General features: G+C 42.1%; 2 protein-coding genes across 2 annotated transcripts; one reads left to right on the forward strand and one right to left on the reverse strand.

Moving 5' to 3' along the window:
* The first annotated feature begins 21,825 nt into the window (after positions 1-21,825).
* Positions 21,826-172,850, forward strand: Tnks (tankyrase). Its single transcript, XM_038326814.2, has 27 exons — positions 21,826-22,470; positions 43,125-43,349; positions 72,888-72,983; positions 108,817-108,853; positions 109,585-109,660; positions 121,770-121,864; positions 123,493-123,559; positions 123,846-124,032; positions 127,780-127,901; positions 129,333-129,424; positions 129,769-129,847; positions 135,589-135,760; positions 139,010-139,089; positions 140,494-140,639; positions 143,151-143,316; positions 144,630-144,849; positions 145,244-145,353; positions 147,656-147,844; positions 148,250-148,487; positions 149,695-149,777; positions 155,429-155,549; positions 156,931-157,028; positions 158,455-158,529; positions 159,812-159,917; positions 160,179-160,365; positions 165,094-165,250; positions 167,692-172,850. The coding sequence occupies exons 1-27, from the start codon at positions 21,828-21,830 to the stop codon at positions 167,776-167,778; spliced, it is 3,954 nt and encodes a 1,317-aa protein (XP_038182742.1). The 5' UTR covers positions 21,826-21,827; the 3' UTR covers positions 167,779-172,850.
* Positions 172,851-181,320: 8,470 nt separating this feature from the next.
* Dusp4 (dual specificity phosphatase 4) lies at positions 181,321-193,446 on the reverse strand. Its single transcript, XM_038327335.1, has 4 exons — positions 192,571-193,446; positions 184,733-184,878; positions 183,617-183,836; positions 181,321-182,822 (listed from the first exon to the last, which is right to left on the reverse strand). Exons 1-4 carry the CDS (start codon positions 193,001-193,003, stop codon positions 182,437-182,439), a joined length of 1,185 nt encoding a protein of 394 aa, XP_038183263.1. The 5' UTR covers positions 193,004-193,446; the 3' UTR covers positions 181,321-182,436.
* Between the last annotated feature and the right edge of the window lie 94,912 nt (positions 193,447-288,358).

Consider the following 288,358-nt stretch of genomic DNA (forward strand, 5'->3'; position numbering starts at 1 on the left):
CCACGTCAGTTAAATGATTTCCTTTCTAAGAGTTGCTGTGGTCGGGCTGTCTCTTCACAGCTATAGAAACCATAACTAAGACTTACCTACCATCAGTTTTCTTCATCTGTTCTTGTCCTGGTACCACACTGTTTTCATTATCGTCTTGGTATTTGGTAGTGTTGGTTGGCCAGCAATTTCTTCAAGATTGTCTTGACAGACATTTTTGCATTTTCACATAACTGTCTGTTAGTACCCACGAAGATAAACAGACTTGGATTTCAATAGATCCCATTTAATCTATAAGTCTATTAGTGGAATTAATTACATTTTTTATAAAGACAAATACTTCCTCTTTATCCTAGATCTATTGAAAGAGAAGCTGGATATGACCCCCTACACACTGAGAATTAAAAAGGTAATTCAGATTAATTCTAAAAACCCATGGATGACTTCAAAGGGATAGAAAGGTAGTGTCGGACAGAAAAACTGAGGCAGAGATGACATATCCAAAAAAGAAATATAGGTTGGCTTTATGCCCTTAATGATAACTGCTTATTGTGTTTAAGAATACAGTACTGCTGCCAACATGTGAGGAGACAGAGATATGAGGTTTAGTTTTGTTTTGGAAAATTACAAATATTAAAGAGCATCAATGTGGCAAATGACTTTTTTGAAACAGTTTCTCTAAAGTCAACAACCAAAGTACGCACCCATTACACGTTTGACAAATTCCCTCCAGTGACCACGTCTCCCGCCCCCAAGTATTAATCCCTCTTTGAGCAGTTTTGTTGCTGTTTTATTCTTAAGAGGCTCAATTTAGCTCATATCTTTTATCAGTTTGCCTCCATTCAGGAGAAAGAAAAGCCACTCTAAACCTTTCAGCTAATGCAGGGAATTGTGCACAGGATTATAGAACGGCAGAGAAAACAAGCAAGGAATAATGAGGCACCCCAGAGACTGGGAAATCAGGCAGCCATTGACCTCCCCTAAGGCAGAAGTCATAATGCCAAAGCCCCAAATCCTTACCATGTCAGGGACACAGGGGTCTTTATCAGCCTGGCAGAAATGAGAGCCACAGAGGTCACTGACAGTGATGCCAGAAGTTGTTGAGAGAGGTGGGGAGTTATCCTTACCCCTCTTCCTTCCTGCCCCAAAGTCATTCTTGTTTCTTGTTCATTGGAGATAAGCAGAAAAAAAAAAATTAACTGTCCCATGTGGTGTGATATTGGCAAAGGAAGAGTGGGGATGGATATGAGCTGTTATCTGAGATCAAAATGGCATTTCACGGACACATGGCTCAAAAAAGGAAGACACCCGTGTTTCTGTTGGACAGAGTACCACCTTTGGAACTAGAGCATTTGGTTATGATCTACAGCAGCTTGAATAAGTCAGATGTCCTTCCTCAGACTGACCTTTTCATGCAGACTGAGGATAGCTCTTAGGTGAAGCTCTCAGGTGTAACTATCAAGTGCGAAAAGGCACTATCGGCTGTAAACTGCCAGATTTACATATGGTGTGTGTAAATATGGTGCCCTCATTATGACAATAAGGGCCAAAGATAGTTGAAAGAAATTTCGCCTTGTTCTGAGAAAGAGAAATTAAGACACCAGTAACATTTTCCCAAAGAAGAGCTAGAACACTTCTTTTCCATCCCCTTGTCTCCTCTCCTCTTCTTTCTTCCATCCTCCCCTTCTCTTGCTTCCCTTCCTCTCTTTTCTCCTTTTTGTTATGTTAAAATGCTGCAGGTCCTGAGTAGTGGCAGTGGGCAGCAGGCCACAAGATATCACAGAGGGCCATGAAGACAGCTGATTAAAGGCAGGGATCTGCACAGCAGGTGAGAGACAGAGACCTAATAGGCATGCCGTGCAGAGTGAGGTTGAATATTTATTTAGTGTGTTATAGAAGGGAAGGGAAAAGAGGGAAGGAGAGGAGAAGGGAGAGGACCAGAGAGAGGCAGGAAGAGAGAGAGAGAGAGAGAGAGAGAGAGAGAGAGAGAGAGAGAGAGAGAGAGAGAGAGAGAGAGGAGGGGAAGGGGAGAAGTGGGGAGAAGGGAGAGAGGCAGAAGCTGCCTCTTCAGGAGAGAGATGGAAAAGAAGGAGCTCAGGATGGAAGCAGAAGCAGAAGGAAGATCTGCTTGTCTCAGCGGAGGGAAGGGCTTGTCTCTTAAAGGGACAGGACAGACCATTACACTTTTCTCTTCTTTCCTCCCCTCCTCCATCATCCTGAGCTGGCTAGTTTTTTGTTTGTTTTGTCAACTTGATGTAAAGTAGAGTTGTCTTGGAAGAGGAGCCTCAACTTAGAAAATGTTTCCAATTGCCTGTAGGCAAATGTATAATGCATTTTCTTGATTTATGATTAATGTGGGAGGGCCTATCCCAAGAGAAGCAGGGGATCTTGAATTGTATATGAAAGTTGGCTGAGCAAGCCATGAGAGGCAAGCCAGTAAGCAGAGTTCCCCTGTGGGCTTTGCATCAGTTCCTAGAGGAGTCCAGTCTTGAGTTCTATCCTGACTTCCCTCAGCAATGGAGTGTGACCTGCGAGTTGTGAGCCAGAAGAAACTCTTTCCTCCACAGGTGTCTTTTTGGTGTCTGTCACAGCAACAGAGGACCTCACTAAGATACCTCCCTTTCTCGTTCTTCTTTCCATCTAATGTCACTCCATCCAAATTCAAGACCTTAATTTTTTTAAGTCATTCTGGTTTAATAATAAGATAACTCCGTACAAAGCCCCCTTGTACTACATATTTGTAAAAAAAAAAAATTGGCTAGACAAAAAGAGTGGAAGCTTTGGTGATAGGAGGGAAATAAGCAAATACAAGGAAGCTATAATCCAGAAAACAGTGGAGGAAGTAGGGGCTGTGGTGGGAAGAGCATGGATTTTACTATACATACATAACAGTGGCCTTGTTATGACAATAAAGGCCAAAAACAGTTGAAAGAAATTCTCTGTTGTTCAGAGATGACAAAATAGCTTTAGGGCATGAAAAATGGCAATTCTTAGAAAACCCTTGCTGCAGTCGCACATAAATATGCAGTTGATACCAGGGAAATCAGAGTCTCCTCTTGGGGATCTTAGTCTCATTAATAAAAGAATTTAGGAATTGATTCAAACAGAGGCTCAAGGACAATTTTTATCAGAGTTTAAATGAAAACCCCCCAGGGCAGGCAAGCTGTAAATCTCAGCAATTGCTTGAAGAGAATAGAGGAAAGAAGGGAAAAAGCTGTGCCATTTAAGCAGGCATGGAAACCAGATGGATGTACAAACGGCCACAGGGCTAGGAGCTGAACTTTAGAGAGAAGGCCAACGTGTCAAAAAATATACTTGGGTTCTAGTTAGCATCTAAAAGAAGAAAAGGAAGAAAAGAAATGCCGTGCCTTTGTGGTTCAGACCTCAGAAAGGTGGGTAACCCCAGCTGAACCTCATGGAGCCTTAAGGAAACTGCACTGGGGGCAGGAATTTGGGGAGAAATGATGTAGGATGCCCTTCTGTATATATGTTGCTTTTATTGGTTGCTGAATAAACCTATTTCAGCCAATGGCTTAGCAGAGTAAAGCCAGGCAGGAGATCTGAACAGAGATATATAGAGAGTAGGTGGAGTCAGAGAGATGCCATTATAGCTGCTGAAGGAGATAGACGCCTGCCAGAACCTTACCTTACTGGTAGGCCAAAACCTCATGGTGATACAGATTAACAGAAATGGGTTAATTTAAGATATAAGATATAAGATATACCAGCCTGCAGACCCATAGTATCAGCAGACTTTTCCATGAAGCAGGAAATTTGAAGATTTATTCTTCCTTGTAATGGAAAAGTTTATCAGTTGCTTTCTTCTGTGTCCTGCAGAATGTCTGGCAGACTCTTTCATCAAGCAGGAACTCTGAAGGACTGTCTCGTCTTCTTTAGGCAAGCTAGAAATATACTTTAGCCATTGACCAGTGTTGTAATTAATATAGTTTCTATGTGATTGTTTGGGTCTGAACAACTAGGAAACAGAAGAGCAGTCCCTGCTTACAGAGAAAAGGTGCAGTTTTTCTTTAAAGAAAAAAAAACAATTATTCCATCTATCTTTTTAGCATGGTTCAAGGTGAACCCACCTTCCTGAGGGTGTTACCTTGTCCAGGTGATTTGGCCTGGCCCAACTGGAATGTTAAATAACTGTCTATCCAAGTCAGATCTCTCCTTTAAAAATATTTATTTATTATTTACTTATTTATTTTATGTGCATTGGTGTTTTGCCATGGGTGTCAGATCGCTTGGAACTAGAAATACAGACAGTTGTGAAGTGCTATGTGGGTGCTAGGAATTGAACCCAGGGTCCTCTGGAAGAGCAGTCAGGGCTCTTAACCTCTGAGCCATCTCTGCAATCCCCAGGCCAGATCTCTTGATCAGAAGTTTTTTGTGTTTTCAAAACAGAGGTTCTCTCTGCAGACCAGGTTGGCCGCAGACTCACAGAAATCCACCTGCCTCTGCCTCCTGAGTACAAGGCATGTGCCATCTCCAAAGGAGTTTTCTTAAAGGGTCTATACTATGACTCTAACATGGTGGGATGGTCAATAACACCAGATGTAGAAAGCCATTTATAAGATTATTTTGTCCTATTACTTTATTGTGAAAAAATCTTTAAAAATGCCTTTGAGGCAGTTTCTCAATTTTTAAAATATTTTTCCAGCAGTCTTCAGGAGACAGTAGAAGAGTTGTTTGTTTTATGTTAAATTTGTTCAAGCGGCATGTGAAAAGTTTTTAAAGATTTTTCTCTCAAAGTTCTGAAAAACTTTGAGTCAAGATACTGGTACAGTAATATCTAACATTTTTCCTTCAAAAAACTTAAGAGCACGTACAGTGTTAAGATGTTGGTTAAGGGCAGCCTGGTCTACGAAGAGAGATCCAGGATAGTTAGGGCTGTTACACAGCGAAACCATGTCTTGAATTCCCCTACACACAAAAATGTTGATTATTTATGACTTAAAATAAAGCAGGAAAGTTGACTCGGTGGTTTAGAACATTTGTTGTTCTTGCAAAGGACCCAGGTTTGATTCCCAGCACCCACATGGGGTCTCACCATATCCTCAGGCACCAGGCATGAATCTGATACACAGACATATAAGCAGGCAAACCATTCATATGAAAAAACCATTTAAAAAATAATTCTAAAGGATAAAATAATTGGCTAGAGATGTTTGGTTATTTCTGTACTGAGGTTCTAATAACATGGATCATTACTAAAGGATAGAATGGTTACCTCTATTTTGTTGACTATAAAATAATTTGGACAACACAGTTTCCAAAATCACTTGTAATTTTCATTTGATTTAGAAATGCTCTACCACAAGTGGAACAAAAGCACCACTTTGAGAAATAAATACACCTACAGCATCTGTCCCTTTAAATATCCTAACAGCTACTTTGAAGAATGTTAAGTACAGGAACACATCAAGAAGAGGGATGGCTGACATAGCTTCTCTAACTATCTTTATATATGCTTCCATTTTACTATCCAAATTAGATAATTACACTAAAGTGGACCCATCAGCCAATAGTGATTCCCAGACAGAAACCACGAGCAATGCCACACGACGAGAGGGATCCAAAACAGACAGACAGGGCCTTCCTAACATCAAAGAGCAGTGGAATCCCACCCTTCATATTTGCTGGCAGGCAGCAGCTGTGAAGAAAGATGAATTCCTTGACAGGCGGGAGGAGCCCCAGGAGTCCTGGAGCAGATATGGAAAGGAGAAACCTGGAAAAATCTGCTTCTTAAGTACTTCGCAACTGGGAGAAATGAGTCACAACTTGGGCATAAACAAATGGCCATATCTCCTTGTCACAGGTCAGCGCCTCTGGGCTCCTAAGGGAAATGATAGTGCGTTGCCAACAACACTCCAAGTACTTTCTTGTACACAGACTTGTTTCCTGTGACACCAGCTCATCGAAGGAAAGGTACCTCTGTAGATGACTCAGAGACACAGAGGACCACTGACAATCTAGAAGCCACCCATCCGGAGAAGGAAAATAAGACACAGACTTCCAAGTCGTAAAAACAAGGGGCAAACCATGTAATATGGACTCAGCCAATGGATGCTCCCAGTATCATTATTATTGTTGCAATATGCCCTTAGAAGAAGTTCTTTAGAAAACTCTTATTTGGGGTTGCTTTACATCTGCTTTTTATTCATTTGATCAACACGTGACTGAGTGCACTCGACAGCTAGAGCCATTGGGCTCCCTATCTTTGCTCACGTAGCTGTCACTATAGTGCTCCCCATCCTTAGGTTGTGCTCTTTTTCTGAACTCCTCTACCCCTCCAAGCCTGAATGATGATGATTATAAGTTCTCCAATGTTAATTGAGGATTAAGATATTAAGCCAGTCAAATCAATAAAAGCTTGGTATAATTAAAGTTAAACACCTCTTTTTGTGCTTCAGAAAAGCCATAATGATTCTCTTGCTCTTTAGGAAGGGTTGGCTGAAGTCTATAGATTTTCAATAAGTTAAAATTTCCCGAGGGTTTTGTTTCTCAGAGGGCCAAAAAGAAAAAGAATAAAAAGAACTTTGAGAGCACTGTACTTGGCGGGGATTGTAAAGATAATTACCCACATTAGTCACTTTTTATCCATTTTCTTTGCTTTTTTCCTGAATAACTGGAAAAGGAATCCAATATAACAGATCCCTTCATAAAGTGTGAGTACACTTGAGGTATAAATTCAATCGATACTGCAGTAACGACTTGGTAGATGTTCAAATGTGCCAAGCAAGCTAAGGAATGAGATGGTGCCTTATGAAGATAATACTTACTGGTACTCATAAACTTAGGTTTGGGTGCTCTTGAGTTGACATGGAGCTCTCTCAAGGGCTTGGTGGTAGGATTCTGGGCACGCTGCCTATATAGAACATCCAACCCATGGGGATTGTCTGCTCTCAGAAGCAATCAGAAAGCAACTCCTCCAATGCCTAGAACGTCATTAGCTCCCCGTGTAGAAAGAGTTGGGGAGTATCAATGATGATACTTTATGACATATCTACCTGGTTCATATTTGTGGTCTGCCTCCGATGTTTTTAGTGTTAGGCAAAATAGAAGTTTTTTTTGTTTGTTTTTTCGAGACAGGTTTTCCCTGTAGTTTCTAGAGCCTGTCCTGGATCTAGCTCTTGTAGACCAGGTTGGCCTCAAACTCAGAGATCCGCCTGCCTCTGCCTCCCGAGTGCTGGGATTAAAGGCGTGCGCCACCACCGCCCCGCACAAAATAGAAGTATTATGATGGCTAGATATTTGGCTTCATGAAGCCTTAAAGAAGCAGAGTTGTACATATTTAAGCCCTCTTGCTACTCTTTTTCAACGTGCCTAGAGACCTCAAAAGTTAATTTTATGTGTCCCCATGACTTAGCTAAGCGATACTAAAATAGCTCATGAGACATTATTTCCAGGTATGTCTATGAGGCTGTTTTTGTCATCCCATCTGTTGAACAGAACACAAGGAGAGACCTACTCTTTCTGCTTCAGCAGGGGCATCCATGTTTCCTGCCCATCAACATCAGAGACCCCTAGTCTCAGACTCTTGGACTCGCACCAGGAATTTCACCATCAGCCCCACCTATATGGTCTCAACTTGGCCTGAACCACACCACCAATTTTGTTTGTTCTCCAGTTTTGTAGATGGTAGATTGAGGAGCTTCACTGTCTCTTCATGTCATATATGTGTGCATATGCACATATGTATTGACACACACATCCATACATGGATATGGATATATGTTCTGTTCTTCTGAGGGAGTCTGACATGGTAGCCTTAGATTCTGATGTCTCCAAAATCAATGCAGAAGGGAGGAGATGTAAGGGATGAAAAGTATTCTCTTTGGCTTTCTGTGAGCATAGCAGATGTTTGAAACATTTCCCCTGTGGGTAAAATAAATGATTGGACATTTTTCTGAAGTGCATTGTGGGCTCTTCAGGGGCCCTGCTGAGATTATTGAGTGATTGTCCTCTGTCTGGCTATTCCTGTTTTCTCCAATCTCTAATAATCTGTGGCTCTACCCTTGAAGCAGTGCTACTGAATAAATGCAAAATACCAAAACAGTCCAAATTCAAAAAGAGGACTTTCCCACAGCAAGCTTGATGCTCCTTGCTGTCACTTTCTAAATTCTGTCCCCCTTCTACTGCCAAGGTTGGTTCAGGCTGTTAGACAAAGGATGAGGTAATAGACACATTTATTTTCTCATAGTTCTAGAGTCTGGGGAGGGTCTGAGATCAAGATCTTAGTCTGTTTTCAAGCTTGTAGACAGGCCAACATCTTATTATATACTCTCGTGGTGGAAAAGGGGGTAGAAACAGGAGAAGAGATGGGGAATGAATGGGAACATCCTTTTTAAAAAATAAAATATTTTTTTTTAAAAAAAATAAGAATGCTAATCTCATGTGAAGAACATCTTTGATCTAACTGTATCTCAAAGGCCTTATCCTGCAGAATTTCAGTACCCGGACTTGAAGACTCAGTCCATATTACTACCTTCTTCCTTACATTAAATGTTAGAAAAAGAAAGAAGATTAAGCTTAGCTTTTTGTTTGTTTTGCTTTGTTTATTTGTTTTCAAAACAGGGTCTCGCTATGTAGCTCTTGCTGTCCTGGAACTCACTAGGTAGACCAAGTTGGCTGGGAATTCACAGAGATCCATCTGCCTCTGCCTCCCAAGTGCTGGGATTAAAGACATGTGCCACACCGAGGATATAATCTTCATATAAAATATAGTGTAATGGTTTTCCCAGGGGAAGAAGTGACTGAAGAGGGCATCCTGGGATCCTGGTAATGTTTACTTCTTGACTTGGGTGACACTTTAATGTTTACTTATTAATTCTTTAAAGCATTCACTTATGTTTTATAAAATTTTGTGTAAGTGTCATAATTAAAGGCATTTAAAAATTTAAATGAGTATCAAAAGGTAATGGACTTGGCTGGAGACAGAAGTAACAAAGTAGAAAAAAACAGATGAAGTTGAAGACGTTGCTTTAATCCTCACCAAGTGGCATTGGTGACTTGCTGGTTAATTTACAGTCTATTTGCAGGATTGAGTTCTTAGGGTGGTTTAGCCATAGGTGGATTTGGACAGAAACTAGTAGTGCATAACATAGGCAAATTCAAAATGATTCTTAGGCTTCCAAGCTGAACAAATGAGTTAGAGAATGACAGCAGTTGATAAGACAGAGACATGACTCATGGTGATACTCCTGTACCTCCAGCACTGGAGAGGCTGAGGCAGGAGGACTGTGAATTCTATGTTAGCCATAGATGCATACTAGTGAGATCATGTAAAAAAAATTTAAAACTTGGAGTTGGAGAGACAGACAGCTCAGTGGTTAAAGAGTGCTTGCTGTCCTTCCAGAGGACCCGAGTTCGGTTCCTAACACTCTTATGCCAGGTGGTTCACATCTGCCTGTAACTCCAGCTCCAGGGGGGCTGACTCTCTCTTCTGGCCTACACACGCACGCGCGCGCGCACGTACACACACACACACACACACACACACACACACACACGCACACACACACGCACGCGCGCACACACACACACACACACAGCTATTTAAAAGTTTCTCAAAAGTTACAAACTAATAATTAAGATGAACGAGACTAGGATAAAAGTGGATCTGAGGAGGAAGAAAATGTCAGCCGTACATTTAATAAATCTGCACTGCCTACAGACAGCACAGGGGGAGGTGTCGCTGAGGCCACTGGATACAAAGTTCAGAGAGTAAAGAGATCAATCAAGCCTGAAATAATTTTTTGCAGCATAGACATTTATTAGATTATAAAGGCAATATTATTGAAACCATACTGATCCTGCAATAATGGATTTCTTATTAGGTCTTAGGATGTCAGTTTCTCATCTCATTTTTTCTCATTTCCATGGAGAATGGAAACATAACTGGGAACCTGTGCTTTTTTTTTTTTTTAACCTGTAGTCCTGCTTGTGTGACTGGAGGACACGCCACTGACTGCGGGTTTATACCACATATTTCTCATTGCTCTAAAAGCCTAAAATCAAGTTTTCGTTTTCATTTTTAGGTTCTTAGTGTTGTGTTGGCTTTAGACAAGATCTACTGTAATCCCAAATTACAATTGTCCTGCCTCAGCTTTCTAGTATTGAAATTATAGCCGTCTAGGGTCAGTGTGACAGCATAGTCAGATTCTGGTGAGGACCTTGGTCCTGGCTTACAGAAGATCATCTTCTCCTGTGTGTGTTCACAAGATATGGCAAGAGGGCGGGCAGGGGAGGCAGACAGGAGGACGCCTTCTCATGAGTCTTCCCCTCAGGGTACTAGTCTCATGCTGAAGGCCCCGCCCTCATGACCTCATCTCTTTCATGTGAGCTCACAAACAGTAGGACTCCAGACGCGGTGTTCACAAGGCTCCAGTCAAGCCAAGGGAGCAATGGAAGAAGGCTATGCAGGCCCAGACTGAGCGTCCTGATACGTACTATCTAATGCCTTTGGGACCTACAACTGTGACTACCTGCTAAGAGAACCTCCTCCTCATGGGCTGTGTCAGCTGCTCCGTGAAATGCTGGACTCACAAGGAAGAAGAGTCAGTTGGGATGTCAGCGTTTACACCGCCTAGCCAATGAGACCTCCCTCCCTGTATGCAGTATGTCAAAGGAGCATGTGGATAACACAAGCGCTCTTGGTCCAGCTCGCTGCTCTGAATCTCCTGGTGGGCACCAAGGCCAAGCTAGTGAGCGTCTGAGGTGTCACATGTCCAGGCTGTCATCACTAAATCTCAGGTGAGTTTCCTGTTCAGCAAATCACCTAGATAGGAATCCTCATGCCAATCATGATGCTGGGCTCCAGCAGAATGATAGAAAGGATTATCTGGAAAGAGCAAATGCAACTAGTACGGCCAGGGCCACAGACCTTGACCATTGTGGACTCCCCCAACACCCCATCAGTAAGCTTATGTGGACTCCCCCAACACCCCATCAGTAAGCTTATTTCCTCTCTTATCACCTCTGCCAGTAAGTGTGTCTGCCATTAGTCCCTTGTTAGCCTCCCTCCCCTGTTGCCTATTTTATATTTGACCAACAGCTGCCAGTGGATATGGTCTTTATGAGCTGCCCCAACAACACACCACACTGTCCTATAGTAGGTGGGCTACAAATGCTTCTTGCAAAGACCTTATCTATAAACAAGGCGAGGGTTCCACATATGAATTTTAGGGTGCACAATGCATTTAGTCTTACAGGTCATCGTATGCTCTGATGCTTGATCTTGACTTTTTCAAATCAACTAAGTTTAGGTTAGGTTTAATTCAATGTTATGCATTGTTGAATTTCTTTTTCACAACTATTGATTCTTCCTTTTGTTCTTTTAAATATGAACAAAGGGCATGAATTGTATACTCAGAAAGATTAACAATCAATTACAAAAGTTTACATAGTTATAATACTGTATGCATTATTTTATTCTCTATTTTTTTTATTAATGGGGCACAGAAAAGAGAAGTATAATCTGTAAGCTCTGCCTTTTGCTCTGTTAACTCACAAGTCTTCAGAGCTCAGCAATTAGTAGATATATTGGTAGAGGGGAGACGTGAGTCTCAGCTAATCTGCCAAAGCCACAAGACAGGCAAGAGAATTAACCAGAACTCAGGCAAAGATGAGATGCCAGAGCCTGCTCTTCCCCTTATCCTTCAGTGCTTCAAGATGAACAACATATCTTCCATTTGGAATTCTTTTGTAAATGCTTGACCACGTCTTTACATACTCTCTAATTTGTTATCTGAAAGGACTTTATGACTTCTAACACAAGGAATGTCTTAAATTACATAATGTGTGTCTGATTATTTCTTATACTGCTTCTAAATAAACTTTTGGGGTTTGGATTTTTTTCCCCTCAGAGTTACTTCTTTAGAAAAAGTTTTCAGGTTTCCTAATAGAGATGGCTGCAAGTTCATACTCTTCCTTGTGAGAGCACGTGCCTTGAATAAAGGAAATAACTTTGGTCTCTCAAGGGTGTCTATTTAGTTTTCTCCTCTCTTCTTTTGTCAAGTATTCAAAGGGAAGAATTAGTTGTCCAACTGTTACCTTGATTCATTATATGCACTACTTGCTTACAAGGCTGTCAGATGTTCTTCTAATAACATGGATGCAAATGAACTTAACACTTCACAAGAAATTCAATGGGCATTTTAGCGTGTCTTTTTTTTTTTTTTTTTTGACATCCTGTAGCTTCAATACTATTGGACTAAGGTACCCATTACTAATGCATGCTTCCTAGAGGGCACAGTGATAAGAGAAAAAAAAAACAAAAAAGAATACAAGTAAATATTCCTAACAGAAGAGGAAGAATGCAGCACTGATTCCTAATGTCTGCCTCTGGTCAAGTAGCTGTACCTGATAGGTCTAAGGACACTCAACGATTCATTTCATGTGTCCATTACCGGCATCTCAGCTACTCACACATTTTTGTTTGTGGTAGAGTTATCCAATCTTGCATTTTAGGAAGGAATAGCCATTAGTAGCACAGTGCTACCAAGGACGTACTAGCCTTATGACTTCCCCCATTACTCCTACATTATGAATTTCCTCCACATTTCTCCCCATTTCTCATTGCCACAAAGGCACATTCAGTTTTTCCCATCTTCCAAACCTCCCTAATGAATGCTCGCAATTCACGTGCATTTTCTTCTTGGTGTGCTGAAAAGGTTTTATTATTGATGGCAGCAACGGTCACACAACTCTGAATGTGCTAAACTCTTCAAAAGCATTCATTTTATTTGTATTTGTGTGTGGAGCTGTGGGGTGTGCACATGTTCATATGTGTGCAAATGGACATGTGAGAGGCCAAAGTTGACTTTGGGAGTCTTCTGCTGGTTGAGAAAGAGCCTCTCGTTTGGACCCAGAGGTACCCAAAATGGCTAGTTTAACAAACTTTCCACATTCCCCCCATCTCCACATTCCAAGCTCTGAAACATAGATGGGCCGCCACATCCACTCAGTTTTTACCTGTGTTCTGAAGATCTAAACTCCTATCCTGATGTTTGTACAGTATCTCTCCAGCCTAAAGCATATATAATTTATTTATCTTTGAGACAGGGTTTCAGTTATGTAGCTCTAGCTAGCCTGGAACTAGCCATGTTGACCAGGCTGGCTTTGAACTCACAGACATTCACCTGCCTCTGCTTCTTGACTGCTGAGTTAATGTGCCACTACCCTTGGGCTCCAAAATATGTGTACTTTATATGGATGGTTCATATTTATATGAATTCATACATCAATAAACCTTACATACAAAAAGAGGAATAGGGGAAAATATGATATCCTAAGTACATAAATTTCAATACTTCAACTGATTTAATGGGAGATATAAAAACATATTGAATATCATTCTATGCAAAATAACACAAATAGGATCTGTATGTTAATAAAAACATAAAGTATAAAACAAAATTACAAAGTAAACATATATCTATAAAAGAAAAGTCCTGTCTTGGCATCTCTCCTTTTTGTTATTATAAAACTTTCCTTCCCATTGTGCCAAAATTCATTGAAAAATTGTATCTACTATTGTATTTGATTTCTCTTGCTAGCTGATATTGCCTGTGTTTCCTCTCTAGGGCCCTCCTTATCCTTTATGTAGGTATCTGCTGTGGCAATTCTCTGAGTTGGTCTTCTCTATCCCCCACTTAGGCATATCTGGCATGGCTTTTCCACTCCCTTGTTACTCTTCTACTTAGTCAGCTATTACCATGATAAAGCTACAGAAGAAATCACCAGTCAGATGGTGGTGCACACCTTTAGTCCCAACACTCAGGAGGTGGAGGCAGTCAGATCTCTGAGTTTGAGGCCAGCCTGATCAGGAGCAAGTTTCAGGACAACCAGGGATATTCAGAGAAATCCTGTCTCAAAATACCAAAACCAAACAAACCATGTGAAGAAATCACCCTCAAACCTAATAGCATACGATGTTTATTTTCTTCATTTTTATTTGTAGGTCAGTTGGGGTGGGGTTTGATCCAGGTGGACTTTCACTGGATTATCTTGTAGTTAGCAAACTGGCTTATGTCTGCCCCACAAGTCTCTCGATTTTCTTGGGTGAACATGCTAAGTGGGGCATGTTTTCTTTATTACATGACGAAATGCCAGAGAGCAACTAGAAACACAGGATGCATTTTAGGTCCAGACTCAGAACTGTCACTGACCAGGTAAAAGCCCACCAACAGAAAATCATGTCGTTGAGCCTGAAGTCAAAGGGCTAGTGTCCATACTTATCTCTAGAGGGCAAAGTTCTGAGGTCATGGGGAAATAGCAATGATACAAAGAGTGATAAAGAACCAAGGTCAATAATTGATGCTGCCATAGTCCTTGGATCATTTTCTTCACTGGGTTTCCAGAATATCAGACTCTGCTATTTTAATCTATATTCTGCTGGCTGCTCCTTCCCAGTAGTGGACTAGAATGTCTTAAGGTCAGATTTCGGGTATCTTCTCTAGCTACATAGCTATTTATTTTGTGATCTTACCAAACTTACAGTTTAGAAGCTGTTTGCTGATGACTCTGAAGTTTAGGTCTTTACTCTGGTCTGTTTTTTTTTAATTTCCATGCCCTTATATGCAGCTGTGCTTAAGTGTCTAATGCCTATTTCAAACTTGGAAGGTTCAAACACAAATTCTTGATATCTCTCCAAAATTATTCTCTACATGAGAAAATGATAATTTTCTACCCAGTTGTTTAGGCTAACCGTTAATGTCACACTTGATTCTTCTCCTTTATATATTTTTAAAATGTGTGTGTGTGTGTGTGTGTGTGTGTGTTTAATGCGTGTGTGTGACTACCATGACACACATAAACATCAAAGGACAACTTCGTGGAGTTGGAAGAAACACTCTACAGAAAAGAGTTGGTCCTCACTTCAAACACAGACACTGGTTTCTACTCCTAACTTTTGAGTAAAGGTATTTTATTTAAATGACCTAGGATAAGGTTAAAGAACTCAGACATCAGCCATGTGGTAGTGGTGCATGCCTTTAATCCTAGCACTGGGGAGGCAGAGGCAGAGGCAGATGAATCTCTTCTAGTTTGAGGTTATCCTAGTCTGCAGAGTGAGTTCCAGGACAATCAAGGCTACATAGAGAAATCCTGTCTCAGAACTCAGACATTAGAGCCAATATACTTGGCTCAAACTGGCTAAGTTTCTAAGTCTATCAAACTGCTTACTTTCTAAGCAGTGAAACTGGAGTCTGAGGCTTGTAGCTGTTTTGTTTTGTTTTTCTCTAGAATGTGTTGTAAAGGAGTGGGCTGCTTTTCACTGCCCGGCTCCCGGATAGCTTTACCCGAAATAATTACACAGAAGCTGTATTCATTTAAACACTGCCTGGCCCATTAGCTCTAGCCTCTTACTGGCAAACTCTCACATCTTAATCAACCCATTTCTATTAATGTGTACCACCACTTGACTGTGGCTTACTGGCATGTGTCTAACCAGCGTCCATCTTGGAGAGGAGAGCCATGGTGACTGCCTGACTCTGCTTTCTTTCTCCCAGCATTCTGTTCAGTCTACTCCACCTATCTAAGCTGCTGTCCTATGAAAAGGCCAATGCAGTTTCTTTATTTGACCAGTGAAAGTAACATATAGACAGAAGGCCCTCCTACACCAAGAATGCTTGGCCCTTAAACCCTAACCCTATACTGCAGTCACATTGTAAGAATCACACTTACTTCCAGGCTGAGATGTTCTCTTTCCTTTGTAATGGATACTTGTGTAGCACAATAATAAATACTCAGAGGCAGATATTAGAGTTCAAGCTGAAGATCAGAAAAGAAAAACAGCCAAATCACTAGAGAGCTCTTACTTCTATGAAATCTTCAGACTGAAAGAGCAAGTTCCTGTCTCATCCCATCTTATATTCCTCTCTAATGTTGGGATTAAAGATGTGCACCACCACTGTCCAACCTCTATGGTTAACTAATGTGGCTGCTGGGATTAAAGGTATGTGCTACCACTGCCTGTACGGCTGACGAGTGAAGCTGTTTTGCATTCTGGTCTTCAGGCGAGCTTTATTAAAATACAAATAAAATATCACTGTTTTCCCCTTTTGTCTAAAGTAAAAAGAAGGCTATAACTAATATAAAAGAATTACATGTAATAAGTACAATAATTATATATAATATATACAGGCAATAAATACATCAACAATGTCTAGTCCATTTGCATTTGACAAATTTAAAAATATTTCTTATCTATCCTATCTTGGTGAGTCCAAAGTCTTGTACCTAATTTACTTTCTATCACAATGTGCTTTCTGTGTGAGGTAAACAAGGACAACTATAACTATCTTGTCTTCAACTCCCTCAGAGACCCAAGAAGGAAATAATATTAACGGAGTAAGCAGGAAGTGCAAGTAAGTGGCTTCCAAAAAATGTGATAAAAGACAGAAGCAGCTGGCTGCAGTCACCCAAGGTTCCTCTGTAATGCAGGGGCACCCATCTTTGGCCTATGGGCCTAGCATATCTGACAGACTTTTCTGTGAAGCAGGATATTCAGAAGGGCTGTCCCTCCTTGTCTTGACAATTTTGGCAATCACTTCCTTTTGTGTCCTGCTTGTCCAATTAGGACATCATCCTGTTAGCAGTCAAGGCAAGGGCATTTTCTTACCCCGTGTCTTACTTTTGCCACAAAGGAAGTAAACTCCATGTGGAGTTTCTTCAATGCCCATCATCTCCTCTGAAGTATGTTGGTGTTACCTGCCAGGAGTAGACATGTCTCATTGTCATAAAAAATGAACCCATGTTATTAAAACATCTTAAATGCCATATTCTGTAGATCTCTGAAGTGTTTGAAGATGACTTGTCTATCTAAAATATATCTTTGTTTGACCTTGAAAACATACCTACTGTGACTGCAAGTTCAATTATAATGCGTGATCAACTACTAACCTGCATCTCCTTGTCCTCCTAAACAGTTGGTAATAATAATTTTCAAGGACTAGAAATTTGCATTACATTGTTAAATGAATTGTATACGTACAATACCTTGAATGAGAGTAGAAATGTATATACAGTATGTCCTAACAAAACAAAATTAATAAACTAAATTTATATCAATATACAAAATATTTATACAATATGAAAAATCCAATCCAATAAAACGTTTGAAACTAGCAGTTGCTTTTTAAAAGTTGAGTCAAAAATCTACCTTTTTATCTTATCTATATCCTCCCTTTTTTCTTTTCAGAGTAGATTCAATAATCTACCCTTTTATCCTATCCTGGCCAGCTTAGTCTATTTGGCAAGTTCTACACGGTAAGATCCTGTCTCTCAATTAATGACTAGATGGATGGCACCTGGAGAATGACACTTGCAGTTATACTCTGGTCTCCACACATATGTGCACATACATGCACATGTATCCCCCCAAACTGTAGGATAGCAAATGCATTAATCCTAAATGCATCAAGTGCCCTTAATATCTAAGAAGTTATTTTATAAAGCAACTTCAAATCTGCTATGTCCGCTTTTAATTACGGTTATTTTCTTGTCTCATGAGAAATTGCTTTTGTGTTTTCGACAAACCCTCATCTGATAAATCATAATCACTTATTATGATTGCTGCCATGGTCACTGTTGTCCCCCCTTGTCATTATGATTCATATAGATTTCTGGTTGGAACTAAGAAAATGTAACACTTTTATAGAGAAATCTAGGCCAACAGCACCTTGAGCATTTCTGATGTAAGAATGACATATTTCTCTAAGATTAAGGGTGAGAAAATGACACCTGCCTTAATTAAGTTATAGTTCTGCCTTATGCTGGTGGATTTGGCAGAGAAGCATTATACAGGACACCAAAGAGTAACTGGACTTAATAGATCTGAAATACTATTAATGAACTCACATTTGGAAATGCATGAATAGAGTAAGCAAACCAAGTTGGACTGAGACTGAAACATGGAACCCATGCTAACTTATGATGGTGTAACCTTCAAAGAGAGTTCGTGGAAGTACTGTGGAGAAAACCCAAATATCATAACACATTCAAGAAACAGAGGTTTTTGTTTGTTTGTTTCCAGTTAGCAGATTTGTCCTAAAACTCTGCTTCTGTCAGCAATATGACCTAGGAGAGGGCTGTCGGCTTATATTTTTGTCAGATGGACATGATTTTTGTGTAAGCATTTTCGAAAATGGTAAGATGGTACTTCATTGTGATTCTCAGTTTTTGAAGATTGGAGGGACTTAGAAGAATCCTGAATTAATCAAATGAATAAATCACTCTTTTTAAAAGAATTCTGTTACATACTAAATGCTAGATATTTATTCCCAATTTTCATCTTCGTCATTAAAGAAGTTTGAGAGAAGAAAGTTTATAATAGTGGCTAAATGTCCTGTTAATTTTATGTGTGCTACATAAGTTAACAATTAACATTCAAGAAGTACTTATAGAGTTTTAATCCTCATGGCAAGGCTCCAGTAAAGTCAGGTTCTTTCTTATTTGTTTTTTGAGACAGGTTTTCTCTGTTTTTAACAACCACAGCTGTTTTAGAACTTGCTCTGTAGACTAGGCTGGCCTTGAACTCACAGAGATCTGCCTGCCTCTGTCTTCTGAGTGCTGGGATTAAAGGCATGTGCCACCACTACCAGGCCATAGCCAGGTTCTTAGGCTGAAATGTATCTACCAAGGCTAGCCGACTAATAATTGTTAGGGATGCAATTCTTCTGTTTATTTGACTCTAGGTTTTACTTTCTCCAGCTCAGTGTATCCCTCTGGTATCATACATCTAGTATGATGCATCTATCTCTATCCCTCATGGACCAGTGTATAACCGCAGATTAGGTAGTGATAGCTACCCTTTCAAGGCTAGAGCTCAACATTAGTCCTTCTGAGCCCATACACTTTATAAATACTTAATGTTAAGCACCTTTACTACTCCCCAGTGAGGATGAAAAGAGCAATTTCCAATTGACTGAATGCATTTTCAGAATATATTACGATCAGTTTCAGGCAATTCAGTCTTTTTATTCTATCCAGCAGAGATTTTCTTATTTATTTTGTTCTGATAAACAGACAAAATAGATGCATTTTAAAATAGTTTGACCATTACTTCTTTCTGCAATGTATGAGTAAGCGGCCATCGGGGGACAGATGAGACCGTCTTTATGCTTCCCTTTCAGAGAACACTCAAGGAGGAGAAGAAAAATAGTAGATACCTGACACATTGTGGTGATCCGCCTCCACTCCTGAATGCTAGCCTCTGCTCCACATTAAGACGACTCAAGAGAACAATGCTGACTTCACATTCTGCTCTATAGTCATCATAAGAATTTTCCAATTTTGTTGATGAAAAAGGAACTTATTCTGCTGGTGTTGGTGACCATCATAACAAATAGAGTTCCATCTTTTGCTCTGTTTCCTTTATGAGAAACCGGTGGTGACTGATTAAAATATAAACACAAAACCCTGGGTAACTGGGCCTTGATATATCTCCAGATTTTTAGTAATCAATCCATTGGATGCCTGTTGCAGACCATTTGAAGAGTGATTCAGTTACTGATTCTTGCTTCCAAATAGCACTGAAACCAGTGGACATACCTTTTTACAAGTTAGATTATGGATTTCACTGTTCAGAAGTGCTTTGGGTACAATTTTATTTATGGGGGAGGTTGACTACATTTTTTTGGCTCCTGGATAAGAAATTTAAGGCAGGGTAGTAAATAACTACATTCATAGTCAAATACATTTTCTGGGTTTATGGTAAAGTTTTGCCTGCTGACATTTTTGTTTAAGGTACCTGAATGTATTCCTTGAAATGTAGAGAGATTTATAAATTAGATTGTCATATATAATACCATTTGTGCATAGAAAAAGAGTCAAATCTAGGGGAACATACGCTGTGGCCTGATTTTAGTTTCACTGTGTTCTCTACTATAGCCTTACCCTTTGTCAAATGTCACTGTGGAAAAGGGCACACATGTGTAAGACATAAGGCTAATGTTAGACTTATAACCTATAGTCCTAGATTCAATGAAAACCAAATGCCACTCATGTTCCCGATCTTACTGTATGTAGTTGATATGCCAAAATTCACCCATTCATTAAAATGGGAATGCTAACTCCCATGCTAATTATATTTAATAATGAACCCTTGAAACAACCATTGACCTAATATTCTGCTTGATCCATCTTGTTTTTTCATTGGAAAGATTCTCCACGTGTCCACTCTGTTAGAATAAAGCTACCAGTGTGGACTCCCACAAGGCCTATTTCACTGCTGAACAATTGGTGTGAAATGGAGACGTCGCTGCAATGATCTCATTCACAGGGACGTCTCTTGATATCATGCAGCATCTATAGTTAGAGGAAAGGTAGAGAAAATGGCATGCTAATGGTGCACTCTAGACAGAAATTAAGTTTTTAATCTTCGTTTAGGAGGGGAGAGGTGGAGAGGGATGGAGGGGTAAAGAACCAAACTTAAAAAAACAAGAAAGAAAGAAAGAAAGAAAGAAAGAAAGAAAGAAAGAAAGAAAGAAAGAAGAAAGAAAGAAGAAAGAAAAAGAAACATTTTTACAAATAGTTAAAACTAAGATGGGATATAAAAGTACAAAGACAATAAGGAAAAAAATCTTAATTAAGATTTAGTCAAATTTGCTGGTCTTGCAAAAGGGAAACTGTCAGAATGTTTGGTTAAGCAGCTTGCTCAAATGTCCACAGCCAGGAAGTGGCAGAGCTTGAACTTCAGTCGCGGCTATCAGAATCACCATTTAAAACTGGGGTTCCGCAAAGTCACAGAGAGAGAAAACTTACAGGGAAACTCTTGCCAGACTATCAGTGGTTGTGCAGTCTGACGGCCACAGATGCCAACAAGCAGAGACAGGATGACTCTTTGAACTGCTTTCTCCAGAGCGCCTGTAATCTGAGAAGCCAGGATTAACATTTTAGAGGGCTGCTGTCATCTCCCAGATAGCCAAGGGAAAAAAGGATGTCAGTCATTCCAGAGTTTGCCCTTGTCTCTCTCTGGTCAGGCGGTCAGGTCAGCCTGGTCTCTGAGAGTCGTGGCTGGTACCCTTTTCACGGCTTGCGCCCGTCCCTCCTTATTCTCTGTCTAGTTAGGTCTGTTAAGTTTTCATACTCCCAAAGCCACCGAGCCTTGCCTTCCTCTCAAGACACAAATGGAGCTAGTACTGACCGTGTGTAAGTGTATGGATTTCTTTCTACAATATTAAGTACAAATGCACCCTTATAGAATATCGAAGAGTGTCCTTATCCGTCCCGCCTGTCCCGTATCAGAAAGAGACCAAAGATAACAGGGGTGTAAGGCGATCCAATGCTGCGGTTTAAAAAATTCCCAGAGTGCTATTTATAGTTATGTTCTCTTTCAGAGCCTTTTTGCATGCATTAGCTCACTTGATCCCTGCAAACAATTTTGTGAGGTGGACACTATTAGTAGTATTACTAATTGTAATAGCAGGACGAAGACATTGGATAGATGTTTGCACCAAGTTACACTTCAATAGCTGCTTCTGAAGCCGGACAGGACGGACTGACGGACACCTTGTCCTCAGGTGGGACAGCCAAGGCAAAGTGCAGAAAGTGAAGCCAAGAGGAAGTTTCTCCGACAGGCAAGTGGCTCACCACAGCATTCAAATCCGCCAAGCCAGCCCGCCAGGGCGTCACAAAAGCCCGCCTCTCCACTACAAAGCCACGCCCCCAGGCTGTCTGGTCCCTGAACTCCCAATGCTTCCCCTCATCTCTCGGACTCCACCCTCTCCGGCAATAATCATTTCCGGTATGCTGGGTTCTGATTGGTCCAAAAGCCGGAAGTGAGGGCGGGCGGTGGCGCCGTTGCCGCAGTGACAGAACGGGGGAGTGGGAAGATGGCGGCGTCGCGTCGCTCTCAGCATCATCACCACCATCATCAACAACAGCTCCAGCCCGCCCCAGGGGCTTCGGCGCCGCCACCGCCACCTCCCCCGCCGCTCAGCCCCGGCCTGGCCCCGGGACCCACCCCGGCCTCGCCCACGGCCGGCGGCCTGGCGCCCTTTGCCTCCCCGCGGCACGGCCTGGCGCTTCCAGAGGGGGATGGCAGCCGGGACCCGCCCGACAGGCCGCGATCTCCCGACCCGGTGGACGGCGCCGTCTGCTCGGTGGCAGCGACGGCCGCGGTCCCGGCAGCTTCCGCCGTCGTCGGAGTCGCTCCCAGCGCAGCTGGCGGTGGCGGTAACAACTCCGCGTCGTCCACTTCTTCCCCGACTTCTTCTTCGTCTTCCTCCCCGTCCTCCCCTGGCTCGAGTTTAGCGGAAAGCCCCGAGGCGGCCGGAGTTGGCTCCACAGCAACTTTGGGACCCGGGGCGGCGGGCATCGGCCCGGGGGTCCCAGCCGTGAGCGGGGCCCTGCGGGAGCTGCTGGAGGCCTGTCGCAATGGGGACGTGTCCCGGGTGAAGAGGTTGGTGGACGCAGCGAACGTGAATGCAAAGGACATGGCCGGCCGAAAGTCTTCTCCTCTGCACTTCGCCGCAGGTAGGAGACTTTGGAGTTGGGTTTTACGGGTTTGGGAGTGGAGGGCGGGTGATCGGACTAGGAAAAAGAGTTACAGGTTGTCGCGGGACAAGTAGGGGCTTGACTGGTGTCTCTGACGCCTCACCCTGAGACCCGAAGTTCGTGCCTGGGTCGGTGGGGGCGTGGAAGAGGGGGGAATGTGTGAATCCACTCCTTGGAGTTTGCAACCGACGTACTTCAACTTAAGCAAACTCCATGTAGTTAGTGGTGGACCCCGGATCAGGGCATACTTAGAACTTCTTCAGAGTGTATCGGAGACAAGTTAGATCGGAGGAGCGTTGTCGTTTGTCTGCTGCTAGTTTGCTTTGTTTGACACTGTTATGTCTCTGGAAGACAGTCCGAGCCGAAAGAAGTGTACGGTAACTCAACAAGTGTTTGAGACTCTATCCTATTAGTAACACAACGAAAGACGGATGGGGTTGGTGAGAGTCCACCCTTTTCTAAGAAGTTTGCAGTCTGTTGGGAAAGACTACAACCAGCCTGCCCAGGACGCTAGTGATAAGGGGTATTGTGCGCCTTATGATAAGGGAAGAAAGAGTGGCTTTCAAGTTCTGCACCCCGCTGTTGAGTGTTTGTCTTGTCTCAGCCAGCTCATTTTCTTAGAGACGGAGATGATAGTCTGCTTGAGTGAGGATTTAGTTAAGAAGTCTCTGGCCTGAAAAGTCTCCAAACAGGCACAGATGCCTAAACGCTGAGCTTTACTTTTTTGCCCCTCCCCCCTTCTGAGCAAGCAGTTGGTTTCTTTTAGAAACACATAGTAGTTTTATAAAACACAAACATGTATCACAAAAACAAAAGGGCCATAATCTCACTGACTTGATACCTCCTGCTTTTTTTATAGTTGAACGTAATTAGGTTATGCACTTTAAAACATTACATTTGAAGTATGTATTTTACATATGTTTTATAAATTCAAATAGGACAGAAGGATACAAAATTAAAAGGCACACCTTTAAAATAAAATATCAAAGACCCCGCCTTCAAATGTTTTTATTCATGAGTACCTGTGTCTGTGTGATTGTTTGCCAAGTTTGTGTGTGTGTGTGTGTGTGTGTGTGTGTGTGAGCACGTGTGGAGGTTCCAAGGAGGTAGTTCCTAGAGCTGGATTACAGGTGACTGGATCACCCAACATGGTGCTCAGTTCCTCTGGAAGAGTAAGCAGTGCTCCCCCTCCCGGGCTCCTTGTCTGTCTTCACACCATCGAACACCGGGACTGTGCTTAGCTTGGGGACAGGCTCTTCCTCCACTGGCTGCCCCTCCAGCTTTTCTTGCTGGACACTTCAGTGGGTGTGACTCCTTCAGTTTGTTCTGTAAACATAGGCTTAGGACTTTGCGTGTGTTTTCTATAGCTTGGCAGGTACTCTGTTCTCTTTGCAGCTAGAGAGTGAGGGACACATGCTTAAGCGAGCACAGGTTCACAAGCGCAGCAGTGGAAGGTGGATGTTGAGTCAGCTGTTTGATTTGGAGCTCAAGCTATAATCTGTACTTGGTTTTGTAATTGTAGTGAAGAGTTTCTAAGTTGTGCTGCTTTTGGAGGGGCGGGAGAAAGTGTAGTCTGGGGTTTGTAGAAAGGGTAGCTATTATATTTTTCAGCCCATACTTAAAAATTGACTTTGTATTGTCGAAATTTAATCAGAACTTTCAGGAATGGAAACCACACTCTCATTTATATGTGGGTTGTACTTTGGCATTTTATTTAGTCTTTCACTTACTTTTTAGCAAATTCTGTTTGTGATTCACTAATGGGTAATGACCAGTGGTATGTGTGCATTGGAAATGATCATCAGATTATTGGATCCATGCTTAATGTAATGCTATTGAGTGTGGTGAACTGGCTTGTAAGGAAACTTTAATCTGACTAAATGAAAACTCAAGATTCTTGCTTGTTTTATATGAAATAGCATTCCTTTTTGTAGTCTGGCTTTTCTTTCCTTCCTCGCTAGTTTTTTTCTCTGTCTCATGAGACAGGTCTGGCGAGCCTCAAGACTCTTCTGCCTCAGCCTGCCAAGTGCTGGCTGGAATTTCAGGCCTCTGCCACTACACTTGGATTCTTTTTCTTTAGACTAAATCAAAGGTTTAAGTCTGATTTAACAAATTGGCCGAGACTCTTTACTTTCAAGAACTTTCCCCCAAATCTGGTTAGTACATTGTCTCACAAATCTGTAACACCAACACGCTACCTATATCTATTTGCGCATCGGTTTGCTCTTTCAGAATCAATTCACACAGACAAGCGCTCCTTTCCCAGTCATGCCTTCTGTTCTCCACAAATTGCTGGGTTCTCATCTGCAAACAGTGAAACAGCCTTATATAATTATTTTGTACTTAGGAGGAACTAACCTTGATATAGCCTGCTTTTTTAACCTCATTTGTTTAGCTCATTTGTGGAAAACAGACAAAACAATAATTATTGAATTCTCCGTGGTAAAAAGCATTCTGTAGTTAGCTTACACTTTCATATTTGTTTGTATAACATTAAAGCTTCCTTACGTCTAGTCTCCCTTAGATGTAGGCTGAGTAGTTAAAAGTAGTTGTTAGTTGACTTGTACTTGGTTGTTATAGTCGTTGTATTATCCTGGAATAGTTTTTTTTTGGAATAGGCAAATGTCTTGGAAAATTTTTAAAATTATAGTTAATAATAGTTTATTATGTGTTAAATATTGGCAAAACTTTAGAGTGGCAGATAGTTCACAACTTTATTGCACTATGTAGTGAGAAAGTTTAAAGAACACAAAGTCTCACAGTGTCACCTGTAGGAGGGTATTATGCTGTCTTTTGGAGTATATAAAAGAGGCTGTTAATTCTGGGTTTGGAGCAGTTAGGAAACCTTTTTTAAAAGATGGTTTAGTTTTGTTCCTGAAATAAGGTTTTATTCTGTAATCCTGGCTGTCCAGGAGTTGGCTGTGTTGACCAGGCTGGCCTTGAACTGACAACAATCTGTCTGTCTGCCTCTGGAGTGCTTCGGTTCTAGGTGTGCACTAAGGTCACTACAGCGCTTTTAAAGCACCGCTTTAAAATGAAATTGTCTTAATTCATTTCCTAATGGTGATGGATTTGTAATAACTGATATAATTTTGATGAAATTCTTTTTACAAAAGAGTTCAGATGAGGTATTTTTTTAAAGGTTCAAATAGTTTTGAGGTCTCAGTATTTAGTATTTATTTTTTAAGCTCCATTTTTTAAAATTCATGTGTATATGTGTGTGTTTGGGGATGTGCATGTGTGGGGGTCCCCTGAGGGTGTTGGATACCCTCGAGCTGGAGTGCTATATGAAGTATGGAAACCTAACTTGGGTCCTCTGGAAAAGCAGCAGGTACTGTTAACCACTAAGTCGTCTTTCTAGGCACTCATAGTATTTACTTTTTTTTTTTTTTTTGAGACAGAGTCTCTCTACATATGTCTGACTGTCGTAGAATTTATTCACTGTGTAGATCAGCTTGGCCTTAAACTCACAGAGCCTTCACCATGCCTACCATGGTGTTTACTTTAGATTGAAGATGTTTGATGTAGCCTTCTGTACAGTTAACTAACATATTTCTTGAATTGTCCTATATGTTATAAGGCATTTTGGTATCAAAAGTAGCCAAAAGTAGAATGTATGTCAGCTTTGCTTTTTTGGATTGAATAGGACCGTCTGCAGCACACATTTAACCCCACAAGAGTTACCCAGTTTACACTAGATCCTGAATTTTCATAAAGATATCTTCCTACTTCCAGTACAGTTGTTAATTTAGCTAAATACACAGTGTCCTCTAACCTTTGGCAAATAACAATCCAAGTGCTTCAGTCCTGGAGTGGTAACTGGTGCGAACTGTGCCTTTCTGTTCTTTATTGCTGACAACATCCTAGGTTGTACCTTATTTGACTCTTAGTTTTCACAGAGTCTTACTTCTTTGGGTAGGTTGGCTTGTTGATGTTCCTGCCACTACCTCCCAAGTGCTGGGATTACAGGCATGTGCCACTAAACCCAGCTCCTCAGAATTGAAAGGTCTGACTTTGGTAGAAGAAAAGGAACTTGCTTTGCAAATTCCTTCCTAGACTTAAAACCGCAGGTTGAAAATAGGATTTTTTTTCCTTGTGTTTTCTTAAAATTGTACATGTAAATGACCTCTTCTTATACAGTTCACAAGGAGCTCTGAGTTAGGGAGATGCATGAAGTGTCTTTTTGCTTCAATGGTGTCAGTCATTGGAAGCAGATGATTTAAAGAATGAACTAGCTATTTGATGACATTACAAATACATCTCCAGTAATGAAAAGGGTAACAAACTGTTATATAAGACTGCTTATATTTCAGCCTTATGCTGTCAGCTTAGATATTCCTCAGTGTCTCAGACCCTTTAAATATGTGTCAGTGTGGGTTGCAGACAGCTGAGTAGGTGCCCCGAAGAAGCTGAGTTTTGATGCATAGAGATCCCGCACAACTCAGACCCTTATAGAAAGCCACCACAGAGTCTGGAAGTTCAGTTTTCTGGGATTACCAGTTACACTTTAAAAGTTCTTTAAAAGGAATCATATACAGTTCACACTTTTCTGTAAGTCCTGCCCCTCCCACCCCCTGTAATAGATGCATAGTTCTTCCCATGCTCGGTAGATTTCATTCTGTCAGTATACTGTCACCAAGCTTGTTTTCCTTCTGTTGATGCATTCTTAGGCTCTTTCCAGTTTTGACTATTATGAATAAAGCTGTTTTGACATATATTCTTAAAATCTTGTTTTTATGGGTATAAGGCTTTTCGTTCTTGAACAAAAATTTATTAGAATTACTGGATCTTGGGTTTGGTAAATGTGCATGTTGGAGGTTGCGGGACTGAAGTGTTCAGTTTCATAGAGCAGCTCACAACATAGCAGTGAGCTTCAGAGAAAGCCGACAAGTGAGGCAGAGGCATGGTGAGTAAAACTGAACTTAGACTCTTCAGCACTCTCGGGCGTCCTCCTCTGCTGAGTCTGATAGAGTGGGCTCAACCCATACCCAGGAGGAGGCGGTTACACAAGGTACACTTAGAGTTTCATGTTGCTTATTGATAGGGGTAACTTTGGAGTAATGCATGGCTAGGAGATTTTGTTGTGTGACCATCAGCGTGTGCTTACAGAGACCTGGAAGGCACAGCCTAATATATTCATGTATGCTCTGTGGTATTGCTTCTAGGCTGCACACTTGTCCAGTATCATGTCAGTGTCTGAATTCTGATAGTAACAGAATGATGGGCATTTGTACATAAACATAGGAAATACACAGTACAACAAAATGTGAAAAGTGAAGCATAGCATACCCTGAAAGACATGAGTGGAGTTTGCAAAATCTGGAGAGTGAATAGGAAGGCTTAGTCTATAGTCCGATAGTTTTTTATTTTGTTGTTTAGCATTGTATACTTACTGCCACCCTAATTCATACATTATTTTCCATGATGTAACAACCTTGATTCCCTTTTGTTTGTTAGAGTCAAGGTCTCTCAGTCCTCTGCTTGACTCCTCTGAGTAGTAGAATGTCTGTATTCCCATGTCCAGTCAGGACTTTTCCACTTTATAATCTTTAAAAAAATTTAAACTTTTGATTCTCTTGCAATACTTAAGACACAAAAATATTGTACACGTTGAACAAAATATTTTTGTCTTTAGTATCCTCATTCTATAACTTTTTCAATTTTTAAAAATTGTATTTTACACTCTGTACATTGTTGTTAAACATATTAATCAGTCGAGGCTGACACAGGTCAGAATCATGGTCATAGCTGTCCTCCAGGTCCTGGTCTATCCACTGGAAGCTAGGATGTCAGTGTCTTGTCCTGCTGGAATGGCCTTAGGGAAAATAACAGCACTGGACCGTCTCCTGCGGCAGCAGTGCCTTCTGCAGCTCTGTAAGGACCTGGTTAAAGCTGCTTTCCATGCCTTTTGAAGTGAATAGTGTTCTTTAAAATAGTGATGAAAGCATAATGTGGTTAATACACTAACCTAGTAACTTATTAGCATTGCCAGATCTATGTAGGATATGTAATTGTATGATGACAGCGAGAGCACAAGCACACCACAGCAGGTTTGTTTACACCAGAATCACCACAAACATAAAGTAATGCATTGTGACACACAGTGGCAGTGATAATTATTTCAGGAGGGCTTTTCAGTGCTGTTACAATCTTTTCATTGTCGTGTGACTTGGTCTTTCTTGGACCCAACACTGTTGTGCAGCTTGTGACTATATACTAAGTTACTGGCATCATCCTAGAAGCTGCCTTTCCCAGTGACTCATCCTGTGTCCTAGTATTGGAGAAAATGGTACATTCATTTTGGGGCTTGATTTTTCTAAGAAGTTGGAGTATGAATGTCTCCAACCTGTGCTTTAACTTGTGCCCCATGCTCTTACTGATGTAACAGTTGCTGAGACTGTGGTTATGATTTGCAAATACATTTCTAAGTATGTTGCTGAGATTATCTTTGTGTGGTGTGGTAGGGGTTGACTACAGTGTTCATGTGTGCTTTTCATGTACTCCACCACTTACTTATACCCCCAGCTCAACATCATGCATTTAAAAGTAAGAAGGTACCTAAACATTTATGATTGTTATCGTAAGTCAGTTTGGGCTATAATTACTCAAGTATAATAGTTGGGTGGCTTATAAAAAACAAAAATTACTCTAGTGCAGCAAGGTCTGAGGTCAGGGCCCCAGAAGTTTGCTTCTGGTAAGAGCTGTCTTCTGAGTTGCCAACTACCAGCTTTTAGTATATTCTCATGTGGTGAGCAGAGAGAGAGAGATAGAAAAGAGAACACATGTAAATGAGCACTCGTGTGTTGGCAGAGACTGCTGCCCAGACCCGAAATAATAACACAGGAACTATTAATTACAACCTATTAGCTCACACTTCTTATTGGCTAGCTCTTATTCTTAAATTAACCCATTTCTATTCATCTATGTATCACCATGTGGTTGTGGCCTACCGGTAAAGTTCCAAGTTCCAACCAGCATCTTGCATCTGTCTCCTATGGCTACTGGCTTCTCTTGACTCTGCCTACTCTCTCGCTATATCTCTTCCAGCCCGACTATATTCTGCCCTGCTATAGGCCGAAGCAGATTCTTTTATTAACCAATGGCATTCACAGCATAAAGAGGGGAATCTCACATTACTCGTGGGTTTTCTTACAAAGGCTCTAAATTTCACTTGTGTTACCTAATTAATTGCCTCCCAAAGACCTCACCTCCTAATCCTGTCACACTGGAAATTTCAGTGCATAGATTCTTTTTAAGGCGGACATAGCATGAGCAAGCATTGAGTCCACAGGTGTGTCTTCCTGAAGGTTTGACTGTGACTCTGTGTGTGTGTGTGCACGCATGTGTTCACATACAGCCCCCTTGTGCATTGCTAGGTATGGGGAAGCTGGGAAGGCCTGACAGGTGAGTGGTGTTGTCAGGAAGAGGGAGTACAGTGGCTGCTTTGGGAATGATTCCTAATAAAAGGATGGGTTGAGCCAGTAATACGGGAGCTCCTCCGCTCCTTCAGCCAATAGCCTTTAAGATACCAACCCACTTGGGTGTGGTCTCTTATACTATAAATGCAGCTGTAAAGCGTGCGCCACCACAACCGGCTTTTTTAAAAATTATAAACTGTTTGGCCTATTAGCTCAGGCTTCTTATTAACTCTTATAACTTTTATTAGCCCATAATTGTTGTCTGTGTTAGTCACATGGCTTTTGGTACCTTTTTTGGCGAGGCAGTCACATCTTGCTTCCTCTGTGTCTGGATGACAGTTGCAGACTGACCTTTCCTCTTCCCAGAAATCCCCTGTTCTCATTGTGCCACCTATACTTCCTGCTTGGCTACTGGCCAATTAGCGTTTTATTAAAAATAATACAAGTGACAGGATAAAAGACCATTGCCCCACAGCAGGCCAGTTCTTCTCTTGGACAGGGGTTCTCACCCTTCCTGATGCTTTGATTCTATTACAGTTTCTCATGGTGTACTGACTGCCAACCATAAAACTGTTTCATTGCTACTTCATCACTGTAATTTTGGTACTGTTATGAGTTACAATGTAAATATCTGATATGCAGTACATCTGATATGTGACCCAGAGGGTCGCAACCTGCAGGTTGAGAACCAGTGACCTAGGGCATCTCAAAATGGACTTTTAGTTTACTATTTAAAAAGGTATTGAGACAGGACTTCTCTGTGTAACAGCTCTGGCTGTCCTGGAACTTGCTTCATAGATAAGGCTGGCCTTGAACTCACAGAGATCTGCCTGCCTGAGATTGAGTGCAACACCACCACCAGGTCTTAAATTTTTTTTTAACTAGGGTGAGTTTCTTGGGATTTTATTAAAGCCTAACCACTTGGGATGATGGGTTTTGAGCCTAAGTTTTTGAAAATTAGTGTGATTTTGGGTAATTGAGGAATGTCTTAGATGTGTTTTGGTGCCCATACTTTAGAGGCTTCCTCAGGTTTTTGGATTGCCATTACCTGCTGGGCTGTTTTGTGAAAACTTGTTTTGCTCCTTGGCTTAGGTTCTCTCTTTATAGACTTGAAGCATCATGACCCTTACAATGTTCTTTTCCATTCTTTGTGCAATGGAAGCCCCTAGTTCAGGTCAAACAATGAGTCTTTCTTTTAAACTGTAAGAAAAGGAGAAATAAAGTATTAACGTTCTCTTTTTGGTTTTCACTAAATTGTTGGTAACTTTTTTCTTTGAGGTAATTTTCTTTATAGTCAAGTAAACATTTGATAGTTAATACCAATGATTCTGTTAGCTACAAGGTCAAACTTACTTTAAAAAAAATCTACTGATTGACTCACAATTCTTAAAAGCTAGTCTTCCTATCACCAGTTACAGTTTTAAAAATTAATGAAACTTCCCAATATGGAGCTAATTACAGTGCTTTTCAAAAGGTTGATTGTGTCGAAGTAGATCTGACAGGATTGGATGCCCTCATTCTGATGTATTTACGGGGGTCATTTTGAATGTCCCGTTCATTTATAGTGTGAGAAGGTACCGTTCTCTTTTTCTGTATGAAGGTACCGTTCTCTTTTTCTGTATGTTTACCTTCTCACACTATGGAAATTTGACTTTTTAAAAAAAGATGTCATGGAATTATAATGAATGACTGCATGTTAGCTATTTTCTAAAATGTCTGGAATAGAGATGCTAACTTGTGCTTTTGTGTAGGAAATAAATCTTGTGAAAAAATTCTTCTGAACTAATTTGTAGAGCAAGATATTAAAAATTTGGCTTACCCACTGTTTCCTACAAGGCAATACCCACAGTGTATCAACACAGTGTATAATTGTTATCCTATTGGAATTTTATGAAAACAAGGAGAACTTGGTATTCAGTTTGCATTTGAAGAGTTGGCTTTGTAGGTTAGTATTTCTAATCCCAAGTCTGATTCCTTATATCTAGAAATAATAAATTTTTTTTTGGTTTTTTTTGAGACAGGGTTTCTTTGTAGCTTTGGAGCCTGTCCTGGAACTAGCTCTTGTAGACCAGGCTGGCCTCGAACTCACAGAGATCCACCTGCCTCTGCCTCCTGAGTGCTGGGATTAAAGGCATGCGCCACCACCACCCAGCCTAGAAATAATAATTTTTAATATACTAATCTACCTTTTATGTCAAAATCAGAAGTCACATAGCTATGAAGTGTATATCTGTATATACACTGTATATCTGGCTGCCTTAAAATCATTAGGTCTGGGCTGCTCAAATGGAAACTTAATAGTAATGAGAAATAAAATTGTTTTGAGATGTCATGACTTTCTCAAATTGGTTTTCTGATAGTAAAAAAATCATCTAAAATTCAAAAGTGCAGAAAAAAATGGTCCATCATCTTACTACTCCAAGGCAAGTTATGGTGATTTGTGGATATGTCCCTTGGATCCTTTTCTCGGGCACTTAAAATAAATCTCTTCAGTAAGTAGGATATTAGAACATTTACAATTATTAGAATGTTTGTTTTTAAGATTTTTATTTTAAAAAACTTCTGTGTATGTATGTATCTGCTTAAGTTCATGTACACCATGTGCATGTTGGAACCCGTAAAGGCCAGAAGAGGGGGTAGATTCCCTGGAAATGAAGTTTGAGCTGCCCACGGTGGGTGCTGCGAACCAAACCTGAATCTTCTGCAAGAGTAGTAAGCGTCCTTAACTATTGAGTCATCTTTCAGAGCTGCCAGAATACTGGACTATCCTACCCTTTTGTTCATTTGTTTCATAAATATAAAATGTTTGATTGTAAGCAATCAGTGAAGAGCTTCATTAAATTAAAGGGAATTTTAGCAAATATTTTAAGTCTAAAGACTGTTAAGAAAATCCTGATAAACTTTGTTAAGTATTTTAGTTCATGGAAGCAGTCAAACAAAATATTTTAAATAGCAAAGCATGGGAATCACAACTCTTTGAAAGCACACGATGATACTGAAAATGGTACAGATGGGGGCTGGTGAGGGCTCAGCAGGTAAGAGTGCTCATTGTGCACTTCATGACCTGAGTTTGATACCCAGAACTGATAGTGAAAGAAAAGAAACAAATCCCAAAAGTTTCCTCTGACTTCTTCATGTGTTGTTGTGGTACATGCTTGTTTTTATTCAAACACATATGTTGACACACATACTATTACTAATAAAAAAGCTTCACATTGTAAATTTTATGAAATGTGTATTTTGCCATAATTCAAATGAAAAAACAAATAGTAAATGTTTTGGTCTTTGTTATCTTACAGAGAACGTGTGTGTGTGGCATATGTACATGCTTGTATGGGTATGCATATGTATATGCATCCATGTGTGGAGGTCAGAGTTGATGTTGGGTGGAACTCACCAGTTTGTCTAGGCTGGCTGCATCTGAGCTTTGTGAATCCTTGTGTCTCCCCAGCCTGACACTAGGGTTTCAGATATGTGCCTCTTCTACTGTTCATGGGTGCTGGAGAACCGAACTCACAGTCCTCAGTCACAGCTACTCACTGAGCCTTCTCTTCTGCCTGAGAAGAGAATTTCATATTGCCAATATGAAATATGGAAATATTGATATTCAGTAGAATGAATTTCAGCAGTTATGTTGATGATGCCCTTTTCATTTTTTCTGTCAGTTATCAATGTGTCTGAATGGCTGTGGTTCTGCGAGTGTGAGATTCACCATTAAAGAAGTGTTGTGGAAATCAAATGAGCTTATGAAACTTGCCTCATTAACAGTTACCGAGACAGTTCCACAGTGGATTCCTCTCTATTTCTGAGGGATCTAGATAGTAGGGCTCTACTAAGATTTTATGGTCCTTTGGCAGACGCTCAACAGATGGTTCTCAAATCCCCTGCAAGATGATGAGTGATCCTGTTTGTATGACCTTTTTACCCCAGGTCAGGCACCAGGGCAGACTGTAGAAACAATTCTGCCAGTTCTGGTTTGGTAAACTTGTGAGCTTGTCTTGCAAGAGCAAGTGTAACTTGGGCAACTGCTCACTGAAAAGCCCAGTGCAGCATTGGGTGACTGCTCGCAAAAACTGTATAAACAGAGTGCCCTGCACAACTTGGTGACTATGCTACCAAAGACTCTACTGTCCCCAGAACTTGTTTACTACCATAAAGTATCCTTAGGGTGGAGCATCTTCCTCTGTATGGAAAATTAGACCCGGGGGGTATCTTGTACTGATTCTTCCTGCCATCTTCCCTTTTCACCGTTTGGTTCTTCCCATGGGTTCTGAGTTTTTAGGAAGTTGCTAGGAAGGGCACACATCTAACTATCCTTTGCACCCCACAAGCTGTAAGAACAGCAGTCTAGTACCTTCATCTCACCTCCCCACCACTTTTCTGCCAAACCAGGTGCTAATGTGGAAGATGACATCCACTTATCTTTTTCTTGTTGTAACCCTCCTTTGTGCTGGCAAGTGCTTTCTGAGTAGACAGCTCAGCCTCAGTTATATGTCTTCGCACTCATAGCAGAAATCCGTACACCAGCTGCCACGGCCTGCTTACAGTCCTGTCCAGTGTGTACTGTTGTGTGGGATTGCAGTATAGCCCCTAACTCCATCAGCTGTTTGGGGACGTCCTCTTACTTAAATGGTAGGCCTCATTCATCAAGGACGCATACCACACCCCATATCACATAGAGGAAGCTACTACCCTGGGATTTTCCTAAAGACGCTCCGTGCTCTGATAATTCAGCCTCAGCTGCATGTCTTATCACCCATACTGGGGTACACAACTTTCCCTACATCAGGGCAATATACCATCCCTTACTTACCACTTGGGAGAAGTAGCCAAGTGGGTGCTCCACCTGGCTTTAAACGGATCAGCCTCAGTTGCTTATCTTAGCCTTGTTTTGGACTTTGTCTTCTTTGGGTGTTCATGCATTGTGTGACTTTTCCTGGAAATACACGGACACACAGCCCGCCTCCTCCACACCTAACTATGATGAGAATGGAAGATCAAAGGAATGATTCCATCCAAGTTTAGCTTGGAGAAAGAATGAGTTTACTAAGTTTACTGCAAGGAGCTTGAATGACTGAAGCTGTATTACCCGACAGCCACATCAGCTCCTTATAAAGACAACCCAGCTTGAGTTTGGACACAAGTCTCACAGTCATCTCTTCCTCCAGCACTTGTTTGCTCCTTATATATTGTTGGGGAGGGGCATCTTGAGTTTTGAGCAACTTTCTGTGACATGAACTTCCCCCCTTCCCTCCAGAAGGGATGTTTGATTGGAAGGAAATCTAGAGAACACTTCGAGTTTTCAAAATATTGTTTCTCAAGCGTTTGCATCTCAGAACTCTTAGGTGTAGTACTCCTCCCTAACTCTTAGGGCTATCAGATGCCTGAAACTTGATCATGCCAACTTCTGGATGTTTTCCCACACACACATACTTATTGTAAGCTTTAATTGATAAATTAGGCATAAGAGATTAGCAGCAATAACATAGAAATGTAAGAATTGGTAGTAAATTATATGAATGTAATGTTTTTGGTTTTTGAAAGAGTTTCTCTGTGTAGTAGCCTTGGCTGTCCTGGAACTCTGTAGACCAGGGTGGCCTTGGACTCAGAGATCTGCCTGCCTCTGCCTCCTGAGTGCTGGGATAAAGGGTATACACCACCACTGTCAGACACGAATGTAGTTTTGACCTTCTTTCAAGAAGTCCCTAAGGCAAGAGCTTCCATATTTTCAGGGAAACACATTTAGCTCTTTTCTGTTGTATCTGAATCATCAGCTTAATTAGGTAAACTACTAGTAAAGCCAGGAAAAGCACTGAAATACCACGAGAGCAAGATGGGGCAGTAACAATGTGTAGAAATAGATTGGATACCCTAGGCACAAAGGACATTTAACCATACTGCTACCATGAATGATGTATGATTTAAAATTTATATATTAGTTATTTCTTTCCCATATAATACTCCTAGACCGTGACTGACTGCAGGCCACTAGTGCAGAAAGCAGCACTGTGGAGAAAAGGGGTGGGGGTGGCTGTATTGATTGTGCCTTTGTTACATCTTTAGAGACTTATGGGATAAATTAAAGTGTAGAAATAAAAATACAAAAACTATTATTTGAGTGTAAATAACACTTACAGTTAGATTCTTTCCTAAGCAAAGATCAATGAGACAAAGGGATTGTTTTGTATTTGGAGTCAGTTTAATGCCTAGATTGATAGAAGACAGCCTAATTCTTGTCTTTTACCTGTCATCATTGTGTGTATTATGAAGAATGAATTCATAAAACAGATAATGGAATGCAGAAGGAAGTACTATTTTTCAAAATATAATTTGATTAATTAGTTTTTATAGAGAGAATTTTCAGCCTTATCAGTGAATTTTTCCTATTTCTGGCATGTTAAAATTCACTGACCTATTTTTACAGAATTGGATCTTATAGCTATCTAATTTAGTCTTTTGGAAAGTATTACTTCAGTATGTCATGCAAATCTTTCAAGCATTAATACCTTAATTTTATAATAAAAATAACAGGCAGCACATTTACCAGTCTTAGGAAAGTAATGGTTACTGGGAAACTGCTATGGTTATAATAGCTTTGTAATGCTATAAAGTTCAGATATTTATCTGAAAGCTTGCATTCTATCTTTGAGAGCAAATATTGTTGTTTTCATCTAAGAAGCTACCTTGTTCATCCTGGAGAAAATGTCTGACAAATGCTGAGGTTCAAGCTGTTCTTAAACAGCAGCATAGTGTTAGTCAAATCAGCTGTCACACCTTACTGTAAACTAGACTATGTGATACTTTGTCACAGTCTTATTAAATCCATGCTCTGGAGGCTGGAATTTAATCAAATGAGTAGCATTTGCATGAAATTACTGTGAAGACCTTGTGAGAATGATCGGAGTGGAGTTTGGTGTCTCCCCTTGCTAGTACACTTACTCCTTAGTTCTATAGCTGTCGTGTATTTTCTTCCTGAAGGACTTAGGAAGGTTTTGGCCCTTGAACTTGTGGTGTTGGTCTTTTCTCGCTGGCAGCCTGTGCACTCTTAGCCTGGAGATTTAGATCTTCCTTTAGCGGACGTCTGCCATCTTTGCGGTGCTTCTTTCCCACCTCCATTTCTGCTGTCTCCTTTTGAGTTCTTTCCTTCTTTTCCTGTTTCTAAGCCTTTGGAGAGCTCTTTAGGGGCTGGGGTTAGGGGTGATGGAAGGATGCTTTCTAGGTTGTAGAGAGTATTGATAGACATGCTAGGGTAGAGATCGCCCCAAGCGTGGTTTCTCTTAACTATGTTCTCAGCATTTCCCAACCTCTTGTTCCTTTCAAAGTGCTGCCACCTTCGGTGTAATTTCCTAACTGGGAGCGAGGCTTGCACTTGACTCTCGGACCTGCTTGCACTATTTTCCCTTGATTTATCCCTCTACTTTAGGATGGAGCTGGACTGGAAATCCTGTCTTCATATTTCACAGCAGTGAAGGGGACAAGGTGACACTGTTGAGTGTGGGCTTTCTTGGGGACACTGTGACAGTGTTGAGGAGTGTAGGCTTTCTCTGGTCTTGTGCCTGCCCAGGTAGGATACCAATCTCCTACTATTGAGCTGGTCACTTTTGCACTGGAATCTAATCATCTTTTTCTGTCCCAGGAAATACTTCCTACAGTTTGTTTCTAAGCTGCTGGCTTTTTGTTCCTGGAGATCCATGCACTGGGCCTAGGAAAGCACCTTTTATTTCTCTGCACTTCACTTTTAGCATACATTTCTTTTTCTACATCAGGGTCTATAAGTAGAAAACTGTTCAGGGGGATCTGCTTCTGACAAAAAAATCAACAGGGAAATATACTCCCCTTTGTGACTTTTGATTAAGTGATCAGAAGCTGATATATTTTCTAATAATTAAAAGCTAATGTAGTTAGAATCCAAATTAGGAAAGGAAACAATAATGGCTGAGTATTAAATGGAAAACGTTTATTTGTCATGGATGTATATTACAAAGTAACCAGAAATTTGTTCCTGGTGTCTGTGGCTTAGTGTTTATTAGACTAGATAACCCTTACTTGGTGCATAGAAGACTTGATGTTTTTAAAGTAAGCTGCAAATTCTTTCCCCAATTCCCAGGTTACAGATAGTCATGACAGCGTGCAGATTTCCTTCATGAAATACAGCAAACTTTAAAAAAAAATTTTTAGAGCTAGAAAGTGGATAGGGTTGGGAGCAAAGGCAGGATGGGTCTGTTGCGCCATAACCATCCTCTTAGCTGCCTTCCACACATCAGCCAAGACATACATAGACTCAGCTCTCTCTTAGCAAAGGTATAAATTCATATGTGTAATAGACCTCTGGAATTGCCCCCGAGTTGCTCACAGATGCCCAGATGCTGAGCCTCACCACAGTGTTAAATTAAGTGTTAGTTAGGGAACAGAGTGGGAATGTTGGGTAGAAAGTGTTAAATGTTTTACAGTTACCTTCTAAGGCCCCTGTGCTGGCAGTCTTTTGTCAGCTTGGCACAGATGTATTTGGGAATAGGGAATCTCAGTCGAGGAATTGTCTCCATCAGATTGGCCTGTGGGCAAGTCTGTGGATCTCGCTCTTTCTCCTTTCTTTTCCTTCCTTCCTTTGTTCCTTCGTTCCTTCCTTTCCTACCTTCCTTTTTTTTTAATTAATTGATGTGGGAGCTGACTCAGGGCAGATAGTCCTAAATTGTATAAGAAAATAAGTGAGCAAGCATTGGAAAGAGAGGATGCCAATAAGGAGAGTTCCACAGGTCTCTGTTTTGATTCTTAAGTTTCTTGCCTCCATAACCCTTCATGTTGGACTGTGTCCTAGGAAGTGTAAGCCAAATAAACCTTTTGTTCTGCAAGCTGCTTTTGGTCATGATCTTTTATCACAGCAGAGAAAACAAACTAGCCAACCTCATGGCTGGGATTATGTGAAACAATAGACCACTGCAATATTTTCCCTTCTAAGGTATCGAGCAGGTTCATCTATCACCACCTGCCTATTTGTCTTTGCCACTTATGTCAGTGTTCTTGACAGTTGCAAACGCACCTTACTGTTCCTTTGAGTATCTTTTGGGTGTTCTTGGATCTTACACTACTTAAGGAAAAAATTAAAAATAAATTGTAATATGAACTTTTATTGTGCTTCAGTGCTTGTAGCTTTTTTCAGTTAGGAGGAACATGCCTTTTTAATCTGTTGCTACTGTCATTTATTAAAAAAAAACTTTAGTTTACAAGACTCCAAACACCTTTGGTTTTTCTCTTTTGTTAATATTGTGCAGGCCACAGTTGAGGTTTAAGGTTGTTTCTTTTAGGCTTAAAATGCTAAATGTTAAGTGGAATGACTTTTTCAACCCCATTTTTGAGCTCAAACCTGGGGAATAAATACCAATGACCTTACATTTAGTATTGAAACATTTTGAATAACCTTAATTGTAATATATAAAGATCAGAGTAAGGAATATTGCTAAGTATATTCAGTTAGGCATGTGTTTTGAATTTAGATTTTCCTTACAATGCTAGTGCAATGCTTTTCTTGTGTGTATTTTCTTTGAACATGTGAAATAATGACATTATTTAACAGCAATAATGCTGAGATTTGCAAATCATCTCACTTTAGCAGTTAGCGTGGAGCAGATGTTGGATGACCTTTTGAAGCTGTTGGCTTGCTTCTTTCCCACATGGAATCTCCACAGACTGAAGTGTTCAACTAGAATTCCAGGACCCAGTCAGCCTTGCCTTCTGAGTCCACGCCAAGTTTCTATTTTTAGACTACTGCAAGAGTTTCTTCATCTCTTCTAATTTTGTTCTTGTTTTTTTAATTTAATTTTTGTTGTGGTGTGCGTGTATGCATGTATTCATGTGTGCATGTGGTGGGCAGAGGTCCATGTTGGGTGTCCTCCTCAGTCCCCCTTCATCTTACTTTTTGAGACTGAGCCTCTTGTTGAGTCTGGAGCTCTCCAGGTCTCTTGCTTAGCCAGGAGCTTCAGGGATCCTTCTGTCCATCATGCACCACAGTGCCCAGCATTTTATTTTCACATTGGTGTAGGAGATTCAAATTATATTCCTATGTTTGTTCACCGAGCACTTTATTGACTGGACATTTTCTCAGCTCCTTATTGTTGGTTGGCCGACAAACTTTAGTTTGTTCAGCCTCCACCTCCAAAATTTTGGGATTAGAGGTGTATGCTACCATATTTGTTCATCTTTATGTAGTGTATTAGAGTTCTCTGGAGGAACAAAACAGAATTATTACTACTACTACTAGAAAATCAGCCTGCACTGAAATAGCGACACCTGTCTCACCCCTGAGAAGCTGAGTACTGCTAGTTGCTGAGGTCTTGTACCTGGGTCTCCTAAGCAGTCCCAGTCTGGTGTCAGGAATCTGGTGGTTTCTGGAGACTCGGCTTCTTCTATCAGTGAAGGAATGAGCTGCAGCTGTAAGCAGAGAAGGCCACTGCAGCAGGACAGCCTGCCTGCTCCGGCCCCTTTTATCTGGGCAGAAGGCGCTGTCACATCAGGTGGGTCTTTCCACCTCAGTTAAGGTAATCTTGAGGCAATTGTCATCCCTCAGGTGACATGCTCTCCTCACGTGATTCTCATTTGTGGCAAGTTAACATTTAAACTGAACATCACATTCAGCTATCTGAAAAACCTTTTAGGACTGAAATAGCGTTGAAGTGATTTTTGTTAGGAATAATTTCTCAGGTACTTAAAAATGAAACAAATTTCTACTTATGACTTATAAAGGTATGGCAGATGCTGTTATTTGTTCTCCCTGAATTCATCTCCTAGTTCTTCACCAATAGATAGCTTGATTTTCCTGAGACACCTGTATGCTCAGCTATAAAAGACTTGTTTTTCAGCCCGTTTTTGTAGGTGGGCAGATGACACAATTTTGGCTATGGATGCATAAATGTTGTACATATCTGCAGAGGCTTACTGCTTTAATACCAAACATTCTGTGTCCAAACCTCCTCCTTCCTTTGCATTCTCTCTTGCCTGGGAGTCCTGTATCAAGCTCAGAGGTGCAGCACTCTGATGACCACAAACCCATAAGCAAGTGAACGCCAAAGCTGAAAGGCTTTTCAGGCTGTCTAATGCCATTGACAAATGGCAAATGTGAACCAAATATTTTCTTTCCTAGTTTGGTGGTATCACTTGGAGCTGCCTGTGTTTCTTCCTTATAAAAAGGCCTTTCTTGTCTTCCTGACCTCATCTTTCCATGTCTGCTGTTGATGTTAGCTAGCAGACAGATTTGGTCACTTGATATACCCTTCCTCAAGATCAAGCTCCTCACCATGGCTCAAAGAATTTGAGTGGCCTGACTTTGCTGGCCTCACCTAGCCACCATTGTCCTTTCCATCCCAATAGGAACAAAACAACCTTTGACATTCCCCACGGCTGGGAAGGACAGTGCCTGTGAAGGAATAGGGTTGTGGTGTACAGGAAGGAGGAGTGGGTGTGATAAGTAGAACCTCTAACTAGCGCTGAAACTGTTGTGCCAGGGTTAACAGCAGACTAAAAACATGGCCTGGTGAGGCAATTAGCTTGCACGCCATAGCTTTACTATTCTGATTACCATAAATTGACTTGTGCCCCCTCCCATACTTCAGCTTAACTTGAGGGATTGTCCAAGAGAAGTTTAATTCTGACTTTGTGACACCTGTCTGTGGAATCATTATTTTTATTTTGAGAGAGTTTCTTGGTACTTGATCTTCTGAAAATGAGTGAATTTCTTTAGATAGCATAAAAAACACATCCCCCCCCCTATTTTCACATGATTCTCATTTATTTAATGTATGTATAAAGTGGAGGAAGATATGACTGTTTCACTACTCTTTAGCTTTATGTAAGATTCCAGTTTCTAATTTGACCAAGTAAGTACTAGTGTGGAGGTAGTGCCATGGAGCCACAGAGTGGGCCGAGTGACTAAATGCTGTGTAGTTTCCATTGCAGTGTGGCTTGTACTTTTGTCACTGTAGTACAATTATTTTCATGTTGTGAATGGCCATTTTCCCTTTTCTCTTGGTCTCATAAATACTCCTCCTATGGGACTTTGCCTAATGCTGTGGAACAATGGTCTTTTATCCCGTCACTTGTATTATTTTTAATAAAACTTTGATTGGCCAGTAGTCAGGCAGGAAGTATAGGCAGGGTAACCAGGCAGGAAGTAGAGGCAGGGCAACAAGAATTCTAGGAAGAGGGAAGTTTCAGTCTGCATTTGTGACCCAGATGCAGAGGACGCAAGATGTGACTCCCTCTCTGAAAAAGGTACCAAGCCACATGCTAACACAGATAAGAATTATGGGCTAATATAAGTTATAAGAGTTATAAGAAGCCTGAGATACTAGGCCAATCAGTTTATAATTAATGTAGACCTCTGTGTGATTTCTTTGGGACTTGACTGCGGGAACCAGGCAGGACAGAATGGCACTCAGTTTACAGCCTAATGTTGCCATTCCTGACTTTTGTGATGGTGCCCTCGGTATCCTTTCTTGCCTGTGTGTGCAGTCTTTACACTGTTTGGGGCCTACCTGGCTCTCCTTTCCCCCTTTCTAGCTGGAAACTGTGGTACTTATTACCAGTGTGTGGTTCTATATCTTCAGATGTGTCTAGTCTCACTTTCCACCCTTTTCTCAGATTCGTAAATCAATCTCAAATGATGTCACTGAGCCACCTGTTCATGCAGTTTGGCTACAATTCCCAATAGTATTCTGACACCTTCATTAGTTCTTCCTGCTGCAGAATCCTTTAACCCATTGCGACTGTGTTTCTGTTTTTTCCTATGTTTCTGTTTTTTCCTATTATTACTCTAGTGCTAGACGTTGTGATTTGTCTTTGATTTGGTTGTTGGCAGTATTTAAGTATAAAATTTTTGTCAGTTTTATAAGTATAAGGTACGTGGAAGTTTTATATAATTAATTTGTTACGTGTTGCCAGCACTGTTGGACAGGTGTTGCCTCATTCACTTGTATTTCTGACACAGTTGCCACCCACAGCAAGTGATTAAGAAACGGTTTCTGAGTCAACCGCTCACTAACCAGGGAAGAGTTTTCTTTATTTTAGTTTTTATTCTTGAAATGGGGAGGTCCAGTTTGAACAAAGCTCATGGTTTTGCTTATTTATCTCCCCCTTTTTACTTTAGGATACAGATTCAGTACATAGGTGTGGATGTTGTTAAAGACTTGACTCAGTGTATAAAACACTTCTGCTCCTTTTCTCCAGGTTTTGGAAGGAAGGATGTTGTAGAACACTTGCTGCAGATGGGTGCTAACGTCCATGCTCGTGATGACGGGGGTCTCATCCCACTTCATAATGCCTGTTCTTTCGGCCATGCTGAGGTTGTGAGTCTGTTACTGTGCCAAGGAGCAGATCCAAATGCCAGAGATAACTGGAACTACACACCTCTGCATGAAGCTGCCATTAAAGGGAAAATCGATGTCTGTATTGGTGAGTATCACAGCTGCCATCTAAGTTTGCTGTCAAGTTTAACTTAAAGTTACTCTTGGGCTTTTCTTCTGACGTAAGTAGTGCCGCCTAGGTAAAGGTGTATTCATCAAATGGAAGTAGGGAGCTGGATCCAAAGGTGATTAAGAACAAGGTTCACATTAGATCTCTCAGTGAGGGAACTCTGTGTCAGCTGTGTAGAGGTAAATTCGGGTTAATTGTTCTTGTCACACACAGTCAACTTACATCTCTGATTAAACAGCTGCATTCAACTTTTTTCACAAAGAGCCATGAGGTATATTTGGCTACTGTAGGCTGACGCAGAGAAAATCATCAGATGCTATGATAAATGTCTTTAATTGCTAAAATTGAACACTGGTCAGTTTCTTACTCCTGACAAGCTTAAGTATGTGTTTCAAATCCATTGTACTATAGTGTGGTTTTTGGTTTGGTTCTGGTTAGCTTGACACAAGCTAGGATCGTGTAGAAAGAGGGAATCTCTGTAGAGAAATTCTTGTATCAGCCTGGTCCTATATGCGGGGCATTTTCTTGATTAACTGTGTGTGAGGGCACAGCCCACTATGGGCAATGCCATCCCTGGGCAGGAGGTCCTGGGTGGTATGAGGAAATAGGCTTAGCAAGCCAGTAAGATGCATTCCTCCGTGGTCTCCTCTTTAGTTCCTACCTTGAGTTCCTGCCCTGATTTCCCTTCATGATGGACTGGAAAATGAAATAAACCCTGTCCTCTCCAGGTTTGCTTTGATGGTTATTATAATAATAAAAAGGAAACTAGGACTGCGAGAAAACAATCACAGACAGAATTTAGCTTTCCAGTCATTTTAAGTAACTTCTAATTTATATGAATTTGTAGTCATTACTGACTTTCATTATATATTTTTTACTCTAGTTTAGATCTTGCTTTATTGCATTAACATTTTTATTTCAAAATCTAAATAAGCCTCTTAGAAACCAAGTGTTTTGCCTCCTGAAAGCATCACTGATTTCTTGATCTCTAAGATGATTGAGATGTGTTTAGCTCATGGCAGACTTGTGTTCTTTCTGGATGACAGAGTGGTGGTTCTTCTGTCTCTCTGTGGGTGTCAGCATTTTAGCCCAACGTTTTCTTTATGCTAAAGTATATAGACCATTGTTGACTTGCTCTAGTTAAATTTTCCCTAAATAGTGATTATGACTGTACCCTCTTAGCCATTTTTCTGGTCTCTAGTATATATTCAATTTTCCTGAAATTGTAATTTTTCTGTCAAGTTCTCTGCCATTATTCTTAGCGACTTTAGCATCTTTTGGCTTATTTTTTTCTTTTCTTTTTGTTTTTTGACTATCCTTTTAGTGCCTTGCCCTCTGTTACATTCAGGTGTCTCCTCCTGGGCCCTGCACTAACACAGTCAGGTCCTATCAGCTCATTTTGAACAACTGCCTTGATAAGCCTGAAAGCCTGACTTTAACACCAAACAGCTCCGATCCTAAAGCTCTGACCTGTTCTTTTGTATGTGATAACTGTTGTTGAACTGGATAATTGTTTTACCTCATGTAGACTTTCTCTATAGTACTGCCCCCCATCCGACACCTGGTATCTATCGGATTTTTCTTAGTTGCTTGTCACAAAATCTGATGCTCTTTTCAGTTCCTAAAAACATCTTTCTAGCCTCTACTGCACCGTTTTCCTGTTTGTATCTGAGTTTTTTATTTTGTCTATACATTAGTTTTTTAGGTTAATATCCTTTCTCCCTTATAATCTCTGACCACAAAGTAGATAATGAAAATGCTTTCTTTAATGTTGGTTCTGTTGAAAAAAAATCTAGATGGAGGGTTTTTAAGAATGGGTCTCTGCAGCCACCAGTCCCTGCAGTCCTCAACAGGCTTTGCACACATTTCCTGCCCTTTCTTGTGAAGTATAAAAGTTGAAAGGCAAAGGGCACCTTTGGAATTGTTATCAAGGGTAGCTACTGTTAAAGTATGTACTGTAGCTATGGGAGTCAAGATGGACTATAGCTTGCCATGGTGATGCACACCTTCAGTCCCAGCACTTGGAAGGCAGAGGCAGGTGAATCTCTGAGTTCAGAATCAGCTTGCTCTGCATAGTGAAACCTTGCCTCAAAACAAACAAACAAACAAAAGCAAAAAATGTTGTAGACCAGCCTCGACAAAAACACCTTTTACGGGTGTGGGAAATTAGAAATATAAAGAACATGAAGACACGTGATAACAATAAAAACAGAAACCGTAGAAAGTACCAGGAGGGCATTCCAGTGAATACTGAAATTGCCAGTGTTTATTTTTCCATATGCTTTTATGCCCAATTCACCAGGGTGAAGAAGGTAACAAAAGACTTCATTAACATGATACAAAGGACAACTCAGAACAGCTAATTGCTTTAACACTTTGAGGCATCAAATCATTAGCACTCTGTTGTTTAGGCAGTGAAGCTACCCTAGACCAAGTTTCCTGAAGGTGTCCATTCCCCAGGTAACCTCATATTACAAAAGAAGGAGCAGAAGTACGTTTGCATATCCTGTCAGGATGTAATGGATCTACTTGTATGAACTATCTTAATATCAAAAGAACCAAGTAATCACGTCCTGAGTTGGGGCATGCAGCTATGCTTGTCAGCCATTTTGAGCAACCTCCAAACTCTCTGACCGGCAGACAAGGTGGGAATAGGTTCACATTTTTGGGCCTCCTCAAAAAAAAAAACAAACAAAAAAAAAAAACCAAAAAAAACAAAAAAAGATTGACTGTAGACTCTTTTCTATATTTAACTCTTGGGAGCCTCTTAATTTACCCTTGAAAAGCTTCTGATAGTGTATGTTATACTTCATGAATTCAAGCATAGTTAAGAAATTGTGAAATATTCTTGTGAGGCACAGCTGGACAAAGTCATAGGAAACCTTGTCTTTTTTGTTTGAATCTGGTAGTTTTGAAGCTAGTGTATAAAGTTGACTTTAAAAATGTTCTTACCTAGTTGGTAGAATGCTACCCTGATGATTTAGAATCAGTATGTCTCTGTATTCAAATAGAATAGCAAACATTTGATAGTCATAAGGGTAGAGTACCTGGGAAAGCATCAGGGCAGATGCAAAGAACATGGGCTCTACTTTTATATCTTTGGCTCCCTAGTTTTCCACTGTAGGGCCAACGGATACTTGCTTAATGAGCGTTGTTTCATGATGTGCAGACAGGAATAGTCTACATAATTCACATTGTTCATGACCAAATTGCCAATATTACCAGTGGCACTTGAAAGGGTAGTAGGAATAGTACAATAATAATAATAATAATAATAATAATAATAATAATAATAATGCCTTTTATCAGTTACTAGATCTAAACTTTAACTTATATGTGAAGTGCTTTGGTTTCCTGTGTCCTTTAGTGATATTTAAGGAAGTCTTGTGAATGGTCTGTTTCTTTCATTGCTGTTCTTTAGCCCTCAAAAAAGAAGAAACAGATTATTTTTGTAAAATTCAATTTTGAGTGCTTATAAAATTAAATGAACTACTTAAGGTGGAGGTTATGGGATTCATTAGAATGTTTATGACCTTCTTCTACTGCATGTAACAACCCAAAGGTTCTTTAGAAACCAGCATATTTTTTCTCTTTAAAGCTTGTTTATTTCTTCCTGTCCTCAGAATATAGTCTCCAGGAAATTAAATAAATATTTATTGAGCATGTGTCATGTGAATACAGAAACTGGTAGGGTCAAATATGCTTCTTTCCGTTCCTGTCTAGAGATGACTTCTTTCAGCCAGATGCCGCATTTTGTAATGGTGGAATCCTGACCGTAGAGTTGTGAGGATATTAAAGAATTGTTTATAGCAATAGATTTTTGCTTCAGGTCTAGTAGTGGCCTGACCATGATGTGCCTACTAAAGAACAATTAATTTTCTTCTACTATGTGGAGTATTGTTTTCTGAAGTTAATCCTATACCTTCCTGTTATATCAACTTGAGGTAATGATATTTATCACCTCTTTTATGTTTTTGTATATGCCACCTAACATACTCTGAGATTGTCAAGATCCCTCTTTTTTTTTTTTTTTTTGGTTTTTTTTGGTTTTTTTCGAGACAGGGTTTCTCTGCAGCTTTAGAGCCTGTCCTGGCTCAAGATCCCTCTTTAAACACTTGAGTGATGGGGGTGGGATAGCTTGCTGGTTCCATAGCAAATGATTCATTTTTAAATCTTAATTTATTCATATGCATGTATGTGTGTGTTTCTGTGTTTCTTTGTGTGTTTATGCACACGTGTATGTACATCTTGTGTCATGGTATGTGCGAAGACCAGACAACCATTTGGTAGAGTTTCTTCTGTACGGTTGCATGTGTTCTGAGGATCAAACTCAGATCACGGGACTTACATAGCAAGTACCTTTACCTACTGAGTCATCTTGCCTTCCAGACATCAAAGAATTCTAAGGGTGTAGGGCTGCGTGGCTTCCTAATGCATGTGGGATTCTTACTGTTTGCATACTTCAGCATCTAGAGCAGAAGCTTTGTAAGCTAAATGAAAAATAACAGCCTGTCTCAATCATAGTAGATCTACAGAATAATCTATGCGTTTGTATGTGTGTCCAGGATAGCTTAAAAATACCAGATAAACACATGCATACATATACCTCTCCCTCTAGGCAAGTTAAATGTGGAAGACTTTTGGAGCCAAAGACCCTAATTTGTTCCAAAGTAAAACATTCAAGGGGCAGGAAGATGGCAGGAGGATCACAGCATGCCCACTGGTCACACAGCTGTTCAGGTTCAATGAGAGACCTTGTGCCAGAAAATAAGGCAGAGAAGCAATTGAGGAACAACATCCTGATATCAACCTCTGTCCTCCATATGTGCATGCACATATACACACAGTCTCAATAGATGAATTAAAGAGCATGCTAGTGGTCTTGATGATCTGTGAGAAATAACCCCAAATGTGGAGCAGAATGTGGACATGTTAGTTAACATGCGGAAATCCTGAAGGATAAGATATATCTAGGAAGGTCAACATTTTTTAAAACTAACATGTGATAGGAGTTCCAGAAGGAAAAGATAAAGAACTGATAAAAAAAAAAAAGTTAGTAACAAATGACAATGAGAAGATGTGTCTTAATTTTGAAAAAACTTAATAAGCCCCAGGCCAGGTTGAGACCCACTGAGGAAGATATATACATGAGTTGTCTAGAAAGGATAAGTGGCCTACGCAGAGGAAAGGATAAACAATGCTTACAGCATCAGAGCCCTGAAGACTATTGGCAGAAATGGAGTAACCTGTAAGTCTCTTTGGAAAAAGCAGTTCCTTAGTATTGGCAAGTAAGAAAGGCTAAGTAGCATATATGACAGGATGCTTGGTTTTGTTTTGTTCTGTTTTGTTTTCAATGTACTTTTGGCTGTCCTGGAACTTAAGTAAACTAGGTGTGCCTCAAACTTTAATCCCAAATACTAGGATGTTTGGAACAAAGCTCCCATTACTTGCTGGCTTTCTTTGTTCATTCAACAGTTCTTGGTTTCTTTGTTCTGTGTGCAGAGACTTCTTTCTTTAAGAGTCCCAAATTCAAGCTCTGAAAGTTAGGCTTGTTTTCCAGGCTCAATGGCATTTTGTCATAATGGTTGAAGTAAAAGAGACAAGGTCTTTTTGTGAGTTACCTGTTTCAGGATTTGAATAGGGGGTAAAAACATCATCACACAATTGTGAGGATGAAATGAAATAACACAAGTAAAGTCCTTAATATGATGTGCCTGTATTTGTAGTGTGATGTCTGAATAGGCTATCTTTCATAGTTTATAACTCCCCATATTTGAAAATTACACAGTATTATGTAACTTTTCTGTTGTATTCTATGGTTTGATTCAGATGTATTTATATTTACTCAAAATGCAAAAGGAAATAATAAGATCTGGTGATACTTTCATAATAGTCTTTTTGAGATTGGGTCTCTTTATATATTTATTCCTGGCTATCTTGAGACTCACTATATAGACCAGACTGGCCTTGAACTCTGAGAGAACCAACAGCTCCCACCTCCCAAATGCTGGGATTAAAGGTGAGCACCACTGCATACAGGCCTCATGAAAGTCCTTAAGCATGAAGTCTAGGAAGAGATTGGGCAAACTATTTAAACATAATATCACTTAATAACACAAAATTTATTTTGTTGGTTACTTAAATGAACTCATAAAAACAATTAATTGTAATTTTTATTTTTCCACACCAAACCAGTTCTTCAGTTGATTCTTTACCATGTAATAAAATTTTTTGGTGTTTTTCGCCATTAAAGCTTCAGTATTTGTTTTCTTTCTTCTTCCCTTTTGTAGACAGAAGTTTCTGTCCTGCCCAGGCCCGCAGCCATTCAGTCCCAAAGAAACACACAGAGGCTTATATTAATTATAAACTATTTGGCCTGTTAACTCAGGGTTATTGCTAACTAGCTCTTATGACTTAAATGCACCCATAATTCTTGTCTATATCTAGCCACATGCTTGTGTCTCAGTAAGGCATTCTCATCTTGCTTCGTCTGTGTTTGGGTGGTGACTGCGTCTCTGCCAATCCTCTTCCCAGAATTCTCCTACTCTGATTGCCCCTCCTATACTTCCTGCTTGGCTACTTGTCAATCAGAATTTTATTAACCAATATGAGAGACAAACTTACAGTGTACAAGAGCATTATTATTCCACAGCCTTAGAAAATAATTGACATGCCTTAATTTCACCAGCTAAACTCAGATATATTCAGCCAAATGCACTCTCAACTGCAGTAGGATCCTTTATTCACAAAAAACAGTGTTAGTTTATACTCTTGTTTATATATATTTTGTCTTTTCACATGTGCATGAAATTAGGCAGCATAAACTCAACTACTAGGCTTGTTAAATTGTCAGTTGGTAAACTATGGATTCGTCAGTAATAGCAAAGATTTCACTCATAGAGTAGTTAAGGGCTGGTGATTTGCTGAATAGGACCATTACATAGGAGTTAGTGGGCCTGGAGATTGCTCTTGCATCATCCATTAGGAAGCAGTTTTCTTTGGGATGAATTATGTCTGTGGTATAGTTGCTTTGTCAAATGAAAATAGTGAGACTGTTGTATTTCTTTTTACTTTGCTAGTGTTTTGTAGAACTAGTATAGACTGTTAGAGTGTTATATAATGCTTTATAGCTGTATTTCTAGATGTTTCTGACCATAAGAAGTGATATACTGTACACGGTAGGCTTTCTGTATATAGAGATTCCTTATTCATAGATTTATTCAACTGCAAATTGAACATTTTGGAGGCCATTTTTTCTTTTTACTGAAAATGTAGATTTTTTTATTTTGTTATTATTTCCTAAAACATAACAGTTTGCTTAGTGTTTGCATTATTTTAGGAACAAGTAATTTATAGTTGATTAAATAATATATAAAATGTGGATTTAGGTATTTGACTGGGCATTTATTAATATTTGGGAATGATGTGAGGAAAGGGTTCCAACATCATTCTTTCACATGTGGCTATTCATTTTCCCATTTATTCCCTGATCACTCCTTTGGTTTATGTAAGCATGGTAGTGAACATTTCCTGTTTCCAGTTATTTGAGTCACCTTTCTTTTTCCTGGGCACCTTTAGCTGAATGCTTATCTGCTTATAGTCTGTGTGTGAATGGTAGTTCCTTCTTACATGTAGTCCTTTGAATGGGTGTAGCAGTTGGTAGCCGCTGGATTGTTTCCCCTTTGCAGCTGTTATGTCCAGGGCTTCTGGGAACATGGCGTGTATGTCTTGGTGTGGTTATTTGGATGGATCCTTGGAGGATTACTGGCATTCTTAGACTGATTGCTGGGCAGAAGGAGTAAGTCTATGTTGGGCTGCAAAAGCTGACATTTCCCTCTGGTTGACTGTGCTTTTGTGTATTCATTGGTCATTTGGGTACATTCTTTTGTGAAGTGTCTTTCCAGATCTTTGGACTGTTTTGTTTCAATTTTTTTCTTTTAGAGGTATGAGAATTCCTGGCGCCTGTTTGCCGTGTGTATTGTGAATGCCTTCGCCCACTCTACTTTGCTATTCATTATCTTACTGGTGCCTATAGACAAGGAAAAGGGTTTTAATTTTAGTGGCGTATGTAGAGCAAATATTTTTGTTTCACTAGCATGGAATTATATGGTCATTTCTTGTTTGATAAGTTATTTGTAGATACAGGTGATTTATAATGAATTAAGATTATAGTTTTACTTGTATAGCAGAGATGCAAGCAGGTAGTGTTGGTGTGAGGGTCTCTCCATTGTAATAGCTTGTGTAGGATAGACTTTTAAAATGAGTCAGCTATTTGTATTAGAAAACTCTAATATTCTGTGACTTATTTTACAAGATTTTACAAATAGTTGGACTTCATTTAATTAAAAAACTAAAATAGGCATCATTACTTCTGAGAAGATTCTTTGTTTCTGCTATTTGGAAGTAAACTTGAGTGTTTAGGGAAATGCTGCTTTATATCAGGTTACTGAAATCTTTCCATTATCCAGGTTCATTTCTTAGTTCTTTTTTTCTTTGTGTTTTCCTTCCATAGCTCTTGTTAGTATTTGAACATTGTCTGTTGTTGTAGGATCAAGAGCCAGATGTTTTTTAAGCTATTTCTTTTGTTGCTGACTCTGGTGGAATTCTTAGTTGTCCATAGTCCCACAGTGAGAAGAGGCAGGAAATGTGTGCAGGCCTTGGCACCGTGGACTCATGTCTGTAGCCCTGGTGTGTTCTAAGCCTCCAGTTCTGCGGCGTCTCAAAACGGGGCAGCAGTCTTCCCACAGCTGCAGCACTAGGGCCTATTTGCTAATCCAGACCTGCTAAAGTTTTCATGTGAGAATGTTTGTGATGCCAGAATACCTTGTAATGTGTTGCCATGGTATCTGCTTGGACCTTATTTAGTCCTTCCTTCGGGGATTGCTAGTTTTCCATGGTAGTAGGAAGCTAACAATAATCTGCTTCACTTTCATAATTTCACTGCCCATTACTCAGTGTATTTGATCCTCTAGCCAGGAAGTACATATGAGTCGCCAACCATTTCACAAGAAGATAGCATAATCAGGTTGGTCCACCCCAACCTCCCCATCTATCTGTGTTATGGAAAAAAAACAGAGTTTTTTTTTTTTTTTTTTGATTTCTTGATGAGTTCTTATTTGACAACAAAAGAGGGCAGTCGAACCTTTTCTGTTGTTCATACCTTTTAAAATAATTTGCATTTCATTATACCCAGACATGTTTCTATTTCAAGTATAAACCCATTCTACAGCCAGCTACAACTTTTTTTTTCATTTTTCCAAATAACTATCAGGATGAGTAGTTGAGTGTATATTCTGAACATGTCCTGACTTTGTTCGAGGTTAATTTTCTATAAAGAATGGGCAGTCAGCCAAGTGTGGAGGTGCATGACTGTAAATCCAATTCTTGGGAGATGGAGACAAGATTGGAAACTCTAGGCCAGCCTTGGATACAAAATAGGTTTGAAGCCAGCCTGGGCTGTCTAACAAAACAACAAAACAAGAGAGACAACAAAAGAGGGCAGTCGAACCTTTTCTGTAGTTATTTTCTAAATAAATCCTTGAGTCGCCATCTCAGATGAGAAGTTGAGGTCCAGCATTAAAGTGGAAAGGGTCATGAGACTACCCGAGGAGTTATGGTTTCACTTGAGCATTTTCAAAATACTTGGCCAAGCAGTTTCATTACTACTTATGTCTTCTGCGTTAGACTCAAGGTTCAGATTGACTACCATTTTTTTTTCTGGAAGAAAGGAGAAAGTTGCTCTTTTGTCTGTAGAGCTGATGCAGAGTACTTATAGTTTTGGAGTTGAGTTGAAGTTCCTTTGTTCTTACGAGTAACTTATTTAAGACTGTTTTAATCACAAAAATAATTTCCTTTAAATCTTTATCTTTTCATCTTTTGGTTTAGCTGTTGAATAGTCAGCTATAATTTGTCTTCCAAATTGAAACCATCCTTTAAACAAGATTTTTATTAGTTCTTTTTAGTTAGTGTACAAAATAACGGGTTTCTCGTGGCGTTTTTGTATGTGCGCATTATTGTTCTTTACTCATATTTCCCCTGCTTACCCTCCATTGTTCTCCCTCTTCATCCTGGCCACCTTCCTCTGCTTAATAGTTCCATTTCCGCTTTCATGTCATATAGATGTGTATGGATATGTCTATCTAAATATCTATTCTGTATATGCTCTCTTTTGTGTCATCCATCCTACTTGCTTTAGACTCCTTCATCACAATGTAGACTACCTTCTCTTTCACGTTATATATGCGTGTATATATAAAATATATTTTAGCCAGGCAGTGGTGGTGCATACCTTTTATTGTAGCACTCAGAAAACAGAGGCAGGTAGATCTCTGAGTTGGGGACCAGCCTGCTCTGCAACTTGAGTTCTAGGACAGCCAAGGAGACACAGAAACCCTGTCTTTAAAAAAAAAGCCAAAATAAAATAAATTTCCTTTAGATATTTTGCATAACATGATGATAGCAAGGATGTTCCATTCATTTTCCTGCAAATGACGTAATTTTATTCTTTATGGCTGACTTAAACTCCATTGTGCATATGTGCCACAATAACTATTTGACTCTTGATTGGCCTCTAGACTGACTAGTGTTAAGCATGATGCAATAAATGTGACAAGCCGAGTTTCTATGTAACTCTTCTCTGCAGTAGTTTCTTCTCTGGGTTTCTTATAACTGTTTGCACATATGTTATCTAGAATGACACATTTGCTTTCCCTGTATAAAGGATTGCAGTATAAATTGTCTGGTGGCTTCCATTGTTACCTTTTCTTTGGCAAAGTTCATACCTTGACATGAGGATGGGAGAGAAGGTGTACTAAGTGTTGGGCTCCTTTGGGCGGTATTATCTCCCATTGTTTTAAATGTCATATTTTAAAGTCTAATAAAATTTTCTGGGGTTTATCTTTAGAAGTAGCAGATGTTTATCAAAGAAGAATTAGAAAGTTCACTGATAATTGTCACACCTCCTTTTCTGTCTGTCTAGATGGATATGTTCTTGTTACTATTCAGTTTACCAATGATAGTGGTTGTCTTTCAGGTGCATGCTGGTGGTATCTGGGTATTGGTTGCTATTTGGGCAGTGCAGGTGTAGAAATAAGGTATTGTACAAGTTCTCTCAGGCAGTGCTGTTGGACATAATTGCCATGATCATAAGCACATATATAAAATGGTTGTTCCATGTATTCTACATTTTTTATTTTCAATTTATATGTTATAAATTACTGAGAAATGGTTTAATACACTGTAACTTTAGAGCTTTCATAATTTTGTAGACAGTATTGTTTGATCAGTCATTTGTTTTAGGTCATTGTGGGCTATTTCTGGTTTGTTACTCTTTCATAACTAGTGCTCTAAAGCCCCTCTTCATAAACTGTGGGTTGCAACTCCGTGTGGGGCCAAATAACTTGAATAGGAAGGGTTGTGGAAAACTTGGCAGCGGTGAAAGTTTCTGGGGTACACAATAACCAAAATTAATTCAAAATGAAATGCATAATGAACCTAAGATGTTTCTGCCATGTTTTCCCTTGTTGCATCATGTGACTTCATTGTAATCTTAGATCTAATCACAACAGCATCCATACGTACACTGTTTTATCCCATCATGAGCACTACCTGAAACATCATGGCTCAGATTTGAGGCTGTCATGTTATGATAGTCTCCTTACTGTCCATACAAAATCTGCAAAGTTTTTTCTTCTTATAGAAACACAGTAACTTAATTACTTAAACAAAGGCCTTAATATATCCCCACTGTCGGACCTTAACACATATTAAATTAGCATGCTTGAACTATATGATGTTAGAATATTTGATTATAAAAATTTCTGTTTGAGTTGCTGACTTCATATTCAAAGAATTTTATTTCAGGATAGGACAATTTCCATCCGTTTCTGAAATGGTCCTAAACATCTGCCATTTGGTACTGCATATTTATGTGAAGCAACATTCTCAGCATTGATGATTGTAAAACCAAAATATTGATATCTCCTAAAGATGTTTTCAATGTGCTACATTGGATCAGATATCAAGTAAAGTGTTTTCTTGTGCATGCCTGTGTTTTGTTTTGTTGAGGCAGGGTCTCCAGTAGCCCAGGTTGGGTTTGAATATACTATCCTGTGGGAGATGACCTTGAGTTCCTGATTTTTTTTTTAACCTTTACCTCCCAGTATTGGGGTTACTGATGTACACCACCATGGCCACTCAGGCAAAACGTCCTTCTGCAACAGTCAAGTCATTTCCATCTCATCAGTATGCAACTTTGTTTCTTCTTTAATAAATGTAAGACTGTACATAATCATTATTTTATGGTCAATGTCTTTGTAATTGTCTGTAAGTGTTTGGCTCGTATACCTACTTTATATGTATGTGTGCCTGTGACCTCATTAAACAGTTCTCAGGTGGAATGGGGAAGCAAGCAGGACTTTGAAAGCCCTTCCTTACGAGCATCACTTTCATTAAGTGTCTGTAAACCTTAATCCACACTAGGCTAATGGCCTGGAAAGCTACAGCTTCTTAATGAGAGCCACAGCAGCTTTAGCTACTGGACTACTCCACTAGGACTGCTGGCTTAGTCTGTCACATGTCATCCATTAATGAGTTACGGAGAACATTCATTTTCTTTTACTTCCATGATCTTTGGAAAAATTATTTGAAAATTTAACAAAACTTTGAGAATTTTTTAGAATTTACTTTTTAATTATGTGTGCTCCTGTATGTGTATGTGATCTTGAGTTTAACTACCACAGAGGCCAGAAGAGAGCACTGAATTCTCTGGAGACAGTTATAGGCCATTGTAAGCTGCCATGGGTCCTGGGACCTGGACTCAGGCCGTCTGGTAGAGCACTGAGTTCACCAATGAGCCATTTCCAGCCTAGCTTTGGGAATATGATTCCATTTGTTTGATTATTCTCTATTCTTTTTTCTTTCAGAACAACTCTCATCTTAAATTTTAGCATCAATTTTCCTTATAAACAGTAAACATAGGTATCTTAAATTTTAGTGTAACATTTTTGGACAACACTTGGCAAAATTCTATATTGTATCTTGGAGACGGAAAACAGCAGTGAAGGTACCATTATTTCCTCTTGTGACGCAATGCCTCACACTCTGAGCATCTTGCCTACTGGTATTCAGATGCCTTCAAGGAGATGAGTGTGTTTTATATTGACCTGTTTAACTTTGGCACTATGTAGTAGGCCTTCTGGATACTAGTGATAATTATACCATCTCTCTCTCACACACAGAGAGACTTATATTTGCTCATTATGTATTATTAAAATTCATAGGGAAGTCCTAGTTTGAATTCTTTCTAATACTACAAGAAATATAATAAAGATGCTTAAATTAAGAGGAACAAGTAAATGAGGCCTAAAACAAAATATTTTTTAAGTGATATTGGGCTTCACCTAATATTGAAATTTATCTGCTAAAAAGATACTCTTAGAACAGGCTGGCCATAATAGTTCAAAATAGTGTGTCAGTGAGGGGTATGACTCAAGATTGGTGTTGTTTGAAATGGCATTTGAGACAAGTGGCTCATTTCATTTGCTTAGGCCCACTGCTCCATTGCTTGCTAAAATCCTACCTGATGTTCCTATACATTCCTCACTTTGTCTGGGATTTCAGAGGCAGCTCTAGTGGAGACAAGGATTTTGGTTCTTACTAAGCTAGAAAGGCAACTACAGTCTTTTTATTATAGGCTTAAAAAAACATGGGCTCTCTGTAGCATTTGGCCCATTTAAGTCTGCCAGTCTTTTTCAAGTTGGATGGCTGCTAGAACTTTGCCATTAAACAGGATCCAGACATGATAAAGTAAACCTCAGTGTGAATTGTTTAATATTTTGTTCCCAGCTATGATAGTATAAATAAGATTTTCTATAAAACATTCCCATTGTCTGTTACAATCTATATTTTGGGTCAAGACTGAAATTCTCTTAGTGTTGTTGTTGTTGTTGTTTTTAAGAATATCCATGAGTATGGAGACTGGAAACATGAGAAGGAACCATGATGTTTTTCCAGAGTTATGACTTCATGTGTTTAGTTGTTGATGTTGTTAGAAGACATTGGATGCAATAGAAACAGAAGAGATTTTTAGGACAGAGAAGAAAATGGCTTCTAGAACTCACAGAGGGGAAGAAGGGCTTGTATTATAATTCTAGGGTAATCTTAGCTTATGTTCTCACAGAATGATGGGTAGGAAAGAGATTTAGGAGTTCTGACTTCAGTATTAAATATGAAATCTACTTTATTACTTAACTCAAATTTATACAGCCTGGGACACATAATGATACCGTGTTTATCATAAAATTTCATATCAGTGTCTGCCAGTAAGCATTGAAAGAGAGGCATGTCATTCATTAAATCACAAATGGGAGAATTCTATGTAAATTTAGATGTTTTTCCCCAGGTTGAATCCATTTTTGAGCAATTGCGATACAAGGGAAATGTTACATATGGCTATTTATGTATTAAAACACAGGAAGGCGGTAATACTTCGCTAGGGTGAATAAAGTAATTTATCACATGTATGGTGGAGTTAGCAGAATCTTGAAGTTTTGATCATTTTTATAGTAAAGACTTTTAGAGGCATAACTGAAACTGTGGAATTTGCCGGTAGTTGCTTCATGACTATTTCACAATTTAAGGCTTATTTCTAGAGTTCTCAGCATTATTTATTCTGGAATCTAGTTAGACTATTTCCCATCTCCTTATTTATTTAATACCTACAATGTTAAGTTGCCTGATAGAACACTTTAGTTTTATGACTTGTAAGTTGTTGTTTTGGGCAAGTATAGTAAAGCAGCATGGATGAAGATAATTTTTGTTTGAGGAAAAATATCATGATCTCCTTATAAAAACATGTGTTTTGTAATACCCTTAATATTTGTCCATAAAAAAGAATGTGCAGCGTATATAAAGTAGAAAACGTTGGGGAATATTATTTTCAGGTGTGTGACTTTTGTTTATGTTGCATTTGTTTAACTCTGTGACACTGTGTTACTGTGCTGTCTAAAACACCTGATGGTCCTAATGAAAGATGAATGGCCAGTAGCAAGGCAGAGCAAGGATAGGCAGGGTCTGGTAGGCAGAGAGTATAAATAGAAGAAATCTGGGAGAAAAGGAGGAAAGGAGAAGAGGACAATCAAGGCCAGCCACTCAGCTATACAGCAAGTCACAAGAAAGAAGGAAAGAAAGGTATACAGAAATGAGAAAGATAAAACCCAGAAGCAAAAGGTAGTTGGGATAATATAAATTAAGAAAAGCTGGCAAGGAAACAAGCCAAGCTAAAAGCCGAGCATTCCTAAGTAATAATAAGCCTCTGTGTGATTTACTCGGGAGCTGGGTGTTTGGGTCTCCCAAAAGCCAAAGAGTAAAAAATTCACACAACATAGAAGTCTTCGTTTTGTGAACCCACCAACTTGCCATGTATGTCTTTTATGTATTTTAACATTAGTTTTTGAGCTTATGGTGTATTCTCATGCTCGCTTAGGCGTTAAGACACCAGCCTAGGTAATCTTCCTTCCAAATTCCCAATTGCCATTGTAACTTGCCTTCTGCTTTCTGGACAAACTTTAAAAAGTCTACAAACAGATACTTAGCCAAGATGAATAAAGTCTTTTTAGTGAGAATTTGGAATTAAGAGTCTGGTGATGCTAATGAACGTATTATTTGTGGGGAAACAAGGAGAAACAGCAATACGGTGCAGTTGAGGCTCTGTCCTGACTGATTTTATGCTAGAGTCATTTGTGAGAAAGGAACCCCCAGTGAGACAATACCACCTCCGTAAGATGGGCTGTAGGCAAGCCTATAGGGCATTTTATTTAGTGATTGGTGTGTGAGGGGCTTAGCCTATTGTGGGTGGGGCTACCTCTTGTCTGGTGTTTTGGTCCTATCTCTAAGAGGCAGGCAGAGTAAACCACAGGGAGCAAGCCAGTAAGTAGGATGCCTCTATGGCCTCTATGTCAGTTCTTGCCTCAAGGGTTCCTGCTTCCTTTTAGTTCCTGTCCTCTTTGAGTCCAGCCCTGACGTCTTGGAAGTGTAAGCCAGACAAGCTCTTTTCTCCCCACACTTATTTTGGTCATGGCATTTCATCACAAAAAATAGTTACCCTAACTAGGATAGGCACACTTCTGCTTTTCTTTTTGATGAGGTCTCTCTGTTCTTTAATACCTTTATTATTAAAATAACTTGTATTCCTTGTAATATAAAAAAGCTATAATAAAATTGGCACTTAAATCAAAGTGATAGACTTATAATTCACTTACTTTATTTTACTGTTTTTACTATTTACTTGTGTTTTTATGCTTTAAACCTCAGCATTTTTTTCTTTAAATGAAATATTACAGTAGCTGGGCACATAAAGCCATTTAGAGATGGGTTTCCACTTCGTATCAGTGTGTTAGAGGAGTGTGGGACCCTGAAGATGGAGATGTTTTCCAAGTCATATCTGTGTGTTAGAGGAGTGTGGGGTCCTGAAGAAACCAGAGGGCGAGAACTAGCCAGGGCTAGTTCTTCCTCTTAGCAGTGTACAGGAAACAGTTCTAGTTGTCATGGTGGGACTTGCTACCAGACCGTCATGGGCCGTAGTCAGGGTCATTGTGAACATCTTAGATGGAACAGGACAGCTCCCTACTGTTAAGTCCCTACAGACAGCCCAGATAGGATGAAGTAACAGCTGACTGCTTCAGCAAAGTTCCAGGAAGCTGAAACAGCAAAGTGAAAGATAAATCCAAGTTGTCAGCCCCTCTTTCCCCTGTCTACACACCAAAAAGCGTGACCCGATGAAGAAAAAGGGCCATGACTGCAGTATCAAGAGCCGAGGGGAGGCTGCAGAACTAGAGTGAGAGGGAAAGGCAGAGGTTCCCCATGTCTGCGAAGTGGAAAGTGCTGATAGCTTCCCATTTTCCCGTACACTCTGGCCTCAAGGGATCAGAAGACAATGGCTGACACTCAGATTAACTGCTCCCTGTATTTATCTGTGAGCCCAAGAGGATACATGCAAAGTAATGCAGCATAATGGTGCCAGTACCTTATAAGCAGAAAATATCTGCTCCAGGGTGTTTGTAGGTTCAAAGTAGAGAAACCTCTGCTCAAATATGCACTGTCCAATAGAAGTACAGTGCTTGCCACATGGAGGTAAACTTTTCCAGTAGTCACATTAAAATAGGTGATAACCAACTCACTGACTCACTGATTTTTTTTTCATTTAACACAATATCTACAAAATACTACTTCAGTATGTAATGTTTATAAAACATTGGTACTTTTTATATTTTTTCAACTAGAGTTCTGAAATAGGTTTATACTTAAGCATATCTCAGTTAAACAAAATTCTTTGAGTTTGTGTGTATGCATACCTTTAAAAAATGTTTATTATTATGTACACAGTGTTTTGCCTACATGTATTTATGCATACAGTGATTCCTGCACCAGAAGAGGGCACCATTACAGATGGTTGTGAGCCACTATGTGGTGCTGGGAATTGAACTCAGGACCCGTCTGGAAGAGCAGCCAGTGCTTTTAACCTCTGAGCCATCTCTCCAGTCCCTCCACCTTTTTTTTTTTTTTTTTTTTTTTTGGTCTAGCCTGATTATTTCTGTAGCCTAGGCTAACCTTAAACTCAATGATAATCCTCCTGCCTCTTCCTCCCAGGTACTGGGATATTGGTGTGTTCCACCCAGCTTTGTGAGTAATAATCTGTATTTGGAGTTTCATAAAATTGTTGTTTATAACATAATGTCACATGCCTAAGGTGTTACAAGAACATGAAATGCTTGCTAATGAATACCAGGGTTTTCAAATTTAAAATTGACCAAAATCAAAATGCAAGGAACAGTTGAGATTCAGTCTCCTGAGACACAATTCAGAAGCTCTGGTCATGTGTGCTAGAGGTGACCATATGGAATAACATATCTCAAGAAGATAGGGAAATTATGAGTAAGAAACCAACTAAAGAATAGCCGTTCCTTAAAATTCTTCTCTGGAAAGCAGCCTAGTTCCCTAGTCATCACATTGGAACATTCGTCCTTTTCATCTCCGCTTTGCAATAGCTTTATAAGTGGGTCACATAGGCTCTGCATCGTGCGTCCTCCAGAGGGTGTTAATTAAGATGAAGGCAGCTTACTTTACTCAGTGAATGTCGCTAATCACTTAGTGCAAAAGACACCATTGAGCATCAAGAAATGTTTATCTCATGTTCCTTCAGAGAAGCTTGCATATCAATGAACATGAGTGTGTTAAGAGAGCAGAGCCTCTCTTTTTAGGCCTCAAATTCAATGTGGTGTATCTCTGACTAAAGAGTTTAGTGAGTGGGGGTTTAGCAAATGGCTCAGTAGCTAAAGGCTGTTGCTACCAAGCCTGACAACCCAAATTTGATCTCCAGAACCCACATGGTAGAAGGAAAGAGTTGCCCTAGAATCACCCAGGTATATACCATGGCATGTACATATTCACACACACACACACACACACACACACACACCTACAGACAAGTAACTGTTAAAAAAGAAAACTAATAAAAGTGAATGGTTTATTTAGAAATTGCAATAGTGGCAAAGAAGAGTTAATCTGTATTAAGGTAGGCTGGCAAAAAATGACTTATGGGCTGTTTATACTCTATTACTTTGTCAACTTACAATGGCTTCTGGTGAGGTGCCAGCTACTTGTAGCCATTGTTCCTGAGTTTTCTGTGTGACAAATTCTGGTTTTCTACACGATTAATGAGTTTGTCATTTGGAAACTTCTTGAACCTGTTGATTGCTTTATTATTGATCAGACATTAGCTCTTAAGTATGGTCTTGTGTTTGGTTTGGTTTTACTTATCAGACAGTTGACAATATGATTCCATCCATGTCTGGTGTGCTTAATTTCTTCTTTCCCCTGTTCTGTTGGTGGAAATACCCATTGATCTATTTTTCATTTCAAAAATTTTATCATCAACTGTTTCTAATCTAGTTAAACCCTCAGAAGGTTTAGCTTATTGGATATATATATTATATAGCATATATATATATATATATATATATATATATTATATATATACAACATTCAGTTAGTACTTTACAATATTCATTTTGTTTCATTTACTTTTTTTTTTCTCATTGACAACATTTTTCCCCTTTGGAACTACCACTATGTTCATAATGAACGTTTTCACCACTCTATGAAATTTTTGATATCTTTTTTCCAGCCTGACAGTGGTAGTTTCTCTCCGCCCCCCCTCTCCTCTCCTATAAAACTTTTTAAAATGTTTATTTTATGTATATGAGACACACAATGTATACGCCTGGTGCTCATGGAGTTCAGAAGAGTGTGCCTGATACCCTGGGACGGTAGTTACTAGATGATTGTTCTGGGACTGTACCAACTGTCCTCTGCAAGAGCAACAAATGCTTAGTTCTTCTGAGCCTTCTCAAAAACACCAGTGATAGTTTGCTAATGGTCAATTGCAGTGTAAAATCGGAAGCTATATCAAGGAATTTTTTATTGTGCACCATTATGGTGTACTTTTGCAGACTATTATATCCTTTGTATTAAATAAAGTATATTTGCTATTTTTATACTATTGTCAGCAGGATAAATATGAATGTAGATGTTGACATTCAAAGAAGTAAATGTCACAAAATTCTAGGTTTTTTCTTAATGGCTTGTATTTTGTTACTAGCAATGAAATGTGTGCCTTCCTAATACACAAGTCTGAACACATAGTTTTATGTGTGTTACCCTTTTAGTGAAAATGGTGCTTTGACAAAAGTTCAGGCTTCTAGTCTCACCCTAATTGTGTTTTTTTAAACAAAAAAAAAAAAAAAACAAGCATGCTTCTTTCTTTAAAACAACCATTATGCATTGATTTGCAGAAGTACTTTATATCTACCGTTGTATTTTTTCTTCAGAAAATATTGAAAAATATGTACTTATGTGTTAGCAGAAGCCGCTTGTTCGTTCCTGGCTGCCCAGACCTGAAATAATTGCACAGAGATCTGTATTAATTTCAATACTGTTTGACCAATAGCTTAAGCGTATTTCTGGCTAGCTCTAATATATTAAATTAACCTATTTCTATTAATCTGTGCATCACTACAAGGTCGCAGCCTACTGGCAGAGTTTCAGCAGACTCCAGCAGAGGCGTCTATCTCCAGCAACAGCTACATGGCTTCTTCATTGACTCCTCCTCTACTCTCTCTATCCTCTGTCTGCTTGGAACTCCCACCATTGCCTATTCTGCTAAGCCACTGGCTGAAATAGCTTTATTCATTAACCAATAGAAGCAACACATAAACAGAAGGACTTCCCACACAATTTCCCCATTTCCTGATCAAATAAAAAGGAACATTTTAAAGTAAAATTACATATAACAAAAACAGGTGTCAAACAAGAATTACAGTTACAATATTTATATCTACTTTATCTTTTATCATAACTAAGGAAAACTATAATTATTACTATCTGTTCTTCAACTGTATCAAGACCCCAGAAGGATATAATATTACCTAAGTTAACAGGAAGTGCATTGTAAGCAACTTCCAAAACTCTTGAATTGACAGAGACATCTTGCTGCCCAAACAGCCACCCAAAGTCTTCTGTATCATTGGAGCATCCGTCTTTAGCCTACAAGCCCAAAATATACAGCAGATATTTCCATGAAGCAGGAAATTTCAAAGACAGTTCTACCTATTGGCAGCTTGACAGGTCACTGTCTTTTATGCCCTGCAGAGATCTGACAGACCCTTCATAAAGCAGGAACCCTGAAGAACTGTCTCACTTTTAGGCAAGTTCAGCAGTCATTTGTGGGTCCTGCAAGTCCAGCCAAACAGTTCAGGCAAGAGCAGTTTCTGGCCCAAATGGCTAACAAACTGAGGAGCCTCTTCAATGCCCATCATCCTCTTGAAGTAGATTGGTGCTGCCAGGAGCAGATGTGTCCTCACTGTCATGAAAAGTCCTAGGTTCTTAAAACATTTTAAATGCCATATACTGTAAGTTTTTTAAAGTGTCAAAGATTATCTAACTGAAATATATCTCTGTACATCTAGGAAACCTAACTAACATGACTACAAACTTGACTATTATAGATGACTCTCTATTAACCTATATTTATTAATTTATACATTACATTTTAAATGCACTGCATAAACTCGCTACATTAATCAAGAGCAGAAATATGCATATAACTAAATTGACCTAAAATTTGTATCAGTAGACCACAAATCTACTACCAATGCAAACTATTGATCTCTATAGCATATCCCCCTTTAAATGTAAACAAAAAAACAAACATTTAAAAACAATCTTTTAGGGAATTTTGGGTGTAGTTCTCTCCAAACTGCTTCCTGCTTTTTGTTGGGGCAAAAGTATTTTTAGGGTGTTCATGGTGACTTTTCGAGGGGGTCTTGGTCCATCAACCACATAGTATGAAGGAATCTACAGGTTATTATCTTCTGGTGAAAACAAAAGAAGAACCTCTTTCCAAAGCAATAATCCTTAGACCCAAATTTTGAAGTCAAGCTACCTTTAAAATATATATGTGGTTTAGCTAGCAGCCTGTACAATGAAATTTGTCTCTCTGTACTTAGCTCCTTCACAAACAAAAAAAATTAAAGGAAAACACAGTATATATAATCCAGACTCTCTGTGGCTTTATTTACACTATTTATTCCATTTATAACTGTACTGTTTTTCTTCTCTCCCAAGCCTGTGTATATTTATCCAACACTGTGACCCATTTAGAGGTCTTTTTCATCTGATTTTGTCCATATTGTATATCTGTAACCTTTTCTGACCAGGAACACTTCTTAAAATGCTTTAATGCTAGGAACCAAGGCTGCTTTGGCCTTTTGGCTTTGCCCAGTCCAACATAGCAGAGGTCCATTCACTGCCTCTTAGACTGCCACACTCACCACCCCTCAACTCTGATAACGTTGGCCCATGCTGCCACCAAGTAAACTTGCAGCATGCTGCCCACAAACCCCATTCAAGTGCTCAGCCTCCTGAAAGAGCCAGAGTTGTGTGCTGGCAAAAAGGACCAGGAAGCAGCTGTTTGAAACCATAAGATTTTTTTTTCTTATTCTTTTTTCTTTTCTTTTTTTGCTACTGCTGAATCGGGAAGACCTCTTAAAGGAACTGTGGCATGCGTCATCTACCAGAGCCCATCCAGAAAAAGAAATGCGGCTAAACTTTTTTGTGTATGTGTCTAGAATTCTGTAACATGAGGGCCTGCTTGTTGGGGTTTCCGTCCGTCCTGCCCAGTTCCCACAACTGGTAAATCCCAAAGAAAATCACACAGAGGTCTCCATAAGTTATAACTGATTGCTGCCCATTTAGCTTCAGGCTTATTATTAACTCTTATAACTTATATTAACCCATTATTCTTATCTATGTTAGCCACATGGCTCAGTACCTTTTTTCGGTGGGACAGGACACATCTTCCTCTCTTCGATGTCTAGACAGGACTGGCAAGAAGAAGTTCCTTCTTTCCCAGAATACTCCTGTTCTCATTGCCCCTGCCTCTACTTCCTGTCTGTTGTCCACCTGTACTCCCTGCCTCGCTGCCAATCAGCGTTTATTTAAAACATAATGACAGAATATAGAATTGCCCTGCAGCAGAATTCCTTTTCAAGCTCTCTCAGGTTTTATGTAATTTAGCCAGCACATGTTGGCATTCCAATTGTTGGCAGAAGCCCCTGTTTGTTCCTGACTGGACTGCCAGAACCAGAAAAATCATTCCCACATCACTTATGGGTGAAGATTCAACAAAATTACTAAATTTGCTTCTTTCTTCGTTAAAAACTTTGTTAAAGAATGCTTGTCCCTTTGATTCCATGAACATAGTTGAGTAGGATTCATGATCTCTGTGTACTTTGATAACTCACAGTGCAAATGTTAACACAGTGAAATAAAGTAATAACATTTTAATTAAGAAAGTAATTTTGACCTTGAAAACCCCCAACCCTGACCAGGGAAGCTCTTTACTCCGATAGCTAAGGTGGCCTAAGAAGGCCTCTCTTTTCCTAGCTGCAGCAGGTGTGTTTAGTGGTTGTCTGTATTTGTGCTCTCTGGAGGCAGGAGCATTCTTCTCAGCGTCTCTTCTCTTCTGGTATATCCTGACATGTAGCAGCTACAACGATCCTTTTAAGTTTCAGGGGTCCTCATATACATCCCCCTGTCCTCATCCAGAGATACGAGCCCCTCATAGTGTGTGGGGGAGAAGTGTTATTTATAAGTCACTAATTTGGGGTTGGTTTTGGGCTTTCCTGCTTCTGTTTTGCCCCCATGAGACATAGGGAAAGATGGTTTTTATCTGTCTGAACCAGTAACTGGCTTCAGAACAACAATACAACAATGTCTTCCATGCGTCCTCTTCTAGTCTCCCTTTTCCTCACGTTATTGCCACTAATTGGAGTTGTCTCAGTGACTGCTGGGTCACAGAAGTTGCATTTAGTTTTAGGTACATCTCTTTATTTTCATTGTTTACCACCTAAGTGAGTTGGCCGTTCCTCAGAACTGAACATGCTTACCTTTAAGTCTAATTTAAATTCAATACCAGCCACATTATTATATACATTAGCAGCAGTTATTTCATTAATATAATAGTAATAAATAATTAAATAGAATAAATATTTCTATTAGTGGGTAAATCAATTCTTGATGGTTAAAAAAACTAACATAATAGTGAGACTGCAGTCTTATTAGCTTGACTAATTTTGTGCCATAGTAAGTAATGTGTATCTTGAAGGGAAAAAATTGTTTTTATATACATTATTTTAATGGTATTAATTATATTTAGATATAATATTACACTATTACATATGTACTTCTGTTTGAAGAAACTATTATTGTAAATAAGCAAGGATGTACTATGTATTTCAGTTAAAAAAGAAAGACCACTTCATTTCTGTCCCTTATCTGTTTTATATGTGTTTTGAGACAGTATCTTATATAGCTCAGGATGACCTTGAGCTCACTCTGTAGCCAAGGATGACCTTGAACTTCTGATCTTCCTGCTTCTCCCTCCAGGGTGCTGGGATTACAGTCATGCAGTCACCATGCTTGGTTTTGTATAATGCTGGGAATCAAACCTAGGGTATGGTGCATGGTGGGTATAAACACTCCACCAAATGAGCAACGTTCTTAGCACCCTCATTGCTTAAATCCCATGTATGTTGATGAGAGTTCTAACGTTGAAGAGTATTTGTTTACATTTGGTTCTTTAGTATATACTTTGCTAAAGTATGAAAAGTTTTGTTGCTTAGAAAATCAAAACAAAGGCTGGTGAAGTGGCTCCATGGATAAAGATGCTTTGCAATATATTAAGAAAATAACTTAAAGAAATTGGTCCTTGGGGTTGGAAAGATGGCTCAGAGGACCTAGGTTCAGTAGTGTTGAAACAAGACAACATGTCTAAAGTCATGTTTTCTGAATCAATAGATTCTCCTAAATAAATAGAAACTGGGTAGGGAAATCAAATGTCTTTGTCATAGCTTGTGTGGAATGTTTTTGAGAGTTTAGTCCTGCCTGAGCTATAACCATCTATTGTGTTAGCTGCTGTTGTTTTTCTAGCCTTCCCTCTTGGAAAGGAGATGAGGTTGATGTCCATCAGTAGAAAATGTGGGAAGAGTCAAAATGTAGTGGCTTAAGGTTGGATCATATCTCAGTTGGTTAAAGATAGTATGAGTTATCAAGAACTTGTAAGGCCAAGGCAGGAGGGTCATGAGTTTGAGGCCTGGGCTTTATAGTGAGGGCATTTCTCAGTAAATAAATGAAATAAAGGAAATTATGAGTGATCACGGTACTCATTAATTTATATTCTATATTATTCATATTTTACTTTTGTGTTATGTTTGCATAAAACAAATACTCTGAGAGACTTGAGTTTGTATTGACCATACAAAATGGACCCCAATTACATTTTGTGCTAATAGTTAAATTACTTTTGATGGTTTCACACTTGGAAAGTACATTTTGAGGCATCAGATTTGACTCTTAAATACAACCTCTAAAGTACCATCTGGCATTCCTGAGAGCTGCCATTGTCCTTCACTTTTGTTTATAACATTCTTGCTGTATAGAATGTAGTCCTACACAAGTCCCTGCCAAGAGTACTGTGTAACACACCAGCATGACTTTCATAGTCGCAACCTGCCCCATTGTATTGGAAAGCACATTTCCTTTCTGCATTTCCCTTGTTGAAGGCCATTCAGGCTATGACTCGGCTGCTGTGGGAAGTGCTGCAGTGTGCACTAATGTGCAGGTGACTGTGATGTGTGGTTGATGGAATCTCTGAGGTAGGTAACCCAGTAGTGGAGTAGCTACCATTGTTACCGATAGGACTGATCTGTAGGTTTTTGGAGGAACTTGAATACTGAAAGGTCTGCGTTTTAAAATGTGCTTTAAATATTCTAAGTAGCTAATAGGTAGATGGGTACTGTCAGGCTTCAAGTTCAGCTTCTAGGCATACATTTTATCTTTCATTACCTCCTTTCATAGTGTGAAAGACAAATCTAGACCCCCTGGTCTTTTAATTGCACATCCTTTACACCTAAACTTTATGGAGTTAATTTGTGATTTATGTCTAGTAAACTTGAGATGGTTAAATATTTCTAATATGAATTTGTTAAGCAGCAGTTGATTCAAGAATTCAACTGGTCTTTCTGTTTGTAACTTGTTCTACTGAGGGATGTGCCTGTGTTTTGGGTCCAAGAAAGAGCTAAGAGGGACCACAGAATGTTTAATAAAAGCCATTCATTTCAAGCAGAACAGTTGCTACTTTTAATCCCACCTAACCCAGAATAAAACTGAGACTAAATTGCCAACTTCTCTTGCAAAATAGGAAAGTTATAATAGTTAAGATACTTACTGTGAGAAGGATTGAATATTTAGTTCCGTGTTTGGCAGGCAGCAGTCAGGCTTTCAATACTTTGCCTCTACCACTTATAAAAAACTGCTGAATCAAAGTTCCTATTATGTAATTGTCATATTCTGCTAAATAAAAAATGTCTTCACCTCCATTTAAAGCAGAATCTGGTGTTCCCAAATACAGACGTGAAAGTCAGTTTTCTGATAGCTGTTCTTTTTGTTTCTTTGGCACATAGCACTCAACAACTAAGCAGAGTATTTACCACCTTTCTTTGATTCTTGAGTCTGTTTTATGATTGAGATGCCTTAAAGACCAATTTGGAACTTTAAAAAAATTTTCTGCAAAGGCTCTTTTTTTGATTAGTCAGACTTTAGAAGAATTTACATATAGTGTGGAGGACTTACTAGAGTGGCCTTACAGACTGTGGTTCAGCTGGTCCAACAATGGCTGTCTCTCAAGAGAAAGTTCCAAGAATTGTTCAGTCCACAAGGACTGGATATCTCAACTGGTCTTCACTATAACATAATCCCAAAGAAGCAGGCTGTAATACCAGTGAAGGAATGTCTCAGCAGGAGTATATATGAACTTGCCAATGGAGATAAGGGCAAGCAGACAAAGAGTAAAAGCTTTTTCTGTGCCCTTTATGTAGACTGCTACAGAAATGTTGGCCCAGATTTAGGGTAGGTGTTCTGACCCCAGATGATCTGGTGTGCCCAATGCTTGGGTTTTAGTAGTTCCAGATGTATTCAAGTTGACCACCAATAATAACCGTCAGGGTGATGAAGTACAACAGCTTGATCTGGGTTACTATTTTATTCCTGACTCTTGAGCCAACTTAGAAGCATCTGAAAAAATGATGGTGTTTATTGCTGCGTTCAGAATTAATGATTCACAGAAGTGCCCTCCCCACCAATGACACAGGGCCCATGGTAAGAAATCATAGTGGATGCATGAAGCCTTGGGCAAGTCTGTACTTTCCATATAAACTATGTATAAGTAATTTATATTGAAGTTTAATCCATGTACACATCACAGAATTTTCAGTGGTGGACTAATAAATAAGATAGAATTATGATATTATAGTGAAAGTTGTTCTAAGTATGCTCCAGAGTTTCCTTACCAAGGTGCAACAAGCGTAACTAGCATGGATTTCTTTTCCTCCTTCCTCAACAGTCTCAGTGATAGATCTGTCCTTACCATAGATTTTTTTATTTTTTTATTTATTTTTATTGAGCTCTACATTTTTCTCTGCTCTCCTCCCTGCCTCTTCTCTCCCCTTCAATCCTCCCCCAAAGCCCCCATGCTCCCAATTTACTCAGGAGAATCTTGTCTTTTTCTACTTTCTACTTCCCATGTAGACTAGATCTATGTCAGTCTCTCTTAGTGTCCTCATTGTTTTTAAGTTCTCTGGGATTGTGATTTGTAGGTTCGGTTTTCTTTGCTTTATGTTTAAAACCACCTATGAGTGAGTACATGTGATAATTGTCTTTCTGTGTCTGGGTTACCTCACTCAAAATAATGTTTTCTAGCTCCATCCATTTTCCTGCAAAATTCAAGGTGTTATTTTTTTTTTCTGCTGTGTAGACTCCATTGTGTAAATGTATCACATTTTTCTTATCCATTCTTTGGTTGAGGGCATTTAGGTTGTTTCCAGGTTCTGGCTCTGACAAACAATGCTGCTATGAACATAGTTGAGCACATGTCCTTGTGGCACAATTGAGCATTCTTTGGATATATACCCAAAAGTGGTATTACTGAGTTCTTGAGGAAGGTGTTTCCTAGTTTTCTAAGAAATGCCACACTGACATCCAAAGGGGCTGTACCAGCTTGCACTCGCACCAGCAATGCAGAAGTGTTCCCTTTTCCCCCCACAACCTCTCCAGCATAAATTGTCATCAGTGTTTTTGATCTTGGCCATTCTTATAGGTGAAAGATGAAATCTCAGAGTTGTTTTGATTTGCATTTCTCTGATGACTAAGGACTTACCATAGATCTTAATATACATTTTTCTCTTCATTTAAGTTGAGAACTTTGTCTTCTCACTTAAAGAAAACATGTTAACCTGCCTTTGAGATCTTTGACTCACCAGCCTCATTACTGTTACCTTTGAGGCTATTACTAAGGAAAATAAGGTTCCTTGAACGTCAGCCCTGTGATGCTGTGCCAGGATGATGAGAAGTGACTTGTGAGGAGGTAGTACCTGCAATGGGATCCCTCTTGGATGGATGAAGCAGGCTACTCAGAATGGTGTGTTTTGAAACTTGCAATTACTTCTTTCTGTATGTAGTTGCCTGTTAGGAGTGTGTTTGCATAATGAGAGTACCTGTGTGTGTGGAGGCCTCAGACACTCTCCACTGTGTTTTGAGATGGTCTCTCACTAGACTGTGAGACTCACTAGACTCTTGCTAGACTGTGCCCAGTTAGTTCCAGGGATCCTTCTGTCCCCAGATTCCCAGCTCTGTGATACACATGAATGCTGCTATGCTCACCTTTTTACTTTTTACGTGGTGCTAAGTTTCAGAACTGAGCCACCGTTTCAGGCCCTAAAGATTTTATTTTATGTAAGTATTGCTTATCTGAAATGTCTGAGACCAAAGTGTTTCAGAGTTCAGATTCATCCCATCCCACCCCCCCCCCCCCCCCCCCCCCCCCTGGGACTTTGGAATATTTGCACATATAAAAAATGAGATTCATTTGTGTTTCACCTATACCGTGTATACACAACCTGGCAGTGATTTACTCTATATTTACGTGCCCGTTTATCTCGAGGTCAGATGGAATTTTCTCCTTGTGTGATAGGTATGTGCTCAGAAAGATTTACTTTCCTCGCCTCTTTGGATTTCAGGTATTTGACTAGGACGCTTTGTTTCTGTGTTTAGATATCAGGTAGGTGATACCAAGGCAGCCATCTCCAGCCTCCACTGCTCTTACTCCATTGCTCATAGCAAGTGCCATGTCCATGTTTTATTAGCGGCATTCTTTCATAAGAGCTTCTGAATCTGAAGGATTCTCTGCAGTTGGTTTTCATGAAATAGCTTTATTACAGGCATTTCAGTGATTGAATTTCTGTTTCTAAATATTTTAATGGAGGGTCATTTATAGGAGATAGTTGGATGGTTTTTTGTATGGCTGTAAGAGCTGGAGTTGCATGCATTACTGTGTCAGTTAAACTTCTGGAAGCAAGCCAGTGTGTTTATGGTGAGTTTCCTAGGAAAGCAGTGAACCACTAAAAGCCTGCACAGTATTACAACTCTTCTGAGGAGAGGAAGCATTAGGAAATTCAGCAGTGAAGCAGCAGCAACAAGCAGTCACAGTGGTAGTAAAGACAGGGCAGCTTCAGCTCGCACATCTCACAGCGAGTCAGTGAGCAAGCACACAGCTCCCAAACCGCTGCCTCGGGAGGCAGAGCGGTACTGTCCAGGGCAAGCTTCTAGTTTCATGTTTGTGATGTCAAGTCATGTGATAATACTGTACCATAAGTTGCCAACTTCGCTGTACTCTAGAGAGGATTCTTTGCTGCAGTGCTTTTCCGCTTTTTCTTTCCTTTTTCTTTTCTTGAAAGAGAAAAAATTGTGCAATGTATGTTTATGCCTACACCATGCCGAGGCGACACTTAGCAGTAAATAATCTCTGTATCCCCGAGGTAAGATACTGTTTCTGCTTTCCCTGCACAGTGCTGCTGCAGCACGGAGCTGATCCAAACATTCGGAACACTGATGGGAAATCAGCTCTGGACCTGGCAGATCCTTCAGCAAAAGCTGTCCTCACAGGTAAGAAAACAGAGCTAGCAGGCTCTTTGATTTCCTGAGATTTTTATTGCACAGAATAAAATAAAGCTAAGAAAATACTAAATGCCTCATTGACTGTCTAGCTTATTAATTGTGCTGTTGTATGTTTGTGTAGCAGTCTTACTGCTTCTAGTACTGAGAGTCACAGCATTAAATCATAACGTTCCTCATATTTTGTCAGTTTTTATGGCTTACATCACAGTTTTCCTCTACCTCCTCTTCTCGGCTGGTATTGAAGCCCTTCACTGTGGAGCAGACAAGGGCATTTGTGTTGCTGTAGAAGTAGTTTGCATCAGAAAGACAACCTGCTGCCTTCTCGTCATACTTAAGTGCTCCCTGCTCTCCTCTTAGGCAGCTGTTCACTTTTTACCACGACAGCCAAGTTTTTTGAACTGGGACCATAGACTATCTTCTTACTTCCATTAATGCAGATTTGAGCTTATTAGTATTATTAAAGCAAGTGCCGAGTACCAGCTCAGAGGTGATGTTGGGGTACAGTGCACCCCTCGTCACGGTCTGCAAGATTATGTTTACCAGGTAGATCCTGAGCTGCTGCTCTCATTGATCTTCATCCTCCGAGTGCTGCATTGGATCTATTTTTGTTTTGATTCTCAGCATTTGAACCTTGCTGCCTTTGCCCTCTTTTACTTAACTGACCTTTGTAATCTGGAGCCCCTTTGTCACTGCAGTGCTAGAAGTATTGTTTTAGGTTGTGTGGATGTAAGTGACTCTTAACTACCTTTTAATTTGCTGTGTTTGAAGAGATCTGTGGTCTTGCTTAAAGTTTAACAGTCCATGCTGTGCACTTTTAATAGAGATTGTGAGATGAACGGAAGACATGTATGTGCAGAAAGCTTTAAAAATATATGGAATTTTGCTTAATTACTCTGCATGGAAAGACAACTTCCCACTGTGGTAAAATTAGTATAATCACTGCTGAATCAGAGTAATCTGATTTTTTTCAATTAATTAAAGATTAGGTGAGTTTCTTCTCTAGGATAACATACACTAGAGGAATAAAGCTGTTTAAATCAGTGTAGACAGAGTTAAATACAAATACATGCTTTTAAATGATGGAATCGGGCCTGTCTGATTTGTCTCAGGCCTGCCCAGTTCCTGAAACCTTCAGCCTCTTATTAAAAAGCCATGCTTAATAATAGAGCATCTTTAGTGGTCTCTGATCAGAAGAGAAATACAGCTCGAAAGAGCTCCACTCAGTGTAGCTGCTACAGAATGTGACAAGTGCCGAGCAAGACTATTTGTGAGTGTCCTCCCCCTGACCTTTCCTCTTCTCCAGTTCTCTGTCTGCTGGCCGTTTGCTAGGTGCATTTGATGCACATCGCCTTAGGTCTACTTCTACTCTCTGCAAAGACAAGTTTAGGTATAAGCCCTTCACCATAAGAAGAAGCCATCTCCTATTTGCAATGCAGGTTAGAGAAGATCGTTTTTAGTGTAGAGCTTCGGCATCCTCGCTTGCAGAGACTGGAGCCCCAGAGGACAGACCAGCCCACATCTACACTGATTTGGAAGCTGTCTAGCACTGCACTTTACTTAGATGGGGAGAATCTACAGTTTTCTCAGTTACAGAAACTACTATACTATTGCCGACCACTACTGATACTGTTCACCTTTAAAGATATTTCTGAGACAACTTTTCTTTCAGCTATGGCTTAAAACTAAAAGTCTAGGACAGTAGTTTTCTTGGGTCTATTAAACTATTCTGCTTACACATTTATGCTATATAGCATACATCAAGGGAATACTCCTGAGCTGTTTCAGAATGTTTTTCTGCCAATACGGACTTGTTACTAAGGACTTCTTTCTGGTGAAATTATGATGAAAATATTATTTCCAAAGCTAAATTAAAAAGACTAAGCATTGATTTTCCAAAGGGAGCTAGGCTCAGGGCACAGCCCAGTCTTGTCTAGCACATGTAAAACCCCAGTTCAGTCCCTAACACACCTTCCCCCAGGAGGGGGCAGGACTCTTGAAGATCTCGGAGGAGCCAGACTTACTCTGAGTGAGGTCATCTTTATTCCAGATGAGTCGTACTTCATACATAACTTGAGGATGATTTTTTCCTTCTTGATTCGCTCTGGTTATTTGGGTACTGAGTATCTTCCTGTAGTCTTATTGTTTATGTTATGAGCTTAGTGCATTAACCAAACAATATGCAGGAATACCTTAAAGCAAATTAACAGAGTAAATCTCTTTATATAGAACATTAAAAAATCTGTGTTTGATTTTGTTTTATGCATAAGACTGCTGTCAAAGCAAATATATACTATCAGTATGGCAGTTGGCATCTACCATATAACTTTATTTTGGATAGTGCTATTAGGCATTTGAAAGAGATGCCTATTGGAGCGACTGTTCTACTATTGGAGGAACCACTTGAGCGGGTGGTTAGTTTTATAGAAGTCTTGAGGGTTTTGGCTTTTGTTAATTACCCGCGTTCATGGGTGATCACCTGGAGGACTTGAACCAGCATAGGTTTGTTTATTTTGTTGTTTTTTTTAGAACATGTCAAACCTTATGTAAATTTTATTGAACAAGATATTTGTGTGTTATGATTATGATTTTTAAAAGTAATGTATTTTGGACTTTTTCCTGTGTATAAAAATGTTTGGAATTACAGGAAAATAAAACACAAAAAAGAAAGATCACAATTTTTTCTTAGAGATGACATTCATGTATTTTTGTATATATCCTTTCTTCTATTAGTATACAGCAACATATGTTAGTAGTAGTAAATAAAATATGTACAATTACATGTTAGTATTTTGCCAGTGGTTAATATTTATAATATACAATATTTGATTTAGTGGCATGGATAATTTCAGGAAGTCTATAAGTAGTCTTAACATCAGCTTTTATCTGTAATTTTTCTCCATGAATATATATTATATTTGCGTGAATTCCCTCAATATTTAACATTGGATAGATTATTTTTTAGCCTTTAATTTTCTTTTCTCTTTTCTACTTTTTTTTTAAGAGAAAGTCTTAGATATCCCAGGTTGGCACTACTTGGTGTTTAGCCTTGAGTTTATTTTGTTTCGTTTGTTTTTGTTTTTGTTTGTTTTTTTTTTAAGAGAAGTCTTATATACCCCAGGTTGGCACTGAACTTGGTATTTAGCCTTGTAGTTTATTTTTGTTGGTTGGTTTGTTTTTTGAGAGGCAGCCTTTCCTCTGTAGCTTTGGAGCCTGTCCCTGGAACTCGCTTTGTAGATCAATCTGGCCTCAGACTCACAGATCCACCTGTCTCTGTCTCCCCACTTTACCCCCCCCCCCATGCTGGGATTAAAGGCATGTGCCACACCACCCAGCTTTAGTCTTGAACTACCTTCACCTGTGCCCAGGGCTTTGCGACTTATAGGAAGGCACTACTCTGTTTTTAGCTTTCATCCATCTTTGTGACTTTGAGATCATAAATTTCACCAAAATTGTGCTTCTTTACCATATTCAGGCTTAGCACATAGAAACAGGCGCTTCTGTCTTACGTGAGGGATGTGAAGGTTTGGGTATGTTACACTGGTTTAATTATAGAAATGCCTAATGTGTGTTGAAAGGAATTGTTTCTTAACAGGAATAAGGAGAATATTTGTCTCCCATGTAAAATGAAATCTCTGGGGCACAATACAAAGGATGGAGGGTATCAGTGGGACACTGAATTAGGCAGAGGTGAAACTGATTAAGATTGACAGTTTAGGGAAGGATAGATGGCCTAAGGATTGTTATCTTTGCAGGATCAATGATATGTAAAATATGGAGTGTGTAAGTTTCTTTTGTAAAGGATTGGCCTGGTTATTGGTCCTAGCAGCTTCCTAGTGGTTTTGGGAAACAAAATAGGAGAACGGTATTTTGCACAAAGGTGCCTGAAAACAAATAAACTTTGCTCATGCATGTAACCCCAGCACTTGGGAGACTGAGGCAGAAGAGCGGAGTTTGAGGTCCGTGAGCTACCAGATTCTCAGTGCTACAGAGTAAATACCCTTTCTCCAAAGCCAAAACAAACAAAACCAAAACTACAAAGAAACTAACCTGAATTCATTGTCCTTGTAAAGTTGTAAACAGGTCTGTGGTTACTGGGCAGGCCCCTAGGATGCTGAGCGCTCAACTAGGGCTCATATCTCATCTCTCAGTCGTGTGAGGACTCTGGGTGTGCCTGGCTTGCTAAATCAGCAAAATCTGTGTGGAATCTTACTCCACTGCTTTTCAGGTAAGGACTTTCATGATCTGGCCTGCTTAGCTTTGATCACTCGGTTTCACTCAAGTAAAAGTTTCTCATTCTTAACACTTTTCATTCACCCTCTTGGTAATAAAAAATACTGTGCTTGAGATGGCTGAGCCAGTTGTTTGCCACCACATATGCCTTAGGGTCCAAATCTTCATCAAGCCTTGGCCACTTCATGTGTCTCTGATCTCAGTTCTTTTTCACTAGCTGAAGTAGCTTTTTTTTTGGGGGGGGGGGGGTTCAAGACAGGGTTTCTCTGAGCTTTCAGAGCCTGTCCTGGAACTTGCTCTGCAATCAGACTGTCATCGAACTCACAGAGATCCGCCTGCCTCTGTCTCCCGAGGTGCTGGGATTAAAGGCGTGTGCCACCACTGCTTGACTTATTTTATTTTTTTTTAAAAGAAAACAAACTATCTTTCATTTTTACATAACCATCCCAGTTCTCCCTCCCTCCCCTCCTCCTCCCAATCCCTTCCACCTTCCCGTATCCACTCCTTAGAGAGGGTAAGGCACATGCTTTGGGGAAGGTCCAAGGCCCTCCCTACTGTATCTAGGCTGAGCAAGGTATCAATCCAAAGAAAATAGGTTCCTAAAAGCCAGTATAAGCAATAGGGATAAATCCTAGTGCCTAGTGGTGCCGCAATCTGCCTTAGCCATTACAAGAGAGACCTTCAGAGGGACTAGTTTGCTCCTATGCTGGTTCCTTCCCAGTCCAACTGGAGTTGGTAAGCTCCCATTAGTTCAGACAAACTGTTTCAGTGGGTGTCCTCATCATGGTCTTGACCTCATCTGCTCATATTATCACTCCTCCCTCTCTTCAACTATACTTTGGGAGCTCAGCCCAGTGCTCCTCTGCGGGTCTCTGCCTGTTTCCATTCAGTTGCTGGATGAAAGTTTCTATAGTGACATTTAAGATATTCATCAGTCTGACTACCGGACAAGGCCAGTTCGCGCATCCTCTCCTCTATGCCTAGGGTCTTAGCTGGGGTCATCTTTGTTGATTCCTGGGAATTTCTCTCAGTGTTAGGTTCCTTAGCTCGCCCCATAATGGCTTCCTCAATCAAAATATCTCTTTCCTTGCTCTCATCTCTGTCCTTTCTCCATTTCTACTTTCCTGTTCCCTCACGTTCTCCTCCCTCTCCCTTTCTTCCTCCCTTTTCCCCTTCCATCCTCCCCTTCTCCCCCACCCCCATGCTCCCAATTTTGTCAGGCAAGTCTTGTCTATTTCTCCTTCCAGGTGGATCTGTGTATGTTTTTCTTAGGGTTCACCTGTTGCCATTTACACATTGGAGTAGTATTCAGGCAGTAAAAAAAAAAAAAAAAAAAAAATGTCGTCTTGAAATTTACATGCAAATGGATGTAACTAGAAAAAACCATCTTGAGTGGGGTAACCCAGATCCAGAAAGATGAACATGATATACTCACTCATAAGTGGATATTAGCTGTAAAGCAATGGATATTGAGCCTATAGTTCATGGAGAAGTCTATTTTAAAGCATAAATCAATATCCTGTTCAGATCCTTCTTCAACATAGTCCATTACTCCTGGATAAAATCCAAATTCTTCAACTGTGTCCTGTCACGATCTTGCTTCTCTCTTGCATATTTTCGTCTTTTATTCTGATCTGCATTTTCACTACAGTTGGTTGCTTGCTGTCCCTCAGATACATGAACTCTTTTCTGAGTCTGAAGTAAGAAGCATGGCTCTAGAACTTTGTTGCTCATTGGTATCTGTTTGGATGTCTCATTATCATGTCCCCAGTTCCATTAGCTAATCATTAGCTAATCATGTTTCTTCATGGATTTGTTGAGAGCTGAAATCATGTTCCATGACCTTTATTTACTTGTTCTAATAAGATGAAAGATTGAACTCTGGACTTAAAATCTATTATTAAGTGATTAGATTAAAAATATATGTCCGTATGTCCAGGATCTGACTATTGGTAACTGAACAAACAGTAATGACAGATAAGGTAGTCATTAATCATTAATTGATATAATCTTAAACTTTTTAAAAAAATCCTTATTTTGTATGTATGCTTTGCTTGCATGCATGTCTTTGTACCACATGTGTGTTTGGTGCCTATGGAGGCCAAAGAGAAACATGGCCACCATGTTCTCTACCCTCAGCCTAAAAGCATAAAGTAAACCTGGCAAGAGCTCCGCTCATCAATAATGGTATTTGTGAAGCCCCCATAATTTGTGTGTCCTCTGAGTTAGGTGTACTTTGAGTGCAGCTGTGATTTTTGCTACTAAACTAGCAGTTCTGTGGAATTTTAGCATTAGCACTTCACCAAATTGGTATTTTAAATGTTTCTTTGAAATTTTATTATAGTAATTTTGCTTTGTGAGGGGCGTTCTGGTATTGGACACTAGAATCCAGAGCCTAATATTGCTAGGCAAGTGATTTACTATATCCCCCAGTCTCAGATTTGTTTATGTGGTATAAGTGATACTAGAATTTATTAATATTTTGCTGTTATAAGATTACTACCTAGTCTTTGAAATTTTGATATCTGATACAATTACAGATCGTTTACAAAGTAGCAAGTGGTACAGACAGAGACCACCCCTCTTTCCACCTCCCTAGTGGTCAGGCTGTGTGAAACTGCACAAGTGCACAGGTGGATACTTGATGTAGTCAGTCAGTATGTAGAACACTGCGCCAACGGACGTTCGCTGTGTCTCAGCTCCTGTGTGTGCTGCAGTCGGAGAACGGCTAGAAGGTGGAAACAGTACCAGGCATTGGCAGCACATGCCTTCTAATCTCAGCACTTGGGAGCAGAGTGCAGGTGGGATCTCTGTGAGTTCTATAAGAGCTAGTTCCAGGCTAGGCTCTAAAAACAGAGAAACCCTGCCTCACCCCCCCCCCCCCCAAAAAAAAAGCAAGATGAAAAGAAAGCATTCACTGGCTTTTTTAAAATTTTACTTTTAAGGAGATTGTGAAATATGCTTTTTAAAATCCCCCACCCCCTTTTTGTTAAATGAACCTCTAACCATTGGGCCTGGTGCTTGTTGTCTTAATTGATTAATGTAGATAGGACAGTGGGTTAGGTGTCTTTTCTTGTGGGACTCCTGGTACTTATATTTTCCAGTGAATTGCTGAATTTTATCTGAGTAAACGTTCCACATTTGTTTATATTGTGCTCGAGTGTTTTCATCTGTCTTTAGGCTGCTGGCTTTACAGAGTCAGAAATGATAGTCTCTGTTTCTTATTGCTGTCTGTATTTGTGTTTTCTTTAACTTTGTAAATTTCTTTGATATCTTTAAAGAACTACTAGTTTTAAGTGTTTTCTTGTTTTGACTGTTTTTCTTGCTTGCTTTTTATATTGAACCAGTAGGCTTTTCTTGGATGTTGGAATAAGAATGTTGAAAATTGACCAGGTGTGGCTCTCCGTTAGCATTCCTCATGTTAGAAGTTTCATCTAAACCTTCCTCTTACTGTGTGTGTCCTGTAAATGTTTGATTTTTATGTTTATTCAGTGTAACTCCGTAACCGTGGACTACTTATAATATTGTTTGGATATTAAAAACTGTTCTGTTTTCATGTTGCTTTTACAGAGTTCAGTTCTGGGAAATACTGTTTCATTTTTAATTCTTTTGGATTTTTCTTGTATTTGTTTTGTTTCTTTTGTGGTCCATAGTATGTTCTGTAGATATGATAAAACAGCATGAGGCTGATAAATGTATTCTAAATGTGTTTGTTCAATGTCCTGATTGATTTCTCTCTAGTTTAATCAATTAAAAGAATGGTAGTAAAATTTTAACTGAAGTTGTAAATGAAGTTGCAAATGAAGTTGTAAATTCGTCCCTCCTTCTAAGTTCAGTCGGTGTTTACTTCAAATGTGCCATAGCTTCGTTGTCTGGTACATGCGCATTAAGATACTGTGTTTCTTGGTGAATTGGCCCTATTTCATTATGTCAAGACCATCTCTGATCATTTTCTTCACTCTAAATTCTACTTAACTGAACTGAGTTGAGTAGGTAGATAAATATCATGCAAATATCATGTTTTTAAAGCACAACAACCTGCAATATCATATATTAAATTAATTTCTTTCACATAAAAGTAATTGTGTAGTATTTTATCATCTGTTCTGCCAATTTTTTTAATTGTTGTATTTAGATTTCCCCAAGGTCAGTGGCAGAGTTGGCTGTCTTGATAGCTTATTCCTGCTTCTCTTAATTCTTTCTTTAGAAAGACTTAGGGGTCATTTTAGCTATGGCAGTTGACATTTCCAGGCTGCAGCTCTTTAGTATCAGCGTTGGGACTGGATGGGAACTTCATGCCATGTCATCTTTATACTGAAGTCCCTAGTAGGTTGAGCTTCTGTCTACCTTTTTAAAGTTCTCTTATTTTTTGTTGATGTGTCTGATGTAAGTTTCTAGGTATGTTCAGTGATAGTTATAGGAAAAATAATATTTACTCCTTCCCTAGAGATCTAAAATAATTACTTCATTTTCAAAAACATTTATTTATTCATTTATTTATTTATTTATTTATTTATATATAGGACTAGAAGGGTGGACTTCGTGGTTAAGCCACTCTAGCTCCTGCTCTTTCAGAGGACATAGGTTCAGCTCTCTGCACCCTTTTATATTTGATAGTTCACAACCATCTGTAAATCCAGTTTCAGGGTATCTGATACCCATTTCTGGCTTTCACAAAACATACATACATATAGTCAAAACACTCACCAAACATAAATAGAAAATACTTTTGCATCTTCTTTGACATTGTCCGTATATCTACATCATTCTGATTTTCGGTGTGCAATTGACTATTCGTGTTATTTTTTAGGTAAATATTGTCTTCATTGAGAATTTTATTTCAGTCTATTACGATCATATTACCCTAACTCTTCCCCATCAATTCTCCCAGATCTATGCACCCTTACCCTTCCTATTTATCTAGATCATCTTTATTTATTTGTATGTGTGCATGCTTGTGTGAGCATATGCCATAAGCATGCCAGTTCTCAAGAAGAGGCAGGAGGAAGATGTTGGACCCCTTGAATTGGTATTACAGGCGGTTGTGAGGCACCTAGCATGGGTTCTCGTAACCAACCATAGGTTGTCTAAAAGAAAGTTAGTGTTCCTAATGGTTGAGCCATCTCTCTAGTCCCCTGAAAGTATTTTGAACCAGTCATTCTACTTGTTTACTCTTGACACTGAGTATTTAAGCTTTATGTAAACTGAATAAACAGCATGATTTTTGTGATATTCTCGATTTTCTAAATCTGTTTCCCCAATTAGAATGCAAGATGTAAGCAACTGTGAAATACAAGGAGTTAATACTGGATCATAATGAACACTGGTCAGGTAGTATAGAGAATAGGACTATTGAATGTTTTAGCTTTTGAAGTGAAATAAACGTAAATTCTGATTTTTTTTTTTTGCATGACTTATTGTGATGGAAAACAAACGTTGTCAATAGCCTAATGTTTTATCAGTTTAGCTACAGTGTTGGGGGCACAGCCACATAGTATCTTCCCTATGCTGTTCTTTGATCCATTTACTCTTTGGCTCAGCTTTCAGTTTTGGAATAGCTCAACAGCAAACATTTTCTTAATTTTGAAGAATTTTCAAAGACTTTTAAAAGTCACTGAAAATATGACATGAAGTTTTGTCATTAAACAAATTGATGTTATTGAATGGTGAAATTATAGGAAAGATCACTTAGGATTGAGGAAGCATTGTTAATTACATACGAATATAATTAAACTCTAATTAAAGTAAGTAGCTCACTGTTGGAGAGTTTGCTAGTGGAACTTTTGCAGAATACCATCTTTCCTGCTTTGCCACAGCCTTGCTGTACACAGTCCCAGCATTGCCTGTGTAGTGGTACCCAGAGGCGAGGAATCTGGAGTAGAGTATGATGTAAAAGTCTATGTTGCCCTGAAAACCAAGCCACCTTAAAGCAATCCCGACTTCTGTGTCAAATGTGTCCAGGGATAGTTGTGGTAACACCGTGTCATAACCACCTCTCAGCCTGCTCTAGGTAACAGTGAGGAGAGTGTCAGCTGCTAGTAGACGGCTGACTCATTTACACCCGGGCATGGTACTCTTAACTTATAACCCCTTCTGTTAAGAGATCTTATCATAGGTAACAGGTTTATGTCTCAAAGAGGTGGAGGTTAAATGGTTAAAGAGGCAGTAGTTGATATAAAGGAAATGTTTATGCATGCCACAGCTCATTACTCTTTCCATCACCCACTGTTCATGTATGCAATGAAATCATTTATTTATTTATTGCTGATTCTCATCCCTCCTAGTATTAGATTCTTGAGAAGTGGAATTCTCTTTGCTTGTTGTTATGATCTCAGCACTCTAAATAAATACCTGTAAAATGAATGATCGGTCAGATGAATATTTATTGATTGACTCGAACAGATTTATTCTAACAGTGTAGTAGTTTTTTATGACAAAACAAGGCAAAGACCATAAGAGTGTGAGGAGGCAGTCACATTCTGTGTGAGTCAGGAAAACAGAAAGAGACTAATTCTAATGATCACTCACTCCTCCCCTTTCTTTTATGCAGCCTGGATTTAGGTCCAGGAGGGTTCATCCCTCCCCAGTTAAATCTCTGTGAAATGCCCTCACCAACATGCCCAGAGGTGCATCTCCTAGCTAATTCCAAATCCAATCAAGTTGAGAAAATCAATTTCATAATTTAGTAAGATTTACCAGTTATGTTTTGTAGGCACAGGAACACACACATACACGGGGGGGGGGGGAGAAGAGAAAGGAGAGAGAGATGTTGTGCACCTGTCTCTGCATTTGCAGACATGTAGTATTTCATGGCTAAACACCTTAGCATATACTCTCTTCCTAAGAACAAAGATATAGCCTATATAACCCAAATGTAGTGGGAAATCAAGCATTAATACGGTATTATCTCAAGTGTAATTCAATCATCTTTCTACGTTTTATAGAAATGGTAAGGCCTATTGACCTTTTCCAGTATTACCTGGCCAACTGAATTTCTTTAAATAACTTTTGAGCTTGAACCTTTTAATAGACATTTAAAAATGGCCTATTTTTTATTTTATTTTTACCTAGTGGTTGCCTCTTTATTTTTTATTTTTTAGCAGATTTTACCATAACATTGTCTCACTCTCCTCAGTTGTTCCCTTACCCCGTTTAGCACCTACTTTCTGCTTACTGTTATCTATCTCTCTCTGTTCCTAGATTTAGTGGGATACAGGTGATAATCATAGACTATTGTGTATCACTACATCAAGTGCTTAAAAAATACATCATAAAGCTATTTAAAAGTGTATAAGGGGGCCAGATCTAGTGGCTTGCTGAAGCAGGAAAACATGTGTTCCAGGCTAGTCTGGGGTAATAGGCTGTCATAACAGGAAATGGCAGGAAAAAGGCACAGTAAGACTCCTTTTCAAAAGCATGCCAACCAGCACTCCTGAACAGACTTAATTTATTGGTGAGTCAGAGTAGATTTATAACACTTTGCTTTTGAATCATAACAAATGTGTATGAATGGGTAATCTATTGTTTGTAATTCCAAATTATTGGAATCTACCAAATGGCTAGTGATCTGTATCACATTGTCCAGTAGAGTGTTTCACATATACAAGTGATTGTTCTCTGTGAATTAACTGATGTTGTTCTCAATATACTTTTTAAGACATGAGTATGAATAGATACTATGTAACATTCTTTCTATAAGAAATAATATGCAGTAGCTAGCTTCCCTATGTCTTGGTTTTGATATCCTTTGTCATGTCCTAGCCCCGCCATGTATCAGAGTTATGGCGTGTCACTTCTGTTGTGGCTTTGACACTCTCTCTTGGTCTCTTGGATACTCTGCTGCTGTGTTGTGAGCGACTCCAGAGAAGTCCATAAGCTGGTACTGGAGCCTCTGACCACAGTCAGTAATAGATAACTGAGAACTGTCAGCACACATCCTACAAGGAGGGGGGGAGTAGATTTCCAGTCTCAGTCAGTCTTGAGGTACTACTGTAGCTCCATCCTTTAGCTTGGATGCAACCCTGTGATGCTGAGTCAGGATCCTTCAGCTATCCATTTCCAGAAACTGTATGAGCTAATGTTCTTGTAGCTACCAACCATAGAGGTGAATTATTTAGGCAGGAATAGATGTCTAGTATAGAGTGAAGCGTTTTAAAGTTCTTATTTTAAACTGTCTTTTTGTAAAATGAAACACAGAAAGAATGAACCAGAAAGCATGAAAGTTGGTTATATTCAAGAAGCTGAAGTTTCAGAAAAGAAGCCTGGGAGGGTGGGGCAAATAAAGGGGAAAATGAGAAATCTAACAAAGTAACAAATTCAGGGACATTTCCTAGAAAGTACTCTTCTTAGTGCAAGCATAACTTCAGGAAGTCTGTTATGCTTACCAAGAAAGTTAAAGTCAAGGATGGAGGTGAAATACTAGGCCCTGAATACAGACAGACAAGCCGTCTGTATTTCAAATAGTCACATTTAAGTGACATTGGAATATCATATTTGACCTTATGCCCCAGAACAAGGGGAAGAAAAGGATTTTAACTGAAGCAGATCTTTTTTTAATACTTTTAAAAATATGTGTAATATAGTAATCCTGAGACTTACATTTTTGTAGTATTGAGCAAGTATGTAAGCAAGGCGGGTGCTAGGAAGAAGGGGTGCTTGAGAGGAAGCACCGCGGAACAGTGAGGCAAAACCTCCAGGGCCTAAGTGACTACGTGCCATGCCTCCATGAGCTGCTGAAGAGACCAGAGCTCTGGGAAGTAATGGGATATAAAGGGTTCTGGACACAGGAGACTGAAACCTTCACATGAGCTGGAATAACTTGTTCTATGCCCGTGGTTTTCTGTCTTTCCCAGGGGTCTCCCGAGACTGTTGGAAAACTCAGATATTTACATTATGATTCATAACAGAAGCAAAATTACAATTATGAAGTAGCAACAAAATAATTTTGTGGTTGGGGTCACCATAACATAAGCAACTGCATTAAAGGGTCACAGCATTAGGAAGTTTGAGAACCACTGCTATAAGCAATAGGCAAGTGCTCAAAAGAAAAAAAGAGAAAGGGATGGAGAGAAGGAAGGAAAAAGAGGCATTGTAAGAACTGCAAAGTCCTTATGAAGTGTTTCTTAATGGCCAAATTTAGGACAATTTGACAATCAAAATAAATTATGATAGTGCTATACTATATAGTGAGTTGGATAAAACAGGAATAACTGAGTATATGAATGAATAAAGGGAGCTCTTTAAGATCTTAGTCTTCATTTCTGTTCATCAGTTTGGAGGGACTGTTAGAGATAGCAAATTAACCATTGCTTCAATCGCAGTAAAAACTGGTATGGACAAATGTCACGTTGGGGGGCTAAATCTTAGGGACTACATTCTATTAACATATTTGCATATTTCTGCCTATCTGCCCATAAATTAACCAGTACTTTGTTGGGTTCAAAATGAGCATCACCAATGAGAAAGTCAGATAAACCTGAGAAGACCCCGAGACAGTTCCCATGTGTTTAGGGCACGGACACTGAAGTTAAAGACAAACACATCCATGTAGAGAACATAGAAAGCTCAAGGGCAAAGCAGTACAAAATGGTGAGCCTGGCAGGTAGGAGTCTTCTCTACTGATTTCGTAAATTTTCTGTTTGAAATTATTTCCATGGAAAGCGTTTTAAGTTTTACTACAGAAAAAGAGAAAGGGGTTGCCACTGAGCTAACGAGTTTATATCGACGGTGTGTATGCTGGTTTCTCTACTTTCCACTCCAGCCCTTCTTTTTAAGTTGCTAATTAGGAGAAACTCAGCCTCCCCACACTCATTCCTATTTTCCTTCTAAACACATCATTGGTCTTTTGTATTTGTTGTCTCAAGATTAAATGTTTTTTTTCATGAATGAAGTTTAACTTCCCTTGTGTTTTAGGCCAGAACATTATGAGCACTGTCACAGTTACCCAGTTCTTTCTTGATCTTGTTTTGGAGAGGACCACTGGGCATTTATTTAATTTCTTGAAGTTGTTTGGAAGCAAATGCTGTCTGTAACCTTTTTTGTCTTATTTTTCTACAAGACCACAGTAGACTGTGTTCCCTAACTGGGTGACAGCACAGTGTAACTCCCATCTTCCTGAAGAATACCCCTCCCATAGCTGCACACTAGATACACTACTTCTCAGGAAGCTTCTTAACCAAATAGCATCTTAGCTTTGTGTGGGTATGGCTAACAATATGTGGGGCCGAGCAGTATTTTCTCAAGGGATGGATCAAGCCTACTTGGAATATCTTGATTTTATACATTTGATCATAACCCTCTCTGACAGTTTGGAATTGCTACACTTCTTAATAATTCCTCCCCCCGCCACCCATGGACATTAGATGTCATCTGAATTGACAGATTCCCCTGACAGGGAATGGGGAGCAGAACAGGGATGGTGTGCTTCAGTTCCTTTTGAGAGAAAGTAGAAATGTGTAATTATCTGAAGTGACTGGATCATTTTATATATGGAAATTTCTTTTAAAGGAAGTAGTACTTAAGAGCTTAATTGGATAGAAATCAGTCCCAGCTAAGAGAAGCTTACACAGTGGCAAGAGTGTGCGTGGAATCTGTGGGCTCTGAGGCACACCCTCCTGTCTGAGCACACCACTGTACTCGTGGAGACAAGTACTCTGTCTACCAAACCAAACCAGTTCTTAGGTTAGCTTTAGCCTTCTCCCTGAGCTTCTTTTTCTTCCTCATCTGTGAGAAAAAATTTATTGCTCTTTATAATTCTAGTTATATGTATTTGGCTTCAACATTTGGATTGGGCCCCAGGTGAATGAAAGGAATCTTTTTTCTCTATTGATGTTCAATCTTCCATAGGTTGTTTTTTCTATTATTCTACTACCCTCTATTGCACTGAGAGTGAGTGATGTATTGCTTTCTGACAGGACACAAAATGACTTGTCTTAAAGAAGTTATTAGAATGCCAGGGGCAATAACTGGCAGATGGGGGAGTCTCCGGAAAGAGAATGCCATCGTGCACTTGTTTGCAAAATTACTCTTCTTTTCATTCTCAAAAACTATTAAGGAAACAAAATAGCTTCTTGCTTATACTTTTTGCAAAAGAAAAGTGAAACATCCCAAATAGAAATATGAATGATGATGTCTAGAAGCAAAGGCCAGCTAAGAATGGGGGGGGGGGAATCCAATTAAGAGCGGAAAGCAAAATTCAGACCTCTGTAGTGTCATCATCGCAGAAGCTTGTGCTTGCTGGCTCGGGAAGCTGTATTTCCTGCACAGTGTTCTCGGTGAATCTTAGAGATGCTTAGCAACTCACAAATACTTTCACAGAGAGTTCCTGGACCACTTTCTGTTTCCTTTTAGTATTGGCGCATGGTGCCTATGTCAGTATTTGCCCTCAGGTACTGCAAGGATTTGGAGGCCAAATACTATGCTGAAATATTATATGATATAATTTGAATTAATAAGTTTTGAAACCAAACAGTCTCCTGAATGAGAAAAGGGTTATGAGTCACATCCATATATCATGCACTTTAATATGATTTTCTTCTAGGACAAATGAAATAATGTTGCTGAGTAATTAATAATTTATATGGTTTGTTTTGAAAGAAAAGAATGAAAGATTAATCTCAATCCTCTCCCACCTTTAGGTCTTTATGTAATACTTTTTAGGAAAAAGTATTAATATTAATAGATTAAACAAAAATGAAAGTAATATTTCTCCAACAAATAGCTTCAAAATTTTGAATATATTAAGAGCCTTAAAGAAAATTTAAGTATAGTAAAAGCCTTAAAGCCAGGGTGGTAGTGACCCCACACCTCTAATTCCAGCTTTCAGGAGGAGACAGAGGTAGGTGGATCTCTTTGAGTTCAAGGCCAAGCCTGGTCTACATAGTGAAACCCTGCCTCCAAAAAAACATAAAAACCAAACAAAAGCTTTAAGATTCAAAAGGATAGGATATGACCACATTATACTGGGGAAAAAAAAAAAACAGGGATATACATAATGCCTTGCAACAAAAATGGATGTGAGTACATCATTTTTTAACAAAAAGCTCAAAAGAGATAGAAATGAATATAGGAATGTTCTGAAAACTTTATTCAGAGAACAGGTGAGTGAGGGCCTCTGAAAGCTTTGTAGATGGCATGAACAATTAAACTAACACCCACTGGACATCAACAGATTTACTTCCTATGGATCAAAGAAAGTCATGCAAGATTCCTAACATCACTTCCGCCCTTGGGATGGCATTGTTCAGTGGTGTGGTGGAATTAGCAATGATTGAGAACTAACTTGGGCATAGAAATAGTGTTCTGGGCAAGCTATCATGTTAAAATTTTAAGAAATTATGTCCAACCAATTGATAGAAATAAAATTATCCCTTTGGGAATAAACTAGCATCTTTTAAATTTTTATTATGGTATGCTTTTTAAATTGATGTGGGGGTGGCTAGAGAGATGGTTCAGAGGTTAAGAGCACTGACTGCTCTTCCAGAGGTCCTGAGTTCAATTCCCAGCAGCCACATGGTGGCTCACAACCATCTGTAATGAGATCTGGTGCCTCTTCTGGCATTCAGGCATACAGTGAGACTGAACACTATATATATAATAAATAAATAAAATCTTTAAAAAAAAAAAAAGAGAGGAGTTGAAGCCCAGAGGCTGAAGATGGTCCAGTGGTTAAAAGCACATAAATTGGTGCGCGGGTGTACGTGTGTGTTGTGTGTGTTGTGTGTGTGGTGTGTGTGTGTGTGTGTGTGTGTGTGTGGTGTGTGCAAACGTGCCATAGTGCACATGTGGCTGTCAGAGGACAGCTGGCCCAATAACATCTGAAAGATGCAATGTGAGAATTTCTTGACGGAAGTAGGCTATATTTTTCTCCTTCCAGACCTAACAATTTCATGTAGCATCAGCTTCAAATCGAGGCACTTGAAAAAATATCAAATGGACGAACAAAGATTACTTAAGAACATTGCTAACTGAAAGGTGAGCAGAGTCTCTGTGTGGTTCACACACTGCAGACTTCCTCCTCCCAGCTTATCTGAGTGACAGCTGCCTTTTGTACCTGCTCAGGACTTGTCCCTGTTTTGTAATTGTAACCAATTTAGAGCAACGTCTTCTTCCTTAGACGTCTCACTCCATCCTCCAGCCTTATGCCCGAGTTCTGGGAGACCCTCTCACTCTCTACTTGGGCACCATGACCTAATTAACCCGCAGGCTAAGTTCTCCCTCACTGCAATCGTCAGCCGTGTTTATTCATCACTGATAACAGTCGCAGTGGTGTTTGGCTGGTGGGGCACTCAGAAGTATTTCTCTGAACACAAATTATTCCTTCAGCATTTAGGTGTTTGTAGAAGGAGCAGCGGGCCTCTTCCCACCACCCAGCTCCCGGATGCTGGCTAGCTTTACCCAAAATAATTACATGGAAACTGTATTCATTTAAACACTGCCTTGCCCATTAGTTTCCAGCCTCTTATTGGCTAATTCTCACATCTTGCTTTAACCCATATCTTGCAATCTGTGTGGCACCATGAGGTGGTGGCTTACCGGGAAGATTCTATCCTACGTCCATCTTGGGCCGGAGCTTCATGGTGACTGACTCATTGCCTTCTTCCCAGCATTCTGTTCTACCTACTCCACCCACCTATGTTCTGACCTATCAGACCAAGCAGTTTCTTATTAATTAACCAGTGAAAGCAACACATAGAAAGAAGACCCACCTACATCAGGTGTTGAATGTTTTTTAAATTTTGTTCGTGTGGATGGTAGATAGGTACAAAAGAACTGTTTTTCTTCAGTTCATTGTGTCAGCACTGGGATGTGAGGTATTGGGTGGTTAGTGCAGGTACAAGAATGGAAAGACCTGCTGCCTTCTAGGGTATGTTTTTCATGTACTAACAAAAGTGAGTCTGTTTTATGCATAAACCTCTTTCCTTTATACCATAGTATAATAAAAGGCATAGATTCTTAGAATTTTATTTTGCATAGAATATGAAACTACTTACCTCAACAAAAATTATTAAATATATTAAATATATTCACAACTCTAGTGCCATGGAATATTCCTAACACTGTATATGTACTTTTAAAATCTTTTTTCTGAGGATACTTTCTTTCCTTTTTTTCTGCTAATTTTTGACAAGAAGAAACACATAAATTTTATTTTGAAAATCAGTAGAAATGATTTATTACACACACAGTTACACACTCATACACTCAGTAGTAATGATTTATTATACACACTCACACAGTCACACTCATACACACATCTGGTGGTCAGTTGGTATGATTGGTCATGTGTCTTTCCTGAAGGAACTTATGGGTTACTGTAGTTACATCATCTGCCCTCAGATAGACCTGTCTCCAAAGTAATTTTCTTTAAGATGTGATAGTTTCTCAGTTCAGTCTCTGTCGTTAAAAACTATAGATTTTCACAAAGTAGAGGAAGACACTAAATGTGCCCAGGAAATAATTGGATTCTGGGTTTAAAAATTTTTACCCTTTCAAACAAATTTTTTACTTAAATCTATTAAAGTTATCAAGATGATAAAAACATTAGGCTGCCAAGAATCCCAAAATAGCCTGCTGAGATTTTATACCAATTACAAAGCTCTTAGTTAGGTAATCTTTGTCACTGTTCTTAGATAATTCTATGCAGAAGCTATTACACAAATGACTGATTCTATCAATTGACTCACATTTACTCAAATGAATGTATAGTACCTATTGCAAATGGAATGAGAGACTGTGTGAGAAACGTTTTCAATCTCTGGCGTAGCGCGTTCTTTAAAATGTATGGCTGTTTAAAATGTAAATTTATTTGAAATAGTTTCTATCTTTGTCACATTAGGTTTTATATATGCATATGTACACATATATAATTCAAATTTTGTGTCTAAATTTATTTGGGCTGGAGACAAATTCTTTGAAATGGTACAAGATGAACCAGAATATTGTCCCTTATAAATACGACTGGGCATGAACTATCTGACTGTATAATTTTTCATTGCTTAAAGAAGAAAAAACAAACTAGAAAACCCTGCATGGTATAGGTATAGGGAAGAACTTTCTGATAGGACTCAGTTGCCCAAGAATTAAGGCCAATAATTGACAATTGACAAGGGCAATTTTATGAATCTAGAACACTTCTTTACAGAATTAAAAAACAGCAGCAAAAACAAGTGGTTGAATCAAAGCCCACCAAATGGGAGTGAATCTTTGCCAGTTTTACAGTGACGGGGGCTTAATATCTGTGTTATATAAAGAATTCAAAGAGTAGAGCATCAACCAAACAACCCATAAAAAAATGGGGGCTGGGCGGTGGTGGCGCACGCCTTTAATCCCAGCACTCGGGAGGCAGAGGCAGGCGGATCTCTGTGAGTTCGAGACCAGCCTGGTCTACAAGAGCTAGTTCCAGGACAGGCTCCAAAGCCACAGAGAAACCCTGTCTCGAAAAACCAAAAAAATAAAAATTAAAAAAAAAAATGGGTTTAGGCTCTGAACAGTGAGTTTACAAAGGAAAAAGTAAAAACAGCTAAGAAGTATATCAAACGTGTTCATCATCCCATTTGCAAATGCTAGCTGTGAAACTTCATCTTTCTCTTGTCAGAATGGCAAAGATCAACAAAACAACATACAACAAAAACTGGAGAGGATATGGGGGAAAGGGACCCCACATTCACTGTGTTCACTGTGGGTATAATTGTAGACTGCTGCAGCCACTCTGGAAATCAGCACGGGTAATCCCCAAAACACAAAAATAAATCTGTATGAACCATCTTTACCACTCTTCATCATATACTACTGCACAGGCACTTGCTCAGCCATGAGCATTGCTGCTCTAATCACAGTAACTAGGAAATTGAAACAGCCTAAATGTCCACCAACTAATGAACGGATAGTGAAAATCTGGTACATATATACTCTGGGATACCCATTCAGCTGTAAAGAAAAATGAAATCATGAACTTCGCAGGTAAATGAAATTAGATGGAATTTAATTTGTAAATGAAATTAGATCGAATAAGGTAACCCAGACACAGAATACAATTCTTCCTCCAAGTCTTCAGGTATGAATATATAATCTGAAGTAACTGTAGATGTCAGGGAAGTAAAAAGGGATAATTGGAGTGTGGGGGAAGTCAGGAGCATAGAAGAGCAATTGAGACGGGACTTGTAGGATCCAAGTGTTCTGAATGGGGAAATGGGAAAAAGGGGGCCTTAATTAAGGAGTGAAGGGATATAAGTATAGAAGAAGGGTAAAAATAGCAGTAAGAATGGCTGAAAAGTCATAGGAATCACATTATTAACTATCAATCTAAAAGTACTCATGATTCATGTGAATGAAAATTTCCTCTTCTGGTTGGCAATGTTTCGCTTGCGTTGTAGACTATCTAACAAAACCCCAACACCAGGACCTCTTTTGAGTCATTTGTCAGGGTTGGAGACTCCCTAAACATTATAGGCTACTGCTGCTGCCCTTGGTTGACCCTCCTCCCCCGTTCCTGAGGCACAAGGTTAGTCCACAAGGTAAGTAATATGCTGAAGACACCATGCATATTAGACAGAGAGCCTGAGCTGGATCTAACCTGCATCTTCCTGAAGACTCTCTTTCATGGTACCAAAAGGCATCAAGCATGCTTTCTAAGAAGAAAACAACCAGTGGTCATACCCATTTATGATAACCGTGAACCACAGCAACCAACATGGTATGATAACTTTAAGGGAAAAGTAATGGCATACCTAGCTTTGTGGTAACCAACAGTCTTCTAATTTTATTTAAAACTGCCTCAATAAAAAAGGGAAATCATACCTGGTACCCGGAAACCTAGAGCTACCCAGGGCTAGTGAAGTCATGGATCTTGAAGGAAAACCTACTGCCACCATTTACTGAGCCAATATAATCCCTAGCTACATTCTAAGTATTTATCCTTATACCCACAGATAAGTGTAGAAACTTTTCTTTGCAGCAGATGGAGACTATCAGAAAGCAATCAAAATATAAAATTTAAGAGCCCAATACCATCTATAACACAAGTCTTGTTCCTAAGGCTCTTCTTGTGGACGAGGGGTAGAAAGATTATAAGAAGCAGGAAAATTGTTGTGAGAACATGTCTTTTAGAAGTGCCAGAGAAATTACACCAATGAAATCTCAACATGGTCACCCTAAGCATGACCTGAACACAGACAACACCCAACAGACATGCTGAAATAGGAGGAGGAAAGTCCAGGCTGCCTCACCCCTAGACAGAGAACTACAGACAGCTAACGAATGTTGAGAGCAGAAAAATAGTCTTCCTAACCAATTGGTTATCCAGTACAAAATGGTCAGCCCTGAGAACATACATACAAGTAACATTGTACAGATAGACTGAACATGTCATTATTATATATTTAAGAATGCATACACACACTATATATACATGTATATATATAAAACACATAGTATATATACATAACAATATTTAAAAAGAGATCCAGAGCAGGGGTACATGGGAGGTTTTGGAGGGAAGAAAGGAAAGGGGAAAATTATGTAATATGTCTCAAAAATTAGAAAATTTTGATTAAAAATATGTAAAATCTTAATATTGATTTAAAATAAATTTTAGTTTTTAAAATGTTTTTTAAATTTTAGCCCTAATTTATCATCTTTCCTGTTGATACATACAGCTATTTTATTAATTAGCAAAGTTAAATTTCATTTATTTACATGGGACATGTGTGTCTCATATACAGGTACAAATAGAGGTCAGAGGATCACTTATGGGAGTTCAGGTTGAGTAGCAAGAACCTTTACCCACTGAGCCAACTTGCTGGCCCTAATTATTTTTAGTTCTATTTAAAAGAAATTAAGCTAGGCCTAGTGATAAAGGCCTGATAACTACTTGGGAGGCAGAAGCAAGATGATGATGGCAAGTTCAGTGACATCCTGGGCCATTTAATAAGATTGTCTATAAACAGACAAAATGTGCTAAGACTCCTAGTAAAAATAATTCTTCATGGCATATAAACCTTGGTTTATATTGTAAATAAAACATTGCTGCGCTGGTCATCTTAGCACTTGGGAGGCAGAGGCAGAATTGGACCAGCCTCCTCTAGAGGCCAGCCAGAGTTATAGTGAGACCCTTTTTCAAATATTTTATATATATATAAAAGAGAGAAACAGCCACCCCGCCCCCGACTGGAGAACCAGTATAACAGCCTGACTGCGGCATATGCAAGCAGCCAGTAGCTAACTGGCAGTTAGCACACACTGGATCTACTAGACAGGAAGATGGTTTGTTGTGTTTGGGATACAGCAAGATGGCTGAAGACTTCTTTATCCCATTCAGAGTAGTAAGGGATTTGAGACTTAGGAATTTATTCTTTCTGGAATCATCTGTTATTTTCACATCGCAGTTGATCTTGTGAATAACTGAAACCATAGAAGTTATAACCACAGATAAGGGAGAGCTGATGTAATTATCTAGGCGTATGTATAGTAATAGTTCATTTATATTTTAATAAATAAAGCTTGCCTGAAGGTTAGAAAAGCAAAATAGCCAGCCATTGGCTCTTACCTCTACCTCAGGCTGAAATGGCGATCCTGCCTCCAGAAATCTCAGAATGAAACTGTCTGAGAGCTGTCTCTTCCCATCTCCCATCCTCTCTAGGGCTGGAATTGAAGGCATGCACTACTACCATCCAGTTTCTATGAAAAACTAGTGTGGGTACTGTGATAAACAATGTGTGCCACCACTGCCTGGTCTGTAAGGCTGAACAATGGGGTTGTTTTACTCTTTGATCTTCAAGCAGGCTTTATTGATTAATATACAAATGAAATAACACTACATAAGTAAATTTTGCATTTCCAAATCAATTCTGTCATTCTGGGATTTGATGCTTTGTACTAATCTTTTACTGTCAGGTGAATTGCCCCACATCTTAGTTTTCTCCAATAGTCCTAATTTTACCCACTGGAGTCCCTACAAAATGGGTAACTATGTGTGTTTTTAATGTTTACACTGTATAGCACAAAAACATGTTTTGTTCTTATGTTTTAGATATTACATATGTTCTGACTGACCAGGGTGTTTCTAATTATTACATGCATGTTGCCAATGTTTTAATCGCAATATAGTAAATTTGGAATTTTTATGAAGATATGTGTCCTATACAATATGGTCGTATGCTTTCTTTAGCTTCTAAGAATGTATAGTTTAAGGTAGATGGTTATATATGCATTTTATATCCTTTAGTGTGTGACATTAGGGAGACAATTAGAGATGAAGAAAGCAGAACATGAGTTGAATCTGGAAAACACCATTTCCTAAACTTCCAAGTGACAAGGTGATAGGTAATATGTTAGGAAATTTTAGTTAAAGAAAGGGATGCTTGTAACTCAGACCTCCAGGACACAGTTCCATCATTACATAGCTGTTCCTTGATCATACTCAATACCCTAATATAAGACAACAAATTATTTACATATAATTTGCATACCCCTTCCCCAAATGCCTTATGTCACCCAGTCTACTTACAGTGCCCCACTACAATGCATGGTTTGTAAATAGTGGTTCTGCTATAGTGTGTTAAGGACCGGCCTCAACAAAAATCACTTCTTGCCAGGGTAGAGGCATGGGAATTAAAGAAATATAAGTGAAAGATACAAAGACGCATAAAAATAATAAAACTGAAAGCATAGGACAGTCTCTCCCTCCTTCCCTTCCCCCTTCTTTCTCTCACACACACTCACACACAAATGTACCCAGTTCTTAATTGCTCTCCCCTATGACCCTCTCTTGACTGTTCCCCCACCCCCACCTGGTCTTGCTGTAAAAGAGTTGGCATCTTAGCTGAGCATGGTGACACATGTCTTCAGTTGTGAGACTGAAGCAGGAGGGTCAGAAGGTTAAGGTTGGCTTAGGCTACAAGTTGAGGCCCCATCTCAAAAAAATAATAAATGACTAAGGTAACAGCAACCAAAAACTGTAAGTGGAGTTTTTCAGGAGTATACCCCCTGGGGGAGGACAGACTGCATTGCATCAGTCAGGACAGGAGAGCAACAGGACTGGGTTAGGACAGAGAATGACTTAATCCGCAATATAGAACACAGAGCTTGTTGGGACAATCTGAGTGTAATGTAGATGCCATGCTTTTAATTCAGTGGAAAACTATTATAAGTTTGCATATATAAATTTAATTCTCCAGCATAAGTCTGGTCTGCCATTGTATGCTTTTTAAAATGACTTTCTTCATTTTAAAATTAAATTAAAGGTGCACACCTTTAATGCCAGCACGCGGGAGGCAGAGGCAGGGGGATCTCTGTGAGCTCGAGGCCAGCGTGGTCTACACAGTGAGTTTCAGTGTTTAAAATGACTTTCTTACTTTTAAAAGCTCAGGAAATGTACTTGAGAACATAACTTTTGAACTAGCTTGTGAATAAAAGTGTTAATAGCAATTAATAAACTAATTAGTTTTGTGGCGTATGTTCTATTAAAAAAACATTTTCACTTCTCTGAAAAATGCTGCCTAAATTATAACTGATTTGTTAAGTGAAGGAGGGACTTCATGTGTTATAAGATTACAATTACAAATTCACTAATAGACCATAAAGTAAATTATCCAGAAGAAAAAAATGTTGATATTTAAACTGTAATCATGCAAAATATTAAATAAGAAAAAAGTAAAGGTAGGATTTAGTTCGTTTTTTAGGTTTTTTTTTTTTTTTTTTTTTGAGATAGGATCTTCTCTTATAGTCTTGGCTGGCCCGGAAACAACAGCAGTCTACCTACCCCTGCTTCCTGTGTGTTGGGACTGAAGCCGTATGCCACCATGCCCAGCCATATTTTGTTTTGAGTAAAATGCAATAACTGAACAGAAGTTGAATGTCTTTGTGTTCAGCTAGCTTATGCTTGTAGTGGAAATACCAAGTGGGGGTTGTTGTTGAAAGTTCAAGGCTAGCATGGACTCTGTAGTAAGACCTCTCAAAAAACAAACAAAACCACAACAGAAAAAAAAACCCTCAGTCAATTAACATGAGGACTTTTATTTTAGTATAAGGATAGTAAATAGTATAGCAAATGATGATCATCTGCTTATTGAGTGTGCATGTCTTATTGGATGCCATCACTAAAGGCCCCTAGGTACAAACCTTTAGTTAGCTGTATTAGCTTTTCTTGCTGATGTGAGACCGGGCAGTTACCAGAGTCTAGGTTATTTCCAAAGAAAGGAAATGGGTGAGCTCACAGTTCTGGGGGTCCCAAAGCAGGTCACGAATCCCTGCTGCTTAGCTTTGCGTAGGCCTCAGTGACGGGAGCAGGTGAGAGCGTGATGGCAAGACAGAGAGCAGGCACCACCCCTGGTCGGGACACATGCACTCGTCTCTGCCACGGCTTCTCAACTTAGCCCCACCATCTCTCAATATTGCCATACTGGGGACCAAACTTGGAAGTGTGAACTCTGTCTGAGTAGAAAAACCTTGGCATCTTCAAAGATTATTTTGCATCTTTTGCCTGCTTTCTCAGGCAGAGCATGTCCCAGAAGAGTTTTGAGAGTAGTTCTGGAGAGGAAGAGGAGGTTTCCCACAGGGGCTAGGCTTTTACGTGTTTTACTAGTGTTCTAAAGGAAGAGGCCCACCAAGCATAACACACATGCACTTGGGAGGATCAAAAGTTCAAGATGTGTCTGGGCCACTGAGTAAGACCATCTCAAAAAAGAAAGAAATGGGCCAGTATAGTTCAGAAATACTCTTCAAGACTTAGGCTGGCTCTAGGAGTGAAGACAGACTGATGATGTCATTGCTTAGAAAGCAAGTCACTCTAAGAAAGGATTATGTTCACTTTTCTAGTGTTTAATGGCCATGCATTGTTTTCTGTGTTCTCATCCTATCATTATCAGCAGGGAGAACTTCCATTTCTTCAGTATTAAACATAGTGCTAATTCTAGGTTCATGTTTTTTTAAAGTTTGTTTCAAACCTCATACTTTAACATGTTGACTAATATGCATACTAAACTTCAGTCACATTTCATAAAGATTCATAAAGATGTATCAGGGTTGGTTGGTATATTTACATGTAATAAAAATAGCAATATTTGGCATACATTTGTGAAACTATATGTGATTTAAAGCCAGTTCTGTCTTAAAAATGAAGAATGCCTGAAATGGCAAAACATTTATCTTCCTTATGACATCATTACTGTGAATATACATGCAGCTGTCAATAGATCACCAGCTAGAATATTAGTGACCATCACATTTATGTATGGCGGGAGGGACTTACTACAGATACATGCTTCTTTCTTTCTCAAACTTTTTAAAAGCAAGTAGATTCTTACTCCTGGCAAGGTTCCATCATTGATCCTAAGGTTTGAGAGCTTTTTCTCATAGAGAAGAGAAAGTTGACCCACATCATTTTACAGTTATTTCCTTTGAAAGCTTTCACAATGTTCTCGTCATTATTTAAATCCATCCTTTTTGTTTTGCTTTACTAGTAGGGTTTATTAGTTTCTCTACTTTTGCTGTGATTACAACTTTCTGGGGACTCAACCCCCTCGAAAGTACAGTACTATAAAATGCCACCCTCCTTTCCCTGAAAGAAAGAAAGGCATGTTGTTATAGAGAAGGACCATGGGGTGTGTAAGAAAAACTGTTTTCTCATATTTTCTCATATTTTGTATCGGTTCTTTTACTTGAAAATCTTTCAAGGGGTTTAATGAGAAACAATGGACTCTCTCTGTCCTTGGCTACGCAGAACAACAACAACAGAAAAAAACTGTTGCCATGAAAGCCAAGTGTTTCAAACTTGGAATTGCTTTCTTTTCTTCACTATCTGGGGTGTTCTAAGTCAGGAAGTATTGGGTGCTTATTTGTATTATCCCTGACCCCAGAACAACCGCATAAAGTAAATTTTCTTTTTAAAAAATGAGAAAGATGAGATTTGGAGGAAGGTTAAATTACTTGGTTAAGCTCACATGGGTCGGTAATAGCATAGCCCGAATTCATTTGAAATGTTTGGCCCTAAGGTGATGGATGCTCTCTGTTAGAACTCCTCGGTGACTTCCAAGTCAGCCCAGGCCCTGTCCTGTCCTACAAGAGACATGTGGAGGATTTCATTCAGTTTTCCATGGCCATGGGCACATGCTACTCTTAGCTTATGACAAAAGTGAAAGCAGAAGCAGAATACTGGCCTGCAGTAGTGAGGGTGAAGAGGAAAGCAGTTGAAGAGAGTTGAGCAGAACACATTTTAAGTACAAATCAAAGAATCCTCATTTATCTTGATACTTGTTAAGAGAATATAGGTTTGACCTCGGAGTCTCCTGGATCCAGGGATGCAAAGTATTGCATTTAGCCTCATCATGCATTCTATTGTCATTAGGTAATGTTCAGCCATTAGTTGCCAGAATTTTCACCTTCTGTTCTACAAGGCCATATTGTTTTCTCCTATCTAGAAAGCCAAGTGTTCCCCACCCCACATTAAGTTAGGAAGTTGTGAAGAATTTACCAATTCTTGCTTGTCCAGAGCTTGAACCACTAGGATCTACACTTTTACCCATTCAAAATTAAATTCATTTGATAACACAAAGAGAAAAGTAGGTGAATTAAACATTTTGAAATAACAAAATGTATAGCATTCTAGAAGTATTTGGACAGGTGCAGATATCCCTGCTCATCATAGACACACAGCTTATGATAGTCTGTTGAAAGTTCCTAGTAACTGGCCTTGAACTACCAAGAAAAATATAGCATCATTTTTCACATAATCCCTGTTGAATGTATAAAAGTATATAATATAGTTCAAAAAGGAATTCTGTCAAGAACAGAGAACTTAAAATACTAAATTAGCAGTTACATTGAAAACTCCGCCATCTATCCTGCTATAGTCTTTAAGTGTTTCAAGAGTTAGTGTTTGTGGTACCAGATTTTTAGTAATGCCAGTGGTTAATTTTACATAAACAGGACTCATCCATTTATGAGAGAAAAGTACGTCCATCAAAGAATTAGAAATACTAAAATTCTCAGCCCTGTCTCCTAATGTCTGTATTATTTTTATGTGAGGTGTATTATATTACAATGCTCATTTGAAAAAATTTGTTTTTAAACCTGTAGGTAAAATTGATCTCTTCATATAAGAAACTGAAAGATGTGTAGTGCCTGCTATCTCAGAGCTGTGAGACTGTGCGAACACAGAGCCTTGTGACCGATAGGAACCATATTCTTATCTTTGAAAAGAAGATTGCTTCCCTGCAGTCCTTGCTCTTATCAGGGAGCTTTGCCCTTTGAATGCATCAGCCTACTAAGGCCCAGAGTTGGTGAGGTGCCTATTTGGGAATTGTCAGACCCCTGCTTGTGACAAGTTTAATCCTGAGGAATTGCAGGCCAGTATAGAAGTCCACTGTTTTTCTAGTGCTGTAGGAACTGAGTTTGACCTCGTTGAGCAATGGGGTAAACTAAAGTAGAAATGAATGTAGTCGTTGTGACTTAGGAATTGAAGACATGAAGGAGGATTAGTTAGATGACTATTGTATAAAGGTAGTGGGAGGAAAAAGTACATAAGTGTAATGACAGTGAGAACAAAAGGAATTTCAAGTAGAGAGAAGACATTAAATGCATGGCGGTAGAATTTGTAATTTGATGAGTTGGTTTAATTTCTTAGATTTTTTTTAAAAAGATGTGAATTGACCACTTCTTACAAAGTTAAATATGTTTCTAAAATGCAACCCAACAATCAGCCTTACTAGATGTTTGCCGAAGAGAAATGAAATTTTATGTCCATGCAAAATGGTTTCCATAGATGTTTATAATAGTGTCATTTATAACCGCCAAAACCTCCAACCCCGGATTTCTGTCAGCTAGAGAAAGGATAATCAAACTGAAGTATGTCTATGTAATGATATTGCTTAACAATTAAAAAAAGGAAAACCCTAATCTGTCTATAACAGGTACAGATTTCAAAAGCATTTACACTGAGTTAAAAAAAGAAAACTAGACTCAAAAGTTTGTGTTCAGCAATTCTAGTTAGATGACATTCTGGGAATTAAAAGTATAAGGACATTGGGGGACTGAGCTAGAGGTAAGGGCTTGAACATATTCAGGTCATTGGATTCAGTCTCCAACAATGGAAAAAATGGAGAAATGTCAAGTAAACAAACAGAAACATTGGGGACAGAAATTAGACCCATGGTTGCTATGAAATGAGGCTTCACAAAAGCATGAGGAATTGGGAGGGGCGGACAACAGAAGTAATCTCTGTCTTTAGTAGCACCTAAGAAAAGTTGAGTGGTTAAGGGCATTTGCTGTTCTTATAAAGGATTGGATTTAGCTTCCCAACACACACACTGGAAACTCAACTGCCTGTAACTCTAGCACCAGAAAAGTCCAACACCCACTTCTCACTTCTACCAGCACATTATTACACATGTACACACATGCATGCATGCACTAAGTAAAATTTTTAAAAAATATTTTAAAACATGAATGTATCTACATAGTGGTACATTCCTTTAATCCCAGCACTCAGGTGACAAAAGCTTGCTATGGCCTACATAGTAAGGCCCTCCTCCCTCCGAAAAAATATGAATGTAACTGGGTAAAATGTACATCACTCCATAATATTAAAAGACAGTTGTACCATTTTACAGAACATCCCCTGTAGCATTCATAGTTGTCAGTGAAATGTGCTAGTTATGTACACCCATCTCAGACTTCTAGGGAGTGTGAATTGGTAGGTCTAGAAAGGGGGCTAGGGTAGTTCATGCCTTTAATCCCAGCATCTGGGAAGCAGAGGCAGGTAGATCTCTGTGAGTTCGACTAGCCTGCTCTATAAAGGGAGTTCCAGGCCAGCCACAGTGAGCCGCTGTCCCCCAAAACAAAAGCAGCCCCCCAAAAGAAGTTCTATAGCCCCACCTGCTGGTGCACATCTGTAATCTCGTTGTTGGGAGTCAGGGTGGGAAATTATCAGCACAAGTTCAAGACCAGCCTATGTCGACATTTTGAGCCCAGGGAGGGAGGGAAAAGAAGGGAAGGAGGGAAGGAGGGAGGGAGGAAGGAAAAAATATCGATATAGCCAAAACTATTGCCAAGTGGATCAAATTTGCTATTTACTTTTCTAAACTATGTCTTTTTAAGTGCAAACATAATTATATTTTTATTTAATTACAGAGTCCCTCAGCTGCCATTGGATAGGTATTTGATGTTTTAGAAATAATGGGCAGTCTGAGCTCCCAGGTTCTATTAAGCATTATAATGTGCCCTGTTTAAAATGAGAATTTGTTCCTTCCTTTCTTGTCATCTTCTTAATGTTTCCAAGAGTTCTTTCTCTGCAGAGTGTTATAAAAGGTCATTTTCTTTTAAATTACAATGTACTTTGTAGACAGTTCACTGATTAACAGCTTCCTAGGGGAAAACATCCCTGAGTATTGGTTTCCAACTTTAAAGAATATATATCTCACAATAGCACCCCCATTTCATCAGTGTGTATTTACATCACCAATTATAATATAGTTGTCCCCTCAGATGCTTGAAGGATCGGTTCCAGCTCAGTGTTCCCCTGTATTTCATGGGGATGAAGCATTTGTTCAAAAGTCATCCTAGGGAAAGAAAAGCTTAGAGTTGACTGCAAGAATTTTAAGAGTAAGGCTAAAAGGGGGCTTCTCCGTTATCAAAGCACCCTGGAGTTGCAATACAAGTTTTCAGCTCTCATATGTGTAGTTGTCAGCACTGTTTGTGTGACAGGCACTTGCTTCCTGTGCCTGCACACTACTGAAATAACAATGGTATGACTGAGCAGCAGAAGGTTTTGGTTTTGTCCAATTTTAACTATTTTAATGTAAGTAACCATACGAGCGCATTGATTATGATATTGGTCAGCCTACCTAGATTGTATTAAGTGCAATTGATATTTAATGCTGATTGATGTTAGCTAGTGAATGTTAACTCTAGCTAGTTAATGTTCGTTAATGTTAGCTTTTAGGAGATAGTTGAAGTCCTTAAAGGATCGCCACAAGAAAAAATACTCTTCTCAGCCTCAGTTGCTCTGTTTGGAAAAATTGTGGAGTGTTTCGTTTGATTGCAACCTTAGATTTAGCTGATGGTATTGCCAACTTTGAAGCCACATCAGAGGAGGCAGGAAGATTTGATAGGATTCAAGAATAGAAACAAGGCATTAAAAACTTAAGACCTTTAAAGTTTTCCCCTTGTTGTCTCAGAAATATTCATGAAAGATTTTAGAATGAAAACAATAGGTTAATTATTGCTAAGACCCTGTTTTCTATATAGTAGAGTATCAGTCTGTTGGAAAATTGATTTGCCTGAGGATCAAGCTTTAGTGACTTGAGAGTAGATTGTTTCCTGGTCTTGTAGCTAAATTCTTTCTGCAGCCACTTAACTAGTTCTGAATCTTCAAACCAAGACATAATGAAATATATCACTTCGACTAATACTTTATTACCCAAATAGGCTGTGGGTTTGGCTCAAAGAATCGATTTCTTGTATTTGCTGGTATCTCAGTGCAAAGATTTCTTTATCAACTTACCAATTCATGGTCTTGTTCTGCACTCCCCAGGAGTATCAGAATTGTCAGCTCAGGGTGCTGCTGTGCACTAGTAACGCAAGTCCATTAACTTGGTAATGGAGACTGAAGTCTTTACAAAGCTCTTCCCTTGAGATTTCTAATAAGTTCAGGAATTAAAGCTTGCAGTGGAAATGTGAAATGCATCAATTACTTGAAGAGATGCAGAAGAATTTTCTTTGTTTCTCTTCCTGTGGCTCAGTGGTCCGTGTTTATAAACTCAATGCTTCAAAGTCATTCTGATGGGAAATTTTGGTTTATTATATTATTTAAAGTTACTAATTCTTTGGTTTGTAGAATGTTCTTACTGATTTAGTTTCTTTCCTCTAATGTAATCCTGTCTTCCAAAGCTCCCATTTGGTACTTCTGTGTCTACACATTAGCCTAGTTCCAGAACCTGGTAGACTGCTGGGTAGTAGTGGAACTAGACACTCAGTTTGACTGTTTTAGGGCCAGTTCATTAACTAAGAAAATGATGGTCACTGGGCATCGTGGTACATGCCTGTAATTCTAGCACTCAGGAGGCTGAGGCAAAGGGACTGCTTGCTCTGAGCTCAAGGCCAACCTAGGCTACACAGGCAGGGCCAGCCCTGTGTCTGGGGAAGATGACAACTTGTTAGATCTGTTCTGGGGCCTGCAGGGTAGCGTGAGCTAGCACGGGGGACTGCCCAGTTACAGTCTTTTCATTTTGTGTGTAAAGTGAGCTATCACTACTGGGCACACTCTGTGTGGTGGGAAAGCAGAGGAAAGAAGGTCAGAGTTCCTTTTCAGTTTCTTACTACTTTAAAAAAATCTGTGATTCTCCGGTCATAAACTTCCCATGTTATTCCATTTCTAACAAAACAAAATGGCTCATTTCTACAATGCATTCTGCTTTGATCCTGCTAGTTGCTGGAGGTAAAGGCCCCTCACAGCGTTGAAATTGATGTAAATCAATAATCATGACTTCCATATATTTCTTCAAAAGAAAAATTTGCATGTATACCAAGAGAAAGAGAAGTTATTTCTGACTACCTTAGAGAAATATGAAGTTTTATTTTTAACCTTCATTCTGATAACATTTATAAAACATTAATTTGTGTATCTGTGTGGGCACATACATTTTTACATGTGTCAGTAGTTGATAATGACTATTCAAACATGAAACAATTATTGTTCCTACTTGTTTTCATCCAGCTTTATTCTAATGAAAAAGTGGTATTTGAAGTTTTCTATTTTCCTCATCCAGGCTGCTCTGTCTTCATTTGCTCTCTAGCGCATTTATTGCTGCTTTTGCTGGGTGTTATTAAAGAATACAAATGCTCCACAGAGCACCATGGTCTCAGCTAAAGTGAAACAGGTCTGGTGGTTTGCCTGCTGGGAAGCAACTTGGGTTTGCTGTCAGTGTACAAAGGACTCTAATTCATTGTGCTACTTTTTCCTGCAAGGCAGGGTGTGAGAAATGACTTCGGCTGTTGACTGATTGTGGTCCTTGGGCACCAGATAGTGGATGCTGGAATGTATTGCAGAAAAGCCGATTAAAGCGCTAGGATTTAACAGGAAGAGTAGAGTCATCTGAATGCATACTTACATATTTCTTTTGAAAGTATTGCCTTACTATCCGCCTATTCAGAGAGGAATAACATTATTGCAAAAATATGCATTTTGTGACAATAGCAAGCTGTGCATGATTAGGACTTTGTGCAGGTAGAACGATTGGAACTTTGAGGAGCCTGCATCCTTTGCAGTTTTGTTACTTAGCTTTTCGGAATTATATTTCACCATGGCTTAAATTTCAGTAGTCACTTGCAGTTCACAGTGTAAATATCCACAATCTAGAATGTCTACTGTCAGCACCTAATACCTCATCCCCATATCCTGGCTGCCTTTCTTCCCAATAAAAGTTTACTAGAGTAAAGTTTGGAAATATTTTATGTGGTCATTAAACTTGAAGATACTTAAATACAATGTATTTTGCATTCTTCCTGTTAAAACATTTCTAAATCCTCTCAGCAAGTTCAAGCGTAGTCCCTCCGTGGCCCTTTGGTTTAGTCTGTCTCATTGTCCCTGATGCTCTTGGCTTGTCTAGGAAGAGCCAGCATGTCCCTTCCTCTCTCAGGCTTTCCTTCTCCCCCACAGTCATCACCTAAAAGCTGCTTGTAAAAGACCTCCTTAGCCCACAGTTAGCCTGTTAGTAATCCTATTTAAACTAGCCAATAAGCCCCTAATAGTATTTCATAGATTTACCCCACAATCTACTGCAATCATTTGCTTACCTCTCTCTCTCTCTCCCTCTCCCTCTCCCTCTCCTTCTCTCTCTCTCTCCTTTAATAGGATAATATTTCTTGAAGTCAGAGATAGCAGTGCTGCCTTTTGAATGTACAAAGGCTTCTATAGCTATATTCACTGATTTGCATTATTTAGATTGTAATTATCTAGCTTTTTTGTTTTAAATTTGACTTTGTAATATCATATTCCTAGTATGTTAAACTTCCATATTGCTAAAAAAAAATGTTTAATAAAGGGAAGTCTTTAGCTTTGAGCCTTTTTGGCCAGAAGATACAATTTTACTTTTGTGCAGTTAATTTTTAAACAGTCTGAACCACAGTTTATAAGAAATTGGAAAAAATAATTCTGTTATTCTGAAATTGTTCAATCTACCACATGGAACTACCACATAGAACTGACTTCCATTGGTATAAGATTCCCTCAATAACTTTTCTATTTGAAAACGTGGTTATAGTTTCTAGATTTTAGCCTAGTTCTAATCCAAGAGACAAGACAAAGAAAAGGCTGTATAGTATTTGTTAATAGTGGAATATAGGATTTAAACAGCTGCTGGTATTAGTATCTTTGTAGTGTTTGCTTTTAAATAACTCAGTTTTGTAGCGAAATGCAAAGAAAACATAAAGGTATGACCGCAAATAAGTATTTTAAAATAAGGTTATTGTTTTACTTTTATTTAAAGTTGTCTTTTGTTAATGTATACCTAATTTTTTTTCACAGATATGTTAAGACAATTTGTATAATTATTTCTTTAATGATATTCCCATCTGCCTTATATCTGAATCATAATCCTAGCTATTGTTATTTAATGAAAAAACAAAACACTGTGTTGTTATTATTACGTTTGCCCTTCAGTTGAGCTCACAAAAGAAACTTGTTGGATCTTGAGTACACTAAGGAATCTGCTATAAAGATTTGTAATTTCTATTTTCATTCTGATATATTTTTTAAAAGTCTATTGTGAAAAATAGAGTAAAATTACCCATGTCATAGTAATTGGTTACCTACTCATTTCCTGAGATGCCTACTTAATAAGATTTACTACTGGTAAAATTTGGTATACCAAGTATAAAGGTTAATGCAGGTTAGGTTATTGTTGCCAGTTAAAGAATGTGCTCTCTGTTTTTGTTTTGGAGCACTGCCTCCAAGAGGCTCATAACATTTGGTACGTAGTTCACGTATTTCTAGTCTACAGACCTTCCCTTTCGGGCGAAAAAGGATTCATGGTTCTGATATTTACATTTCTTTCTTTTTTCTTTTTTTTTTTCCTGCTATAAAGCGCAGTGATGGTAGTTAATTAAAAACAAAAACTAAAACTAAAAAACTTTCCATGCCATTACAAATAAAACTGACGGGTTTTTGAAGACTAGTAATTTGTACCTTTAAAGAGCCACATTATTTTGCTTTTGTCTCAGACTGTATTATGCTTTACAAGTATGCTGTGACAGCCTGAATACAAACGGTGGAGGGGGGAGGGAGGGACATTGTCTTGAGCTGGCCTGCTGCTATCAGAGGGAATGTGTTCCTAGACGCGAGATTTAGCATTCATTGGTTGTCTGAAGAAAGCTATTTCATCTGAGGATTGGACAAGAAGCTGCGTCAATTTGCTGCCCGTCTCCAAGGCACTGGTGATGCTGCCTTCACAAGCTGGCTAACGTCACGGCTCCATCACCCAGCGGGGTGTGGACTCTCTTTTTCTGTTCTTCTCTATTTAATTCTCTATTTGCTGCCTACTGCATTTCTTAATCTGTCTTCTGCCAAATGCTAACAGCATGATATTTTGCAATCATCTAGGTGAATACAAAAAAGACGAACTCCTAGAAGCTGCTAGGTAAGTGATTCCATTCATTTTAAGTGAGTATAATGCATTTAAGGGAGAAAAGGGGGAGGGCAGGTATAGGAGTGTAAAGATTTATAACCTGTTCTTGTCTTGCTTGGGTTTTAAGGGATGGTGTGAATAAGATCTACTAAGTCTTTGTGTACTTTATTACATTGTTAGTGGGCATAATGACAGAATCCTTCACTATGCTGAGTATTGTAAGGCTAATTTTATTTGGAACCTATCTTGAGGGTACTACCTGCAGACGTTTCAGAAGATATTCTCGGGGTGTTTATATGCCTATGGCTTTCTTTTGCTTTGAAGATTTTTTTTCCTGACCAAGCTTGAAGGAGAGACGTAAAGTAAATGTTAAAATCCTCAGCTATTTTGTTGGTGGTGGCAGTGGTAATGGTCATTTATGATTTAATTTATTACCTCTTTATAGAATTTGTATTTTTAAACTCTAGAGTTTTAGATTTTTGCACAATAAAGTTTGTTTGTAATTAAAATGATTCGTAGATAAATTTTTAAATATAGAAAGCTGCATTACCCAAGATACCATACCACCACATAATTAACAGGAATTATGTTAACTGAAATAAATATTGTATGGCATGCATTGTGATCCATATTTTAAAAATAAAACAAAATCCTTGTTGTTTTCCACTCTTAATGAAAGCATCCATAAATATTCATAAGAAGCCCAATGATTTTACAGAAGTTGACTTACTACCTTTTTATAGGAGTGGTAATGAAGAAAAACTAATGGCTTTACTGACGCCTCTGAATGTGAATTGCCATGCAAGTGATGGGCGAAAGGTAAGTTCTTTCAAATGCTTCCAGTAATGTCTTGCTTTACAATGAAATTTAGTTCCGAATGGCCTGTGTCTGTGTTTGTACGCACACATTTGTAAGCTGTTTCTCCTGGCTCCTTTGCACTGTGAAGTGAAATGATGCTCTCACCGGGGCTGTGAGAGGCTCCTGGAGCCACTAGCTAGGGAAGCGTGAGCTTCAGGAAGCTTTCCTCTGAACTGTCAGACACGGAAAGTTGTTTGTTACGTGAGCTGTTTGCACACAGTGCTTTCAGCAAATAAAATTCACCATATTTTCTGTGTGCCATGATGGAAATGATGTTTATCTTTGTTAGGATGCATGCATTTGTTATTTATTTGGTAGATTTGTCTGCTAGATATCAGCACTTCTTCCATTAAAGGTGAGAAACTGCTAATGATTTTTTTAGATCTCCATATCAGTTCTGCTTTTTTTTTTTTTTACAATTGTGGAATATTGTAAGAAAATAGACTAAAAGAGAAATAATCTCCATAAAGATACACTTGTCGTAGCTGTAAGGTAATGCATAAAATGCGCAGCCTCGCTCTGTTCTGCACTGATGCTGCATATAGAATGAATGTAATGTGTTTCAGACTGTGGAAATGACTGCGAAGTTTGCAGTGATTTACCTGGTAGACTGAAAGAACCCAGAACCCTCTCTACTGCACTAAGCTAGCAAACTCACTGAGTACTCTTCCTCACTCTGGGAAGGTGATTTTTAAGGGGTAACTGCTCTTTTTTTTTTTTTTTTTTTTTGGTTTTGGAGTAGGGATTTTAACCCCCTGAGTACTTTGAGCTGCATATTTTATTTGGATCATCTCAGTAGGTAGAGTTACTTCTCTTACTGTGTGAGTGGAAGCTTTCTCTTCTGTAGTAAGTGCAACTGTGGCTTCCTTGAGCTTCTTGAGATCTCCATAACCATTTTAGTACTGGTACATTGATGGGCTATCAACTATACAGCAGGAGATGAAGTAACCATCCTATCCCAGTTTCGTCCCCAGTCCCCAGCCCTTCCACTGGACAGCCCCATTTCTTCTCTACTGTGGGTATACTCTCACTTCCTTAGAACTGGAACCAGTGCTTTTTTCCAGTTCCATGGCTCTTTCTCTATTAGCCATATGGTTTGCTGTAGACTTCCTTTACGCTTATGCTTACGTGTCTGTCTCCTACTGTTCTGTGTCTTTTGTATTTTGCACAGGATCAAGCTTGGCATCTAGCAGCAGCTTTAGAGTATTAGTCTGAGTCTCTGACAAACCCTGAATGAGAAAATCGTCTCTTCCCTTGCCTTTTAGAAAATTAAATCTATAGGATGTGAGTGAGAGATTGTATTTTCTGTTAGTCTTACTTTATATTCCATTGATTTCCAGATAGTTACAACATGAGGAGGAACTATATTATTTTCATGTATAAGACATTTTTAGGAACATACCTGAGCTATCATAATTAGGATTTCTACTTAAATAATACAGTAATATTCTAAAATAATGTACATATGCTTATATATTATCAGCGTTTCTTTTTTCAATTTAAATCAGGTAACAAGAAAAATAGGTATTTATTAGGGCTTATTGCATATAACATATGTTAATATGTTATAAGGCATCATTCAAAGTTTGTCATCTGTATGCAGATCACAAATAGAATTGCATACATTAAAGTTGGTAATGTTTATGTCTAGATTTTTATGCTCATTTGTGGCATGGAGTGGTTCTTACTAACTAGCATGCACCAATTGTGTTAAGCCACAAGCGTGTTCTCTGTGCTGGTGGGGACTGGTGTCATCCTCTAGTTATGACAGTGTTGTTTGCTTTCTTGCAGTAGATATCAAGAAAACATATGAGCCAATCCAAGCTGATAAAGTACAAGTTTCTCTCTCAGATATTTGATATATTTTCTAAGACATTCTCATATGTTTACTAGAATGAGGGAACTTGGGTTTGCATTATAAAAAGATAAAGGTTCCTTTTTCTATGCGGTATGGCTTTTATATTAGAGCAGGTCATAGAACCAAATCCTGTTTGTAGAGGCTTTCCAAAAGACTGCTAATGCTGAACTGGTTTCTGTCTTGGTTTTACTACACTTTTTGGTTTTGTATGTTTTGAAGGCCCATGGAAATGTAAATTCACAAATAGTTTTAGAAAGAAATGCTCCTTAAACAGTCACTGTGGGTAGAGAATTGCTTAGAGATGTGTAGTGGGTGAGATTTAGTACTCTTAATGCTGTATGTGGGGTTGCACAGGAACGTAGTTTCCACTGTCTGGTATTTCATTGCTGTGACTTGATGCCGATCTAGCTAAGTGATGTGAGTGGTTAATATTTTGATTTCCCCCTTGTCTGTCTAGCCCCTGGAGTTGGGGAAATTGTGACACACCAGTAAGGCTCTTTCTGCTTTATCTTGTACTTTGCTTTCATTTTTACCAAAAGACAAAAACACATAAATTTAAAGTTGTACACTATGGTATATGCCTGTTTTCTCAGCAACTTGGGGAAGCTGAAGCAGGGAGATTGAAAATTAGCAAGGACAGCCTGGGCTTCATAATGAAATCCTGTCTCAAAAAATGAAGAATTTTTATAAGACAGAAAAGTAATAATAGAATAGCGAATGGGTTAGTGATTTCAAAGTGATTTTTAAAAAACTTTTATTGATTCTTTGTGCATTTCACATCATGCATTCCAATCCCACTTATCTTGTCCACCCTCTTGCAACCTCTCCCAAAACAAAATTTAAAAGAAAAATCAAACAGAACAAGAAAAAAGAATTTTGTTGTGGAAGCTATAGTGTAAGCCCATTGTCTCATCGTTATTCTAGGGTTGACCTGAAACTACAGACTAGCTTGTGACAGAGATCTGCCTGCCTCTGCCTCTCTAATGCTGGGATTGAAGTTGTGTGCCACCAAACCTCACTTCTTTTTTTTTAAGTTGAGACAAAGGGGGCTTCCTAGTCATGCTGTGTTGAGCCACCCTGTAGAGAATTTGACTGATGTTCTTGTAGTAGTAGTTTCTTGTCCACCACCAAACCACAAATACCATACAAAGACTTCTTATTAATTACGAAAGCTGCTCAGCCTTAGCTTAGGCTAGTCCTACTAGCTCCTATAACTTAAATTAGCCCATTTATACCAATCTATGGTTTATTGTGTGACTTATTACCTCATCTCTCTGTAATTACCCATGCTGCTTCCTCCACATCTGGCTGGCAACTTAGCCTTCTTCCCAGAATTCTCTCTCTGTCCAGAAGTCCTGCCTATTACCTTCTGCCTTGCTATTGGCCATTAATCTTTTTATTACACAAATCACAGCAATACATTTACACACAGTGAACAAATATCCAACATTTCCCCCTTTTTGTCTAAATAAAGGGAAAGGTTTTAACTCTAATAGTACAATTATATAAATAAGAACAATTATCTAGTAAGAATTAACATTTACAATGTTCATTCCATTTATATTTGTCAAATTTGGAAAAATTATTAACTATCTTATCTTGATGAGTCCAAAGTTTATACCTAAACCATTTTCTATGATAACTTGTATTACCATCCTAAAAATACCTTTTTAGACCTAGAAATATCTTCTTAGATAAATAACTTAAGATTTTATGTTCTCAACCTATAAACTTTACATATTTTGTAAGTTTTTTATTTATTTGGTAACAAGAAAAACTTTATAATTATCTAGTCTTCGATCCCCATCAGAGACCCGAAAAGGATAAAGTATTACCTGACTAAACAGGAAATGCAGAGCAAACAACTTCTAAAACTATTAAAATGACAAAGACAGCTGGTTGCCTGGACTGTCACCCAAGGTTCCTCTACAACATTGGGGCATCCATCTTTGGCCTACAGGCCTAGAATATCTGACAGACTTTTTTGAAGCAAAAAATTTTTGAAGGACTGTCCTACCTTGTCTTCATAAAGTTCAGCACTCGCCTTCTTTTGTGTACTGCTTATCCAGTTTGGACAGAATATTATCATAAGTCAGAGTAAGGGCAGTTTATTGCCCAGTGGCTAACTTTGCCACAATAGAAACAAACTCCATGTGCCCAGCATTCTTTTTTGAAGTAAATTGGTGCTGCCAGGAGCAGGCATGTCTTACTGTCATGAAAAGTCTTAGATTATTAAAACATCTTAAATGCTATATTCTGAGGTCTCTGTTTGAAGACTGTCTATCTAAAATATATCTGTTTGACCTTGAAAATATACAGATTGTTAAATAACTGACTACTAACCTGTATTTCTTTATTATCCTCAGTAATAAAGGACTAAACCTTTATATTACATTTTTAAATGAGCTGCATAGGTACAATACCTAAACAAAAGTAGAAACATATACAGTATAGCAAAATAACCTTAAATTTGTATCAGTATACAAAACTTTATACTAAGCTGGGCAGTGGTGGTGCACACCTTTAATCCCAGCACTCAGGAGACAGAGGTCCTAGAGCTTCCTCTGTAGACCAAGGTGGCCTTAAACTCACAGAGATCCACCTGCCTCTGGGCTCCCCCACCCCCAGGCCTGGGATTAAAGGCGTTCACTACCACTACCTGGCCAATCCACCTTTTAAAAGGATGTTTTCAATAACTAGGAAAAAATGTGTTTCTGTTCTAAGATTGGCATTGGTAGTAAGACTCAAAACTGTAACAAGTATAAACAGTTGAAATACTGAATATTGAAGTAATACTGAAAGCAGACTAATTCTAAATGTATTTTTCCTTTTGTAACTCTGACTTAATTTTTGTATTGCAACTACTAATACACTAATACTAATACACTACTCTAAAAACACCAGAGAAAATAAACTGCCTTTATGCGGGGTTTAGTCCTGCTGGCCATGGGTGATGAGAAAGCTGTAATTAAGGACAGCTGGAGGCATCTACCTTTAATGATGCTGCATTGACCATGTGAATAGGTCCCAGAATAGCACAGACATCACAACAGAAGGAACCTGAGGGTGGCAGCATATCTCCACTATCCTGGAGGTTTTTTACACCTTCACATCAACTCAAGGAAGCACCCAATTTCCTGGCATCCACTTACCATGACTTGCACTGCTGGTACAAAGGAAGTAGTCCCTCTGTGTCCTCACAGGTCACCAGTAATGACTTCCTACATGACCGGTGTAAAGGGAGTAGTCCCTCTGTGTCCTCACAGGTCACCAGTAATTGCAATTTATCTTTTCAAATCTGTCTATTGTAAATTATCTAGAGCCTTTGTCAGATTTATTTTTATTCTTACTTATATATATATGTGTACCTTTTGTGTACAGATACTTGTGGAGGCCAGAAGAGCAAATTGGATCCTCAGGAGCTGGGCTGGGGATTAATTAAATTAAAGGATATTAATTAATTGATAATTAATTAAAGGAGATTCTGGGCCACCCGACGTGCTAGGAACTGAACTAGGGTCCTGGAAGAACAACAAGCACTCTTCACTGTGCAGCCTCCCACACCCCCTGTTGCTTAAAATGTTTGATGTTTAGGTCTGAATACCTAAGATTGCAAACATTAATTACAAAGGAAATTGCCAAGGCTATGTCTCGTCAGCACCTGTCTAGCTTGTGTAACACCATGAGTTCAGTTCCTAGCACCACATGGAGAGGGGGAAAGGTTAAACCTACCCCAACATATCCACTCAAATATGAAGTAAGAGTAGAAAGGTATTTATAGGAGCTAGATAGTGTGAAGATTTTTTTCTCCTTAAAACACAAAATACCAAGGTTCAGTCAAACTAGCAAGCCTGGCTCGCCAACTGTTTCTCACTAGACCTGACGAGCTAGACCTGTGCCTTGAGAATGCTTAAGCACATCGTTTTCTTCCTCCTACACACCCTGTAAGAAGATGCTAAAAGCTTTCCATTCACATACTGGACTTCTTTGGCTGATTCTGGACTGAGGTTAAAAGGAGAAACTCAAATTGGTTGCTGGCTGAAGAATCTCCTTGGGATTACTACAACAATGATGTTGAGTTCAAATTGAATTAAGTTGGCATTTAGAGCTCTGTTGTCCCAGGGGTTCCCTACTCATTTCTTTTATCTTTATCTTTGTAATACATATAAAATACAGTTTTTATAGCTTCACTTTAAAAATACTTTTAAAATTACTTTTCTGACATTACTGGGGTTTGAATCTAGGGCCCTCTTCATACTAGGCAAGTGCTCTACCACAGAGATATAACCACAGCTCTCTTTTTATTTTGAGATGGGGGTCTAAGTTACTTAGGCTGGCCTTGAACTTGCAATCTTCCTGCCTCTTGAATAGCTGGGATTGCAGGCTTTGTACTCCAAGGACTGACTTTTAATTTAAGGTAGTTGAAATGTAGAATAGTTGTTTTATAAAGTATCTCATAAGGTCTATAACTTTGAATTCAGATATTTGTATGTTTTCCTATTGACGAGTCTGTTATTTTGGAAGAACATCCTCGTTGAGGCTATAAACTACCAGTTATTCCTCTATCTTTCTTGATGGAATCCATCTAGAATCTACAGACTCAGGTCACCCCACTTAATTTCTTCATGGAATCTGTCTAGAATTCACAGAATCTTAGGAATAGGCTTCAAGTGACAGCTGACCTAGCCACACACTTTGTAAAAAGAGTTCAGAAACTTCAAGGATACTGATTCTCATAATAGCCTCTCAGTGCAGAGCTGAAATCTTCTCAGGGAATAATGTCAACAGGTCGTGCTTGAGTGAATTTTGTTGTTTTAGTTTTTTGGTTTTTGTTTCAAGATAGTTTCTCTATATAGCCCTGGCTGGCCTGGAACTCACAGAGATCCACCCGCCTCTGCCTCCGGAGTGCTGGCATTAAAGGCATGGGCTTCCATCACCTGGCTATGACTTTTGGGTTTTTTGTTGTTGTTGTTGTTGTTGTTTTGGTTTGTTGTTGTTGTTGTCGTCGTCATTGTTGTTGTTGTTTAAGAGATCTTCCTGGCTGAAAACTTGGTTTGATTCCAGATTTAGCACCTATTGGGTATCTGAGAAGTGATACTGACCGAGAGTAGCCAGGAAGTTGTTCTGCAAGTAGTTGACACAGTTGAGGGGGCTTACTTGAAGAAAGCAAGTGCCCATCTTTCTGGGGATTCAGCAGCAATGTGGGAAGAAAGCAGAATAAAACTTGCTGTCTATGTTCATTTTCCTAACTCTTCCTGGGGTTGTACTTCTAGGCAGCTTTTATTAAGAAGCCCAACATTTCTGGGCTGCTCATTCTAATGGTATGGTCTCACTATTGGAGTATGTAGTTCTTTGTTACAGTCTGAGAATGAGTGCTGGCATGCTTAGAACCAATGAGCTCCTTGCCACAGATGCTTTCTACTCGGCCACACCAGTCTGTTTCTGAAGATCAGTCTGTGAGTCTGAGCTTTTAGTCAATGGAAAATAAGGAATACAGAATGAGAATGATGTCACCCTTCCTGGATTTGGTCTGCCTCTCTCTACTCTTACCTCCCTGTTCCCCAGCTTCTTCATCTGCTCTAAGGTGGTAATAGTAGTTTCAAACCCAGGTACTGCCGGGCGGTGGTGGCGCACGCCTTTAATCCCAGCACTCGGGAGGCAGAGGCAGGCGGATCTCTGTGAGTTCAAGACCAGCCTGGTCTACAAGAGCTAGCTCCAGGACAGGCTCTAAAGCTGCAGAGAAACCCTGTCTCGAAAAACCAAAAAAAAAAAAAAAAAAAAAAACCCAGGTACTTACTCTGTTAGCCAGTTGATACACACACACACACACACTATGTAAAAAGAGTTCAAAAACTTCAAGGATGCTGATTCTCATAATTATACTACTTAAAAGTTAGGGCTCAGAAACGAGATGCACTTATTTCTAAGGATGCATGCCCATATCGATTCTCTGACTTTTCATTTGTTTGGATTCTCATCTAAGTATCGGTGTCTCAAAGAGCTTCTTAAAGCATTCCGTCATAGCAGATTAATCATGTCTCTGTTGATAGAAATGTAATAAAGTTTTGATTATGTTTATTGTATTTACCTAGGAGTTTTGACTTAATGGCTGGTGTAGTATTGTATTTGTATCAGGGAAACACTAATCTATTTTAACCAAATAATAGGTCCAAATGAGATAGACTTTGATAAAATAGAGCAAGAATTGAAATACTTAAATATTCATTTATAGGCAGTGAGTAAATAATCATGGTACAGCTACATAATAGAAATACTGTATAGCCATTACAAAGAATAAGACAGACTTTTCTATAATAGCATTAGAAAAAAGTCAAATCGCAAAAGGCTATAATGTGGTCCTATTGGTCTGACAAAAGCAGCAACTAGACGGACTCTAGGAAGAGCAAACACACCGTTGTGGACGCAGGAAAGCTCCCAGGACCCTTGGGCAGCTGTACCTGTGACTCCCTCTGGGAAAGGGGCATGCTGGCCTGCAGAGGAGCACAAGCATGGTTTCCTCACTGCTTGCATTTTTGGAGAGATTATGTTAATCTTTACATTTAAAGCTGTTCTACCCTGGAGAGAATGATTCATATAAAGAAACTGATCATTTGAGACCAGCTAAAATTGAGAAAATACTTGATATTTTTACTTTAGAAGCCATACTTAAAGAAAGGCATGGTTTTTATAGATCAAAAAAGTTGAATTTTTAGGCTTTGTGTTTGTTTATATTTATATGCAGCTTTTCTAAGACAGTATCTAGACTCATAGATTGATAGGAAGTATGGTTGCAAAACTGATGACACACTTAGCAGTCTTGCCACTAACAGAAATATTTAGCCTTACTCTGTCCCCTGCTGGGGTACGTGTGTAGTAATAGGGGAGAGATGCTGGTTCTCTGTGAACTATGTAGTAATGGGGAGAAGAGTTCAGATGCTCATTTGAAGGAAGAAAGTGAAGTCCCAGTTTATAAGCAACATAGGTGTGACCACAAACTAGTTACTTCAGGAAGAAGACAGGCTAAAGGCATTTCCTTCAGTGGGGTACTATTTTAACAACAGCAAAATCAGGGTGTAGCACGAATTCTAATTGTTCTTAATAATAAAAACACGGGGACAGATATTAGGAGATGAAAGGTGAAATATCAGAGAAGCAGTGTGGCCACCCGGTGGAGAGTTCTTACCTCCACCAATGCTCAGACCAAAGGGGTGATCCTGTCTCTACAGATCCTCAGACTAAATGCTATCTCTTCAAAACCTCAAACTACATCTGAGCTCCTGTCTCCTCCCACCTTATATTCTTCTCTCCCCTTGTTTTGTCTAAAATAAGGATCACCCCTTCAGTCTGAGGATTCAGTAGAGGTCAAAGGTCTCTCTGGTGGCTGGCTACACTGCTTCTCTGATCTGATCTTCTCTGGTCTCTCAGCTTTCACCCCCTCATAGCTGACTCTGGGTTTTTATTATTAAGACCAATTGGAATTCGTATTTCAACAGGGTGCATAAAGACTGTTTTGGATTTGAGAAATTTACAAGACACAGTAACCAATTGTATTAACCTTGATTGTTGCAGTTTTATAGGAACATCCATAAAAGTGGAATATTGACATCAACATTGGATTATGAGATCTATTTTGTTGGGTTTGATAATAACTTGGAAGTCTGAAAGAATTTGCTTTTAGAATACTTTTGGAGGTAGGGAAGAGATGTAGTCAAGAGAGATGACAGAAGTTCATGGAACAATGTCATATTAACTAGTGACTATTAAAATATGGGAAATGAATGCATTGGTGTTTAATAATTTCTCTAAACTTGTTTTTAGTAAAGAAGAAATTTCGTATTTGTATGTTGAAAATTATGAAACTTTTAGAGAATCATTTTGTAGTTGAAACTGTAGAACAAGAATCTGGAGGAAGAACTTAAATAGCATCCTTTATTGTGAAGTATATGGAGCTAAGAGAGGCCGTGCCTGAGTCTCTGGAAGAAATAAGGCAGTAGATGACAAAATGGATAACCTTCCTTGTCTTGAACTAACTCTTTGTAGTAGTCTTCTAATGTACTAAAGTACTAGGTCTTCCCGGGAATGCACATACATGTAAGGATGCACATGTGTGTATACACGTGCACACACACACACACACACAAACACAAACAAACTCTTTCTGACTTTGTACCTCTTAACACTAAGAAATTTGACCAGTATTAAATCTGCCTGGAGTCCTGACAACAGTAAGTTTCCTGGAGCCAGGAAACATCCTGGACAGACCAAAACAAGTTGGTCACCATTGCTTGAGCTATTACAGGGGATTGATATCAGCCACACTGAATTTTCATCTTAAAGAAAATAAAAGCCCTGTATATGCATTATGAATTAGACGACTCTCTGGTGACTTACACCAGAGCTTCATAGCTATGGCTTCAGTCTTCCCTGGAAAATATATCGAATACCACACTGCCCGTGGTTAAATGTCAGGGTCATGACCATCTTAGTTTGAGTTCCTGTTGCTATAACATAGCCTGACAAATGCAACATAGGTGAGAAAGGGGTTCAGTTCATTTAGCTCACAGTTCCAGGGTACAGTCCATTGTTGTGAAGTCAGGATGGTGGGAGTTTGAAACAGCGGCTGGTCACATCTACTCCGCAGACAGAATGCATGCATGCCTGTGCTCAGCTCATTCTCCATCGCATCAGTCCAGGTGCCAGCTGATAAAAATGATGCTGTCCACTTTCAAAGCATATCATAAAATGACACCGTAACATGTGGGAGCTTTTTAAATTCAGTAACCTTAGCCCCCAGTTCTATCACCACCTTGGCTCTGCTTCCTTCTCTAATGGTTCTTTCCAAACTCGACACTGGCATTTTTTCACTATCTTCCTGAATCAAGGTACCAGTGTTATCAATTTGTAAGAACTTTTGAAATTCCTTAACTCCATTTTTTCACAGTTTATATCAGGCATCCTCTTATTTTTTTAACCTGATCAATTACAGAGCCTCCATTTATCTGAGCTATATAACTGTTTCAACCATTTGTAAACTAAGCATATTACCACTTTCAAAATATTATAATTTTACTCAAAGAATTTTTTAAAAATCTGAGAGTAGGAAGCTAATTTTTCTTACATTTTGACTGTTTACATAAACATTTAAAATAAGTGTATATATTATTTAGAAATTTGTTCATTTTTGGAAATGGGAAGTATTGAATCAACAATGAGCAAATAAAGTTGAGTAAAGAGCATTATAAAAAAGGAAAATCTTCTTTGCTCATAGTCGATTAAATTACCACCTTCTTCACAAAATTTTAAATGTCAGGTTTGCCAAATAGCAGCTTGCCAGCTTGCTGAGCAGTCTTCTGTAGTAGGGACTGTCACTGGAGGATGCCGTGTAGAGTGGGCAGCCAATGGAACAGTGGGGTTTCGCCTTACTGCTAGAAGTCATAGGGTGCGCTGTCTTTTTGGGTTCGTCTAGAGTGTCTTCAAATAGCTCTTCATGGATGCCGCTCAGTCTTTTCCATCAAAGTTTGAAAGTCAGATCTTTATGTGTCCAGTTATTGGGAATAGGACCCTTTCCTGACTTTAAATTAGCGTAACAGGAATGGTTCATGCTGGAAAGGAAGGAGGGAAGAAGCAACACAGGACTTGCAGGAGAGCTTAATTATTGAAGCCCTTGAGGCTCAGTAGGGACATGGATGAGGTTGTTATCCTATTCCATGCTGCTATAAACTGATCTGAGGGATGTTTAAAGAAAAGTGTGCTTGGTTTGTAACTCTTGTGACTGGAAGATCCAGATGGCATGTTGCCAGCGTCTGGCCAGGACCCCTTGCTTCATCATGGCAGGAATGAGTGAGTGAATGTGTGACAGAGAAGTGAAGCAGACCAGGAGGAGAGGGCAAGGTCACACGGGGAGAGGACAAGAGAGCAAGCCAAAGCAGGACTTGCTTCGCAAAAGCACCTTTTTGTGAAATCAGCCCAGTGCCTCCAGAGCCCTAACTCACTTCCTGGAGAAAAGCAGTACCCTCACTTGAAGCCCCTAGCACCTGGATACACTTACGAGTGACATGAGTTTTGATGTGGACAGACCAGAATAAAGCCATTGCAGGTAACACTGGAGACGGACTTCTCACTCTAGGAAAGGGAATTATAAACTGAGTGGGAACCAAGGCCATCTCGAAAACGAAACCTGAAGAGGTGACGAGCTCTTCTTTCTCTCTCCAGTCTACTCCTTTACACCTGGCAGCAGGCTACAACAGAGTTCGGATAGTTCAGCTGCTTCTCCAGCATGGTGCTGATGTTCACGCAAAAGACAAAGGGTAGGTGCAGCCGTTTGTTGCCGTTTAAGGATTTCATGGATGGATGATTATGCTATTTTCATCTTTTGATAATCTGAAGGTTTTAACTCATTGAGAATGTTCAGCTGGGGTGGGAAAGAGAAAGCTCAGTAGTTAGAGCACTGGCTTTGGTTTCAGAAGACTAAGTTTCACTCCTAGCACACACAGGGTTGCTCACACCTACGTCTAACTCCCATTTCACAGGATTCAGTGCCCTCTTCTGGCATCTGTGGACACCAGGTACATAAGCATACAAATACCATACACATAGAATAATAATAAATTGAAAAATAATGTTCTTCAGCTTGATCTCAGATGTTATTTTATGTATATACTATAGACTTCCCACGACCATTTGTTACACCAATTTAATTTTATTGCGATTTTATTTGAAATTATTTTTCACAATTATAGTCAGTTTTATCTCTTAAACTGCATTTCAGAATGATTTAAAAGTACTGAAAATTGTGATTATCTAGCATAGTAGCTATTAAGAGAATTTCCTCTTATTAATAAACTGTACTAATAAGTAAATTTTTTTAATCTGGTTTTTTCTTTGATCCACTTAAACTAATTCAGTCTGGATGCTCTTGATAAACATTGGTACAGGAAGTAATGTTGACTGACGTTTCTGTCCTGCCCAGTTCCCGCAGTCGTTAAGTCCCAAAGAAATCACACAGAGGTCTACATTAATTATAAACTGATTGGCCTAGTAAAGTAATGGCTAGGAAACAAAAAAGTGTCATTTTCTTATGAATTGATAAATATTGGAAGGTTACCAGTTTCCTTCTAGTTTCAAATGACCTGTGAACATTGCTTTCTGTCCTGTATGAAAAGCTAACATTTCTCATTATCTGGCCTTAAGATGCCAAGGATAATTGACTCTGCCCAGGTGAGGCAGATGATGTTAGACTTCTGTGATTGACAGCATAAAGAACAAATGCCCTAAAGAGAGACTTCTTTCATTCAGCTCACATTCATGTCAGGAAACATAGAAATGAACTCAGTACTTGAGACAGTTACAAGAAGGAGAATCCATCCATTTCAGGTCTGCCCCTTTCCATGCTGTCTTTCTCGCTTGTCAAGTTTATGCCTCCTGTGAACCGTGTGTCCTGAGAGAGTGGGGCACAAGTGCCTAGTGCCCCTGTAAACCTGGTTTCTCGTGCATATCTAAAAACAAATGGGTGTACAATAGGCAGTCATTGAGAAGCACGGCAGAAAAGGGTGGCTTCTAAACACACTCAGAAAGGGTAGTCTGATAGGGAAGCTTTAATAGTTTGAATATTTCTTATTCTGAAAAGTATCACAACAGTGGACTAAAGTAGGACTGTTAGTTCTGCCAGTAACCGTGCCTGTTACATACTGATACGTGTTTATTAGTGCCTTAGTCTTTCCTTTAATTCTTCTGATTGGGAGTTTTTATTATTTTTATAAATTGTGCATAAAGACCACAGGTAAATAATAAAGGTGTGATATAAGCTGTGCTTTGAGTTCTTTCCATAAATTCTTAAAATGCTTTTTAAAAATAGAGTTGATTAGATTTGTTTTAGCAGTTCACAATTGGATGGTTGTTTGGAATTTCATTGTTTCAATTTCCTCTTTTCGTCTAGCGGACTTGTACCTCTTCACAATGCGTGCTCGTATGGACACTATGAGGTCACAGAGCTGCTGCTGAAGGTAAGAAAAATCCAAAGTATTGAACAGAATTGGCCTACCTCTTGTTTTTGTAGGTTGTTTATACTTTGTGGATTTTTTTAAAGTATTATTCTTAGGACAATAATATAAAATATAAAAATATTTCCATTGCTTAGAAACTTTGAAAATTCAACTTAAACTTTTTTAAAAGCTGTATTTAAAACTATTACATTCCAAAAGTTATAGCTGAAATTTTCAGTGAAATACATTTTCTGAGTTTGCTTCCCTCATAGAAATGGTTACTAATGTCAGGCTTTTCCTAATTCAGCATGGAGCCTGTGTTAACGCTATGGATCTGTGGCAGTTCACTCCACTACATGAAGCTGCTTCCAAGAACCGTGTAGAAGTCTGTTCTTTGTTACTTAGCCATGGTGCAGATCCCACCTTGGTCAACTGCCATGGCAAAAGTGCTATTGATATGGCTCCAACTCCTGAGCTCCGGGAAAGACTGACTTGTAAGTGTTTGTGTCCTAAGCCTAATCTTGCTAGCCATAAGTGAGACTGTCTCAGTTCTGCTCCATTACCCAGGCTGTGTTCTAACCGATGCTTCTTACATGTGTACTAGTTTATCATATTCATTTCTAGTCATGCGCTTTGCTTCATGTATTCCACAAGAGCCTTAACACATACACGTATATTATACATACTTATATACATATGAACAACACACATACTATATATATATACTCCATACATACATGTATGCAGACATGTTCTTTTTAAGCCCAATTCTAATTAATTTGTCAAGGTTCCTGGTTTGGTTTGGTTTTGCTTTGGGTTTTGGGGGGTTGTATTTTCTGTTTGCTAACTTACTTTCTTTAGTTTATGTGATGGCTCATATTTATCCTTATGTCATCATTGTCCTTTTCTTCTGCTCTCAACCCTTTTACAAATTAGTAGTCTTATTAGACGTGTAGACAGTCTGCTTTATTAGGTTGTCTTATTCTATTGTAGACCTTAACATTTACCTAAATTTGTATAGCTTTTTACAGGGTGCAGTTTCTTAGCTGTTTGAAACCTTCTCAATAGCAGTTCTTAATAAATAAGATTCTACTGGGAATTACGTGGAGGGAAGGATTTAGGGATCTTCTCTAACTGCAGTTTGCAGTGTCGTGCTTTCTGCTTTGTAGTTGGCTTTCAAATTACAGAATTTAAAGAAAATTATCCAGGAGGCTGGAGAGATGGCTCGGTGGTTAGGAGTGCTTGCAGTGCACTCATGAGGAACTGAGTGTTGGTCCTCACGTAACAAGCCAGTCACGGTTCACATGTGCCTGTAATCCCCAGCTGTGAGGGAAAGAGACCAGACAATCTCTGGCTTGCTGACTGCCAGCCTAGGCATGGGGAGGGCCACCATGAGCTCTAGCTCTGGGTTCAGGGAAGAACCCCTTCCTCAGACATCAGGACACCTTCACCTGGCCTCCATACATACTTAGGTATACATACACCACACACACAGCCCAGAGAAGACATTATACAGGAAAAAAATTATTCTTACACCATACCATTATTATTCATTACAACCACATTATTCTGTATACTTATCCCTTTTCTTGATTTTATTTATTCTTTTTGGAAAGCCAAATAAATGAGGCAGTTTGAATTTTATTCTTGAGATATATTTAGAAAGGCAAACTTTTAGACATTTTATAAAGATGAAAATTATCAGGTTTCCATGTTTGTGTCAATAGTAGATTTAGCATCTTTTAAACTGTGTGTCTTTGATGTTCTCAAAGCAAACACCTGAACTGGGCAGGGTGGAAGGTCCAGGAGTTCAGTGTTTCCTGCTCATGCAGAGGACCCAGATTTGGTTCTCAGAACCCATGTGGGACTGTTCACAACTGTGGGGTGGCTCACAATCACTAGGACTCCAGCTCCAGGGAATCCCATACATGAACGCAGACACACATAATTAAAAATAATAAAAATAAAACTTTAAAATTAAATTCTTTTTGTTGTTTTGTGTTATTTTTTTTTTTTTCAAGACAGGGTTTCTCTGTAGCTTTGGAGCCTGTCCTGGAACTAGCTCTTGTAGACCAGGCTGGCCTCAAACTCACAGAGATCCACCTACCTCTGCCCCCCGAGTGCTGGGATTAAAGGCATGTGCCACCACTGCCTGACAAAAAAATTCTTATTTAGCCTTTTGCATTTAAATTTTTAGAAGAATTACATAGTTGGTAGACATTCCACTTCCAGGGTTGTTGCTTTTTAATCATAACCATTCCTCAATAAAATATTTTAAATTTTAAAACCAATATGGTCAGAGATCTTATGATTTTTCTAAGAGCACAGATAAGGCCTATTCTGTGTAGGAAATAGCATGCCTTTTACTTGTATTACCGAGTCACAGCTCTTGCTCTCCTTAGTACTCCAGTGTTAATATTTACATTTTCCATAAATTTGCTGTTTTCTTTTGCACCACAGTTTCTCACTATATGGTAGGAAAATGCCAAACTGCCTTTCTCATGTTGGTGTATGTAGCATGCTTTTCATTAAAGACAGTGTCACTTGCCTTCAGCTTCAGTTTCTCTTCTGCTTACTCTAGCAAAGCTCTACAGTTTGCTTGCTCCCATTTCTGAATGCATCTGCTCCTTTGTAGTTGCCAAGATCCTGCCCTTTACACGTCTACCTGTGGTTCCCTAACTTTATTAGCCCCTACTCATAGTATTGAAATCACAACATCTAATTTTGCTATTGATATTTGCTGGTTTACTTTATCATCTCAGTTATATTACCTTGTGTTTTGTTCCAGAAATTTTAAAGTCTCACATTGAGAAATTTAAAAATCTTAAAGAACCATGAATATGGCTGCAAGATGATTCAGCCAGTAAGAGTACTTACCACACAAACCTGATGATGTGCATTTGATTCCTCAGGACAGACTTTGAACAAAGAAAATCAACTCTTAAAAGTTGTCCTCTGATTGCTACACATATCCTGTGGCGTGCATGCACAAAAACACACACTTTTTCAAAAAAGAAATGTTAAATAAAAGGTCATCTAGAAAATGGTTCATTTTCTGAACTAACCACAACTTATTAATAACAACTAATATTTATTGAGAGCCTACTATGTGCCAGACTTTGCTGTGTGATAAGACTGAAGGATAAATATGGCAGGGGTTCTAGGCTGATCACAGCTGCTGTGATCCTAAATGAAAGTATTCAGGGAAGGCAAATATATTGGAAGGTGTGTCCAAAGCATCTAAACCGAGGCCTTCAAGAGTGACTAGTGGTTCATAAGGCACGTGGTGTATCTGAACAAGTGTCTGTGTATATTCCTCTGTCTTTTGAGAGGGAAGTGTGGTGGGGCCCTCACAGGAAAGAAGAAACAGCACAGTATCATGCAGATGCATAGGTTCAGATGTTAGAACAGCTGAAATGGTTATGTATTGGTGCCAGACTTGCATGTTTTAGAATGCTTTTCAGCTTTGTTAATAAAATAAAACCAAATTTGTAAAATAGAAAATAAAAATCTAAAGTTATTCCTATGTAGTTATTGTTCTTTGAAAAATTTCTAATTCTAGCAGGTCTCAAACATTTCAATTCTCTGTCAAGACAATAAGTACTGTTAATATTTTGACTATTTCTCTAAATATCATTTTCTGTTCCATGACTTGCATTTCATTCTGATGGCAGCAAGAGTAGCAAGAACAATATGGTATAAGAACTAGGCCCCTCCTGTCTTCCTTGACAGTCTATAAAGGTCTGTGTTCTGTAGGAGAGCTGCAGCGCACACCAGTGTGTGTGCACTAGTGATTCGGCTGCAGAAGTGCATGCCTTAGTGTGACTCCCCATCAGCTCTGAGGGTATTAAAAGCTCGTTCAGAGTATTTAGAGTTCAAAACTTTTCCTTAACCTGTACTGCATTCCTTATATTATTATTATTTTATACCACTATTTTAAGTAAAATCGAGATCATTTTCCTACATGATTTTCCTACTTACAATTTTGAGGGGTTTGTTTGTTTGAGGGGTTTTTTTGTGTATTTGTGTGTGTACTGGCCTTTTGAGACATTTTCACACAGCTGGTCTCAAATGCTTTGCAGGCCAGTCTAGCCTTGAATTTGTAATCTTCATGCCTCAGCCTTCCAAGTGCGAACCTACAGAATTGCAAATTATAATTTCCAGCATTGATTATAACTTATAAAATTGTCACTTTTATTTAATAACCATTTTTTATTTGATAACTGTTATTTCATTGGCAGATGAATTTAAAGGCCATTCTTTACTGCAAGCAGCCAGAGAAGCAGACCTGGCCAAAGTTAAGAAAACACTTGCTTTGGAAATCATCAACTTCAAGCAGCCACAGTCTCATGAGACAGCACTGGTAAGATGGCACTACCCATAGCATAGGTCCCTAGGTCGGTAACAGTGGTGCAGCGTTAAATAATGCTTTTCATTTTGGAAACCTAAAAGTGGCTTGCTCTCTGAAATGCCAGCAATTTGCATTTTAATGTTGGTTGCACTGATTTTTAACTTTTGTTTGGTCATGATTCTTTGTGGGTGAGGGACTAGATATTTGCTCAGCCATGATTAGACTTGTTTTATCTCTGTGTTCACCCAAGCTTATTGTGACGAATTACTTTTGTACTCCGTGCTTTCATTATAATGCAAAGTGTGATCTGATAGAATCTTCTCTTTAGGAGTATGCTTACTAGATAAATAGTATATCTGTTTTCTCTAGAATAAATAGGGTTTCATAGATATATGCATTTTCCTTTGGTGTAATTGCATTCAAATAACAGAGTATGTTCATATAAGGAAATGTTCCATCTGATCTCTCTGTTCCTGACTGTATAAATTACCTTTAAAACTATCCTTTTTTTTCCTCCTCCTACTCTTTCAGAAAGATTCACTTATTTTTGTATCATTAAACACATTAAGGCACAGGTGTTAGTCTGGTTAGTGTCTGCCCTCAGCTTCAGAATTTAAGCATATGTGGTTTTTATAGCATAAACTGTTAAATATGCTTCATTTAACTTCCTTAAACCTGTGTGGCTCAGAAAGACCATTTAGTCCATTTTGCTGAAAACCATTAAAAGATTAGCCAAACTGAAACGGGCCAACTTCAGTTGAAAACCATCACACCCAGTTCAGATAACTTCAGTCTACAGATGCTAGGCCAGGACACTAAGAGCCACAGAGTATAATCCCCAGCACCATAAGGGACTTGCCCTGCTGTTCTAGGGTAGTCAGTCTACTCAGTTGTGAGTGGTTTTAGTTTTTAAAATGTTAATACAATCATCAATGTAAAATGGAGCAAAATAAAAAGGTTATATAATTACGAGGATAAAATGTGAAGTTTCTGAGAGTATTGCTTCCTTTAAACTGCTTTAAGGTCACATGTTTTCACCAATGACTGAGCAGATCAGCTTATCCTCCCATTGGAGTAATGAAGAAACACTGACTTTTGTGGCTGATAGACCAGGGAAGACTCGAGTCATTTGTATAGATTTCCACAGCTCTGAAAAAGTGTTGTTCTAACGCCTTCAATACAATATATGCTTAGCAATATTGTCTGAAGAAAAAGAAATGAAATATCTTTAATGCTTAATTGAGAATATAATTTTACCTGGTTTGCGCTCGCAATGTGTTTAAAGGGAATATTGACCATCTCTATAGAGTAAAATGCATCATTATGTCATGATGCATTTTGAGATTACAATGTTGCAAATAGCTCCCAGCTGCAATTTCATTCAGGAGTTCATGTTTAAATAGAAGTTTGCTCTTCTTAAACTAAATTTTGTTTGTGTTACAGCACTGTGCTGTGGCCTCCTTGCATCCCAAAAGAAAGCAAGTGGCAGAACTGCTACTTAGGAAAGGAGCCAATGTCAACGAAAAGAACAAGGAGTAAGTATAGTCACAAAAGAGCAGACCAACGTTTTCCTTTTCTTTCATTGGATGATTTCATACATGTGTGTAATGTAATTTGGTCCTTTTCAGCCCCACCATTGCCCACTCCACACCTTCCCACTCAGAACCCCTTCTACCCAACAAGTCCCCTTCCTAGATTCATGTCTCATTTTTGTCCTGTTTGTTTGGGTTTTGTTTTTTTCTGGCTAAGTTTAAGTAGGGTTGCTTGAATGAGCATAGGCAACTTAGCAGTGGCTATACCACTGTCAGCAACCATTAGCTACTGATTGTTGTTACAGAAGAAGTTACAAAATTCTCTTTCCTTTTTCTCCTTTTCATAGTTTCATGACCCCTTTGCATGTCGCAGCTGAAAGAGCTCATAATGACGTCATGGAAGTTCTGCATAAGCATGGAGCAAAGGTACGCCCAGCTCAGCTTGAGGCAGCCAGCTATTCTGCTCTCGATACTTGATCCCCAGAAATTCCTCCTCTTCAGAAGGAACAGTTAGTTTCTGGGTTTTGTCTTTAAAGTCACAGGTTGTTCAATGAAGTTGATTTAATTTTTTTTTTTTTTCTGAAAAACAAATTATTTCTTTGTCCTTTCTTCCTGGTCTAGAAAGCAATAGGCAGCTGGCTTGACCGCTGTATTTTGAAATACATTCAGGCTTTCCATTTGTATTAGTTCTTTTCCTCATCCCCGTGATTAGACACCTGGCAGAAACAACTCAAAAATGATTTTGCTCATGATCTTAGAAGGGTTAGTTCTAGTGGTCCCTTGGCCCTGTGCACTTGGACAGAAAGCCATGATGGTGGAAGCATATGACAGAGGCATGGTGGTCACCTTGTAGAAGGCAGAAAGCAAGATAGGACAGGACCAGGAGTAAGATACCTTAAACAATCCATCCCCAGTATCCATGTCATCCAGCCACGTCCCATCTTCTCAAACCTTTCAGAATAGTGCTGTTGTCTGGGAACCACACCCCTGACATGAGCCTGAATGGGGGGCACTTCATATCAAAACCATGAAAAATACCCTAGTTCAGTTCCCAGCATCTCCATCAGGCTGTTCACAGCCACCCATAACTCAAGCTACAGAGGATCCAGCATCCTCTGTAGACACTTTTTTAAAACATGGAAATTACATTATTTGGGTGGGGTTGAATTGATTTTTTTTTTGTAGTGCTAGAGATTGAACCTATAGTCTCACATTCTAGATAAGTGTTCTACCACTCAGCTATGTTCTCCGCAACATATACCATTTTTAAGTTAATACTAGAATTAATATAATGCGACAGTCAACTTTCTTTTTTAGGTTTATTTTTGTTGTATGTGTAGGAGTAATGCAGGAACTTGAAATGCAGGAACTAGAGCTGATGTCATGAGGAATGCTGCATACTGACTTGCTCTCCATGCCTTGCTCAGCTTACACTTTTTTACAGCTCAGAACTACTTGCCCCAGGTGGTACCATGCACAATGGCCTGGGCCCTCCTAAAAAACATTATTAGTCAGGAAAATGCCCCACAGACTTGCCCACAGGCCAGTCTTAACTGAAGGTCTTTCTTCCCAGACGACTCTAACTTTTAACTTGACCCACCCCTAAAAAAACTAACCAGCATATCCACCTATCATAACTTTTTAATTAAAAAATATTAAAACACAATCTTCTAACGTATTTATAAATGATTCCTGCTTTGTGTTTAGGTGGTTTTGCAAGAGCATAAGGAAAGATGAAATTTGACTGTCATATTTTTTCAATGAAAACTTTAGTGTAATTAATAATAGCATTACAAGTAAAAACAATACCATTTAGTAAACATAGTTAATAATATGTTAGGTGGGCTCCACATATGTGTGAAATCTCTTCCACTAATAATAGCAGATGAAACCAAGTATCACAACGAAGCAGTGACCAGACTCTCAATCCTTACATCATAATTCTTTGTAAAATGAAAGGATTTGGATGCTGGAGACATGGCTCATCTTTTGTAGAGGATCTGAGTTCCATCCTTAGCCCCATGTTGAGCAACTTGCAGCTGCCTATAATTCAGCTCTAGGTATCTTGGTAGCTTGACCTTCTGACCTCCTTGGTACCTTACACATGTGCACATTCCCACACAGAGACACATAACGTACATGCAATTAAAAATAGTCTTTAAAAACAATTAAAATATTCTTACCAGAGCTAAGAGATATTTTACAACATAGTAAGGAAAGGCTTCTTTCCATTTTAATTAATCTTCCTGCCTTTTGCTTTTCCCCTTGCATTACATCAGCCTCAGATCTGTTTAGGTGTTTTAGTATTGCACTACTTGAGTATACTTTTACAAATAAGATTGTGTATTGAGTGTTTTCATTCACAGTACATATGATACAAAATTTTGCTTTAAAAGGACATTTGGTGTTTTTTTAATTAAAATCAAGATGAGTTAGAATCAAAAAGAAGAGTTACACAGATTTATTACCTATTTTGTAGCTACAACTGTGGCATTGTTATATAAATATGTTATGTCAAGCAGAAATATCAATAATCTAAGTGGGCTTTCTCTTATACTTGTAAACATTATTTTTGTACTGGTCTTGAGTTTGTAAGCATTTTATGACATTTATAATACTCATACAAGCTATGAATAATGTTCTTAATTTTTTAAGATATTATATATTTGTTGTCATCAATAAGGTATTTTATTTCAGAAAAGCATATGGAAAATAACATTATTTTAAAGTCTGTCTCATTGACATTGTGTAGGTCTAAGGTTTTCAGTCCTAACTTAGCCATTCATGTGTATAATGCATTTTCATTATCAGCATCTTAGTTCAGCAGTAGACTTCTCTGATTGAAAACATTCTGCCAGGGGCTGGAGAGATGGCTCAGCGGTTAAGACCACTGGCTGTTCTTCCAGAGGTCCTGAGTTCAGTTCCCAGCAACCACATGATGGCTCACAACTGTCTGTGATCTGGTGCCGTCTTCTGACCTGCAGATGTAGATGCAGACAGAACACTGTATACATAATAAATATAAATAAATCTTAAAAAAAAAAAAAAACTACCTTGTTGGCTTGCTGTAGCACATTCTGCCAGTGATGCAGAATGACTTCTAGAGAAGTGTATCCTTTCTGGTCTTCCACTGCAGCAAGTAAGTTGTTATTAGTTCTTTTAAGGACAATGACAACACAAGTTGTTGTCAATAGATCTCAAATGCCTTATCATGCTAGCTGCAGTGACAGATGCCTTTGCTCCACGCAAACTAGCAGGGGGGGAGGGGAATTAGTGAGAAAGAAGGAAGAATCTATGTCAACTCCCTGTTACCCATTCCAGGACCCCAAGGCAGGATGTTAATCCCACACACAAAGGGTTGGTGCATTCAGTCTTTCATGTATTAGTAAAAATTGTCTTGGCTGCTGCTGGGCCATGTTTTCCTTGCTTAGTATATCTTTCTGTGATTCCCATTGATTTTTAAATGGCCCATGGTTTCCATCTGATTCCAGTAGCACTTTCTGAGCGTGATCCTACGATCTAGCACCTGACAGAAACCGTAAGGGAGTTAGAGTGGGCTTCACTCGTGGTTCAGAGGTTCAGCCCATCGTGGCAGGAGAGCCACATCATGTCACACAGAGAGCAGAGCGGAGCAGGATAGAAGACAGAGGACACAGCCCTAGTGACCTGCCCCCCAGTCAGACCAGGACGCTCTGCAGTCCCATCTTTTAGTAGCCCCCAGATTTGGAATCTTTCACTGGATTAACACGTTCATTTAAACTGAAACCCTTAGAATCTAGTCATCTGTAGAAAAGCATTCACCGATAGACACACACACAGTTTCCTTTACTAATTACTACTTAGTCACTTCCTTAGTCCAGTCACGTTCACAATCAAAATTGACCATCACAGCCTCTAAATATGTGGCTTAAGAAAGTTTTAACTATTGTTATTAATAAGTTGAGTATGTAACATTAAATGAAGCATTTTCCTTCTTGAATGCAATTCTACACCTTAATAGACATAAAAATAATCTTAGCATTGAATGTTAAATATTTGTCAAGAAAGTCAAGACTTAGGACTTGGTCTCCAACCGATAATTTCTAAGGTATCAGAAGAACAAGATTCACTTAAAGGAATAAGTGAATATCTCATGTGGATAGAAAGTAGAACATAAAATTTCAATATATGACCAGCTTGTCAGTTTTCAGTGTTATCCATAAGTCCTTATCAAATGAAACTTTTTAAACTAAATCTTAAAAATTCCCTTACAAATTATTCTGAGAACCATTGACACATAAATTTTTATTCCTTAAAACATGAAGTTCCCCAGAGTAAGTGAGCAGTGGAACTGTGAATGAGCTGTTTTCCATATCACTCCGTTCCACTGTTTTTTACAGAAGGTACAGTGTGTTCTTTGTGTTCTGTTGATCTGCTTCAGTGGTACAGGTGAAATCCTAGATTTTCAGAAAACCATGGGATCTCTCTTGCCCAAAACATTTGTTTCCTGAGTATTCAGCTTTATTTGAAGGACTAGAGACATTAATTTGAGATCTTAACTTGGTAAGATCTGTATTTCACAAGAATAACTCTCCAACCATATTTACATGATTTAACAAGCTAAATTGAAATTCATTGTTTCCATTCATCTTTACAGCTGTATAATTGTGTATGTCTCATCTAATTTCCAGAAAAGTGTGAATAATTAGGATGTTTGCAGTTCTGGGTGTATTCTTCCATAATGAAGTGCCATTCATACAAAAACTCTAGTTTGGCATCTGTGTTTTCCATTAAGAAGTAAATATAACAGTGTTTCACTGTTCTTATGTACAAGGTCGGTTTTTCCTGCTGGAAAATGTGATAGAATTAAATTATGATATCATTTGCTAGTGAGTTTTCTGAAGACCATTTAAGAGTTTAAGTGAACCTTTGTCTGAACAAGTGCCACAGCTTTACCGGTAATGATAAAGAACTGGAAACAGAGTCTCTTAAACCCTAACCTTACTGCTGTGGGAGGTGTAAAAACGTTTTGAACAACTAGCATAAATCTGAGATTTTACTGTTATTCCCTTACTAAGATCATTCAAGAAGACAGTCAATATTTTCAACAGCATTAACTGAAGTCGAAAAAGTGATCCCAAATGGTGTAATTTGTAAGTGCTGAGTCAGCATTGGTATCCAGAAAGGGTTGAGTCGCTGAGGCCTCAAGATGAGGGAGGACATGGAGAAGGGGTTTCTGAAAGCAGTTGTACAGTTTATCTGACTGGAGTAACAGGCGTTTGCTGGAACATTCTAAACTATTAGACTAGTTAAATTTGACCAAATCATGAGCATAACCCAAAAGCTGAACATTTATTTAACATAATTAAGTTACTGTTTCTCATATACACTCTTCAAGGTTTGAAAATGGAGCATTGAATCCTCGAGGCAATTTCCAGTCAAATGTATATATAATTAAGGTATCTGTTGCAGGATGAGCATCAGTGCCCTGAAAATAGGAAATCTAAAATGCTCTAAAATCAAAAGTTTTGAATTATCTGTGCTATACAATGGAAAATGTCATACTTGACCTCATGTAATAGACTACAATAACAACACAGGCACACAAAAATGAAGTTGCCTTCAACTTATCTGTACAAAGTACATATGAAACAAATTAAGCTTGTGTTTAGATGTGGTTCCTGTTTCCAAAATATCTCGTAATTTATGTACAGGTACCCTCAAACACAAAAGATTTTGAAATTGGAAAACACTTCTAATTAGGGATCCCCAACCAGAATAAAAGGCATTCCTAAATGTAATGAACTACATTACTAGTTCTTTGCATATATATTGTGTTATCTTGATACTCTGCATGTGAGCAGACTGTTCATTCTGAGACATTTGTTGGGTGTCCACAGTGTGGCTAGCAGTGAATGCCAGATGAGAGTCCCTGCCCTCCAAGACCTCCCATTCTTTCTTCTGAGTGGAGTGTGGCAGGAAGCTTTCAGGGAAGTCAAGGGGGGGATGTGATTTTATTTTTTCCCTAGACACTCAGGCCACTAAGATGAAGCTATTTCTGTAGCACTGGTAAACAAAAGTTAATGCCATTTTACTAAAAAGTTTCAAAGTTGGCTTTTCTTGCAAGGTTGGATTTGCTATAGTGTGAAAGAATACCTGATTTCACATGGCCACCAATGCTCTTTCAGATGAATGCACTGGACAGTCTTGGACAGACTGCTTTGCATAGAGCTGCCTTAGCAGGCCATCTGCAGACCTGCCGCCTCCTGCTAAGTTACGGCTCTGACCCTTCCATCATCTCCCTGCAAGGCTTTACAGCAGCACAGATGGGGAATGAAGCAGTGCAGCAGATTCTGAGTGGTGAGTTCCACTTCCCATTTCCTCTCCCCCAGTCTGGGAACCTGACCTGAGTGCTTGCTTCTCACATCTCCCCGTCCTGACTCTCAAAATTAGACAGTAGCAGCCTACTGAAAACTCAGGAACCAGATCCAAATGAATTCAGTAGAGTTATTCTTCTTTCTCACTCACTGGCCTTTGTCTGGGCTCCATCTACTGTAGACAAAGAGAAACATAGAGACAGCTGTAGACTGGTGGTCAAAAGCCTGGCCCCTCTGCTGCCTATAAGCAGTACACTCAAGCTCTGTAGGCCCTGGGCCCCCTGTATAGCAGGTACCTTGTGGTACCTTCTATCCAGAAATAAAATTCATATCAATACATGTTACATGATCTAACTATACTTAAAAGTCTACATTAAAACTTCCTAAGCATCTATAATGAAAGATCCTACTATGAGGAGGAAAATGCTAGTAAGCTGCAGACAGTCTTCCAGTTATTGCCTAACAGCTTGGACAGGACACAGCTCGAAGACCAGAACTGACCCACAGATGTTTTCAAGGGCTCCTAAGAATTGCAGCCCAGTAGAGGAGCACAAAATCTCAAGTACATGGTGGTGGTGATAGGCGTGTGAATGCTGCATGTGGGGAGCAACCTCAAGAAGTAATTTTACAGCCTTTCTTTTCCTCCCTCTGCAGTTTACTCTGCTTCAGTCTGTAGATTTGCTGACAGAGATTGTGCATAAAACTGACGGGAAAGCAGGCACTGACTTCCTAACTCCCAGAATTAGAAGTAACAGCCTACTGAAAACTTAGGAACTAGACGCTAACAATTCAATATAGTTACTTGTCTTCCTCACTCATTGACCCTTCCACCAGTCTTCACCACTAGAATATGGACGGGAGTTTAATCTTGAATATTAAACGCCTGCCTTATACAGAGCAGCAGGCTCTCTGCTGCAGAAAGATAATTACTCCCCCACAAGGAAATACATCTTTTAAGAACTTGTAATCATCTTATAAATTAGGATTTTTATGAAATATTATCTTGTGCTTTTTACTGGGAATCAGTCACTACTGAATTTTTCTTTCTGTGAGTTATAACTATAAATAAACAAACATATAGTTACTGCATCAATTCCTCACAATATTGTACATAAATGTTAACAATGGTTAACAAAATGGGGATGAAACATCAAATAAATCCAGCAAATTGGATCCATATAATGCCTTTAAAATGCCTTCAAAGCAAATGCATTTCAAATATATGATTTCTGGGGAAAATGAAATTGAATATGGAATCATAAATAAGTTTCAGTTACTATTATAATTCTACTCTAAAATTGATTTGTGATACATATAGTTAATTAAATAATAAACTTAGGAAATGGTAGGACTCAGTTTGCCATATTCATTATTGATTTAGAAAGATAATACAAATAATAGAACTGTCTAAAGTAGGGCCTTTTAAAACCATGGAGAAACGTTGGGTTTTCTTTGTGTTTTGTTTGAGGGTTTTTTTATACTAATATTTCTACATTCCCAGATCTCTTTTCACTTTTTAACCTCGAGACACAGTCTAAGCTGCCAATGCTGGTCTTGAACTTACTCTGTAACCTAGACAGGCCTCAATCTATAATATTCATGCCTCACCTACTTCTTCAGGAGCTGGGATTTGCCTTTCAAGCCCCGAAACAAGTCTATTCTAAACTTAGTTTTTCAGATTTGTGCAGATGCAGAGCTGCCCAGCTGCTGTCATTGTAAGTCAGCATGTTTAACGTTTACTCTTTGACCTTTCCATAGTTCTTAGAATCATTCTAGCTGGTGCACAAGATATTTTGCTTGACTAGAAAATGACTCTTTCCTAGTCATTCCCCATCAGCATGCTGCAATGAGTAACCTAAGGACACAAAGGATGCTTTGCTGAGTTTTCTGTTGCTGGAATCACTCTCATAGAGATTAAGTCGAGTGTTGCAGGACCTGTAAGTGTAGCACACATGCACAGTGAGGATGGAGACGGGGGACCATAAAGGAGGCGAATACAGGTAGCCAAAAGAATTAGGTTTGACACAATGAGTCTAATATGAAGTTGACCAAAATCAACTTGGCAAATATTTTTTGAGTTGTGTTTATAAAAGGGAAATATAAATAGGATCAAGGATCTGGTTCTAGTCCTTAGCAACTCCACAGATTAACTAGTGCAATATAACACATTCTTTAAGGAAAAATAATTTTAAAATGTACTTCATTGTCTGAAATATTCTTTTTTTCCTCTTTAGTCTTGGTATTTTATCTGCTTTAATCTTAGTATTTTATCTGCTAAGTGTTATTAATATGATCAAATAGTTTGTCTTCTATGGAAGAATTCTTTAACTTATCTATAAAAGTCACTCTCCCGAACAAAGCACTGTAGAAAAACTAAAGTGTTTCTTCTAAAATCTGAAGCCTTCTGTAGCATCACTTGATCCTCCCACTTGGCCTGTGAGCTCAGTAGCTCTGATCATGACATAATGTAATCTTAAACTGGAAGGAACTTTGAGGACAACCACCTCTCACACTTGAAATGCAAAAACTAAGGTGATATGCTGGCTAGATGGCTCAGTGCTCACAGGTGCTTGCTGAGCAAGCCTGACTCCTCATCTCTAGTTTCCATATGTGTTATGGCACATGTATCCTGGACACTAATAATAAATAAAAATATCAGAAATCTGAAGTATCCTCCAAAGTTCACATAGAGCCCAGGCCTGTGGTCAGATTTCCTGCCACACACTCCTTTTGTATTGATGTATGTACATTCTGAAAACCACATTTAACATGAGCATATTGAATTCTTTAAAGACCAGTGTTGAATAAATTTTTGTTATATTTATATTTGATAAATCAAAATATCTGACTTGTATCTAAATGTAAAAATCAAACTCAATATGTTCTGTTTAGCATTGTTATCATATCTCCCAGTTATCCAGGCATTGGAAAGTCTGGAGATGTTTTTGATCTCCTGCTCCAGCTTTGCTCACTCCCCTTTGAAACAGTCTTTAGCCAGAACATTTGATGATTGGAATAGTGAAGCATCAAACTGTCCCCTGTGCTAGAATTATTTAAACTGGATGTCAGTAAGGTGTAAATTGAAGTAAAAGGTGCTTATTTGAGTAAGTTGGGGAAGTAACCATCACAGATATAGCTAACCTTAATCTCTCTTCCCTCACTAAACAATCTCCTTCCATAACTTTCTATAGTAACCCAAAAACCAACCTAATCTTTCCTTTCTTGGATACAGAGAGTACTCCTATCCGCACTTCTGATGTGGACTATCGACTCCTGGAGGCATCAAAAGCTGGGGACTTAGAAACTGTGAAGGTAAATAGTGCCTTTACTTTTACTGTTGGAATCTTGCTACCCAGTTCATTTGTATGCATTTACTACTCAAAACAAACTTTAAAAAAAATTAAAAACAATTGACGGTATATCTAGACAGGAGCGTTCTCTGCTACTAAGATTTTCCCACTTTGTGCCTTATAGCACCTAAACCATAAAAAAATAAGATATGCATGCATACAATTTTATTACATCAGATGTAATAAAAATTAGAATTTCTGTGTACATGTGTGGAAGGGACAACTTTTTAGAGTTAGTTTTCTTTTTCCACCATGGGGAACCTGGGAATTGAATTCAAGCTGTCTGGTTTGGTGACAAGTGCCTTTACCCCATGAGCCATTTTGCTGGCCTGGAATACAAATCTTAAAGTTATCTGTTTGTATGCAGGTCAGCAATATGTGCTTTCAAGTTTCTAAGCGATACATTCACAATAAAGGAAAATTTAATTTTAATAGTGGAATGTAAATGTCCAAAGAATACATACAGATTGAAAATTCAGTCTGGTGTATTTCTTTCTGAAAAGACTGAGGAATTATTAGAAGCTAACTGGGTGTGGTAGCTCATGCCTTTCATCTCCTTGGAAAGCTGAGGCATGAGCATTGCTGTGAGTTCTGGGATAGCCTGCACTATGCGAGTAATACTCTACTTCCTCTCTCCCCACCACCACCTCCTGGGGGGAAGGGAAGAGAGAGTGGATTAGAGGGAGAAGGGAAGGAAAAGGTTGTTCACTGTATAAAGTGTGTTAAAATTTGAAAAACAGGATATACAGTTTCTTTGGCATTCAACCAGAAAAGAATAGAATCAAGAGCTTGTAGGTTCTAAAAAGAAAGTTTCTCTTGACCCACATTCAAGGAGACTCTCTTTAGTTTCTTTAGTTCCTGTGGTCAAGTTGATATGGGCAAAGAACAGCTACGTGTACCGTAAAACTTCATGTGTGATGAGATTGACACAGAAGAGGCGGGAGGCTCCATGTGCTGCCCTTGGGGGTTTCTGCTGGATTGGTCTAGGGCATGCTGACAAAGACTAACTTCCCCTCTATATATACTGAGAGTGTCTGTGGTCACTGTACTGACAAACGGAGTGGGGATTCTCCTTTGGAGCATTTTGAAACAGTATGTGGCCCAGACTGTCCTCAAACTCACTGTGTAACCCACACTGGCCCCCAAATTAAATATCCTCCCACCTCACCCTCCCTAGCTCTGGGATTTTAGGTTTGCTTCACCATGTCTGGCTATGGTGCTGATTTTTAACATTTTAATTACCTCATCCCAAGAATATTTGCTGTATAACAATAGTGATCTAAATGCTACACAATTTTAGAGAAAAATCTGTGAATGATTGTTAATGGTGTTGTTTCTGTCTCTGTGTCTGTGTACACCACAAAAGCAACTCTGCAGCCCACAGAATGTGAATTGCAGAGATCTGGAGGGCCGGCATTCTACACCCCTACACTTTGCTGCAGGCTATAACCGCGTGTCTGTTGTGGAGTACCTTCTACACCATGGAGCTGATGTCCATGCCAAAGACAAAGGGTATGTGTTCAAATCCAGGTCTTTGGGCTTCATTTTCCTCATACTTAATCTATTTATTTATTTTTAGCATAAAATTACATATTTTTTTACCTACAGAACATAACTGCTTTCTTTAGAACAAGAAAATTTACAAATGACAGATACTCTTTTTTGAAACATTGTTTTGGTGTTGTAGGTGCTTTCCCCACTTAAACAATATACATGTTTCACTTAAATCATGATTTAAACAAACATACAGTATAGAAAGACAAGGATCATTCATCCCACCTCCTAAAGATGCAAAGTAAGCAGTTTGCTGGTAATTCTCCAGCTTTATCTTTGGTTGTGTACACCAATTGCGAATCACTTGGGTTGTGCCCCCTTAGCACCTCTGACTTTGCACTGTGCAGTAGATAGGCGAGGGTGCTGTTCGGTAGTCTGCTTTGATCTTCACCTGGTCTCACCCAGTAGGAGATATGCATGGAATGCCTTCTGATTTGGTGCATCCCTTGCATGCCTGTGTGTAGGATTTTATTTCATTTGTGAATGTTTTCATGTAATTTGTTATTTACATTCATCTCATATTTTTTGCTATTAAAAATAGATGATTTCTTCCGAAAAGAATTCAGTCCATGCCAGAATCACCAATGTTAATAGAAATATACTTCTGTTTCTACCAGTTTAAATTGTATTTTGATATTAGATGAATTATTTGACAAACCAGGTAAAACTTTTCAAGCAGCTGCTTAGAAATATAAGGAGAGTATTTTAGCCAGAAGATTTTCCATAGTCTAAGTTAATTTTGCACCTGCTCAGATAAACCAGGCATGTTCTATGCACTTGCTTTGCATGACTTGGGGTTCAGGCAACCATTATGTGTTTGTCTTTGTAAAGTAGTGCACCAGACATGATGATCTGAGCATCATCACTAGTTGTTTCCAAACTCTAGTCCATTGGAGAGCAGCCGTGTGCTCCTGTGACTCACTGTAGTGCCAGCATATTCCAGTAAAGCCATCATTCCAGAGGACACTGGTTTCTAGCTAGAACGGCACTGGTATCTTGTTTTTACTGTGTCCTACATCAGCTAAAGCTGATCCTTCAGTGCACTGATTTGAAAGTCTGTCTTTTTCAGCTACCTTTGAGAATGTCACCTGGTTTCTGTGAAAACGTGGTCATCTGCAAGTTTCCTTAGGAAACAAGGGTGCTAGGTTCTCTTACCTGAGTAGAATTTATAACAGAGAGCCTTTATTTCCCTTGGTGAATTCTCTTCTTATGGGGAAAAGGGTTAGAGTTTGGTTTGTTTGAGATGAAGGTTTCTCTCTGTAGTCTGGCCCCCTGAAAATTGTTATGTGTAGACCAGGATGAGCACAAACTCACAGAGATCTTCTGCCTGTGCCTCCTAAGTGCTGGGATTAAGGCGTGAACCACCACTGGGATCAAATTTGAGTTTTGATTGCTTGGTATGTCAACATTTTAAATTGTGCAGAGAAACCACTACTGAAACGTTGTGAGTTAAAAAATAACTAAAACAAATGGTGAAACTTGTCAACTGAATAAATAGATGTCCTGTATATTTTATGTATTGCATATTACATTATTGCATATTATGCATCATATAAGTATGCTAAGAATTTTCATTAGTAAAATCAAAGTCAAAGAAAATCTGAGAGATGATAAAAACAGGTTGGTTAGTATTTGTGCTTCTACTCTGTAGGGTGCAGAGCTTTGCATTGCTAGGATGAAAGTAAGAATTGAAAGGATTATGTTAAACAGGCCCAGTGTCCCAGCTGCTTGGGAGACTGAGGCGGTAGGATTTGAAATCAGTGCCTGCTTGCTTTGTAGAATGAGTTCAAGAATATCTATCTTAAAATAGAAAAGGCTAGGTGTGTAGCTCAGTGATTGAGTAGCCTAGCATGCATGAAATCCTGGGTTTTAATCCCAGCACTACTCAAAAAACTGTATTGTGATTACATTTTATTTTGTGAGTGTGTATATCTACATGTATTTCAAGATTAATGATTGCTGTAATATAAGATTTTATATTGGAATTTTTTAATTATTAATGTTTGAGTTGGTGAGATGGCTTAGCAGGTAAAGACACCACTGTGCAAGCCTGTTGACCTGAGTTCAAACCCTAGCATAAAGGGGATGGGAGAGAACTGACTCAGAGTTGTCCTCTGACCTCCACATGTGCCATGGTAACATACCTACTGCCCGGTAAATAAAAATTGTTAGTCCTGCCTAGAAATGGGAGCCCATATCTAAGAGACCGAAGAGGAAGTATTTCTTTTTGAGCAGATGTTCAGTGTACGTGATCCCGTAGAAAAACGAGGAGTTGAGGCAGAGTCTCATTTAGCCTGTACTGGGTTGAAAACCCGTCTGTAGCTGAGGATACCCTCGAACTCCTGCCTTTGCCTCCTGAGTACTAAGATTATAGACATGTACCGCCACATCCAGCAAAAGAGCATTTTATTATGTTATTTTAGCTGAAAGATCTGATCTGTTTTATAACTCTAATTTTCTTTTGTTTAGTGGCTTGGTTCCTCTTCACAATGCCTGCTCCTATGGACACTATGAGGTAGCTGAGCTCTTGGTGAGGCATGGAGCTTCTGTGAATGTGGCAGACCTGTGGAAATTTACCCCTCTCCATGAAGCGGCAGCCAAGGGAAAATATGAAATCTGCAAGCTCCTTCTAAAAGTATGTAGATATGAAGAGCTGCCTGGCTTTAGTTATTGCTTGAAATTAAGAGTATTGGGACCCATTGAAAACAGCGCTGGGGAGACAGTCCGTCTCCAGGTGACGCCGTGATGCTTACACAGTGTCTGACAGGCCTTCCTGAGCAGATTCAATGGAGGTCATGTTAATAAAGAAGGTTTTGGGGAGAGCTGATTTAATTTGCATGGCTTATCTAATATAGCACCAATATTAGAAAAAATGGCCTAGAAACCTCTTCACTCATGTTGATGTTTGCGATACAGTTACTATTGCTACCCTCAAAGCTAATGATAACTCACCCTTACTAAATATCACATACACTTGTTTGTCATGGAAGACAACTGTGTGGTTTCCCATCTTAACCAGAGAAAAATTATTCCTGTTACATGTAAGCACATTTTATGCTTTTATTTGATACAGTTAATACCATAAATATATATGGAAAATATTACCACTAATTAGTTTTAAAAAGCAAATTACTTTTAGTTCATTATTAATTCATTGTCTACTTGAATATTAGGGTTTATTTGTTTAAAACAAAGTCTTACTCTGTAGCCTTGACTGGCCTGGAATTTACAGAGACCTGCCCGCCTCTGCCCCACAAATTCTGGGATTAAAGGTGTGTGCCACCACACCTGTGATTTCCACAGTGAGTCAACAGCTGTCTGTGTCAGGGCTATAGTAGAAATTCTTGGCCCTCGGGTGTAAATACATCATGAAATACATTTTTAAAACCATGATACTTTTTTTAACCAATACCATTTAGAGTTCAGTAGTTTTTTTTTTTTTTAACTTGTATTTCTTTTTTCTTTTTAATGGTGCTGCCTAAATATCTTTATGCAATTTGATTTAGGGCTATAATTCAGTGGTGGATTGCTTGCCTACCAAGTGTAAGGCCCTAGTTTTATCACTAAAGCTCTTTGTTTGTGATAAAGGGGCATGTTACAATTAAGTCTGGCCAAAATTAACATCTATACAATTATAAAAAGTAAAAGAGATTTCAGAGGTAACTTCAAGTCTCTTGGAAAGCTTGTCACAAAAGAACAGAAGGTGCCCACTACCCTCCCAGCTTCACTGTCACCCTGGACCCTGAGACTTTAGTTAATAGTTAGCAAGATTTGGGTCACTTTTCTAAGTAGTTACAAAATAAAGCAGAATTTAGATTCCTGTTTTCAGAGTGCATGTAGAATAGATTTTTTTTTCTGAGAAGCCAGGGTATAGGTAGCAAATTCAATGATGTTGATGGTACCGGCCCACGTGCAAACACACAGTCACCCCTCGGTTTTGTCTTATAGCATGGAGCAGATCCAACTAAGAAAAATAGAGATGGAAATACACCCCTAGATCTGGTCAAAGAAGGAGACACAGATATTCAGGACCTACTGAGGGGGGACGCCGCACTGTTGGATGCCGCCAAGAAGGGCTGTCTGGCCAGAGTGCAGAAGCTTTGCACCCCAGAGAATATCAACTGCAGAGACACCCAGGGCAGAAACTCAACTCCTCTGCACCTGGCAGGTAAGCATTACTGTGTGTCATCCCATGGTCCTTTTTAATATCCAGTTAAACACTGCTAAATATGCGCCAGGTGCTTAACCACTTGGCTTGCAAAGGTGCTTGCCACCAGGCTTCTCAACCTGAGTTCAATTCCCGGAACTCATGTGGACAACTGAGAATCAACACCTGTAGATTGTCTTTGTTCTAAGACCTCCAAACTCATGCTTGGTGCCTGCAATGCCTGTGAAAGACATTGGCATGTATTGTACACTTTAGTAAAGACTCAGTTATGTGAAGACAGTATTAGCATTTGAGGAAAAAATTAAAATCTTAAATTTTCTGTTCTTTATTTATACATATGTGAGAATTGTATTCGTTTCTCTTGACCTGACATGTCCTTTCTTACTCTTAACAGCAGGCTACAATAACCTGGAAGTAGCTGAGTACCTTCTAGAGCATGGAGCTGATGTTAATGCCCAGGACAAAGGAGGTTTAATTCCACTTCACAATGCAGCATCTTATGGGGTGAGCATGATATAGTGAACATTTAGAAACCTTCCCTGGCATTTAATTCTTTGCTAAATATGCATTACATGTTAAAGAATAGATATCTAACCAGCAGCATAGCTGAATGCATTTTAACCATCTATGTAAGTTTTGTCACGCTTTCCCTTGTAATTCCTTTTTGAAGAATACCCTCACTTTTGAAAGCATTCTGTCTCTAGCACAGTATCTAACATTATCTAACACAGTAATTGGTGTGTAATGGGTCATGTATAAATCTCACCTCTACCTCGGACAGATTTTAGAAATTATTGTAGTTGCTTACACTTATCTCTAGAATCTTAAAAGTGTCTAGCCAAGTAGTTAAGCGATTCACACATAGTTTAATAGCATTCTCCTGAGGGAGTAACCTCCCAAGTGAAAGTGTGAAGCCATCTTTCCAGGCACTGTAACTGTGTTCACAGGGAAGAGGAGGTGCTTCAGTGCCTTGATGCCATTTGTCAGAACTAGCGGTAACCAAGGTGCTCAGGCCTGATGCATCGCAGTAGAAATAAGTCAGACATGAAGAATGCCCCCGTGCCTGTCTGTTTTTGCGCATCTCCATCTTGGACATAAATCCCCAGTTATCTAGCAGTTCCTGTATACCAGGTTCTTGGGTGATGTAGTGACCCCCACTGTTCATTTTCTACAAACCTACTTTGTAAGTGCCTGCAGTCCTGCTCTCCTTTTCTGTCTGCAAAAGAGAAAACTGAAGAGCATTGCCTACTGTCTCTGTTGTGACACTTGTGTTTTCAAATGCCAGGTCTGAGCTCGGGCTGCCCTTTGGATCTGCATTTTTTTAAAAAGCCACCTCAGTTTTTTCAAACAGAGAGACAAACACATGTTTAAGAAGCTTAAAAAAAATTACAAGTTTCATGAGAATTTTTTATGATAATGGGCCTTATTCTGCTTAATATCCTTTATATTATATCTGTACATACAAAGGGCAGTTAGTTTCTGTACTATTAATAAATATAAAAGTGTTGGCATTTTTTCCTTACCCAAAGCCTGTGATTTTATAAGAGTAAGTCATTTGGCTGGTTTGTTCTCTTTCTCATTTTGCAGTGTTTTCCCTCAAAGGGATGATACTTGAAGGTTGCATGCCATCGTTGTTGTAAAAACTACATACAATTAATGGCTTTAGCTATAGCCCATATTTCTCTCCTATTTCCCATCTTTTTAATATTTAGTCCCCTGTCTTTATGCCATTTGTCACTCGCAGCATTTTGTGATGCAGCTCAATGCTAAAACCCCTCAAACTAGACACTGCAGCAGAGTCAGCCCCTCGTCTAAGCTCCTCACTCAGTCCTCTGCTGTCACGGGAGACCAGAGCTAAGCTGCAGCTTCTTTGTGCATTTAACCCTCATTTTTATTATTATTTGTCGTAGTGGTATAGCTACCTAAAAAGAACTGAGAAGCCTAAGAGTTGTAATTCAACTCTGATTGGGTAATACTCCTTCTTAATTGGTCTTTTAGACATTTGCCAGCCAATTTAGCAAGCGTGTAATTGGTTTCACTAAGCACACACTGTAGATTCAATAGAAAGAATGTTTTAACAATACATACTGAATACACAGCTCATTTATACACCCACATACATACAAACTATAACTTCTTTTGGACTATATAATTTTGGAAGTCTATGCCAATTAGTCTACCAAATTGCAGTACTCTTTTAATAAAATACAGAAAGCACAATTTAAGTATCTTATATGATTTGAGGAATGACTTTAAATTATCCCATGTTTTGGATTGACTGAATAGAAGTGCTTTTCCAACACATCATTTGAATGAAAGAAGACAGTTGGGGTTTTATTTTGTTTGAAGTGATTTTGATAAAATCATAGCTTTCATGTTAGAAGTCTGCACATAAACTGGAAAATTAATTTTATAATGTTCTCATAATTCCCAATGGGTTTTCAGAGTAGCCTGATCTCAGAAGAACCCTGGTTTCATTGTGTCCTCCCCTTCATATTATTGGCAGTGGGAAGCCTTTCTTAGGAATTACCTGATCTTTACTTTCGGAATGACTAGCTTTAAGCCAGCCTGAGCTACATGAGACCCAGTCTCAGAAAACAAAAACAGAAGGGCAAGAGAATCGTTGTGGGAAGAAAAGTCCAAAACACAGTAGAGGGGCTGGGTGTGTGTTTGTTTTAAGAAGAAATTTCTATTAAGGATGAGAACACAGGCCTGGAAGGAATTGTTAAATAGAAAGAAGGATACTTGATGGAACTCTACCTGGTGGTTTTCTTCTTAAGCCTCTGTGTCCTCTTGATTTTCCCAGCATGTTGACATAGCGGCACTACTGATAAAATACAACACATGTGTAAATGCAACGGACAAGTGGGCCTTTACTCCGCTTCATGAAGCGGCCCAGAAAGGAAGGACACAGTTGTGTGCCCTACTCCTAGCACATGGTGCAGACCCAACCATGAAGAACCAAGAAGGTCAGACACCTTTAGATCTGGCGACGGTAAGTCCTTGTGACAGCTGGGTTATTCACAAGGATGTCAGGCCTGACTCTGCCTTCCAGTGCTCACCTGGCAGTTCATTTGGCAGAGTTGGCGTTCTTCCTGAAAATCTTAGCAGAAGCCACATGTGCCCTGGGTTTTTTGTTTTGTTTTGTTTTGTTTTTTTTTTTTGTACTTCTGGGATATCTCATGTGTCATCAGCCCCTTTAGTTTTCTACGCCAGTTGCCTAACTTGCAGCTCTCGTTCACAGCCACCACTCAACGTTAGATGCCTCTAGCCAAAAGCAAGTGTCAATTTCCGTGCCTGGTAGCCTTCAAAAAAAAAAAAAAAATCACAAAATGCTTGGTGCTTAGTGAAAGACTTAACATTTATGATGTTTTTGTGTTTTCCTTAATTACTATTTTAGGCTGATGATATCCGAGCTTTGCTGATAGATGCCATGCCCCCAGAGGCCTTGCCTACCTGTTTTAAACCTCAAGCAACTGTGGTTAGTGCCTCTCTGATCTCACCAGCATCCACCCCCTCCTGCCTCTCTGCTGCCAGCAGCATAGATAACCTGACTGGCCCTTTGGCAGAGCTAGCTGTAGGAGGGGCCTCCAATGCAGGGGATGGCGCTGCCGGTGCAGAAAGGAAAGAAGGAGAAGGTAGGTAGCGCTTCTTGGGTTAAAATTTATAGTGGGTCAGTTACTTTTTTCTTCTGGTTATTAAAAACTTAAAGATAGCCTCTCTCTTAACCTTTATGAGTTCAAGGACATCCTGGACTACATGGTAAGACCCTATCAAAGATGGGGGTGGGATATGAGAGGAAAGGGGAAGGAGAAAGGAAATGAGGACTTGACATTGGATAACCAGCACCAACGTAAAAAGCTGGGTACAGTGGCTGAGTAGTCCCAGTACTGAAGAGGCAAAGGCAAGAGGATCCCTGGGACTTGCTGGCCAGCCAGTTGGATCCAGGTTCAGTAAGAGACTCTCCAGAAAGTGGGTGGATGGATGAATAAATGAGATCCAGATTCAGTAAGAGACTTTACAGAAAATGGGTGGATGGATAGATGGGTGGATGGATGGACGGGCAGGCGGGTGGACTGGTGGGTGGACAGACGGACGGACAGGTGGATGGATGGATAGATAATGAGGAAGACACTCAACACTGACCTCTGGCCTCTACAGACACAAACATGTATACACACATATACTATACACACAGAAATAATTTTCAAAAATAATAAATCAGAACAATAGCTGCTACTTTTGACTTTTTCTTGTTTAATACATTAAAAGTATTTTATCAGATATGGGCTGGAGTACAGATGCTGCTTTTAAACTAGACCAGAGGACCTAGTTTAGTTACCAGCACCCACATTGGGTAGCTCACAACCCCCTTTACTTCACCTGAGGACTTCAGTATCCTCTTACAGCTTCCAGGGACACCTGGACTCAACCTGCGTATACTCACACATAAACATACACACATACACAAATACACACACAACTAAAAATAGTAAAATCTTTAAATATTATATAAAATGATGTTGTTATATTAAAGATTAATATATTTGTTATATATCTTACAATATATAAACCTATATTTTAGTTCTATATTTTGTATGTTTTAGAATTATTATAAGTATTAGTCTGTTGCTATGCCAAAGATAAAATTTAGAATAACTTGAGGTACTTAAGTTAAATATGTATATTTGGCGTTAATTTATATCATGTGAAATCAGAGAAACCCTGTCTTGAAAATGAGTGAATGAGTGAATGAATGAAAATAAAGAAATTGAGTTATATGGAAATGCTGAAACCTTCCATAGAATGAGAAAATTCTAAGAGATTTAAATCTTTCTGTTTTAGTTGCGGGTCTTGATATGAATATCAGCCAATTCCTTAAAAGCCTTGGCCTTGAGCATCTCCGGGATATCTTTGAAACAGAGCAGGTAAACTCTTGTGTACTCTTTCATCTTTTCAGCTATTGAGTTATTTATTACCACACATTTTTTTAATTTGAACTTGCAGCTATTTGTTTTCTGTATTATATATCCTCTTTATTTTGTGACTTAAAGTATTCCACAATCTGCCTCATATGTAATTTATCTGTTTCAGGTATGTTTTTACTATGTTTGTTAGTTGTCTGTGACGTTTCTAGAGAAGCCAGGGAGCCCAATACTCTTATGTCTCTCCATCTATCTGACAATTGGGAGACCTATCCTTTCTCTTTATGAGCAGTCTTTCTCAGTGGATTGTCACGTCAAGTTAGACCCTGAGAAGTGAGGGTGAACTTAGATCAAGAAACTGCTTCAATAATACTGTTTTATTTTGTCTTGAGTTTTTTGTTTTCAGAAGACACTAGCACTTATATCCTCATCTCATGTGTTTACTAGTGAGAACTCTTCTGTTTGCTGGACTGTGTTGTCGAGGATAATAAGTTTCTACTGCTGTGTTCCGTGATAACACTGAAGATGAAATTGAGTTTAGTGTTACTGCTGGAGAACGGGAAAGGCTCTTAGAGCCCGGTACATCATTCTCCCAGTTGTAGAGTTACCTCCTTACACCATGTCAGCCTTTCTGGCAGGGAAATAGACTATAGTAGTTCATGTCTTTTTAAGATCTATCCAGCTTCAGGAACTTATGCAGATCCCTTTGTTTTGTGACTTGTGGTCCACAATCTGCCCCATGCATAAAAGTCTGTTCTTTAGTAGTACTTACACTAAGTTTGGTAGAGCTACGTGACAGGTGACCACAGACATCCCATGCACAAAAGTCTGTTCTTTAGTAGGTATGTGCTCTGAGTTCAGTAGAGTACATGACAGATGACCACAGACTTGATACCCTAACAGGAATCTCTTTTCTCAGGAGACTGAAATCCAGTTGTCCAGGTGCACCCCCTGCAGCCATTCTAGAATAGTCTGCTCCCTGCCCTTCCTGCCCCCTTGATTTGTGGTCTCACTACTCCAGTCTCTGCTGCTGTTGTCACATTGCCTTGTCCTGTGTCTGCCTTCTCATGTGCCTCTTACTGGGACACTTTCTTTAATCTTGGGTCCTCCTGGGTGTTTCCTGGTCTCAAGATCCTTAATTTAAGCATTTAGACAACTTGCTCCAAAAAGCGTTAACTCATTTTGAACTCATCCCTTTTAGGGAGAAGGGCCTCCTTGTTGTTGTTGTTGTTGTTGTTGTTTTGTTTTGTTTTGTTTTGTTTTGTTTTGTTTTCACTTTGTTTTCGTTTTCATTTTTCCGAGACAGGATTTCTTTGTGTAGTCCTGACTGTACTGGAATTAGCCCTGTAGACCAGGCTGGTTTCAAACTCACAAAGATCTGCCTGCCTCTGCCTCTCAAATGCTGGGATTAAAGGCATGCACCACCACCACCCAACTGAGCTTTCATATCTTTTTAAGACCTAGGCAATTTGTTATAGACTTTCCCTTTCTAACCATCAGCCTCTACAGGTAACCCCCTTCTGTAATCATAAACTCATCCAGTATTTCAGTGTGTGACATAGCTAGAATGTGCTTCACGGGTTCTTGCACTGACTTTTATTCTTTGTAAGCTTGTAGTCCGTCTTTAACTTAAATACCTTGGGTTACTATAGGTAGGTGGCACTCGGGAGGATGAAGCAGGAGGATCACAAAGCTGAGGTTAGCCTAGACCATTAGAAGATAATCTGGGCGTTAGTGAAGCCTCACTTCAAAAAAAAATGTCTGGAAGCCGGGGTTTTTTCTTATTTGTTGTTGTTGTTGTTGTTGTTATGTTTTTATATGATTTATAGTGAGATTTTATTATGCTTTTATTTCTTTGGTTAAATAAATTTTACATTTATTATATATAGTTCATCCTTAGTATTTTTAATGACTCAAACAGTTGAAATAGAATTGAACTAACTAAACACCTTGGTCTGTTTTTCTCTGACTGCAAAGCGGATTAAGAGGCATTTAGCCTACCACTTCTCTTGCCAGTCAGTTAAGCACACCTACAATATGTGAATGCTTAAAATTCCTGGTGAAATTGGATGTTCTTGTCAACTTTGAAGTCATACTTTGTTAAGGCATCACATGGGTCTTCATTTGTGGTGAAGAAGTTACACTCCACTGCAAGGGTCTCCTCTCCCTGCCATCTGGTCATCTGGGAAAGAACTGTAATCAGTGAGGATTTAAGTTGTCTGACCACATCCTCTGTTATAGCCTCATGAGCAACTGCATCCCTTCATTCTGAATCATGACTGAAGTAATTGTCATGGTTTAATAAGCCAGAGACCATAATTCAGACAAGTGACTCTGCCTCCTGTTGAGCATTTTCTCAAACTGTAGTTCTGCGTTTTTGTCAGCTTGCCTTGTAATGTACAGCTCTATTTGCTCTTTCCTTCTCGTTGTGGATTCTCTTTGTCAGTGGCTGACCTCCTGGGGTGTGTTTCTCTCATGTTATTGACTTAGTAGTTGGATGATTCAGCTTTCAATCACTTCTTCTGACTGCTTAGTGTTTTTCATGTTTTTAGTATTCCTTTTTCCTGAAGTTTTGTTCCATTGATTTTCCTTTTGTCCAAAATAATTTCTCTGTCCTTTTCATAGTCCAGATGTTAACTGTTGCACTTATGTATATCAGCTATTGTAGCTGTCTCCTCTAGATCAGTGTTGTGCCTTTCCTAATGTCCAACCATGTTTGACCACCTTCTGTGCTGCTGTATTTACTGTATCAAGTGCAGGTGTTTAGTCCTCAGTTATAAAATAGTAAGTCCACTTAATTCTTCCATAGCATGCCATTAGAATTTTCTGTCATGAGCATTCTACAGCAGCCCAGTAATGTGTAGCGTGGAAGTGTGCAGTACATGTATTGTCAACATACTTGTGTAGAGTGGAAGTGTGCAGTACATGCATTGTGTCCCCTGAATTCCTGTGTGTTTCCTGAGACTCTGACATACTGTATGCTGCTGCTCTTTCTGTTCATATATGCGACTACCCCTCTCCCTGGGAGGTGGGAGATAATTTTTTCCGGTGCTGGAAGAGCTTTTGTGTACCATATTTTCAGCTCCACCTTCACGATTCATTGCTCAGAAATCTGTTCTCTTATTCCATATAGATACTTTCCAAAAATATACCAGAATCCCTTCTAATTAACTCTAACACTGTGTAATATCAACTCCCACTTAAAATGTAGCTTTCTATCTAGAGTGCTCATGTCTATGAGAAAGAAAATTTAGATTTATATTGTAATTTCTGGAGCTCAGCTGCTATAACTGGGTGCATTTATAGTCAACCTGTATATTTTCACAGAAAGTGACCATATACGTTTTTCTTTCAAATTGTGATAAAAGCAAAGCTTGGACTCAAATAAATTCATTGTAAATATGATTATAAAGTCGCTGCCACCACCACCACCCAAGTAAAAGATTTTTTCAGTTAAAATAATTTTCTCTCCACACAAATCTTAGGAGGCATGGCATTTACTTTGCATGCTGACCTATTTTTTAGCTCGTAAATGAATAGACCTTACTTTAAAGACTTTATATTTTATATTGATGTAGACATGAGTAACTCCCTCCCCCCAGAGAAAATAACTAGGGAAGCAAACTTGTGATTCCTTCCAAATACCTAAGCATGTCCTCTGACTGTGCCCCCATACCAGTGAGGTTTAAAAATAATAAAAGAATTGATTGAAAGTACTGTTCTGCCATTTTCGCTTTATAACTGTTAGTAACTGGTCAGTGAGTATAGCCCACCCACACCCAAGGGGGGATTATAATTATAATTATAATCAGGGCAGGAATACTAGGGGCTAGGGATCTCTGGCAGCCATTTTAGAGGCTGCTTTGTAAACTGGAGTATAGTAACTCCAGGGTTCCTTTGCTCGGGCAAGGGGCTTGGGCAGGGAGTTTTACATCCTTTTTTTTTTTCCTGCAAGTCTATATATTAAACTTCATTTCTTTTTCTAGAATGTGATTTTTTTTTTTAGAATGTGATTATAAATATTCTTTCTTTATGGTTTTGTTTTGACTTCTAATGTGGTTTTGACACCCTTCAGCTATATACTATGTGCATCAATTAAAAAGATTTTGAAGTGTATAATCTAAAGTTACCACCTATATATGAGGCCGTTTCTATTGTCAGCTGTGTTTAAACTGAAGTATAAAATATATCAATGAGAAAGATAGTAGTAACACTGTTCACAAATTATGTTAAAGTCAACTCTAACTTAAAATGTAAAGATTCCTATTTTGTAAACTGTTCTATTTCAAAGATGAATATTTCATCCGGTGCATTGCTGTCTTTTGAAAGCTCTGTTGAAAACTTGCTTTGGGTGATTAGAAGTGAGTTGTCCATTTTGTAGAATGAAACAATTCTTCAATGGCCACTTAACAGTAATATGCTAAGTTCCTTCAGAGAAGGAACAGTGGTTTCCTTGCCCTGAGATGATCCCGCTCATTGTTAATGTTTCATTTTGACAGTAAAAATCAGAGCTCGGGGCCTGATTTGTCCTTTTGTGTCTAAGTGTAAAGATTGAGAAAGTTATGCACATATAAAAATGTATTTAGTTTGTATACAGTGTTCTACCCACAGGCCAGAAGAGGGCACCAGGTCTTACTATGGATGGTTGTGAGCCACCATGTGGTTGCTGGGAATTGAGTTCAGAACCTCAGAAAGAGCAGCCAGTGTTCTTAACCTCTGAGCCATCTCTTCGGGTTGAACACTTATGATTCTTTAATCTTGTATGAGTTAGATTTTTTAAAGTCTATAAAAATATTTCAGTTTTCCAAAGAAAGAGAAAACGAGGAGCCACAGACCTATATTTATCCCAGGGCCTTTTCTGTCCTGGAAAACTACCAGTGCCATTCTGGCCACAGGTGATTTCAGAACTTTGCCACTGGGTGGAGGCAGAGTCACAGTTACTACAGCTTACAAAGCTATAAGGAAATCAGCAAGCTCCTGCTTGTCATCTGAGATGAATCACCAGAACTCAAAGGCCACCATTCTGTGCAAACATCAAATGTGTGTTAGGCAACAGGATTGCTAACCTGACAATTTAAAAACCATCTCTCTCTTTTTTCCAAACTGGGGTTTCTGATGTCGCTTCTTTATAAAAATGACCTGTGGTCTAAACCTAAACTTTAAGTCTTAACTACTTCCTGAGGCCACTACTGGCTTGCTTACTTCCTGGCATGGGGAATTTTCTTATCTAAGGTAGGCTTGCTTTTGCCACACTATGATTAATTAAAATGCTTCTCCCTTCCCTCTGCTCTTCATTTCTGCTACCCACATGATACTGAATTTGGGATCTTCCCATTTTCAAGCTGCTAATCCATCTATCTGAGGGCAAACAAGAAGATGGTAGAATTGAAATCAGAAAAACACATGGCAGTGATCATTCGTCTCCCATCACACTGGGTCTCTGTCTTAATTCTCCATCTGCTTGAAGCAAATGCAGAGTGTTTTTACTGAGCTAGAAGGCTGCCAGTCTTCTTAAGCAGCTTGAAGGTCATGTTTATAAAAGGAAACAGGTTCTTTAACTTGTGTGGTAGTCATAGCCCTATAGACAGGTACAAGAGCCTATATCCTCCAAAGAGCTGTTACAGATTTAGTATGTAATTTCTTTCATTTTGCAGATTACATTAGATGTGTTGGCTGATATGGGTCATGAAGAATTGAAAGAAATAGGCATCAATGCATATGGACACCGCCACAAGTTAATTAAGGGCGTTGAAAGACTTTTAGGTGGACAACAAGGTAAGCTATTTTAAAAAAATACTTTTTAGGGGCTGGAGAGATGGCTCAGCGGTTAAGAGCATTGCCTGCTCTTCCAAAGGTCCTGAGTTCAATTCCCAGCAACCACATGGTGGCTCACATCCATCTGTAATGATGTCTGGTGCCCTCTTCTGGCCTTCAGGCATACATGCAGAGAGAATATTGTATACATAATAAATAAATAAATATTTAAAAAAATAATACTTTAAAAAATACTTTTTATATTTATATGTATATATTTTATATATAATTTATGAATATTTTAATAAATATTTCTTCACTAAGTTCTGAATATAAAGACTGGTTTGAGAGTCTGAGCACGTGCAGAGAACAGGTATAATGCCTGCTGCCTTCCTCAGCTCAACTAATCACTTTCGCTAACTGGGAAAGCCCAGGATCATTCCTCTCCCCATCTCCATCTATCTGGAGAGACTTTATGACCTGAATTTGCTCTCAAATCTTTGTTTTTTCCCACTGCTGTCACCTAACTCAAGTCACCGTTCTCTCTGCTGGGCCTCAGAGCCTCTGTCAGCTTCTCCCCTGCCTGCATCTTAACCTCCCTGGGCCTTGTCCAGTGCCCCTAGAGGACCCTCCAGCATGAGTCCGACCCTCTGTCCTGCACTGAACCCGTCCATAGCACCCTGTGCTGTCGGGGTAAAATCAGACACTGACGTGCGACTTTTCATAAGCTGACCTTTCTTATTTCATTTTGAGCTCTTCCCCCACCCTCGGACCACAACTCATCCCTGTCCATCACCCGTGCCCTTCATTGTCACAGGCATCTTCTCTTCCATGCTTACTGTGTTTCTTCTTGTTAGAAGCATTGCCATAGAGGAGAGTAAAGACAAGGAAACAAGTCGTTTATCTATGGAGTTGATTAAGTTTCAAGAACTGCATGCAACCAAAACTCAGACAATTTTGAATTTGATTCTTATTTTTTTTCAAATATGTATTTTAGTCAGCCCTATGGAATTAACAGATAAGTTCTGTTGGTGACCATTTTAAGCCATCCCAAGAGTTTTCTAGGACAAGTCTTGTATTTTAGAGCTCACTCCATTATAATTCAGTGTGTGTGTCTCTTGAGTATGCATGTCATCAGCTTTGTTCATGATTTAGTTCAGTTCAGCAGGTGTTGGACCCTGCTGTGTAGGAGTTCACGGGAGTGCCTAAGTCCCTCAGCACCTGATTTCCTCATGTGCCTCTGGTATATGTGCTAAACAGACTATTTGAGGTGGAGATTGGAAAGTGCGGGCTGTTCCAAACTGTCAGTTATTTGTAACCAAGTTTTTCATAAACTGAGTGGAACTGGGGTGATGTGGACTTGTGCTTTATGTTTGTTTGGTTTTTGTTTTTTCTTCTACAGGAACTAATCCATATTTGACTTTTCACTGTGTGAATCAGGGGACTATTTTGCTAGATCTTGCTCCAGAAGACAAAGAGTATCAGTCAGTAGAAGAAGAGGTAATAGACGTCAAAAAGTTTCTATTCTCCCAAATTCGGTTAAGACTGTTTCTGGGAGACATCAGCTCACCTTATTCTGTTCTGGGGTCACTGCCTGTTGCTCATTCTTAGTCCCCAGCAAGCGTTTGAATGTGATCATAAACTAACACTATACATTGCTGTTGTATCACAAGTCTGTGTGTAGAATAGCTCTACTTTCTATCCCAGAAATTTTCTAAGTCTTAAATCATGCAAATAATAATTCTTTTAGAACATTTTCATACATTAAGATGCACCTAAGATTGAGATAGAACAAGAACCTTTTCTCATAGACAGAAAATACCTTCTAGTCTTTTTTTTTTTTATGTAATTATTGTGTGTTTCTTTAGGACAGTGTCTGGTTACATATGCTTCTATCTTACAATTAATTTCTTCAATCACAGTTCTTTCCAACACTGTTTGTAATAATTACTTGTGAAAGAAATAGGAATTTCTACTGCACTGGTGTCTTGTATGTCCTGCCCCTAAGGGCATATCTAACTATCATTGTGAGTAAGCTTACACAAACACCCAAGCAGAAACTGGATTGCCTCAGCTAAGGGTTTTCTGTTGTTGTTTGCTTTATTTTTTTAATTTTTAGTGCTCTTATTATCCCCATTCACTGCTAGGAAATCCCAGTAGGAAATACAGAATTGTCATGCCCTGTAGTAATGTTTCAATTTACATTCAGGAAGATGGTGCGTCTTCTAGTACCTTATTAACCCATTGTCCCTTAGTAAATTCTGGTCATGTAAGATGAATGCTGGACATTCCCCTAAGTGGCGTGTGAGTAGAGCTCACTCCACGATAGTTGCCAGAGACTCCAGCATTTCTGTGATGCTGACTTGAAACCTGGGGTCTCACTGAAATCTTTAAAACACCTTCTTTTCCATAATAATTTTCAATTTCATAATGAAGGTATTAGCAGTTCAGGAGAAGGTTACCCATCTAATTGTGAAAAGCACTCAGCTTCTCTTGCCTGAATTGATATATCAAGATCCCAAAGATAATTGAGAGAAAAATGAAATAATTTTTTAAAAATATTTATTTTTAGCATTTAATCTAATGTGGTTTCAGTTGACTATTAGTTTTACTTATTCAGTTTCTTTTCATTCTCAGTAACTAAATAGTAATCATACATTATTTAAAGTGATTTTTTTTTCAGTTTCCCTATTGTGTTTCAAAAAATTCTTCCAAAACTTTTATCAGAAAATGCTTACATTAGTACTCATGACCATTTCCTGACACAAACACTCATTAAATTTGTTGATCAGCGTATAGTGAGCCCCGGTTTATGGGATTCAGACTCATCAGGGAGACAGCTGGGAGAACCGGAATATTCTGGAGGTAGCAGAAGGAATGCACAGTGTTGGCTCTCGTGAAGTTATTATTTCCCTTTGTTCTGCAGATGCAGAGTACCATCCGAGAACACAGAGATGGTGGAAATGCTGGTGGCATCTTCAACAGATACAATGTCATTCGGGTAAGTTTGTAAAGTTTTGGGTTTTTTTAAATATTTATTTATTTATTTATTATGTATACAATATTCTGTCTGCTTGTATGACTGCAGGCCAGAAGAGGGCAGCAGACCTCATTACAGATGGTTGTGAGCCACCATGTGGTTGCTGGGAATTGAACTTAGGACCTTTGGAAGAGCAAGCAATGCTCTTAACCACTGAGCCACCTCTCCAGCCCAGTTTGTAAAGTTTTTATGGTGAAAATTGGATTACAAAGCTAACACAAATATAATGTAGACAATGAAAAGAATTGTAAGAAAAAATTCAAATTGTCAAAACTAATCATCTGTTATCCTGAAATCACCTATTGTTCTCTTCACTGCAACCTCTAACCCTCAAAACCAAACTGGGCCAAAAATTGAGACACCCTGAGAACATCAAAGCTCCAAACAGAAGGGCGGTCACACGGCAACTGGTGTCAGTGCCACAGATGTCCCGCCATCACAGACGTCCTGTGCATCCTCAGATCCTCAGTAGCAGTGGCTTTTTGCTTTAAATCATTTGAAAGTAGCATTTAGTAAAGCCTAGACTGTCTGTCTACTTGCCATCCATAAGATCAGAATGCATGTCTCTCAAGTCACAGAAAAAGCTGTGTGGCCGTTGCCTGCTTTTCAGAGGCTGGAGTGAAGGTAAGTTGCGTCTGTTGAGAACTGGTTTAATCATCTCTTAATAGATTTACAGGGATTATCCTGGTGTATATAAACCATAAAAGGTTTTGTTGTTGGTTGGTTGTTTAATACAGAGGCAGCGAGGAAATGGCTTGGAGGATATAGTGTGAGCTATATCCACACAAACGCAAGGGAGCCGAGTTAGAATCCCCAACGTGCATGTGAAGACCAGGCATGGTGGTGTGCAGGAGCCGGAGATAGGAGGATCCCGAAAGCTCTCTCACAGCTAGTCTAGCCAACAGGAAACTTCAGGGTCAGTGAGGGGCCTGCCTCAAAAATAAGGTGGAGATGAGAGAGCAAAATTCTCATTGTTGGTTTCTGGCTTCACACTCACGGGCACTCACTTTCCTGCACATGAGTACATACAAAACAGCAATGGAATGCTAAGTAACAAGAACTGTAAAAGTTGTATCACGGAAAGCTTGCCTGTTAACTGAATTCCACTGACACTGTGACTTTTAGATAATGTGTCAAACAAAACAAAATTGACACCACCAAAGGGAAAACTAATTGTCATTTTAAATCAGATAGTTATATATTTACCTTTAACTAGTAACAACTTTTTCCTTCCTTCCTGAAGATTCAGAAAGTTGTGAACAAAAAGCTGAGGGAGCGGTTCTGTCACAGACAGAAAGAGGTGTCTGAGGAGAATCACAACCATCACAACGAACGCATGCTGTTCCATGGTGAGTGCCTGAACTTCGGGGGTGAGGGACGGGAAAGCCCATGGGATTAGTAACGTGTTTGCATTTATTGGGATGAAATAATTCCTAGTTTTCTAATGATTTGTATGTTGGCACAGTCCCAAGTATGTGCAATGTGAATGGCTTTCTGAACTTCTGAACTCAAATTCCAACTTGAGCCCACCTGGGTTTTCTTTTTCTTCTTTAGTATTAGTGTATTTGGTGAAAATAGTGTAAACTAATTTTTCTACCTTTATATTTTAGGTTCTCCTTTCATTAATGCAATTATTCATAAAGGGTTTGATGAGCGGCATGCATATATTGGAGGGATGTTTGGAGCTGGAATTTACTTTGCTGAAAACTCCTCAAAAAGCAACCAGTATGTTTATGGGATTGGAGGAGGCACAGGCTGTCCCACACACAAAGACCGGTCATGTTATATATGCCACAGGTGAGTGTCCTGCAGCAAGTGGAATGGTTGCCACCCTCTGCTAACTGAGTGTAGCAGCTTCTGTTGAACTTGCTGGTCAGCCTTTGCTCTAGAGCAGTGACTGAAGTGCTGGTACCAGTGGTGCGAACCAAACCCACAGGCTCGGTGCAGCTGGTATGAAGCTGCATTTCAGTCCTTACTTAGCATCTTTACTAGAAACACTAAGAAGGAATACCATAGGACGAAAGCCATTGTCACGTCTGAACATAGAAGCTCAGGTCATGAGACTCAAGGCTACATTTCTGCTGTTTCTGGTGATGTGGCTTGTTTTTAGTCAGTTTAATAATAATTCCCCTTGGAAAGTCCAGCTTCAAAACATCAGCTTTGGAATTAATAGCAAGCAAATGAATGTCAGCTTTGTCGTTGTTGCTGTTGTTGTTGTTTGAGATTTTTTTGTTTGTTTGTTTGGTTTGGGAATTTTGGTTTGTTGTTGTTGTTTCTCGGTGTAGCCCTGGCTGTCCTGAAACTCACTCTGTAGATCAGACAGGCCTCAAACTCAGAGGTCTGTATGCCTCTGCCTCCCAAGCTCTGGGGTTAAAGGTATGTGCCACCACTGCCCAGCTGATTATCAGCTTTTTAAAATAGGATTTTATAATTCAGAAGTTGGAGAAAATTACATTTAAGTGAGTGAAAAAGCAGTTTTTCTTTCCTCACCAATAGAAAACAGTAAAAAGATTAGGATTTATTACATTTGTTTTTGATTATTTATTCCTTGGCAATTTCATACATTGTATCCTGATCATACCCCAACTACCCCTTGCACGTGCCCCAGACACCACCTTCCTTTCCCCACTGGCCTTCATGTCTTTATGAGTTTTGATCATTCTCTCAGTCTGATTGAGCTACTGGAGTGTGCATGAATGAAGCTGGGTCACCCACCATAGCCACACCCACAAAGAAAAATAAACTTCCTCTCCCAGAAGCCCTCAGTTGCCTATAGCTCCTCAGCTAGGTATCCAGCCTCATGCTCCAGTCTGTGCTGGAATATCAACTGGCTTGATCCAGCATGGATGATGACCATAGCTGCTGTGACCTCACGAGTGCAGTGACCAGATCCTGTCCTAAGGCAGCATCTCACAGCTCCTCGCTATCCTGCTCTTCCATCGCTTCCATCCCCTCCACGATGTTCCCTGTCCTCTGTAGGGCTGAGCTCTCAGCATCTGACCAGCTGTAAATCTGCACTGATAGCTGCCTCCTCAAAAGGCTTCCCTAGTGTGGAGAGTAGTACTAATAGACAGGTATACACATTAGGTGGCAACTTTAGATCATGTCCATTTTACAAAACATCAATAGTAGATTTCCCCCAGCTCTCCCCAGCATGGACTTTGTCTCAGTTTACAGTGCCATATGCTACTTTTTAAACTACTCAATGTATGTTTTTAGAAAGTTATGTGAATATGGTATCTTACGATTCAGTTAATACCTTAAAACGTAAACTTGAAATTCCTTATAACTAATGCCCTTAAACTTATCTGCAGTTGCATTATTTTTTAAACTAGTCATCTGCAACTCTAAGATGGATACCATATCCTCAAAAGGAAACTTTTTTCCATTAAAAGCAGCACTGTAATTAAAAACAGAGAAATTCCTAAGGATCAATGATATCTCAAAACATACCTCCCGTGGAGGCAGGACCTAAAATGAACACTAAAGTGAACCTAACTGAGGAGTAATGGGCACTCAGTAAAATTAGACAGACAAGTTTATGTCCTAGCCAGGATCTCTTAGAAAATGGAGCCTGAACAAAAGCATGCAGCTTGCACTTGATTGGCAAGGGTAGTCCCCAGGAAGCAGGAAGAAGGCAGAGCGCACACAGTGATGAGCATGGGGAGCAAGCTGGTCACAGCTCCATTAACAAGTGCAGTTCATTCCACAGCCCATGAGATGCCCTCCGAGGAACTGCCAAAACTGCTGTGTCTCAGAACAATGATGTTTGAGTGGAGAAAAGAAATGGGTTTTCTCTGCTGGCTCCCATCTCATGTTTGCCAACATTTGCCTCCAGGTGCTCACCCCTCTGTTTCTTAGCTGTTGCGTCTACATAATACCACAAATATGAACCAAGCCGGCTCCAGCACCTACTCACTTGTATCTTCGTTCTCTGAGTAGGTCGGTCCAGCAGACTAGGTCTATTCCTGGAAGCAGAAAACAGGAGGCCGAGGCCTGTCTAGTCAAGTATCGTGTCATGTAACATTGAGAATGCCCAGAGCTGCTGACAGGACACTGTGCCATGATGTTAAAGATGGAGCTGAGAAAGCCTCTTTGGGGCCTGGAGAGGTGGCTCTGCAGTGAAGAGCACTTGTTGCTCTTGCAGAGAGCCCGAGTTCTAGAACTCTCATGGTAGCACACATCCATCTGTAACTCCAGTTTCAAGTTCCAGGGGATCTGACACTCTCTTGGCTTTTGTGGGTACCAGGCATATACATGGTGTACAAACACACACGTAGGCAAAACACTCATATAATATAAAATAAAACTTTAAATAATGTGTCATCCTAATATAGAAGGAGACCTTTTTTTCCTTTAAGACCTACAAGAAAATACAAGTGGTAACCAAGCCTTTATCCCAAACGGTTACCAGTGGCATCCATCTGAAAAACCAGCGAGACAGAACTCAGTCATAACACAGAGATCATACTCCATTATTACACAGTAGTTATATTTAACAGTGGGACTAATTGTATTACTTAGTTAAATGTGTAGTGTTTAAGGGTTGACTTTCTTTAAAGGGTTGGGCAATAATTATCTTGAGCTTTGTGTGTATCCTTGTCAAAGATTTATCCCTTCCCTTGAGTGCAGAAGCAGTTGTGTAAATCAGTGCATGGCTTTAGTCTAGTAAGATTATATTTATAAAACCAGGTGCCAGCTAGTTTTAAACCAGTGGCTATAGCTTATAATTTCCAGTCAACCAGTTTTTCTTATCCTGTACAATATTTAACACCTGCCTCAATTTCAATATTAGATTTTTCAGTCATGTATTTAAGCTAGTTGATTTTTGGTTTTTCAAGGCAGGATTTCTTTGTATAGCCGTGACTGTCCTGGAACTTATTCTGTAGACCAGGCTGGCCTCAAACTCACAGAAATTTACCAGTGCCTCCCAAGTGCTGGGATTAAAAGCATGTGTCACCACTGCCCAGCTAAACTACGTATTTTTGTTCACGTTTCACTTTTTTTATTACGATGTCTATCATCCCAGTTTTTACTGTTTGCCCATAATGAGTCAAGCCTAATCTTGTCTGGGGAGATGGCGCAAGAGGTGAAAGCATCTGCCAGGCAAGCGTGATGACCTAGGTTTGAATCCCCATAGTCAATGTAAAATCCATCTGCATAGCAAGAGTGTTTGTAAGCCCGACACGTCTCCGGACTCCTCAGGAGCTCTGAGGCCGGCCAGCCTCATTACACAGAGGCAGAAACGTTTAAAAATAATTAAAAAAAAAAAAAAAAAAAAAAAAAACTCTACCAGTAGTAGGCAAAGACCAGCATGCGGTGTGGTGGTCGTGGTGGGACATGCCACATGCTAACACACATACACACATACCACACAGTAATATTAATCTCAGGTACTGTTCCCATCTGATTCCTTTCTTTCTGTGCATTCATGTGCAAACTCAGCTTCCTCTAGCGTATCCGTTTGCACTTGGCCCAGCCCTGATTTCCCCGTTCCTATATAAAGGGCTCTATATATTCTAATAAGTTTTTTTTTTTTTTTTAAGACAGGGTTTCTCTGTAGCTTTAAGGTCTGTATAGAACTAACTATAGTATACCAGGCTGGCCTCGAATTCACAGAGGTCCGAGTGCTGAGATTAAAGGCATGTGCCACCATTACCCAGCTGATTCTAATAAGATTCTTGCTGCACAAGTCTCTCAGTTCCTCCACTCTTTCTCACCTTTCCTCTCCTGTGCTCATAAATAACTGAGTTCGAGGCCAGCCTGTTCTACAGTTTCAGAATGGCAAGGAAGACCCGTTTCCAGAAACAAAAAAAAAAGTATACACCTTTGTGTGTTAGTTCGTGTGTGTGTGTGTGTGTGTGTGTGTGTGTGTGTGTGTGTGTCCTATGCTAGATTCCTATGCTACTTCAACACTGCCTTAAACTGTTGGTCTAACAATTGATATTGAGCCTGATAATTGTTAGATAGTAATTTGGTATACCAAATTTTATCCCATTGCTACACACAAACTTGAGAATAGCATTTAAATTAGGTTGCATTGTGTAGATTTTTCTTTTTAAAAAACACTAATAAACCTAACAGTGTAAAAGGAGCAGCGGGGCTGTGTGTCCCGCCACCCGGCTAGCTTTACCCAAAATAATTACACGGAAACTGTATTCTTTTAACACTGCCTGGCCCATTATCTGTAGCCTCTTATTGGTTAATTCTCACATCTTCCTTTAACCCATATTTAGTAATCCTTGTAGCACCACGAGGTGTGGCTTACCAGGAGAGATCTTTACCTGCGTCCATCTCGGAGAGGAGAATCATGGCGACTCACTATGGCGAATGCCTGAAGCATCTCCCCAACTCTGCTTCCTTGTTCCCACAATTCTGTTCTGTCTACTCCGCCTACCTAATTTTCTGTCTCTTAAAGGGCCAAGGCAGTTTTCTTTATTAATTAACCAATGAAAGTAACATAGACAGATAACTCTCCTCCATCATAACAGTTACATTTTAAGTATTGTTTTGTGTTTTCTTTAGACAAATGCTTTTCTGTAGAGTGACCCTTGGGAAATCCTTTTTGCAATTCAGCACCATGAAAATGGCTCACGCTCCTCCAGGACATCATTCAGTTATCGGTAGACCAAGTGTCAATGGGCTGGCGTATGCTGAATATGTCATCTACAGAGGAGAACAGGTATGTTTCTGGTCAAATCAGCACGAGCATGTCACTAAACCATCCTTAAAAAGAAGAAGCCATATTTCAGACAACATCTACAGTCATTATAGGCACAGCATGCCTTTGAACGAATCTGCTTGATATAGGCAGGAACTTTCCGTATTATTCTGATCATAGCCCTACAGCCTTGAGACTCAGAAAGCTACAGTGTATTTAATTCTGCCACCCTCATGAGGCTCCAAAATGAAACTAGAAAAAAAAAATAGTGGAAATGTACATACAGAGAAATGGATACATAAATAAACTTTCTAGAGTTTCAAACCAGCCCTTAACTGCCAGCACTAAATGTCACCCAATTTGTCTGAATGCAAAAGTCAGTTTTCTAGCCTTAATTAAAAACCATTAATAGCCTGAAGTAAAAGAAAAAATAAGAAAGTAACTACATAAAGGTAATGTATTAAAATATTTTTTCTATGTGCTATCTTGAGCAGAGTAGTGTGTGTAGTTGGGGAAGAATTGTAAAGAACTCTTGAACTCTTTTTTACTAAGTTTGTTTATTGTGGTAGTACAGATAAAATAACAAAACTCTGTTAGGTATATTACAGGGTTGAGCAAGAGAGTAAATGCATAGGTGCATTAATTTTTGGGAACTATGGTACTTACTATAGAAGAAGGACATATCATATGGGATAAGAGAAAGGTTAAAAACATGAATGTATGAAGTTGCTTTAATTACTTAATAGGAATTTGTGGTCTCTAACAAATATATCAATAGACATATAGATGTTTGTGCATATATGTATGTTTAGGTCTATGTATAGATATAAGTATATATGTACATATAATTTTTTAACTCTATTGAAAGCAAAGATACCACAATAGCAATGAAAAGCTAGAGCCTAATCCTTCAAACCATTCCTGGCTAGAAGGAACCAGGGTTGGAACAGAGTAGGTATAACTTCAAATAGCTTGTTATACCAGAAAGTAATGAGGTGTTCAGAAATGAAAATGTAGAGGCATAGCACAGGGACCTAAAAGCCATTGAAGGAGTTTCCTCTGGCCAAAAATTTGCATACGAAAATACATACAGTACTGAATTGGGAGGGAGGTAAATATGTGTTTGTTACTCTTTACTGCTGAGTGAGTGAGAAAAGGAATTTCTTGGCTCACGGTAGAATACCATAAATAGAAGTGGGAGGAGTGCTGGAGTGAGAAAAGTTCACACCTGCAAACCATCATGGTTAGCTCAAGCAAGAATGGACACTGAATTTAGAGGAATATTTGCATGCTTTTGTTGCAAAGCTACAAGGGCCAGAGGCAGTAATCACCACTGAGGAAAAAGGGAAGTGCCTTGACCAAATGATCACGGTGTACGTCACTCATTAGGGGCAGGTGGCTGAGATGGGGCACCATAGCCTGGAGAGCAGATGGGGAGGCGTCCAAGAGACTCTATTTTAAAAGTGAAACACTAAACTTGGTAACTGCTTAGAACCTCCTCCTAAAGGGTTTGCTACAGTGATGGAACAAATCTGCTGAGGGAAACGTGGAAGGGCCTTGATGAAATAAGATGCACGTAATGTTTTCCTTGGAGAATGCCTGTCTTCTGTAACAGGTGGGCTTCTCCACAGGGGTCACGTTAACTGCAGTATCTGCCAATTGCATCGTTTTCCATGAACAGTTTTCCCTGAGTTTAGGAAGTTTTCCTCTCCTGGTCTCTTTGTTCTCCCTAGTTATTCAACTATATTTAATTCTTAATGTCTAACATTTTCAAGAACACACGGCTGTTTTAGTTGGAGGATATTGTGGATGGGATTTTTTTAAGGGTTGAAAGATATACTGAAATTAGTGTATACCTGAAAGGGAAATTGGCTTTGATTATGACATGATTAGACGTAAATATCAGGAGAGGCTGGTGTGTGGCTCTGGTGCACCCCTTGCCCCCATGTCCAGGCCCTGGATTCACTTACCCACACGTGGGGTGGGGAGAAGAGTAATCTGTGTGCTTTACCTCATACCTACATCAGATATAGAGAGACGTTCTCTGGTTAGTGATTGCTACCAAGGTTTTGTCCATTTTACTGAAATGATATGTACAATGCTGGCATATGGCTGGGCTGTGATGGCGCACACTGTTAATCCCAGCACTTGGGAGGCAGAGGCAGGCTGATCTCTGTGAGTTCGAGGCCAGCCTGGTCTACAAGAGCTAGTTCCAGGACAGGCTCCAAAGCTACAGAGAAACCCTGGTTTTTTTGTTTTTTTTTTTTTTTTTTTTGTTTGGGGGGGGGGGTGCTGCCTTATGTAAAATAGAGAAGAAAATAGTATAAGTAGAAATACTATACAAATAATTTTATAGATGGTGGATTTATATGTGTTTATGCAGCTCGACCTCTGAGTAAGTAAGGCTCCACTGCTGCACCTTCAAGGGGATGATGAGTTGTTTGCCTTCTTGGCCTTTTTAGGCGTATCCAGAATATCTTATCACCTACCAGATCATGAAGCCGGAAGCCCCTTCACAGACCGCAACAGCTGCAGAGCAGAAGACCTAGTGACTGCCCTGGTGAAGGCCAGAGTGAGTCAAACCTACGACTGGATTACAGTGGATTGCTTCCAACAACAACAACAAAAACAATATTCTCTAACCCAACAGCCAAGAAATGTGCTGTTTGTCTTTTATAACGCGTTGCTCGAGTGATGGTACAGTGAGTGGCTGAGCACCCTCACCTGCCTCTTCCCTTTGAGGAGATGTTTACTGGGCGGCCCTGATCGTGTCTCGTCGGGCTCCTTTTCCTACGGTTAACCATTTCTAAAGCAAGATGCTTTGCTTGAGACGCAGAAATGGGAAAAGGGAATATTCACACACTACATTTTCTTTATTGTGTTTGGCACATGTATAGCAGATAGACACGTGACGGGCTCATTTTTAGTTTTGCAAAACATACATGGTTGATGCTTCTTGTTTGTTGTTGTCGTTACTTTGAAAATGAACCAGAGTCTTCCTGGGACATTTTGCAGAATCACATTGACTAAAATCATTAGCAATGCAATCAGAGCTTCTGACCGAGCAAGATACTGCTTCCACTTCTCTTGTTAGATTTTGTATCTCCGCTTCTTGTGAGCATTAAAGAGGAGCATCAAGGTTTAGTTTCCTTTTATAAACTGAACTATCCGAAAAGGAAGGGTGCAAAAACCTCTGTGTGCTCTTTGCAGTCTGCAGGGCTCACAGGACCATGCTACAAATGCCAAAAGAGCATTCATTGCCAGGGAGAGGTCTAAGGGAGGCGGCTATGACTTCTCTCCCTGGCGAATGACTAGCAGGTTGAGAGGGAGGAACCCATTAAGAAGGGGTGGGGGATAAGTGGAACACAGTGCTTTGTGGCTGCAGCCAGGCAAACCCAGGGATGTCTCAATAAAAACTTCACTTAATCTGAACCACCAGAATTGTCACCCCTTTATGTCACCCAGCATTGCCCTTTGCTTCCAAAGTCAGGAGCTCCGTTAGGTCCCCAGCATTCTACTCTCCTCTTTAGTTTAGAAAGCCAGGACTCAGACCCGAAGGAAGAAATGTGCACAAACGCAAGGCTTGTTTCCTCCACGTTCAGCCTTTATTTTGAGTAGTTTCAAATGGCTTATAAAGATCCCTTTATCTCAATTTTTGAACCATTTCCTTAAAGTTCTTAATATATTTATACAAGAAAAACAAAAATTGAAACCAAAGGCTCTTTGACTTATTTTTTTAAATGCCCCGATAGAGAAATGTCTCTTTGTGAAAGTACCTGCTTGTTCTGATGGCATCCGCCAGGTGTGTGCGACATTGAGCAGAACATACTTCCTGCGGATGCCCTCGTGGGCCTTAACTGAGCACTGAACTGAACGCGTTACTCTGTTTAGGTTCATACTGCATCTGTCTACTCAGCTTTGGAGCGAAAGTCATATAAACATAGAGGGAAGACAGTGTGACACACTTAACCATTTCAGTTGGAAGTCCTGAAAAACTAGGTTTGTTTTTTTTTTTTTTTACTTTTTTAATGTAAACATATTAAGCTGTGACCACCTTCATTTCCCTGGCTCTCAAAATACACATTTCTCTTTTTCATTTTATTTATTTAATTTTTGTTAGCTTGAACCCAATGCTAGAACTAGACATCCAGTCTAGGGTAAACTTTATAGTTATATCTTGCATGGGTTCCTCAAAATTAAGAATTAGCCTCAGTTTTTACTTTTATTGAAGTTCTATGGCCTGAGCTGGGTGATTGTGTCTTTGGCTGTGTGTTTAATAGCAACTAGGGTTCCATATAAGCTTCAAAAGTTGATGTTGGTTCAGAGAGCTTTCTCCTTGCTTTTCTCTCACTGTTTTAACAAAGGCTGAAGAAATTGCCATCTGTATAGTAGTAGTAGCTATAATGTGTATGTTATTCGCCCCCTCCTGACTAGTTTAGAACACTAAGCGCAGCTGTGATTTTAGTTAAGTAAAGGAGTTAGGTGGTATAGAGATTCATGGAAAGCTTTACCCTTCATTAAAAGATGAACCACTGTCTGACTGAGGCTGTGTATCGTGTCATCTCCATCGGACGGGTGAGGTTGACGTGGACCTTACCTTGAGGAGGTAGCTGTGGTTGGCTAACCACCTGTGCTGCGTGCCTGATGTCCTCGGTGCCAAGGAAAGGCACTCTGTAAAGAAGACTTGCAGTGCTCATCATCTCAGTGTGACTCACATATGACAGAATGCACATATATGACCTGTTTAAAAAGAGTGGGACAGCAGAGCTAATAGATATTTTCAGAACTTGAAAACCAGAGGCATCATGAGTGTGTTCAAGTTGGCAAAAGTTGATTATTTGGACTTTCCTTATATAGCAATATGAAAAGCCCTCTGGAATATAAAAGCATGGCATGCGACTGAAATCCAGTTAGTTTCTGTATGTGCACTAGTTAGAACCACCGGCAAGTTTCCATCGGAACTACAGAGAGAAGTCAAGTTTCTCTATGAGCCTCACTTTCCAAGGGTTTTTCTAGAGCCCTCATGGTCCCAGTTTACTGGGTCTGGCCAGCTAGACACTTAACTCAGGCATAAATTAAGGCTCGTACTTTACTCTTGCTCCTCCCCAGATTGCTAATCTAGTATCAGAAGTAACTCCTGTGTTTAGCCCCATTCACCTTCTTCCTTTCTTCATCCTGGGCCTTACAGAAGGAATCCAGGTATCTGTAATTTTCATATCAAGACCAGAACTGGGTTTAGTCCTCATCCACTTTCTACCAATGTGCTAACAAAGAGCAGCACGGAATCCAGTGTTTTCATTCTATACAAAATAATAACAGTACAGCCTTTCCCTTCTTAGCAGTTAGAGCTCCACACAGTGGAAGACGCTAACAACACTAGCGTCTCAAGGAAGCAGCCCGGGCTCCTCTGAGCATGTTACTGACTAGACTCGACTCATTTCTCTTTGCCGTCACAATAGCAATGTGCACTTGGACTACATAGAAGTACTTGAATATGGCAAACTAATAAGCATACATTAACATCTTTATTACAAACAGTAATATTTTGGTTAATGGTAGCAAGCAGCATTAGAGTGCAGTAAATTGTCTAGGTTTTCCTCTATTTCAGTATATGCCCAGTTGCAGGAGAGGTAAAGACATTGTTCCCGCTCCCCTTTAAACATTCGCTGTTTGGGTTTCTATTAATGGTCTTGTGAACAAAAATGGTGTGTATTTTTAAGCCCATCTCTTCCCTGTCCTGTCCCCCAGCCCATGTACCCAGATCTTGTTTGTGAGACAGCCTTCTTACTATGTTTTCTGTTGCATAGAGCTACAGACTTTAGAGCCATTCAGCAGATATTTAAAAACTATGTTAAAATAGGTTTTCATGTATCAGAAATTAAAGACTGGTGTTTGGTGTCAAAGCAATGACAAAGAAATGAGAGTAATTGTGAAAGTAATATTTAAAGTATTGCTAGCTACATCTAGCATATAAAAAAATTTTTTTGAAGACCGCCCTAAAAAGTGTGAAGCATCTTCAGCCAACTTACACATTCTGCAGGTAACAGACAGTTGAGTGTTTCTTGTTAAGAAGGCTTTATTCATGGCAGAAACTTTTTACCCTTTTCTCGTCTAGCAGTAAAACACGAATCATTTCTTAGTACTCGACCAGTGTCGGTGAGTGGCCATGTCTCTATACCCTGCCTGGGAAGTGTGTGTTATGGAGCATATGTTGTATGCAGTACGTCACACACAGCGGGGCTCATGGAACATCCAGTTCCTCAGCCTCCAGGTCTTCCGGTTTGAAAGGAGACTGGAAGGATTTAAAGCTGTGTACTTGTGTGGGGGATTCGTAGTATGTGATCCTATGTGGAGCTGGAGTAGTATGGAAGTTGGGTCTTAGTCATTTTAAAGTATAAACTATGATACATTAAATTCAAAACCTGTAGGAGGTGAAGATTTTATATTCTCTGTAAGATCCAGTATGATCATGATGTGGACAGTTCTACACTTCTGCCAGGGCTCTGCAAAATCCAGAAAACTCACACCATAGAGATAATTGCATGTGACCCTCCATTTCTCATCTTCCATAATTATTCCTTTGTCTACCCTTCAGGTGACCCTGGATGCCCCTTGTTAGCTCAAATTTGGTAACGTGGTGTCACTGAACCCCTCCCAATGTGCAGGAAGAAAAACTAGAAAATGCCATAGTAGAAGAAAGGACTGAAATTTTTTGAAGCTTGTAGCATAGACTTAGACAATAACCTTGCTGTATACTAAACATATTCACTACAAACACTGAAACTCTTCCTGTGTGTATAGTACCTGCTTCTGCTCCCAGTGTTTTGTGCTAAGCTTATCCTTTGTGCTAGTAAGATTTGTCTTTGATACTACAAACTAAAAAGGTACTTTGATTGTCAAGATCTCTCAGAAACTTAGGAAACCAGCGTGGAGACTGGTCTGACAAGAGCATTTGGAGTCGTGATTGTGCTTTCTTCCTGTGATGTTGGTCTATGTGAATAACCAGTGTAGTGGCCCTTGAGTTTGTCGATAGTGTTCTCCTGTGTCTGGTCTCTGTGGAACCCGCCAGCAGCAGGATTCCAACCCCACCTTGTTCTTTTTTCCATTTGTCCATCTGTAGGTTTGTCAGACAAAATACAAGATGCCCAGTTAGATTTGAATTTCAGGCAGTTTTTTAGCTTAAGTATATTTCATGCAATATTTGACATATCTGTGCATTTTTTAAAAATGTTCATTATCTGAAATTCAGATTTTTGACTGAATAGCCTAGATTTTCGTTTTATTTGTAGTTTTTCTAAATCTAATAGCCTTAGTGGTTTGATCACAAAAGGATACTCACAGCATGTATATTCTCTGGTCTTTATGGCTTTCATCTGAAATGGAAGACCTCTCTCTCTCTCTCTCTCTCTCTCTCTCTCTCTCTCTCTCTCTCTCTCTCTCTCTCTCTCTCTCCTTCTACTTATTTCTAAAAGAGGCATCAAGGAACTTAACCAGCCTACGTGGTGGGTTTCTATTTAAAACATCTCTGTGATTATATTTAACCTGTAATTGTGCTTTGGCTTAATGTCTAACTTACAGTACTTGTAACTGATTAATATTCAATAAAAAACATTTTAAAATACACTGTGTGTTTATAGCATTCAGCTTGTGTTTCCTTTCGTCCTGTTTTGTTCATGTCAGCTTGACTATCCGCAGCACAACTGACCTAAAACTGTCAAAATTCATGTAACGATTCTCCTTTCCCCTCTTCTCAGCTTGAAGTTCCTTATAACCTATACACCCACATGGAAGCTCTAGAAAGACCACAGAGCAGTAACCCCCAGGGTGCTATGGAAGCACAGCAATAGCAGGAGAAACTCAGAAAAACCTTTTAAACAAGGGCTGTGGTCTCCGACATCAGACCCGGAGAGCGGTTCACAGGCCCTTCTAGCCTGGAGGGTTGAAGGAGAAAGGTTTTGAACATGCCATGGGGAACATTTGAGATCTCACACAGCTGAGTGTGGTGTACTAACCTGCAGTCCCAGCAATTAGGATGCTGAGGCAGGAGGATCATAAGTTTCAGGCCAGTCTGGTTTGCATGGGATGACCTACCCATCTTGTCCCCAAGAAGCAGAGAGCTTTTCCTCCTCTCGCCGGTACTCTTTCTCCACAGCTAGTGATCTTTAGGTAGCAAATTTGAAGCTAGGTGTTTCCATGGCTTGTCTACCAGAAGGCTTGTCCTTTAAAAACATCAATTCTTAGGAGCACTCTAGTTTCCCTGAACCTAGAAGATACACAGAGTGGTTTAATGAAAGGCAACTGGTAGTTAGAGAATCTACCAAGGGCACAGACAGAAGCAGAATTTATTGAAACGTTGCAAAGAAGCAATGGGAATTGTGTGCTGAGGGAGTGTGTGGAAATGCTTGTATAATGGGAAAGTTACCAGGTCTTCAGTCTGTTTGTGTGGGGTCCATAGCAAAGTAGACAGGCTAACTCTTTTGGTTTCTTTGGAGACAGGGTTTCTTTTTGTAGCTTTGGAGCCTGTCCTGGAACTCACTCTATAGACCAGGCTGGCCGTGAATTCAAAGAGATCCTCCTGCCTCTGCCTCCCAAGTGCTGGTATTAAAGGCGTGCGCAGCCACCAGCCAGCAACAGCTAAACTTCTTACTAGATGGTAAATTTCACAGCAGTTTCTCCAGGCTGGCTGTTTGTACATGGCCTCAGCCACTAGGGGTCAGGCTCTGTGTGGTTGTGGCCTGGTAGGTAAAGTCTAGAAATTTTGTTGCTTTTTAAATTTTTTTTTGGTGGGGGGGTTGGTTTTGTTTGTTGGGGTTGTTATGTGTCATTTGTTTCTCTTCATGTTCTATGTTGTCATTAATCAAAGAACCCTGAAAAACCTTTTGATTCCCTGTTTCACAGTTAAACTTGAAGGTAACATGGCAGAAATAATGTGGATCTCAGAATACCTTCCACTGGGAGCCTAAGCGTCAGCTGCTATATGCCGGTCCCTGATTATACGTGATGTTTAGATGACATGTGGGTCGTCAGTGTCTCACAGGAAGATCAGGTTCAAGATCAGGTTCACAGCGCGCCGAGACGACCAGAACTGTGCACCCACGGCAAGTACAACGTGAAGTAAACACCTTGAATCTGAGCCGCTCAGCACATCAGCTTTTAGAGCTTGGCCCGCTGTATGTGGTGGCTTGACAGAAGTGGGGAGAGGGGATAAATCACTTCCTGGACTGAGGCTGACTTCTGTTTTAGTTAGGGTTTTTATTGCTGTGAAGAGACACCATGACCATGGTCATGCTTAAAAGGAAAACATTTCACTGGGACTGGCTTACAGTTTCAGAAGTTTAGTCCATTATCATGGCGGGGAAGTGTGGCAGCAGGCAGACATGGTGCTGATGAAGGAGCTGAGAGTTCTGCATCTGGATCTACAGGCAGCAGGAAGAGATTGCCACACTGGGCGTGGCTTTCAGCATCTGAGTCCTCAAAGCCTGCCACCATAACACTTCCTCCAACACCACACCCACTCCAACAAGGCCACACCTCCTAATAGTGCCACTCCCTATGGGCTTATGGGGACCGTTTTATTCAAACCACCACTGCTTCTGATCTCCACATGCAGTATCGTGGCATGAATTTACACACATGAATTCATATAGATAGATCAATCGATTGTGTGTGTGTGTGTGTGTGTGTGTGTGTGTGTGTGTGTGTGTGTGTAAATACATATATACATTCACACACAGGTTTTCTAAAACACTTGCTAAACTGGATTACTTTTTAAAGAGGAAATTATAACCAAAGCAAATCCCATATAGGGAGAAGCATTTTCTTCATCACCAATTTTGAAAGGGGGTGTGGTCGACTGTGGATTGACCTACAACCATGCACATTCTAAGACAGTGCTTTGTTCCTGCTCCGGTGGGAACTTTTTTAACTTCTGTGGCTTACAGTGCTTTGCAGTTAGTTGTGACCCAGTGTGTCAAGTTGAAGCCAGCATGTTTGCCTTAGAGTGCTTATAAACCTTTATCGTTGGCCTGGTTCGCTCCTCTAATTTTATAATCATAACACACGCCAAAGGAGCACACAGATCTATTAGCAATAGCAAAAGTTATAATGTTACTATAACTGCTTCACAGCTGAGTCAGTGGGTATGGAGCGTGTTGGTTTTGTTTCAGTTAGAGTTAAACAAAACAAAGTATGAGCAAACCATTGTGAGTCAGGACTACAGAGAGGCCAAACGTGAAGAAAACCAGGGTGTACCACACTAAACTCAGAACCCCCAGGCAAGTTCTGTGAACAGTATTTGCCTCTACTTCCCTGTTAAGTGTCTGCAAGAGTTGTTTAATAGTTGTCCTGGAATAGCGTGGGATGTGGCACAGTGGTACAGATGCCAAGCTTTTGGGGTGCCAGTGTCTTCAAGCAACTCCCTATTGTAGGCTGTGCAGTCTAAGGAATTCCCAGGGACTCGGTGCTGCAGGGATCCTGACCTCCATCACAGGAAAACTGGAATACGAGGCGGGGGTGTGCGGGCACACTAAGGACTCCATGACCTCTTAGGTACTGTGGTGGTGGCTTTATCTATGTTGTTAACCAAGTTAAAAGATGACAGAAGCTCAAAACAGCAGTTACTTCACTTACTCAAAAGAATTTCCCTTTGTAAATGAGAATATAGGTGGTTTTATGAGGTGAGTTTCAGTCTTCTGGATAAGCAGAATGCTTATCGTAACACACATAATAAAAACCCAGAGACAGATATTAGGGTTCAAGCTGAAGATCAGAAAAGTCAAACAAAACAAAAGAACAGAAAGCAAAACAGCCAAGCCACTAGAGTTCTTACCTCTACCAAGGCTTAGACAAACAAAGTTGTTGTAGACGGAAGCGGCGGGGCTGCGTCCCGCATATTGACATTGTATACCATATTGCAATGTACATCTCTACCTCTGATATTATTTATGTAATGACATTGTTTACTATATTGCAATGTACATTTCTACCTCAGATATTATTTATGTAATGACCCTGTTTACATTTGGAAATCATTGTCTTCATTTATTGCACAGTTGTCTATTCTATTAGTCAGTTAGATAAGTGTTGAGAATTATATGTTTGTCATATTTATATTTAGGATAATCAGGTTTTTTAGACACATAGAGGTTGTATTTAGTATAGATAGCATAATCTTCGACCTCTTTGAAGAGCTGTAGAACATGGCCTTTAATCTAACCTAGAGTTTTGTAATTATGAGACACAATCACTCCTGGCAACAATGCTCTACTCCCGAGAGAACATTGAGCACCAAAGGCACTCCACTGGGAGTTTGTCCTCTTCTTGGCAGAACTGGCCTTTGGGCAAAGAAAAGCCCATACCTCCACTACTGACTAAGCTACAAAATATCCATAAGTGGATAAAACAAAACTGTCTTATCTTGCCAAGACAGGATAGGATAGTTCTACTAAAGGTTCCTTGCCGTTGTATAATGGTATGTCAGGTTATATCAGGCCTCAGCCAAAGTTGGTTGCCTCAACATTGCTAACAAGATTTCGTGTGGTTGCCCAGGTAGTCAATTGTCTCTGTCTTCTGTTGCACATTTTGGAAGTTTCTCGTTTGTGCTTCCTGGTTGCTTTAGTAATATTACTTCCCTTCTCAGATCTTTGATGGGGTTGAAGATTAGATAATTGTAGCTACCTTCTACAAGTTGTGATCCTGTCCTCGGTGTGATTGCAGACCAAATGCTTTCCACCAAACCTCAGACTGCACTGAGTTCCTGTCTCCTCCTGCCTTATGTTCCTCTTTCTGCTCAGCCATATCACTCCTGTCTCCACCTCCCTAGTGCTGGGATTAAAGGCCTGTGATTTATGAGTGTTGGCATCACCTTAGTGTGAAGTCTCTTTTTAGACAGATTCAATCTCACGTAGCCCACGGTGGCCTTGAGTCCTGGGATTAAAGGTGTGTGCCACCAGTCCTTGGCCTCTGGTGGCTTAGCTCTGCACTCTTATCTTCAGACAAGCTTTATTAAAAATACAAATAGAGCCGGGCGGTGGTGGCGCACGCCTTTAATCCCAGCACTCGGGAGGCAGAGGCAGGCTGATCTCTGTGAGTTCGAAGTCAGCCTGGTCTACAAGAGCTAGGTCCAGGAGAGGCTCCAAAGCTACAGAGAAACCGTGTCAAAAAAAAAAAAAAAAAAAAAAAAACCACCAATAAACTACCACTATAGCTGATAAACTGGAAGGTCAGAAGCATGGTGCGTTAGCTGTTTTAGTGGTCTTGTTCAAGATGTTTCTCCAGCATGTATACCTCTTACTGCACATGGACTTGCAGCAGTTTGGTCAGTTGTGTGGTCGTGGCTTTCAGGTCTTGTGGTGTGTGCAGCTCCAAAGGAACCAGGGCTGTTCCTGTTCTTCGCTTTCCTGGCTTTCTGCCTCATTAGAACGGTGAGAAATGTGGGCCCTGAGGGAGTCTGTCAGGGCTGATTTGCCGAAACACTGCAGGATTAAGATGAAGCCCTGGCTCTGCCATATGGAGTCGCAACATGGCCCTGCCACTTGCTATCCAGAGGATGTGTCCAGTTGCCTCAATTTCTTATCTTGGTTTTTTTTTTCATAATTCTTTATTGACTCTGGAAATTTCACATTGTGCACCCAATCCCACTCACCTCCCAGTCCCTCCATATCTGTCCCACACCCCTGCAACATGCCACCCCCAAATTAATTGGAAACAAAATAACAAAAAACCCACTTTGCTTCTCCATCCTTCCAACACTTCTTCATTCATCATAGCGTCCTCAGGAGCTGCAGTGTGTCTCGTAGTGCACCCTTTTGTCCAATCACTCCTACCCCTGCGCAGTGTTCATTGCAGGGAGTCACTGGTCTGGTTCAAGGCCTCTGGCATCCCGTGAGCGTCCTTACAATTTCCTAGTGCTTATGAGATTACTTGATGGCCTTTTTTAATCTACAAAACTGGATCTGCTCTCCTCGGCCAAGACAAAGCACAATTGGCTAAAAAAAAAAGGGGGGGGGGATTAGAAGAAAGCAAGTCTGTATAGCTGCCTAAGACAGACCCACCCCACTGTTCTCAACCAGACTAGAGCCCGGGGTGCTGCAGAGGTGGATCCTTTAAAAAAAGCAATCAGCCCTCCAACTTCTGCTCCCTCCTTACTGACCCAGGAATGTGGCACCATCCAGGAATTTAGTGAGACCATAGTAACCTTAGCAGGTAGTGTGAGCGTATGCATCAAGCTTAGAGGGTGGCCCAGGTTAATTTTTTCAAAATCTTGTAGTAACTCAGTTTCACTTGACTGTTTTCAAGAACGTTAAATAATTATGAGATGGTGGCAAAGTATTTTACTATTCAGTTTGCAATCTGGGAAAGCCATACCGATGGAATCTGACAAAAATGATATGTGGCGGGGCGGTGGTGGCACACGCCTTTCTTTAATCCCAGCACTTGGAAGGCAGGAGCAGGAGGATCCCTGTGAGTTTGAGGCCAGCCTGAGCAAGTTCCAGGACTGACTCCATAGCTACTGGGAAACCATCTCAAAGTGTGGACCAGCACATCTTCTATCACCGTGTTTACATGGCCATTAGCTTGCGTTCACTCTAGCCTAGTGTCATTGCTTATTTTCATAGCCCTGATAGACTATGAAGCCAGTACCTATTGCCCCAGATTCTTTGAACCTCAACCCTGGACCTCCTTGCACAGGAATTCCTTTCACATTCTTCTGTGACAGCCCTCTCTGCTGTTTTCATGCCAACAGTGGCCTCTTCCAGTCCATCCATGTCACCTCCGACACTCACTACAGTAGATCTTTGCAGGAGAGACTCTATTGCCATTGGCTCTTCTGACTCCTAGCAAGCAGCCCCCACCTCAGGACATGGCTTTCATCAGCTCCACCACAGGTGCTAAGCAGACATGATTACTTGAGGTCCAGGTCCTTCCTCCCCTTCCAAGTTCTAGCAGCAGGATGTGTTCCAGTGAAGAGTCCACAAAAGCAGAAACGTTTGAAAATGTATTTATTTTCAAATAAATGATCGTTTTCAAGCAATAAATAAAAACAGACATGTTTGACTCTTCTAGAAAACAAAAATCCCCTAAACTATGTACATCCTACAGAAATACAGGCATATCAAATGTAGAAATGACACCACTCAGAAAGACAGGGCTATTTACACAAGGTACAAGTATTGCATTGTTATCTTTCTGAAGTCTATGATGAATCATGAGCAGGGAGAAAGGGCAGGGCCCTGGAAGGAGGGCTTCAAAACGAACACATACTTTCTCCATCTTTCCTGATGGAGACAAAGTTGAAGGAAATCCATCAACACCCAGACACTACACTGAGCTCACTCACAGTGCTCCACAAATTGATTCCCACGCAGGGGCTCCCGCAAAGAAACCACCTAATCCCTCAGCCAGCTGTGGACAGTGAACCACACTGGCCCAGTACCAAAGTTGCAGTAGCTCCTGTTTTACCTCCGTGGTATCTCCAAAACCTGGCTGAAACTAGGCACACAGAAAGCATCTAGGAACACTGTAACATATCGGCATCCGGGTCCCATCCACACAAGTCCTGGCTTAGCTGGGCAAGGGTCATGTGGATTTGAGGGATTTAACAGTTGCCCAGGCAACTGTGATGGACAACCACTGTCAACTATTGTATCATTCCCACAGGCTTCATGTTCAAGGCCCAGTCCCTTCCCCTTGGGATTAACCCCCACCTCCCCCAACCTTCTTGCCACCTACCCGAGGACTCTGACTCACTTCTCATGGCTTCCCCAGCCGTATGGAAAACCAAGCACAGGTCGCAGGGGTGAATGAAGCTGAGAGCCACCTGCTCACCTGTGCTTCAGCCTTCAGACTCCCCCACAAACACCCACAGATGAGACAAGATTCCTGGGGAGAATTGGGAGTGTTCCTCACTCTCTGACAAATATTTAATAGCTTTTGGCCATTACAAAGATGTCCCATCACCAGAAATCAGTTCTTGGACAGGATGCTTTCTTTTGAAACTAACCATTTGGAATGTCCCTGGGACAGGGTCTTCATTAGAGCTATTCCAGGCCATCAAAGAGGCTTCTGGAGAGAGAACAACAGTTTTTTAAGGTGTCCCCCCCTTTTTTTTTCCAATCAAACCAATGTCCTATTTTCTAAGAGTTTTGGGTCTCATGCTGTTACCAAGTACAAAGAAAATGCCTTTATAAATAGCCCCTTGACATTGTCATAGAAGGCCTGTTAACTGGGAAGCTGGGGAGGGACATCTGGAGCTCCCACTGCCTGTGTGGTTGGGATCCAGTCTGGGAACTAGGACACATTTGGCAAACACACTCGTATAAAAAGTGAACATAGTCTAAAGGCTGCCTATCCGCCCTCCAGAAGCCCTTCCATTCTCGGAGCCCAGGGCTTGCCTAGCTACAAAACTCTATCTAATCTAATTCTTCAGCGGCCAAGGAAGCAGGGGGAAATGGAGGCTCATACAACTCGGGTTGGCCATCCTGGAGCTCAGCTCCTTCGTGCCTTCAGCCAAGCAGCAGAGGCAGGGAAGCAGTGTAGCCCTTCCTTCTAAAAACACGAAGTGAGGACTCCAGACTCACCCAAAGGCAGAGTTTGACCCAAGCCATGAATACAAGTCATGCCAACACAGGTTCACAGTTCACGGAGGGAAATGGGACGAACCCGGGCTATCTGGGATGGCGGATGAGAAAAGAGCATTCCACCATGATCGTGACAATGACGCTTGAAGTTATTTATGTGTGATCGAGAATGTTCACGGAGATCCAGACTCTCAAAGCGGGGGGGGGGGGGGGGGGGGGGGTTCCCAATGACAACAGGAACATGCTCCCATTCCTGACAAGCCTGCAGCGATCTCTAATCGGGCACTCCAAAAAACTGTTGCCCAGTACTACAGATGGAACATGTCCCCTCCCCTTCCCCATCCCAAAGCCTTCCCCATAGAAAACTCTTGTTTGGAAAGGCTCCTTACAGCCTTACAAACGGCCTTAGCCCAGTCAGAACCCAGAAGGGCCAAGTCCCCACTTCACAAGAGCCGGCAGCCAGCCCCCACCGCTGCTGTTCTCCCCCTCCTCCATACTTTAAGGAGCCCCAAGTCATGGCAGACACTTATCTTTTTATTCAAAAGAGGGCTTTTGAAAGTATTCACTTGTCAAGGAGGGATTTAATAACAAGAATTTCACGGTATACTTCAAGTAAATTCTTAAAAGTGACATCGTCAATTTATGGGGGGGGGTACATTTTGACTTACAAAATGCTTCATTTTTAGTTCATCTTTAGTGATCTGGCTTTGATGGGGGCCTTGCCAAAAAGAGTCACTGTACGGAAATCTGAATTGCATCCAGTTTTCCCAGAGCACCTCTTAAAATATGGCATTTATCAGACAACATCCAAGGCGAGTTGTAAGAAAACGCTCTGGCCGCCACCAAAGGGGTCACTGGAGAAAGGCAGGCTTGTGTGGCTCACTGTGCTCAGGAACCAGCTGTGAAAGTGACCTTTCCCTTGCACTTATGGCCCTGCCCGCTTCTAGGTGAGCATCGCAGGAGGGCGACCATGCCGATTGGCAGAAACCCAGACACCACTCACTTCCTTGCTGCTAGCACACCCGTGTTTCTGTACTCTCCTGTGTGACTGCAACAGAAATACATTCCCAATCCACATCACCCAGACTCCTGCTTAGACATCCTCAAATATTCACTAAGCAGAATTATTCAGTTGGCGACTAATTAGAAGTGAATACTGCGGCCTAGAAGTTACCTAGAACAAAATTCCTATGAACACAATAGAAGAACAAGCACACAGCCAGGCACTTCCGGCAAACTTGCTTCCTCCTCTTTCCCTCCCCACTTAATAAAATTGGTTGAGCACATTTGTAGGTTTCATAACTTCAAGCCTTACCACTTTAAGAAAAAAAAAAAAGAATGAGGTAAATTTCTACCTGCAAAGTAAAACCAACACATAAACCAGTCAGTCTTTCCTGGCCGCAGATGCAGCCATTATTGCTCTTGGTTGGAGTGTTTTGTTTGCGTTTAAGATGTTATTCAAAGTCGTTATTGCCATTCTAGCTGGCCCTGTGGTTAGCCAGGGAGAAATGGACAGGGACGGAGTGTGGTCACCTGGTCCCCCACTGGTCAGTCCCTACTTCTGCGCACACGTGGCTTGCACAACCCCGGCTGGGGGCCACCCCTGGACTTGGCATTCAGAGACAAGCCCTAACAGCTGGGGGACGTGGTGATGGGGCTGTGTAAGTACGGCAGGCTACTGGGGGCCGAGTGCACACCCACAGACACGGGGAAGCTGAAGACAAACTGCGAGGTGGGGGTGGGAGTGGCCTTGCCCCTCTCCCGCAGGGGCCCCGAGGGGCTGGCGGCCTCGGCAGCGCAGGTCGTGGTGAGCACCTGAGACTCGAACTGCAGCAACTGCCCCATGAAGCTGAAGTTGGGCGAGATGATGCTTCGGCGCTGCTTGACGAACTCGAAAGCCTCCTCCAGCCGCACGCGCTTCTTCATCATCAGGTAGGCCAAGCAGATGGTGGCTGATCTGGAGATGCCAGCCTGGCAGTGAACCAGCACCCGCCCTCGGCAGTCCTTCACGGCATCTGGGGCACAGAGTGTGACGTGGTTAGGGCCCTTGGCAGACTTCGGGCATCACCACCATTGCATGTGGCAGAAGCTAAGACGTGGGAGTGGGTTAGCCGAGATTGGAAAGGGACGGCCCTGCTAGACTGAGGATCCGTTCTAGAGTATTTACTAGACTTAACAACACAGGTATTTTTGAAGCAGACACCCAGGGAAATCACATGGCAGAGGCCGTTAGATCAAAGGGAACAGGGACTCAAGTCTCCTTTTGTCTTCCTCTCCAGACAGAAGTCTTACTTTGGACACACATGGAGCCATGCGAGGTGACTGGCTCCTCGGCCAGGCATGGGTAATGGCTTCCAACTCCCACCACACACAAGTCCCCATGCGGGCTTTCTGGTGAAGGGCGGTATTTTGGGTGGAATCCCCCACAGGCTCATGTACTGAGAGCGCTGTTTGGGAAGGCCATGAAACCTCCTGAGGGGCCCTGCTAAAGAAATGAATTAACTAGGGGCCGGCCTTGAGGTCTGTGACACCTGGCCCGACTTCCCGTGCCCTCTCTGCTTCCTGACTACAGGTTAACAGTGACAACTGCTTCATACTCCTGGCACCAGGTTGTCCTTACTGTAAGCGACTACATCCTTCTTAAACCGGAAGCCAGAGTCAGTCCCTCCCTTAAGTTGCTTTGCATCTATTTCATGATAGATAGCAATTACAGCCATACAAGGGGAGTACCCTAGCCTGCACAGTACCTGAAATCCCCACCCACCGCTCCCTGGGGTTCCCTCCGCTATCCCGAGGGAGGGCAGCCTACCAATATACTCGATGGCTTCCATGAACCAGGAGCTGATGTCCGCCTTGTGGTTGTCTTCCACCGGGATACACTTGTACTGGTAGTGTCCTTCGAAGTGGTTGGGGCAGTCCGAGGAGACATTGAGCAGAGCCGTGATCCCCAGGGCGTCAAGCATGTCCCTGCGAGCAGCGTGGTAGGCACTGCCGAGGTAGAGGAAAGGAAGGATCTCCACAGGACCCCCCTGCACCAGAAAGAAACATAAAGACCTCGGTGGAACAGGCGCCCGGCAACCCAGACTAAGGCTGGAGGTACTACAGCTCTCGAGACAGCAGGACAGGCCACTGACTATGCAGCGCACTCGGCCACACTGGGGTGTGGGGATGGGGGTGGGAGTTTATTCTGCTAATGCACCACAGAGCTGTGTGTCGTGTGCTTGAGGGATCTGTTTGGTCTGCTGTGTCTACAATGTACACACCAGAGAGGAGCTGTTTCCGACAAGAGGGGAGATCATGACAGGCGTGATATCCTAAAACGTGTGCTAAGATTTATGAGCAGAATTGGTGGCGTGTAACTCCATCCCCAGTCCATCCGACTGGAGGAGTGGGTGGGCATGGGCTTGAAGATCAAGCTGCCTGTTTTAGGGGCATGGCTGGCACTCCAAGCCCACTAGTACTTTATATCTTGCTGGTATATGAAGGAGAGCCTGGCTATCATGGGAGCCCAACAATTATTCCAAGGCATCATCCTTTCCAGAACGATAGTCTCAAGATCCCTATAAGATGGGCCCGAGCAGCCCTGCCTGAAATTCCAGTACCAGGGCTGAGATAGAAATAAGTTCAAGGGCAGCCTGGGCTACAAAGGGAAACCCTGTCTCAAAACAAAAAGAAAACAAAATAGAGGCTAAGCCAGAGGCATCTTCTCCCCACTCTCCCCTTACCTGGGGATAATAAAATAGAGGGAAGAAATAATTCAATACACCTGACCTAAAATTCCACCATGATACTGGGGGTTCACCACCCTATCTTCGAATTAAGCTGTTGTGTTTGAAGCCAGAAATTCAGAACTCTCAAAAGAAAGTTCCTTCCCGCTCTCCTGCATTGCCTGACTTAACTCTACCCAGGGTACTACTACACCTACCTGGTCGTGCAGTGGGGTCCCACAGGAGCTGCAGCCCAGGTCCAAGGACTCGGTGGCACTGGGGGGCACAGGTGGTGGGATGGCTGCCAGGGTCTTGGTTTTAGAGCAGAATTCTGGGTACTCAGAAGAAAACCTCTCATAGCCACCTGTGAAGGAGAAGAGTGGTTCAGGTTAGTGGAGCCACAGAGCCAGGGGAAAGGGGGACAAACAAGGAGCGCTGTTGGCTCGGTGTGGGCCACTAGGTGGTGCTGTGGGTCTAGCGATAAAGGCTGCCGAGCATTTCCCAGAGAGGTTTGGTCAGAGGGCCTTATGGAGGATGCTGAGGACTCCAATTTATGGCAACGTCTTTCAGATAAAACTGCAAAGGAAGATGTACGACGATATTCCAGAGGGACTTTCTAGAGTGCCATGTGCCATGAGGGACCCATGGGCACTTAGGCAGCCAGCCAGTGGTGCCTAATTCCCAAGCATCACCCTTCCAGATATAGTGGAAAGAATGGGGTGGGGGAAGAAGATTTAGAATAGCCTGCCAGGCGCCCTTCTGAGTCTGAGTTGGAGCAGATAGATACCAACTGCACTGTCTCTACCAACAGGGCCACAAACCTTCCTCACACAGACCTCTTGAGGCACAGGGTAGGAGCAAGAAAAGATTTCCTGACCTGAGTGTAGATGAGCCCAGCCAAGTTTATCGGCCACCTCTTCTGAAGGAGGGGTTTTGTAACAAAGAGATAGCTTATCTGGGACCCCTGGGTGCTGTCCCACAAGAGCCTGAGGGCAGGCACAGGGGAAAGAAGAGCGCAGCTCTCATTTTTCTGGGTGACCTCCAAGACCAGAAACTACACCACTTCAATGTAGCCCACAGGTCAGAATCAACCACTCAAGGACAGACCCACACAACGGACCGAAATGGACCAAAACAGTCCGCAGTTGGCTAGCTCCTATCCCGTCCCTGGCCCTGCTAGAAAGCACCTCTGCAGGCCTTATGTCCTCCAGCTGTTGACAGCAACTATCAGGGGGATGACATGTGACCAGTTAGTCAAGTGCCTGGCTCCGAAATTCCAACCCTAGAAAACTGCTTCCTGCGGCCACATCACAAGGTTTTTTTCAGAAGCAGGGCACCCGTCCCCACCCCCCCCCCCACCCCTTCTGACCGGCGGCTTTGCTTGCCCTCTGCTCACTCCCTCCGGATATAGAAGGATATCTCTGTGGTTAGAGTTCTTCCTGCTGAGTCACCGTGGCCAGCCTGCAGAGGGGGGAGCCGGCAGACCTGGCCTGCCAGCTATAAATGTATTTGTGGCCTCAGTGGCCACAGCACCCTCCCCCTCCCATCCGAAACCCTTGTTCTTAAAGCCACCCCAAAGGGATAGATGAGAGGCTGAGGGATGAAGGAACAAGAAAGGTCTGTCACCAAAGGCTCTTGGACTCGGCCAAGAAACTTAGGTCTATGGCCCCCAGAGCACCTCCATCAGTAAAAGGCCACTTGTCCCTCTGTGTACTTCTTCTGTGAGACTTCACATTTTTAACTATCTCTTTGTCTATTAACATCCATTTAAGCAATCAGAATACTTTTTTTAAAAGACTGAAGTTACCAGTGGTTCTTGGCAAAAAGCTTCCCACCCAGGAAACAAGCTCGCCAGGCCTTAGCTAAAAATAAAGGGTGGGGCTTGACCACTGGAACCCAGATTCCAAGGCACAAGAGCAGGACCCTCCAGACAGTCTCAAAGCACCTGAGGAAATATCCCCCACCCTCCCCATCAGAGAGGGTACAGGGTCGTGCCAGCCTGACGATCCAGAAAGGACATGGGCTCTGCTGACAGGTCACACCTCGGCCTTCTGCGTCATCCGCTGTGGCTGTGCGTTCTACTAACGCCACCGGCCACCCTCTAACCTCTCGGGGCCTCCAGCTTCTAGTCAGTAAGAAGTGATTAATCTCCCCTGGCACGGAGTTCCTGGCAGACTGATATGCCTGCCTGGCAGAGGCACCTTGGGAGAGGAGCTGCTGGCTTTGAGGAGCCGTGGCTGTTTGAGGGCTCTAAAGGCCAGCAGAGTTGTCGCTTACAAAGAGGAAGAAACCATTAAGTCCTTGCCTCCCATGGCCACGCCTCTGTTGAGCCTTTTGGATACCTGGATTACTAGAAACGAGATACCCCAAACAGGGGGTCCGCCCGATATGCCAAGCGGCCCTGTGGAAAGCATGAGGAGTTCCGGGGTTATACAGAACAGACAAGGAAGCCCCACCCCCCACCCCGGGGACTCACGGGAAGCCTAAGGGGAGGGGCCAGCCTTGATGCCAGAATGATCATCAAGACAAGCCTGCTCATTCACACTGGCCTTTCCCTTGGGAACTCTGCTGGCTTCCCCAGGTGGACGATCAGCCTTCTCCTGCCCACACAAGAGATCAGAAAGAGTTCTGCTGGCGTCTCCTCAGCTCCTGCCCAGATCCAGGCGTTCCCAGCGAGCATGGACGTAACCCACACTTCATCGTCAGAGAAGCAAACCGAGTAGCAGAATGTGTTGCGTTTTTAGGGTGTGAGTTTAGGGAACGTCCACTGGGGTGCAGATAACCCTCTTCTTGATCGCGATGTAAACGCAACGGATCTGGCTCGAATTCATGGCAGTCTTCCTGCTCCCCAAGTGCTGGGGTTACAGGTATGAGCCACCACCCCGGAGCAGTGTTATTTCTTACAGTGTGTAGGGGAGACTGCCTGAAAATATCTTCCCATCAGGCCCTCCTAGCAAACCCCATCTTCATGCCACTACCACATGGCCAAAGCCTTTGTAATAGTTTTATCCAAAACTTAATCCACTGTACACACAAGGGTCAGGCTTTCCCTGCGCCTTCTGCACAGGTCCATGAAAAGTGGAAGCCAACCGTGATGGCATATACCTAGTCAGTCTGGCCATCTCCGAAGCACTGGGCATCTTCTGAATAGAATTTCCTAACATGCCAATGAATTTCAACTTGTTTTTCCTAAGTCCTGCTGAATGTAATTACCTAACAGATTTCTGAAAGGTGTTTAACCATATACTTCCTAAGGCTGGGGTGAGGTTCGGTGGCAGAATGCTTGCTAAGCACATATAAAACAGCAGGTTGGTTCCTAGCACTAAGGGGGAGTCAACAAATAGAACTTGTTTCCCCTGCTTATTATCTTTCAACCTCTAAGTCGGGAATGGAAAATTAGGCATGGCCTTCACAGGGCTTGAGTAGCAACTACATCCCCAGTTAGCTCCAAGGCCCTAATTCTTTTGCACGCACAGCAAAGCATAAATCATGAACACGGGGCCTCCTGGCCATAAATTCTCCACTCTAGTTGGCTGCTGGGCCCAGCAGGAGTGGAGCTAATACATGGGAAAGCGCTTTGTAAGGTTGGTGCTGGTAATGCCACCACAACAGGGTTCCCAGAGGGGAGTGGCTGTGGTGGCTGACTATGGCCGTGGACCTTAATGAGGCTGCCACTTTTTCCTATCGTCCTGAGCCACCATCTTGTTCTGATCCAGAAAGTCTAGGTTGTCTCAAGGTCATATGCCTTTGGGGACCTCACTTTAACTGAGCAGTCTTCAGACCTAAGTGGGCTTCTGACTTTGTGGTCCTTCCCAGGCCAGCTGGCAAAACCCCCTAAGGCCTCCCTAGCTCTCTCCTGCAGTCAGTCTCTGTCCTCCCACGCTATCAGCTATGTCCAGCAGGCTGGCCTGTTACAGGGTGACTTGTCTTCCGGCCATGTTGCTTCTGCCAGGAACTGTCTCTCTCAGTAAGAAAAACAGCCGTCCAGCTCTACAGGTTCTGAGCATCTAAAGGAATTTCTTGACTCCTAAACGACCACCTTTTCCTACAAGGTAAGAAGCTCTGAAGATCTTGAGGATCAAGGACAAACTCCACTGAATGCCACTGGCATCTTTAGTCTGTTACCTTTGTTGGCTCTAAACACCTAGAAACCATTCATGGTAATGGTGTAGCCAATGCCATTAAGGCTTGGAATTCTTGCTTGAGACTTACCAATTTTATAATCCTAACAATCCAAATCTTTTCCTCTCTGAGACACATCTCTGAGACACAGTGTTGTATTTACAAACAGAAAAAAAGCCAGTCATTCTCCCTCTGGGTAGGCAGTAAGTGCAGGCAACCCCTTGAGCTAAGCTCCGGGATGGCACTGGGAAAGCCAGAGATAAGAAGGGAGAAAGAGAGACAAGCAGGCACCAGCAGAGGTCCTGGTCCCTTTCTTCCCCAACACAAGTCAGGGTCATGTCAAAAGCCTGGAGGCAGGTGAGTTTTAACCAGGCAGGAAAGGTGGAGTGTCTAGAAGACTATCCCAGCTGCTCAAAGCAGCCCCCAGGATAATGCTGCCACGAGGTTTGAATGAGAACTGAAGTCAGGAGATAAATCCTAGACGGAAGGGAAGATGAAATTGTTCAAAGCAGGCAGGTCAAGAAATTTGTAATCCAGCTGCCTCAGCCTCCAGGTTACTGAGATCACAGGCATGTACCCGCCACACCAGGCTGAAATCAGTGCGTGTGTGTGTGTGTGTGTGTGTGTGTGTGTGTGTGTGTGTGACAGATTAATGTGTGACACTGGAAATGCTGGCAGAAAAGAATTATTACTACTACTAGGCTAAGAAATTTCTTCTGCTTTTTAAAAATCAGGCTTTTCTAAAACTCACAAAGCCAAGCATTTATGGAGTGCAAGAATCTGAGAGCTGTATACTGAGGATTAAAAATCTGAAAACTTAAAACATTTTAGAAACTGTCCCTAAAATGCCTTTTAAGATTTTAAGTTAAAAGTATCTTCCATGACTTTTACTAGCAAAAAAGAAAATATTAAGATCTCAGTTAACTGCTTTTAACAAAACGTGATCAATAGCAGCAAATACACAGGACTAATAATACTACAGCAAAGTTTAATTCTTGCTTTTGAACCCTTGCTTGTGAAAATCCACTGTTAACTACTGACAACGTGCAACAAATTATCCTTTTAAGTGACCAAAAAAAAAAAAAAAATAGGAAAACTGAGATTTCTTTTAAAGGCAACTAACGGGGATGGGGGTGGGTGGAAGATGACAAATTGATCGATTGCTTAGGCCAGGAAAGACAGCATTTCTGAGACCCGTTGTTCTGTCTCCTCATCCCAGGGATGGCAGGGGCACCCACCACGTCCCCTTCCCTCTTATGCTCTGTCTGCCCAGCTGCTCCGCCAGCAGAAGGAGGCCCTGATTCCCCAGCTGAGCCAAATCATCCCTTTAATAACTAAGAACAAATCTATCAGGCCTCTGAGCCATGATTCTCTCCCACCAAGCCAAATCTTCCAGGCTGGCACCCCCTGCCCGTGGGGGTGGGGGAGGGCAAGGGAGAGTGTTAGTGACTTCCCCTTCCTACAGCAGACATTTTCTTCCTGCCCTCTCTACCGAGGACAGTCAATAGCTGGCATTAAAGAGGAGGGACGAGGTTGTGGCTCAGTATATACATTCACATAAACCAAGGCGGGCTGATGGACGCTCTGCTACCTCTACAGAACAAGGGGCAACCAACATCCCCCTCCACCCCGGCCCTCATTTTAGCCTCTTGCTCCCAAAGTCAGTACGCTGAACTTCTGGCTAGGGCTGGTGGTGAAGTTGGGATAGCAGCTGTTCCTAAACAGATGAAAACAAAGCAGTCCCCAGGCCTCAGAGGACTGCGAAGTGGCCTTTTGGCTTTTAATGGGCAAGGGGAGAGCCTCCCTGCCCGATACGGACAAACGACAAGGGAAGGAGCTGGGAAGGCAGAGATCAGCCAAGCAGGGCTTAAAGGAAATGTCATTCTGTGGACAAGGCATCTGACCTTCCATTAGGGAGGGACTGTCATTTTGCCCAGAGGCCACCTGTCCTACCGGGTCTTACGTCAATACTTGTCCTGAAGCTTTTCTCAGAACTGGCCTGGCCTCCGGGTCTCCGGATCCGAATGAGGACCGGCAAAGTGCCGCGAGCCACGAGATTTAACCTTAAAAATACGCTTCCTTTACTAGGCGCCAGGTCCCAGAGCCTGCGGCCCGGAAGGAAGCCTTAAGGGCTCAGGACTAAGGCCCACAGCTGCCGCTCCGGGGCGGTCCCCTCCGGATTTCTTCCAGGAAGAAAAACAAAACAATCCCTGACTCCACATGGGGCTTAAATGCCCCCGAACCTAGAGTCAGAAAGCATAACTCCGGCTCTCTCAATCTAAGGGCTAAGGAACCCAGAGTAGCCTCGGCTCCCCCAAGGGACTTTCACCCCAAGACAGTTTCACCTTTCCCACCCCCATACCGATTCGGGGAGAGCCAGCAGGCTTAAGAAATAGCACAGACGCGCAGCCTGGGGTCCAAATGGGACGCCCCCGAGGGGAGGACACTGGACCTGCGCCTGACCCGGGGCTCCGGGTACCGCGTGGGGCTCGGTTTTGACCGCTAGGCGGTCGCTAGATCCGGGATGAGTCTTCCCAGCAGTCGCTCCTAAAATGCTTTAGGGAGAAGGCAGAGAGAGACTAGGACTCCCCTGGAGAAGCAAAAGGCAGCCCTCGCGAAAAAAAAAAAAAAGAAAGAAAGAAAAGTCAGCAAAATCGCCTTAGCAGTTCAGCCTTGGGTCAACAGCAGCGTTTCTCAAGCAGCTGACGGGTCAAACGGTCAGGAAACAACTGCGAAGAACAAAGCCCCCCGCTGTTCCGCAGGGCCAGCTCCGCTCGCCCGCACCCAGCCGCTTCCCAGTGCTTTTCCGAAAGGATCGGAAAAAAAGGTTTCTCCCCAGACTCCCTTCTAGAGATGAACAAGGCTCCGAGAAGAAAAGTAACTAGAGGGGAACTTGGACACGGAAAGGGGCGGCTCTTGGAAGGCGGGGAATCCGAAAAACCTCCGGGGTTCAAAATTAAGACCCGACCCGCGCGAAAGAATGCGCGGAATGCGGCGGCCGGAGGTAGGGGCGCAGCGCGGCAGGGGGCGCCCGACCCCCGCTCTCGCCGCCCGTTCGGCAGCCGGAGGCCCGCACAGCCGCCGGGTTGGCAGGTGCTGCGAGCCAACGGTCGGTCCCTTTCTCCAGGGACTGGGACAGTGTGCGATCTTTTGGGGGATGTCTGACTTCTAAATGACAAGCCACTTTCTCTCCGGCCGCCTGTTTAGGCCAGAGTTCGCTTCTACCAGGCACGCGCCGCTAGCAGAGAGAGAATGGTGTGGGAACAAAAGGTGGTGATTCTCCGCTGCCTGGATTAGCAGGGGGCGGCGCGGTCCTGTCCGGCGTCCTCCCTATACAACACACTCCAGCCTCCCCGCTCCAGGACCCTATGTCTAGCCCAGGGCAGGAGAAGTTGGGTGCCTTCCAGAAAAGCTGAGTTGGGGCAACAGGAGACAAGATAAGAACGCTCCCCAGATCTGCAACCCAATTCTCTTTCCTGTATTTACCAAAGGCGGGACTGTGTTCGAACTCTAGAGACAGATCCCACCTCGGCGTTCACCTTCCTTCACCTCTCTTTAGGGTTCTCGGGGCCACACCGAACCAACAGGCCTCTCTTGTCCCTGTAGGACTTACGAGCGCGTTCTCAACACTCGAAACTGGGCTGCGCAGAGGAATCGCTGCCAGCTTCCAGGCCAGAACCGTTCTTGTCAATAAACACGGGAACTCTAGGAAGCATGCAGATTGCAGGTGGCTGGAGACACGCCAACACGCCCCCCACCCCAGACTTGGGCTCAAAACCATGGCAAAACCGTGCACACTGACCCGCACGGGGACTCCCGTAGCCCGAAGTCACTCGGGCACTTCTTCCCATGCCCGGCAGAGCGCAGGCCGCCAAGTCCCTTACATCTACATACCTACCTACCCCTCAGCTCCCTCCGGGGCGCCCACGTTTACCTTTAAGCAGGCAGATATCTGTGCGCTCGGCGTTACGGCGCAGCGCCTGCACGACCAGCGACACGGTGCTGTCCTCGCGAAGGCTCTCGGCGCGCGGACTGCGCTCGTCGTAGACGATGACCGCCGAGTAGAGGCCGGAGCGCAGGCGGGCGCGCACTTCTTCATCGGCGGGCAGAATCTGCTCCAAGCTCACGGAGCCCTTGGCCCTCCGCCTCACGATGGTGTTGCAGCGCACGTTAACCGAGCCTCGGATGTAGCCCGCGCTGTGAGCCAGAAACGGTCTGCAGTCCAGCAGCAGGCACTTGCCGCTGCTCAGCAGCCCCAGGGCTCCGTGGCTGCTGCTGCCGCCCGCGCCGCCGCCGTTCTCATCTCGGTTCATCAGCCTTTTGAGCACGCTGCAGTCCATCTCCCGCAGTTCCTCCATCGTCACCATGTCGCCGGGAACCGCAGCAGCTGGGGAGCTGGAGAAGACAAGGGCACCCAGGCCAACTACAGGAAGGCGCAGGCGAGGGCTAAGAGGGCGCCTGTCGAAGTGGCCGCAAACTTGGCCCCAGCCTCCTCTTCTTCCCACACCCCTTCCTCCTCCCGCAACCTCGACGTTACATAGCAGTCCGAGCCTTCTCGGACTTCAGAAGCAGGCAGGCGCGCGGCCCTCGGAGGGGGAAAGTGACCAAGGAGGGGAGTGTGTTTACGAGAGAGGGATCTCCTCGGTTTGCTGCTTCTAGTGTGTTTTGCTAGCTGGGCTGCTCCTGCCGCCACCCGCTCGGGCGCCGCTGTTCCACGCAACACCCCGCTAGAGCTGTGCGCACTACCCCAGCCAGAGTTTCCTCCTCGGCTTAGAGATTTATTAATGCTCGCCGGCTCTCCGGGGGGAGGGAAGAGTCATTACTACCTCCGCAGGCTCCGCCCCCCGCGCGCGAGCGCCCCGCCCGCCCCGCCCCACCCCCACCCCAGCTCGTGAATGGAGCGCCGGCCCCCTCGCACCCAGTCACGGGAACTCGACGTCACAAAGAGAGGAGTAAACAGGGCGCTCGGTGCTCGCTGCCAGGCCCATTCATAAAACTAAGACCTAAAGGAAAAAGGAGGCAGCCTCCGACCCGCCCGCGAGCCGGCAGCTCCCGGACTTTGTGAATGGAGCCGCGGCGCGTCTCGGTGTCCTTTCCTTAGCCCCGGAGCTCGGCGTCCACGCAAAGACGGCGCGGGTGGCGACGCCGGCCTAACCGAGGCCTGGGCTCTCAGGCTGGAGGTCTTCGCCTCTGCGATCGCCTCCCCCCTCCTCTGCCCCGGAGTCTTCTAGGTCACCCTCCTGCAGCTCAGTGGACCCGAGCGCTGAGCGGCTGTCACCCCGCAGAGCTTGGGGACCTCCTCTGCCGGACTTTGTTCTTGGAGTCCTGCCGGTTGCGTTTCGTTTTGTTTTTAATGCGATTGATTTCCCAGATGTTGGTTTTTAGATTAGCGTGATCGATTTCCAGTCTGACCCATTATATCACCTTTATAGCTTCCCGTGGAACGTGGGCAAACCTCGATTTAGAAGATGAAAGGGGAGGCCCTCGCGCCAAAGGCCAGTAACAAAAGAGAAGTGTAGAATTTGTTACTTTACAACCCAGAGGGGGGCGTTAATTAGCCGAATGGTTTGCCTTTGCCTGAGAGCTGGGCTGCACTCCGGCCCAAGCTTCCTATAACGTGTTTATTTAACCATGGTTGGGGAGGGGAGAATACCCCGACGTTTTCCGTTTCGGGGGAAGTCCTCGCCGCCCTCTTGGTCACACGCGAACTGTCCTCTCAGGAAATAATTATTAGGGTCCACATTTGGTGCTAAGGGAGATGTTGAAAAGTGTCCATGCAAAGACTGACCTTTTGAACAAATCTGATCAGCTCGGAGAAGATTCGAGTTTCTACATCCCTCTTTCCGGATCACCTAGTATCCGCACCCAGGTTTTCCTTTGCCAGAGGCATTTAATTTCCCAAGGGCTTGCTTTTGGCAAGAGGGGAGGTTGTGCGCGCACGCGGTGGGGACCTTACAGAAGCCAAAAATTATTCTACCGAGATCTAGCCAAGTCTTGTTAGCAAGAATTAATCACCGAACGAGGGAATTACGGGATTCGCTCGCGGCCTTGGTGGCGGCGAGGTCGAGTGTTCCATTTCAGGTCGCGGGTGGAAGAGGGCCGCCTCAAGGTCCTTCCCGCCCAGTTCTGCCCTCTCTACTCTTGCCCTCTGCTTTGTTCCCTGTGAAGCGGCTCCCCCGAGCTCACCTCCAGCCCCTAGCACCCATCTCCAAGGCCTTCTACCTGTTCTCCTTTCCACATGCACCCTGAAGTCCCCGACACCCCGATCTGGGTCCAGTGGGCTGTGTAAGACGCTGATCATCCGTGGAGATCTTTCCATTTTGCTTCAGGTTCCAGAATGGGCACTAGAATGTTCCTGCCTTAAATTTTTAATTTTGTTCACGGATTTTTTTTCCAATTAAAAAGATAAATGTGGATTAATTTGTAGCTGACATTTTTAGTGACCCCCCCGTCGCGCCTCAAATTTTGGCTCCTGGAGTGAGTGAGCACTCTAATCCGGGCTCCGGAAGAAGCCACAACACCAGAATGACACAGGCTGCCCGGGGCAGGGTCTTGGACACTCGTCACTAGGGCTGGGAGGGCAGGAAGGACGCGCTACCCCAGTGAGGAGGGCAAAGGGGACTGGATTCGGTTTCTCTTGTTCCGGGGTGGGGATGCTGTGAGGACGGCTAATGCTCCCCCTCTCGCTAGCCCGGCATTCGTGGCCCTGTCCTAGGTAGGCATCCTTGGTGCCTCGATAGCCGGTGCCAAATTCGCTCTTGGGGGGGGGCTCCCCCAGTTTACAAAGCCAGCGGGTACCAGGCCTCAGCTCCCGGAGCAAGGAAGCTCCCGGGCGTTGACACAACGTTTCTCCAAAGAATCTCGGTCCGAGCCAGGTCTGGACCGATTTCACCCGAGTTACAGGAGGGGAGTGGGGGTGGGGGGTTGTGTCCAGGTGGCGCTGGCCACGCTCGGCTAGCCTTTGTCTCCCCTGCACTAGGGGAGTCCCCCTCCCCCCGCCGGCCAGGCCCGGGCCCAGTGCTCACGTGGCCCGTAAATAACAGTCAAATCCGGGTTGGTGCGGGGAGGGAGGGAATGCCCACCGAACAAAGGGCTGCTTCTGCACCTGACAGTAATCCGTGCTGGAGAAGCCCATAAATCTCGTAGACGAGTCACACGCAGGGGGTGTAAGCAGGCGCGTGTGAGTGTGTGTGTGTCCACGTGTGCGTACCGGCGCCTGCGCGCCTGTTTCTGGAGGTGGGGGACAGACACCTCGGACTTAGTACATTTAAGCTAAGAGAGGCTTTTGTTGAGATGTTGAATAAAACAACAAAATCCCTTTCCCCCAGGTCAGGAATTGCCTTCCGTGTGTGAATGTCGGCAAATGAGCTTTAAATGACAGCATTGTGTTTACCCGGATGCTGTGTGAGCACCCTGGATAATTTTCATAATGGAAGCGTGTGAGCCATTTGGTCCACAGTTAGGTGACTACAATGTAAGGTCTACCCAATAGCGGCTATAGAGAAGATACAAAACTAGCCTTGCATTGGTCGGCCGGCTGAGGGGTGAGAAACAGTCAGTTTACACAGGAACTTCCTGCATCAGCTTGTCAATAAAATCTTTCAGAAAACAAAGGCTTTTGGGGGAAGATGGTTTGAATGTCGTTTCAGGATCAATTAAGAATATCTGCAGGGACTGGGGTGGGATTTCCCAGTTTACATTCAGAAGTAAACCTTGGGGTGGCAATGCTTTGAAAATTTCACTTTGACACGTGAGTCCCCTTGCCTTTCATCAGACAGTCCTTAGACCAACCTTTTTAGTCGGTGTCAGGCCCCAGCAAATCCCTGTGCTTGTTTAAGAACCTTTCATTCCAATTAGGAAGTTTTGTGATCTAGGGATTAGAAGCCGGGAGTGCAATCCCCAGAGAAGACTGTGGCTTCTATTCTGGTTTTGATGCTAACCTTTGATTCACAGCACTGCCACAAGTAACTGAATAAAACTTTTTAAAAAAAATCATCGATAAATGAATAACAGAGGTGAAGATGAGAAGTTGGGTGGATCCCTGGCTTCTGAGCCTTTTTCGTTCCCCTCAACTGCACAGGGAGCATCCTTTTTACCTGAGCCTATGTGGGCTCTGATAGTAAAATACAGGTAGGAAATGGAGTTCAACTCAGGCTCCATGCCGCAAGAGTCCCCATAACGTGTCCTTAGACATCACTGACGTACACTAAATTGAAATACGTACCTCTTCTTCCTGCCCATCTCTGATCCTCAAGCTAGAGTTTGAAGGCTTTGGGAATCTTCAACACCTAGAAATCAACAAAAGAATTCAAAAACTCAACCTAAACAGAGCTTCAGTTTAGTTTATGAGATAAGATGGGGTTTCATGGGCTGGAGAGATGGCTCAGTGGTTAAGAGCACTAGCTGCTCTTCCAGAGGTCCTGAGTTCAATTCCCAGCAACCACATGGTGGCTTACAACCATCTATAATGAGATCTGGCACCCTCTCTGGCATCCGGGCATACACGGAGGCAGAATGTTGCATACATAATAAACAAACAAACAAATAAATAAATAAATGTTAAAAAAAAAAAAAAAGATGGGGTTTCGTGTAACTCAGGCTGGCCTGAGACCTGCCGTGCCGAGGAGGCCATCCCACTGTCGTGCTATTGAAATAATGGATTCCAAAGAATTCAGATTTCCCCTAGGAAATTGTGGAAGGAAAAAGCTGATGCCCTAATGCCAGAAGGAGAAATTTACTGGGAGGAAGAGATATTTCACAGGTTACCAGACCACTTGTTAGGACAGACTTACAGCCAAGACCATGATAGAGACCAAACCTTGACCAAGACTATTAATTATGCATACCCTTTGCTCTCTATTTAAATGTAAACCTCTGTTAATGCCTGGAAGACAGACTGGGTGGTACTGGGTCTCTTTATTTTTTTCTTTCCAATGGGGCCACAGTGAATAAATCTGTCCCTGCTGTTCCCTCTGACCTGTCCCTTTGTTGGTATACTAGGAACGGGTTGGGAGTCCACCCTCCGAGTCTAAAAACTCCACAAACACTACCTCCATTTCAGAAGTTCTGGGATTACAAACGTATGCCACCATGTCCATCTGATGGGTGTTTTAGTGCTGACTTTTGTCAAGAGTTTATCATCCTCTTTTCTTTTCGGTGGTTGGCATTGTGCTACTTACTAATGGCTTAAAATGCTGGGCTTCCGGGGAGGTGTATTGTGGTAAATGTTTAGTGCGTTGCTTCACTTGCTATTTGATTTGATAATTCCTCCATCAAAGCTATGCTCCCATATTTAGCTTAGTGGCCTTGGGCAAGATGTTCTCCCTTAGCCAACGTTTCTTAGCCTTGAAAATGAAGCTTGTACGAGAATTTCCTGTCCGTATGATTCCGTATGTGTTTCCAACCCTGTACGATATGATTCTGAGCAGGTGAGCTTCTCTCAGTTCCAAATGCACTCCACCACCCTTCCCACGTCATCCTCCACAAAGCCAAGCGCACGACAGCGCCACACCAGAAAGACTATCTCCAGCCCCCGTCACTCCTTTATACGATATATACTCTTAGAGAACAAAGGTCACGCACGGGTTTTCTTTATTTGAGACAATCATTAATGTCTCAAACATTTGAATGAAACTTCAGGGGTGGGGGGGTGTTTTGTTTTGTTTTGTTTTGTTTTGTCAGGTGTGGTAGTGCATGACTACAGGTGTGGTAGTGCATACAACAGGAGGCTGAAGAATTGGCGAGTTGGGAGAGGCAGGCTAGCCTGGAGGGGGTTACATAGATCATGCCTCAAAGGGGGAAGATCAGGTTTTGAAAACAAATGGATGTGGACTCAGCCTATCCTCTGTCATTCTACCTGCGCGAATTTTCTTCTTCATCCACTCATTCACTCAACAGATGTGCTAACCTCAACACGAGAAATAAGTGTGCCGAATCATCACAATGCCTCCTGACTCATAGCGGGAACCAGTATATGTCTTTATAGCAGAGCAGATAAAATGCCACGGAGGATCAGAAGAGAAAGGAATTGGACTGTATTCAGATTGGGGAAATGAAAGAAACGGAATGGCCATGAATAAGGCATCCCTGGCCACTTAACTGTTACCCCTGGAAGGTAGCCCTTGACTTCTCTCAGGAGTCTTCAAAAAATACAGATAAAGCCCGTTACCTCACCTCTGACATTCATTCTGCCCTTGTGTCTTATATTCTTTTCCTTTTATTTGTTAGTGTCTCTCTTCCCCCAGTGGATTTTGCCTGCTAAAAATAGACAAGCAATTGTCTGAAACTACAAGGGAAGCAAGATGATGCAAAAGCCATGCGAAAATCGACCCACAGGGCACGTGCTGGTCTAGGTGCAGGCAGCCCAGGCCTCAGCCCACTCTCGCTTCCATTAACATTCAGTGAAGCCCTCCCATTTACTGCCTTGATGTCTACAAGACCCAGGAGATGGATGTGGTTATTGCTAGCATTTTTTTATATTTATTTATCATGTATACAATATTCTGTCTGTGTATATGTCTACAGACCAAAAGAGGGCACCAGACCCCATTACAGATGGTTGTGAGCCACCATGTGGTTGCCGGGAATTGAACTCAGGACCTTTGGAAGAGCAGGCAATGCTCTTAACCACTGAGCCATCTCTCCAGCCCAGCTAGCATTTTTTTTTTAAAAGATAAACAAATGTCTAAATTATCCTGCCGAAGATTTGGCTGGGCTCCTGTGTTTCAAGCCAAATACTGAAGTGCGTGATCAGGACTCCTTTTAGCCTTGTGACGTTCCAGACTAGCAAGTTCCAGGATAGCCAGGGCCACACAGTTACAGAGTGTCTCAAAAAAAATTTTTAAAGTGTAAAAAATTCTTAAATTCTTGCTAAGAAGTAAACAGAAAATATTTGAATGAAAAAAGAAATAGAAAGGAAAAGGAACGTGACTGCTCCTAGGTATGGTGGAGGAGAAAGTGTATTATTGGTGAGTGGGAGAGCGTAGCCAGAGGCGAGGACATTGGGAGAGTCCAGAGTGGTCAGGACTCTGCCTCTTAGGAGGAAGGGAAGGAGGAGAGGGGAGAGACAGAACCAGCTGCAGCAGCCAGGAGGCCCAAAGGTACAAAAGAGGAGGCAACCAAATGGTTAGGTTATATAGGGCCAAGTAACCCAGCCCCCTGGGCTGGAGAAGTTTAGGGTAGAGAGGGGGTATGCCATCCAGGAGGGCCCTGTATGGCCAGGTCGGACTTGGGGATTGCAGGGAGAACCTGGTAGCCAGTTAAATAGATACCACAGCTATTTGTCCCCGGTTTGAAACCTAACCACATTAGGATGTATTTTCTAAGTCTTCGTTACTGAAAACAATAAAGAGCTCTGAAATCAAGTTCATCAGAAATCCTGGGCAGAGCTCAGCATACAGTGCTGGCCCAGCATACAGAAGACCCTGCCTTCCATTCTCAGTCTTTGAGAAAAATGTCTGCTTCAATGATGAAGAAGAAGAAAAAGCAAGCTAGGGCGGGGCAGTGGTGGTGCCGCCTTTAATCCCAGCACTCGGAGACAGGCGGGTCTCTGTGAGTTCAAGGCCAGCCTGGTCTACTAGAGCTAGTTCCAGGACAGGCTCAAAAGTTACAGAGAAACCCAGTCTCAAAAAAAAAAAAAAAAAAAAAAACAAAATAAAACAAAAGCGAGCTATAAAAGACCCCTGCCATGGCTTGTTTGCTCCCCAGCCCCAGACCAATCTGTGATGTCCACAGGAGAATTCTGGAGAAGATTCTGGACACGGCCCACCGGCTGCCCAGCCAGTTCACAGGGTGCGTGCCCTGCCACTTGGGTATTCTGGCTACTCCCTGCTGGCCCTTCTTGGCGTTGTGGAGAGCTTTTGATTTCCATGGGTGCTCATTGAGAGCACATGACTTTTTGAGGAGGCATGGGGGAGTGCCGGAGAGGGGGTGACGCTGGAGATGATAAGCAGGTCCTACCAGCTTACCAGTGGCTTCCAAATGCCGCGCAGTCCTTCACAAATACTATAGGACTCTCATCAGAGATTTCAGATAGGCAAAAGGATGAGAGGCTGGGAATGAACTGTTTCTAATGAAAAATATCTACCTTGTATGAACCCTTTCTTAGTCTCTTAAGCAGTGGTTCTCAACCTTCCAAATGTTGTGACCATTTAATAAAGTTCCTCCTGTGGTGGGGACCCCCAACGATAAAATAATTTTCATTGCTATTTCATAACTGTAATTTTGCTACTGTATGAATTGTAAACTAAATATCTGTGTTTTTGCTACTGTATGAATTATAATCTAAATATGTGTCTTCTGATGATCTTAGGTGCCCTCTGTGAAAGGGTCATTCAAAGCGTGTCTCCCCGCCAACACACACGAGGGGGTCCTGACCCACAAGCCACACCATGAACAGCCTTCTCGGGCTGGATGGGACCCTCCGATGAACAGCCGAGTGGGGGAAGAGGAGACATCGAAGTGGGGAGATACAAGAGGACCCCACATTACCACAAGTTTCTTGCTGGCAGAGCACTCTCAGGAGACTCCCCTCTTGCTCTTGGCACCCCCAACACTCCCACCTGGGCTGCCTTAAGCACCCTAAACATCACGGCTCCTCCATGGTGGGTTTCTTTTTCCTCCAGAGGGCCTCATCTTCTGGACAGTCTGGACTTTTACTTTAAAGCATGACCCAGGGGCTGGAGAGAAATAGCTCCACGCTTAAGAGCTCATACTACTCTTGGAGGGGACAAGTTTTGTTCCCAACACCCACATCAGGCAGATCATAACTGCCTATAACTCCACCTCCAGGGGATTAGACGCCCTCTTCTGTGCTCCCCAGGAACCTAAAACTTACACACACACACACACACACACACACACACACACACACACACACACACTCATACACATACAGACACACACTCACAGATACACACACAGACACACACACACATACACATATTCCTAATTTAAAAATAAGCATTTTTTATTTGGGAGTTCAACATGACTGGGGGGGGCCAGCAACTTAGTACACTGGGTTAAGGCACTTGTAGTGTGAGCCTGTAGACCTGAATTTGATCAAAGGGTCCACTTCCTGACCTGAGTTATAATCCCCCTGCTCCCATTCCCTTCCTCCTGTTCTTTGAAAGGGGATATTTCCCCCCTTGTAATGAAGTGTGGTTAAAACACATTATTTCCCAGAATATAAGATCAGGTAGAGATTCCCCCCTCCCATTATTTTATAGATGTGAATAAGTATAAATATTCATGTATATGAATAAACTAAATATAATGTTAGATGTTTTACAAATAGATCAGTATAGGCAATTTTTTTTAAAATGGAGACTGCCTCAGTCTCTTTTTGTTTTTTTGTTTTTTGTTTTTTGTTTTTTTCGAGACAGGGTTTCTCTGCAGCTTTAGAGCCTGTCCTGGAACTAGCTCTTGTAGACCAGGCTGGTCTCGAACTCACAGAGATCCGCCTGCCTCTGCCTCCCGAGTGCTGGGATTAAAGGCGTGCGCCACCACCTCCCGGCGGCAAATATTTTTGTGGGTATTTGAAGGCAAAAATCTAATCTAGTTTCCTTGTCAGTTTAAGGTGAAAGATTAAGCCGTGTGCCTTTTGGATCAAACAAAAACGGGAGAGATTCTAAACCAGTTGTGATGTCCTAGCATTTGTCATGTCTTAAAAAGTACCCAAATGTAGGATGCTAAAATAGTGGTGTGTGTGTGTGTGTGTGTGTGTGTGTGTGTGTGTGTTCCTTCATGTACCCATGCCTTCATTATAACTGACTGGATAAATAAAGAACAGTGTTAGAGATGGGCTAACCTTCCCTACAGGGCAGTTCTGGGATTTTCCTAGGATTCTGTGTTACTGTACAAGCAATTTGTATGTAGATTTCTTCCTCCTCCTCTCCTTCCTCTGCCTCTTCTCCTCCTGTCCCCAACCCCCTTCTTTTGTGTGCTGAGAACTGACCTCCAGCCCTGTGCCCACAGAGAGCACGTCCGGCCACAGAGCCACTTCTTCAGTACATACTCCCTTACAACCTTCCTCTCCGTCCATGGATCCATTCTTGTAACACCCTCGGGGTCCTTCCCCACCCCTTACAATTCAAAGGGACTTTCTTCTTCACTCTTTCTGTGGGCGTTAACTCCTCACTCATGACAGGATGTGCTCGATTTAAATGCTCACAAAACTCAAAACTCAGGGACCGATTTCCTCCCTCCCTCCCTCCCTCAGGCTGATCTCTTGCTTGCCAGCATATTTCAGCAGTCGTTTAACATAGAGGGGCGTCAGCCACCACTGGGTGATGATTGATGGGCAGGCAGGATTCAAGGACTAGGGAGCAGACACTCAAAGTTCTCCATGATTACCATTAGCCCACAGGAAGAAGTGTCTGGCGTGCCACCTAGCCAGGCTCTCAAGGTCAGTGGCGCCAACGATCACAAAAGATCAGTGTCTAAATCACCGGCCTTGGTTCCCTCCTTCAGTTCCTGTCTTGAGATGTGTATGAGGGTATTAATGCCAAGAGAATGAAAATGGAAGGGCAGTTGAAAGGAACACACCGCGTGCTGAGCTGTATAAAAAGGATAATAGCAGTTAGGGGGTTTTATGTTCATCTGCCATTTGCCAGGGTCCCTTCTCACCTCTCCGGGTAGCTTCTGTTTGGAGGACGACTCCTTGCACGCCCCCTGCACGGGGGGGGGGGGGAACAGAATATGAAGTGAAGGGGAGCTTGTATGAGTCTGCTGTGCGCTGCTGTTCCAAAGTACACCCACAAACAAAAGTGATTTGCAGAACTGGAGAGGTGGCTCAGGGGTTAAGAGCACTGGCTGCTCTTCCAGAGGACCCAGGTTCAATTCATGGCACTCACACTGTCTGAAGCTCCAATTTCACGGCACCCAATGCCCTTGGCAAAAACACCAATGCACATAAAAATAAAAATATTAGAGAGAGAGAGAGAGAGAGAGAGAGAGAGAGAGAGAGAGAGAGAGAGAGAGAGAGAGAGAGAGAGATTTGCTCCCAGCTCAGCAAGCTAGAAGTCTGAATTCAAGACTACAATGGGATGGGCCCATGTGTGGTCACCTCCCTGTTTCTTGTTGTAATCTTGATTTCTTAGGATGCTAGGCATACGGGATCAGGACTCACTCTAATGACCTCAGTTAACACACTCATGTTTAACATTTCCTGGGTGCTTGCTACCTGAATCTTATTTTCTTGACTGAATTCAGTGACCAAGGCTTTCCCTGGATGAAAGGTGAGGGCAGCGAGGGAGGGAGCTGACACCTTGGACTCCTACCCTAGAGCATGGTGAAGCTGCTTATTTCGCCCCCCAACCATTACGGTTTCCATTTCCTGCCCACCCTCTCCCCAACTTCCACTCAGTGGCTAGCTAAACCCAACTGAATTAAATGCTCATTGGCTATCAGTTTGCTGCCATGAAACCTCAGGGTTGAGCCCACAGCCTCATGGCTGGGGGACTTCAGACTGTGGCCTCTCCCACAGCCAACTTTTGTCTCTCCTGCCTTCTTCCTCTTTGATCACTGCCATAGCAACTGTGTTGCTTGCTTCACTGTCTCCAAGTCTAAGTCTGTACCTGAATTCCTGTACCCACCCCTCACTGGGCTTCCTTTCCAGGTCTCACAACTCTGGGCTAGGTCTCTAGTTAAATGCCCAAGTGTTTTAAGTCTCTGTAGCTATGACATCTAGGGTCTGCCGTTTTGATCTCTGTTTTCCTGACATGGCTTTACCCCTGGCCTGGAATCACCCTTTGCTCTGCTCCCTTGAGCCATGTCTCCTCTTGGATGTGTTCTTTATTTTCGTTCCTGAATGTTTTGGTTCCCACTGCCCTCTCTGCCCTAAATGCCCTTCTCCCAAATCTCTTGAGATAGTCTGAGAAAGACCTTGCCAAGTCTGGAGTGCACATATACCAGTTTCCCCCTGTGCTACTCTCAGCCCATTCTTGAAATCACCCTGGATCTGTATGAGAACTGTTCCAGGCCTAAGGATGCAAAATCAGACTCTCAACTTCTCCCAGGAACAAGTTTGGTTTTTTTTGTTTGTTTGTTTGTTTGGTTTTAGTTTTATTTTTTTGTTTTTTTTTGTTTGTTTGTTTTTGTTTGGTTTCTTGAGACAGGATTTTTCTGTGTAGCCCTGGCTGTCCTAGAACTCTCTCTGTAGACCAAGGAGGACTCAAACTCACAGAAATCCTCCTGCCTCTGCCTGTCAGTGCTGGGATTAAAGGTGTGCACCATCACGGCCACAACTTCACTTTCCATTAGCTGGACGTGTAGAGAAGACTTCTCCACACTGTGTGAGGTCCTTCCCCTCTCCATCAAGGGTTAAGGAGATTTGCTGACTTTTCTTAAAGTCACTCCCCATACCAGTGATACAAGCATGCCCATGACTTTGGGCTATACTGATTATCTTTGTTGTACAAACTGACCAGATTCTGTGGTTTTTCTATTTTTCCACAGTCCCATCAAGAGTCATCCTGTTTCCTTTGTTGTTGTTGTTGTTGTTTGTTTTTTGTGGTTTTTTGTTTGTTTTTGTTTTTCGAGACAGGTTTTCTCTGTAGCTTTGGAGCCTGTCCTGGAACTAGCTCTTGGAGACCAGACTGGCCTTGAACTCACAGAGATCCTCCTGCCTCTGCCTCCCTAGTGCTGGGATTAAAGGCGTGCGCCACCACCGCCCAGCATCCTGTTTTCTTTTTAACTCCTTCAGCATTTTATTTCTGGAAGCCCCTTCTTTTATTCATCAATGTAGCAAACATGCAGGCCTTGCTATTAAATCGGCCACTGTGTTTGTATCGGGTTATGGTAGTGGACATATTGACAAGTATAGATAATGATCCCCAACCTCATGGTGCTGATGTCGTCCATAGCTAGAGAGAGAGAGAGAGAGTAAACAACCAAAATAGCAATGCATATGGTGGAGTGTTGGGTGCTAGTAGATTATGGAGAAAACTAAATCACAAGTAGGGATGGGAGGGTCTTGCACACTTGACCAAGTCAGTTTGGATATGTGTAATTTTGATACTATACTTTAAGTGTGTGTGTGTGTGTGTGTGTGTGTGTGTGTGTGCGTGCATGCTGTGGAATAATCCTCCTGTACACTGTGAAGATGTGTTGCTCTCATTGTTAATAAGGAGCCGACTGGCCAATAGCTGGGCAGGTAGAGGTTAGATGGGACTTACCTGCAGACAAAAAGAAAGCAAGGGAAAGAAGGGATTCACCAGCCAGATGCAGAGGAAGCAGGAGATGAACATGCCATGCTAAATAAAAGGTACCAATATAGATTAATTTAAGGTGTAAGAGCTAGTTAGTAACAAGCCTAAGCCATTAGCCAATTTTATAATTGATAATAAGTCTCTGTGTAGTTATTAGGGAGTCAGCTATCAGGAAAGAGCTGAATGGAGGTCCAATTAAAAAAAAAAACCCGCCTATGTGTGTGTCTGTGTATCTGTGTCTACATGACATAGGGGTCCTTGCCTTCTACCCTGTTTGAGATGGAGCCTCTTGTTATTTACCACAACGAACACCTGACTAACTGGTCCATGGGCTTCCCAAGGTCCTCCTGTCTCCACCTCTCAATCGTTGTAATAGGTTACAGATGCTTGCTACCCACTCAGGTTTATGTGTGCTCTGGGGATTTCAACTCGGGCTCTCAACTTACACAGCAAGCACTTTACCCACTGAGCCCCAATTGTGACATTCTTTTTTGATAAATGACAGACGTCTCCAAGGAGTCTGACGCCAGTGAGGTAGAAAGCCACTCCCCTATCATGTCACTGTCAGGGAATACTCAAAGTGCATGCCAAGATGGTGGTTTTATTTTAACCAAATAATTATTGTAAATCAAGCTCCCAAATTGTACAACCTGTTCTGAATCCCAGGTGTTTTCAAAATGCTATGTCCTTCAGGAACCATGTAGCCTCCAATCCTTTCAAATCAACTGCGGGGCACAAATTATATGAGGCATCGATTCCCCCATGATGGGTGTAGATTATAAGCTTTACTGAACACTTATACTCTGTTTATGAAAGACGGTAGATGTCCCTAAATGACTGCAGCCGTCTATTTGGGCCAACTTTTTCGTTTGTTTGTTTGTTTGTTTTTTCGAGACAGGGTTTCCCTGTAGTTTCTAGAGCCTGTCCTGGACCTAGCTCTTGTAGACCAGGCTGGCCTCGAACTCAGAAATCCGCCTGCCTCTGCCTCCGGAGTGCTGGGATTAAAGGCGTGCGCCACCACCGCCCGGCTTGGGCCAACTTTTTACCGGTCCATTGAACCTGTTGCTAGTTTTACTAATATGAGCAGATCTCTTTTGTTCAGCATGTTATTTAGCAGAGAGTTACTGGTTGCCTATGATGTGAATGACAGAATTTCAGATCTGCAGCCTCTGGAGGTTGTTGGTTCTTTTGGTAAAATGCCAGCTGGCTGCACTTCCCTGGCTGCATGTTGGCTGACTAGCTCTAAAATGATAGCTTAAAGGAACAGGTACACAAATGATATCCTATGAATGATACTGCTGGCATTTAAAGAGAGGTGCAAAGTACTGTAGCAGGTGACTGGGGAAGAGCACCCTTGAAAACACTTGCAGGCTGTGGAGGAGCAGGAAGCTTGGAGGCCTAGCGAGCGCTGCCAGAGGAAACAGCAAGGAGCCTGGCATGGCCAAAGACCAGTCAGGGTTCAGGGGAGACAGCAGTAGCATATGGCACCAGAGAGGCAATAGGGTCAGATTACATGGACTTTATGAGATGGGGATGATTGGAGAGCTTTGCGGAGAGGAGGAATATGAGTCGGTGTGGGTTCTCCCAGAGTCAATCGGGCTGCTGCTATGTGAATCGCGTGTCGTGGGACAAGAGTCAAGATGGGTAGATTCTATAGAAAGCCATCAAAATCGTTCTGGTGACACTGGCCAGAGCAATGGGAGGTGGCCAGATTCTGCAGACACAGTGGAAGGGGGAATAAAACACAGTGGTGGCTTGGGCAGGATGTGAGGGAAAGAACCCAAAGCTGTTCCGGTATGTCTGGGCTGAGCAACCTGAGACTTGAGTTGCAATTGCTGATTACTAATTGTCGGATAGAGAAGACGTGGAGGGCGAAGAGCAGCCATGTAGCGGGCTTGAAAGGCAGAATGTATGAGGAGCATACAGCTGCACACGGAGTCTTTGGCTCTAATATGTGTGGCTAATCAGCAATGAGACCGCCCGTAGAGCCTTGCATCTGCAGGAGGAAGCCAAGATAGCAGAGTACACAAGGAAAAAGAGGCCTCAGGCTTGGCTCCAAGATTCCACCTTTCAAAGGTCAGGGAGATAAAGAGGAACAAGCAGAGGAGTGACCCTTGAGGACCATCAGGGTAGCAGGTCCCTGGTGCCTTTGCGGGAGGGAGTCCAGGTGAACAGTAGGCTGCAATGAGTTCAAGACTGAGAGTCAAGGAATAAAAGCCACCCAGATCGGTATCGCTGAAGAGCAAGAGGGAAATGAGAGAGAAGTCCCTGAGCTTGGGGAACCATTTTAGTAGGTCAAGAATATACTAGACTATATTATACTGTATATTGCACTATATAGACTTACAAGTCCTCCTCCGATCTCTACACCTACGCCCTATATATACTGTATTCCTCTGCACTCTACTATATGAGGTCACTGTGTGGTGATCTAATATGTTGGACAGGTGTCACAGAAACAAGGCTGCAGCCTTGAGTCCTCCCACAAGGGTTTGCCAACAAACAAAAACTCCTACAGACAACAATCCCAAGGGACTAGCATTGTAATGAAGAACAATGCCAAGCTCTATGGGAGCCTAAAGAGACAGAGACATGAAGAAGGAGTCTACCAGTTGTGAGAAAGGCTGCTGGTGGCCTAGTAGTCGAGGAGGTTTATCCAGGCGGATGAAAGGGCCCGTGTACCAGAGGCAGGATGACTGGGCTGTGTGAGGGACAGCAGTCAAAACTGAGTCTGCTGATGCTGGCTGCATTAGGAACAGCCTCACGTGGAACTTAACTTCTATTGTGAAAGCAAGAAACACTGGGTATCTTTAAAATATATAATTAGATGGGCAGTGGTGGTGCATGCCTTTAATCCCAGAGATGGGCGGATCTCTGTGAGTTCAAGGCCAGTCTGGTCTACAGAGTGAGGTCTAGGACAGCCAGAGCTGATTACACAGAGAAACCATGTCTCGAATATATACATACATACACACACATATATATGTATGTATATATACATATATATACATACACACACACACACACACATATATATATATATATATATATATATATATATAAAATAAGATTGACAAGTAGAACTAGGATACATCCTCAGTGGTAGATCAGGTGCCTCATATGCACAAAACCCTGAGTTCAATACCTGGTACTGAAAAAAAGATTATCAAATAAAAATGTATATATACATTTTATGTATATATAATATCATATATAAATATAATACATCACATATGTTATAATGTACAGTATGCTTGGAAATATGTATACATTGTAGAAACTGTTTTCTAAGAAGTTGAGGGCTGGTGGCTGACCCACATGGCTGGCAATGTAGGAGGACCTACGTGGAGCTGGACCACACTGTCTCGGCAGGGCAAAGAGGACCAGAACCAGGATCTCAAACAGGGCAGGAACATAGAGGCAGGAGCTGATACAGAAGCCATGGAGGGGAGCTGCTGCTGGCTTGCTCCTCATGGCTTGCTCAGCCGCTCACCAGTCCAGGGATGGCACCACCCACAATAGGCTGGACTGTCTTCCATCAATCACTAATGAAGAAAATGTCCCACGGGCTTGCCTACAGCTGGCCTACATCTGATGGAGGCATTTTCTCAGTTGAGGCTCCCTTCTCCCTGATGACTCTAGCTTGTGCCAAGTTGTCATAAAACAAGCCAGGATTAGTACCTGGAGTTTAGGTCACCTCTCCAGATTCTCTGATGCCAGGTGACTCAGGTCACAGGTAGGTTGGCTCTGGAGATCCCCTTGGCCCACCCCTATGGCATTCACGGGCGTTTCCGGGTTGTTAGAGGTCAAGGGCGGTTGGTACCTTGGGGTATCAGGAGCAACAGGGTTAAGATTTGGGTATGGTGAGTCGCTGTGAGTGGCCGGGAGAAGCTGTGCTGGACAAGGCAGAAGATGAACTCTGAGAAGCTGCGGGAAGGTCAGCCCTCACGGTCAGTTCTCCGTCCACATCCACAGCCAGCTGCTGCTAAGAGGAAATCCTTCCCAAGCAAGGTTGGAAACGGAGAGGAAGGAAGTGGAGAGGCTGCAAGGAAGTACACAGATCCCACAGGGATTGTAGGAAGTGGGGAAGAGGAGTGATTCTTCCCAAGGAAGTTAGCCAACCAGACCCCATCGAAGGAGGCCTCCGAGGCAAGAAATACCAGCAACTCCAGACCAAGGTTAGCCTGGCTGGGGAGAAGTCACTGCTCACCTCTGAGGGGACTGAGTTAAAATGAGATTCGCTTTCCTTAGCTGGTGAAGGCTTCTTCAGTAGCCTTTCCCCTCTCTTTTTCATCACATTCTTAGGAATCAAAAGAAGAAGCGGCCAAGTGTAGGAGATGCTGCGCTGCCCCAGGTCTTTGACACCCCGCCCCGCGGGTTTCTCTCCGCCCCCCCCCCATCCCACGCCCCATGCCGCCCCGCCCCCTGCCTCCCGCTGCCTGCCGGGTTGGCTGTTATATAACCGGGCTCCTTCACTCATCAGCCAGCGCTCACGTGCACCTGCTGCAAGCTGCTGCCTAGAGGGGCCACTGGACATGTCCCGGCCCCATCAGATCCATGCAGAGAGCTCCTGACTCATCCGCAGCCCTGAGCCCAGCAGAGTAGCTGGCTAGATGCCTCGCCGGGTCACCCGGCTGTCTCTGATTCTTTCCAGTCCCTTTGCACACATAGGCTCAGCCACAACAGAGAAAGGACCCTAAGCTGGTTTTTCACAAAGACATACAAAGCAGTGACATTATGCGTTCGTGGCATGCGTTCTCTGTGACTCCCAAATGGGTCAGTAGAAGCATAGCAGTAAACAAAACAAATGAGAAGCCCTGAGCGGGAGAAGGTCTAGCAGATGAATGTGTCATCCTAGCCAGAACTGCTAGAGTTCTCAGTCACAGGAAAATGGTACTGGGTTTCCAAATGAATATAAACTACCCAGTGTGCTGTACATAAGAGCCCCTTCCGCCTCCTCCCAGACCCTGCCCTGCCTGGGTTACCTTACCTGGCCCTGGTCCCTGTTGCAAACCAGGAATAGATTATAGGGGGAACCAAGAGCAGATCCAGGCCTGTGGGTCTTTTCTACCTACATAGGTGCCCAGAATACACACAAGATTCCGTGGGCACTCAGACTACATCAGGCTTTTCACGTGCCCAGTTTCCTCCCTCCCTCCCTCCCTCTCTCCCTCCCTCCCTCCCTCTCTCCTTCTCTCCCTCCCTTCCTCCCTCCCTCCTTTCCTCCTTCCCTCCCTTCCTCTTTCCTTTTTGGTTTTTTGAGACAGGGTTTCTTAGTGTAGTCTCAGCTATCCTAAAGATCTGTAGACCAGGCTGGCCTCGAACTCACAGAGGTCTGCCTGCCTCTGCCTCCTGAGTGCTGGGTTTAAAGGTGTGTGTGCTACAACCACCCGGCTGGCACTCTTTCTTTTGGCCGTAGTACTGTGGTTGTCTAGCAAGGGAATCCTTCAGTCTTGGTAGGATTGTCAATCAAGATACCCGGCTTCATAATTCTCAGGCCAAACTACCAAAATCCATTCAGCTTCCATGGGCCTGAGGACAGACTAGGGAGGTTTGTCCCTCTTCCTTTCTAGAGGCCATGGGAGTCTCTAGAAATAGGTAGTGCTGGGTGACAAGAGAAGGGTCAGGAGGAACGGAAAGACCACCCTTAAGTCAGACAAACGTCCAGGCTGAAGCTGCCCCTTCAAGGGAAGGGTCACCCTTTACCTCTCTAGCTGCCGCTCCTGTTAGATGTGGGATGTGCCCTTCCTCAAACACAGCACAGTCTGGGAAGCCTGCCTGCCTCCCTGCATTTAGCCCTGACTCTCTGCAGTTACTGTTTGCATTTCGGAATTGCTTCTCAGGAGGTAACACGCACTGCCCTTTGCTAGCTCAAGCTTAGTTAAGAGAACCGTCTAGCACAGATGTATTAAAGGAACATTATGTGTCTTAGTCAGGGCTCTATTGCTATGACGCCCAATGCAACTTGGGGCAAAGAGAACTGGCTTCATCTTAGACCCTCAGGTCACTCTCCATCACTAAGGGAAGTCAGTGCAGAAACTCAGAGGCAGGAACTGAAGCAGAGACCATGGAGGATCCTGCTTACTGGCTGGATCCTATGGCTCCCTTGGCCTGCTTTCATATAGAACCTAGGACCGCCAGCCCAGAGGAGACACCACTCCCAGTGAGCTAGGCCCACCCCCATCAGCCTTTGATCAAGAAAATGCCCAACAGACTTGCCCACAGACAAATCCGGCAGAGGAATTTTCTGTTATGATGCCCTTGACCTAGAGAGGTCTAGGTTTGTGTTGAGTTAATGAAAACCTACCGGCATACTGGGTTCAAGTGGAAGATGGAGGGCATGACCTCTGAGTTTCCTTCAATGTCGGATTCCATCATTCTGTTTCTATTTATTGAATCTCGACTTTGGACATTGGTTTTTCATGTGAAATATTTCAAGGATACTTAAAAGTATAAAAACAGTCAACCAACAGCAAGTGTGTATAAACCCCCAAACTGTCAATGCTTAGCTTCTTCCTGTGTTCTAGACAGAAATGAAAACCTGGACAGAATTGAGTTTCAAATTATTTGTTTAAATACATTTTACATATAATAAAATAGCAGGCTTTAAGTGTACTGTGTGGTAAGTTCTGATAACTGTATGTATCTGTGCAATTAGCATCCCTGACAAAACATAGGACCCCTGCATCTTTTCTAGTCAATACCTCCTGCTGTGCCTTAGTGAACTACTGTCCTAATTCTTCACGCCCAAGTTTAGCTTTTCCCGTTCTAGGTCTTTATACAAATAGAGTCACATAAAATGTACTTATTTTGTTATACGTGTTGGCAATTTGTTCCTCTTTCCTTTTGAATCATATTCCATTGAATGGATATACCACAACTTATCTATTCACCCAGCCATGGGCCTTTGGGTGATGTACTCTACCAAGATAAACAATGTCCTGTGTCTATAAAAAGAACCATACAAGGCCACTCATAGTAGCTTATTAAAAAAATTATAGTTTCCAGCCCAAAGCAGCTAGCTCAGATAAGTTCCTGTCCTATTTAGGGTTACTATATCTGTGATGAAACACCATGAACAAAAGCACCTTGGGGTGGGTATTTCACCCCCAGTTGTATAGAACAGTTCTCCATCAAAAGCAGTGAGGCCAGAAACTCAAGCAAGGCAGGAACCTGAAGGTGGGAGCCGATGCAGAGGCCACAGAGGGGTGCTGCTTCCTGACTTGCTCATCATGGTTTGCTTGACCTGCTTTCTTATAGAACCCAGGACCTCAACTGGGATGGCACCACTCACAATAGTTTGGGCTTCCCTCCCCCATCAATCACTGATTAAGAAAATGCCTTACAGCCAGATCTTATGGAGGCATCTTCTCAACTGAGTTTTCCTGCTTTCTGATGGCTCTAGCTTGTGTCAAGTTAACATAAAACTAGCCAGCACAGCACTGTATTTTCTGGACATATTTGCTACTCTGCAATCAGCACGCAAGGCCTGCCCGACTCACTGGCGTACTTTCACAGACTCTTCTAGGTCATCAATATTTTTGCTGAATGGATGAAGGTCAGAAAGAGGAGGATCCCGCATTCGCCAAGCCTAGTTTAGGGGATGGTGATAAGAATCTACTCTAGTCTATGGCTAAGAATAAGGCAAGGTGTGGGTAGGAAGAAGGTAAGCACTTGTTCAGTCTGTAACCCCATCAATAAGTCCATGGCCCTGAACATGGTAAGCGTCAAAATGTGTGTGTGAATGAATGAATGAAAAGATGCAAACAGGCTGCCCAGAGCTGAAATCACTGGGTACTCTTGCATTCACAACAGCCTTGCTTCCTAGAAAGTCAAATCTTCCAGGCTAGAGACGAAGGACAGCATCAAAGAGGGAGACAGATCTAGAAGTGTCTTAGACAACAGGGCAAAGAGACTAAATGCTTAAGGTGAAGAATAAACTAGGTTCTCTTTGGCTCTCTAGCCCCTCTCGTTTACTCCTGTGTACTAACTGACCTGGGCTTCGCATTCCTCCTCTTAGGATCAGCACATTCACCTGGAGAACCCCGGGAAGCCTGCCGATGGTCCTCCAAAGCTTACAAATGTGCCCGTCAAAGTCAGGTGGTGTACTGATTTTCATTCATTCCAGCTGGGGGCTCTGGCCCAGCAGCTGTTTAGGGCTTCAGATATGAAGTTTATTCTCCAACGGGTTGAGTATGTACTTAGCATATGCAAGACTGTGAGATTGATCTCCAGTACAAGGGGGTGGGGAGGGAAGGAAGGAAGGAAGGAAGGAAGGAAGGAAGGGAGGGAGGGAGGGAGGGAGGGAGAGGGGAGGTAGAGATGGAAGGGAGAAACAAGGGAAGGGGAGGAAGGAAAGAAGAAAGGGAGGGAAAAGGAGGGGGAGGGAAGAAAGAGGGGGGAGAAGAAGGGAGAAATAAAGGAAGGAAGAGAAGGGAAAGAAGAGAGGGAGGGAGGGAAAGATGGGAATGTGACTTTGCTTCAATATGTTTGTTCCAATATAAAGACCAATCCGTTTCCTTAAATGCCAAGTCTGAAAAAAATCCCAAGTCCTTCCAGACAAGAAGCAACGATTTCAAGATAAGTATGGGACGGGGCAGCTTATCAGGTTTGTGGACCTCAGTATAGCTGCTACGGATTCCTAGGTAGGGACCCAGAGATGTTTACCCAGCTTAGGCTGGAGCTCGTAGGCAGTGTAATTATCTGTAAGAGGTAGATATCCGAAAAAGGACACTAGGATCCCAAACCCCTCACTCCTCTGGCCTCAGCGAAGTTTTTTCCCATCTCCATGATGAGAAGACTGGATCCAATGGTCTCGCTGCCTTTGGCTGCTCTGGAGCCTGCGGGCTCTAGGCATTGCTGTCATCGCTATAAATAGGGTTCATTATCGGCTCCTGTGTTTCAAACATAGGATGTTTTTAAGGGCTGGAGCTCACTCAATATTCATCCCCCATTGAGGCATTGTCTACATGTGCTGTTTCTCTTTTGAGGCCCAATTCAGAAATACTTCTAGTCAATATGTCACTGTGGATGAGGAAAAATAATCTTGAAAAATCTTATGTTCTATATCCCCGTCGATAATGCTCCAGGGGAAGGCCCGTTGCCCTCAGAGGATAGTGGAGGCGGGGCATTCGCATCTTTTCAGGCCACGGAGCCCTTGTTCATGGCAGTCTGACGGCTTGAGAAAGAGACAGTTGAGAGTCTCGCACATGGAAGGAAGGGTTCCCAGGCTCAGGCCACCAGAGCGAAGGACAGCTGACCTTTGAGCAACGGACACTGAGAAAGCCGTGTTTGCGGTTTACCCTTCCTCCCTTTTATGGCCCTCTGCCGAATTTCATGTATCTCAGTACACACACCAAGTCAAACACCATTTCTTTCCTGTTAGGACAACACAGCTTGTGTATTCAGCCTGACCTTCAAAGAGCTGAGGACACAGGAGGGTTTTAAAGAGTCCCTTCCTGGAAGGCTGTCAGGATTAAGGTTTTTCTTCTTGTTGACTGACAGGCCAGGGGGCCTTTTGACTTAATCCCTTCTCTCAAGAGGCAGCCCGCTCTGGACCGAGGGTAGGAACTGGGCGCACCTTCTGGCCTTCCCCTCAGCAGCTGTCTGATGGTCACTCACACACCTAACCCAGTCTCTCCACTCAGGAGATGGCAAGGATCGCTTGACAAAGATGGGGAACAGTAGGCTGAGGTCCCTTTCCCCAAGGCCGAACTTCCAGGATTGGAGACATCACAACCAAGGCATCTATTTGACGCTGCCAATTGTTTCTTATTGCCTGCAAGGTGTGCAAACCAGGAGCAGTATATGTTCACTGCCTCACGAGGGAAGTGTCCTTGGATGTCCACAGGAAGTGGGAAGACAGTCTCTGACAGGATGCCCCGGGTTTGACCAATTTAAAAGCCTGAGTCATGGAATAGTACGGGCAATCTGAATATTTCTAACCAATGACCTAATTTGGAAATAAATCACCTCTTCAGGCCCCTAGCAAAAATATTTCTAGTGTCCCCCTACTAATGAATAAACTCTTCGGGGTGGATTTGCAGCTATAATCTAAATGCTAAGTTATGACCTCTGAAGATCTTAATTCTTGATTAAGGCATTTTATCTGCTAACTACTGCTGGAGGGGTGGCTTCTGACTCATCCCCTAATTAACTGCTCCTAACCGCCCCAGCAGATAGAGTGTGTTGTCCCAAAGCTGCTTTTATGGAAGAGTATTGTTAAAGTAAATTACTGCCCAAATTATACAGCAGTGGCCGAGGGTAAGCGACTTCAGCTCTGGAAGGCTCTATTTCTCGTCCGTAGAGTGGTGGTATTACCCTGGAAAGGCCTGGAGTGGAGATTTAAGGAGAAAATACACATATATATCTAACAGAACTGTTTAAAGCACACGGCTCTTGGTTCCTGTGCACTGTTCTCTTATGGTAGGTGTCCAGAGATCGCAGGACGGCAGGACGGCAGAGCTGAGGAAAACTGAGCCAAGGAATAGAACAGGCTATAGGAAACCAGGAAAGGTCTGAGATCTAAAGAGAGCTAGTCATACCCCAGCCTTCTTCTAGAAGGGTCCCCTGCAGGGCTTAGCAGAACAACAGCAAAAAGGGAAATCAGCAAAAGGAAAGATTTAGAACATTTTTTAAATGGGTGTGGATGTGTGTTTGTGGATGTGGAGACCAGGAACCAGTGTTGGATGTCAACCTCCTAGCTTTCAAGACAGGATCCCTCAACCAACGTTGGAATGAACCAATTCAACTAGTGTGCTCTGGGGATCGGTTTGTCACCCCCATCCCTACCCCCACACCCTTGTGCTGGGGTTACAGTCGTGTGGTTGTCCCTGGCTTTTACATGGGCACCAAGGGTATGAATGCAGACCTTGATGCTTCTGTAGCAAGCACATTACCCACTGGGACATCTCCTTAATACCTAGCGTAATTTGAAATGTTTTCCTCCTTTCTCTCTCCTTCGTGTGTGTGTGTGTGTGTGTTTGTTTGTGTGTGTGTGTGTGTGTGTGTGTGTGTATACGTACGCACACCTGCCTCACTTGCTCTGCAAATATTTTATTGGTGAGCCACGCCCCCGGCCCACTGCAAAATTAAAACAGTCAGACTATATCCATCTGCTCGTGGAGAGCCTCAGGTAACTAGATTCCTATCAGGCTACAGAGGACCAATTGTCATCTCTGGCTTGCCCAACAAGCTGACCCCAGGTGTCAGACACATTTTCACTCAGGGTACTAACAAAGCAAAGAGCAGTCTCTCCTCCTCAGGGGCATCAAGTGTGATCCGCCCTTATGTTCATGGTTGTCACGGAGGATGTCAAAGCAGGAGAGAACACTGCACACAAATTTAGATTAGCAGCTCAGCCTAGCCCACTTACTAGACTGGGAACTTGGGTAAGTGATTTCACTTCTGGGAGCCTCTGATGCTTTCTGTAAAAAAAAGCTGAGGTCAACAAAACCAAATCTGTAGGTTTCGAAAACCATTAGTCAATGTTTGTTAAAGAACATGTCTTTAAAACCAATTTTTGATTTTACAATTCATTGGTAAAGTTGGAGATTATATCAGGTCTCTGGATAAGTCTCGAGTCTGGGTCTCAGTTGCTCAGAAAGGAAGTGATGTTTCTTTCCTATGGTGGAGGAAACAGGAAGTAGGCAAGGCAGGAGAGGAAACTGGGAGCAAACTGCAGCTGGAAATTTCCTTCCTGCGCCAGCTTCCCTTTCCTCTGTTCCCAGTGACATGAGATATGACTTTTGCTTATTTGGTTTTGTGGGTGTCGCTGTTGCTGTTTCTTTTTGAGACAGGATATTGAGGCTGGTCTGGAATTCACCATATAGCACAGGCTTACCCTGAACTCACGGAAATCCTCATGCCTCATACCCTTGCCTGCTGAGATTCCATGTGTGAGAGACTACCATTCATCGCTCTTAGATGAATGACCCCTTTTGGGATGTCCCTGAGACATGATGTGTTATGTACTGACTGTTTTGTGTGTCAGCTTGGCACAAGCTAGAGTCTCATCAGAGAGGAAGGAGCCTCAGCTGAGGAAATGCCTCCATGAGATCCAGCTGTAAGGCATTTTCTCAATTAGCAATCAATGGGGAAGGCCCCAGCCCATGGTGGGTGGTGCCATCCCTGGGCTGGTGGTCCTGGGTTCTATAAGAAAGGTGGTACTGGTTTTGAAGGCATGAAGAGGTCTTGGAGAGCTGTTGAGGCTTGGCACTGTGAGTGCCACACACACGAAGGAGCAGCCTCGGCGGCAGTTGAAGGCCCAGGACTGAAGCAGGCTGAGCAAGTCAGGGGAAGCAAGCCACTAAGCAGCACCTCTCCATGGCCTCTGCATCAGCTCCCGCCTCCAGGATCCTGCCCTGTTTGAGTTCCAGTTCTGACTTCCTTTAGTAATGAACAGCAGTGTGGACATGTAAGCCACATAAACCCTTTCCTCCCCTACTTGCTTTTTTGGTCATTGTGTATCATAGCAGCAAATAGAAACCCTAGCTAAGACAAGTTGATACCAGGAATGCTGTGTTGCTGAAGCAAACCTGACCACGTTTGGGGGAGGATTTTGGAAGGACTTAGGAACTTTAGGCTAGAAGAGCCACTGAGTATGGAGAGCTCGGTAGGATTTAGGAGCTTGGGAGATGAGGATATTGAGAGCAGTGTGGAAGACGGAGGCCTGGCTTGTGAAGTTTCAGATTTCACAAGATTTTAAAGACTCTATCAGGACCCTTCACTATTTTGAATTAGGATTCTGTGGTTCTGGTTAGCTGGGGCTGGAGGAGCAGTTGCGATGAGCAAGACACCAGAACTACTAAAGCAAAACTTGGCTTTGCTGGGATACTTGATGCTGCTCAGCTGGAGCTAAGAAATTAGCCGTGACTAAGAAGAGACTAACATCACTGAGGTGAAATCTTCTGGGAAGTGTTTCCTGAGAGCGCCGAGAAGCCGTGTTCCAGAGGCGGCCAAGGTTGTACCTCATGCTGGCAGCCGGACTTGGTAATGTGTAAGAGTTACCTAGGTGGTACTGGTTTTTGACGGCATGAAGGCCCAGTTGAAGGCCCAGGGGTCATGCAAAGAAGCGGAGCCTTGGCCTACGAGAAGCTAATGGTGAAAGTGCAGCCCAGGTGCAGCAGAAGACCCCAGTGTTGCGGACATCATGCCAGTACTGGGGGATGATGGTGGTATGAACAGCAGCGGTGGAGTGAAGCCAGCCAGAGTCTATAAGACAAGCCGTGTGTGTGGCAGACGGCAGAGCTGAAGAAGTAGCAGAAGTCCTTTGGGGCCCAGAAGCTCATGAATGGATCCCAGACATTGGGTGGTTGGCATTTGGTTTTGATTTGATTGTGATGTTGCCGTGATTCTTCCCTCTCGAAGTAAGAAAGCGTTTTACAGGAGCCCACAGTTAAGAGACTTTGGAATTGAAAAGGGATTGGCTATTTTATATGGACTGAAATTCTAGCGTGTTTGCATTTGTGAAGATTGTGGGACTTTTAAAAATTATTTATGTTTTAGTGTGAGATCTTGGGATGAATAAGAAAAGAAGGGTTGTGGCTTAATAGTGATGTTTCTGTGTCAAGTTGACAAGGGGTCAGTTGTGTTGGCTGGCTTTATGAGTCAACTTGACACAAGCCAGAATCATCAGAGAGGAAGGAGCCTCAGTTTAGAAAATGTCTCCATGAGATCCAGCCATAAGACATTTTCTCAATGAGTGGTTGATGGGGGAGGCCCCAGTCCATTGTGGTTAGAGTGCTTGCTTAGCATCCTTAAGGTCCTGAATTTGATCTCCAGTATTGAGAATAATGGGCTATAGAGAACCTTAACATTCACCCATAATTGTTCTTTGTATTTCAGTGGGTGTTCTCCCGGTCTTTTGAGTATAATGTATGAATATACATTTCACAAAAAGTGAAATAGCACATACGCCAAATTTATTTCAAAGGAAATATAACAGGAGGCTTTGTAAGCCATTTGTCAACCTTTTACTTTAATGTGCAATGCTGTCTCTATCTAACTACGTCATAGTGAACATTTACAAAATTTCTTGATTTTTTTTTATAACATTGCATTGTTGGTTGGTTGGTTTGATTTTCCTGCCACATGTAGCCCAAGCTTGGTTTAGACTTTCCGTGTAGCAGAGAATAGCCGTGATTTTCTAATCCTGTCTCTACCTGTCAGGTGCTGGAATTACAGGCAGGTTCCACCAACCTCTATGCAGTACTGAAGACAAACCCTGAGATTTGTGCATGTTTAGGTAAGCACTCTTCCAACAGAGCCATGTCCCCAGACACACAAACATACATATGTGTGTGTGTAGTATGTGTGATATATATATATGTATGTGTGTATGTCTGTGTGTATATATACTTGTGTGTATGTACATGTGTATGTGTATATGCTATACATATATGTATGTGTATGTATATACATATATGTGTGTATATACATATGCATGTGTGTATATGTATGCGTGCTGTCTTTAAGAGATTCTTTAGGTTGCTACCTTCTCCTTAGGAAATTTGGGTAACAACAGCTATGAGTCCAGCAGCCCCATCTAGTCTGTACTTCCTATATGAGAGCGGCTGGTTTGAGGGCCCAGGGCCACACCTATGTCTCTGATGTGGAACATGGCAGAGAAGAGAGCAGGCATGTGGCTGTGGAAGGCTGACATATGGGACAAAGCTCAGCTTTGGTATTATCAACCGCAAGAGTGCGTGGTCTTCACTCGTTTGGCCATTGTTTAAACCAAATTGAGAGATGGGGTAAGGAACATAGCTTAAATATCATCTTTAAAAAGTACAAGTGGTGTAACTCCGAAGCCATTTTGTGTGGCTTGAAATGATGTAATGCTTGAGCTTGGCACAGGTACCGGACCACAGCCTAACCCAGGACAGGCTTAGGTGTGCTAATGAACTAATCCCAAGGTGAACCAGCCCATCAAACTGTGGGCCCTAATAGCTCAAGCTAACACCCAATGGAATTATAGGGTAAACTGGAACTTTGCAAATGGTCTCTCAGGATCTCACGGGGTTAACAGGACTCTTCTCTAGCCACTGTGTTGATACCCTTCTGACAGAGGACTTGAGACTCCCTGCGTGGCCCTGACCTCAGTGACCGTACAAACTGGTAAGATGGTTGAGCAGGTACCAGGGCGAATGGTCCAGCCTAACAACCCGAGCTCAGGTCCTAGAACCCAGATAGTGGAAGAAGAAATAAAAAAAAACAAAAAACAAAAAAAACAGAAAACTGACTCTCGAGAGTTGTTTTCTGACCTCTTTGTGTGTAGGTGGTAAGAATGCATCCTACACATACACACACACACACACACACACACACACACACGCGCGCGCGCGCAAATAAGCATAAATTTTTTAAACCAAAGCATCAATTTCTGGGTACTAAAATAATCTTAAGATACAGTGAAAAAAAAAGAATTTTTTTTAACATTTCATAGCTCTAGGGCCCAAATGGCATAGTTAGCGAGATACCCAGTAAGCCATTTTACCCTGAAATGGAGATGTTTCGCGCTTTAGTAAAGGCTCTTTCTTGGGCTTGCTTAGATTTTGCTTAATGGTTTCTGCCCAGCATCTGCCAGCATGGGAGCCTGAGGCTTTCTGTTTTCACACTCTTCTGCAAGGCTGAACCATGAGTTGCGATCTGGCCACCTCAGAGAGTTCACGCCATTTGAAGGCTGCAGAAATGTACATGTGTGTTCTCTGTCCCCTTCCTTGAAGTCTCCGGAGAACTCCATGGGAAACAGAGCCAGACCTAGAGTCAAAACCTTCTGAGGACGGTGACTGGATGTTCAGAAGTCTCTTTTTGTTTTTAATTATTACTGTTATTTTTTTTCAATTTCACACATGCAGTGTGTTATGAACATATTTACCCTGTTAGACTTTTTTTGACTATTTTTTTAAAATATTTATTTATTTATTATGTATACGATATTCTGTCCCCATGTGTGCCTGCAGGCCAGAAGAGGGCGCCAGACCCCATTACAGATGGTTGTGAGCCACCATGTGGTTGCTGGGAATTGAACTCAGGACCTTTGGAAGAGCAGGCAATGCTCTTAACCACTGAGCCATCTCTCCAGCCCCTGACTATTTAATTCTCATTCAAGCAAAGGAATGGAAGGTCAGTGTAATTGTCACCATTCCGTGCAAGGGAAGACCAGCTTAAGGTCCTGGACACTTTGCTGATGCGAAGTCCCAGGCAGTGCTGAGGTTCCTACAGGCCCTCGTTCTTCTTCCTCCTCTTCAGGGCCATTTCGAAGCAGATTCGTGTGAAGGTTATGGAAGAGAGCATAGTGGCCATCTCTCCCAGGGAAATGGCTGGGTCTGATGTGGAGTTGGGGGTAGGTGACCCACTAGGGTCTCTCTTACTCTCTGTGGTGTGACTCCAGGCAAACATGGAACACGCCCATCCCTCCCTGAGGCAGTAGAGTTAAGTAGCTGAGGGTCTTATATGCCTGAATAGAAAAGAAGCCACGGCCTGTGTGTTTGTGCTACATGGCCCGCTATATCAACCACCCAACAAAGGAGTGATATCTGGAACACACACACACATCCAAGCATCAAGAAAACAACCGAATCTAGAAATGGGCCAGGGATCTAAACAGAGAAGGATGGCTAGTCAACATTTTCAAGTGTGTTCAACTTCTACACCCATGAGGAAAGTACAGAGTAAAGCTACTCTGAGATGCTATCTCTCCCAGTCAGAACTGATGTGGGAGGGTCTTCTGTTTGAGTTGATTTCATTGGTTAATAAAGAAACTGCCTGGCTCATTTGATAGGCCAGCCCTTAGGTGGGTGGAGTAGACAGAACAGAATGCTGGGAAGTTAGTAGACCTCCGTGCCTCTCCTCAGGGAGACAGACACCATGAAGCTCCAGCCCAAGATGGACGTACGCTAGAATCTTCCCGGTAAGGCACCACTTTGTAGTGCTACACAGATTATTAGATATGGGTTAATCAAGATGTGAGTAAGAGGCTGGAACTAATGGGACAGGCAGTGTTTAAATGAATACAGTTTGTGTGTTATTTCGGGGCATAAGCTAGCCAGATGGCCGGGAGCCCGGCGGGACGAAAAGCAGGCCTGCCCGCAGCCCCACACTACGCAGAACGGCTACCGCAGAATGGCTACCGTCAAGAAAATCCATGACAGAAAAGACAAGAGAAAGTGTAGGGAGAGGGGAACCCTCGTTCACTGCTGGGAAGAGGGTAAACAGATGCAGCCACTATGGCGATTTCCTAGGAAGCTAAAAACAACTCCTAGGACCCAGCCATACCGCTCCAGGGGTATGCGACCTGCGCACCAAGGTCGTTGCTCTGTTCACAATAGCTAGCAAAAGAAAACAACCCAAGATGTCCATCAGACGAAGAGTGGATAATGGAAATGTGGGGCATGTACGCAACAGGATTCCATTCAGCACTAGAGGAAAGGAGTTATAACATTTATAGGAATGTGGATGGAACTGGAAACACTGACACTGAATGAGATGACCCAGGCTTGGAAAGAAGGTCTCATGTTCTCTCATGTAGAGCTTCGGGTTTCTAGATTGGGTTTTTGTGTTGGAATTTTGTATTTTTAGATTTTTGCATTGGAACGAGTGTCTGTAGGGGCCAGAAGCAAGAAAGGGGTGATGAGTTGTGGGGGTGGTGGGAGGGAGGACTTGAGGGGAGGGATGAAAAAACTCAGGTGAGATGGAAGTAAAATAGAATAGACATTGGGGCTGGAAAGGGTCAAACAGGGACGTGGGGAGGATGTGGAGAAGGGAAGGAGTGGGGGAGGGTCAACTAAAATTTAGGAATAGAAAAGAAGCCAACACAGAAACCTACTACATTGTAAGTAACTAATAGATTCAATTGATTTTTTAAAAAATGCATACAAGTACCCTGCATGGATGGATAATACTGGTCCCAGAAGTCATAAGTCTTTAACCAAAACACCCAGTGCCAGGTATGAGATACCTCCTAATGAATTATGGGTCAGGGAGCCCCAAGAGGCTCCCAAAACAACAGAGGCTATTGCCGTTACTCTTGGTCACCCACACTCATGAGAACTAGATGGTAGGACTGTTTCTGAAGGTGCTACACATTTGGGATGCAACACACAGACAAAGCAAGTTGGACCTAAGCTAGAAACTTCCATACACCCGCGATGGCATTCAGTGTCTGACACTCTATTCAGGGTGCCAAGGGACAGAAAGGCGTCAGAGGTCTCACCCAGATGAGAACTATAATAATTGTCAGGGAGGATGTTCCACTGGTCCCTTAGTGCTGTGACTGTTTTGAGGGGAACCCATCAGAAGTAATCCCTGGTTCTACTCCTAACACTGGCGGGGAAAGGGGGCCAGGGTCTGCCTGCCTTCTTGAGCCTGCAGTTTATACCTGGAAGATGTTTGCCTGTTTGCCTTCCCCAGGTAACTCAGCCAGGAGGCTTGGGTTAGGAGCACACAGGACACTCTGAGAGTTGCCTTGGCTCTGTGCTGGGCTCCCTGGGATGGGACTTCCAAGGAAAACAAATCGAGGGAAAGAGCTTTTTGCCAACCATTTGCCAGATGGCTCTTCTTCGCTTGTCATTTTAGCGTGCTTTGGGGACTTATAAGTAAATGTCCCTGTCCAATTCCCACAGGAGCTGCAGAGCTAGCAGGAGTGTGTCAAAGGCATAGCTAAATAAATACTGAGAAAAACGGGAGTTTTCAATTAGAAGACTTCTCGATGACTGGAATCACATGGAAGGATCTTCCAGGATGAGAAGGGGGTTGCTTGTTGCTTATGGACTAGAGAGGAGGGGACCCAATGGAAGCGTGAGTTCTGTGTGACTCCCTTCCTTGCTTGGTGCAGTTGTTTTGTTTTTTTTCTTTTTTTTTTCCTTCAGCATTTTGGGATTAGATGGTCAAAAATAGTTCATATGACACTAGCTTTCTCAGGCTACATGGATCTCAGGCGGAAGAGGAAAATGCCAAAAGTTTCTCAAGGCCAAACATTTTATATATACATATACACACATACATACATATCATATATATTAAATATATAATATGTATTATATTTTAATAAATGTCTTAGAAGCACATTTGTATGGAAGGTTGATGTTTATCTCTGTCTGAGATTATTTATATAAGTCCTGGTGTGTAAAGCAAATCATCCCTTGAGGAGACCATCAGACTTCTCACTCCGGTTTCTAGGGAAGCGACTGTGGATACTCTGAGTCTCTAAGCTGCGCCTTAGTGTTCGCCAATCACTCCACCTTCTCATCTCTGTTCTTGCTTTTGTCCTCTGCTTGGCCCCCTCCTGTGTCCATCTCCTTTGCCGCTGGCTTGGGGCTCACCCCTGCGCCCCTCTAAAGATGCCCCCCTCCTTACTGTCATACCATCCTGCCTTGCCCTCTCTCTAGCCCTTATCTCCATGGCTTAGAGTTGCTCATTTCCTGCCCATCTCGTTAATCACGGACAGTAATTTTCAACCGGTGAGTCATGACCCCCGGGGGGGGGGGGATGAAATGACCCTTTCACGGGGGTTGTTTCACAGATTAGATATCCTGCCTACCAGATATTTACTTTATGATTCCTAACAGCAGCAAAAATGACAGTTATGAAGTAGCAACTAAATAACTTTACGGCAGCGGGGGGGGGGGGGTCACCACATCACGAGGAACTGTATTAAAGGAGCACAGAGTCAGGTAAGCTTGGGAAAACTGGAACTTTATCTTGCTTGCTATCTTCAAGGCCAAAGTAAAGTCTTTGCTCACCTTCAACGGCTGTTTGCGGAGTGAATGAGCAGGCTTCTCCACTTCCTTGTTTCTGCCAAAGTGTCATACTGCTTATCCAGGGGGGAACCTGCCATTAATCCCAGCCCTTGGAAGGCAGAGGTAGGCTGAGGTCTCTGAGTTCAAGGCCAGCCTAGTCTAAATAGTGAGCTCCTGACCAGCCTGGGCTACGTAGTGGCCTACATAATGAGGCTCTGTCTCCAAACAAACGACAGTCGTACTCAGACGTGTACCGTGACACACGCTGAGCTGAGAAGGCCCATATCAGTCACACTTTTGTCTGGCTAGGATGACCTGCTCAAACGCTGCACCTCTTTTTACCAGCACTCCGTTTCTCTACTATAGTCTCCCCTACAATGGGCTAGCTTTGTTTTCCTATCATCCCCAGGAGCCCGAAGGATGCCTACATGGTAGGAAGTAAATCATGCTTAATTTTTTCATCTCAGATTTAGCAGAATGTCTGCTACCTAGCAGGAATCAAAACTTGTGAATAGGTGGGGTTTTTTTTTTTGTCCCAAAGCTTTGAATAAATAGATTAGTATATACTGACCCTGAATTTGGAGTGAATCACACATTGTTCTGGGTGCAGAGGGAGCAAATATTCATGGTGTTACCACAGCCTTGTGTTTGGGCCTAGAACGGACAGAAATAAGGCTAGATCTGGAGGGATGCAAGAAGGCTTGCTTGGGACATTTGTTCTAGCCAGTTGGAAAAAGCAGTTATGACCAGGACAGGGTGAGCCAGGTAGCTTCTAGAACACAGGAAAGGGAGTAGGTGCCTTAACGAAGAAAACCTGCCCAAGCTCCCTACAGGTTCTTCACCTAAAAGGATTCAGACAGTAGTGTGTGGTCTTGTGTGGCTAAGGCCTGAGCTCAGGTGGCGTATTGATCAGCTTTGACTTCTAAAGGCAGGTGGCCTGCTGGAGGCTGTGCTTGTTTGCATCTGCCGAGCTGGGACTTGCGGTTTTGCTTTGTGTCCACTCGGTAGCAGTTCTCATCTCAAAAGGAACGGGATGATTTTATTCTGGAGCCCAACAGAAGTGACCATGGCCCAGAAACAGAGATGCAAGTTCCCTTAAACACCATGTTCCACTGGGAAAGGTCACATGCGCCTTGATTAGTCACAGAACAAAGAAAGTCATAGATTCAAGTATTTATCAAGAACAGAGGTGGGGGCACAGGTAGGTGGGTCAGAGCCAAGTGCTATAGGCTTTAGACCTTTACGGAATGGAGTGGCCGTTATGTGGCAAAGATAAGCTAAGATAGAGAGAACACGGAGTATACTGGTCCTGTTGCTCAGGGACCCAGAGTGTAAGAAACACGTGTGTCTCTTTACCATGCTGCTTTTGGTTGGCTCTCCAACATCTGCGTTAGATTCCCAGTCCACAGTTTGCTGCCCTGCTGACTTTTCCCAGCACCATCCTGGAGTAAATCACAGACAGCGATTCCCTTCCCTTCTTCCCTTCCCTTCCCTTCCCTCCCCTCCCCTCCCCTTCTCCTCCCCCTCCTTCTCTCCTCCTCTTTCTGTTTTGTTTGTTTTGTTTTTGTTTTTGTGTTTCAAGACAGGGTTTCTCTTTAGCTTTGGAGCCTATCCTGGAACTAGCTCTTGCAGACCAGGCTGGCCTCACATAGATCTGCCTGACTCTGCTTCCCAAGTGCTGGGATAAAAGGCTGGCACCACCCCTGCCCGGCTACTTCTGTGTCCTTTCTAGAAACACAGAGGTGCCATTTTGCTTTAAATCAGTTTCTGACTCTTTGGTCAGTCGATTGTCATAACACACATGGCATCTGCCCCGCTGACTGCACTCGAGCAGTGTCAAGGCTAGTCATGTTCATTACGAATTGCTTTTGGAGGACAAAGCGTCCCCAGGTGGCAGCAGCAATGGTGACTTTTCCTCTACAGGAGGTGAAGACAGTTAGAATACCACAGAGATTTTCCGAAAGTGTTGGGGAGAACAGTTCCAGCAAAGGCAAGAAAGCGTCGTATAAACACTTATTGCTCAAAAATGTGAAAATTGTTTTCTGCTTTACAAAAAAAAAGTTTGAAAATAAGAAGGCTAGAAAAATAACATTTGAATCATAAGGCTATGAGGTCAGTTTAAAGCCTTGTACATCTGCCGGGCGGTGGTGGCGCACGCCTTTAATCCCAGCACTCTGGAGGCAGAGGCAGACGGATCTCTGTGAGTTCGAGGCCAGCCTGGTCTACAAGAGCTAGTTCCAGGTCAGGCTCTAGAAACTACAGGGAAACCCTGTCTCAAAAAAACAAAAAAAAAAAAAAAAAAAAAAAAAAAAGCCTTGTACATCTGAGGGCATTTGATAGAGAGTTTGATCAGTGAAGCAACAGTGTTTGGATGCTGGATGTTACAGGTTTAAATTTTTTTTCTTTTAGAATTTCACTTTTATTTTTTATGTGTACGAGTGTTTTTACCTACATGTCTGTATACCATGTGTGTGCCTGGTGCTAGAGGAGACCAGAAGAGAGTGTTGATGCCATTGGAACTGGAGTTCTAAATCATCATGTGTGTGTTGGGCATGGAACCCTGGTCATCTGGAAGAGCAGCCAGTGATCTTGACCACTGGGTCATCTCTCTAGCTCCAGCTATTTGGTTGGGGGTAGAAGGTGTGATCATGTCTAAATGCTGAAATGCTAATACGCTGGGATTATTCCTTCAGGTGACTCTTGGTGTGGTAGTGTCCTGGCCCCTTTTAGGTGTTTTGCTTTTACCCTAAGAGGTTTGTATCTTATATCTCTCATTGTCCTTAAGCACTTTGAAGAAAGGGGGTTATAGCTGCTTGTTTCTATAGCTTCTGTGTGATCCAGGAAGGGAATGAGAACCCAACACATTGGTCTACATTCTACATTTACTACTATGGCTTGATTGTGACTCCTGAGTCCATGTGCTGAAACTTACCAGCACAGCGTTGTGGGGAGGGCGAGACCTAATAGGAGGCAATTCGGTTAAGAGGTCTCCACCTTCATGAATCAATTAATGTCATAATTCTGGATGTGGGTTTGTTATACAAGAGTTTAGTCTCTTACTGCATTCTCTCTCTCTCTGTTTCTGTCTCTGTCTCTGTCTCTCTCTCTCTCTCTCTCTCTCTCTCTCTCTTCCTCACTTATTCTTTCATGGGGTAACAAGTCATGAAGGCCTTTGCTGACACCCATTGAGCTCTGCCTCCAGAACCGTTTCTTAAATAAATTTCTATTCTTTGTAGATTCTTGAATTCGTGTTCACGTTTTTGCCACTGTGCCTGATAGAGACAGCCTACGGGAGGAAGGGTCTGTTTTAGCTCATGTCTGAGGGCACAGTCCATCCTGATCTGAGAAGGTGTGACAGGTCACTGAAGCAGGAGCATCAAGGCTCCTCATCTAATAGAGAAGGCAGTAGAGAGTGTGGACAGGAAGAACAGTGAACAGGAAGGGTTATAGTGGACCAAGCTGCCCTTCAGTGATCGACTTCATCCAACTGGGGCCCACCTCCTGCTAGGTTGTCCTGACACTGTGAAATGCTGCTGTCATCTGTCAATGTGTTGGGCCTCGTTCTGAGCTATCCTGTGATGGGAGCAGCCTGCATTCCATAGGATAGACATGTCAGTGAGGGTTCTCTACTCTTCCCCAAACACTTCCATCATCTGGGAACCATGCGTTCAAATACCATGAGCCTATATGGACCGCCTCACAATCAAATCGTAGCAATCAGATATTGTCTAGATAGTGTCCTCTGTTACAGCAACACAAACAGAGATATTTATATAAGCAAAATCAAAAGCTAGGAGAGAAGCTTGGGAGAAGCCAATCATGCTGCTTGCCAAATATTTCTGGATCTTTCCATTTTGGGTCATGTTTTCTGTTTACACCTTGCTGCCTTTCTTGTAGGTGAGGCAGAATAAGGAGAATGACTCTGGACTCTGACCTATGAGTAGAAATGATCTCTATCACAGCTTGGCTATAGCTAAGCTGACCAACTCTCCTGCTCAGCCTGAATGGGCAGTTCGCACATCATGTGAGATTTACGGTACGACTCAAGGAGAACCGCTGGGAAAGTAAGCCAGTCGTTATGTTAGCTGGAACATTCAATTGCTGTTTCTGGTCTGTTCATAAGTCTCCATTTACAGGGACACAGACTGGTAACATAACAGGCCGTGGCTTCTCTCTTATCCCAGGGTGATATACGGCCCATTATCAAAGGCAATATCACTGGCTCTGATGGACAGTGGCCTCACTCACCCAGCATGTCTCCCCTTGTATGTATTTAGTTGGCCTTTATTAATGGCTTTCCTGAACGTGGCCACTCAGAGCTTATAGAAGAATGTCAGTTTGCCTCCATTAATTGCCAGGGTGACTTGGCATCTGTGTTTTTGGTTGGATAGGCATATCCATTTCCCCAAAAGGATCTTTTTAAAATGTTGATGATAGAACTTAGCTTTGGACCTGTAGTCCTTGTTTTAGATTTTTAAAGATGATTTATGTATATGGGTCTCTGTGTATGCATGTACATGTATGTATGCATGCACATGTGTATACAGTGCCTGCAGAGGCCAAAAGAGGGCATAGGAGCCCCCCCGAAGTTGGACTTAGAGGTAATAATGAGCGGCTTGATGTGGGCACTGGGAACTGAACTTGGGGCCCCTACAAGAGAAGCAAGGCTCTTAGCTGCTGAGCTGTCTCTCCAGCCCCATATAGTTCTTATTTTATTCGATAAAATAATGTCATGTATTAATGACCTAAGTTACTTCCTTGTAATTTCACTCTCATAAAATAAACCAGACAGAGCCTTCTTTTAGGGAAACATCAGTCAAATCCAAGGCATCTGAATTTTTTATTCAGTTATTGTTATTTGGTAAGGGAAGGAGAGGGTAGGGGAAAGGGGGAAAGGCGTGGGAGTGTAGTGCGTGTTCTCATAGATTCCCTTTAGGAACATAGTGGAAGAATTTACAGAACGTATCGAGCAAGTTGGAACGTGGCCAGTCGCATGGCTCTGTCCCTGTATCGGTGGGAAAGTGCTCGTTTTGAACACAAGCTCTTTACATGCCGACATTCCCGCTGCCGTGGGATATAGGGAATGTGTGTCATTTCAGAGAGCTCTGAATTGCTGTGACCATGAGACCTTAATGACCTGGAAATGAGGAGCCTGGAACTCTCAAGTCCCTCCAAGTCACTTGCTCAAGCCGTTCGTGGCTGGAATGTTCTCTTTGTTTCTGGGAAGCTGGAAGATTGTGTTCCTAGTCCATATAAAGTTTTTTTTTTTAAAGACTTTTTTCTTTTAAATTAAAGATATTATCTGACTATGCTGCCTCCATTGGTTTTCAGCTAATAGATTTGCATGATCTTCTCTGCTCTGCCTTCCAGGTGGTTGAGACTACAGTCATGTGGCAAAACACATGGCTTGACCAAGGAGATTTAAAAAAAAAAAAAAAATCAGTGACTTCTCTTTTTCAGGCTTCCCAAACTGGAGGTTTCTTTTGGGGGGTGGGGAGGGAGATAAATCTAGAAACTTTGTCTTGTCTAAGTTAGGGAACACTTATCAGTGATTTAGTCCAATCCTATGTGGAAACACTCACTCCTCTATGGCGGCATATATGTTGTTTGCTGGTCTGTTGTTCATGGCACCTGGATCCTACACGTCTAACTGCCGCCCTCCCGGCTCCCAAACCGTCAAAGACACTAGAGTCTAAAGGCATACGATGCAGGAAACTGGGAACTGTATCTTCATCCACAACACAGGCGCTCTCTGTCCTCTCCACGTCGTAGGGGCACATGCGATAACAGATAAGATTTACATAGTGACGTCCCAGTTAGGGTGACTATGGCGATGATGAAATGCCGCAAAGCATCATGGGGGGGTTTGTTTGGAAAAGGTTCCTTTGTCTTCTGCTTCCACATCGCTGTTCCTCATCGAAGGAAGTCAGGACCGAAACTTGAGCAGGGCAGGATCCTGGAGGCAGGGACTGACGCAGAGGCCACAGAGCCCTGCTTGCTGGCTTACTCAATACCGCTTGCTCCGCCTGCTTTCTTATAGAAGCCAGGACCGCCAGTCTAAGGATAGCACCACCCACCCCCCACGGGCTGGACCTTCCCTTCAATCATTAATTACGAAAATACCTTACAGCTGGATCTTGTTTTGTTTTTCACAGCAGGGTTTCTCTGTGTAACAGCCCTAGCTGTACCGGGAACCTACTCTGTAGACCAGCTGGCCTTGAACTCACGGAGATCCACCTGCCTCTGCCTCCCAAGTGCTGGTTACAGCTGGGTCTTAGGGGGGGCATTTGCTCTACTGAGGTCCCCTCCTTTCGGACAACTCTATCTTGTGTCAAAGTGGCATAAAACTGGCCAGCACAAGTGTGAATAAGTAGTATGAATCGGGTTAATTATTTTATTTTCTATTTATTTTTGAATCAGAATCTCGTAGATCCCAGGCTGACCTCAAACTTGCTGTGTACCCAAGAAAGGATGGCCTCTCTGATCCTAATGCCTCCATCTCCCAAGGGTGCGAATTACAGGCACCCAGTTTTCACCATGCCAGGGTTCAAAGTCGGGATTTTATAAATGCTAGGCAAGATCTACATCCTTTGCCTGGGTTCATTCTCTCTCTCTCTCTCTCTCTCTCTCTCTCTCTCTCTCTCTCTCTCTCTCTCTCTCTCTCTGTCTCTCTCTCTCTCTCTGTCTCTCTCTCTCTCTGTCTCTCTGTCTCTCTCTCTCTCTCTTTCTCTCTCTCTCTGTCTGAAGCTTCACAAAAACTCCCCAGGAAGTTAATTTCACAGACTAAAAGCCAGAGATTTAGAGACTCAGTCTTCCATCAGGGTTCCTGCTCTCAGAAGCCAAGGCTGGCTTCTCCTTTGCCCCATCACTTCTCAAAAATACATTGTTCCTTGTTGAAGGTAGCCTATGAGCTAGACTCCAAGCCACTGCTTAGAGTGAGTTCTGAACTGAGGTTTCTCCAGAGTAAAGAACGAAACACACATTGGTCCATCGGCTTGCTTTCCTTTCAGCAATCTTTCTGTTTCAAGAGATGGCAGCAGCAACTGCAGACGTACGGGCACCGAGATAAAGGGTCGCATCTTCTCCCTTTCGTAAATGTTTTAATGCGACACACGGGAGAACCACAGAGCAAGCCATGCTGAGCAATGCACCTTCCTCGACTTATTTGTGCTACTCTGGTTTGTCCTGGGTTTATTTTGACACCAGCTCCCCAGAGGGAGGTCACCTTTACAAACAGGGTCCAGTAAAGTCTGCTGAAGGTTTACTTCTTTGAAAGAAATTGGGTGGGTCCTGCATCAGTTTTAAAGAAGCCCAGAAGATCTCGCCCATGGCTAGAACTTCTCCATCAGCAATGGACGCGAACAATCCCATGAGTGATGCAACTCATTGATGTGGTTGATGGTGACCACTTCCTCCTTTCAGAAAAACTACCACCTCTAGTCTATCCAGATTATAAATTATCAGGTTACTTTCTGAAGAAATCCTGGAGAACTTCCCGTACTGAATGGATCAAGGTTTCACTTCCTCAATAAAGCCGAAAATGTTCTATGTAAGATTATTGTGGTTCGTCTTCAATACAGGTGCGTCCAGAGCTACTGGAGCCATGGAGAAGTTGGATGCTGTCTCTCCTCTAGCTGGTCTGGTGTCTGCTCCTCTGGGAACTGGGAAGTCACAAGTAGTCAGTTATGCGACTGAGCCCATGATCAGAAAAAAGAGGGCCGTCTCAGGCTCCAAATTATTTCTTAGATAAGGCATTGTGCCCTAAACAAATGAGATTACTGGCCTGTGGGAGAGAAAACAGAAATGTCTGTCATTTGGGGATTTTAAAAACCATTGCCTTGTGCCAGATCAGCCTGCCAGCCATGTTTGCTGTTTCTCTATGCTGGGGTCCCTTCCTTCACAATGGCATATTAAGACAGCGTCGTTTTCAGTAGCCTGTCGAATTTGTACTTATTTTCTTTTCAACAGCATATTTGTTGAAAGGCTTACTTAAAGGAAATAAGTCAGGGTGTCAAACTGTGGACTCGGTATGACTTTTCAAAAGGAGTCTCCCTTTCTAAGCTAATTCTGGGTTGAGGTTAAAGTCTGAATGTGGAACATTGCCCACAGACTCACATTCCCATGTTGGTTTTTCAGGGGTGGACACTAATTTGAAAGTTTTGGAGCCTTTAGTAGGTGGGGGGGACCTAGCAGTCTGAAGAGGTTCTTATAGACCCATCCCTCCATCCTCTCTCTCTCTCTCTCTCTCTCTCTGTGTGTGTGTGTGTGTGTGTGTGTGTCTGCCTCTCTCTGTCTGTCTGTCTCTTTCTGCCTCTGTGTGTCTCTCTGTCTCTCTCTCTGCCTCTGTCTCTCTATCTCTGCCTCTGTCTGTCTGTCTCTCTCTCTGCCTCTACCTCTGTCTCTGTGTGTGTCTCTCTGCTCTCTGTCTCTCTCTCTCTCTGTGTCTCTCTCTGTCTCTGTCACTCTCTCTGTCTCTCTCTCTGTCTCTCTCTCTCTCTCTCTCTCTCTGTGTGTGTGTGTGTGTGTGTGTGTTTCCTGACTTCTGCTGTGTGAACAGCTCTTCCACACGTCACCCCCATGAACCCCACCGTATCCTCTCTAGCGTGCCCAGCTGAGACCCTCTCAAACTATGAACAAGGACGACACGGTCTTCCTTCCCATGGATTGTTTCTGTCACAGAGACACAATCATAACTCATACACAAGGCTGAGTCATCCGTGACCAAGATGTCTCCTGTGATGTTCGCCCTCTCCTGTGGAGGGAGGATGTTGTTCAAGCGGCTAGTTCTGACAGAATTTACAGGTCATTTCTTCTTGTGGATGGGAGATGTTTCAAAGGGCTTTTTCTATGGTTGAAATGCAGAGCCCAACATTAGTAAGATAGAACAAAGCTGTCTCCGGGTGAAACTGTGCCGCCGTGCAATCACGAAGCGGGGATGACTCATGGGCCAAGTTAAGTGATGCTGTATCCGCTTCCTTGGGCAGAATTCCCCACTCAGAACAGACCCTGGCTTCTCAGCGGCTTACCAGCAAGCTGGCCTTTCTTATCCAATGAATGTCCTCGGAGCTTTTATCTCATTAACATATGTAATCAAGCCCAACACACACACACTTTTTTTTTTAATTTCAAAGTGTTTATAATCTCTGAAACTTTCCTTCCATGTCTGGAAAACACCTGCTCAGGACCTCTTCCTGTCAGAGGGAAACTTTCTCTTCCGTGTCTCACTCCACAGAATCCTTACTAGGTCATTCCCTCTCCTCTCCGTGGGAATAGTATGGAAGAGCTGTATTCTGGAGCCTCGAAAGCAGCCCTTTAGGGCTAGCGAGATAGCCCAGTTTTTAAAGGCTGGGCTCATTACCAAACAGCAAATTAACCTTTTCCAACATGTTGGAGGCAGGGAGTATGAGTGCGGGGAGGCGGGAGGGGCAGGGAGTGGAGCTGGTTATGACTTACTGCACTGTGACCTCTGTTTATATTATACACGTACACATTTTTCTCACTAACAACTTGAGTTTCTATCATATTAAGTTCAACACTGTTTATAAGACAAATCATCAGTTTTTCCTTCCTCCCTCCCTCCCTTTCTTTCTTTCTTTCTTTCTTTCTTTCTTTCTTTCTTTCTTTCTTTCTTTCTTTATATATATATATATATATATATATATATATATATATATATATATATATATATATATTTAGGCGAGGTCTCACTGTGTAGCCCTGGCTAGCCCAGAACTCATTATGTACATCAGGCTGGCCTGGAACTCACCAGAGAGCTGCCTCTGCCTCCCAAGTGTTGGGATTAAAGGTGTACACCACCATGCTAGATATCCCTCCCCCACCCTTTTTTTTTTTTAAAAAAAAATTAATGAACAGATGAATCCGTGTAACAGCCAGGTTCCCTATACCTAATAATGTCTCCAGGATAAGACTAAGTTTCTGGATTCCATTTCTATATATGGAATGTACATAAAGATTTACCTATAGATCAATAGGTGGTGATTCAGCATTCAAACACAGGAAGCACTCTCCCTGAAAAGCAGTATTATCTGCTTCTCTGGTATTTTTCCAGAGTTTTCTCTTTCCTATATAAATAAGCAAATATGTTCACACACGAGAGGGGTGGGGCAGTTTCATTTGGGGCTAAAATTAAAAACAAAAATGAAGGCCGGAAATAAAGTTATCTTTTGGTTTGTACTGGAAATGGATCTACTTATGTTTTTATTTTGTGGGTGTGTACTGGGATGTCAGAGGTGGGGATGAAGCCGAGATTTCTGCCTTATCATTCACGAGTTTAAGGTCTTTTACTTCTGCTTCTTCCTGTTCAGAAACAGATATTCCCGTTTTCCTTTTTCTGACCCCAAACACTGATTACTCCCCTGACCCACTCCTGGATGGTAGGTTGGGCAGAGCTTTCAGGCAGGAAGCAGAAAGGCACAACAGACTGGAAAAGGACAGGAGGAGACAGCAGGCTGATGCCATCTTAGCAAGCTGCTCCCACTCCCTGAGATCCTCCCAGGCTCACAGAAGGCAAGTGTCCCCTCAAGAGAATGACTTTGACCTCACAGGGTACAATGTGCCTGTGACTCCTACCTCCATGCAGACTCACACCTCACTCTTCCGTTTCTCTGGCCAATGGCCCAGAGCATCCCAGGTGCCCTCTGTGCCCGTGTGTCTCCTCATTTCCCTCTGGGAGAAGGTGCTCTGTCGTAGTACGAAGGACTCAGCAAGTGTGGAACTTTCAGCCTATTAATTTGTGGTGATTTTAGTGGTGGCTGTAATTTACCCTCCTCTCCCTCTGAAGCTCCGTTTTAGTCAGGATCCAATGCACTTCCTCCTCCAGGTTTCCCTGGGCACCAAACCACAGACTTGCTGAGGAGGAAGGGCCATGGTGACGGCCCCCCTCTGGTCGTCTCTCTCCCCAGTCTGATACAGACTTTTCAGCCCTCAGCATCTCAGTCAGGAAACACGCTTGTTTTTTTTTTTGTTTTTGTTTTTTCTGAAAGATTAAAAAGTCCCGTGGCCAAGGTCATCTGTTGGTTTCTGCTGGTGTTTGTCATGTGGCTTCAAATACGGTGACTCACAGTCACAGGTCAGAATAAACCTACTTGCTATCATTTATTAGAAATGAGTTCCCACCGTGAAGAGGCTGACTGACTTGTGTAAATCATCCCTCTGGAGCCCGGGGCTGATGAAATCACACTGAATGACACGGTCCCGAAAACAGCCCAGGCTTGCTATTTTGGGGGTTCTTTGTGGCTTCTATTTGTTTTGCTTCCATGACAAGTCCTTTGCTAATGTCCTGGCTCTCAAATGAGGTGCGGAACGGTGGACGATGGATACAACTTTTCCATTCTTTCCCGCCCTGCTGGAAATGGGCTGTCATGAAGTCACCGGTAAAACAAAACAAAACAAAACAAAAATAAATAAATAAATAAATAAATAAAAACCTTGGTGGCGGGGAAGGAGCTAATGCTGGAAAATGGCACCTGAACAAAGCTAGCTTGGCCTTTTCTGTGGTGACCATTCTGGTGGTGGGTGGAATATTCTAGATGAACAGCTGAAGGTCTGTTGTACAGATGAGGCCCGCTGACCTCACCAGAGGAACTTCAAGGGCAACGCTCCCTGTCAAGACCTTGACTTTTGATTAAAGTTTCATAATCTTTTTTATTCTATTTACGCCAAGAAAGGTGCATAATAATCCAAGTCCCCAGAGAAGACTATCAATTTAGAATCTGAAATATAAGCCCCAATGCACCGTCAACAGCCTATTGACGACCTCATTTCCTCCCTGTGGGCTTGTGTGTGTGTGTGTGTGTGTGTGCACAGCCAATTATAACTTCTAGAAGGGCCTGGCGAAACTAGACTCAGGGGAGAAGGTGGCGGATTGCAAGTGTGCATCCAGTTTTATTTCCCCCTTCCGTATTCTCCAGTGCCTGCCTGCTTGTCTGTGTGTGCAGCAGACTTTCTCAAGCAACAGAAAAACAAAAGCTTTGCAGCTTCTTTCCTGGCTATTTGTTTCTGTTTTTCAGTAAGGATAGTAAACATATACATGCTAAAAAAATAAAATAAAAATAAAAATTCAACCAGAAATACAATGCAGTGAAAACAGAAACCGTGGTCCCAGCTTTGTCCCCAGTTCTCAAGTGGCTCCCCATGGTGGCCAATTTCCTATGCCTTCCTCCAAAGACAGTCTTCATGTGTAGTAACATGCACATGTAATGCTGCTTCTTCTCTCTCTCTCTCTCTCTCTCTCTCTCTCTCTCTCTCTCTCTCTCTCTCCCCCCTCTCTCTGATTTTCGAGACAGCGTTTCTCTGTATGTAGCTCTGGCTGGCCTTGAACTCACAGATGTCGTGAGGGCTGGGATTAAAGGTGTGCACCACCCTTGCCTGGTCACCTCCCGCTCTTTCTGTAGTCATACTCTGCCTTCACCTCCCTTTTTAATTTTTAAAAACCTGGTGTTATGTCTTGGACATCCTTCTGAAACAGGTATCTTATGTATGACCTTTGGCGAATACAAAACTGCCACCAAGGACGAAATGACGTACGGTCTATTTTTACCCTGCTGTGGCTGGTAAGGTATCTACCTTTTATGGGGAATCCCCTTGCACATGGCATGACCTTATCACCCAATTGGCTTTCTTCCTAAACACTGGCAGCTTTGCCTCCCACTCCTGTCTTTGTCCACCACTTTTTACCTCACCAGGAGCTCAATCAGGCTTTCGGTATCCCCACCCCACCCCACCCCTTCCCCTGGGTACGACGTAGTGCCCTGGGTTTTACTTAGACTCATCTCGGGAAGCTCTCCTCTGAGACAGGACCTACGCAGCCATGGTTAAATGTTAGCTTCCTTACAGCTAAATCTTTGGAGAGAATGATTTGTGTTATTTAAGGGTGTATCACACGTGCCTGAGTGTTTAACTAATAGGAGCATCCAAAGACTATGTGCCTTTTGATCAATTTGCATGGCAATGAATTCTGTCACCTTCTGTCTTTATTGCTGTAAGAAAATACCATGACCAAGGCAACTTACCAAAGAAAATGTTTAATTGGGCTTGTGGTTTCAGAGGGTCAGATGCCATGATGGCGGAGCAAGGCGTGGCGGTAGGAACAGCCAGCAGAGAACACACATCTTGATCCACAGCCGGGGGCAGAGGGGACATTGGGGATAGCTGGAGTCATTTCAAACTTCAAAGCCTACCACTACTGACACACCTTCTCCAACAAGGCCACATCCCCTAATCCTTCTCAAACAATTCCACCTGGGAGGCAGGTATTCAAATGTGAGCCTATGGGGGTCATTCTCATGGAAACCAGCACACCATGCTTTTATATCTGGGACATATGTCATTAGTTAAAAAATAATTGAATAAAATCTCATTCCTCTTTGGTGCCCCCACCCCCGCTGTGGCTGGTCAGTGACTGCTTCTACATTGCGCTCTCTCTCTCTCTCTCTCTCTCTCTCTCTCTCTCTCTCTCTCTCTCTCTCTCTCTGTGTGTGTGTGTGTGTGTGTGTGTGTGTGTGTGTGTGTATGCGTATGTGTGTGTGTCTGTGTGTAAGAGAGGGAAAGGGCCCATGTGTGCATGTCAGACTTGTTAAGATTTTGAATGATAGAACTTCTGCTGCTATCATGGAAGTTACTTAGAAGTGAAAAAAAAAGCACACATCTGTGATGCGTCCCCACTGGCAATTCCTTATTAGTCACATTGATGCAGACACCAACTTCCTGTACCCAGGGGTGTCTCATAGCTGTGTGTCACTGTGTCCCATGATGTAGAGAGCCTGCGCTGTCTAGGCTTAGCCCTATCAACTTCTCGCCTTCTGGAAGAATTCTGATGAAGAAGGTGAACCCTTCAGAGCGTCTAAGCAGTCTGAGCCCCTTCCTTCGATGGGTTCTGGATCCAGGCTCTGTTTACTCTGCTATCTCGTTTCTGACTTACTGAGGTCACCTCTACTCCTTCTACGCGGAAGGAGAAGGAGGGAAAGGTCACGGGAGGCTGCTGCCTGGCAGGCATCTGTGCACTAGACCAGGTCCAGGTGGTTTCAGCGGGCATTCTTCTCCCCAGGGTTCCAGTGTCTGGACAAATTACAAGGGAGCCTGGGAAATACAGCTTCTGGTTGAGCTTCTGCTCCTAGCAGATCTGGCTCCTCACTGAACACCGGTTCACCTTTCTTTTAGCACCATGGTCATTATGGCTTCACAGATGTAGTTCCTGTATGAACTATCTATTAAATGGTGGCCGCTTGCAGAAGACATCAATATGTTTGTTATATTGGATAAAGATATTGAAGCCCAAGTTACATTCATTTAGTAAATTTTAGTATTGGGATTCAAATTCTGATCAATCTGATTCTAAGATCTAGTAATCTTAATTTTGTATGTTACACTACTTCGGTAAAACTGGCAAATCTGAGTCACTAATAACCAAACGGAAGTCAGTGTCTGCCTTTATTTTTCTTGGGTTTTTATACAGCAGCACTGAAGAAAAGGCCCAGGGTTCTAAGTAGTTTTGAGAACTGTCAGATTCCCCTTAGCCACTTCTGTCTCAATTATCTAGAATCTGAACTAGCTTCATTTATTTTCAAGATACAGTGACCATTCAGAGATGATTCCCACATGTTTATCTTCAACCCCAAAGCATCATCTCGGTTTCAACTCCTAGTTTTGACTTAACCGACCATCGGCATCCTTAATCCTAATCCATCCGCATCCCTAATCCCTAATCCATTGGCAATCCTAATCCCAAACCCAAAGCACTGACTTTATATCCCCAAGACTTACACCTTCAGATAGCTTTGTCAACAGCCTGCCAGCTTTGACCAGCTTAGCAAATGTGGGTGTCTGGCACTTCTCTTTCTCTTCTCCCCCACCCCCAGTGCTGGGGTTTGAACCCCCAGCCCCTTGAATGTCAGGCGAATGTATTACCACCAAGCTCTATCCTTAGCTCAGACCTTTGTTTTTCCACTGCTGCTAGCTTCTTAAAGATTAAGTCCACAGCTACTTTGCATGTTTTCTAGACGGGCCAAATGTCACCACTCCAGCCTATAGGGCTGAGGGACTATTTTGAGACAGTGATGATCACCTCAAGGAAACACCCCTCCCCTGTGAGTCTTCTCTTCTCACTTTCTGTTTGATATTGAGAAGGTGGGTCAACTTTCAACCATGCTCATCCTTGGCCACTCTGGCAGGGCCTGATTCATATTAACTCACTCATGGAGACATTGCTATACACAAAAATAATCCCATGGGCCTCACATATTCCATTCCTCTTCTTCTTCTTTACCTCCCTCCCCTTCTTTCTCTTCCATGTTTTTTTTTTGTTTTTTGTTTTTTGTTTTTTTTTTTTTTTTTTTGAGATGTGAGTTCACTGTATGGTCCAGGTTGGAATGGAACAGTCCCTCATCTTTTCCAAGCTTTGCCAGTGCAGGGATTCTTATCTTCTGCTTCCTTCCTCCCTTCCCTCCTCACCAAAATAGTTTATTCTGAGCCACGAAAGAAGTTATAGCCACTTAGTTTTTCCTTCCCCTATCCCAGGCACTGTTAATAAGAAACCATCTTTTTCTGGGGCGGGAGTGGCAATGGCTCAGCAGTAAAGAGAGCTTGGTGCTCTTGTAGAAGACCAGAGTTCAGTTTCCAGCACCCAAGTCAGATTACAGTGCTAGTGGATCTAGAGTCCTATTCTGACTTTCACATGCACAGGACACACACACACACACGCACACACACATGCACACACACAGAGAGAGAGAGAATGAGAGAGAGAATGTCAGAACATCTTGTGAGTACGCAGTAAGGCAATATTTTTATTTTATAGATGGGGGCAGGAGAGCAGTGACCCTAGAGAGGCTGCCAAGCCAAGCTACTTCAACAAACAGAATGCTTTCCTCTGTATGTTTCTATCTATAGCCCCAGCTCTTGTTGAAGGACTATGTCTGCCTTGTGTGCTTCTGTATGCCTATAGTGCCATTCCCGATAACACTGTCGTCCTCTGGCTATAATATGCTGCCTTGATACGGGTCTAAAAGCAACGGTTCTGCCCAGGACATCTCAGCCTCGGAGCCCGCAAAACCTTTTTTCTCTATAAGTTAATTCTCTTTGGTATTTTGTGACAGCGAGGGAGCGCTAATACGGTGTTTATCACCCCCTGTTCTGGAGCTCCCATCCTGCCCATCGCAGCTGCCCAAACACTAGGATGGAGCTGCTCCTGTCTTCCGTGCAGCTGATTGCACTGGAATTATTATAAACAATTTGAAGTGGAAGTGACCCACATTTTTCTGGTTGTTTGTTTATGATTCATTGGCTGGAACTACCTGCTCCTAACTAAAAGGTAAGGGGCTATTACCATTCAATAATGGGCAAAAGAGGAATAGACAAAGGCGTATTGAACAGATGGCACTAGTGAATTCCACACGATCTCGGAGCCAAATGACAGGGTCTATATAAGTCTGCCCGTTATCACAAGAGGCAATGGGTGGCCACTGGTGATTGCTGGGCTTCGTGTGCCCTCCGCTCACTACACTTGCTTCTCATCAGGAGTTCATTCCCAGTGGTAACTGAAGGAGGCCCCTGGGCCTTGTCAGAAGGAATACCATGTCTAATTCTGAGCCCTTTTAAAATGTCAGGGTGACTTCTTCCTGCCCAGAGCCTTCCAGTCTTGTAGGACTCTCAATAAAGAAGGATGGCTTAGGGCACTGTTCTCTGAGTAAGAGGATAGAAACTTGAGAAATTTTATCATTTGGGTGTGCTCAGGCTTATCCTAATTCTTAAGTAGTGACTAGCATTCCTCCAATCCCTCCTTTGCTTTTGCTTTGCAGGCGTGTCTGGCTTGGAGAGCTGAACCTCAGCAGCTGAGGCCCAGGCAGGTGAGGTATGAGCGTCTCTATTGCTAACTGAGGGTCAGGGTCAGTTCATGGCTCTTCATTTGAAGTGGGCCCATGGTGAAGGTTAGCCGGCATCTTGCTGATGATGTGTCCATCATCCTTTGAACAGGCATGATAAGAGTCTAGAAAACAAACCAAAGCATCCTGCTTGTAAAAGGGGCTGAAGGTGAACCAGAGGAGAGAGTGGGCCTCTTCCTTGCTTATTGAAGTGGACTTTAGTTTCTTGTTGCTGTAAATTGAAGGGCTTAAAGTCTGCTCCAATCGTTTTTACAGAAAGCAAAACACAAAACAAACAAAAAACAAGCAAACAAACAAACAAACAAAAACGGGGGTTGGAAAAATGGCTCAGAGATTAAAAGTACTCGCTGCCCTTGTAGAGGACCTGGGTTCGGTTCCCATTACAACATTGGGCAGCTCCTCACCCACTTCTGACCTCCTCCAGCAACAGCAAGTTCATGGTTATACTTACAAACATACACACACACACACACACACACACACACACACACACACACACACCACGCACACACACACACCCCAAATAAAAATAAAATTTAAAAATGACAACCAAAAGGCAGGAATATCTAATTCCTCTCTTAGTACTTGAAATCACGGGATATTTGCCTTGGGTTGAAATATACAGATAAAATTAAAATGTCCCAGGAATTCAGTTACTTCCGATACTAATCGTCCATTGTCTGTGAGTGTCAAGGTGATAGCCCTTCAGGCATTTCCAGGGATAGGTGTGACGTGGAGATGGGAAGTAAGCTGAGAGATAAGGGGTGAGTGAGATCATCACAAATGTCAAGAAGGGTCTTGAGGACATTATCTCAGTTTCCCTCCCTCTGCATATCACCTCAGAAATGATTGGTATGTCATCTCCTGTAGGCAGGAGCACACCTTCTTAGATAACTTGTGAACTGATAGAATTTGAGATTGACAAGGAGAGTTCTACTCTGTCTAGACAGTCCAAAGCACAGTGGCTAATAGCCCAGGCCTGGAAGGAAGAAAAGCAGTGACTTGGAACAGTTTAGACTTGTGTCCTCTGGTAGAGCTGTCTTTACCTACATCAGAGGCTGCAGTGAGTGACCAGGTTGCCTTTTCTGTGACATGTAGATTAATTACGTTTGTCGCTATCCTTTATATACCTGGGGCCACTGAAAGTAAATGTGACTGGTCAGCTGACATTAAAAGTACACCTGGTCATTCTGCACATGTGTCAAAAAGCCAACAGCTTAATACGAGATGATAGGATGCCCTCACGCTCAGTCAAGGTAAAGCTCTAAAACTTATTCATTGAGTATTTGTTGTACGTTACCCTTCTTCCCAAAATTCAAAATAGTCTCTAAAATAGTATGCAACTGAGGTCACACAGGCTACCATCTCTGTCATTACCGCTTGTCTTCGTATTTGTACTAAATAGCATCGTTTCTGGTGCAACTGCGCGAGAGGACGCCAAGTGTTTTCCGAAAGGATTCTTTGGTTTTTTGAGACAGGGTTTCTCTGTAGCTTTGGAACCTGTCCTGGAGCTAGCTTTTGTAGACCAGGCTGGCCTCGAACTCACAGAGACCCGCCTGCCTCTGCCTCCCGAGGGCTGGGATTAAAGGTGTTTGCCACCACCACCTGGCTCAAGTCTTTACTTTTTTGAAGAGTGGACTTATCAAGTATTGATAAAGAAGTGAGGTAGCTGGAACTTTTGTATTTTGCTGGTGGGAGTGCATAACGGTATACCTAAGTGGATACACTTTGACAAAGAGCTTGGCAAATTCTGGGAAATGAAACATAGACAGTTGTACGAGCCGGCAAGTCCATCCCTGCACGCTGCTCTGTGGGAAATGACACCATAGGCCTACTGTAAGACCTGTATGAAAATGCTCATCGCAGCTTTCGCGATAGTACACGCAAAGTGGAAACAATGCAAATCTCCTTCAGATTCATAAACTGTGATCTATCCACGTGATGGAAAGTCACTGAATAAAAAGGAAGAATGGCCACTGACGTCTGAATGAACCCCAGAGTGTCACCCTGAGTGGCAAAGAACCAAGCAGAAAGGCTGCATTCTGTAGAGATTCGTTTACGTGATATTCTGATAATGGTTTTAGGAAAAAGGAACAGATCAATGTAGTAGCTGGGCACTTAAGGAAGGATATTAGCCACAAAAGGGCAAAGGGGATATTTTTGGGTAGGAGAAATGTTTTATGTATAGATTTTGGTGGGAGTATATGATTGCAATTACTGCAATTCCTTAATTGAGTGGTTTATTGCATGCAAATTAGACTTCCTAAAAGTGCTGAGTGGGGGCGGTGCAGGCCTTTCATCCCAGCACTCAGGAGGCAGAGGCAGGAGGATCTCTGTGAGTTTGAGGCCAGTCTGGTCTACAGAGCTAATTCCAGTACAGTCAAGGACTACAAATAGAAAACCTATCTCGAAAAAAAAAAAAAAAAAACGTTATATGCAAATTCAGTGAACCTGGTTTTTTTTTTTTTTTTTTTTTTTAAGAGTGAAACCATTTTACTGTGGTGGTTTAAATGAGCAATGTCCCCCAGAGGCTCATATACTTAAGCACTTGGTCCCCAGTTGGTAGCACTGTTTGGAGAGGTTCTGGAGCTTTTCGCTGTGTCCTTGCTGGAGGAAAGCCACCCTGGGTGCTGGCTTCGAGGCTTTGTAGCCTGGCTCCCTTTCCTCATCTCTCTGGGCTTCCTGTATGGGGATAGAAATGTGACCGACCAGTCCTGTTCCTTCTTCCATGCTCTCCCAGGCTGCTCCCATTCCTCCCTTACCCTGATGGAGTCTCTGCAAGCCAAGAAGCACGCTCTCCTTTAAGTTGTTCTGGCTGTAGAATTTTATCACCACAGAAGAAAAATAGCAAATAAATTTGCAAACTTTTCTTTTAATAAAAAAAAATTTTTTTTTGTCAGATCTCACAAATGTACCTCTATGCCCCCTCTAAAAGGGCAGGAGGAGTCGTAGGGGGTAATTCCTTCTAATTCTTTTAACCAAATACCAGAGCATCTCCATATGGCAATCTTAGCTACGGTAGTTCCATATCAGGTTTCTTCCGTTGTCATTATTACTCCAGGGTAAGAGGATTTAGCTTTCTCCTCTCTGCCCCACAGAAGACATACTATCTATCTTGTCCTGCCTACTGTTGCTCCAGTCACGGTTTTCTAAGACTGTCAGGCATGTTTGATGTCACTATGAAATAGCTGTGGCGTGGCGATGCTGATTGACGGCGGAGCCCCGTGAAGTACCCGCTTTCCCCTGTGTGTGGAGCAGCGTCTGCGGTCAGCTCATCCGGAGCTTAGAAGACTAATGGCAGCAATGGAACCAGTTTACAGCACACTCCTGACTCAAGACTTAAATTCTGCACTGGCTCCTCCTCCCGTCCTTCGTTGTTTTGTCTGTCTGTCTGTCTGTCTGTCTGTTTTGAGTCAGGGCCTGACCTCAAACTTGCTAATACTAAGAATGACCTTGAACTCCGGATCCGCTGGCCTGTGTCTCCAAGGGCTGGGATTAAGAGTGAGTCCATACCAGGCTCGATGTTTGCTTTCTATTTCCTTTACTTTCTACCACAGATAAATACATCGTTCTCATGACTCCTGTTTATTGTAGCAGGTCGAGGAAACAGTTCTGTTTTGGTGGAGTGGAGGATTCAGAGCGTCTAGGCCCTTGCCAGCCTGTTTCCCACTCTTCTCTGCCATTTCCTTTGGACTGGATTTCTTATGAATGGTAGTTAGCTCCCACCCACCATTATCCCACTGTAACAATCACCAGGATTCTTCTATTTTTGTTTCATTCACTTGGACTCCCTGTATTTTGAGAATTATTTTGTTTCATTGGCATCTTGCCATTTGGTTCGTGACAATACAAATATGACTCTCTCTGTAACATACACGCCATGCCGTTATCACACTTGGATAGTTGATGCCCAGCCTAAGGAAACATTCACTCTTCGTTCACTGTTGCCAGTGATCATCTCTTCATCATGTTTCCTCTCTATTCTTTAGGATGCACCCCCTTCCCCCCTCCACACACACCAAAGGACACTGCTTCAAATGAACAGTAAATTCAGCTATTAAATTTTCCAATTTGTCAATCGCATTAGGATGCAGGATTCTGGGGCTTGAGGTTTCTTATCATCATTTCTCCTGGTGCCTAACTGTCTCCTTCAATAATTATTCACGGGGTGGAGCTCTGATGATTAAATCTCCTCCTCCCTCTGGCTGCCTCACCCCCTTAGGTGGGCAGTTCTTTTCTTTATGAGACAGAGTCTGATTGACGGATTAGCTTTAATGGCAAAAGGATCCCACTGGCCCTGAAAGTGAAGTTGTCTTCATTAGCGTTTGTTGAAAAGAGACCCAGCCGCAGGCAGGGATTTGTGTGCTCTTTCTCTGAGTGTTCTCAGAACAGATTAAGACGGAGGTAAGACTCGCACCTGAACACCTAGCTCTTCCATTTACGTCTCTGTTAACAGCTGTGTGGTCATCCAGCTGCACTGACAGGCCAGTTGATTTGATGTCTCATTTCTGAAGGTTCTCTTTCCCCGGAGAAGCCATCTACCCTGGATATACTTTTTAGGTACTATTGTTGAGGCAGGCTTCATGCTCAAAACCCCCCAGGGGTTATTTTTGCTGAATGGCAATTAAACTTCTGCTTTTCTGCCCAGCTCAGATCTCCTCCTAGAACAAGAAATAAGTACACACGGAAGTGTTAATGCGAAGGAGACAAAGTGGCATTAGGAAGCAAGAGGATGACAGGCAAGGAGGCCTGGTCCTTGGACCCAAAATATATAGCAGCCAGAGTCCAGGACCCCTGACTGGGAGGTGGAGAGAACTTGGCTCACGTTGAATGCCAACTGGCTATGTGAGCCAGAGGCAGCCGCTCAAATTGCAAGATACCCAGGTTGTAAGATGGCCTGCCTGGAAGATTGTTTCCAAGAGTAATAGAAACATGGCAAATTGGGAAGTAAATATTATTATCATTTTACTTTTTAGGGTGTAATTCTCACCGCTGTATGCTTGATCCCACAGTAAATGAAGATATTCTGAACTTTGCATCTCTTGGTCATGGCATATATATATACATATATATGTGTGTTATATATATGTTTTATATATATGTTATATATATACACACACATATATATGTACAAAATTAATTTAGTGTTAACAAATGCACTATTTTATGCTTAAGAATCCATTTAGATGTTAATACACGTTTTCTTTAAATGGGTCTCAGTGGAAAGCTCACCTTTAGCTCAACGAGCGTGCCCTAAGGGGGACGGGGCCTAGTGGGATTCATCTCTACTAATGGAATAATTAACAGAATGTACTTAAGGCTGAGAATGGAATGATTAAGAAAATCCAGGACCCAAGCTCCTGACAATCAAATCTAAGTTTTCCAAGCCGGTGTTGGTGAGTAACACTCGGTTGGTTTCACGTCCACGTTACCAGCCTGGGGCAGGTGAGGGGATGGCAGACCATAAGGCGACATGTTGGCATGGTGAGGCTGGAGAGCAAGCGCCTGGAAGAAGTCTATTTAGAAAGAGTGACAGGCCGGGCCTGGAGCTTTGCACTAAGGTATTGCTTTTTGCCCAGGGTGCAAGAGGCCTCAGGTTCCATCCCAGCACTACAGGAAAGGGTGGGTGAGGGGAGCTATTCAACACTGATTTATTCTCAGAAACCAGAATGTTGAAGTTTTCCAACCCTGAGTGTTAGACAGGGCAATAATGGACATGAGGTCAGACTTCTGCCAGGTCTGGTTCTCCTGAAGCTGGGAGTCCTAGGGAGTTTTCCAAGTTGTCATCTCTGAATGGACAAAGCAGGTCACCTGGGTTTAGGAAGTGAATTTAATAAAGATAGAATCCAAGTCACCCATTCAAGATCGAAATGTGTGTTACATAGGAAGGAATCATTGATAGGTTTGTTAGGTAGCTATTATTTTGCTAACATTTACATCACTGTGAAGCCCAGAAGTGTTGGGACCATTGGGAGCAAATTGCAGAATATACTTTGTAGGTGGATGTTTCTTTCCTGCCTGCCAGTTCCCAGATAACCAACATGGAGACTTAATATGAATTATAAATGTTCAGTCAATAGCTCAGGCTTATTACTAGCTAAGTTTTGCATTTAAACTAACCCATATTTCTTATTTACCCTCTGCCACGTGCCTTGAGACTTGTTATCTCATTTTCTTCATGTTCTGCTTCCTTTGCATCTGGATGGTATCTTCTCTGACTCTGCCTGTCTTCTTCCCAGAATTCTCTCTTCCCCGAAAATCCTGCCTATCTCTTGGTCAATATGCTTTTTATTAACGATAAGAACAACACATTTTCACAGTGTACAGTAGGATTATTCCACAGAAATATTTGCTTAGTATACATGCAAATACACCATATTTAGAACCCTGGGATTTCAGTATTAGTTTTCATTAGTATCAGGTTAGCTCAGTTTGCTTCTGGCCTTTGAGAAGGGACAAAATGGACAAAATGAGTTTTTAAAAGTATATAGAAGAAGGATCCTAAATTGTAAGAGTTACTTTGTATAAAAGCTGTGATTAGAGATGACCTATTTGCCAGGAATATAGAAATCATTAGAAAAACAGCTGTGCTATATTAAGGTCAGTAGGAAAAAAAATCCAAAGCCATGCAGTTATTTGCAAGGTGAACCAGGCCATGACTGGCTTTGAAAAAGACCTAGCAGAAAGAAATTGAATTAGAGAGGCTTATGAAGGGACCTTGGTGAGAACAGGGCTTCTCAAACTGCCACATGCAGTGACTTACCTGGGGACCATGATTAAAAAAAAACTGGTCAGGTGTGAGGCAAGGCCTATGATAATGGCAGGGAGGTGGCTGGTCCTCTCAGGCTGGGAGCAGGGAGAACTGTGCAGGTTGTTTGCAAACACTGTGCCATTTTACACAAGGGACATGAGCACCTGCAGCTCTGAGTGTCTACAGTTCTCACAGATGATGAGGGATGGGATGGCTCCTGCATTAAGTATGGAGTGGCGAGAACTGAAAATAGCACCAGGCAGGGGGTTTAGGCTATGATAATTACCGGGGTGGAGAAGGGGAGGAGGGTGGGGGTTAGTTAGTCTAAGGAGGTTCCTTTGTATGGATTTTCCACCTCATTGTGTCTGCCTTCCTTCCTTCCTTCCTTCCTTCCTTCCTTCCTTCCTTCCTTCCTTCCTTCCATCCATTGATTTTTATTTAGCTCTACATTTTTCCCTGCTCCCCTTTCTGCCTCTCCCCTCCCCTTCAACGCTCTCCCAAGGTTCCCATGCTCCCGATTTTACTCAGGAGATCTTGTCTTTTTCTACTTCCCATGTAGATTAGATCCATGTATGTCTCTATTAGAGTCCTCATTGTTGTCTAGGTTCTCTGGGATTGTGAATTGTAGGCTGGGAGTTTCTCTCCATTAGTTTGATGTTGGCTGTTGGCTTGTTGTATATTGCCTTTATTATGTTTAGGTATGTTCCTTGTATCCCTGTTCTCTCCAAGACCTTTATCATCAAGGGATGTTGTATTTTGTTGAAAGCTTTTTCAGCATCTAATGAGATGATCATGTGGTTTTTATTTTTCAATTTGTTTATGTGGTGGATTATGTTGACAGATTTTCGTATATTGAACCATCCCTGCATCTCTGGGATGAAGCCGACTTGATCATGGTGAATTCAATTTGCCAGTATTTTATTTAGTATTTTTGTATCAATGTTCATGAGTGAAATTGGTCTGTAATTCTCTTTCTTAGTATTGTCTTCCTGTGGCTTGGGTGTCAGGGTAATTATAGCCTCATAAAAAAAAGTTTGGCAATGTTCCTTCTGTTTCTATTGTGAAGAACAATATGGGGAGTATTGGTATTAGTTCTTCTTTGAATATCTTGTAGAATTCTGAGCTAAAACCATCTGGTCCTGGGCTTTTTTTGGTTGGGAGACTTGATGACTTTTTATTTCTTCAGCAGTTATAGGTCTTTTAACGTGCCTTTCTTAACAAGAAGAGTAATAACTTTCTGGTAAGGGGAGGATTTTATAGCTTGCTTATAAGAAATAGGAAGAAGCAAGCAGGCAGTGTTGGCCCACATCTTTAATTCTAGCACTCAGGAGGCAGAGGCAGGGGCAACTCTGTGATCAAGGTCAGCCTGGTCTACAAAGCAAGTTCTAGGACGGTTACACAGAGAAACCCCTTCTTGAAAAACAAGCAAACAAACGACAAAAGAAGAATGAAAAGAAGAACCCAAGGTGACTTTGCACCTACAATTTTGTTTTGTTTTTTTCATTTTTTTTTTCAGACAGAATTTCTCTATGTAGCACTAGCTGACCTGAAAGTTGCTCTGTAAACCAGGCTGGCATCGAACTCACAGAAATCTGCCTGCCTCTGCCTCCTGAGTGTTGGGATTAAAGGTGTGCACCAGTACAGCTGTTTCCCCCAAATATTTTTGATCAGCAGTTGATTAAGTAAACCACACCTATATTTTTTAAGTGCTTCTAATTCATAATGCCAGAGTGGCATGGCTGACCACATGGGATCTGGAACTCACTATCTGCTTCTACCAGGTTCTGAACAGCTGATTTGCACGCCCCCTCCCTGCACGCACACTTAAGTTCTCTTTCTTTTTTCACATGTGAAATTCTTCTTTTCTCTTTTAGCTGAGTGTGTTTCCCAACTTCCATGCCCCAAACTCCAGATGTCTCTGAAAATGTTCAAAACTGGCTGGTCCCTTGTAAATTGGTAGAGACAGACACATAATTCTAGATATCAGATGCACTGAGAACATTAGCATCAGCCCTGCTAGGATTCCCATTTCACTGAAAAACCTTGGAACCTCAGTTCTCTGGCAGCATGGCAGGACATGGAAGAGACCATAGGCACTAACCGCCCCCCCCCCCATAATCCAGATTTGAGGAGCAATTTGGGGAAAGAGGAAAGGAAGAAAATTTAAAAAAAAAGCCATAATCCTTCAGGAGGGAGCAATAGAAGAAAAGGTAAATTAAATAATCATTTACCCTGCAATACATGAATCTGGGCAAAATTCCAACTGTACTATGACTTCTTTGGTTCCTGGGTGCCCGTGTCCTCCCATGTTGTGCTGTGGTCTTGGTGAGCACAAAGGAATCTTTGAGTAAAGGTACAAAGCTGATGATCTCTAAGGCAAGGAGGTGTGGGAGTCCACACTGTCTTGCCTTAGAGATGCCATTGGCCTACAGTGGAGCTGTAGGCTAACTGGGTCTCAGTGCGCATCGCTCTTGGGCCGGGACCTACAGCTCATCAGTAGAACACTTGCCAACATATATGAAGGCCAGGGTTCTGTGCCCAGCACTGAAAAACCAACCAACCACAACAAAAAGAGTCTTTGTTCATGACTGCATTTTTATCACTTTAAAGAATTCTCATCTCTTATTCATCAAAAGCTCTGATAGGGGGATACTGATATGTTTGTGAATTAAGTTGGCAGAAGTGAAGACTAAAGGTCATTTCTTGGGGGGGGGGAGAACGGCTTCTGGAAATCCAGTTTCTGTGATTGTGGGAAGCTGCTTTTTGGGGGGACAGATTGAAATAAACGTATGGAACACGACAGCTAGGAGCAGGCAATATGAACAAGGAGCATTTTACATTACTGGCATTTCATTTTGGTACCTTCCAGTACAGCAAAAGAAGACACAGCATCGCCATCAGATTTGCAGAAACCCATCTTCCTTTTACATAGCTTTACAAGAGCCATCTCGTTTCATGGCTACATGTCAGAGGAAACACAGACTTAGGGAAGGGGTCGGGAAATTAGAGAGTTCACTTTCGAAACAGTGGAACCAAGGGCCAAGAGACTTCACAGTCGTCTCCTTCACCTCAGCCTGGCTGTGGAAAGAGGAGCAGCCAAGAAAACAAAATATTCATCCCTAGGCCTATAAGGCACAGTGGCGGGCTCTTCCTTTGTGTGTTAAGCCATACGGTAAATTGATTGGCTGATTTCCATGTGTTTCATACTCCCATTGGTTGGTCACGCAACGTATACTTACACGCACAGAATACTTGGTAAGTTTGGTTTTTGTTTTGTTTTCTCCTGTGCCTATCTTGGATTTAATAAGATAGCCCCTGTTAGAGGCAGCAGCAGACCTGTGTTGGGAGAAAACGGCCAAGTGGATTGTCCTCCAGGTAATGCTTTGCTTGCCTCTCATGAGAAGATGTTTTAAAACATTAAGTGACTAGCATTTGTCAAACACCCATGAGGGGATGCTAGTTCTTAGCAAAGTGTTACCATCCATCCGGGTTAAAAGATTTACACCGTAAGCTTAAAACCATCTCAATGCCAAGCAATTTGACATTACTAGAAAATAGTTTACAGAAAAGCCACTGGGGAAAACAGGTGGGAAAGAAATTCTCAGAATGAAGCATTTGGCGTGGTACCAGACTGGGTACACACCATGAGCTTACGATATATCCTTGTCTCTATGACAGTTTGAGCTTGGTTTAGAGCTACTGGTTACCTGTCATCATATAAGTTGGACGGATGGTGGTATCCCCTTTAATCACTTCCTGCCTATAGAGTGCTATTCTCTTTCCAGGCCTGGTCACAGCCCTCTTATACCTACAAGTGAGTCTGGGGCACCATAGGCAGCTGTGCATGTCTAGATCATACTTGTCCCAGGCTCTGTGGTGGCACATGCCTTTAATCCCAGCACTCGGGGGGCAGAGGCAGGCGGATCTCTGTGATTTTGAGGCTAGCCTGGTCTACAAGAGCTAGTTCCAGGACAGGCTCCAAAGCCACAGAGAAACTCTGTCTCGAAAAACCAAGAGAGAGAGAGAGAGAGAGAGAGAGAGAGAGAGGCGTTCTCTTTAGGGAGAACCCAGAAGCAAGCCCAAAAGCTGACCTTCTAACCCCAAAGGTCAAGAAAAAGGCAAACAAATCAAAATTATTTACCAGCAAGACGACTGCATTTTTGATTAATAAATAGTTGCTCATGCCTGAAGATGGTAGTGATTCCTATAGGGCAGGTGGATCTCAACTAGGGAAATTTTCCAATAATCACATTAGAATCAATGAAAATATTGTATGGTGTGACTACGGGAAGTCATATTCTGGTCTTTTTGGAAAGAGCAGGCAGTGTGGTTTGTAGAAGGAGGACTGTCCCCCTGTGGATGATACCACTTCAGTAAATAGCCACCCATGGGGAGGGGGGTGATTTCCAGGTACCCGGATAACTGAAAACGTTTACTTATGTATCTGAGGTTCTCAAAGAAGAAGTCCTCTTTGGAAGGGCATGGTCCCTGGCACTCCACAAACAAAAAGGCTTCCTTTTGAAGGCACTTCATACATCGGAAAACAAATGAGATAGGCTCTCCGCTCGGTAGTGCAGGCTACCCTCGGTTTTGTGGTCCTCCTGCCTCATCTTCCGGAGAACTGCGGTTACAGGTGTGTATACTGTGTCTGGTGGACCGTTGGTTCCCTAAAGAACGAGGGTAGTGAGGGCCTGCCCGCTGAAACCATCGCTTAGGGGCCACTGCTGCTTGTAAAGTAAGAGGACCAGACTTTCCCTCGAGGCGATTCTGGCTAAGGAGGATGCGTAGGCACCAAGCTCACCCATTATCAGCAAGGTGGACCAGGGACAGAAACAGCCGAATGTTTCAGTCCTTTCCATGCCCGCAATGGTTAGCACATGGCACCGAAAGATGCCTGTTTGGCATAGCGCTTTTTCTGAGTTCAGAGACGCTTGAAAAGCAATGCAGCTCCCGTGTCTTAAGGGAAGCAGAAGAAGCCTCTGTTTGGAAGACTGTTTTGTCTCCAGAGAAGAACCTAAGTAAGAGAACCTGAACAACAAACCTCCGTGAGCCAACCTTTGCCTTCCTTGGCACGGCTTCCAGGACTCACGGCTTGGCTTTTGCGTGGTTTTTATGACGTCACAATTGCCTTTGTTCATTCTAGGACATAGCATTTGGGCTTTGTCACTTCTTCCCGAGTTCCATTTTCCTCCGGGGTTTTCCAAGTACCAGTATGCGTTCTCCCGATAAACTTTCCGGTGTCAGTGAAATTTGAAAGGTCAGTCAGGGACCCTAAAAAGGTGGAGGGAAAGTCTCAGCTCCCTCAAAACCACCCTGGATTCAGTCCAGCATTCTATTTGAATAAACAGTCTCTCAAATGAAAGGGTGTAAACCTTGGGTGAATTGTAACTACTGTAAAAAGACTAGTGGGCAGGAGTGCGCATGCGCCTGGCTCTCGTTTCTACCGCTTCCTGTGTGCTTCACTCCAATGTCCCGCTCTACCTCCCATCTCCCAGAAGTAGCCGCACACTGAATCGCAGATGAGCGTTCACTACTGTGACTGGTCTTTGACAAGGGCTACCGATCTGAACCCAGGTCTAGGTCGTAACCTTGCGCAGCAAGCTCTTTGCCACTGAGCCGTCTCCCTGTCCGGGAACAGTGTTTCTGTGTGTTTGTTTTCCTGACAAAAAGCTGTACTCCCCGTCGTCAGCCATCACAGAGAGATGCTTCAAGTAGCCTCCAGACAGAGATTTTTGTCATCAGATCCCAAATTATGTTGTTTATCATAGTCAAAGAAATGTTTTAAATAGTCCTTGCTTCCCACAAGTGGGTGTGTCTGTGCTTTTATCTTGATTTCCACCCTTAAAACTTGGTGAGTCACTGGTTGGCTGTGGATCTGTAGGCCGATGGATCCTTTCCATAACACCCATGAATGATACTTACTGTGGATGGGATGACTATGAACACTGAGCTAAATCGGCCTTGCACTTTATGTGAATGTGTGTTTGTTTATATGTTCATATATGTATGCAGGGTGGTACACATGCATGAGTTTGGTGAGTGTGTGGGGGTCAACGTTGAGTGTCGTCCTCAATTATTCTTTACATTTTTGAGATGGGGTCTCTCATGCCACCAGGAGCTATCAGACTGGCGAGTGACTCCCTAGGAACCCCACCCGTCTCTTGCTCTCCACTGCGGGTTTTAGGCCCACACTACCGCATCCAGTTTTTTATATGTGGTTGCTAGGAATCAGACTTAGGTGCTAACGCTCGAATGGAAAGCACGTTACTGAGAGCCATCTCCCCTGCCACTCAAAATTATGTCTTTGTAAGATACTAAGAAAACCGTGTGGCTTATGGCTTATGGGTGATAGGATCAGAGCAAAGGTCATGGAGAGTCTTGACCATCTTGGGATGGAGGTTGAGAATAGCTAAGTGCCAGAGTGCTTACCTAGCATGTTCCTTGGCTTGATCCCCAGGAGCACACACAGGTATATACGGGCACTCATGAACACACATGTGTGAAAGCACACATACGCATGTACACATGTAAATAGACAGGCATGTACGTACACATATAAACACGCATACACACACACACGTACACACACACACACACAATGTCAGCAGTCCTTTACTTGGCCAATTTACTTGACCAATGTCCATTCCCAAAATGGGCTTGCAGAAGTAGGCTAAGCAATAATCTTTCCAGCTCCAGAAAAATGGAGTGCAAACCATTTTGTGTGTGTGTGTGTGTTTGTGTGTGTGTGTGTGTGTTTATTGCCTGGGGAAGAGATTAGCAGCCCTAAATCTCTAGAGTAGCTGAGATAACACAGGGTTTGATGCGGCTCAATTTGAACCTTCACAACACCAATTAGGCTGCCCCATCTCCCCTTGTCCTTGAGTAAATGAGTTTACCTCCATGATCTTCCACAGAAAAACTGAAGTCGCAATAGTACCTGATCGAGGGAGGTGAGGTTGGGACTGGATGAAATAATGTTGAAAACGGGTCATGAGTTTCTGGTCCTGAAGGTGCTTGCTAAATATTTTACGTAGTTTCCTTCCAGGGAAGAGTGTCAATTGGAGTCCCTTTTTGGTAAGTAGACGTTATACTCATTTTTACCTCCTGCTAGGGGATTTTTCTTGTTGCAGAAATCAGAAAGTCAAGCATCTTTTATGTTAAACTTCTTGTCCCAGAAAGAATCTAGGGAAGACATCTTTGCTCATCCATGGTTCCAGACATTTCAATCCATCACCATGGTGATGGGTGGAAGAGTAGAACTGCTCACATCATGGTAGACAGGAAGTTTAGCAGAACCATAACAGGAAGGGGTCAGACAGTGGTTCTTAACCTTGTTAATGCTATGACCTTTTTATATAGTTCCTCATGTTGTGGTGACCCCCAACCGTAAAGTTATTTCATTGCTACTGCATAGTTGTACTTTTACTACTGTTATGAATAGTAATGTAAATATTTTTTGAGGTAGAGGATTGTCAGGGGGCGGGTCACAACCCGCAGGTTGAAAACGAGAAGACACAGCCCCTAAAGATACTGCCTCAGGGGCCCACTTACTCCACGTGGCCCCACGTTTCACAATTCTGTCACCTATCAATGATCTTCTCAAGTTCAGAATCCATCAGTGGGTTAAACCATGCACAGGTCAGAGTCCTCATGATCCCAATCATCACTGGGCACACCACAGGCACAACCAGAGATGCTGCTTTACTGATCTGGGTGTGCCTCGGTCTAACCCAGTCAACAACGGACAGCTTCCACGTGGCTTTCTTCAGCTCTCTTTCAGCTAGGTAGCTGTTTCAGCAAGTTCACATATGTGATATTTTCAAGGCAGCAGTGAGACCATGGGTCACCCCTTTTTTTTCCTTCTTCTATCTCCTGACGTTTTCGGGAACAAAGTCAGCGGCTTTGATCCTGGCGTTTAGATTCTGTTTTCTTTACCCCCGTATTGCACCTGTTGCATTAAGGTCCTGATCTGGGTCTGTGTTGCTGCATCCCTCACTTTTCTGACCTCTACAGACCTGGCAGCTCCCTAGTAGTAGCTCTTGAGGGATCCTGTCTCGAGAGCTCACTTCAGCCTTCCCGCCACTTCTGCAAATAAGTCTTTTTGTGTTTTGGAAGACACTCACAGTGGATTCTGTTTTAAGCACCAAATTAACTTAAATGTGAAGGAATCCTGTGCCTCTGTGTGTGTTGGGGGGATTAAAATAAGGTAAAGGAAGATAAAGAGTAAGAGGTAGATAAAAAGAAGCCCACCTGTAAACAAATAATTAATATACATATATAAGGGATATTGGTCCAGATAGAACTTGAAAACTCAAGAAAGAATGAATAAAAACCTGCATAACCTTGACCTCCAGATACCTACTAGATTGTGCGTGCATAGCGGAAGGATTGAGTGTGTGTTGGGGGGAAGCTTTTCCATGATCTAAATTTCTTCCTCCGGCCTCTTTCTTTGCCAAGGAAGTACATGAAACGGCCTCTCAGAATTATGCCATTTATGGCTTGCAAAACAGTTTGATAGCAAATGATTATTTTGGTTTCTGTCTTGAGTAGCCTGGAGATTTATGCTCTGTAAGCTGCAAGGCATGGGGAAGTCATTAGCTGGTAGTGCTCTCCCACCTGAGGCTTGGTGATTAAAGCCATTCTCTCCCCCGGGGCTACGTTCCTATTTCAGAGACTGATCTGTCACAAGCATATGGGGGATTAAGAATTACAGAAGCACTCTGGGCTATTAAGCCTAACACACTGTTCTGATGATGTTTGCCTTCAGCGGTGACTTGGAATAATCCTGGATATGAGAGCCCTTAAGAAAACTCTCTCGTTAGCACATTTATGCACATGTGTCCAGAGGTAACGACTCTTAGCGAAATGTCAGCACACTTAACTGGTCTCTGACTGGCACTGGTGTCTCTGCAGAAGAGTACACAAAGGAAGCGACCACTTCCCTAGTCTTGTATCTAGGTGGCCAGCCGGGACCATCCGCCTTCTCTTCACATGACACTGACAACAGCTTCAGGACAGTTTTGATCTGGCTGGCCTTATCAACAGCCGTGGAGGAAGGAAGAAGAGGCTGCAGATGCCTGACCACAGCTGAGATCTTTTTGGAAGAGGTTTCAACTCTCACCATTTAGAATACGATTACTCTGAGCCCAGGCAGTAGAGGAGGCTTAGAGTAAGGTGATAAAATTAAATGGGCTCACTGATGTGGTAAACTCAAAGCAGTCACAAAGTCTGTAGCTCCTCCCACCAGGATCCTGTTTCCTCGCCCTTTGAAACTGGGCTGCCCTTGAGATCAGCAAAACATTGGAGGGGTGACGGTGTATGACTTCTAAGCCTAGGCCACGTGACACCTTGCAACTTCTGTCTTCATCCCCATGGAATCGTGGTACTGCTGCGTGAAGACCAGGATAGACCTCATGACACTGTGTAGAATACAGATGAGCAAAAAAAAAAAAAAGAATACAGATGAGCAAAAAAAAAGAATACAGATGAGCAATCCTCGCTGGCATCTTTCAGACCAGCAGCCCCTGTGCCATCAGGTAGTGCTGTGGGACAATGGTCTGTACCCTGTCACTTGTATTTTAAATAAACACTGATTGGCCAGTAGCCAGGCAGGAAGTATAGGTGGGGCAACCATGCAGGTAGTAGAGGTGAGGCAATGAGAATTGGGGAAGAGGAGAGTCAGTCTGCAGTAGCCACCCAGACACAGAAGAAGCCAGACACAGTACAAGCAAGATGTGACTGCCTCGCCGAAAAAGGTACCAAGTCACGTGGCTAACACAGACAAGAAGTATGGGCTAATATAAGTTATAAGAGTTAATAAGAAGCCTAAGATACTAGGCCAATCAGTTTATAACTAGTGTAGACCTCTGTGTGATTTCTTTGGGACTGCGGGAACTGGGCAGGACAGAAAACTCTGTCAGCAAGGCAGTGTCAGTGAAAGTCACCTGTCCTCTTGATCCTAGCCCAACTTACTGACCCAAAGATCTGTGAGCACACAAACTAATGTATTTGAAGTACTAGACATTAGAGTGTCTCATACAGAGCAACAGATGACTGACAGGAACAAACCTGATCACATTTCGCAGAAAAGAGAAATGTAGGTTTTTTTTAAAAAAAATCTGCACGCGTGCGTGTGTGTTTGTGTGTGTGTTCCATATGTGTGGGTGGTAACAGAGGCCAGAAGAGTTAGAATTAGAGCTACAGGCAGTTGTGAGCTGCCCGACGATGTGGGTACAGAATACAAACTTGGGCCCCTCTAGAAGAGCAGCAAGGACTTTTCAGTCATTGAGCCATCTGCGCCTGTGCCCTGGTGGTGGGACTGAACACGGAGCCACATCAAGTTCTAATGTGATTGATTCTAAGTTGTCAAATTTTATCTTATAGTGATTTTGTGTGTGTGTGTGTGTGTGTGTGTGTGTGTGTGACTTTGGACCAATAGGGTCATCTTCATCTTCTTAGATAGTACCTTAGGACATGGTGGATTTCTAAAAAAATTCCTTCTGTGATAGGCAGTGGTGGCAGCTCATGCCTTCAATCCCAGCACTTGGGAGGCAGAGGCAAGAGGATCTCTGTAAGCTTGAGACTAGCCTGGTTTACTGAGCAAGTTCCAGGAGAGCCAAAGCTGTTAGACAGAAAAACCTTGTCTCCAACAAAACAGAAAACTGGGACAAAAGCAACAACAAAACAAAAACAAAAAAATCACCATAAGAGTATTAGATTTCATGGGCGTGGACATGCCAGTTTCCCTGACCATTCAAGTATCACACTGTATCCTATAAATACAATTAGTCCCCAAATAATAAACATTTAATAACACAGCTAATGTTGGCTAAAATGGAATGGCATGTTGGACATGAGCTTATGATCAAATTCTCAGGAATTTTTCAGGGTAGCTGTCAAATATTTCGATAACTGAAAATTTACATAGAATATAGTTTTGTCCCTGTAATATAGTTCAGTGATAAAGTTCCTGCCTAGCATTCCAAAACTTTGAAAAATATATTGCAAAGGTGATATATACTACACTTCCTAATGATACTTTTCATGTTATGTGTCTGTTCTCAGGGTTGCTTGTATCTATTACTGTCCTCAAGTACACTTGGCCTGCTGCCTGGTGTGCTCCTGTGTTAAACCCGTCTTCGCATTGTGAGACTGGAACCATGACGAAACACACGTGAGAGAGAGTCAGAACAAGAAGGAGGGGTTGCCTTGCTCTCAGAGATTTCAGTCTGTGGTAGCCTAGCATTGTGATGCACACACCACGGTGGCGTTTACCTCACGGCAGTCAGGAAACACAGAATACAGAAAGGGGTCCGGGGTAAAGATATACCCCACAGGACATGGCCCCCAGCAGCTCCCTTCCTCTAACTAGACCTCAGGGCCTACATTTCAGCACCTCCCAATGATGCCATCATATTCTGAATCCATCAAGGGACCATTCCTTTGATTAGACCAGAACTCTTGGGGTCTAATTGTCTCTGGAAATGATCTCATCTAGAAACGTGTCTGTGAGGATCCCCCAGGCATCCTTTCTAGGCAGTCAAATGAATGATCAACTTTAGCTGTCACAGTGACATCGCGCTGCTAATTTGAAATCAGCCCCACCAGGAAAACTTAAACTGCAACCAATAACATCTTAAAACTTGCAATTTTTGTCTCGTTTTGGTTTGGTTTTTACCCTCAAAGAGCACTTGCTAATAATTAAATCACACAAGTTTGGTTGTTGATTTTGATTCGTCTTGTATTATCAAACCCGATTACTGTGGGCTCATTGGCCCAACATCATCAGGGTTAAGGTGTCTGCAGTCTGTAGTCTTTTCTCTCAAGATTTTAAATGGACCCTGCAGTTCATAATGCCGCTTTCACGTTCTAAGCAGCAAGGAGAAAGGACAGCACAAAGGGGAAAGAGTGGTACCCGTGTCTGTAAAACAAATGTTTCCAAGAAGCCCCCACAGAGCTTCTGAAAGCCAAGGAGAGGTAAGAGATGTAATTTTTGAAACTGCACACACAGTACCTATTCCAATGAAGTTTCAGTTAAATAAGTGAAGACAAGTGTCAATCAGCATCAGCCAGTGTGGTGTGTGTACAGCTCTTCCCCCACAATTGTACAGTTCTTTCACACATAGGTGTACGCTAGCTTATTTTCATACTAATAACAGTTCTGAAAAGAAGAGATGCTACTGTAGGTGGGGTTTTTCTTCTGGAACACTCATCAGCTCTGTGCCCATCAGCTCTGGACCGCTCATCAGCTCTGTGCCCATCAGCTCTGGACCGCTCATCAGCTCTGTGCCATCAGCTCTGCCCTGCCAGCTGCTCCCAAATAACCATAAAGAGACTTAATATTAATTATGAAATATTAAGCTATAACTTAGGCTTGTTTTAAGCTAGCTCTTATAACTTAAATTAACCCCTTTCTATTCGTCTATGTGCCACCCTGAGGCTTGTTTATCTCACCTATGAACTTCCCATGCTGCTGCTTCTGCGTCTGACTAGCAACTCCTCAGTTTCGGCCCTTTTTCCCAGCGTTCTCTCTGCCCCCAAAATCCTGCCTAGCTACTGGCTGTTTAGCTTTTCTTATATTAAACCAATCACACTGGCATATATTCACACAGTGTAAAGGGATTTTCCACATGTTACTCTCATCCATTCTACAACAGGAGAAACTGAGGGTTGGAGAGATTCTAGAGAATAGAGACGTGGCTTACTGCTAATGAAAACACGTCTTCCTTCTCCCAAGTCCCCAAACACTCTGCCTTTTATCACATTACATCTCTACCATGAAGAGTTTTGTAACGAGCAAGAAGAATTTATAATGAGCAAATCTGACAAAAAAATAGAAGGATGCAATACTTTGCAAAAAAAATTGCAAAGTACTAAAAATGATGAGGGAGCTGAACACAAGTCTAGGGGAGACATGCTGGTACCTTACTCTGCTCCTGCCTCAGACACTCTGTATTTATAACCTACGTTCGCTTCCTCTGGTAGAATCGAAACCGTGGTTCCATAGACAGGGGAGTTCACATTTACTTCCTGGAATGTGTTCTAGGTAATTCATGCTAATTACCTTGGTCTTATGTCAGTGTTAGTCCCAGCAAGTTCTGATTGGTCTGTGAGTTAGATGGGGCCCATTTCATGGTCACCTGAGCTTGTAAACATCCCTGATTGAGCACTGTCCATTTTCCTCCACAAAAACACCAGAGGGGCCTGGTGCTGGTGGCAGTCGTGGTGGTAGTGACACGTGCCTTTAATCCCAGCAGTTGGAGACAGAGGCAGGTGAATCTCTGTGAGTTCAAGGCCAGCCTTGTCTACAGAGAGAGTTCCAGGACAGCTAGGGCAACACAGAGAAATCCTGTCTCAAAAAACACAAAACAAAACAAAAGACAAGCAAGCAAACAAACAAACCACCGGAAGGAATCAGGAATAGCTTTTCTTTTCTTTGTGAATGATTTTCTCTATTATGGAGCAATCTTTTTAAAAGTTTTCTTTAAACTGGTAAAGCTGTGTTACAACCCCCTTAGTCTAAAAACACATTCTTTTCCTATCAAACTGTATCACCTCTCAAATTAAACATAAAGAACAAGTTATTACTTATAATAGTCAATCGAGTGCACATTGCACATGCATATTTCTGTTCCCTGTGAATGGATTCCAGGGTCTTCCATTTTTCCTGCAAATCAAAGGTTGGAGAAAACATGTACCATGCAGTCATATCAGAGCCTCATCTCAGACAAAATGCCTTCAGGAAAAGAAATCTTAGAAAAGTAGGATATATATTCCATAAAGATAAAAGAGTCATCCACCAGAAAGACATAATGAGTCTAAAGTTACATACATTTAGTAACCCAGACTCCGTCTTACTGATATCAAGGAAGTAAGTTTCTCTCTCTCTCTCTCTCTCTCTCTCTCTCTCTCTCTCTCTCTCTCTCTCTCTCTCTCTCTCCCTCTCCCTCTCCCTCTCCCTCTCCCTCTCCCTCTCCCTCTCCCTCTCCCTCTCCCTCTCTCTCTCTTTCTCTTTCTCTCTTGACAAAGTTCCTCTGTATAACAGCGCTGGCTGTCCTGAACTCACTCTGTAGACCAACTGGCCTCAAACTCACAGAGTTTGCCTCTGCCTCTGCCTCCCAAGTGCTGTGCATTCTTTTTTTAACACTTACTTTTTATTTGTGTTGTGTGGAGGTAAGGGGAGTACTTGTGGAGGTTAGAGAACAACTTTTGGGAGTTGGTTTTTCCTTCCAATATGTAGGTTCTAGGGATTACCATACTTGGTAGCAAGCACTTATATCTGCTGAGCCATCTTGATAACCCTATTCTCTCTCTCTCTTTTTTTTTTCCAAGATAGGTTTTTTTTTTTTTGGTACAGCCTTGGCTATCCTGGAACTTACTCTGTAGACCAGGCTGGCCTTGAACTCAAGGAGTGTATTCTCTTTTTAAAGAAACACATTTTAAAACCCATCATTAGACAAATCAGTGAGACAATATTGCTTGCACTATATTGTCAAGGCTATGAAGAAACAGGCATCCATGGTTGCAAAATACATTGATATACCCTTTTTAAAGAACTATTTGGCCACCAACATTTAAAATGTGCATCACTTTTGGTTTTGAAACTCAACTTCTGAGAGTTTGTCCTCCTCATACACGAGAGAATCAGAGAAAAATCATGAGCATCTTAGTAGATGCAGGAAAGGCATTTGGAGAAGTTTAACAACTGCTTTAAAGCAGAGTTCATAATGAAGTAAGAACAGTACTATCTAGTCTTGCATGGCCGGATATCTCCAGAACACTGTGGCTCAGAACCATAACCGCATGTCCCCCTCACACTGTCTGATGAGGGATTTAAGAGCACAGAAGGCTGGCAGCCCTTACTCTAGATCACCCAAAATTCTGGTCAGTACTTTGGCTGGGTTGCAGTGACATCGAGACTTGAGCAGGCGGATCTGTGATGCAGGAGTAGGAGTTTCACTAGTTAGCACTGGAAGTTGGCAGCTGGAAGCGACCTTTTATCTTCATCACAGCTGTTTGATCCCCTCAGACACAGTGGTGGGCTTCCCCCAAGGTGAATGATCGGCTAGAGACTCTCCAGAAAGAATACGGGAAACTGAAATGTCTTTGATGTCATAATTCTGCCCGTCACACCTCATTTCTGCCACATCCGTTTGAACACACCATTCGGCCATGATTCAGTGAAGGAGAAACATTATGCAAAGACGAGAATACCAGGAAGAAAAAATTCTTTAAGATCATCTTAGTTGTGTTATCTATGAATGGGGATTGTTTTGATAGTATGTGTGTTTACAAAGATCCTACGACAAACACTGTACTTCATAGTGGTTTTCTAGGACTTACTGGAAGGTTTCTGTACTCTGATATTCTGTCTCTCCAGCGATGCAATGAATCAGATCAGGCCAAATTAAAAGTTCAACTTTAATGAGCAAAGCAATTCCCAGGTGGCTTGATGAGGGAGTAGAAAACCACACGGTGGGGGGTGGGGGAAGAAACCACCTTCTTAAATAAGCTGTAGGTGTGGTCTAAAATGGGAGGCGTGAAGCCAGGTGGAGCTGAGGTTAAGAGCGCTCACTGGTGCTGTTTCTGCTCTTCATTGTAGGAAGTCCCACCCAGAGAAGAGGATGGGTTAGGAAGGGAATGAGAGCAGATGGCATGCTGTTACAGAGAAATTCCCAAGGAATCTACATGTATACTCTTAGACTGCAGAAGTAAACAACAATGCCTGCATATAAAGATGAATAACATTTGAGGCTGGGCAGAGCGGAGCAGAGTGTGCATATAACACCCAAGAGGCAGAAACAGGGGAATCACTGGAGCCCAGAAATTCAAGGTCACCCCCATTTCAACAAACAATCCCCCCAAAACCAATGCAAACAAGCAAAAAGGAGTTAATGGAATTTGTATCTACCACCAATAAATAGTCAGACAAAAGAATATTGAATAACATCAGCTAAAATAAATATTTTAAAATCAATTAAGAACCAACCTAACAAAGATGTGCAAAAACATTTACCAGATACCAGTTAAGGAGAAAAAGAAAATCTAAACAAGCAAAGGGAAGGCTGTGAAAATTGAATTCTCCCCAAATTGATGTTTAGATAAATGTGCGGTCCCAGCAGGCTTCTTTGGGGCACGAGGAAGCTGATGAACTGATCTAAACTCGATCTGGAAATGCAAAGGGACAAGAAAAGCCAGGCAATCCTAAGAGCAAAGACACTGGAAACATCGAGATTCTCTTTGGCTACAGAAATTAATAGAGCACATACCTGGTACAGAGACAGATAAGTGGAACAAATTGATAACATCCAAAAAGAACCATCTATGCGAGCCTAGATCTATAACAAAGGTGCACTGCTGACCAATAGGAAATGATGGTCTTTTTATTAAGTGGTACCAGGTCAACTGGATATCCATACGGAAAAATTGAAATCTGACCCATATATACTTAGAAATTTATTTCAAGTCGACTCTATCTTTAAATGTGATGGTAATTCAATAGATCGTCTGGAAGATAATTAGGTATCTCTTCATGCCCTTGGCATTAAATGTAACAAAGTAAGTGTAGCGGTCATCAGTCCAGACAGGAAGCTGGCATATAATTCCCTTCAGAAGTTTAGTAAGAAAAAGAGCTTGGAGGTGGGAGGGAGAGATCATTAGACAGAAAATGCTATAATATATTTTAAATTGCTTAATGGAGCCTAAGGGGAGACTTTCCCTTTAAAATTTGGAGAGGAAGTTATCTCCCGTGCCAATGCGTTCACTTTCTCTTTATATCAGGTTTGGTGTGACTGGTTTTATGTTGAGGTCTCTGATCCACTTGGACTTGAGTTTTGTGAAGGGCGATAGATATGGATTTATTTGCATTCGTCTACATGCTGACATCCAGGTATGCCAGCTTTCTCTTTCCCGTTATATAATTTTCAACTTCTTTGTCAAAAATCAGGTGTTTGGAGGTGTGTGGATTTATGTGAGGGTTTTCAATTCGATTCCATTGATCCACTATCTGTTTTTATGCTACTACCAAGCTGTTTTCATTACTATAGTTCTGTAGTAGACCTAGAAGTCAGGGCTGGTGATACATCCAGAAATTCCTTTATTCTATAGGATTGTTTTAGCTCTCCTGGGTTATGTGTTTTTCCATATGAAGTTGAGTATTGTTCTTTCGAGATCTGTGAATAATTGCGTTGGAATTTTGATGGGGATTGAATTGAATCTGTAGATTGCTTTTGGTAAGACTGTCATTTTTACTATGTTACTCCTACCTATCCATAGAAGATCTGTCCATCTTCTGATATCTTCTACAATTCTCTAACACTTGAGCTGGTTCTCGGGAACCTATTCCCCATCCTGGGTTGCCTCACCCAGCCTTAATACAAAGGGAAGAGCTTAATCCTACCTCAACTTTTTTGTTTTGTTTTGTTTTTCGAGACAGGGTTTCTCTGTGGCTTTAGAGCCTGTCCTGGAACTAGCTCTTGTAGACCAGGCTGGTCTCGAACTCACAGAGATCCGCCTGCCTCTGCCTCCCGAGTGCTGGGATTAAAGGCGTGCGCCACCATCGCCCGGCAATCCTACCTCAACTTGATATGCCATGATTTGTTCACACCCGTGGGAGGCCTGCCTCTTTCTGAACACAGAGGAGTGAATGGAGGGAGGCAGAGGGGAGGAGGGATACAGGAGGAGAGGAGAGAGGGGAAACTGCAGTCAGGATGTAAAAAATGAAAAATTTTAATTAATAAAAACCCCTGCAGAGGAGCCTCACTGAGAGTCAGAGTGAGAAGGGATGTGTGAGAAATGGGGGTGCAGAAGTTCTTCAGGAAGAACTCCTAAAGCAAGTCCCAGGAACAAAGGAAATATCAGAGGCTGGAAGTTTGGGGGCCTAGCAGGAAGTTTCACGTCTTATGGTTTAGTTCAACACAGCATATGAAGCAAGGCAAAGGGAAAAGCCAGGTTCATACATTAAAAGCTGTTAGAGACACGGCACAGACACCTGACTCTGTCTCAGAGCGAACTGGAAAGAGGCAGAGCTTGCTCTCTTCAGACTGTGGGGTCTGGCTTTGTAAAAGCTTAAAAGGGCCGACCTGTGTTCTATCGCTTGGAGTAGTCAAAGACTACACTGGACAGGACTCAAATATGTATTATACATTGCCTTTATTACTCAAATCTTTGTAGGATGAAAGGGACACTAACGTTGTGGCGAAGATATTCACAAACTTAATACTGACTATTGACATTCAGAATATGGAAGTTACTGTCTACCTTGGAAGGATAGATACCTCTACTGGCTGGGTGTGTGTGTTAGATTTGTTACAAGCTAGAGTCATCAGAGGAAGGACCCTTCTTGAGATCCAGCTGTAAGCATTTTCTCATCCAGTGATCAATGGGACATGGCCCAGCCCATGGTGGGTGGTGCCATCCCTGGGTCTTATAAGAAGGTGGCTGAGCAAGCCAGGGGGAGCAAGCCAGTAAGCAGCACCCCTCCATGGCTTCTGCATCAGTTTCTGCTTCCAGGGTCCTGCCCTGTTTGTGTACCTGCCCTGACTTCCTTCAGTGATGAACAGCAGTGCTGAAGTGTAAGCCAAATAAACCTTTCCTACCCAACTTGCCTTTGGGTCATGGTGTTTGGTCATGGCAATAGAAAGACTGACTAGGACAATTCCCCTACACACAAAGGAGTAAAAGACCCAAAAAGGTCTTAAGAAGAGAGGGTGAAATACATATAACAGACACAATCATATACATAAGAAGTGTTCTGCCTTAGTAGTCATTTTACTCATCAGGAAAAAGCTGGGCAGGGTGGGAGGTATCTTCATGGGCCTGAGTAGTTACAAGAGCACGCCCACATTGTGGCAATATATCAGACTGTATACTCAGTTTGTGCTTGTTCCCGCTTGTTTGCTGCGTTTCTAGAAACATACTTGTTTAGAAGTTCATTTTCATCTCAACTAACTTCATACAGACTTGAGGTCTGTAAGGACCCAAGATTGATTGATACGCCTGATAAAGCCGGGAGCCACCCAGCCAAGTGTCACTGTCCCACGTGGGAGGTAACCAGCGGCGCTAGGAGTCTCGTTTCTTTTTCTGACTTCCTTTGTGGCCATGTGTAGCATCCACGGCAGAAATCCCTATTCTCAGGAGACTCTTATCCCTTCTGGAGCCCACAGGAAGCTCATCCGGCCTGGGGGTTTTACGGTTTTAATCCCCTGACTGAGTGGTACCTCTGGTAGGCTTTGTTGGGGAGCAGCAGGTGGGTTTCATTTTTCACAGGCTCCAGCCCTCCAGTGTGGACAGTGCTGGCTCTAACCCCCTTGAGCACTGGACACTATTGGAAACCTGATCCGACCTCGGGACTCTTTGCCCAAAGGGGGTACTTTCAAAAGAAAATCCTGCCGATTGTTTGAGGGATGGGGGTGGGGAAAGGACGTTGGGATAGACCCCAGGGAGTTAAAACAGCAGGGTTAGCATAATTGGTTTCTGCGCTCATTCGGGAACCCAGTTGGGATTACCTATTAAATTCCCCTTATAACTTTTAAGAAGTCTTTTGGGTTGTAAATGAAGCAGTTATCAGTCTAGTTAGGCAACACAATATCAGGCTTTGGAAGTAAAATAATGGACAAAGGCTGTCATCAGAATGCAAATGGAACTCCCTGGGTGTGTCTTTCCGGAAGGTGTTAAGGAAGGCGGGAAACCGTTCTTTGAGGATGGGGGGGGGGGGGGAGGAAAAACTTTTCTATTATCAAGACACCAAGACAAAGAGAGACGCTGAGGCTAAATTGGCTTGTTTGTTTGTTTATCCACTGAGATGGTTAGATATCTAGTTAGTTTCCTACCCCACCCACAGTTAATTGTATTGGTCTCTCAAGGAATGCTCTTTTTTAAAGAGGTGGTAGCGGGAGCCGTCAACTTGGATCTTCTTCTTTGAATGAACCCACTCTAAAGTTTAGCTCTGGGATCCTTGTGGGCTAAAAGAGTACTAGAGATGGTCTGTGCTACCCAGGTAATGTGTGTTGGACTGCAGAACCAACTTCTCTCCTCTTTCACTTCCTTACCAACAAAGGACAAGCAAGGGAAGATTATTTGTGTGGCAAATTTATATTTAAATGTATGATTCCCCACCTCCATACCACACAGCTAAAGAGGAAATTTGGCAGGGGGGGTGGTGGGGGTGATAAAACCTTTGAAATTAATTAAAATAACAGCACACTAACCCCATTTATCCTTCTTCAGCTAACTTATTCTCAGTATTTAATGCCCGAGGGGTAATTTTAGAGGATGTACGCAGAGCCTGCTTTTAACATCGTCAGGTGCCTCTGTAATAACACACCTGGAGCGAGCTGGCAGTTCCTCACACTGAGCCAAGTTGGTCACAGCGTGTCTGGTGTCAGATAGTGTCAGACAGCGAGAGCAGATGGGTGATTTCTTGAGACAAAGTGAGGGGCGTGTGAGTAGCTCAGACACACGTGGCTCCTCAGGATGCGGCCAGTGTGCCCAGTCTTCCCCGGTTGCTTCTGTCACCCAGACCCTTGTCTGAAGAAGGTGTCTTGGGAGGAAGCCACATCATCTGGAGCACCTTCTCAGCTTGGTTAGGACTTCAAAAACACTTCAAGAAGATAATATACTTTTCTCTTAAAATGACACAGCACAAAATGGGTCCTGACTTTGTAGTACTGGAGATCAGAAAGGCCAGAATGTTCTTACGCAGACCTGTACTGTGATCTGAATAGTGACTCTGCATGACAGCTCAGACGCGGAGGAAGCTGCCATGAAAGTTATGAACACCCTTGGTAGTTACAGCCGGACAAAAAATCTTTAATCACCAAAAGCAAAACCGAAATGCACCAGAGTTACCAAGAACCTTTGGTGATCTCAGAGGAGACCTGGGGAAAGAACCTACACACGACACAGTGAGCTCTCTCTCTCTCTCTCTCTCTCTCTCTCTCTCTCTCTCTCTCTCTCTCTCTCTCTCTTTAAGCTTTGTGAGTTGTGTCCCACGCACCTTTTGTCATTTCAAAATGATGTTACCATCTACAAAATTCACACTGAAGAACCAAAAAAAAAGAAAGAAAAAAAAAAAGAAAAAAGAAAGAAAACAAGCTAGCAACCCCTCTCCCTATAATGTTTTAAGTAAGTTTACTATATGACATGGGCTTCATTCATAAATATCCTGTTCTGCAGGAGGCTCATGGCAGCCACATGGACATGCCTGATAGAATTCAAAACAGATATTGGTCTTTTCTAGTTTACGACTGAGATCTGTGCAAACACAATCTTCACAGCAATCATTAGCTCCTCTGGGGTGGACACCTAGGGAAGCATGGAGGCTATTAAAAACAGACACATGTGCTGATTGTTCTTGGAATCTCAGCATCCAGAACAGTGGTTCTCAACCTGTGGGTTGAGGTCCCTTGGAGGTTGAAGGACCCTCTCTCGGAGGTTGCATATCCAATATTTACATTATGGTTCACAACACTGGCAAAATTATAGTTGTGATTCTCATGGGATGATGACCACACCTCTCAGAAGGATCAGTTTCACCCCGCCGGACTGGAAGACTACATTTCCCAGAAACACCACAACAGACAACCACGCCTACACAGATACTTATATATACCAGTGTTAAATCCATCTCCTTCCCTTTTTCCTCCCTCCCTCGACCCGTCCCTCCCGCACTGTGGAGCACCCCCTTCCCTTAATAAACAATCCTCCCACGCACGTGGTCGCGTCCTGGGTATCCCTTCCTCCGACTCCGCAATACACACAACCCGAAAAAAGAAGAACAGCAATAGTTATGAAATAGCAACGAAAATAATTTTATGGTTGGGGGATTACCACAACATGGGAACTGTATTAAAGGGTCCTGGCATTGGGAAGGCTGAGATCCAGTGCCATAGAAAGAAGAGGCAAGAGGATTTTTGAATTTAAGACTAACCTGGGCTAGATGGTTTCAATATAGCTTGTCCCCTGAATATTTCATATTCCGGGACCTTGGTTATCAGCGAGGCAGTATTGAGGTGGTAGACTCTTGAAAAGGTGGCCCCGTGGAAACTGATTAGGTCATGCTGCTACCACCCTCAGAAGGAACTAATGGAGTTCTCATAAGACCAGGTTAGTTCTGTCAAGAGTGAGTCACTTAAAAGCATTAAGGTAGGCATAGTAAGAATTAGAGATGACAAACCCATCGCCCACAACACGCTGGATGAGGAAAAGCTGGAATCATCTCCTCTAAGAGCAGAAAGAAAACAAGGATGTCGGCTCTCACCACACACACAAAGCCTGGTATTAGAAGTCTCAATCACAGTAAGAGAAGACAAACAGTAAGGGACATCTGACCAGGAGAAGAGATCCAGTCATCCGTATTCACACATAACTTGGTTTTATGTACAGAAAAGCCTAAAGATTCCACCAATATATTGTTCTAATTGATAAATGAATGCAGTAAAGACATAAAACCAGCAGGACATAAAAATCCCAGGTTATAAAATCAACATACAAAAATCCCTAGCTGTTTTATACCCCAGTGATGAAATTCCTGAGAAAGACATCAACAAAGTAATCAAATTAACAATAGGAAAACAAAACCCAAACAAACAAACCAACAGTTACAGCAATAGCAACAAAAAACCCATAAATTTAACCAAGGTAGTGAGTGATGTCTACAATAAAATCCCAAAAATACGGTGCCTCAGTCACTGTTCTATAGCTGTGATGAGACACCATGACTATTATTATAAAAGAAACTACTATAAAAGAAAAGCAGTTATTTGGGGCTGGCTTACAGTTTCAAAGGTTTAGTCCATTATCGTCATAGCAGGGCGCATGGTGGCATTCAGCGCATAGGCGAAGTCATGGCGTCTATCTTAGCTACTCTTCTGCTGTGACAAAGCACCATGACCAAGACAGCTTCGAAAAGAGACATCCCAGAAGGTGAGTCCATGGCTGCCATGGCAGGGAGAATGGCAGCAGGCGGGCAGGCGTGGCATTGGAGCAGTAGCCACACATGCTAACCCTTCCCAAACAGCTCCACTTACTGGGGACGAAGCATTCAAATATATGAACCCACACGGGCCATTCTCATCCAAAGCACCATGCCCATGGAACATGTTCTTAATTCTAACCAAGGCCACCTAGGTTTCCCACTGCTCCCTACCTAATCTTTGGATGGTACGATACCCCTATGGAAATGATAACATTCAGGGGTTTTTCATTTATGATGCTTCAGTCTAGGATTTTGCAAGTTTACCATGGTGCAACAGCCACACCCACTTAGTAGTCAACAGGCTGTGAGTTCTGAATTTCGATCCTTTCTCAGGCTAGCAATAGACAGTGGGCTATGATCGCCAGTGCTGGGCAGGGTGGGGAACCATAGCTCTCAGCCAGTCACACAATCACTAAGGAGAAACTCTAGGGCATTACAGTCTATATGTATTCAGGGAGGTGGGTTGGCTGCCTTTGCAACCCAAGATAGAGTTAGCGAGGTGTTGTCTCACCATGACTTAAGGTGCAGTTAGTTACTAAACAAGTTTCATGCTGTTCCCATATCTTAAGTGTCTTTTTTTCTTGCATTTTCTTACCTACAAATATAACACATTCTAAAAATAGCTTTTGAAACTCCAAAGAAACAATGCAAATTAAAAGATCAAAGGGAGAAGTGCTATTCCTAGAAGCAAACGCGGAAAGGTAATGCTTTCTTTTTAAAATTTATTTTAATGCACTTTGATGTGTATTTTTTAATTGTCATAGTGATTATACAGATTTGTGGGGTACAGTGACATTTCGGTGCCTACACACAATGTATGATTATCAGATCAGGGTAATTGTCATAATTACCACCTCAGACATTTTAGGTTTTGTGACACATGAAAGACACTCATGGAAAATATTTCAAGGGATTCTAGAGGATATTTTGATGCTCATATTTATATATATGCAAACTGATTTTTCATAGCAGTAGGCAATCCGCTAAGCAGTTGCTTTACAACTGAGCAACATCCTTAGCCCATGAATGAGCATTCGGGGTGGCATAAGTAGGGTCAGGTGACACCGACCCTTCTGCTTTGTTTGCTGTCTTTTTTTTTTTTTTTTAACTTCTTAAACACAGAGAAAGGCACATTCTCTTTTAATTTGATCAGCTACCCTTTACTGATGCTCTTCAATACAAAAGCTTGCTTATTGTGCTGGCCAAGACGGTGAAAGCTGTAGGAAGCTGAAGCAAAGCCTTTCCTTTGGCCGCCTCCATACTCCCATCCCCCACCCCAGTTGCCAAGGCTAACACCCACTCTACACTTTCCCTGCTTTCCCCTGGCTCAGTCAAACAGATGCAAATGAATATTTCATATCCAGTCTCTTTGAACTTGCTTCTACAAAAATATAATTAAAGGCATTAGTTTGTAATTTGTGTGCGTCCTCCATTCCCTGTGACTTGACAATAAATAAATCAAGAATATTCCTAACAATTCAAGAAATATGGCTAGACTACATTTTTACTTCTTTTCTAATTTTTTATCCTCCACCCCAGTGTGTGTGTGTGTGTGTGTGTGTGTGTGTGTGTGTGTGTGTGGTTTCACAATTCCTTTTTGTCCTTTGTCTTTGCTAGTGTCTGTCCTCCACAAGCCCACTCATGTTTTGGGATGTTTTTAGCTTTTAATCTTTTTTTTTTGTTTTTGTTTTTTGTTTTGTTTTTTTCGAGACAGGGTTTCCCCTGTAGTTTCTAGAGCCTGTCCTGGAACTAGCTCTTGTAGACCAGGCTGGCCTCGAACTCAGAGATCTGCCTGCCTCTGCCTCCCGAGTGCTGGGATTAAAGGCGTGCGCCACCACTGCCCGGCTTTGGCTTTTAATCTTATTTAGTGAAGGTATCTGCCTTGGAGACTGACTTGCTAGGTTCATGATTCTTAGAACAAAAGAGAATAGATAATGTACTTCCCAGAAGCCATAGGTGATAAGCAAAAAGCCCAGGCCAGGTATCAGATACTTCCCTGTGAGCTGTTGGTCAGGAAGATCTCAGATACCCACAAAGCAATGCAGGCGATTGCCTGCCATTGCTCTTGGTTTCCCATCAGAACTTTATAGAAAGACCCTACTGCTGAAAGCATCACAAGCTTTGGTCACAAGAGATGAAGAAATCAAGCTGGAAACTTCCTCCCAGCTGGCTAGATTTCATGGGACCAGAAGGCAGGCTTTGGGGACAAAAGAAAAGTCATCAACAGTCTTAGCTGGCTGTGAACCGTGTGAATGACAAGGATGGCATGCCTGTCAAGATGTGCCCATTAGTGTAATAGTGGCATGAGTGTTAATGGGGAGTAACCAACTATTTTCTGATGAGATTGAAGGCCGAAACCATCTGAGGAAACTCATGGCTGAGATTACAAACACAGCTAAGAACTTGCAGCTGGGGTAGACATAAACTCTAAAAGAAAAGCCACTATTGTTTTTTGTTTTCTTGGTTTTTTTTCTACAAGGATATGGTATCAAACTTTTTAAAATATTTGTTTTTATACCTGTAGTTTAATGCAGCTCTCAGGCTTCACCAAAACAGCTTCTTTTCACAGTGATGAGAAAAGAAAAGTTGTGCAGAGACTCACACCCAAGTGCAGAGAAACCACTGAGTGCTCAGTTCTATGGGACATCCATCTTATACACAGGCATCCTTCTGCTAATGCTCAGGGGACATGGAGGGAAAGGGGCAGAAAGATGGTAAAAAAAAAAAAAAAGCAGAATTTGGGAACTCTGAAGTATCTTCAGGGTATGACATGGCTAATGAGCCCATGCACTCAGAGCTGTAGTTACCCACACAAACCCTGAGCAAGATTGGGACAGGGAGCATTTCAACATGGGAAGGGGAAGGGCTCATGATCCCCTCTCCCCAACACATGAAAATAAAGGGAGGATTATTAGAAGCTGGAGAGGGTGGGAGGATGAGAAAGACTAAGTTTATTATATATAGGCTGATGGAACGATCAAAGCTTTTAAAGGTAATTTTTAAGAAGAGAGTGAATAGAAAACTTATGGGCCAACCACCTCTGTGTGTAGAAAGTCAAAGAGTACCTGTTTGCTCCCATTATAATTAGTTGTTTGTTTTGAGGCAGGGTCTCATGCAGCCCAGGATGACCTCTAGCTTGAGATTTAGCTGGGGAAGGCACTGAACTTTTGGTTTTCCTGCTTCTGCCTCCTCAATGCTGAGATGTCATGCACGCACTACCATGCCTGCCTTATGGAACGCTATGCATCGGAGCTTTGTGCACGGTAGATGAGTACTCTATCAACTGCTGCTCCCATAATTGGATCTGTCTCATTTCCTGAGCTTTGACGCCTACAGGTTTTTAAGGAAAATGTTATGAATTAAGGAAAGCCAATTAATAACACCTCTTTTCCTATAAATTCTGCATTAACCAAGAGCTTAAAAAAACAAGTTAGATAAAAATATTGCTGTTTGCTCATCAGCTAGACAGAAGACTCAGAGCTCCAGCTGCAAAGAGGCTTCCTCCCACAAATCCCCAGGATGCCCACCTTCTGTGAGGCGAGAGAGGAGGAGAAAGCTGAAGAAGTTCCCTCTAACTTTCAAAAGGGAGACACTCTAGTTTTCAAAGAAGGAAGACCAGGGTGGGAGAAGGCGACTCCCCGGCAATCACACTCCGAAGACTGCCATCAAAAAATGGGTTCACACTTCAGTCTGTTGATCAAAAGTGTATTGCCATTGTTATAGTTAATCCAGGAGCAGCTAGTCCACACAGATCCTGAGAAAATGCTCACAGTGAGGACACCTCTCTCAGCCCTAGCAGAGGCTGCCCCTCTGAGAGCATGCTTTCTCCTCAAAGGTTATGTTTGAAAGGCCCAGGCGTTCTGGATGATTGAGACTCTCATGAATGTTCCAGAAGGACGGGGACAGGGTAATTAGAAAATAAAATCAAATGCCCCAATTTTTTTTTTTTTTTTTTAAACCAGTGTATTCCGAGACTGGATAGCTTGCTCTGGAATGAAAGTGTTAGAAACTAAAGGGCTTTCATTCTTTATGTAATGATTGCTAATATCCTAACGATAAGCTTTCCTAAACAAAGGCTCGGACAAGGAAAGTCCCCTCGATCCTCAGAACCCTCTTGAGGACAGTGAATCCGAGGCAGATAAACCCAGCGATGGTTTTGTAACTTGGGACGCTCTTGGTTCGGATTATGCACACCTCCCTTCTAAGGCATCTGCAGCAGCCTCACTCCTTGGCCCACGTGCACACCCCTGTCTAAACATCTCTTCTAGCAATCTCACCGTCTAGCACTGAGAATGATAAACACCCCAGAGTTCACACCCTCTGAACTGTACAAGAAGCTGTGAGGTCCAGTCCTAAGGGTTTCCAAGTCCTGAACGGCATGTGACCTCACTACACTGCCCTACATGGTTTATCCATGGAGAGCAAATCTTCAGTTCACAGTGCGAACAGCTGTCCACTGCGGATCCCCTAGGAAGGGATAGATTCCTTTACACTGCTCTTGACCTCTGCTGGGCCTTTGCCAGGCCTTGGTAACCAATAGCTGGTTTTGCACTTATCTACAGATGGAAAGTCTCTTCCTCAATCCTTCTTGGCTAGTACCTCATTCTCCCACATTAGAAGACAGAAAAGGAAGATTAGGGAAGACAGTTTGCCAATGAACTTCAAGTTACTCACTTGTACTATTCAGTAGAAAAATCTGGCTGTAGGCACAAGAACTTAAAAACAATGTTTTACCAGGCATGGTGGTACAAGCCTTTAATCCCACCACTCAGAAGACAGAGGCAAGCGGTTATCTGTGAATTCAAAACCAGCTTGGTCTACAAAGCAAATTCCAGGGCAGCCAGGGCTACAATAGGGAAATCCCATTCAAAAAAAAAAAAAAACAAAAACAAAAAAACAACAAAAAAAACCACACACACACACACACACACACACACACACACACAATCCTGTATTTTAACATATGATTTTAAAGCTGCTTCCTTTCTTCAGAGGATTAGCCTCAGCCTTGGTCCATTAAAGTCCAAGATGAAGAAGCCAGCACATGGAGGGCCATGGGACTAGGGTGGAGGGAAGAGACAGAGGGAACCAATAAGGTGCCAGAGTTGTGAGTCTCCTGTCTTGAACAAATCACTTAACTCTTTCTGCTCCTCTGAATCCCACCCCCCTCAACTCCTATGAGCCTGTAGTTGTGACTGCTGCCTCTACTTAGGAGCTGATTACAGAGGGACGAGTCCGAAACAAAGTTACTGCCAGATGTTGTGGTACCCGCCTTTAATCCCAGCACTCTGGAGGCAGAGACAGGCATGTCTCTGAGTTCGAGGACAGCCTGATCTACAGGACCTTCAGGATAGTCAGGGCTACACAGAGAAAATCCTTTCTTGAAAAACCAAAGGAATAAATAAATAAAAACAAAATTAATAATTTGTAGAGGTAAATAAATAGCACCAAGTTAGGTCAAAGATTCAAATTTAACTGCTTATTTATCTTCTTTGGCAAGACAATTCACATGGGAGTTCTGATTTTTATAACATTTTTAAAATATTTTGATTTGCTTTTTATTGTGCTTCCTCTTGCATGGTGTTTTAAGGAGAGAAACGTGTGACTGGTAGGCTCAACTCAGTCCCCAAGCTTTCCCACAAGCTCCTTGTTTCAGGAACAGAAGACACTCAAGAAGTCCTTCTGGGCTTGGAATTCCTCTCCTGGCAGCAAGTGGCAGCTGCAGACGGACCCTGGAGATCTCGGTCCTCTAGGCCAGCTCTGTAACATACGTCAGATACTTGTGACCTCCTTATTCTTAGTTCAAGACGCCGGTACTCAAAGTCTCAGAATTGGCCTTCTGCTTCTAGACAAAGGCAGTAGCCTCTACGGATACCCAGAAGCCACTGTAGTGTGCCAACAGTCTTCTTTAAGAGGGGTTGTGCGTGATATTCTGTTCTAGGAAGCCTTGTATCCCAGGTAGATGGACTAGCTAGCAACGATCTCAAGCATCGCCACACTGCGTTTTTTTTTTTTTTCCATTCGTAATCTCTGTAAGATCTCAAGCATCGCCACACTGTGTTCTTGTACATCGGTAATCTCCGTAAGATTGCTCATGAGGAGTTTCTACCTGCGCAATACACAGAACAGTTTTCTTCTTAGCCGGCTACAGGCTCAACACTTAGCATTCAGGACAGATTTCTGGCACTCTCTAGGCTAGGGACCATTTCATAATCTACATAGCACAGTGTTTTTCTTTCTTGGGGCAACAAGGATTTTTGTCTCACTGAGCCTAGATACATGGGAAAATTTCAAAATAATCGAGTCCTTTGCCTTTGCTTAAGAGTTGCAAGACAATGGGTGGAAAAATCACATGAGGCAAAATTAGGTAAAAGTGAGCACTTGCGGGTAGTTACGATCCTTGCTATCGCAGCTGATTTGACAGCGAGGAACTACAAGCTGTGGCCACTGCGCCTGAAAAGAGGACCGAGGCTCTCACAATCCCCATTTCACACCGCTCCACAGAAAATGTTTATTTGTAGTGTGCGGGGACAAGGCAGTGGAGAGTGTGGACTTGCACGCGGGAATTGCATCGCCGTGGTTGTGATGCCGCGTGTCTGAAATGAAGGTGCTGGCAGGGTTGCTTCCCAAGGGAAATGAGGGGAAAATTAGTGCCCAGGCCTAAAGAGCAATGCGTACACGAGGGCACAGCATAACATACGAGACACCCGCCCACCCACACATGCACAGAATAGACATTTTTTAAAAAGACTGTAGTACATGAATTTCTGGGGTATGCAATGCAATCCATATCCACACTGAATAATTTGGATAAGTCAGAACTGTGTCTGTTCTGGTGCCACTGAATATTCTGATGTTTAGAGCAAGGCGCGTCACACGCTGAACCCTCAAACATTTGTTAAATTAGTAAATACACGTGGGTTATCCGAATGTGGTCCTATTGGGAGGATTCAGATGGGCTTTACACGCAGCGTTCATTTCCCTTTACAGATACTTATCCTTGGCCGGCGTTTGAGAACAAGAGATGGGACTCGCAGTGATTTCCGGTCCTTAAGGCGGCCGACGTCGCTTCAGCGTCTTCTCCCAGGAGCTCCGTCAACTGCCGTCTTTCCCAAGGAGGAAAGCTGACTGACACTTTCGTCTGCCCCGTATCCGAGTCCGTCAGAGAGGATGCTGAGCAAGAGATTGATTTGACAGCAGGGCAGAGGGAAGAGGAAAGCTCCCAGAGCTGGCAGCCCTCAGTTCCTGCCTTGGAAATCCTGCCCTGCCTTTGATTTCTGACGGTGCCGGGGGTAGAGTGTCACAGGAGCATCTGCATGCTGCCACCCTTGGGAACGCTGCCCGAGCTGACTGGGAAGTTCTCGCAAATGTTTTGGGGACTTGGGGGCGGGGAGAGTCAGTTTTTAGATGTGTCCCATCTGGAAAAAGTGCAGCCCCTTACGAATTGAGCGTGGATTAGAGGCCCGAGCAGTAAATCCTGTGTCATTCCGTTCTGTTTTCCCCCTTAGAATTTTCCTGCACACAATGACAGATGGAAGAGATTAATGAGACACGTTATATTCATGGAGAACCAGGAGCCTCAAACGTGGCTGTCGCGCTCGCTCTCGTTGGCAGAGCAGTCAGTGGCTCCACGGAAGGTGGCAGTGCGCTCTCCACTGGTGGTCACTTGCAAAGGGAGGACCCAAGCCAGGACGCAAGCCCACTTCAGACACCTGTACCCTTAGAGCATCCAAATCACGCCCCACAAGTTGTCTCAGAAACGGATGACTGTGCCCCCAAACACGTCACTTGTTTATTTTTATGTATTTAGCTCTGCTACGTTTGAAGTGGGTGAGCTGGTCTGTGTGTGTGCCCACACAGCCATCTGGGTGAAAACTGGAGAACAGATTTCAGGCCCCTTGGTTTTTCTGTTTGATTGGAAATTAGCTTCCTCCTTGGACTCTAATTTGCAATGTTTAATGGAACAGAAATGCCAAGGAGCGTGTTGACTGTTCATGTGAGAGAGAAGCTGTGCCTAGTGTCACAGACGAGCTCTTTGCCCATTTGTTGGTTCACTTCAGTGAGTGGAAATAGATTGCAGCTTGTTGGCACTGAGGTGGGCCGTTCCAGGGTTCAGACTAACACCCCAAACTCCAGTGAGTCCGAAAACCCACATACCACCGGTTGAACTGTGCAGTCTGGCGTACCTGGCCACCACCACGTGAGCCCAAGATCAGATCAGCAAGGAACTGACCCGTCAGAACTCGGGGTGTAACCAGGGGGTCTGTGTCTTGCTTAAAGGCCTATGAACCGTTTGGCCCATGATCGCCTGGACAGTGTTCTTTTCAAGATGAACCTATACGGCCAGGGCTGCCCTCCAACTAGATGAGGCTGAGAGCCAGCCAACATTTGCATCCCATCTGAACTTATACCCTTATGGAATGCAAAGTGATCACTGGCAGGCTGCCACTTTCCAGGATGGCATTCCTGGAGCTTCTGGCGTGCCCCACTCTGTTTAATGGCTCACAGAGCATAGAACTCTAGGCTAACCATAACAGGTGCAGCCCCTGTTTCTCTTCGGGCCTGCTGGCTGGCTGCTGACAGGTCAGGGAGCCTCTCCCAAGGGGGGACATGGGTTTCTGCAGGGTCTGTGCTCACTCGCAACACTTCCCAGGGAATCTAATGCGGCTTGGAGCAAAGGAAGCCTCTGACTTCCACCAGATTGGCGCCATACACCTTAGATGACCTTTGGAGTTACAGCGAGCTTGCAAATATTTTCATTATGGAATAACTATTTCTTAATATATAGAAAAACGGTAAGAACAACGTAACAAGTAACTCTATCAAAAGTCGTTTATTCTTTGCCATGCAAACTTGGCAGTACACTTGATGGCCCTCGAACTCCTTTAATTCACTGTCTCTCTCTCTCTCTCTCTCTCGCTTCTCTCCTCTTTCCTACCTTTCCTCATCATTCATATTTGCTATGGTTCATCTACGTGTGTTTTATATGTTTATTTTATGTGCGTGGATCCTTGAAGAAATCAAAGCTGTTGTGTGTACTTGGCTCTCTTGTTGGTTCTGCTACCAAGGAGGGATCCAGACACTGAAGTATCTGGATTCACTGAGGTGGTGAATCCCAGGCCCAACATGCCGCTGCCGTTGGATGCTCTTCCAGGGGCACAAACACCAAATGCGGAAAGAGATGTCCGCAGCACTCACGTTCCCTTGGTCCACTAAGCTGTGCCCTGTCACAGAGAGCCAGGACAGCTGACTAGGCTTACACAGTTGGCCATTTCCTCTCTTTTTGATTTCGGAGATCTCTCCATGCCATTTTATGTTTTTGCTAGGCTGTTCCTTTTTGGCTAATATTGTAATTTATCCACTGTGTATCTAACGCTCATTTTATTCCCTTTTTGTTGCCTTTTGCAAAGTTCTGCACTACGTAGCCTGCTATCTCTCTCCTAATGCACAAATGGATTCTCTTCTAGTGTGTGTGTCTAGAAACAGGACTGCGGGATGCGGTGATTGGATGTGCTCTTGCTGCCAAGCATCTGCATCTTCCGGTGTCTGAGATCGCATTCCTCCAGCCTCGGCCACTCTTGCTGTTGTCGCACCTGTGTTTGCCAGCAGACTGAGGGTAGCTTTCTGTTATTCAATTTGCAAATACACTGTACCTTGTCATCTAACTTTGTGCCTTTGGGCTGAGAAACCACATTTTTATTCAATAAAATAGACAGACAAGGGCTGCAAGCCCGCAGAAGAAAGGTCTATTAAACCTAGACCCGAGCATAGTGGCTGCAACCTACTTCTGAGTGTTGAATCTGGGGCCCAATATGTCTGCGAGGGGCTCAAGCCCCAAATGCGGAAGGAATGTCCACAGCTCTCAAGTGTCCTTTCCTCACGCCATACTATTGAGAGCACAAAGAAGAAAGGGGAGGACGGGAACTACTGTTGTTTGCTTCTTTAATGTTCTCCATGTTTTGTGCACTAAGTCTGACAGATCTCCCAGTCTTTGTGTTGGCCATCTTCTATTGGCTAAGGGTCTGCCTTTAAATTTAAATAGCTTGTATACACAAAGAGACTCTGGAGAAGCTAATTTTCCCTTTGCAAGTGGTTGTCTTTGGGAGACAGCTTCTGGGTTGGGGATGGGCACTGTGTCTACTCCCCTGCTCAGTGCTGGAACCCCATCTAGTTTGGGTCTGTACAGATCCTGTGCACGCTGTCTCTGAATTCACATGTGTGGTGCTTCTGTGGCGTTTGAAGGACACCGACATTTCCCCTGTGCCATCAATCCTCTCTGACTCTTTACAACCGTTCTGCCTTCTCTCCTGAAGAATTCCCTGAGCCACCATGAGAGGGTTTCATGAAGGCTGCCCATACAGGACTGAGTGTTCCAAGGTCTCACATTCTCTGTACACTGTTCAGCTGTGGGACTCTGTATTAGTTCCCATCTGTTTACTGCAGAAGGAAGCTTCTTTGTGATCGGAGTCCAGGTCTACTGAGGATCCCAGGTGGAAAGTATTTCTAGGTACAGGCGGCTCACACAAAGGCTATTATTATTTTTTTAAACTTATTTTATGAGTGCTTGCCTGAATGTCTGTCTGTGCACCACAGATATGCCTGGAGCCTGTGGAGGTCAGAAGAAGGCATTGGATCCCCTGGAACTTGAGTTAGGGATGACTGTGAGCCACCATGTGCATGCTGGGAATAGAACCTGGGTCTTCTGGAAGAGCAGCAATGTTCTTAACCACTGAGCCATCTCTCTAGTTCCATTTATTTATTTATTTATTTATTTATTTATTTATTTATTTATGTTTTTCGAGACAGGGTTTCTCTGTGTAACAGCCTTAGCTGTCCTGTCCCAGAACTAACTGGTCTTGAACTCAAAAAGATTCACCTGCCTCTGCCTCTGCCTTTCAAGTGCTAGGATTGCCACCTGGCTCCCATTTCATTATTTTTAATTGTGTGTGTGTGTGTGTGTTCTGTGTGGCTATGTGCTGGTAAGAGCATTCCCCTAGAACTGGGTCCCAGGTAGGGAGCTACACAATATGGGTGCTGGGAATCGAACTTGGGTCTTCCTCAAGAACAGTCTATGCTCTTAACCACTGAGCCAGCTCTCCAGGCATGAAGCTTCTTTGGAAGAAAGCATTCTTTTGTTTTCTATCTAGTTTGTCATAGTGTGTACTTTCCTTCCAACTTGCTCCAATCCCACATCTGCATGTGTGTGTATTTTGTAAACAGTGTAAAATACATTAAAATAAAAACTTTTATTTTTAAAGTATTTGACCCTGACATATTTTTTTTTAAAAAATGAGAAAATACTAAAGAGTAAGCAATGAAAAAAATCTCATTTTTCCCCCCTCTCCAGTTTCCAGGGTGACCGTCTGTCTGTCCGTCTTATCAGAGGGAGTCATTATGAAGATAAGTATATTTATTCTGTGTGTGGTGGCGTTTTCATCTCTGCCGCACACCCGGCTCTTTCCTTAGAAATCGGTCCACAGCTGCACACCAGAGCGCCCTCATTGTTCTGAGAGACTGCATTTTGGTGGACGTCAGGGCTGTCTGTGTCCGAATCTATTTGTCCCCCCTCCCAACAGCACTGGACTTTTAGGTAGTTTCCAATCTCGTCTTTTACAAACTATGTGGCAATGAATAATCTTACACAAGCTAAGGCACCAACAAGAGGCATTTCTTGAAGTTGGAATGGATGGGACAAAGAGCTTAAGTTTTTCTAGCTGACTGACATGCAAATTTCTGGTTTTCCAACTTCCTCACCTTCTCAGCCAGGGGCCCCGGTGGACATAAAGCCACAAAGGAGATTATTTAAAATACGGAACTAATTAAGGAACTAATGCCGAGGAGCTAAGGAAGTCAAATGTGGGGGTTGGGGGAGAAAGTCTGGGGCCTTACTAGGCAGAAGTGCCAAAAGAAGGTTCCAGGAGCCAGGGTCAGGAAGGAAACCAGGCCTCACAGGCCAGAGCCTCAGGAGCAGGGTCAGGCTGCCAGGAGGAAGCTGAACAAGGAAGCTAGCCTGAGGCTGGGAGGTAGGGAGGGAGGGAGGAGGACGCTTGGCTCCACCCCTTCTGTTTTCTGTGGGAGCGTCCCGGGAAGAGGGGGTGGTCTTTGAAGGTTTGTGTCTTCTCTTTGCTCTTCAAGGGTCATTAGACTGCCTTCCTTCCAAAGGGTGTTCGTTTGTTTGTTTTTAACAACATTGTCCCTTCCCTTTGCCCAGCATTCTTAATCCCAAAGAGAAGCTAAAATAAAACAAGATCCTGGAATCCAAACCCCTAAACCATCTTTCTTGTGCTCTCCTCCCCTCCTTTCCTCTCCTTGTCTTTCCCCCATCCCCTCTCTCCCCTCGTCTCCTCTCTTCCTTTCTCTTTGAGACAAGATCTCATGTAGCCCAGGCCTACCCTTCCTTTCTTCCCTCGCCCTTCTTTCCTCTCCCCTTTCCCTTCAGTACCCCCTTCTCTTCTCCTGCCCCATCTTACTCCTCCTCCCTCCCTGCTCCTCTCCCTCTCTCCTTCCTTCCCTCCCTCCCTTCCTTCTTTTTCTTCATTTTTCTGAGAGGGCTTTCTCTATAGCAGTCCAGGTTAACGTTGAATTCCATGATGGAGTCTTTTGTTTGAGCCTGTCTGGTGAACGTCTATACCACCTACAATCCAGCGTTTCCTTTAGACTTTCAGGAGCTCACTGTGACACCTGGGAGCCATCGGGTAAGATCACAATGTCTAAGGCTCACCCTTATTCCCTTTCACCGGGTCTCCCTCCATCCTCCTCTCCCTCCCGTATCACCCTTTCAGATTGTTACAGCAAGCCTTTCTTTACATTGAATATTGTCACCTCAAAGCCATGCCTGTCCAGAACCTCAGCTATGCCCTTGTCTGGAAATGGGCTCTTGCGGATGTAATTAGTTTAGATGGAGACACTCTGTGTTCGGGTGAAATTTTCATGCAGAGGTCAGGATCTTTTTATAGGAAGGCCACACAAAGTGAAGAGAAACAGGGACTGGGATAATTCCCTCTACAATCAAAGGATTCAATGGTCATCAATCGATCCCTGAAGGCAGGAGAGAGATTTGCCCCAGAGTCCCCCATAGAGTTCCACAGAGAAGCTAGCTCCAAGAACACGCTGGCTTTGGACAACTGCATTCTAGAACTATGATAGACCGTGTTTGCTGGTGCGCTGAGTTTCCTGAGGTGGTGCTTTGATGGGGCCACACGAGGAAACAAATGCACTTCCACTGTCTCCACTGCATGGACAGTCAGGTGGCTGTGGTCATTAGCGTGAAGGTGGGCAGGGCGAGCCAGGTTCCCCACAGACTCTTCGTTTATTCTGCTCAGTCCCAGCGTTGGCAGTTTTGGACCAAAGCTTTTCCTTTGGCCAAAGTTGTCATGGCTGTGGTACAGAAGAAACCAGGAAGAATTCATGTCTTAGCTCGCCAGTGGCTACTGTGTTCCTCAGGAAAATGCACCAGCCCCGTGTGGGCTCAGTTTCTCCCTCTGTTCAATGGGAATGGTGGTTTATGCCTTTTTAAATTAGTGACTCAGAGACCAGATGTGGAAAGGTCTGGGAAGAGTTGCAACTAGTACATCTTTCTTCCTTGGTGACAGTGTGAGCTGGGACAACTCTGAAGTTCTCCTTCTCTCAGTCATTCATTCAACTGACAACCACCAGGCGCTGGTTTCTGTGGACCCCAGAGAAACCTTTTCCACATCTGAAAGCTTATGTGAACCTCCTCTCTGGGCTACAACCCTGAAGATCCTTGGGATTGTCTTAGGTTTTCTATTGCAGTGAAGAGACACCAAGTGACTACAGCGACTCTTAGAAGGGGAAGAACATTTCATTGGTCTGGCTTACAGGTTCAGATGTTCAGACCATGGTCATCACGGCAAGAAGCACGGTGACACGCAGGCAGACGCGGTGCTGGAGAAGAAGTTGAGAGTTCTGCATCCCAGTTGGCAGGTAACAGGAAGAGAGAATGCCACACTGGGCCTGACTTGATCATCTGAAACCTCAAAGGCCACCCCTACAGTGACACACTTCCCCCAACAACGCCACACCTACCTCCAACAAGACCAAGACTACACTTCCTAATAGTGCCACTCCCTAGTGACCAAGCATTCAAACACATGAGTCTATGGGGCCCATTCCTATTCAAATCACCACAAGGCTTGGTACACCTCCAAGTTTATCCTCTGACAAAGGTCCTATCTTTGCTTCATCACCTCCCCCGGCCATTGTTCCAGGCCTCAACGGATTCTCTGTTGTCAGAGGGCTTCCTTCTGTGCCTTGCTGGATGTTCAGAGGCTTCCTGGTCTCCCTCCGGATTCACACACCTGGTGATTCTCCATCCTTTGAGCTTGAATAGACAGCAAAACAAAGACATCACCACAGACCTCATGTGGCGCATCTCGTGGCCAGCCCTGTTCCAAGACCTTTAAATATATGAACTCACTTGGTAGCTCATCTTTGGAATTCTCTTTACTGTGTTCTCCACCCCCTCTTTTTTATTTTTTGTGTGAGACTCCCCCTTGTTTTAAAATAAAGAATTTATTTTCAATTATGTGTTGTCTGTGTGTGGGTTTAGATACATTTGTGCAGGTACCCATGGAGGCCACAGGTGTTAGATCCCTTGGAGCTAGAATTACAAGCGGTCGTGAGCAGCCTCATGTGGGTACCAGGATGGATCCTTGCGAGAGCAGTACATTCTCTTAACTGCTGAGCTGTGTCTCTAGTCTCAGAGATCTTTTCGTGGTAAGCAAACATTTTTAGTGTAATATTTTAATTTTAATTCTCTCCCATATTTGTGCTTTATATATGTTTTTATTGACGTTGTCAGCATTTCCTTTAAGGATTGCTTACTTTAAGGATGCTTCACCTGGCATGATATACTTCAAGGGAATACTGAATCCTAATTAAAACATAACAACCTAATGCCAATAAAAATATGACAACGTTGTTCCTGTATATTGCCGCTCCTTGTGCCATTTCTATCATGATATTAGCATGGTAATACATATTGTAATTACTTCCTTACAAATATAGTTTTTTATAAAATAATATTTAAGGTTAAAATAATCCACCGATATTGCTTGCTGATAACTGGCAGAGTTAGGACTCTAACCTGTGACTTCTTTCTCCAGGGGTTGAGCCCTTTCCGGCTTCTCTCATGGTGCTACCAAAGGTCCAATTTAATCATTTCAGTAAGAAAGCTGTCCAGATTTGCCATGACAAATACAGAGGGAATCTGATACACGCCCCTAACCTCTCCTTCTCTCTAGCACTTAGCATGTCCACAGTAATAAGATACCTTTCCCTGTTTTCTCTCTTCCCGTGTGTCCTTCCTCCCTTCCATCTTTTCTCACTTATTTATACGCTCACTATTTCTGTATCTCTGCCCTGTGGACCACACTCAGGATTCTGCTGGCCAAGCATGATGTGGGGATCCATCATCTTCAGTGTTATTCTTGTTTGAAGTGACTATGTAGTGCTGGGATGGTGTCTTTCATTTTAGGGTTCATTTTGACCTCACTGAAGGGTTGATGAAAAGGTCCTGTGCTCAGAGAACATTTCCTTGTTTGTGTAAAATGATGAGAACTTAAAAACTAGAAAGCCTTGTGACTAGAGTGTGATGCTATGTGTTGTAATAGGAGCCGTGTTCCCGGCGCCTAGCTCCCAGCCGCCTGGCTAGCTAGCTTATACCCTGAAATAACAACACACAAATTGTATTCATTTAAACACTGCCTAGCCCATTATATCTAGCCTCTTCTTGGCTAACTTTCACATTTTAATTAACCCATTTCTAATAATCTGTATATCACCACGTGACTGTGGCTTACCAGAATGGGTCTAACCTACATCCATCTCGGAGAGGAGAGCCATGGCATCTGCCTGACTCTTTCTTTCTCCCAGCATTCTGTTCTGTTTACTCCACCCACCTAAGGGCTGGCCTATCAAAAGGCTAAGGCAGCTTCTTTATTTAACCAATGAAAGTAATACATAGACGGAAGACCCTCCTACACCAGCTATGTTTATTCATCTGATCATAAGTTCCCTTCTGTGATGTATCAGGTACTGTGTCAGTCATAGGCAGACTTTTCTTTCCTAGAACCTGCCAGTTCCCAAATAAAAGACACAGAGAGTTAATTTTATTTATAAATGTTTGGCCAA

Source organism: Arvicola amphibius, chromosome 4 (assembly GCF_903992535.2).
Source record: "Arvicola amphibius chromosome 4, mArvAmp1.2, whole genome shotgun sequence".
NCBI lineage: Eukaryota > Metazoa > Chordata > Mammalia > Rodentia > Cricetidae > Arvicola > Arvicola amphibius.

Coding starts and splice junctions, on each gene's coding strand:
- Tnks (XM_038326814.2), top strand. CDS start 21,828: ATGGCGGCGTCGCGTCGCTCTCAGCATCATCACCACCATCATCAACAA. Junction 147,845..148,249: donor CACCTTTAGATCTGGCGACG/GTAAGTCCTTGT, acceptor TTACTATTTTAG/GCTGATGATATCCGAGCTTT. Junction 148,488..149,694: donor AGAAAGGAAAGAAGGAGAAG/GTAGGTAGCGCT, acceptor TTTCTGTTTTAG/TTGCGGGTCTTGATATGAAT.
- Dusp4 (XM_038327335.1), bottom strand. CDS start 193,003: ATGGTGACGATGGAGGAACTGCGGGAGATGGACTGCAGCGTGCTCAAA. Junction 184,879..192,570: donor AGATATCTGCCTGCTTAAAG/GTAAACGTGGGC, acceptor TCTCCTTCACAG/GTGGCTATGAGAGGTTTTCT. Junction 182,823..183,616: donor GGAAGCCATCGAGTATATTG/GTAGGCTGCCCT, acceptor TCTGTGCCCCAG/ATGCCGTGAAGGACTGCCGA.